This window comes from Dipodomys merriami, unplaced genomic scaffold (assembly GCF_024711535.1).
Source record: "Dipodomys merriami isolate MVZ:Mamm:240054 unplaced genomic scaffold, mDipMer1.0.p SCAF_995, whole genome shotgun sequence".
NCBI lineage: Eukaryota > Metazoa > Chordata > Mammalia > Rodentia > Heteromyidae > Dipodomys > Dipodomys merriami.
The window spans coordinates 23,325-306,491 of record NW_027206618.1 but is presented as its reverse complement, the minus strand read 5'-3'; the positions used below and the strand labels follow the sequence as shown (position 1 = coordinate 306,491).

General features: G+C 50.9%; 6 protein-coding genes across 13 annotated transcripts; 4 read left to right on the top strand and 2 right to left on the bottom strand.

Annotated features, from left to right (window-relative positions):
* The first annotated feature begins 3,019 nt into the window (after nt 1–3,019).
* Nucleotides 3,020–31,498, top strand: LOC138822174 (F-box only protein 21). 3 transcript variants are annotated; one of them, XM_070014730.1, is made up of 12 exons: nt 3,020–3,298; nt 4,183–4,318; nt 7,472–7,566; nt 14,158–14,279; nt 16,172–16,318; nt 16,833–16,969; nt 18,884–19,020; nt 21,962–22,141; nt 23,040–23,172; nt 25,179–25,390; nt 26,597–26,754; nt 29,566–31,498. In XM_070014730.1, exons 1-12 carry the CDS (start codon nt 3,060–3,062, stop codon nt 29,754–29,756), a joined length of 1,887 nt encoding a protein of 628 aa, XP_069870831.1. In that variant the 5' UTR covers nt 3,020–3,059; the 3' UTR covers nt 29,757–31,498. The 3 variants fall into 3 exon arrangements, with proteins under 3 accessions (XP_069870831.1, XP_069870833.1, XP_069870834.1); XM_070014732.1 differs by having other exon boundaries at nt 3,040–3,298; nt 25,200–25,390; XM_070014733.1 differs by lacking the exon at nt 3,020–3,298 and adding an exon at nt 3,797–3,908.
* A 9,342-nt stretch (nt 31,499–40,840) lies between these two features.
* LOC138822172 (calcineurin B homologous protein 3) lies at nt 40,841–63,507 on the top strand. Its single transcript, XM_070014727.1, has 8 exons — nt 40,841–41,097; nt 51,166–51,235; nt 57,477–57,557; nt 58,536–58,675; nt 59,379–59,440; nt 59,558–59,665; nt 61,115–61,162; nt 63,269–63,507. The coding sequence occupies exons 1-8, from the start codon at nt 41,040–41,042 to the stop codon at nt 63,344–63,346; spliced, it is 645 nt and encodes a 214-aa protein (XP_069870828.1). The 5' UTR covers nt 40,841–41,039; the 3' UTR covers nt 63,347–63,507.
* A 4,095-nt stretch (nt 63,508–67,602) lies between these two features.
* On the bottom strand, nt 67,603–153,952 carry LOC138822176 (F-box/WD repeat-containing protein 8-like). Of its 3 annotated transcripts, none has more exons than XM_070014738.1 (12): nt 153,547–153,952; nt 142,276–142,380; nt 125,316–125,480; nt 120,840–120,928; nt 111,599–111,756; nt 100,128–100,324; nt 96,494–96,700; nt 81,233–81,360; nt 72,563–72,736; nt 70,406–70,516; nt 69,784–69,967; nt 67,603–67,921 (listed from the first exon to the last, which is right to left on the bottom strand). In XM_070014738.1, the coding sequence occupies exons 1-11, from the start codon at nt 153,862–153,864 to the stop codon at nt 69,823–69,825; spliced, it is 1,797 nt and encodes a 598-aa protein (XP_069870839.1). In that variant the 5' UTR covers nt 153,865–153,952; the 3' UTR covers nt 67,603–67,921; nt 69,784–69,822. The 3 variants fall into 3 exon arrangements, with proteins under 3 accessions (XP_069870839.1, XP_069870838.1, XP_069870837.1); XM_070014737.1 differs by lacking the exon at nt 67,603–67,921 and adding an exon at nt 69,277–69,536; XM_070014736.1 differs by lacking the exon at nt 67,603–67,921 and having other exon boundaries at nt 69,277–69,967.
* A 10,053-nt stretch (nt 153,953–164,005) lies between these two features.
* On the top strand, nt 164,006–164,281 carry LOC138822171 (activator of apoptosis harakiri). The gene has a single exon (XM_070014726.1). The coding sequence runs from the start codon at nt 164,006–164,008 to the stop codon at nt 164,279–164,281; it is 276 nt and encodes a 91-aa protein (XP_069870827.1).
* Nucleotides 164,282–182,235: 17,954 nt separating this feature from the next.
* LOC138822175 (RING finger and transmembrane domain-containing protein 2) lies at nt 182,236–222,098 on the bottom strand. 3 transcript variants are annotated; one of them, XR_011370375.1, is made up of 12 exons: nt 222,044–222,098; nt 220,319–220,487; nt 219,751–219,809; nt 215,189–215,655; nt 213,283–213,359; nt 211,496–211,596; nt 209,106–209,259; nt 189,087–189,236; nt 187,269–187,334; nt 187,049–187,150; nt 183,226–184,231; nt 182,236–183,096 (listed from the first exon to the last, which is right to left on the bottom strand). XR_011370375.1 is itself a non-coding variant. In XM_070014734.1 (11 exons), the coding sequence occupies exons 2-11, from the start codon at nt 220,340–220,342 to the stop codon at nt 184,097–184,099; spliced, it is 1,335 nt and encodes a 444-aa protein (XP_069870835.1). In that variant the 5' UTR covers nt 220,343–220,487; nt 222,044–222,098; the 3' UTR covers nt 182,236–184,096. The 3 variants fall into 3 exon arrangements, 2 of the variants coding, with proteins under 2 accessions (XP_069870835.1, XP_069870836.1); XM_070014734.1 differs by having other exon boundaries at nt 182,236–184,231; XM_070014735.1 differs by lacking the exon at nt 187,269–187,334 and having other exon boundaries at nt 182,236–184,231.
* Nucleotides 222,099–222,424: 326 nt separating this feature from the next.
* On the top strand, nt 222,425–236,937 carry LOC138822173 (SREBP regulating gene protein). Of its 2 annotated transcripts, none has more exons than XM_070014729.1 (5): nt 222,425–222,586; nt 232,244–232,373; nt 232,768–232,919; nt 233,165–233,278; nt 234,721–236,937. In XM_070014729.1, exons 1-5 carry the CDS (start codon nt 222,476–222,478, stop codon nt 234,802–234,804), a joined length of 591 nt encoding a protein of 196 aa, XP_069870830.1. In that variant the 5' UTR covers nt 222,425–222,475; the 3' UTR covers nt 234,805–236,937. The 2 variants fall into 2 exon arrangements, with proteins under 2 accessions (XP_069870830.1, XP_069870829.1); XM_070014728.1 differs by having other exon boundaries at nt 232,244–232,400.
* Nucleotides 236,938–283,167: the final 46,230 nt, after the last annotated feature.

Sequence of the window (283,167 nt, the reverse complement as noted above, 5' to 3'; positions counted from 1 at the left end):
GGCAGAGGTAAAAAAAGAGGAAGGAGGGGAAGAAGAGAAGGAGGGGGAGGAGGAGAGGAGGAAAAAGAAACACCCACATTTGGTGACTTTGAACCAGTGGACCCCATGTTTGCAAAGCTCATCTTCCACATGTGTGGAATGGGTATAAATTGGTACCTGTTGTGGGGTGGGAGGGGTATCATGCGCCTTCGCAAACACAAAGGATCATGGTGTTGGGGTCTGAGGTTTTGTGGATGATGAGTGAGGCAGTGGGGAGTGGTTAGGCCAGTCAGAGTGTGTGGGTGTGAGCATGCGTACTTGATTCCTGTCCATTGGATTGCCTGTGCCAGGTTTAAGTAAATTGCTTGAGCAACAATGACAGGCTTTTGGTTATAGTGGGTCTCTCTGAAACTTGTGGGCTGCTAGAAACCTTCCTTGCTTTGCTTTGATTGAATTTGAGCTCCTACCCCCACCCTCCAAGAAGCAGCTGATGCTGTGTGACAACCCCAGGTAGCTGCATGTAAGAGCGGGTAGCTCACGCCTGTCATCCTAGCTACTCAGGAGGCTGAGATCTGAGGATCGCAGTTCAAAGCCAGTCTGGGCAGGAAAATCTGTGAGACTCTTATCTACAATGAACCACCAGAAAACTGGAAGTGGTGCTGTGGCTCAAGTGGTAGAGCGCTAGCCTTGCGCTGAAGAGCTGAGGGACAGAGTCCAGGCCCAAGTTCAATCCCCACAACTGACCAAAAAAAAAAAAAAAAAAAGAGTGGGATCTTTGAACGTCAAGAAATGAAATCTAAAGCTGTGGCCTGCCTCCCTCTGGGAATCACGGCTGGCTATGTAGATAATTCTAGAAGGAGGAAATCCTCCCACCTGCAGCCAATCTCCAACAAAGGAAAGCTACTCTCACAGTTGGAGTAGACCTTGTTCTAGAAATAGTAGAAGAAAGAGATTCATCAGGTTGGGAAAGGAGTAAGGTAAAGTATCAGTTTGCAAGAGAAGCGGATAGCTTCCTTTGACTAGAGTAGGTACCGAAAATTTTCAAGAGACTTAGGAAGCTTGGTACATTTTTAAGATGTTTTCACAGCTGACAATTTGTCTCTTGGAACGGGGACATGCAGTAAAGATGTAATCTCTATGGTTTGAGATTTATCATTTGAGGCATATGATGCCAAGAACTGTTATTTTACAGTGTTCCCTTAAGCAACATTGAATTTGCTTTGAACTTTAGTCTTTGCCCCAACAGGAATAAAAAAACCAAACCAAACAAACAAAAAAAAAACCCCAAATCTTTAAAGCCTTCCCTTCTCAAGTGTGATGTTATCTAAACAAAACTGGCAGAAATTGAACTAAGATTTACTTCCTTTCATAGCTACAGTATGTAGCTATAAATGATAGGTAATAGTTTTTAAAAGTGGCTACAACCACAGGCCAACAGTTAAAGATAAGAACTATGCCATTCAACTAGATGAGAGAGATTTGATTGGTTTTTGGTTTTTTTGTTCCCCCCGCCCCAAATCCTGACACTTGTCATATTGGAAAGATGGCCTAGTTGGTATAGGATCTAATAAATTTCTAGAAAGTTTACTTTGTTTAGATCATGAGCTCCTATATGACTGCTGTACGTGAATTCATAGCTCTTTATAGCATATTTGGAAGCTCTGATTTCAAAATTTCAATGTCCTGCCAAGTTAAAACTACTCTGTAGAGATGAACTTTTGAGTTACTGGATAAAAGAAAAAAAAATATTTTCCATGAAGTCATGTGCAATATGTTTTGTTGAGAATTCTTTGGGAGGAAAGGTTTAGTTGCAATTTGTAGAAGTGGGGGCAGGTGGGGGTCAGAGGGCTCCCTACCATGTGCCTGACAGCAGGACATAGACTAGAACTATTATCACACCCCACCCCACTGCAAAAGGTTCTGAGATAAGAGAGTTGGGGGGGGAGGTAAAGGGTGTGTGTATGTGTGTGTGTGTGTGTGTGTGTGTGTGTGTGTGTGTGGTGGAGGTCATGGGGCTTGAACTCAGGGCCTGGGTGCTGTCCCTTAGCTGTTTCCCTCAAGGCTGGAGCTTCACCACCTGAGCCACAGCTACACTTCTGGCTTTTTATTGATTAATTGGAGATAAGTCTCAGGGACTTTCCTGCTTGGGCTGGCTTTGAACCACAATCCTCAGCTCTCAGCACCTGGGATTATAGTCATGAACATCAACCAGTGCCTGACTGAAGAATCTTTTTAAAAAACCTAGTAGGTTGGGAATGTGGCTCAGTGGTAGTGTTTGCCTAGCATGCATGAAGCCCTGGGTTTGATTCCTCAGTACCATATAAACAGAAAAAGCCGGAGATGGCGCTGTGGCTCAAATGGTAGAGCCTTGAGCACAGAGTGGCTCTAGGACAGTGCCCAGGCCCTGAGTTCAAGCTCCAGGACTGGCAAAAAACAAAACAAAACAAAAAAAAAACGAACAAACAACAACAAAACTAGTAAACTGCTTGGCACAGAACCCATTCGAGAAAATGGTTTACATGGGGTAAGAGTACGGTCCAACAGAAATCAAGTAGGGCTGGATTTGAATCTAGGACCACAGCCTCTGAACAAGTCTTCTTACCTCCAAATCTCCATTTACCCAACGGTAATTTGGGGAGAATGAAAATTCCTGAGGTTTGGTGGAAGGTCCAAGGATCTACCTACCACTGCACAGGAGGACCAGGAGAACACACACAAGTTGTTGATTTAAAAACTTTAATTTTAAGGAGTCTTTAACTCCCATTTTCGGCTTTTCGCGCAGGAAATGTCTTTCTTTCCCTAACTCTCCCTAATTTAACCCTGAGATACTAAAATAAACCCTTGCTTAAAAGAAAACACCCTTAATTTCAAAATACGATACTGCTTTTTGTATTGACCAGAGGAAACACAGGCTGCCGAGCTCCCAAGAAAAGGTCATTTCAATCCCGGGCCAAGGGGGCGGGGCCTGAAGGGGGCGTGTCTATCCTAGCCACGCCCCTGTGCTGGTGGGCGGGGACGCTGGGCTGCCCCAGTGCGCGCGCGCGCACCCGCGCACGACGGCCGTCAGGTACGCGGACAAGATGGCGGCGGCAGCGGGCGACAGCGCGATGGAGGTGGTGCCGGCGCTGGCGGAGGAGGCCGCGCCCGAGGTGGCGGGCCTCAGCTGCCTGGTGCACCTGCCGGGAGAGGTGCTGGAGTACATCCTGTGCAGCGGCTCGCTGACGGCGCTCGACATCGGCCGCGTGTCCAGCACCTGCCGGCGGCTGCGCGAGGTGTGCCAGAGCAGCGGCAAGGTGTGGAAGGAGCAGTTCCGGGTGAGGTGAGCCCGCGGCCCCCCGCGCGCGGCGCCCGGCCCCGCGGCCCGCCGGGGACCCCCGGAGGGCGGCCGGCCCCGCGGCCCCCGCGGCGGCGCCCCGCGCGCCGGCCGCGCCCGCACCCCTGCCCGCGGCGGCCCGCAGACAAAGGCCCGAGGCCGCCGGCGGCGCTGGGCCCCGGAGGCGGCGGAGGCCCCGCGCGGGGCCCGGCCCGGGGCTCGGCGCGGATCCCGGCCTGCCGCCCACCGCACGGCCGCCGCTTGCTTTTGTGCGTCCCCCCCCCTCACACACCCCCCCCTGCTCGCGGCCCCGGTGCTGTTTACCGGGAGCCCGCGATGGCGGGGCGCCCGCGGGCGCAGCATCCTCGGGCCGGCCGGGCGGGAGGAGGGCTGCGGGCTGCACGTTTCGGTTACTCCCTCTGTGACCTTGGCAAGGGGGAGGGTGTGGGCTTCGCTCCCTCCCTCGGTCTCTTTTGGTCAGTTTCTGGCTTTATCTCATGAATCGACTTGGATGAATGGTGATCGTGAGACGTAGCTTTTATTTTATTTATTTTTTTTAATCGTGGTATGATTAAAGGAGGTGATGCCCAGCGCTTCGGAAGCGCGCGCCAGCGAGGTGAGCCGTTACTATTGTCACCGTTATTAGGGTTGTTGGTAGGACTGCCCTCGTTTGAGAGATGGGGGAAGAGGGAGACACAGCCTTCGTGTCGCCACGCCAAGGTCACTTGACAACACCCGAGTTTGGAGATCCGAAGGGAACCGTGGTCAGGCCCCTTTTCCCACCAGTCCATCATGTTTTTGTTGCTGCTGCTGCTGCTGCTGCTGTTGTAGTCGTCGTTGTTTTGGTTTTTTGCGTAAATGATAAGCAGAGGAGCTGTTTTCTCTTGTAGGTGGCCTTCCCTTATGAAACACTACAGCCCCACCGACTACGTCAATTGGTTGGAAGAATATAAAGTTCGACAGAAAGCTGGGTTAGAAGCCCGGAAGATTGTAGCCTCGTTCTCGAAGAGGTTCTTTTCAGAGCATGTAAGGATTTGTGGATGGAGCTCTTTGCTTTTTGCCTGATTGTGGTGTGTGAGTGTGAGTGTGTGTGTGTGTGTGTGTGTGTGTGTGTAGGCATTAGCTCATCCAGCTCTGGTTACTATCTCCCTTTTCATTGCTCACACAATCCCTTACTCACTTACATGGCTGCGAGAGTCATTGTGTCCTTTCCCTCCCATCCAGCAACACGGAGCCACTTGTCCCTGCCAGCTTTACTTTTCTAAAGCCAGAGAGAATGGGGGTGGAGGGAGAAGGGAGGGTCATACTGCGCCCGGAGGAATGAATCCAGATAAGCAGTATTCTATTCTAGTGGTTAAACTTTGTTGTTTTTTTGTTTTGTTTTGTTTTGGCAACCTTCATGTGATCTGAGGAATCATCAGTGATGGGGCATTGTAAATCTCTCGCAGTTGTTTTCCCAGAATGGTTGGTGAAATGAATGTGGTCTGTTCTTCCCTCTGCTTTGCAGGTTCTCTCCAGTAGTGAACTGCATTATTTAAGGTAACAGAGGGTTAAGGGGCTACCTGTAAATCAGAATTATTGCTCTCTCAAATAAAATTGTCTTACATCTTGGGTTCATTCCTCTTCATTGTCCCTGAAAGTTGTTTGTTGCGTGTTTTGTTTGGGAATTTTTGTTTCTGAGGGATTTTTCTTTTTTGGCTGTTATTATTTTGAGATTGAATCTCACTGTGTAGTCCAGACTTTCCTTGAACTTGTGATCCTTCTGCCTCAGCCACACAAGTGCTGAGATTACAGGTATACATCACCATGCCTGGCTTTGAGTTTTGCTTTTTAAAAAAATAATGATGATGTGTGTATTTCTGATTGAGGGTCAGCAAATAGAGATGATCTCCACCCCCCCCCTCCCCAACCCCCCTATCCTGAGGCTTGAACGCTGGGCCTGGGCACTGTCCCTGGGCTCCTTTTGCTCAAGGCTAGGGCTATACCACTTGAACCACAACTCCTCTTCCTGCTTTTTCTGTGATTAATTGGAATTCACAGAGTTTCACAGACTTTCCTGGCTGGCTTTGAACTGTGATCCTCAGATCTCAGCCTCCTGAGTAGCTAGGATTACAGGTGTGAGTCACGAGTACCTGGCTAGAGTTGATCTTATTCTATTTTGGTTTTTTGGAGTATACTTGTGGTTACTTCTGACTTTCTAATTTTGACTGCTATTAGGTAATAAAGCGTATAAATTTAAAATACTTTCAAGCTGGCTCACAGCTGTAATCCTAACTACCTGGGAGGCTGAGATCAGGAAGAAGATTGTGGTTCCAGGCCAGCCTGGGTGTAAAAGTTCTTGAAAATGGGCTGGGAAGGTGGCTCAGTGGTTGAGTGCTTGCCTTGCATGCATGAGGCCCGGGTTCGATTCTTCAGTACCACAGAAGTGGCGCTCTAGCTCAAGTGGTAGAACACTAGCCTTGAGTTAAAAGCTGAGGAACAGTGCCCAGGTCCAGAGTTAGGCCCCACAGCCAACAACAACAACAACAAAAATTGTTGAAAACCCATCTCAACGGAAAAAGCTATATGTAATGGTTCATGCCTCTCACTTAGCTAGCCACAGAAGTGCAAGTAGGAAGACACCAGTCCAGTCCGGTCTGGACAAAAGGCAAGACCTTAGCTCAAAAAATAACCAGAGCAAATAGGGCTGTAGGTATAGCTCAAATGGTAGAACACATACCTAATAAATGCAAGGTTCTTAGTTCAAAACTCAGTGCTATAGCAGGGCACCGGTGGCTCATGCCTATAATCCTAGCTACTCAGGAGGTTGAGATCTGAGGATCGAGGTTCAAAGCCAGCATGGGCAGGAAAGTCTGTGAGACTCTTATCTCCAATAAACCACTAGAAAACCGGAAGTGGCGCTGTGGCTTAAGCGGTAGAGCACTCGCCTTGAGCTGAAGAGTGCAGGGACAGCACCCAAGCTCAGAGTTCAAGCCCCACAACTGACCAAAAAAATAAATAAAACCCAGTGCTTAAAAAAAAGAAGAAAAAAGATGTTTGGAAGGTTAAGAAAGAGAAAATTTGGACTTTGGACAAGTTTGAACTCATTCCCCTGGGAGAAATAAGAACAGATATTCCCTGAGTACAATGATTTATATAAGTGTTGATTAATGTGAGAAAGAGCACAGTGTTCCGCTTTACAGAAACCATGTCCTGGCTAAACCACAGTTGAGTGGCTAGTTTTAAGTGTGTTTTGCATCCACAGGTGTTTAGGTATTCTAGTGTTAGGCTTCTGATGCAGTCTAGTGATAGTCTACTAGTTTACAAACTCTGCTTCTAATCCATCTGGATTTCTGTGCATTTTTAACCATCTGTGCCTTTATCTGACAATGATGGATTGTTGTGCCTTTTTTTTTCCTCCTCTCCTCTTTCCCCTAACCACTACTTAATTAGAAATGTGTCAAGGACTTTGAATGCTACAGAAACATACTTAAGATTGCTCTCTGGGTAGGTGATTGTGGTGGCTCAAGATCCATGTCTTCCTGTGCTCTGGGCATGCACACAGGTTAGCATGAGACATTGTAGCTCCTTTCACCATAGCAGACGGGGAAAGTCATAGCTTTAACTGGAGAGCATGGCCAAGCCCACCCAGCGGGTTGGAGGGGACCTCCCGCTCTGAGCATCCTTAGTGTTTGGCTCCACTCCTAGTGTACACAACACAGATTGCCTGGGCTTGCTTTCTTTTTTTTTTTGGTTCTGGTTGTGGGGCCTGAGCTCTGGGCCTGGGCGCTGTCCCACTTGAGCTACAACGCCACTTCCGGCTTTTTTCTTTTTGCTTATGTGGTGCTGAGGAATCAAACCCAGGGCCTCATGCATGCAAGGCAAGCACTCTACCACTGAGCCACCTTCCCAGCCCTTGCCTGGGCTTTCTGTTGTGAGCTGGGGGAGATGGCGGTCTTGACCTCATTTAGGAGCTGTGTTTCTTCATATCCCACTTCTGAATGGTCTGTTTCAGAAGTTCTAGAGTTTGAAAACTGATCTATAGGTAACCCAGTAATGAGACGATGGGCCCATGGTCTCATTCCTCTCCACGTCACTTCCTCCCTCCCTCAGCAGGAAAAGTGTGGGGGCAGTGGGAGTGACCCAGAATGTTGTCCAGGGCAGGAAAGATTCCTAATTCTGCTTTTCTTTCACTTATAGGTTCCTTGTAATGGCTTCAGTGATATTGAAAACCTCGAGGGACCAGAGATCTTTTTTGAGGATGAGCTGGTGTGCATCCTAAATATGGAAGGCAGGTAAGCCACAACTTACACAGGATTTGGATTTACTGATAGAAATAACCTCAGAGAGGGCTGGGAAGGTGGCTAAGTGGTAGAGTGCTTGCCTTGCATGCATGAGGCCCTGGGTTCGATTCCTCAGCACCACATAAGCAAAAAGAAAAAAGCTGGAAGTGGCGCTGTGGCTCAAGTGGTAGCGCGCTAGCCTTGAGGTGAAGAGCTGAAGGACAGCACCCAGGCCCAGAGTGCAGGCCCCATGACTGGACTTAAACAAACAAACAAAAAAAGACAAAGAAATAACCTCAGAGAAAACTGCTGTGGTGAGCCTGTGACTGAGGCCTGGTTCCAGATCTTGCATATTATGCTGCAGCCAGTTTTGTTATGAAGACAGTTCCAATATTGTTGGCCATCTGCAGCCATGAGCCCAACTCCGCATCCAGGATCAAAAGTATTTGGAAAAAATACTGTGTGCACTGCACTATACAGATTTATTTTTCTTGTTATCATTCCCTAAATTGTAAAAATTATTTGCATTATATGTGGTATTAGAAGTCTTTATAGAGATGGTTTGAAGTGTATGGGAGGATGGGCAGAGTCTCTGCAGTATGTAGCACTGTGCCTTCTTAGATGAGGCGCTTGAGTGTCTGTATTAGAGTATCTGAGAGGGACTTATAACCAGTCCCCACAGGCACTGAAGAAAGATTGTAGAGAAACTATGAAAACTGTTTGGGGAGAAAGAGAGAATTCCTGTGGAGCACCAACAGAGCACAGGCTCAGTGCTCTGGGCAGCCTCTGTACTGTCAGTGATCCAGCCTTTTTGCCACCTCTCTTCTGCCACTCCCAGATCCACCTGCCTTCAATTAATCTTTTTTGAAAATCTCTTTTAAGTGAGTCTTAATTTAGGGGGTGATTTTGCAGTTCTTGAAGTTCATGTGAAACAGTTCCCTACCTTGATCTTAACCACTGTAGCTGTGTGCTGAGCCTCCAGGAGAGACTGCAGTACTCCATTATATCTAGGTGGTTATTTAGAATGTTTGCTTTGTTTTTATAATGGCATACATTAGCTATACAAGGATTATTTCATGGTGACATTCCCACACATGTATAATGTGCTTTAAACACACCACTATTACCAGTAACTGACTCTCCCTTACCCTTTCCCCTTCCTAATACAATTTCAACAACTTCCATCATTCTATTTTAATAATACATGATGACAAGTTAGACCCCCTCCTACTAGTACCTACCCTAAAATGTTTTATACTTTACAACTAAACATTACTTTCCAGGAACCTGTGAGACGACTTGGCTGTCAGCCATACTTGCCTGGTGAAAAGGTTTTCTGTTCTGAAAGTTCACATAACTTTGCTAGTGGTAGAGAAGAAAGCTAGTGCAGGGTCTTCTCTAAGTTACTGTGAACTGTCTCACAACAAGGTGTAAAGTATATTGTGGCTGTTTCTTAGGGGATGTAGGAGAGGTACATGTCTGTCACTGGAGCCACAGGGGAGAGGGAAGAGTCTGTTCTAGGCCTTGGAGGAGTGCAGGTGGAGGTCATTTTCCTGTTTCTATTTTGGGTGATCTATAACTGAATTGGAGTGTGATCTAATAGCACTGTGCACCTTAAAAGTAAATCCCACTTGTGGTTTATTCATGTGCATCTCTGCCTTCCACCCAGACTGGGGCCCACATGTCTGTGCTGGTTGCCTCAGTTTGATGCTTCATGTGAGTACCTTGTTTTCACATCTGAACACTTTGCTTTAAAATGGCCCACCCAGCATCATCCTCTAATTTCTAGTATGGCATCTGCTCTGTGCAGCGGTGCCAGTAGACAGCCATGTGGAGAGGAGAAGGAGTTGCAGATTTTCACAAAATCGGGATCCCACAATGACTGGTTCTCTGTTTGGGCTTTTTCACCCAACAGTACCTTGGGGAGGTCGTTCCTGATCACCTGGCAAGAGATAAAATTCACTTTGGGGAATGGCTGGCTGCTTTTTTGTAGGATAGATCGTAGGTTTTTTGTTGTTTTTAGGGGAGTTATTTACTTTTTTTTTTTTTTCTATGGTGGGGTTTTTTGTTTTTTTGGCACTGGGGGTATTGCCCCTTATTTTTACCCAAGGCTGGTACTCTACCACTTGAGCCACAGCTCCATTTCTAGTTTTTTGAAAGTAGTAAGAATAGATTCACAAGAAGAGTCAAAAAATATATAATTAGCTGGGAAGGTGGCTCAGTGGTAGAGCGCTTGCCTTGCATGCCTGAGGCCCTGGGTTTGATTCCTCAGCACCACATAAGCAAAAAGAAAAAAAGCCAGAAGTGGCGCTGTGGCTCAAGTGGTAGAGCGCTAGCCTTGAGCTGAAGAGCTGAGGGACAGTGCCCAGGCCCAAAGGTCAGGCCCCATGACTGGACCCCCCCCTAAAAAAAAAAAGAAAAAATACATAATTATATTCTAAGACTACTTTCAACCTCAGTGTTTAAAGTAGGTAAAATGTGATCAGCACTAGCAAAAGTCAGTTCAGAAACATCCCAGAATAACAGATAGTTATTTAAACTCTAAATGAGTTAGTTTTTAAACTCTAAAGGGGAAAAGATAAATTGATTAATGAATAGCATTCCATGTAACTAGGAAGTAAAACTTGGATGGTACACATATACACACAAAAATTTAAGATGAAACAGGTGATATTTAAAATGATGACAAGAAAAATTCTGCAAGGAAATAGGAAACTTAAAATGACCTCTGTAGCCATGGTTGGTAAGGGAAGCAGCAGAAGTACAGATGAATCTTTTGTGGATGTGGTATGGATGTACGCACACCAGTCCTGGGGCTTGAACTTAGGGTCTGGGCTCTCTTCTTGAGTTTCTTTTTTTTTTTTTTTTTTTTTGTCGGTCGTGGGGCTTGAACTCTGGGCCTAGGTGCTGTCCCTCAGCTCTTCAGCTCAAGGCGAGCGCTCTACCACTTGAGCTACAGCGCCACTTCCAGTTTTCTGGTGGTTTATTGGAGATAGGAATCTCACGGTCTCTCCTGCCCGGGCTGGCTTTGAACCGCGATCCTCAGATCTCAGCCTCCTGAGTAGCTAGGATTACAGGCATGAGCCACCAGCACCTAGCACTTGAGTTTCTTTTAATCAAGGCTGGTGCTCTGACAGTTGAGCCACAGCTTCACTTGAGGCTTTTTCGGTAGTTTTATGGAGATAAGAATCTTGTGGCCTTTCTGCCTGGGCTGACTTTGAACTGTAGTCCTCAGATCTCAGCCTCCAAATAGGTAGGATTGTAAGTGTGAACTATCAGCGCCAGATTCAGACAGGGATCTTTGATGACAAAGAAACTTCGGTGTGAGTGAAGATGTCATAAACTAAGGCAAGGCTGCTCTTAGGATTGTCATCAACAAATGTGGTGAAAAATGCTTTGACTTCACTATTCAAATAACTTAAAGAACAATGCAGTGATGCCTTTTCCTTAACAAAGAATCATGTAGCCAGTAGCAACATGTAAGGTTATTCCTTTAGAAGAACTATCACACGTTATCCCTGGCCTGACATACATGAAGTGTAAACCGGCTGTTCTGCCACAGCAGGGTACTCCACACGCAAGTATGTTGGGCCTTCACTTTTCACAGAGGACCCTGTTTGTGTTCGTTCCTGGCAGTGCTTGTTTGCTTACAGAAAGAACAGAGTGGGAGAGTGTGATGTAGTAGCCACAACCCCTGAATATCTAAAGATAATTTGCATTTATGTCCTGTAGTTGTGTTTTCATTTTTGTTTTGGGTTTTAAGATGGTATCCCCCCGTGGAGGCCAGGCTGGCCTGAAACTTACGCTCCTCCTGCCTCAGCCTTCTGAGTATGGTATTTTAGGCATGTGCCACTGTGCCCAGCAAGATTTGAAACAAGATAAATGAGCATAGATCATACCTGAGAAAATTGACCCAAAATAACCAACAGGATATACATTAGTAAAAAAAAAAAATCACTGGATTTTAAAGATGGGAAAATCTTGTGGGAACTTCAGCAACAAAGAAGAAAATCACTTATAAAGAAAAGGAAATGAGAATCTATCGTCAGACTTTTCAGCAGCAATGGTGTATGCCAGAAAGAAAAAAAGATACTCAAAAGATTGAAAGAAAATGTCAGCCAAGGATTTTTATATCCAGCCAAACTGACTTCCACATATGCAAACTTAACAACTTGAAAGACTGTAGAGACCTGTGCTCCTCTCCCTAGATCTGCTGAGAGATGAGAAAACCACCGACTGCTGGTGATAAATGGGCCCTGTCTTGTAGACTTAAGTCCAAGTGAGAGGCATGAGCTGTCTCACTGTGGACTCACACCTGAGCCCTGTCAGAAGAGCATGGGAAATACTGTTTTCATGCAACTTGTCATTACCGGGGCCGATGGGAATCCGTGGAGTATTTGTATTTAAATGTACACAAGGGTATGTGCTCACACAAGTGTACAGCCACTAGACTAAGGTCTGGCCGTCATAAGCAGGTAGAGGTGATCTTCCCAGCCACTCCTACAGAAAGAAGTCAGAGGCTGTTAAGAAATGGCTGCTGCTATATCCAGCCTGGGAAACCCCTGGAACATCTGGGCATCCTTGAGTCAGATAGCAAGATACCTGACGGCACTTCATATCAGAAGCATTTAGGCCAGCTGTGAAGAGTCGGAAGATGTGCAGGGTGGAGCATCAGTGTGAATGGGAGTGGCGTGAATGGACCCCACCAGATAGGTCTAGCACTGTGGTTCATAGCAGTATTTGCACACAGTAGTACTTGGTGGTCTCGGGAGTATAATAGAAAGTCATTATTTTGAAAAATAATAAGAGGAACAATATGAACACAGATATGAATAAGGCTGGTTCACTTATAGTTACTGCCTCTAAGGAATCGACAGGTGGGTGTGAGTCAGAATGGCTGCTAACATCACAGAAAAGACAGGCATTAATAGTCTTATTATTTTATGGTGCTAACGATCAAACCCAGAGCTCATCCTACCACTAATCTGTCCCTGTCTCCTTGTTACTGCTTCTTGATGGAAGACCTTTCCACCTCCTGGGAAGGCATCTGGCCAAGTAACACATCTGATTAGACTGAATCCCTCTGTCTAGTTTCCAATAGAAGATGTTCAGAATAATACATTAAACATGTGGGTACAGCCAGGAAATTCCAGTCCACCAGAAGCTACAGTTCACACAGTCTGGTTTTCTTCAACAAATACAAAAATACAAAAGAGTCAAAGGGATGGAAGTGTGGCTCAAATGGTAGAACACCTGCCTAGCAAGCTTGAGAGTCTTAAGAATTCAAATAACTGCAATACCAAAAGGTAAATAGAGATGTTGTGTCAGACTAGAATATTTAGGGATGCACATTTGGCAGTTACCTCTAGAGCACAGCCAGGAAGCGATAAGCTGCAGTGCAGAATGTTTCAGGAGAGGGGCCTATGGAGGGCTTACGGAGCGTGCGGAGTTCTGCCTGGCTTGGTGATATAGGAGTATTTGTGAAGCTGCTTGATTGTTCCATGTGTTTCCTGAGGTGCATTTTGCAACTCCCGGGTTAAAGAGCAGGCAGAGCAGGCACCTCTGCTGATGGCACTGCATCCCTGAAGATGGGTGAAAGGAAGCTTGTCCCTGACTCCCACTTTCTATGATCCCTGGGCATTGGAGTGATCTGGTGAGGAGCTTCAGGCAGCATCTGCTCTCCATCAGACACAGCTGTAGACAATGGGGAGATGGCAGCAAACACCCCTCAGCACCCTGCCTTCTTGGAGCTTGCAATGCAGTGGGAGAGACAGTGCTGAAAAGCAAGTTATTTATTACATTAGAAAAGGAAAACTGCTATGCGGCAGTGCTAGGCAGGGAACAGGGTGAAGGCACTATATGAGAAAGAGGTGAGCAAGGCTGCAGCCAGCCAGAGGCATAGTCTGGGCAGATGAACACAGCCCGCCGCTGAAGGAGCAACTGAACTAGGACCATCAGGAGCTGCAGTGAGCAGGGATGTCTGGAATTGATGGAGTGGTGAGGTAGAGCAGTACTGGAGAATCTGGTCTGGCCTCTGGTGAGCTGCTGAGCACCATGGAGCAGAAGCACAGTGCCTGCCATATTGCAGCTACTCTGGAAAAGGGCTGGGTTGGGTTCGAGGAGTGGTCCATGGTGGCTGTGGGCCATAGTGGGATGTGCAGTAGCAGTTGGCTGTGTGGGGCTTAGTTCTGGGGAAAACTCTTAGTCAGATAAATGGTCAGAATGGGAAATATTTGACCTCCCAAAGTTGAAAGAAGCCGCCATGGCCACAGGCATAGAAGGGGAACGTGGTGTGAGCTGTGGTAGCCCAGGAAACCAGCTGCAGCATCCCAGATGCTCAGCTCTTCCAGGCTGTATTGCATTCTCTCTGCCAGACCTGTGGAAAGTAGACCTGAAGCTGACCAGAACTGGTCCACAGCCTTTAACACAGCCAGTCACCACCCCCTGTGGGTGCAAGTCCTAAACGGAACTGGCTATTTCCATGCCACTAAGGATTACAGGAATGTGAAGCAATTCTGGTTGTCCTGTTAAGATCTTGATATGATAGTATGAAGTCAAAACTAGGCAATTGAAATTCTTACTGACTTGTTTGTTGTTTCGCAGAAAAGCTTTGACCTGGAAATACTATGCCAAAAAAATTCTTTACTACCTACGGCAACAGAAAATTTTAAATAATCTCAAGGCTTTTCTTCAGCAACCTGATGACTATGAATCCTATCTTGAAGGTAGGTCTCTGGGTGCTGGTGGACGAGGGTGTGGGAGCTGCCTGGGGCAGTGTGGAGGAGGATAGGGGTTGAATTTGTGGTCTGACCAGTGAATGAGGCTGCACTGCAGAGGAGAGCTAAGGGTCTTTTTGATGTGTTTCAAAGTCAGCTAAAGAGACTGTGTTTTCTAATGACGCGTCATTGATTATGAGCGACATGTTGCCTAATGAGGTGAGTTCCTTCTTCTAAGCTTGGAAACATGGTTTCCAGATCAGCGATGGATGGGTCCCTGTGTCTGTAAGCTAGAGCACGTGTCAGCCTCTGGTCAGAGGTTAATGGGGACAGGCTGTTCTGTGCTCCAAGAGCAGGAAGGAGCTGGGTGGGCAGGCATGCGGAGGAGCCACTCCATGTTCCTGCAAGGTTGAGCAGGAACACATTGTGACTTGAGTTTTCCAACAGCCTTGATTCCTGGAATATTATACAAGTTGTGGTTATGAAGTCCACGCTCACTTTCCCCCCTGCTCTCAGTGAGTCACCCTGTTTGTGGAGTTTTCCTTTTCTGCCATTTTCAGTTGTGTCTCCAGCCTGTTGTGCTCCCATGTGGGCTGTCACCACTCTCCCCGGCAGCTTTCTAAGGAACCTGGCTCTTCTGCCTGCCAGTCAGCCAGCATGCCCCAGCAGCCCAAAGCAAACCCTGTGTGGCTGTAGTCTACTTTTCAGCACCCCTTACAATCAGTCGTCCCCCTAATGCCACACTTCCCCCACTACCTCTGCAGTGCCCTGCTGCTTCTCCAGCCAAGGGCCCTGCAGAGACCCTGGGCTCCTCGCTGGCGTTGCCCTGCCTCCTTGCCACTGCAGCTCAGCTCTCACCGGCCTCGGCTACTGATGTCAGCTGGCTCCATCCTTTCTGTTTCAGCTGTGTACATTGTGCTTTTGACCTTTGAGACAGGGTCTAGGCTAGCCTTGAACTCTTCAGTCCTACCTCTGTCTCCCAAATGCTGTGATGACAGATAATGTTCTAGTATGTCTAGCCCCTTATATTGAGTTTTTTGTTTCTTTGTTTTTTCCTATTGGTCCTGAGGCTTGAACGCTGCCTGGGAGCTATCACTGAACTTTTTTGCTCAAGGCCAGCGCTCTACCATTTGAGACACGGGTTTCTGAGTGATTAATTTCTTGTGTTCTAGATCCTTAAGATCTCTGTGCACCCCACAATGCCTATTTTAGGTTATGGTTGATTGTAGAAAAGTCTAGTATCATCCAAAAGAAAATGAGAAATCTTGTCATAATCAACTAACGTGAAGTATCCTCATCACCTTGGGTTTTCCACACACGCGCTGGGGTTGAGATCCTGTTGGAATTGCTCATGCCGGCCAGCACTGTAGGCCCTGGAAGCTGTGGGATTGCCAGTGATTGAAGGAGGGTTTTGACCCAGAGTGAATGACTAGAGTAAGTGCAGGTGCTCCGGGAAAAGCCTGGGAACCACAGCATTAGGAGGGGAGGGACTGCAGAGCAGTGCAGCCATGCAGGAACACCTGAACTCGGGCAGCAGACAGGGCAAGGGGGGAAGGTGGAGTTGTCTCCAAGTCTGGAAATGAAGTATGCAAAGGGCCTGTCTATCACTGAACAGTTTCATATCCTATGTCTTGTACTGTTAAGTTTTCCAGTTGCTGGATTGGGGACCTATAGGGGAGTTAGAAGGAGAGTCTCTTTTTCTGTTTGAAGGAAAATAAGGAGCTGCCATAGCTCATATGACCCCTTGGGAGAAGCTCAGTCTGTTTATTCATTTTTTAGTGTGTATGATGTGCAAGGCCTGAGACCAACAAGGAAGGCTGTCTGGTGGGATGGTGTGGAAAGCCTGACTTAGGGTGTTAGGTGGGTAGGAGAGCTGATTCTGTGGTTCTTGTTTATCTCAGGTGCCGTCTACATTGACCAGTACTGCAACCCCCTTTCCGACATCAGCCTCAGAGATATCCAGGCCCAGATCGACAGCATTGTGGAGCTTGTCTGCAAAACCCTGCGGGGTGTCAACAGCCGCCACCCTAGCCTGGCCTTCAAGGCAGGTGTGGAATTGCTTTGGACCTAGCTGTGCTTGCAGGGGAAACCTTAGAACAATTGATGAACTTGATGGTTTCAGCCATATGGCCCTACCATGTAACTCATGCCTGTGATCCTAACTACTCAAGAAGTTGAGATGTGAGGATTCTGATTCAAGACCAGTCAGGGCCTTTTGTCCAAGAGACTCCATCTCTAGTTAAGCAGCAAAAAGCAGGGCTCAGAGCTGGGATGTAGCTCAGTGGCAAAGCGCTTAAAGTGCAACATGCTGGGTTTGATCCCCAGTGCCAAAAAGACAAAATATATATATATATATATATATATAGTTTAAAAAAAAAAGCAGAGCTCAAGTGGTTGAGCACCACCAGCGTGAGCAAAACTAGACAGAAAAGTGATAAATGACAGTAGTCACATAAAGACTTCCACCCATCTTCTCCCTAGATTGGTTGCCTGCTGGGGGTGGTGGGGGCAGGATCATGATCTTGTTTGTGCTGTGTCCCAGGGTAGATCTCTGTGTTGCAGGTGAGTCCCCCATGATAATGGAGATAGAGCTCCAGAGCCAGGTGCTGGATGCCATGAACTATGTCCTTTATGACCAGCTGAAGTTCAAGGGGAACCGAATGGACTACTATAATGCCCTCAACTTATATATGCATCAGGCAAGTGTGGCCATAGCTTTAAGACACACATGAGTGTCTGTGGGTTCTGCTGCTTCCATTTGTTCCACCAACCCTGAATCAAAAATACATGGGAGCCAGGCACCAGTGCTCACACCTGTCATCCTAGCTACTCAGGAGGCTGAGATCTGAGGGTCATGGTTCAAAGCCATCCCGGGCAGGAAAGTCCATGAGACTTATTTCCAATAAACAACTCAGAAAGCCGGAAGTGGCACTGTGGCTCAAGTGGTAGAGCGCTAGCCTTGACCTGATGAGCTGAGGGACAGTGCCCAGGCCCAGAGTTCAGGCCCCACGACTGACCAGAAAGAAAATTAACAATAACTGACTGTAGTGACTACAGCATTTTCCCTTGCCACCTGAGTAATACAGACACTTGTGAAGTGTGTAGGTAACACAACTGTAGTCCAGGGATGACGTGACTAGGGGAGGACAGTGGAGCTTATGTGCAAATGCTGTGCTATTTTATATAGGGTACTTAGTGTCCATAGGGTCCCTGGAACCAGGTCTCCCATGGATACCAAGGGATGGGGGTGAGGGGTGTACACGCGCACATACTTCTAGCTCATCTATGATAAATTGCATTTCTTGCTGACAAGAGCTGTCTTCTCCACTCTGAATGTCTAGTAAATCACCTTTTCCTCTGCCACATGGAATTACAAGGTTTACTCTCCCTGACAAGGACTGTCCTTTATGCAAACCCTTGAGCTGAGTGTTACTAGAAGCAGACTCTGTATCCCTCGCTCCATGGTCAGTGCTCCTGTGACCGCGGAGCCGCAGATGTGCTCAGGGTTCCTGCAGCTGCCCTCCAGGGCTGGCCAAAATGAAGCCACTTGGGGTTGATGTCCCTTCAATGTTGGTTTGGATTTGTTCCTTGCCTCTCTCCATTTTCATATCTATTGTTCTTTCTGCTATTTTATTTTATTTTGTTTCTTCATTGACGTCTGAAGTTCATCTTTTATGTCAAAACAGTGTTCTTTTGGTTGTTTTTTCCAAATACTTAAAAATATAAAAACGTGCTGGCATGATGGTATACATCTTCCGGGGGGGGGGGGGGGTAGTGGGCAGAGGTTGAGGCAGAAGTCTCAGACAAGCCTGGGCTAGATAGTAAGACCCTGTCTCACATATAACAAAAAGGAAAAACTCGTCTTGCTCTGGCTATACCAAAATATCTGGTAGACTGTGTGGGTAATATCTTTCTGATTCCCGATCTAAGTAAATAAATTATTCTGCTGAAGCTGCAAAAGCTAGCATTATAGGCTGAGGATGTAACTCAGTGGTAAAGCACTTGCCTAACCACATGCAAAGCCCTAGTTGCATCCCCAGTACTGCCAGAAAACAAATGTCACATTGTATCCCATAAATACAGTTTACTCTGAGCCAGTTAAAAATAAAGTCGGGTGCTGGTGGTGCATGCACGTAATCCTAGCTACTGTGGAGGCTGAGATCTGAGGATCGTGGTTCAAAGCCAGCCCGGGCAGAAAAGTCCCTGTAGAACTCTATCTCCAATTAAACACACACAAAATAGAAGTGGAACTGTGCTCAAGTGGTTATAGAGTGCTAACCTTGACCAAAAAGTGCCCAGGCCCCAAGTTCAAGCTCCACAACCAACAAAAAATAAGATTAAATTGCCTAGTGCTCAAGCTTGTAATCCTAGCTACTCAGAAGGCTGAGATCTAGAGGGTGGCAGTTTAAAGCCAACCCCTGGCAGAAAAGTCCAGGAGACTCTTTATCTCCAAAATGAACGACAAAAGACTATGCTGGAGGTATGACTCAAGTAGTCAAGTGCCAGCTAGCAAGTAAGTAGAGCAATGAGAGGCCCTGAGTTCAAATCCCTGCAGTACTGACTGTATGAGAAGGATGATTCCTCCTGTGACTTCTCTGTATCTTCTCGTTTAGGTTTTGATTCGCAGAACAGGCATTCCAATCAGCATGTCTCTGCTTTATCTGACGATCGCACGGCAGCTGGGAGTCCCATTGGAGCCTGTCAACTTCCCAAGCCACTTCCTACTCCGGTGGTGCCAAGGCGCGGAAGGGTGAGCCACCTCTGCCATTTCAGAGCTGGTGCTAAGAGGAAGCTTGCTTTCCTTCCAGCATCAAATCAGCTGAAACCAAACAGGCTAAAACCAGAACCAGGGTGCTGATGGTGTTTTATGTATTGATATTCCGGTTGTGACATTTTATCATAAACAAGTGCTTCCAGCAGAGGAGGTTACATAAAGGCAGTTTCTTACGTGAATCTGTAAACATCACAAGACGTTTAGTTAAGAGAATATGACTGCGACTTCAAGGTCTGGCTCTCAAGGTCCCTTTGCTCTAGAGTAGATCAGATCAAAGAGTTCCTAGACTCTTGCTTACTTTCTTCCATAAATTCTCCTTCCTCCCACACATACACATGAGTCTAAGAACAAATATGGGGGCAAAACTTTTCTGCAATGTTGGTGACCAACTGATGTGAATTATAAAGACTTGCATATGAGTTCTGTTTTCTTTTTTATCATCATCATCACCTTTATCATCTTTGCAGTGCTTGGCATGGAACCCAGAGCCTGTGCACGCTAGGCAAGTGCTCTACAACAGAGCTGAGACATCTCAGTTTGGTTTTATACAGGGTCTTGGTATGTAGGTCAGGCTGGCCTTGAGCTCATGTAGCCCAGGCTGATCTCAACTCTGGATTCTCTTGCTTCAGAGTCCTAACTGCTGTAATTACAGGTGGGCACAACAGCTGGCTGTTGTTTTCTTTTAAGCCTAATGTCTTACCTGGCTAAAGGTTCCTTTTTGGCTGTAGTCTAGCTTTTCAGAAAGAAATTGATTGATAGAAATAACTTCACATTAAATTTTCCACTTAGCAGAGAAAGATGAAAAGCTTGTATCCTCTCTCCTGTTCTTTGAAACTGCTGGCTCAAATACATTCATGCCCCATCGTGTGATAGAAAGCCCTGAAGACTGTGACCTCAGTCTCAGTGCCTTCCTGTGTAAAATGGGGCAGATGTTTTCGATGAACAGCTTGGGTGCTCACAAGAGGAGATTGCTTACTTTGCATCACTGCCTGGCAGAGTCTCACTGGTGCCTCTAAGCTTGCCTCCTCCCCTTCCTTCCCCACAGGGAATACCCAGCTAGTCTGAAAGTATTTACTTGCATGTAGATTTGTTGCTTCATTATGTGTGTGTGTTTCCTTAACAACTGTGTTTATACGTTCCCAAATTCATGTTCCTAAAAATGTACTAGGTGTTGAACATTCCCGCCCCCCGCCGCTTCTCCCTTACTTTAAATGAAAATAATTTTTTCAGCCTATTTCCTTTTCTCAACCCAGCCTATCTTCTTGCATATCTCTAAAATATTCTTAAATTTATATAGTACTATAGTGCTCCAGCCTGGGAGCTGTCCCTGAGGTTTTCTGCTCTTGAGCCACACCCACTTCTGACTTTTTGGCCATTAATTGGAGATTGGAGTCTCAAGGACTTTCCTGCCAGGGCTGGCTTCAAATCTCAATCCTCAGATCTCAGCCTCCTGAGAAGCTAGGATTACAGGCATGAGCCACTAGGGCCTGGCATTAATCACATTTTAAATATCATTGCCGTGTTTGATTTGTCCATTTTCTGTCCAGGAGATTTTGCTCATAAACTTGGCCAGTAAATTTTTTTGTGCTTTTCCTTATAAAGTTTCGGTCTGATGAAAAGAGTTAAGAGTTTCTTGTTTCTAGACCATTTATATAACTCTTAGATTTTTGCTAAAAGTAGACTGTAAACAGAACACAATTCAGAGAAGAAATCACCCAAGATTCTGCACATGCACAAACATACCGGTCCTGGAGCTTAAACTCATAGCCTGTGCACTCTTCCTGAGCTTTTCTGCTCAAGACTAGTACTCTGCCACTTGACAGAGCTCCACTTCTGGCTTTTTTGGTGGTTAATTGCATTTGGCTTTATGGACTTTTTTCCTGCCCAGGCTGACATTGAACTGTAATCCTCAGACTTCAGCCTCCTGAGCTAGAATTGCAGCTATGAGCCATCAGTAAATGGCCTTTATTTAGGATTCATTCTTTTTTATTTTTTATTTTTATTTTTGCCAGTCCTGGGGCCAGAGGTCTGGCCCTGAGTGCTGGCCACAGTGCCACTTCCAACTTTTTCTGAGCAGATGGAGACAAGAATCTACAGACTTTCCTGCCTAGGCTGGCTTAGAACTGTGATCCTCAAATCTCAGCCTCCTCAGTAGCTAGGATTGCAGGTGTGAGCCACCAGCACTCTGCTTGTTCAGGATTCTTAACAGCCATAGAGAAGCTGCTCTGGCTGGGATGTAGCTCAGTGGCAAAGCACTTCCCTAGCAAGTACAGCGTCCTGGGTTTGATTCCCACTACCCCCCCCTCCCCAAATACAGTTTTAAAAAAAGCTGTATTCGCAAGAGTCAGCTAACCCCTCCACAAGCTCCCACTCAGTATGCAGTAAAAACTCGTCATGGTACTCCACTCGGCTCTGAGCGTGAAGCATGAAGCATGGCTCCTGGGCCAGTGTCATCAAATCCAGCTAAGGCCATGATGGGAATGGAAAGCAGAGGACTGAGCTCTTCATGGTGGTGTGCTGTAACTCTTCTCAGATGCTGGTCCCACCACAGCCACTGCCAGAACTTTCTTTCTGTCACTGAGCTCTGATAAATGTCCATGGCATTTTGGGGATCTGTGTTGCTAACACACTGCAGCAGCTGGCGTATGTCAGAACTGTCTCTTAAGTCCGGGACACTGTGGTCTTGATGGCCTATGTTCATAAGGCGAGGTTTGAGCTGCTTACTCAGGACTTTGGGTTTGGGGGGTTTGGGTTTGGGTTTTGGTGTGGTTGGTTGGTTGGTCTTTAGACATGGTTTCATTCAGTGGCCTGAGCCAGCCTCAAACTTGGGATCCTCCTGCTGTCCATGTTCAGTTGGGGTGTGGGAATGTCCAAGACCGAATCCTTCCTGTTTCATCTGGTGTTGGCTCTTGGTTAGGACAACCCTGGACATCTTCGACTACATCTACATAGATGCCTTTGGGAAGGGCAAGCAGCTGACGGTGAAGGAGTGCGAGTACCTGATCGGCCAGCACGTGACTGCGGCGCTGTATGGCGTGGTGAACGTGAAGAAGGTGCTGCAGCGCATGGTGGGGAACCTGCTCAGCCTGGGCAAGCGGTAAGAGCGGGCCTGGGTGCCAGGGCTGTCTGTTGGTCTGGGAGAATTGGGGTTTTGGTAGCACTGGGATTTGAACTCGGGTGCTGTGCCTCCAGAGATGCTCCAGCAGCCTCAGTTCTTCATGAGTGTTCCTGTGACACCATAGAGCAGTCTGGGCACTGATGGTGTCACTGCCCCGGGAAGGGGCTGGTCCTGTAGCCTTGAGCTCACGCCATTTCCATGGCCTCAGTGCCTTTTCTCAGAGGCTTTTGCAACGGTCTTAGATGAGCTCTCGGTAAACATCTGCGTGTGTGCCTACCTCACCCAAATAGGATTCTGACAGCTAAAGAGGATCTGCTTGTGATTTGCATAAGATGAGGAGAAGCATAGTATTCTGGGGAAAGTTGTAGGTGTGTGTTACAGCAGTAGTTTTCTGCTTGGTATCCAGTTTTTTTTTTAATAGACTATTTTAGATTGCCAGCAAAAGTGCACAGAATGTAGAGTTCCCATATGTTCCTGTCCCTGTACACACATGACCTTCTCCAGTGTCATTGTCCCTCACCAGAGAAGACTTTTGTCATCAGAGCTGGTCCTCCGTTGACCTGCCAGCATTGCCCCAGGCCGTAGGCGGCGTTGGGGTTCACTCTGCATGCTGTAGAGCCCCACAGAGCAGTCACTCTGCCCTTCACTCCCCCCCACCCCTTTCTTACAGCAGTGTTAATGAATAGTGAGGATTTCACTGAACACAAGGTTTCTGTGTATTATACATTTTGTTAAGAGCATTATAACTCTCCACAGAAAAAGGGGGAAATGGCAGAGTCAGGAAAATATATTTGGAATTTGTTAGTTCCTTTCCAAAAAGGGGCTCCTGATTGCAAAGTGAACAGACAGGATGAGACAGATCTGCTCTTGTCCCTAGGGAGGGCATTGACCAGTCATACCAGCTGCTTCGGGACTCGCTGGACCTGTACCTAGCCATGTACCCTGACCAGGTGCAGCTGCTGCTCCTCCAGGCCAGACTCTACTTCCACCTGGGGATCTGGCCAGAGAAGGTAATTATTTTACTTTGATGCTTCTTCCTTGCCTTAGAAAGGAAAATTCTGATGGAAAGGTGGCCATCCCAAATTAAGTCTTCCGGTCGTGACACGTCAATGAAGTTCTTCTGTTCTAAGGAGGATTGGTTCTCCTGTAGAACTTGGTGTCTCCTCTGTGGCGGGACACACCCCACTCATCAAGGGATGCAGTCCTGCAGCGAGCAAGTAAAGTGACTCCGTAAAGCATCGGAGTCCAGCCGCCATGCTGTTCTTCTTGAGTGCTCCCTGTGGCCGAGGCACAAGCGCACATTGGCAAGCCATGGACCCGGACTCCTGGGCCCACTTGTGACCATGCCAGAGCTACCGTGCCACCCGCCCTGTCCTTGCTGCCCCCAGAAGTAGGTCTGTAACCGTGTTGTTTGTTAGCCAGCATGGAGAGGGATCAGCTCCAGTTCTCACTGGGGTGTTGCATGGACTCATCTCCAAATCACTAAAGAGGGATGTGCAGTCCATGCTTAGCCCTGCCCTCCTCCTGAGCATTGCAGTGGAGAGGACCCCTCCCACTTCCAAGACAGCCCCTTACTTGTTGGAAAAAGAGAGCCCCCCAGTTGGTGCTCCCTCTTAACTGTCCCTGACTACACCGTGGCTGCCCGCCCCTGCCATGCATGTCCCTGAATGTGGGGTCTGCTCAGCCCTCCAGGCGCTGACTGCCCAGAAAGTCCATGGCCTCCATTGCTCATTCTTGTCACTGGGCCCAGAAAATGCTCTGCCTTCCTTATCTGGCCTCCGCACTGCCAGCTGCCCCAGCTGGTAACCACCTTCCCTGTTCCCAGATCTCAGCTTCCTAGGTTTTTGCTCCATTCTTGCCCTCTATCCCCCTGCAAGGCTCTCTGCAGTGTGGGCTCTCCTGCCTGCGCTCTACACCCTTCCCCTTCCCCTTCCCCTTTCCAGGCAGGCCTCCCCTTTCCCCTCACTGCCATTCTCACCCAGGTATGCATGGCTGCTGGGCCCTGGCTCCCCAGGCCTCCTCCAGAGCCGACATGGGCTCAGCTGCCTGCTTGGCCCCTTTACTCTGCTCAAGTCTTCTCTGCTCAAGTTCCCTCTCTGACCTCAGCTCCCTTAACATCCCTGCCTGGGGCAGGCTCTTGAATACAGTGTGGCCGACAGGCCCTTGGGGTCCTCTGGACATGGAAAAGACCTTACAACTGACGGGCTTTGAATACGGGGACCTCTTGTTCCACTGGAGAAGGGGGTGTTGGGGAAAGGCCTGTGAGGGGTGGGAGGAGGTGTAAGGCGGGTATGCTGAGCTCATTCTGACCTAGGGTTAGCCATGGTGCGCATGCTTTCTACAGCCTCAGCGTCTGCTCTCTGAGGCCCAGCGGTGACCCCGCCATGGGTAGAGGAGAGCCATGCATGCATCCTAAGGAAATGAAGGCCCTCGAGTGCCAATCTAAAATAAGGCTGGGTTTCCATGACAATGGCTTCTGTTGCATAGGACTGGTCCTAACTGAAGGCTCAGTTGTACTAGGAAATAGGGTGGTGAGTCATCATTTGATAAGTGAGGAAAACAATTCACAGTTAAAAACAGCTAGTTTCACAGATCTGGTCCTGGACTGGAGGTTGCCTTTGCCACTGAGCAAGCCTGTGATTTCAGGCGCAGGAAGGTGGAAGGACAGACTTGCCAGAGAACTACACGTGTGTGTGCATGCACTCACGCATATGTGTGGTAACCTGGCTCGGCGCTCATTTTTCTGTAGAGGCACCGTGAGCAATTAGGGTGCTGGCCGTGGAGGCGGGCAGGCCTCCCATCCCTAGGCTTCTTCAGTGACCTTTGCCGTCCCCCCAGCACTGAGGCAGCTGTGTCTGCATGTCTTTGCAGCTCTTATCAGAGTAGCTTAGGATTTTCTCCAGGCATGGGGGGCCTGTGTGGCAGCCCCCCTTGCTGGCCTCTGTCAGATTACGTAGGTAGGTCTAGATCCCACACTGCGGAAAAGAAAAGGCCTGGCGAAAATATTATCTCCTAGTCTTTCTGTCTTGTCTTGAAGGTGCTTGACATCCTGCAGCACATCCAGACCCTGGACCCCGGGCAGCACGGGGCGGTGGGCTATCTGGTGCAGCATACACTCGAGCACATTGAGCGTAAAAAGGAGGAGGTAGGCGTGGAGGTTAAGCTGCGCTCCGATGAGAAGCACAGGGACGTCTGCTACTCCATTGGGCTCATTATGAAGCATAAGAGGTGAGTGCGCAGGACGCAGAGCCTCCGGCCAGCTGGCACGTCACGGCAGGAGGACCCAGCTCGGAATCACGGCTGGCCGTGTCCGGCCACTTGCTGCTGTGTGCCCAGCTCTGCGAGTCTGTCTCATGATCCTAGGCTCTGTGCACGTGAGCTGTCCTCCACACACACTGTCTGACGTGGTGCTCATTCCTGCCAGCAGACCTGGGGCCGAGGGCTGCTCTTCACACTGCACTACTGGCCAAGGCTTCTGTGCTGTGGTTCTCGCCTCTCTGTGGCGCTACACCGGTTCTCTGGTCTTTTCAGACATTTGGGCCATTCAGGTTTCTTGGTGGTTTCAAGTACTTGGAGATTTTCTGTTATTATTGCTCCTATTGATTAGCTGTTCTTACCCTGAACACGAGTCCCTGTGGGAGGAAAAGTCCAAAGTACCTCCTCTGCTGTGGCTCTGTGTGTCATCCTCTTAGTGTATTCTGGTGTTTGGTTTTTTTTGTCATTTTTTTTCCTTCAGTTTTATTATGGAAACTTATAAGCACTCTTATGAATAGAGCTGTGAGCATAATGAGCCAGGTGTGTCGTCATCAGCCAGCGTCAGCAGTTAGCACACAGGCCAGCCTTCACTGCCCACCTCTGGTTCTGGTCCTCCCTGCTCAGTTGGTGCCAGTACCGGCAGGCATGTCACTTTGCTTCTCGAAATGATAAGGGGCACGCACTCGTGTTCTCGTGTTCTCCCCCCCCCTTTCCTCCTAGTTTATTCATCATTCTGTTAGCACATCTAACAAATCATCATTCTTTGGCTTCATCCACTCTCCAGCCAGAGCTCATCCTTCTGGCTATCCTGCATGTGTGCTAGTTGATTGTCATCAGGCTGCTTAGTCTTCATGCATTGTTGGTCCTGTCGCTGTCTAAGGTTCTACACCGGCATCCAGGCTGTTGGCTGGATTGGTTTGGATATGACGGATCTGGCCAATGTCCTGATACCTTTTTACTTAGACAATCGGCTGGCCTGTCATTCTTTGCTGAGAACTTTGTTGATGATAGGAGTTGTTTAGTGAAGAGGGCAGGGGTGTCCTGAGCAGTGGGTCAACCCAGAACAGACAGGTGAATGTGGAAGATGTAGTCTGGAGAAGCCACACCATTTTCCCAGCAGATTCCCACAGTTGCTCTGATGGGCCAGGGAACTGACATGTGGTGTCTTCTGCCCACTAGGTACGGCTACAACTGTGTGATCTACGGCTGGGACCCCACCTGCATGATGGGGCATGAGTGGATCCGGAACATGAATGTGCACAGCCTGCCGCACGGCCACCACCAGCCCTTCTATAATGTGCTGGTAGAGGATGGTTCTTGTAGATACGCAGCCCAAGGTAAGGAGCTCCGCTGACCCTCCCTGACCCCTGGGCCTGTTTTCAGCACTCAGCATCTGAGTGTGCAGAGGTGGTGGTTGGGCATAGCTAACCTCAGGACTAAACTTGAGCGGGCATGCACTGGGGCAGCCACACACAGCAAGGACCCTATACCAAGATTGCTGTCATGCTGTGATCTGATTGGTCACTGCCTGTGCCAGTCAAATTTCGCACAGTTCTACCTCCTACACATGTGCCCTCTGGGCCCCTGTGACTTTGCCTGTGCCTTCCCACTGGTGCCCTCATGTGGTCACATTTGGGAACTGCAATCCACAGTGCTGACCTGAGTGCTAGTGTGATCTTTGTAGGTATTTAGTATGGCAAACTGAAGCAGGCAGGGTAGAGGCCAGAAGGCTTTCAGAGAATCAGCCTTTTTTATTTAGGCCCTTGTTGAATTTCACTTGTATTGAATTAACTGTGACAACATTAAGTCATTTGCTGGTTGTGGTGATGGTACTAGGAATCAAATCCAGGGCCATGTGAGCGCTCTCAGGCAGAGCAGCTTCACTCCACTATTGTCTGTCCTAACCATCAGCAGCTGCCCCTCAGGGAGACACACCACACAGTGAGACGAGTAGGAAGAGTGCAGAATGAGAGAGGCTTCGTGTCTCCAGGGACTTCAGACTAAGAGCACTGTCCAACAGTTGAAAGCGCAGCCAGGCGCTGGTGGCTCAGTCTGTAACCCTAGCTACTCAGGAGGCTTAGATTTGAGGAATGTGGTTTGAAGCCAGCCGAGGCAGTAAAGTCTATAAGAGTCTTATCTCTAATTAACCACCTAAACACCAGAAATGGAGCTTTGGCTCAAAGTGGTAGAGTGCTAACCTTGAGCAAAAAAAGGAAAAAGAAAAGGCTCAAGGCCCTGAGTTCAAGCCCCACAATCAACCCCCGCAGTAAGGCAGTAAGTCTGCCTTTTCTTGGACTTACTACACCTGATTTTGGCAAATGTAGTCACATATAAAATCAAGATATTCCAAAATCAAAAATTTTTAATTCCCACACATGAATTGCCCAGGTCAGCGGCTGCGGAGGCCGCTGGGGCCCTTCGTACCGCTAGTTGTATTTCATCCAGTATGGGATTTGCTCAGTGATTCTCTGCCTTGAATTTTGTGAAGAATCTGCCTCCCAAAAAGCACATGCTGGGCTGAGCCCTGGCTCGTGCCTGTGATTCTAGCTCCTCAGCGGGCTGGGGCCAGAGAATCACAGCTCGGGACTGCAAAAGTGGAGGTGCGACAGCGTTACCATTTGTTTCAGGTGTGGGCTTTTTTATGTTCTTCAGTGCTGAATCACATGACCATTCCCTGCATTGCCACAAGCGCAGCCACACTTAACAAATCCCGGTGACTTCGGGTTTCTAGTGTGTCTTCTGAGCTTCTGTTGCCCTCAGGAGGAGCTCGGGGAGCCATTTGAAGGTCAGGGCCGCCGGCACTGGTGCTTAAGCCGGTCAAGGGTTTAGTAGCAGCTCCTCCCCATGACCAAGGGGACATTTGTCGTGGCTGCCTGGTTGTCTTGGAGATGGTCTCAGCACGCTGCCTTGTTTTGTTGTGTGGTCTGTAAACTGGAAGTTAGACCCGCCACTCGATCACATCAGTGAATGTTCTGCTGTGATGTGTTTTGGGTTGCATCTGTGCAGAGTCGCAGCCGCCGTTTGGGGTGTGCCTCCCCCTGGGGACAGTCCCCCGGCGTCCTGTGAAGGCTCATCCCAGCACCCAGCATCCCTCCCGGGGGCGTTGTTGCTCAAGGCGGCCACATGGCACTGTTCTGCTCTGCTCTGCTCTGCGAACTAGAGTCAGCCGCTGCCGCCCCGCCCCGCCCCACCAGAGTCCTGGGTTTCAGCTCAGTGTTGTGATGTCCTTTGAGACGATCTTGGCTCTTGTCAGCCCATATTTAGCCAGTGGCAGATGTTCAGAAACTGAATTTTGAAACCCTAGGTATGGGTGGTCCATTTCTGGATTTATCCCATTGCCCTGAGTAAAACCCATTCGTAATGCAACACACACACACGCACGCACGCACGCGCACACACACGCATCTCTGGCACTTTCCCTGGGCGCTGTGTCAGGCTCCACCCACCCGATCTTGTGTTTCAGGCAGTAGGGGGCGTGCGTCGGTATGTGTTTGGCCACTAAGGGCCAGGCTGTGCTGTGGGGTGCACAGAGAGCGGGCAGGGGCAAACCTGGGAACACGTCCTATGGGGCTCTGCCTGGCCCAGCTCATTTCCGAGCAGGTGGTAAAGACTTGCTGGGCGTAGCTGGGGCGGGACACCCGGGCTGTGGCCAGGGAGGAGCCACACAGCACTCAGATGCCGCGGCGCCTGTGGAGGGGCCGCACTGTGCGTTCCCCCGCCCCATCGGAACGTGCGGTTTTCTCTCGTTGGCGGAGGTGGGCAGCGCAGCCGCCGTGGGTGTGCTGCGTGCGGGGTGGGGTGCGCCTCCTCCCACTACCTCCTGGAGGCGTCCGGTCACCTGGGGACCCTGCCGCTAGAAGCAGGGCTGCGTGGCAGGGCACAGGAGCGGGTGTGGCTCCCAGGGGCTGCCGGCGCAGAGGGATGGGTGTGTCCCCAGTTGATGAGTCCCAGGAAGATGCCCCCCATGGCCACCCCCACCTTTTCCTCTAGTCTCCCCAATACCCTAAGCCTCTTCAGTCTTTTCTCAAAAGGAGTGACCAGAGGGTCTCTGGGGAAAGCTGCTGCGATAGAAACTGTGCTCTCGGGGCTGTGTGCCCCTTTGCCGATAGAAACTGCTCATAGGGCTGTGTGTGCCCCTTTGCCTATAGAAAACCTGGAGTACAATGTGGAGCCCCTGGAGATCTCACACCCTGACGTGGGGCGCTACTTCTCGGAGTTCACCGGCACACACTACATCCCCAACGCAGAGCTGGAGCTCCGCTACCCGGAAGACCTGGAGTTTGTGTACGAGACGGTGCAGAACATTTACAGTGCCAAGAAGGAGAGCATCGACGGCTAGTCCCAGCAGGCACTGCGCCTCGGCGCCCCCCAGGAGCCCCGATGGCCCCTCTGGACTCGGCCGCCGGAAGCCACTTGAGTAGCAGCGCCGCTGCGTGGCTCCGCGCGCCCCCCCGCACAGGGACGAGGTCGTGCTCCGCTACACTAGTGAACGGACTGGAAGGCACTGTTGAGTGGCATGGCTTGTCTGCTCGTCCTGTGACCGTGTGTGACCTCACAGCCCGCCCCCTCCACCCCGCCCTCCTCCCTCTGTCTGTCTGCATTTGTCTCCCTGCGGGCCACCGGATAGATGGGTTTGCGCAGTGGGGTGATTCCCTCCTCCTCCGGGGTGCAGTCCTGGTGGGGATCAAAGGCCTCTTCACCCTGCATTTGGCCGCACGCGCCTCGCTCTGCGTGTGGTGGAGGAGGCCCTGGCAAGCCAGTGGCAGTTAGAATACTAGAAGTTACCTTCTGCTAATACACGAAACACAGACTGCAAGTGTTCATCTTTCGTTTTTTTAATTTAAATCGGGAAATGGCAGTTTTCCCTTCTATATTCCTTGGATTTATACACATTGCTATAAATCATGAGTTTTCTATTTTATTACATAATATTATTTGAGAAAATGCATAATAGCAGCCTTTATGAGTGGAGTTTTCCACATTCATCTATTCCTTCCTTCAAAATGACTGCTTGTTTCTAGAAATCTCCAGAATCACAAGTGGGTCATGGTTCCATGGTGGCTGGGTCCCTTCTCGTAGCGAGCCCAGTGCGTCCAGTGTTTAGTACCTGTGCTTTGGGTCTCCAAAGGTCCGCAGTGGGGCTTGCTTTTCAAGTCAGGAACTAATGATGCTTAGTTTTGAAAAGAGCACCCCATGCTCCACATTCCTCCCATCCCCTCCTAGTCTTTCCCTGAACGCAGGGTAGAGAGGAGGAAGTCGGTGTCTTTCATTTGAAGAGGTGGGCTCGTGAGAACGAGGCCTGCTTGTCATGTCCCGCAAGGGGAAGCCGGAGGCCCACCCGGCGCGCTGTGCTTCTGCGCTCCGCCGGAAGCGAGCTGGGTCCGCAGGAGCCGCCGCTGGCCGTGGCGCAGCTGCTCTGGAGAGCGGGACGCAGGGGCTGCACCTCTGCACACCCCTTGCCATTTGCATGCAGTGTTCCCTGTGCTCGCCAGATGTGGGGGTCCACCTCAGACACGAGGGGCCGGTGCAGAAGTTAGCATCGCTAGAGGGAGGCAGCCGTCCCAGCCCCACAGGTGAACCTGCTTCTGGAAACCCTTCCGCTCACCAGCCTGGCCTGCCGGGCGGCGGGGCGCCCGTGCCCAGAACCGAGCGGAGCATGCTGAGCTAGAGCCGCCGCCTGTCCGCCGCCAGTTCCTTGCTCCTTACCTGCCGCAGACCAGGAGACACGTCTGGCCGCCACTGACCGCTGTACATAATGTACCTAGACTTTTTAATGTGTTTCTTCATCAGCGCCTCGTTTGGCTCCTGGAAGCCACTCACCTGTGTAAGTTGGTATTTGGGCACTTTATATTTTTCTAAAAATGTGTTTTGGATCCTGTACTCTAATAAATCATAAGTTTCTTTTTAAAGATTTTTCCAAAAGTTTTCTCCATTTTCAAAAAGCCCTGTTAGAAAAGTAGAACTTTCTCAATGTTAAGGTATTAACTATTTGGATATAGTATCTTCTTTCTCTTCAAATGGATGCCAAGATTTTTTTTTTGTACAATGATTAATAAATGGAACTTACCCAGAGAAACCCCACCAACAGCCTGCCCCGTTTCATCTTGGAACTAAGTCTGGCCCGGTGACACAAAGGTGGCGTCGCGTCTCCTTGTGGGGTATGCGGAGTCCTCGGAGCATGCTCACGCTGCTGAGCTTCCGGTTCTTCTGGGCATGCTCAGGCTGCTGAGCTTCCGGTTCCTCTGGAGCAGAGGCTCCACGCTCTGACCTGCCAGGTGTGAAAATGAGGCGGAGCCAAGGGCAGTGGGCACGGCTTATACCTGCCCAGCCACAGACGGACAGACGCGGGCAGGCCCAATCCTACATCCATGGCCCAAGCCTGTACCATCCTATCATAGCACCTACGCCCAGCTGCCCTGGCCTGGGGACCCCTGGCCTCTCAGGCCCCTTGTCTGCTTTAATCCTAATTGCAGTTAGGTGACGCTAGACTCTGCAACCTGTCACCTTAAAATCAAAATGCAGCTATTTGCGCTTTCATTTATTTTGTCTTGGTCTGTGTAGATGGAAAGAGAGAATGTTTGCCGGGACAAAATGAAGACTTGAGGGCTGGGAAGGTGGCTCAGTGGTAGAGTGCTTGCCTTGCATGCATGAGGCCCTGGGTTTGATTCCTCAGCACCACATAAGCAGAAATAGCCGGAAGTGGCACTGTGGCTCAAGTGGTAGAGCTTCAGCCTTGTGTGGAAAAGCTCAGGGATAGCACCTGGGCCCTGAGTTCAAATCTCAGTACTGATACACACACACACACACACACATACAGCTTCATCTCACACATATACACACACACACACACATACACACAGTTTCATCCTGGGCCCTGAGTTCAAATCTCAGTACTGATACACACACACAGACCCCAGCTTCATAGTGCTTCCTCTAAATCTGTCGTTGGTGCCTGGATGTCAGGCTCACCTGCAGCTGTCTGGATGGGAGATGTGTGCAGTGCCAGCATGGAGTGGGCCGGCTCACTGCCCCCCTCTTCTTTCCTGGGATTCCCTGTTCTTTTGACTGGGGTCCCAGGGCTGTTCCCTTCATGCAGTGCTGTCCCTGCTGGCCTGCAGCCCCAGGGCCACATCATGCGCCACCCCAACTCCCCGGCAGGAGCTAAGGCTTGAGTGTTCATCAGTCCCCGGGCACTGGATCTTGATTTCCGGGGAGGGAGCACTTCGGTACTGGAGCCTCCGGCCTGGTCTGCAGCCAGGTGCTGCCTGGCGCATCCACTCTGAGCCTCTGCCGCCATCCTGCTCAGCTCCTGTGGAGAAGGAGCAGGTGGGGTAGGCGGGAGGGGGGCTTCTCCAGCTTTCTGGACCCCCAGGCCCCTCCATCAGGCATAGGTAGTCAATCCTGCTCAGGGCTGGGGGACCCCAAAGCCTTACTCTGCTCACACAGTTTGCCCATACCTGGGATTTTGCCTGGCACCCGTGTGGGCCTGGGGCAGTAGGGTGGGCTCAGTCCTTCACAGCCCACCTTTAGACGCGTGACATGATCCGGCCAAGAGGGGAGAGGCAAGTCCTTCACCCCCACCACGTGGGGTCCCTGGACACGGGAAGTCCACCTTTGCATATCCTTCCTCCTCTCTCTTCTTGCGAGAGGGGACCCAGAAGGGTTCAGGGCTGGCTGAAGCTGGCTGAAACCAGCTGGTGTAGTCAGCGACAGGGACAGCAGACCTTGCGCACTGCTGAGTCAGCATGGCCAGCGCCCTGGGGCTCTGCGGCATGGCCTTTGCCTGGACTGGCCCAAATGGCAGGGCTCGGCTTTGCCAAGTCGCAAATGATCACCTGCACAGCTTTGCGCCTCACTGTGTTTATCATCGCGGGGGAGAAAAGGGAAGGGGGGATGGGCGCGGCTGCCCACCGCCGCCCCAGGCTGGGAGGTGCTGGACGCAGATCGGGGCTCAGAGATGGCCACTGTTCTCAGCCAGGATGCCCCCCTCCCCACCCCACCCCGAGACAAAGGCCAGATGGCTGAGGGACGGGAGGAGGCGAAGGAACCAGGGTCCTGCCTGGCCTGGTCTGCGCTGTGTGATCCTCTCTGCTCTGAGGGGCGGGGGCACCGTTTCTGCGTGTGCCTCCGGTCAGTGAGCCACACCATCGAGGCCCACGGATGCTCTCGGCTCCTGCACTCCATGGGCGCCACGTGCTCATGGCGGGACCCTGGAGGGGTTGCTGACGAAGTCTCAGGTGAGCGCACCCTGCTCCCCTCATTTTCTAAGGCTGAGGTTTCATAGCCCAGGGTTCTTCCTTCCAGGGCCACTCAGTCACGGGAGACAGGGAAAGGATCGCCACATGCACATGGCCACATGCGTGGCAGCCCCCAGCTTCGGCTCTGGCCTGGCTTCTCTGGGTCTCAGTGCAGGGACTCGGAGTGGACATGGTGGGACATCACTGGGGGGAAATCTCAGGCTCCACCAGGTGAATTTGACTTAGAATGTGTTAGCCAGGCCGGGCACTGGTGGCTCACGCCTGTAATCCTAGCTACTCAGGAGGCTGAGATCTGAGGGTCATGGTTCAAAGCCAGCCCAGGCAGGAGAGACCGTGAGACTCCTATCTCCAATAAACCACCAGAAAACCGGAAGTGGCACCGTGACTCAAGCGGTAGAGCGCTCGCCTTGAGCTGAAGAGCTGAGGGACAGCGCCCAAGTCCCGAGTTCAAGACCCACGACCAACCAAAAACAAAACAAAACCAAAAAAAACTCAAGAATGGCACCCAGGCCCTGAGTTCAAGCCCCACAACTGACCCCCCCCCCAAACAAAAAAGTGCTGAGTGCTTGGAGAAAGTCCAGCTGGCCATTCCTCTGAGAAAACCCACGGCAAGACAGGCAAATGGAAAACAGTTTCTAATTTTTTTTTTCTGTTTTGCCAGTCAGGTGACCTTTGGTGACAGATTTCTACAAGAAGCATCACAGGCTGGGGATGGGGTCTGTCCCTTGCTGTGAGCTCAAGCCTTCAGTGTGAGCCCCGGCCCAGCCTCGGGGCCCACGTCTCCAACTTGGGGGGGGGGGGAGACAAGATGCTTAAAGAAACTAGGTGATGCTGGGCGCTGGTGGCTCACGCCTGTAATCCCAGCTACTTAGGAGGCTGAGATCTGAGGATCGTGGTTCAAAGCCAGCCCAGGCAGGAAAGTCTGTGAGACTCTTTATCTCCAATAAACCACTCAGAAAACTTAGAAGTGGCGCTGTGGCTTAAGTGGTAGAGTGCTTGCCTTGAGCTGAAGAGCTGAGGGACAGCGCTCAGGCCCCGTTCAAACCCCACAACCAACAAAAAAAGAAAAGAAACTAGGTGATCTCTGCTATGGAGACTTCAGCTGGCAGCATCCTATGTCCGTCCCTACGGTCCTATGGTCCCTGCTGCAAAAGCAATATGTAGAGAAGAAAGACTGTCACCAGCCAGGGAATGTGTGTCTCTCAATATGGCCTGCACAGGAACTCAGATCTCTGCATACACAAAGGCAGACGCAGTCCAAGAGGCTGTCACCTCCAGAATGGGGAAACAAAACCGGTGTTTCCACAGAGTGGAATATTATTCAGTCATACAAAGGAATGGTGAACCAGGTGCAGAAGGGCTCGTGCCTGTAATCCTAGATACTGAAGAGGCTCAGAGCTGAGGATCACAGTTTGAAGCCAACCCAGGCAGGGAAGTCAGCGAGACTCGTATCTCCAGTGAACCAGAAGGAAAAGAAAAAGAAATGAAGCTGTGACTCAAGTAATAGAGCTCTAGCCTTGAGCAAAGAAGCTCAGGGGCAGCGTCCAGGCCCTGAGTTCAAGCCCCAGGACTGGCACGAAAACAAAAAAGGCAGAAATGGCATACTTACACATGCTATCAAACACATGAACACTGGAAACATGCTATGTGGAAAATGTCAGATCTACAGAACATCACTTCTGTTTGAAATATTTCTATATGAAATACTGAGAGCCAGTAGGTCCATAAACACAGAGAGTGGGGGGGGGGCAAGGGGGGGCCACAGGGGCTGGAGGAGGGTGGAGTGATGACTAGAGGGTGTGGTATATATTTAGAAATAACCAAAATGCTCAAAGATGGACTGAGAGGATGGCTGCTCATTTCTAAATATACTGAAAACCCTTGATGCGCGCACTTTAAATGGGAATTGGGTGAGTCCAATCTCAACAAAAAATATTACAAGAATAAAAAAGCCACATCCGGGCATCCTGAGCAGGAGCCTCTGGATGTACAAACTGGAGGATGTGTCCTTCCTTCAGGATAAGTCTGACCCCGGTGTCTTTTTGGCACCAGTACTGGGCTTGAACTCAAGGCCTGGGCACGGCCCTTTAGCTTTTTCACTCAAGGCTGGCGTTCTACCACTTGAGCCACACAGCTCCACATCCAGCCTGCCCAAGCTGGCTTTGAACCATGATCCTCAGTAGCTGGGATTACAGGCATGAGCTGCCGGCAGCCCTGAGGTCTTCCAAATGCAAACCTGGCCCCCATTCATTTTCTGTCATTGCTGTAGCAAAGCACATCCAATGGACAGACTTAGAACAATACAAGTTTAGCTTATTTATTGTATTACATGCTGTCTTTCTGCAATAATATTCTAATGACATTGGGCCACTGAGTAATAATCTCCCCCCAACTCCCAGTGAGCTGGGTCACTGAGTCACAAGTTCCAGACTTCAGTCCGTGGATCTCTGGGGCTGTTTCTGTCTGACTGGATGACACAAGATACTATCCTCACATCTTAGCTGATGTGGACAAATAAATAATCAATACTCCCTCCCGGAGCTCCTCCCGGGTTGCATCTGATGAGAAAATCCCCTCCTCCTAAGGCCTTCTTCCAGTCCCCACCTGGGCCAGCCCCACCCCCTCCACACCAAGCAGGGGACAAGTTAAAATAGATTTTGGGCCTCTGCCATCTCGTTCTGTTCCTCCACTAAGTTTGTTGCTCAGACAGCAATGCAGACTTGGAAATCCATCCAGGGACCAGCTTCTCTCTGCCTTGGGCAAGTTCCAGTAACTGGTCACTATTTATAATTATATAAATAATACAAAGCGTGCCCCGGCCACCCTCCCCAAAGAGCCTCCTGGGCCTCCGATGCTCAGTCAGGAGGCTGAGATGATCTGAGAACTGAGGTTCAAAGCCACAGAAAAGCTGGAAGTGGAGCTGTGGCTCAAGTGGTAGAGCACCAACTTTGATTGAAAAAGCTATGAAACAGTGCCCATGTCCTGAGTTCAAGTCCCAGGACAGGCACAAAAGCAAAGGAGTGGAGGACTGGAGGCTTGAGCAACCTCTATTTGTCTCACTGGAGGGAGGGCAGGGCAGGGCTAGCTGGAAGTCACCAGCTGGCAGTGATCAGGCCTGCAGATCTACCCCAGGCCTGCAGCGGTGGGGGGGGGGGGTTGAGGGGCGGGACCAAGGCCATGTCACCTGTGCCCAATCAGATGCGACTCTCCCGCCAGCTCTGCAGGGAGGCCCAGAGCAGACAGGTGTCCAGCCTACGCCATGCAGGGAGTGCCGAGGATCCAGCCTAGGATCGCTTAGGCTGTGAGCTGGAAGGACAACATGAATTCACACCTAAGAGGGTCTGGTGGCTGTTGCCTGTCATCCCAGCTGTGAGGGAGGGGTAAATGGGAGGATCAGGGTCCAGGGCAGGGCTGGGGGTGGGGGCGGGGGAAATGATGACAAGATTCAAGACGGTATTGGAAAACTAAAGCAAGTGCAAGGGCCTAGCAGGTGTGAGGCCCTGAGTTCAAACCTCGGTACTGACCGAACAATAAAACCAGCAGAAATCTAAAACAAGATGCAAATTGGGAATGATACTGCTCTGATTCCAGCGACAACAAAACCAAGAAGCCAGGACGAAGCCTGACAGACCAGACATAGTGTGGGACAGCAGTTAAATGACCTCATGAGGGCCACGGGTGGAGGCCCCTGCAGGGTCTCCCTCCTCCATTCTCCTCCCTTTCCCTCGCCTCCCCTCATCTTTACTTCCCCCCTTTCCTTTTCCTTTTTCCTTTCCCTTCCCTTTCCTTCTTTCCTTACAGAGTCTCACCATGGAATCCCAGGCCAGCCTGGAACTCTTGATCCTCCGGCTTGAGTCTCCAAGCACGGTGATTACAGGTGTGTGCTACCACGCCCAGCCTCGCTGCTCTCTGCCGAGGCCTCACTAATCACTGCTTGTTTGATGTGGCTGAGGCGTGGCCCTCCCCGAGCCCCAGCGAGCTGGCATTTGGAGCAGGTGCCCTGGGGATTAAATGTGGGGAGTCCCACGCGCTCGCCAGGCAATGGATGGGAGGCAAACTGTCTAAATGACGGTTTTGCATGTTCAAGTCTGTGTTCTCGTCCCGCTTTACCTAAAACCCTGGCCTTTCCCACCAATAGAGCAGTGTCCTGTGGCTCTCCCCCGGGCTCCTACAGGGCCCACTGAGGGGATGCTCCCAGACCCCTGGCCCCCGAGTTCAGGGACCCTGGCTCCCTGTGGCAGCCAGCTTCACGGGCAGGCAGGGACAGTGAGCACAGCTGTGTGGCGCGGGCTGGGGTCGGCTGCAAAGCGACATCCAGGAATCCTGAGATTCACTGTTCCATCATTGGCAGCTTGGAAAACCCTGGGAACATTTACAGATCAGGATGCCCGTCCTCCCCCCGGCAGAGCCGGGGCAGCTCTTCACCATGTCGCCACTGGTGGCTTTGGTGGTGGTGGTGGTGAAGTTGTGCTGGGCCTGGAGGCTTGAACTCAGGGCCTAGCTGCTGCCCTTGTGCTTTTGTGTCCAAAGCTAGTGCTCTACCACAAGAGCCACAGCTCCAATTCCAGCTTTTCAGTCCATTGGAGATAAGAATCTCACAGACTTTCCTGCCTTGGTGAGTTTGGAACTGTGATCCTCCTATCTCAGCCTCTGGAATAGCTGGGATTACAGGCATGAGCCACTGGCGCCTGGCTACTCGCTCTTCACGTGAATTCTCACGGGGTCCTCAGAGCCACGCAGTGATGAAGGCACCATCACTTTGGCCATTTAAGACAGGGGCCCTGTCCCAGCATGGTGTCCCCCCGGCCGTGCTGGCACGGTGGGAGTCGGGATTGAAGGCTCCGCTGCCTGGTACCCAGCTGGCAGCCAGGCCGGCAGCGCTAGCCGGAGACAAACACGCTTTCCCCGCCGCTGTTCATCAGCTCCTCGGGGGGCGGCGGCCGGTCCTTTGGGGACAGAGGCGGTTGCCTGGTGACTCACCGGTTTCCAGTTCCAGGCAGGTCGCCCTGCTTGAGAAGAAGACAAAGCTCACCTGGGGGGCTCCCCCACCCCACGCCAGCCCACCAATGCGGAGCGCCAGGCCGGGCTGCTGTGCTGCTGACGTCAGCAGGGCCAGTGTGGGATCTGCTGAGAGCCAAGCCAGCCCGGTGCGGAGGGAGCCCCACCAGGCCTGGGCCTCATTGCCAGAGATGGAGGCCGGGCCGGTCACCGGCGGTGGCCACGCAGCCCCACAGATGTCCCTCCATGTGGCGTGTGGCTTTGATGTATTCCTTGGGGACTGTGGCTGGGGACAATCCCGGACTCCCGGGCAGCTCAGCTTTAGAGAGGACAAAGCTCTCTAGAGGCCATTCTGGTTGGAACATTCCAGATCTCTATAGGCCCCATGCCAGCCTTGTTTACTGCTCTCTGCTCCTACCAGGTGTGTGTGTGTGTGTGTGTGTGTGTGTGTGTGTGTGTGTGTGTGTGTGTGTGTGTGTGTGTGTGTGTGTGTGTGTGTGTGTGTGTGTGTGTGTGTGGCTGCAGGCCCCAGTCCCTAGACTCACAATGAATACACGAATGCGCATGTTACATCTGGGCTTCCCTACCTTCCTTGCTGCTCAGATCTTTCTGGTTCTTTCTCTCAGCCCTGCAGTTAGGAAAAGTTCTCCTCAGCCTTCCCATCTGGGCCTCCCTCTCTCCTGACTCCCGGTGGATACAGCAGCCAGAGATGGAGACCTTTCACAGACCCCTCTGAGTCCCCCGGCAGGGAGAGCTGGGCCCAGGGAACAAGGCAAGGGCTGAGCAGGAGGAGCGGCGGACTGCGGGTGTGGACCGGATGGTCCGCGTAGACGAAGCACTGCGGCTCACTTCAGGCCGGCCTGCCCTTTCTGTTCACTTACTTTTCAAGAAGAGTTTGTGTTTTTGCCCAGATCCAACTCAGGACTTGATCTCCCCAGCTATATGGCCTGTTGTGTAGCAGGGGCAACAAGGTGTGCCACTGAACCCAGCTTGTTGGTTGGTAGAGACGGGGTCTCTATAACTGTTTTGCTTGGTCTGATCTCCATCCTGCCCAAGTAGCAGGGATTACAGATGTGACCACAGCGCCTGGTTGTCCAGGGCTTTTTTTTTGTTGGTCATGGGGCTTGAACTCTGGGCCTGGGCACTGTCCCTCAGATTTACAGCTCAAGGCAAGCACCCTACCACTTGAGCCACAGCACCACTTCCAGTTTTCTCGTGGTTTATTGGAGATGAGTCTCACAGATTTTCCTGTCCAGGCTGGCTTTGAACCGTGATCCTCAGATCTCAGCCTCCAGAGTAGCTAGGATTACAGGTGTGAGCCACCGGCGCCCTGCTCCAGGGCTTTTATCTCCAGTGCTGGCTCCAGCTCTGAGAGCAGTGTCTGGGGTGGGGTTCACTTAACCAGTAGAAAGCCCCGACCCCGAAAGGCCGAATAAAACAACCCTGCCATCAACTGCTGCAGAAGGTGAATGTGAAATCGTTCCGGGCAGCGGTGGGTGTGGGCCGGCCCACAGGGTGCAGGTCTGTCTGGTTTGGGGGATTCTTCTCACCCCAAATGCAGTTTCTGCCCCCCACCCCCAGCCATCCTTGGGGTGTCAGCGCCCCCAGGGACCTCACAGTGCAGATTCCAGGTGCTGGCCCACCAGAGGCTGGGGGCCTCCCTGAGCCTGGGCCCAGGCCGGATGCTGGTTACCCGCTCACCAGCGCCGACGAGTCCAAGCCCCGCAGAGGACAGGCCTGCCCCAAACAACGTCTTGACTGACTCTGGGCCCCGGCTTGAGCCTTCCCTAACGGGGGTCGGATGCCAGGGGGGCCGGTCCCGCCGGGACCAGCAGTCGGGGGTAGACAGGCGCGGGACTGGCTGCTACCTGCACCCCAAATTCGCGCTCCCTGTACCTCTCAGCATTCTGGACAGGCGTGTGGGAGGGGCGGGGCCACGCGGGAGGGGCGTGGGCTCTCAAGGCTCCTCCCACTCCTCGCCGGGCGGGGCTTGGAGGGGCAGGGGTGTGGCCACGACAGAGGAGGACCCGGGAGCCCCGCCCCCCGGGTGGGGCTTGGGGAAGCGGAGGTGTGGCCACGACCGAGGGGAAAGTGGGAGCCCCGCCCCTCGCTGGGAGGGGCGTGAGTGGGCGGGGCCCGGGAGGGCGGGGCCTCCGGCCCCTCCCCCGCCCTGCGCGGAGCCGGCCGGCGCTAGGACCGCGCCGCGCCGCCGCCGCCGCTATAAGAGGCCGCGCCGGGCCCCACGCGGAGCCCGCGGCTCGCAGCGGCCCCGCATCCCGGACCCGCATCCCGGACCCGCCCGCACGCCAGGCGGGAGCGGCCGCAGCACTGCGCAGCGCCGCCCGGCCCGGCCCGCCGCGCGCACCATGGGCGCTGCCCACTCGGCGTCGGAGGAGGTGCGGGAGCTCGAGGGCAAGACCGGCTGTGAGTACGGGCGGGGGCGCGGGCCCGCCCCGCAGCCGCCCCGCAGCCGCCCCGCAGCCGCCCCGCGCGCCGTGACCTTGGCCCGCGCCGGCCCCGCTGCGCCTCGGTCCCCGCCTCCCGCATGGGTCCCCGCGGCGCGCGCCCCGCACGCCTCCCGCACCGGCGGGGCGCGGGGGCCGCCACGGAAAGTTTTGAGGCGGCCGGCGCGGTGGGAGCGGGGCGCGGGCTCCGCGGCTCCCGGGGGCCGGGCGGGGACCCCGCGCCCCCCGCCCCGCCCCGAGGCTGCGGGCCCGGACTCGGCCCGGGGAGCCGCGGAGGCCGCGCCCGCACCCCCCGGCCGGCGCCCGCAGGAGGGCGGGGGCCCCTTCCCCGGGCCCCGTGGCTGTGTGACCTTGGGCCGCTCGCTGCCCCTCTCTGAGCCGGCCTCGGCCGGCGCCTGCCACGGAGACCCGGGAACGGGGTGTGGGGGCGGGGGACCCGGCAAACCCTCAGGACGGGGGGACCCGGCAAACCCCGAGGACGGGGGACCCGGCAAACCCCGAGGACGGGGGGACGGGGCAAACCCCGAGGACGGGGGGACGGGGCAAACCCCGAGGACGGGGGGACCCTGCAAACCCCGAGGACGGGGGACCCGGCAAACCCCCAGGACGGGGGGACGGGGCAAACCCCGAGGACGGGGGGACCCGGCAAACCCCGAGGACGGGGGACCCGGCAAACCCCCAGGACGGGGGGACCCGGCAAACCCTGAGGACGGGGGGACCCGGCAAACCCTGAGGACGGGGGACCCGGAAAACCCTCGGGACGGGGGGACGGGGCAAACCCTCACGGGGTGAGGCGGCTCGCGGGCCCGAGTCCCGTCTCCCGGGCGGGAGACCGAGTTCCCGCACTTGGGCTCCGTGGGGCGCGGGCACCTCCAACTCGGGTCCGTTTCACGGGGCCGAGAACTTTCCCGAACTTGAAGGCGGGGGGAGGGGGGGCTCGGGGGTCGCCGGCCGCGCCCAGAGCATGCTGGGAGCCGCCCCAGCCTCCCTCCCACGGCGGCAGGCGCCCCCCCGCGCCCCGTATGGCCCCCAGGGGGACACGCAGGCCGCGCCCGTGGGCGCCTCAGCCCCGGGATGGGTGCAGGACAGAAGTCCGAGCAAAGAGCTGTGTGCATACCTGTGGCCTTTGGGCCCGGCGTGCCCCCCCCAGCATGCACCGAGACCCCCCCCAGCATGTACCGAGACCCCCCCCAGCATGCACCGAGACCCCCCCAGCATGTACTGAGCCCCCCAGCATGCACAGAGCCCCCCAGCATGCACTCAGCCCCCCCAGCATGCACAGAGCCCCCCAGCATGCACAGAGCCCCCCAGCATGCACAGAGCCCCCCAGCATGCACAGAGCCCCCCAGCATGCACAGAGCCCCCCAGCATGCACCGAGCCCCGCAGCATGCACAGAGCCCCCCCCAGCATGCACCGAGCCCCCCCAGCATGCACAGAGCCCCCCAGCATGCACAGAGCCCCGCAGCATGCACCGAGCCCCCCAGCATGCACAGAGCCCCCCCCAGCATGCACCGAGCCCCCCCAGCATGCACAGAGCCCCCCAGCATGCACAGAGCCCCGCAGCATGCACCGAGCCCCCCAGCATGCACCGAGACCCCCCCAGCATGCACCGAGCCCCCCCAGCATGCACAGAGCCCCCCAGCATGCACACAGCCCCCCAGCATGCACAGAGCCCCCCAGCATGCACAGAGCCCCCCAGCATGCACAGAGCCCCCCAACATGCACAGAGCCCCCAGCATGCACAGAGCCCCCCAGCATGCACCGAGCCCCCCAGCATGCACCGAGCCCCCAGCATGCACAGAGCCCCCCAGCATGCACAGAGCCCCCCCAGCATGCACAGAGCCCCCCCAGCATGCACAGAGCCCCCCCAGCATGCACTGGGCCCCCAGCATGCACAGAGCCCCCCAGCATGCACAGAGCCCCCCCAGCATGCACTGAGCCCCCCAGCATGCACAGAGCCCCCCAGCATGCACCGAGCCCCCCAGCATGCACTGAGCCCCCCAGCATGCACAGAGCCCCCCAGCATGCACCAATGAGCCCCCCCAGCATGCACCAAGCCCCCCAGCATGCACCGAGCCCCCCAGCATGCACAGAGCCCCCCAGCATGCACAGAGCCCCCCAGCATGCACAGAGCCCCCCCAGCATGCACAGAGCCCCCCAGCATGCACAGAGCCCCCCCAGCATGCACAGAGCCCCCCAGCATGCACAGAGCCCCCCAGCATGCACCAATGAGCCCCCACTGCATGCACAGAGCCCCCCCAGTATGCACAGAGCCCCCCAGCATGCACTGAGCCCCCCAGCATGCACCAATGAGCCCCCACTGCATGCACAGGCCCCATGACAGGACAGGGGCAGTGGAGATGAGCAGATGGCAGGAGAACTTGGGGCCCAGGCTGTGGCGGGAGCCTGGCATCGCTGTCCTGCGTGGGCTCTGCTCTGGAACAAGGCTTTTCTGAGCTCTGAGCCTCAGTCTCCCCCACTGTGAAGTGGGCACAGCAGTGGTTTCACCCTTGCAGTTGTTGGCAGGGAGTGTGTGCATGCGTGTGTGCATGCATGTGTGCATGCGTGCGTCCGTGCTTCTATTACCAACCATGCTCCAGACATCCAGAGCCACGATTAAGAGTTAAGTCTTGGTCCTCGCTGTTCCCAACGGTGTGATCTTGAGCAAGTCATTTCGCCTCTTATCCTGGGGCCTGAGTAGTGGGGTGCATGGAAAGTTCTGGAATCTGAGGCTGTGCCTGTGAGTGCCCTTGGGGAGCACTCCAGGCAGGGGTGAGGGTGGAGGGGAGGCTGTCTGCACCCTGCTTGCAGGGGCTGCCCTTAAGTTCTTGGCACGCACTGAATCTTTGTCCAGATCCTCCAGGCAAAGTGGTAATGTTGTTTTACAGGAGGGGAAACTGAGGCTGAGAGAGGTAGAGAAACTTGCCTGTTTTGCACAGCTGGGAAGGGGAGGGGAAGGGGTTGGGGGCAGAGCCCCAAACCTCCACTGCCCCCACTGTCCTTCCATATTTTTTATGCCAGTCTGGGGTTTGAACTCAGGACCTGGGCGCTGTCCCTGAGCTTTTTGCCTAAGGCGCAGGCTCTGCCACGGGAGCCACAGCTCCACCCGGCCTTCTTTGTGGTTAATGGGAGATAAGCATCTCATAGACTTTCCTGTCCGGGTTAGCTTTGAACCCTGATCCTCCAATCTCAGCTTCCTGGGTAGCTAGGGTTGTCTCTGGGATGTCCAGAAATTGGGCATAGGCGTAGGAAAAACCTGACCCGTGCTGCTTCTCACCGCAGGGCCTTTGCTTGAGCCAGTTTGCACAGCTTCTGTAGGAGATGCAGATTCCAAGGCCCATGCTCTTCCCTGTCAGGGATTTGCCTAGCTGTCACCCCTTCCAGAACGCGGGGCCTGGCTGCCCTCCACCCAGCCTCCCTCCCGGCCTAGCCAGCGCCACACCACCTGGCAATTGTCAGCCCTGTCGCCTGTCCCCTCCCCCACCCCCCAGTGAAGAGGCTCCGAGGGAGGGGCACCCAAGGAGCGACAGGGCCCAGTGCCCCCCCATCTTCATTTAATGGAAAGCGTGGGACAGCAGCCCCTGCCCAACACCCCCCCTTCCCTCCGCACTCGCTGGGTCCCTCCGCTTCAGGCACCCCCCAAAAATAGGCCCGAGCTGGAGTTCTGGCTCACCCACACAGGGCAGTGTCAGCGCTGCTCGCCCACCTCCTCCCCTGCCTGCCGCGTGCGCTGATTGATTGCCAACACAAACAAGCAGCCCTACCTGCTGGCTAAGAGAAACCCGGAGGGGGGCTCCCTGGGGTGCCCGGGGGAGGGGGCTGTGGTGGCCCCAGCCTGCCCTTTCCCAGAGGAGACAGCTGGCCAGAGTGCACCAGAGAGGGAGGGAGGGTTCTGTGGGGGGGACCAGGTGCGCCTGAGAGTCTGTCCTCGCCCCCCCTCCCCTGCCACTCCTGGAGGAGCCTGGGGAAGATGGAGCTTCTGTTTTCTCTTCTGTCTCCGCGGCAGCTCCCCCGCCCTGTCACTCTCCATTGCCAAGAACCTGCCAGAAGGAAGCAGGCGAAACAGATCTGCAGAGCAGGAGCTCAGATCTCCTGATGGCCAGCGCCTTGTTCTTGCCTTGTTCTTCGAGGCCGCTCCCAGCTGCCCTCGGCCACGCCCACCTGCCCTTGGCTCCGCCCCAGGCCTCCCAGGACACATGTCAGTGGCCCACGGAACAGATGAGCAAGTCGAGGCTCCAGAGACAGTGGCCGCCCAGAGCCCTCTGTCCCCTCCCTGTGAAGCGTGGAGGCCCAGCAGGGCCCTGGAGGGAGGTGGGCGCCGGGCAGGGGTCCTGCTGACTGCCCTGCCGCGCCCCGCCCTCGCTGGGCCGCCACCTCCCTCTTGGAGAAGGTCACTGTGCTCCTCCCCCTGAGGATTGTTGAGGGGCCAGCTCTTGGCTGTTACCAACTTACAGATGAGGACACGGAGGCCCAGGCCCGCAGAGCCGCCGTTCCAGGTCACTGAGATGCAGAGTTCAAAATCCAAACCCAAAGCCAGGCATCAGGCTACTCCCGAGGATGAGATCTGAGGATGAGATCTGGCTCCAAAGCAGCCAGGCAGCAGAGTCTGTGAGACTCGTCTCCACTTAGCCAGGAAACAAAGCGAACAAAAGCTGGGAGTGGAGCCGAGGCCCAAGTGCTAGAGTGCTGTAGCCTTGAGCAAGCGGGTTCTCAGGGACACACACACACACACACACACACACACACACACACACACACACACACACACACTCCAGCTCGTCTGCTGGGTTACTGGGTGCTGAGGGAGATCCTGTCCCACCGCACAGACCCCATAGGCTGGGATCAGGGGCTTCTTAGCAGCTGAGGGTGATAACTGTTACCCCAAGAATCTCCTTAACACTTGTGTACACGTGTGTACTCAGTTCGAAGGGTAGAATCGGGCCTGGAGGTGGACAGCATTGGATCTGGATGACACAGAAGCTTCTAGAATGTGTGAGTTCCGTGGTGAGCTGAGCAGGGGGGGGGGGCTGCTTGGGAGGAAGAGGCGGGCCCTCATGTGGCAGACGCAGTTTCAGGATGCATCGCCTCGGTGTGCGCGGGAACAGCCCTGCGCGTGGGCAGGGGTAGTGAGAGCCCCTGGTGTGTGTGTGTGTGTCGTCTGTCCATCTGTCCGTCCCTCCTCTCCCTCCCTGGGGTGGTCAGAGCACCTCCCTCGGGCTGACACACAATGCCTTGTGCAGAGCATTTCAGGATCTGGTACCTTGGCCAGGGCGTGGGGCAAGCGAGGGCAAGGAAGGTGTGAGGGAGGGCTGAGGGAGGCTGAGGGAGGTGTGAGGGCCGGGGGAGGCTGAGGGAGGCTGTGGGGGAGGCTGAGGGAGGCTGAGGGAGGCTGTGGGGGAGGCTGAGGGAGGCTGTGGGAGTCTGAGGAAGGCTGCGGGAGGCTGCGGGAGGCACCCGGCGCCCTGCTCCGTCCCCAGCGCGGCTGCTCCGACTTCATTAGGAATTCATGAAGGCCGGCTAGGATTTCCGCGGTGCTGCGGTTACCTTCAGCATGGGGACAAGAAGGTCCTTTGTGGTCAGCCCAGTGACCTTTACAGACAGCAGGCCCCACCCCCCCCGCCCTCCTGCCGCCCTCCTCCAGTCCTCCTGCCGCCCTCCTCCAGTCCTCCTGCCGCCCTCCTGCCGCCCTCCTCCAGTCCTCCTGCCGCCCTCCTGCCGCCCTCCTCCAGTCCTCCTGCCGCCCTCCTCCAGTCCTCCTGCCGCCCTCCTGCCGCCCTCCTCCAGTCCTCCTGCCGCCCTCCTGCCGCCCTCCTCCAGTCCTCCTGCCGCCCTCCTCCAGTCCTCCTGCCGCCCTCCTCCAGTCCTCCTGCCGCCCTCCTCCAGTCCTCCTGCCGCCCTCCTCCCCGCAGTCTGGGCTTCCTAGGGGTAGGTGACTAGAAGGGTAGTTCTCTCTAGCGGCCAGGGGACACCTAGCCGGGGCTGGGCTCAGGTCACACATAGCTTCTCCAGCTCCTCCGAGACTCAGCGCTGGGACCCGGTGACGGAGACCCGAGGGCAAGCCCCCCCCCCAGGCCCCAGGCGCCCCTGCGTCACCCCAGGGCTCATCCTGGGCCTTGCGGTGGCGGGCAGACTGGCCTTCCTGCCGATGTGGGTTCAAATCAGGCTCTTCCTCTCGTCCTGTAGGCGGGGCGCTGCTTCCCAGAGCCTCAGTTTCCTCTTCTGTGAGGGGAGGGAAGGGAGAGCCTGGCGCTGGTCAGGGTTAGGCGAGCATCTGGACAAGGCTCCAGCATTGTCGGCCAGTGCAGCTCGAGCAGCCCTGACCTGAAATCCAGAAGACTCCACAGACTGTGAGCGTCCCGAGCCCCCCCCCCCCATGCCACCACTGTGGAAAATTCCACCGTGACCTCGTGTGCTATGTCATCGTCAGAGGGTCACCCCCAGGCCAGCCGTGCTGTAAGACGGGGCTGAGACACCCATGAATTTTGTGTTTACATGTGGGTTCCAGATTCCAGGCGTCTCCTGCGGGACAGACTGCTCAGGGTCGAGCCACATGCCGTTCAGAAGCCGGCCCGGCCACATGCTGGAGGGCTCAGGCCAGGGGGTCAGGGTTCAAGACCACCTAGGGAAGAGCGCTTCTCAGCCAGGCCTCTCAGCCTGCTGCCCAGCCTGCGTGCCAGCTACCTCAGAGAGGGAGAAACGGGAGGATTGCTGTCCAAGTGTGTGCGCGGGTCGGAGACCGCATCAGCTAGCCAGGGGGCGCTGTGGGGTGAGCTCAGAGCAGAGTGCTTGCTGGCAAGCACCAAGGCCCGAGTTCAAACCCCAGCACCTCAGAAGAAGAAAAAAGCTGCCCATGTCTCTCCTTTTGAAGTGCACATTCTAGAACTTTCTCCAGTAATTCACTCCCCCCTCCCCTCTCTGCCTTGCGCTGCTTGTTTGAGTCAGTTTGTCTCCCTCTAGTCTGAGTTAGTGCTTTCAGCAGACACACTCTTGTTGTGTGTGTGCCGGTCCTGGGGCTTGAACTCGGTGCCTGGGTGCTGTCCTTCGCTCCTTCGATCACGTTCCACAGCCGTGAACACCTGCGTGGTGCCACCAAGGCCGTGTCGTGGGCAGCGGGCTCTGTGTCCTCTCATGACACCTCAGTTCCCAGCCTGCAGAGAGAGCAGACTGCACAGCTGGGGGCCCCTGCGGGCGGAGAGGGGGTGCTGGGGCGTCTGGCCCCACGCTGCTGGGGGGTGTGTGTGTGCTGGGCGTCTGGCCCTATGCTGCTGGAGGGGGGTGCTGGGGCATCTGGCCCCGTGCTGCCAGGGGGGGGGGGGGAACAGCAGGGCAGGAGACCGCATGGGAAGAGCAGGGGTGCAGCCCCGCCCTGGTCCCAGGACTTAGACCCGGCTGCGTCCATCAGGCCCTAAGGCAGGGGGTGAGGGGTGAAAGTTCCCGCCTGCACACCCCCAGATCCCAGCTAGTCGGAGGCAAAAGTAGGAGGACTGAGGTGCAGAGCTGACCCAGGCAAAAGCTCCAGACCCTATCTGAAGACAAAATAAATAAATAAATAAAAGTAAAGCAACGCGAGGGCTGGCGGCGCGGCTCAGCCGGGAACCTGCCTAGGAAGCCCGAGGCCCCGAGTTCAACCCCCAGAGGTGGGAAAAAAGGCAAGTCTCCTGTGCATTGCGGGCTGAGCCCCAGAGCAGGGGCCTGGAGGAGGCGCGCCCCTCCCCGAGCATGCGCGTGCTCCCCGCCCTTCTCGGAGGGTTAGCTGGAAGCCACGTAGTAGCCAGCCCTGCTCTCAGTGGGCTCCACACCCAGTGCTCCCCAAGGTGCTGGGGGGCGGGGTGGAGTAGGGGAGACTCAGGGGAGCCTTAATGGCCCAACTAATGTCTGCTGCGTATGTCTCCACCTCCTAAGTGGCTGGGACTACAAGTGCCTGTCACTGTACGTGTGTGTGTGTTTGTGTGTGTATGTGTGTGTGGCTTGAACTTGACCCTTGGGCGCTGTCCCTGAGCTTTTCTTCTCAAAGCTGGTGTTCTACCACTTGAGCTACACCCCTCACTTTTGGCTTTTTAGTAGTTGGAGATAAGATTCTCATGGACTTTTCTGCCCGGGCTGGCTTTGAACCGTGATCCTCAGATCTCAGCCTCCTGAGAAGCTAGGATTACAGGCGTGAGCCACCAGCACTGTAACATATCAAGAGTAGTGCATCCCAGGGCGGGAAGGTGGCTCAGTGGTAGAGCACTTGCCTTGCATGCATGAGACCCTGGGTTCAATTCCTCAGCACCACATAAGCAGAAAAAACCAGAAGTGGCTCTGTGGCTCAAATGGTAGGGTGTTCGCCTTGAGCTGAAGAGCTGAGCGACAGTGTCCAGGCCCAGAGTTCAGGCCCCATGGCTGACCGACCAAAAAAAAGCAGTGCATCCTTTCTGAGAATACAGCTCAATGAACTTTCCAGAACACAATTCTGCCACCTGGGATCCTGCACCCAAAGAAAGCAAGGAGGCTAGCCACTGTTCTGACATCTAACTCCACAGATGTGTTGTGCTTGCACTTCAACTCCGCCTTTTGTGACTGGTTCCTTTCGTTCACTGTTGTGTATGTTGTCCATTTTCATGGCTGCGTACTATTCCGTTAGTGCTCTCGCTGCTGTGGCTTATGGGCCATTCCTAGGTCGGGGTCCCTAACACTTAGCAGTGTGGGCATCCTGCCCACCTTCTGGAAGAGCACGGGCGTGCATTTTGGTTAAGTTACAGACTGGGGCCGGGCGGCGGGGCGGGGCTTCTGCGCCGCCTGCTCCTGACACTCCTGTCCCACGCATGGCCCTGTTTGCCTCCAGAAAGGTAGACATTGTTCCTGGCAGGTGCCTGGCCTTTCCAGGTATCGCCGTGCACCCCCGGGCTCCTCGGGGAGCCGCGTGGAGGGGATGAGCTCACGTCTGGAGCTGAGCCAGGCTTGGCAGATGGTACTAGTCTTTCCTAGCAAGCGGCATCTGCCGGGTGCGGGAGGATTTGGAGCTGAGGATTCTTGAAGGTCTGCGGCTGAAGGCTGAGGCCCGGCCCGGCCCCTGCAGCCTCGCACTGGAGAGGAGGTGGCAATGGCGGGGTGAGGTGGGGTGCGGCCCCCAGCCCCACGCTGCTTTGCTGTGCTGATCTGGACCTGGTCCCAGAGCTGGCTGGGTTGGCACCTTTCTGCCCAGCGCAGATGGCCGGGGGCAGCGACACGGACACCCTGTGTCGTGTCCAGTGACCTCCTACGGCAGCCTGCCCACAGGGAGGGAAGGGCAGGCTCAGGACTCAGTCCTGGCTCTACCACACACCGCCCCCCCCCATGGTCTTCAGCCCCCTCAGCATCCCAGTGTAACCCTCGGGTGTTCACAAGCCCCACGATCCCAGAGGATCATGGTTTGAGGCCAGCCTGGGAATAGAATCCACAAGACTCCTTCTCAACAAATGGCTGGGTATGGTGGTGCCCGCCTGCCGTCCCAGCTATGGGGGGAGCACCAGGCTGGGCACAGCAGCGGTGGCCTGTCATCTCCCCTGAGACACAAGGGAGCTCAAGGAGGAGGATCAGCCTCCATGCCAGGCAGACACGGGGCCGTCCTGCGCAACAGGGAAGAAGGCTGTGGAGGCGTGGCTCAAGTGGTAGAGCACCTGCCTAGCAAACAAGGGTGCCTAAATCACCCCACCTCCCACCTCGTCCCTGTCCCAGCTCATCTGACCCTGCGTCTCTACAAAGCCCCTTGAAGCTAGGAGACCCCATCTTCAGTGGGCAAGGGAATGGGGCACCTGTGGCTCACGCCTGCCATCCCGGCTATTCAGGAGGCTGAGATCTGAGGCTTGCAGCTTGCAGCTAGTCTGGGCAGGAAGTCTGTGAGATTTCATTTCCAGGTAATTTCCCACTCCCCTAAAAATGTGGAAATGGTAGAGCACTAGCATTGAGCAAGAAAATAAGCGTAGGGGTAGCACCCAAGTTCTGAGTTCAAGCCCCAGGAATGGACACAAAAGGACAATTAAACTGTCCCCTCTCCTCCCTCCCCAGTCTCCTCGGATCAGATCGAGCAGCTGCACCGGCGGTTCAAGCAGCTCAGCGGAGACCAGCCCACCATCCGGTAAGGCGTCCGCCAGGGCAGTGCCCCAGGTTTTCCTGGGAGAGACAGGGTGCCCCGGTTCCGGGTTTGGAGGCAATGTAGATCCCCATCTGTTCCCAGTGGGGGAGAGTCCTAGTGGAGGGGGGGCAGGGCCTCGCCTGACTCCTCCCCCTGGCCTGAGGCCAGTGCGAGAAGTGGGGAGGGGCCGTCCACAGGCCCCGCCCCGTCCTCAGCTCTCAGGTCCAGCAAGATGAGCCTCCAGCTTGTTAACAAAACCCGTTCCGTGCTGTGGTTTAAAAGTTAACCATTGAAGCCGCCCGCTGGCTCCCGTCTGTCACCCTAGCGGCTCAGGCAGCTCAGGAGGCTGAGATCGCGGTTCAAAGCCAGGCTGGGCAGGAAAGGCCATGAAATGCTCATCTCCAACGAACCCCCAGAAAATGGGAAGTGGTGCTGTGGCTCAAGCAGTAGAGCGCTCGCCTTGAGCTGAAGAGCTGAGGGACAGCGCCCAGGCCCCACGACCAACAAAACAAAACAAAAAAGCCAACTTTGCATCCTCATCGCCTGCTCCGCCTCTCTCCGGGTCACCCCATGCACAGGTGGTGTCCCTGCCTGGCTGGGGCCCCCTCTCTTCCTCCCCTCTGTGCCCTGGGCCCCCAGCCCCCTCCCAGGGTGTCAGCACCCTGCTCCCCGGCTGCTGCCGGCTCCCTGCAGGCAGGAAGCGCCTGTGGGGGAGGGCCGGAGCAGGGAGGAAGTGCTGGGGGGCGGGGGGGAGGGGCATTTCTGAACCCCACCGCAGCACAGACAGGGCTCAGCCAAAATGCTCAGGCCCACAGAAGCATTTCCAGTATGGGGTGTTTCTGGATTTGGGGGTTGGGATTATGGAGTATTTGCATACTCATGGTTACCTTGAACCAAGCTAAGCTTGAGCTCACTTGGCTTTTATATCTATCTTATGAGTGCAGGTGACTTGTTGTTGTTTTTGTCAGTCATGGGGCTTGAACTCAGGGCCTGGGAGCTATCCCTGAGCTTTTTCACTCAATGCAAGCACTCTACCACTTGAGCCACAGCACCACTTCTGATTTTCTGGTGGTTCCTTGGAGATAAGACTCTCGGGGACTTTTCTGCCCAGGCTGGCTTTGAACTGCAGATCACAGACCTGAGATCCTCAGATCTCAGCCGCCTGAGTAGCTGGGATTACAGGCGTGAGCTCCCAGCTCCCGACTTGTGCAGGTGACTTCTGCATACATTGGCTATAATACACACCAGCCTAATGGTTGACACGATATCTTAAAGAACTTTGGCCGGGTGCTGGGGGCCTATAACTCTAGCTCCTGGGGCGGCTGAGACCTGAGGACAGCTAGGATTTTTCTCCTTGTCAGTATTGGGTTTGATCTCAGAATCTCATGCTTTCTTCTTGGTTGCTCGCTTGGCTGGTGCTCTGCCACTTGAACCAGAGCAGTTTTTTGCCAATTATCTTAGAGATGGAGTCTCACGGACTTTTCTGCCTGGCTGGCCTTGAACTTTGATCCTCTATAGGTCTTCACCTCCTGAATGGTTAGGATTAGAAGTTTGAGCCGCTATGCCTGCTCAGATGTTGGGATTATGGCTTGAGGGTTTAGTGCCTGGGATTTGAGCAGCGGGGGACAGTTTAGCTGGGCTCTGGGGCAGAGTGTTACAGGTGGAAGCCATTTCTGTGTGCGCTCGCTTTATGATCCCGTTCCTTCAGTCCCCCCCAAACCCCAACGGAAACAGGAGCAGGAGCACCCGCTTTCCCACAGATGGATGGAAAAAACAAAGCTCAGAGACGCCATGTACACGCCCTGGGTGTCACAGCTCATAAGCAAAGCAGATGGGATTTGAACCAGTGCTGCAATCCTGCCTGGCTTCTGAGGGGCCTCGGGGTGACTCAGGCTCCCGGGTCTGTCCCTGCATGACGGCAGCGTCTGTGTTCAGAACCCCCGAGGCTGCAGCAGTGCGGGGGGGGGGGGGGGCGAGGAAGCCTGGCACAGCTGCAGCCCGGGGCAGCCACAGGAAGGAGGAGGCCATGACCACAGCGGTGTATGCAGAGAGGCCGGCAGGAAGGGGCCGCTTCGCCAGCCCTGCGCCCGCCCGCCCGCCCGCCCTGCCCGCCCTGCCCCGGCTGCCAGAGGAGCCTGAGATAAAGAATTGACTTTCTATATGTTTGACGTTAACATGAGAAAACCCCACAAGGGTAAAAACTACCAACAAGTTGATTTTAATTGAATTTTACTCCATCTTTTTTTTTTTTTTTTTTTGGTTTGGCCTGGTCCCCTCTCTGAAAGCCATCTCGGAACGTCTTGGGGGTTTTGCTGGCCCTGCGGTCTTTCAGGACCTCGTTTCAGGGCTTTGATTTTATGGGGGTTCATTACAAGGCCCAGTACCTGACTTTTAAAATGTCACCATGCAGTTTGTACGAAGGTCTTCCTGTGCTTCAGGACCTTCAAAACCCGAGTCCAAGTCCAGGCGTGGTGGTACACAGCTGTAGTCCCAGCTGCGTTGGAAGTGGAGGTAGGGAGATCTAGGTCTGAGACCAATCTGAACAAAGCTAACAAGATTGCTGTCTGAAAAACAAACTAAAATCAGGCTGGAGGCATGGCATGAGGGCACGTGGCACATGTCAGCAAGCAGTAGAGCACCTGCCTGTTATGCACAAAGCCCTGAATTCAAACCCTAGGACCCCCCCCCCCCAATAAAGAACCACCACAACAAATCACACCCAAGTCCAGGCTGATCACAGAGCCGCGGGCCCTGTGCCTCTTGGTGTAGTAAGTGCTAACCTAGGAAAACATCCCTGTGACATGCTTATCGAGGACCTACTATCCACCCCTTGCCAGGGCAGCCCCTTTCCCCGTCAGGGGCCTGGCGTGTGAGCCAGCCAGGCTGTGTGGCTGTAGATGTGGCTTCTTGTGTAATCTCCTTCCCTACGTGGCAACCTGAACTTCCTGCTAGCACGGAGGGGGGCGCCTTGGCGACACCCAGAACACACACTGCAGATGCTCCTGCCCTTGGAGGGAGCCGCTTGCAGAACTAGTAAGCCAGGCACCCGTGGCTCACGCCTGTCATCCCAGCTACTCGGGAGGCTGAGATCTGAGGATCTCGGTTCAAAGCCAGCCCCCGAGTCCATAAGACTCTTCAATGAACTGAAAAGCCGGAAGTGGCGCTGTGGTTCAAGTGTTAGAGCACTAGCCTTGAACGAAAGGGCCCAGGGACAGTGCTGGGGTCCTGAGTTCAACCCCCAGGGCTGGAAACAAAAAAAAAATCCCGGAGACTGTTCTGCCTGGGCTGGCTCTGAACTGCCATCCTCAAATCTCAGCCTCCTGAATAGCGAGGATAATAGGTGTGCCACCGATGCCCGCTGACCCTCGCGTTGTGATAGTCCCCATGTGAGCCAGCCCTTGCCCGAGGGCCGCAGCGGCTGCCAGGCCTGTGCCCAGGATGGGGCTGGCTACTGCACTCCCAGACCTGGAGCCCGGCCGGTTCGACCGGCCCTGCTGGGATCAGGGCGGAGGGGGAAGGGAAGCAAATCAAACCAGCTTCTGGGGCGCTGCCCTGGGCAAGAGCGAGTCCTGTCCGCATTCTCCACTGGAGGGGGAGGCGAGCGGGGACCTGACGCCACACCCTAGCCACTATCTCCTTCTTGGCTGCACTCCTCGGCCTCAGTTTCCCCATCAGTCAACCCTCCCCCCCCCCCCCCGGTGCCCGCAAGACTCTGTTCTAGAATTTTGGGGGGAATTTTTGAATGATTTAGTGGAGATCGCACCCAGATATACAACGCACTCCTTTGAAGAGTGGGCAGTGAATGTGGACCGGCCTCGCTCCCGCCATCCTGGCCACCTCCTGGCCACCGGAAGCGCCCGGAGCTTGCAGGTGACCTGTGAGCTGGCATGCAGCATCGTGATTTGGGGGTTCATTTCTATTGTGGCAAAGGTCAGGGCACCTGTCCTTCATTTTGTTTCTAGACAGGGTCTTGCTGTATGGCCAAGGCTCATCCTGAATGCCTAGGCTCAGCGATCCTCCCATCCTCCTTCTGTGTGGCTGGGATTATAGGTGTGAGCCACCATACCCGACTTACTTCATTCCTTTCCAGAGTTAAAAAAAAAAAAAAGCATTGCCGTGTTTTTCATGACCACCTCATGTCCCATCATCCTGGCCCGGCTGTCCCCAGTGCCTCTCCCTCCTCCGAACCAGGCTCTCGTGATTTTAAAATGTCACCATGTACTGGCGCCAGCCCTGATGGTTTGGCCAGATGCCCAGTAAGCCCAGCCGCCGGGGAGGAACTGGAAGCTGCCCGGGCTGGAGAGAACAGGAGAGATCCGGCCGTGCACCACCCCAGCCTGCGCGTGCCTGGAGCCTGGGCCTCCTCCACCCCTCTCAGGGCAGCGCGGGGACAAGGCTGGGTCTGTGCCAGGTTTGAGTCTGGTCTTGACCAGGCCGCTCCCCTCCCAATCACCTGGGGCCTCCCTTGAGATTGACAGCCCAGGCCCCGCCCTCCCAAGGTCACGGCTGCTGGGGACAGCAGGATGGCGCACGCCGGAGGCCATGGCCTGGCGAGAACCAGGCCAGACATAAGGACACGCTGCCTCTGTACCCAAGGCCCGAAGGAGCTGTGCCCACTGCAGGGCGGCTTTCTGGGAAGAGACGCCCCTCCCTCCCCACCCGCAGGCCCAGAGCTAGCCCAGAAACCGGAGCCTCATGCCTGTCATCCTACTACTCAGGAGGCTGAGATCTGAGGATCGCAGTTCAAAGCCAGCCCAGGCAGGAAAGTCCCTGAGACTCTTATCTCCATTGAATCATCAAGAAAACCAGAGGTGGCGCTGTGGCTCAAGTGGTAGAGCACTCACCTTGTGTTTAAGAGCACAGAGACAGCGCCCAGGCCCAGAGTTCAAGCCCCACAACTGACAAAAAAAGAAACAAGGAAAAACCACCTTAAGCTGGGCACTGGTGGTAATCCTAGCTACTCAGGAGGCTGAGATCCGAGGATTGCAGTTCAAAGCCACCCTGGGCAGGAAAGTCCATGAGACTCTGATCTCTAGTTAACTTCCAAAACTCCAGAAATGAAGCTGCGGCTCCAGTGGTAGTGAGCACTAACCTCGAGCCAAAAAGAGCCCAAGAGAAGGTGCCCAGGCCCTGAGTTCAAACTCCACAGCAACAACAAACACTTTACTGAAATAAGATTCACCATTAAACTACGTAAGTCACTGTGACTTCGGAAAAGTTGTCCAGCACCATTTTTCACAATATCTTTGCCACTTACCAAAGAAGCCTCATCCTCTAACCCATGATTTTCTCCCCCTCCCCTTTTGCCTATTTTCCTTCCTGTCTCAGTGGGTCAGGACACCTCATTTAAATGAACTTGTGGGACAGGATTGTTTTTTAAACCTGTCCTGAGGCTTGAACTCAGGGCCTGGGCACTGTCCCTGAGCTTCTTTGGCTCAAGGCTAGTGCTTAACTAAGGACAGCTTCACTTCTGTTTTTTTTTTTTTTTTTTTTTAAAGTTTAATGGAGATATGAGTTACATGGACTTTTCTGCCTGGGCTGGCTTCAAACCATGATCCTCAGATCTCAGATCTCTGCCTCTTAAGTAGCTAGGATTATAGGCGGGAGCCACCAGGCGCCCAACCTGGAACAAGATCTTTGGTGTCTGGAGTATTTGATTCAGCCTCTTTCTTCAAGGGTCAGCCATGAGGTAGTGAATTCCAGTACTCCGTCCCTTTTCATGACTGCATTGTATTCCTTTGCGTAGGCACGCCTATTTACCAGTTGGCGTATGCCTGCGTGGCATACCCTCACTGACTGTGGCTACTCTGGGCTCTTGAGCCTCCAGGTCTCCCTGCTCATCTGGGCGCCGCTGGCTCACATCTGCAGTCCTAGCTACTCAGGAGACTGACACTGAGGATTGTGGTCCAAAGCCAGCCCAAGAAGGAACGTCCGTGAGACTCTGATTGCCCGTTAAGCAGCAAAAAGTTGGAAGTGGAGCTGTGGCAAAAGTAGTAGCACTCCAGTGTGAGAGAAAAGCTAAGGGTCAGCACCTAGGCCCTGAGTTCAAACCCCACTATTGGCACAACCCCCACCTCCCCCCCACAAATTCTCCCTCTTGTCCCTGAGATTGAGATGAGAGGTCCCGGCTCTTCTCTGAGCTCCTCTGGAAAGTTCCGTGAGGGGCAAAGCTACAGCTGGATAGTGTCGAACTCACAACCGACAACTCTTTCTTGTGATTTTCCCTTCCCTTCCTCGAACCCAGCAAGGAAAACTTCAACAATGTTCCTGACCTGGAGCTCAACCCCATCCGGTCCAAAATCATCCGTGCCTTCTTCGACAACAGGTGGGCCCCTCCCCCGGGAGGGGGGAGGGTCCTTGGCCCCGGGTTCCCATCAGCACCCGGGGGGTGGGGGGGTCCCGGTTCTAGAGGCCCAGCTGGGTGGCGCGGGCACCTCGGCTCCTGTGTTGGTTCTCCCTGGCGGGGGAGCCGGGACGCAGCGGGACTGGAACTCAGGGCCTCAGACGCGCTCAGCAAAGCCGTCCTGTCTGCAGCAGGGCCGCAGGAGGCACAGGGGAGATGCGGGGAGGACCGGGGAGGGAGGGCAGAGAGCAGAGCCGGGGGCGGAGGGGGGACAGGGGGGCAGGGGGGCAGCACACGGTGCTCATGCGCGTTATAGAAGGTATTTGGGGACAGCAGGACGTCTGCCCACAGCTGTTACCCCACGAAACCTGGGAAGCACCCCCAGCAAGCGTTCTCTGGGGAAGGCTGTGAGTCCTGGGCCTCAAAACCGCGCCGCACCGGCCACAGGAAGCCAGAGCCACCGCGGGTTCCCATGTTCTATTTATAGACCCTGAACTTCGAATGACACAAAAACTTCGTTGGCAACGAAACAGCATTTCTTTTATTTTTAAAAACATTTTCCCAACCATTGATGAATGTTAAAAAAAAAAAAAGCCAGGCGCTGCGGGCCCCCGCCTGCGTCCTGGCTGCTCGGGAGGCTGAGACCCGAGGATCGCGGTTGGAAGTCAGCCGGGTCCCCGAGACGCTCATCTCCAATGAGCACCTGAAATCGGGAAGTGACGCTGGGGCTCAGCGTGGCAGAACTCTAGCCTGGAGTGAAAACGCTCGGGGACAGCGCCCAGGCCCTGAATTCAAAACAAAACCCCCGAGTGGATGGGCTGTCCAAAACCAGGCGAGGGTCAGGCGGGGGACTGGCTGAGCTGTTGGCGTGCCGGTGGCCTCAGTTTCCCCAAGGGAGAGGGCTGACGGGGTGCGCGGCTCACCGGGGCCCCTCCCCCACGCCGGCCCCACCCCCTGCAGGAACCTGCGCAGGGGCCCCAGCGGCCTGGCCGACGAGATCAACTTCGAGGACTTCCTGACCATCATGTCCTACTTCCGGCCCATCGACACCACGCTGGGCGAGGAGCAGGTGGAGCTGTCCCGGAAAGACAAGCTGAGATGTGCGTGGGGGTTCGGGGGGGGGTGTGTGTGGCATCCTGGGGTGAACGGGCTCTAAGGGGCAGGGTTGGGGTGCGTCTCTTCCTGGTACGCCTGGGTGGCTTCATCCTAATCAGCGCAGCCTTTCGTGGCTGGCTGGGAGAAAGGGGGTGGTGGGATTCGAACACACCCTGGATCTCCACGCAGCACCTCTGTGCGGGTACCCCGTGACCTTGACCCCTGACCCTGGATGGGGTGGGGGTGGGTGGGATGATGTTGAACAGGGCAGGGGCATGGGGAAGCTCTGGGCACATCGTACCCCGTGGCGGGGTGCGGCTCCCTGTAGTCTCGAACTCGCGTTGGCTCCTGCACAGCCTCATTGCAAGCAGGGAGCGGGGCGCGGGGTTGGCCTCCGTCCCTGGCGGTCCCGGGGCGCGTGGGGGGCTGGACGGGTGCACGAGGCCAGGGCAGTGACGTTTGCTGGGAGTTGGTCTGGCCCGCGCTGGCTCCCCCCGCTGCCGTACCCGCGCCCCGCGGGGCAGGCAGCTCAGCCGCTGACCCCTGCCCCCCAGGTCACGATCACCCCAGTGGGAGGTGGTCAGGCCCCAGGGCTTTCGCGCTGCGCTTGGCCTGCACTCATAGTGGGGTGCAGACTTCAGAATCCGGGGACCCCCGGGCTCTTGAGTCTTGCCTGACGGAGCCCCTGTCTCGCACACCCCGCTCCAGTTCTGTTTAACATGTACGACTCGGACAGCGACGGCCGCATCACCCTGGAAGAATATCGAAATGTAAAGTATGCTCCCCGCCCCGCCCCGGCGCCCCGGCGGCCGCCCCGCCCCGCCCCGCCCCGCCCCGCCCCGCCCCGGCGCCCCGCGGCCGCCCGGGTCACCCTTGGTCTCTGGCAGGTGGTGGAGGAGCTGCTCTCCGGAAACCCCCACATCGAGAAGGAGTCGGCGCGCTCCATCGCTGACGGGGCCATGATGGAGGCGGCCAGCGTGTGCGTGGGGCAGATGGTGAGCGCCCGGCCTGCGGAGGTGGGCTGGGAGGGCAGGGAGAGAGGCTGGGGGGTCCAACCCCAGACCTGCAGCTCTCCAGCAGGTGTGAGTCACTCCACACGCTCACTGGGCCCCAACTGGGCTTTCCCTGCCCCAGTCAGGCTGTCCTGGGCTGGGCCGGGCCGGGGCACGGCACCACACACCCCGGCCTGTTTTAATGGGTGACAGAGGCAGTGCTGGGCTGGCCTCTTCCCTGGGCTGGTGTGCACCCCGCCTTCAGGCAGACCCCGTTTTGAGCTTCACCTTGCCAGCAGGGAAACTGAGGGTCATATGAGGCTGGGGTCTTCCCTGTGCTGGGGGCTGCTGGGCCGCCTGGGGCCTGGGTTCTAGTGAGGTCTGTGCCCGCTTGCCTCTGCGTGGACAGTGGCCGTGTGTCTGGCAGGTCTGGAGGAGGGGGAGTTTGCATGGCAGTTCTACCGTCTGTCGCTCTGGCCTGTCTGTCATCGAGGGGCACGTTTGCTTCCTAGCCCCTCAGGACAGGGGGTGCTGTGACCCCGGGGTTAGCACAGCAGTCTTGGCTGAATCCCATTCTCCTTCCGCTTGCTTCCTGTCCCCCTTGCATCCGTTGGCAACAGCTCTCTCCATTTGCTGTAGTTAGACTGCTGGCCTGGCAGCGGATCCGCAGCCTCAGACGACTCCCTGAGCCGGGCCCAGCTTCCCGGGTGTGGCCCAGGGCCCCAGGAGGGCAGCGGTGGGCCAGAGAAGGGCCTGGAGCCAGGAGGCAGCCGAGAGCAGGATGCTCTGGCCACACCTCTTCAGACTTCTGGCCCGTCTATGTGGTGAATGGGTTTTCTGGTGTGAACCCTGGCCCGATGAACACAGAGCAAGCTGTCGGTGTCTCCGTGCGGCCCTGTGCGGGGGCTTCACCCCTGCGGCCCTGGGGCCTACCATGCTTTCCATGGATTTCAGGGCTGTCATTGGCCAGGCCAGGCTGTTGGCCAGCCATGCTGTCACAAGGGGCAGGGGGACGAGGGCTGTGGACGCTGGCCGCGTCAGAGCTCATGAGCCGTGGGGACAGGCCCTTTATTGCCCGCATCCCCAGAGCTGGAAGATGGTGATGCACAGGACACTGCCACTTGCAGGCCGCACCCCGCACCCCTCTGTGACTTGCTTGCTGTGACTCGCAGCAAGCAGATGGCCGCAGAGGCCAGTCCTTCAGTCCCTGTCCCTTCCCCCCGGGCGTCTGTGACTGCTGATTAGCTAGACAGCTCTTATCAGGGTGGCAGGAGGGACCGGGGGCTGAATGAGCACACGGAGCCCCGTCCACCTTCTTCACCAGCCCGCCCTGCTCACACCAGCCTCCTGCCAGGATGTTGGGGTTCAGAGTGGCCCCAGGGGGAACCTCTCTCCTGGGGGGGGCTGCCCCACCCTGCAGAGGCCGCTCACCCCCCCTCCCCTCTGTCCCAGGAGCCGGATCAGGTCTACGAGGGCATCACCTTTGAAGACTTCCTGAAGGTGGGTGCCGTGCGGGCTTGGGGGTCAGCACGGAGGGGCAGTCAGGGGCGTCCGCTGGGCACGAGGCGGTGTGGCACAGGCGGCCATGGCAGACGCTGCCGTTATTGACCTCCACGGAAATGGTGTCTCGTGGGGCAAGGGCAGCGCGAGTCACACGGGTGGATCGTGAAGAGCCCAGCTCTGGTCTGGGCTGGACAGACCCGTGCGCCCCTTCCCAGGGCAGTGTAGTCACAGTGGGGCAGGGGCATTCTGGAAGGTTCTGGATGAACAGCTCGTGCAGGAGTGGATCTAGCTCTCCTCCCTCCGTCCCCCGTGATCTTGGTGCCGTGGTTAAAGCCCCTGGTTCTCCCCGCACTGGGCTCCACCCCTGCAGGGGTTGTATTCATTTTTGGTGCTGGTACTAGAGTTTGAATTCAAGGCCCGGGGCTCTCACCTAGGTTTCTTGCTCATGGCTGGTGCTCTACCATTTGAATCATGCCTTCATCCTGGCATTTTGTTGGCCAAATGAAGATGGAGTCTCAGACTCTTCTGGCTGCGCTAGCTTTCAACCTCCACGCCTCACTTCTCAGCCTCCTGAATTGCTGGGGTTTCAGGCAGGAACCAGCTAACCATTTTTAACAGGCCCTGAAGTGGGGGGAAGAAACTGAATATCCCACGAGACGAATGCAGAGCTCCAGGCCTCACACACCCACCCGGGCTCCTGGTCCAGCGGCACCAAGCCCTCCACCAAGGCCTGTTCCTGGAAGGGCCAGAGCCTCTGGGGAGCCCGGGGACCAGGGCTGGGGGTTCTATGTCTGCTTCACTGGCTGGGCCTGTCATCGGGAGGTATGCACAGGGCAGGTGACGCAGACCCAGCCCAAGGAACAGAGACAGGCCTGCTGGGCTGGAGCTGGTGGCCAGACTCACTACCCAGGGCTGACAGAGCAGTGACACTGTGTGCAAGTAGCTCTGGCTTGCACTGGGATCTGCTCCAGGAAGTGTCCCCAGCAGGATGAGAGAGCAGGGAGCCAGGGGATGGGGCAGGCAGGCGCTGCGGAGTTCAAGGCTTTGTCAGAACAGGGTGAGCCTGTCTTGTCTCAGACCATGCAGAGGCTGTTGGTCTATGCCTTGAAGCATCCTACGATAAGCCAGCCCCCACCCAGCACCCCAGTGACCGCCCTAAGAGCAGAAACCAACTTGGAGTGGTTCTAGGTGGCATTTCTGAGAACCAGGTCTGCCCTCTGCAGCCTCCATGGCATTCCAGGTGCGGGAGGCCAGCAGCATGGGGACAGCATGGGGCCTGGGGGCGGTGACAGGAACAAGCAGGGCCCAAGGCCTCTCCAGCCCTGGGGGCCCCGGGCCCTGGCCTCCCCATTTCTAGCCCCAGGGCCAGATGTTCCAGGAGACAGCTTGTGAACATGGCGTTCTGACATGAGCCGGAGACAGTGGGAAATCACAGCCTGCCAGGCCCCACCGCTCCTGTGCCCACACTCCCCGCCCCATCTTCTCCCCCGCCGACCCCCCGGGCCTGCGGATGCCACAGAGACAGTGAAGGTGTCCTGCAGGCCAAACGTCCAGGCCACAGCTGACTAGGGTGGGCTGTCGTGGCGGGGCCACATGTGTGGCGTGGACACCACTTCCTGGGCCCGTGTTTGTGTGGAGCACAGGCGATCCCTGGGCCCAAGGAGTCACAAGGACCAAAGTGTGTCCCTTTAGTGAGCGAAGCCTGCACGTCCTCCACGGCTGCGAGGCGTCCTGGGGAGGGCCAGGCCACCAGGCCCCAAGCCTGAGACGGGGTGAACGCAAAGGGGGTCATCCGCATGAACTCAGAGCTGGCGCCGGCCATGGGCGAGATCAAGCGACTGGGGTGAAGCTGGGGTTTGGGACTTCATCATAACTCGCCGTCACCATCTCAGGAAGAATCCACATCAGAGCCAAATGAACCAGCACCAAGACAGATGGCAGCTTCTCTTCCTCGCTTAGCTCACCGCCTCCAAATGAAGCCCCTCTGTTTTTCACCTGCTTGGCGTCTGAGCCAGTGCCGAGGCGGGTGGGAGGAGGCGGGTGGGCTGGGCTGAGGGCAGGCGCCAGCGCCCCTTCGCCCCTTCACGCTGCTCTCCCTTCCAGATCTGGCAGGGGATCGACATTGAGACCAAGATGCACGTGCGCTTCCTCAACGTGGAGACCATCGCCCTCTGCCACTGACGCCTGTGGCCCCGCGGGGCAGGAGCGCTTGCCAGGGGTGCCAGGGGTGGCCGGGGTCCCTGAAAGCTCCCAGACACCCATCTGTGTCCCACAGAGTGTGCTATGCGAGGCCTTGCTATTTTTATCAACAACAATAATGATAATAAAGGTTTGTTAGTGAATGGCTCTGTCGGTTGCTCAGCTCCTAGGAAGGGCTGGGTTTGTGTCCCCAGACAATGTGGGCAGCGGGTGGCCATCTTATTTTGCCAGTCCTGGGGCCTGAATTCAGGCTTGGGCGCTGACCCTGAATTTCTTTTGTTCAAGGCTAGCACGCTACCACTTGAGCCACAGTGCCACTTCTGGCTTTTTTCTGTGTATGCGGTACTGAGGAACTGAACCCAGAGATTCATGCATGCTAGGCAAGCACTCTACCACTGAGCCACATTCCCAACCCCATGGGTAGCCATCTTAATGGTCCCCCCTTGTTTATCTGGGTGTGGGGTGCTGTTTTTCCACAGGAACATAGACCCTACCCGTCTTCAGCCGCCCCCAGATGGGCATTGAGGGGAATGCAGCCCGCAGCTGTGTGCACTGGGGCTCATGGCCGGCTGACCCCCAGCTCCTGGCAGCAGGGGCCTGTGGTCCCTAGCACAGGTGGCAGTGGTAGAGCCAGGCGTTGCTCACCTCCAGCCCTCCAACCCTGGCTGTCAACTTCCAAATGAAAGATGGCATCGAGGGTGTGTGTGTGTGTGTGTGTGTGTGTGTGTGTGTGTGTGTGTGTGTGTGTGTGTGTGTGTGTGTGTGTGTGTGTGTGTGTGTGTGTGTGTGTGTGTGTGTGTGTACAGAAACAAAGGCCATGCACCCCAGTGGAGGTGGGCATCGAGGGTGTGTGTGTGTGTGTGTGTGTGTGTGTGTGTGTGTGTGTGTGTGTGTGTGTGTGTGTGTGTGTGTGTGTACAGAAACAAAGGCCATGCACCCCAGTGGAGGTGGGCAGCAAAGGTTGGGGAGGCTGTAGTCAGTTCTCCAAGTCTCTTGTGGGCATTTACAAGATGCTTGGTTCAGCTGCTATCTCCCTACCTTCCAGAAAGTTCTCTGGATACCCAGCCATGGCTGCTGTTTTGTTTCTCATTCGGTTTTAATACTGAGCATGCACGGTCTCCTGTGCTCCGCCCCAGCCTTGGGTTTGTAGAAACCTAAGATCCCCTAGGAAACATGTTCTGGGGGGGGAGGTGAAAGCCTGTGGGTGTGCCCGTCCTGGTCTGGAGGTTCAGCTTGCTCCTTGGTACAATCCTGATAACACTGTGATAGTGAGCCAGGCTTAGAGCTGGCCTCCATGAGGGTCTGGGGGGGTGGAGGGGGGAGATGCTGATGCAGAGACGGCCTCCTTGCCCGGGGCTCTGCACAGGGCCCCAGAGCCCTGCTTGTGTAGCTGTCCCAGCCCCGGGCCCCCAAGTGCTTTCTTCTGTGGCTGGTTCTTGGTGTTGGATGGTTTACTTTCACGGCGTGTCCTAATCTGACGCTCATCATTAGAAACGTGGCAGCCCATCAGGGTCCCCGGGCTGTGTCTGAGGTTCAAGTTGGTGTTAAATGGCTAAAGAAAGGGAGTGGCAAATCAAAGGGATGCGGGGACGGGGGAAGCAGTGGGCTTTGGGAGATTCCCCCCGCCACGGGAGGGAAGCTGAGGTCCGCAGGTTTCTGGTTGGGAGTGGCTCCTGGTGGTGGCAGATGGCAACTGGAGGCCATTTGGCTCCTCCTCACGTGGCGGGCGGCGGTCAGTGCGCGAGACCGTGCTCGGCAGACCTGGTGATCCACGCACCGCCAGGCCTCAGCTCCACCAGGGCTGAGGCAGCAGGCGGGAAGGGAGGCTGGGAATCTGGGGAGACGCTTTGCCAAGTTGACCCTGCGGGCTGGGCTGGGGTTCTAGGAGGTCGCTGGGGTGGTGTGAGGGGCCAACGTCGTCACTGAGCTCCTCTCCAGGAAGTGTCTGGAACCACACCGCTGGCTCCATGCCTGCATGCTCAGGCCGTCTCCTGAGCAGCCTGCCTGCCATGGGCCTGGAGCCACTCCCCTGTGTTCTGATTTGGATTTTTCTAACAAAGGCAGTTCATGAATGCAAAATGCTTTTTATAAATAATAAATAACCGCCCTGGGCCCCCATGCCGGGAGCTCTCGCTGGGGAGACAGAGCTGCTGTGGGCTCGTTCGTGCCCGGTGTCTTTGAAGCTTTGGGCCATGGTTCATCTAAAAAGTGAAATACAATGAGTGATTCCACATCTCGTGCGTGCTGCTGAGACGCGAGCTCCTATCCCAGCACGAGGGTGCTGTCTAGCCGGCAGGGTTAAGGCTCTGGGGCTCCAGGGTTACCTGGGGCTCTGCGGCCAGCTCCTGGAGTGCTTTGCACCAGTGGTGTGGGCTGAGTTGGTGCAAACCTGCTCTCCGCCTGTGCAGCCCAATTCCCAGCAACCCGCGGGGTGGCTGGCCTTTGATCAGCAAAGACGGAGGGCCACCGCTCCAGGCATGGATGTGGGGGTAGCCAGGCCATCTGGGCAGTGAGGCCTGTGAGACGGGAAGCAGGTGGCTGGGGAAGGATTCTTGCTACCTGCCCACTGCTGGGCATGCCCAGGAGGGGAGTTCTGGCTGCACAGCCCCTGACTGAGGGCAGCAGCCCCCCTGCGCCTGGCAGGGAATACAAACCAAACCGAACAGCCTGAACAGGTGCTGCTTGTGCCTAACTTGTTCTAAGAGAGGCGAATGGGAAGGGCTGGTAACGATCTTTCCCATCCCGAGTTACACGGAACTCGGTGGAATTCAGCACTAAGTTAAATATTTGGAGGCCGCTGATAAGTGGGCACTGGGAGACCAGGGCTGTGGGTGGAGAACCAAGCAGGGCCAGGGGACCCGGGCAGAGGCCGAAGTGGCCTCCAATCTTCAGCCCTTTGCTGGAAGAACCTGGAAGAGGGGTCTTGTCCTGTACTGCCATGCTACCTGAGGGAAGGGCTGGCTTTGAAATGTCAGGACAGTCTGGTGGTTTGTGGCAAGCACGTGAGCGGAGCTTCACATAGAGCTATGGAACAGAAACTTTATAGGAGCGGCAGGTGGAAACTGGCAGCGGGTGACACATGAATTATGGACGGGGACTGGGCAGGACCACAGGCCCTCTGCCCTGGCCTCTGGGGAACGAGTTATTAAGAGGCCAACAAAAGAGAACCCCTTGCTGTTATTTTTGGGTCCAAGTGACTAGAAAGTTCTCTTTGCTGTGCTAACAGGAAAGCATCCATCACAGCCCTGGCCGGGTCCCTGCCCACCTGCGGTGAGGAAGGCTGTGGGGTGCCCTGGGGCTCAAGCGGGCCTCGTTAAAACTGCAAGGGAGCTTGGAGGGTCTGGAAAGCACTGGCTGTGTAGGTGTCTTCCCAAGGTCACCTTGGGGTGGCATGAACAGGAGCCAGGACCACGTCACCCCACTCTGGGGCATCCTCGGGGTCTTTGTCTCCGGCTCTGCCCGTGTGCACAATGGCCAGCAGGCCAGGTGTGGGTGAGAACAGCCAGGAGGGCTGGGCCCAGGGCAGAGAGTCGGCAGGAGACGAAGCCTGGGCAGGCCTGGGGGCGCCTTGGGGGCCGTTCCCCTGGGCAGCAGTGAGGGGAAGGGTGCGTGGACGGAGCATGCTGCCCTGTCCATTTCCAAGAAGCCGCCAGCCGTCGCCATGCCTGGGCAAGGGCGGGCTTTCTCCTTTCTGGGGAAAGAACAGGGCCTCGCACAGAGCCAGGGGCTGCTCCTGGAGGCCCGCAGCCCCCCTGAAGCCCAGCGGGCGGGTATCTGCCGCCGCACACGAGAGCAGCGTGGCCAAGTCGCCGCGGGCCCTGCTTCAGCAGCCAGGTAACCATCTGGCCTGGCTGCCTGGGGTGATGGGCAGGTCTGTGTGGCACACGCGCCACCGCCTGGCCAGCCAGCACCATCAGCTCACCGCGGCCGCAGCTGCTGTTCAAAGCGGGCACCCCAGTCAGGGGAGCTGCACCCCGGCCAGAGCAAGCGCAGCAAGGCTGCTTCAGCCAGCAGCCGGCTGGGGCTGGACGCACCGCCCCCTCCCAGGTGCTTCTCCCAGGGGAGAGGCTCGGTTCCCCTGGGGGAGGACTTCCTGGGGCCATCACCTTCCCTGGCATGGACTGGAGGGCAAGGAAAGGTGGGTCTTGTGGTCCCTGGACAAGGAGCCCCCTCCCCCCCCCCGCCAGCACGACAGAGTGGGAGCGAGCTGGCAGCGTGCGCCCTGCAGTGGGAAAGTAAGCTGACCACAGGAAGTTGAGAGCACCTACTGTGTAATGGGGAGTGGCGTGCGGGGCGGGGGGGGGGGGGTAGGAGGGGGGGGGGAGGGGGTGATGCCGAGGCCACACAGCTGACGGGCACTGGAGGTCCAGAGAAGTGCCACCAGAGAAGCTGCGTCACCAGCAAGCGCTGGGCTACATACAGTGGAGCAGGAACACAAAGGCTCTATGGAATTTTGTTGTTTTTGTTTTGTCGGTCATGGGGCTTGAACTCTGGGCCTGGGCGCTGTCCCTCAGCTCTTCAGCTCAAGGCTAGAGCCACTGCACCACTTCCGGTTTTCTGGTGATGAATTGGAGATAAGAGTCTCACGGACTTTCCTGCCCAGGCTGGCTCTGAATTGCAATCCTCAGATCTCAGCCTCCTGAGTAGGTAGGATTACAGGCATAAGCCACCAGCGCCTGGCTTTTTTTTTTTTTTTTTTTTTTTTTACTAGTCCTGGGGCTTGAACTCAGGGCCTGGGCACTGTCCTTGAGCTGCTTTTGCTCAAAGCTAGCACTCTACCACTTGAGCCACAGCACCACTTCTGGCTTTTGCTGTGTATGCAGTGCTGAGGAATCGAACCCAGGACCTCATGCATGTGAGGCCAGTGCTCTACCACTGAGCCACATTCCAAGCCCCCTGAAAACCATTTTTAACTTTGGTGAGATTTCTGGGTCTCATTTCTTTGAAGCTCTTCAATGAGCTTGGGAGGGGGACTGCTGTAAGATGAGCCGCCCTCCTGAAAAGAAAAGGCGTTTCCAAGCGGGACGGGATGAGTGAGCAGGAGGCGGGGCCTGGGCGGCTTTGCTCAGGGAGGAGTGGGTGATGGACAGCACAGGACCAGACAGGGCGGGAGGGGCTCTCAGGGGTCTGAAAGGAGGCAGCATCTAGGTCTGGCTTCAGGCTCTCTTCAAGCCCTCCAGGCCTTGGCTAGAGCTGGAGCTCCGTAGCAGGGTGAGGAACAGGAAGCCATCACTTGTGGGCGGTGAGTGAGGGGAGCCCAGGTGAGCACGGCCAGTCACCGCCGGTGCACCTGCAGAGCCTCCAAGACGGCCTCTGGCTCCCTCCCGCACCTCCGTCAACAGCGAAAACCTGTCCTTCACGTTCTGGGAACTGCGGGGCTCCTGCTCCCTTCCTGGGACAGCCACAGGGGGCTCAGTCCCCTTTGCAATGCCCCCTCCTTGCTCCAGCCCCACTCTGGCTCCCCAGGTTTGGACGTTCAGCACCCTCGTTAGAGAAGTGCTCTTTCTCTTTTTATTCCCCTCTAAGGCAGAGTCAGAGGTGTCTGGAATTTCTACAGGCTTTTCCATAATGGGCTTTGTGATTCTAGCGCCACTGCCCTGGGGTTGGGACCTTCTGCTCACTGAGAGATCTGGTGGCCGTCACACAGCGTGTCCGGCGCGTGGTCTACAGGAATTTGAGAAGGCACAAAGTTCTGCACCACCTATGGGCCAGGGTTAATGACAGTGTCCACGGGCCTGACCTCCTCTCCCTCTCTAGCTCCATCAGTGTTCGAGGTGGCTGTGCACGGGCGCAGCCACGAGCTGTGGGTGGGCACTCTCAGGACTGTGGAGAGAGGCTCCTGGTCCCCTGCCCGCCTCCCTGTCCTCACAGTAACCCCGTCTCCCATCCCCGGAGAGAGTGGCCGCTTAATCCACATTAGAAAATGTTTACTGTGTATCAACGCAAAATAGTCCCAGTGAAATAACTGTATAAATATATAATTATGAGCCATGGTAAAATCTATCCAGAAAAGGCACTGCTTTGCTGTGTACATTGGGTGGTGGTGGAGCAGGGTGCAGCTCAGTGCTGATCCTCAGTGCCTGAGTAGGATCTGCAACCCAAAGGAAGGAGGTGCCGAGGCTGGGGCACCTCAAGGACTCCAGGGAGAGAGAGTCCACTGGGCCTTGTGGAGCTGAGGTCCCGGTGCCCAGGACGGGGCCAGGGAGGGTGTCAGGTCCCAGATAGGCCAGGCCGGGCAGCATGTGGAAGGAAGTTCAGTTTGAGTCATTAGTGTGTGATATTCAAAGCCACAGGAGAGAGAGAGAGAGAGAACAGAGCAAGATGAACAAAGCCGGCTGATAAGCTCCAGGGTGGGGGGAGCAGGCGGCTCAAACCTTTGCCACCCAGTGCAGGGCACTGTGGTAAATGGATAAAATTACCTGCCCTGTGTTCTTTCTACTCCCAGGTGGGGTGACTCCCTACACACTGTCATAGGGAAAGGCCAGTGCGAGGTCGTAGTTGTACGTAGCCATGACGTCACAGGACGAGCGGCAGACAGGAAGAGAGCTCTGAAGGGCCAGCTGGTCCACCGCAAACTCGTAGGCATGGATCAGCCCCCGGTGTCTGGAGGAAGCAAGGGAGCACAGGTCAGGACAGCCTCTGTCTGCAGGAGGTACGTGTTATACAGGTCTCCCGGGGCACGCTGTGGGTCAAGCAAGAAGACGAGGAGGCCTCAGAGCGGCTGCTTAGAAGAGTAGCCCATAGTGAGATCGTAAGCAGCCCCTGCGCCCTCCTGCCCTGGTCCTGCCTGGGCTGGCCCCGACCTGGGAAGCAGAGTGCCTCCCTCTTGGCCAGGCTACTGCCACCTCCTGGTCCTCCCTGCACAGATGCTGTGGGCGGCTGGGGAGCACATCCGGGAAGCACCTCGTACGCATGCTCTGAGCTCCCCTACAGCCAACATCGCGTTCCCAACTCCTACAAAAGGGGGGCCAGGCCTGGACACAGATGCGGCTGAGGTGGCATCAAGGCGGTTTCATCAGCAAGCCATGGTTAGCATCTGACCTCCTGTGCGTGGCGAAGTTGTCCAGGTCGGAGTTGCGCACCACCCTCTCATAGGGCACGTGGGCTGTGACGAGGCTGTGGCTGTTGAAGGCTACGTGGCGCACAGGGTGTCTGCAGACAGAGGAGAGACGCACCGTGAGTGTGCGTGGAAGCACAATGGACACCTGCTCTGTGCTCGGAAGCGGACTCACAGCAGAGGCGGAGTGTCCACAGGGCCCTGTCCCGCCTCCGCTCCCGAGGCGGCTGGAGATCGGATCGGCAAGGCACTTGTGTTTCAGGGCCTAACGACTCAAGGTGAAACCGACCATCTGTGTGCAGGGAGGCCTGTCCCCTGTCTGTGGCCCTGGCTGGAAGGCCTGGGGTGGGTCTAGGGTGGGGGGAGCGAAGGGCCCAGTGGGCCCCATGGCTCTGTGCTCTGGGGGGGAAAGCATGTTCCGAGGATCTGGGAAGGGGACATTGAGTCTGTTTGCCAAAGCAGAGACTTCTTCCATCCCACAGCACTTCCTGCAGTGCTTGCTGCGACCACAGCACAGAACCAGGAAATGCCAGGTGGCACGGCGTCGCAGAGGGCTTCCCAACTAGCAGGAGGTAAGCTGTATCCTTCTAGAAAGCAGCCAAAGCGAGGGCAGGATGGGAGACACCAGTCAGGCCGGCTGAGAATGGTACAGCAGAGGACGGGCTGGCTGGACGCAGGGGAGGCCTCAGGTTGGAGGCGTAGGCCGGGGAGGCTGGGGGAGGAGAATGACAGGGAAAGGCCTGGTCTCGGCCTGACTGCTGGTGCCAGACAGGAGGATGATGGATGAAGTAGACTGCTGCACTGGAGCTTAGGAGAGCAATGGATGGGTGGGGCTCCTGGACTCTTGACAGGCCCTGCAGAGGGAAGGGATCAGCTGGTGGGTGAAAACGCCCCTGGGGAGGGAGGGGACAGGCAGCTGCTGGTGCTAGCTGTGGCAGGACCACAGCTAGGGGAGACCTAGCCTGGACCACTCGCCTCGCTTGCCCTGAATGGCCTATAGGAAGGCACCGCACCACAGAAACCAGCTCATTGGGAAACAGCCAGGCAGGGTCTGGCCTCCAGGTGGAGAGCCAGCAAGGTGCCGGGATTCCAGCCTTGTGATGCCACCTAGTGGCCACACGGTGAATCACCACGGACTTCAGTGGTGACAGGTGCACTGCTTCCCAGACTAAGACTTGCCACTGGAAGGCTTTGTTCCTGGTCTCCTGATTATGCTCATGTCTCTAGAATGTGGGTTTGGAGAGGCACTGAAAGAAAGCCAGGGAGGGAAGCTCTCCCGCACAGCCTCTACTGTGAGGTTATGAAGTAGGCTCTTGCTGGTCTTGGGGCTTGAACTCTGGGACTAGGTGCTGTCCCTGAGCTTCTTTTGCTCAAGGCTAGTGATCTACTACTTACTTGTGCCACAGCACCACTCTGAGCTTTTTCTGAGAAGCTTATTGGCGGTAAATGTCTCATGAACTTTCCTGCCCGGGCTGGCTTGGAATCACAAACAATCCTCAGCTCTCCGCTTCCTGAGTAGCTGGGCTCAGGAGCGCGAGCTACTGGCGCCGGCTCGCAGGGATCTTGTAAGCAGTTGGCCTCGTGTGTCATGGCAGGGTGTGGGCTCTTGAACCCACCTTTGCTTTTCATCGGTTCTTCTTGGTGGGAGAACGGTTCCCACCTGTCTGCCTGTGCGTGGGATGTTGTCTATTTATCTGCTGAATAGCTGCATTAAAGGCTGAAATGACAAATCTCTCCTAGCTGAAGCATCCAAACAGCCTGAGGAAAGCCCTAGCAGTACAGAGGTGACACATGAACAGAAGGGCTTGCAGGCAGACAGGTGTCCTTGGCCCTCAGTGGGGTGCCACTTGGGCAGAAAGGTGTCCTGGGGCACTCCGACCCCTTGGCTCTCATTGGGGTGGGTCACATCCTGCCCAGCTGAGGTGGTTACCTACATTTTCCAGTTACCGTTCTGCCTTCCCAATAAGATGGTGGAATTCTAAAATGACAGTAGAGCACTCGTGAGAAATGGCTGAGGGCAGGCTGGGCATAAAGCATGGCATACTAAGATCAGAGCGGCTGCACCTGCAGGCCTCAGTGCCCTCGTGAGAGCCGGCGCTGGCACTTCCAGAAGGGAGGCCCGGGGGGCGGGGGCACCTCACCTGGAGTGGGCCTCCCACAGCTTCTGGTTCATGCGATAATCCCACACGGACACCAGGCCTTCCTCGCCTCCACTCACAATCTTCCAGTCGTCCATCTGGACGGCAGAGACCCCCAGCTGGTGAGCGGAGAGGGACAGGGCGATTTTATCAGTGCGGAGGTCATGGATCCTCACCCTGGAGAAGGAAGAAAGGGAAATGGGGTTAGCACTACTGCCCAAAATGACCAAGTCCCTGACATTCCTCAGGTGGGAAACTGGGTATTGTGAGTGCATTACCATCCTGTGGTCATTTAGAAAGTGTGAGCCGGGCACCGGTGGCTCACACCTGTAATCCCAGCTACTCAGGAGGCTGACATCTGAGGAACACAGTTCAAGGCCAGCCCAGGCACGAAGGTCTGTGAGATTCTTATCTCTAAGATGTGACTCCAGCCTTGACCAAAAAAGGTCAGGGACAGCTCCTAGACCCGGAGTTCAAGACCCAGGACTGAGAAGAGAGAAAGGACCGACTCTGTCCAAAGATCTGTACAGCAACCTAAGGCGACTGGACAAAGAAGAAAGAAAGGATCAAGGCTGTCCAAAGACCTGTGCGGCAGACCCTCTCTCCGTGCTTCGACTATCCACATGAAAGCAGGGACAGAAAAATTTAGCCCAAGTACTTTTTCAGTGTGTGTTTGGTGAACAGGGTGTATTCTGCTGTGGCTATGTCCATGAAGAGCCCCTGAGCCCCTGTTGGATATTTATAGTCTATAATTTACAGTTTGGCTGTTAAGGAGACAAAAGCAAACATAAATTTGGTCCAGAAGTTCAAAGTTTACCATCTGTTTTCCTGTTGTATTTTAATATTAGCACGGAGGGCTCCAACCAAATAAACAGCTACACCAAGACATATAGCGGCAGTGTCCTTGACATTACTGGCCCGGGCAGACTTGAACACCTCCTCCCTGGCCCAGGAAAAAAGGGGGCCCTTTCTTCTCCCCCTGACATCTTAAGAGGCATTATTCTGGATTCTTGTCTACAGCCAGCAGTGCAAACTCTCCAGCAGGCCAAGTCCACTCAGGCCATCAAATTTACAGAAAGTGAGAAGTGGGGATGGGCCTCGAACGCCTGACGGTGAAATGCAGTGGACCTCGGCCAGCCTGCATTCTCTGCACGCCACGCAGCACTCCACACTGGGCAGCAGGTAGTACAACAAACGGGCCCGACGGCATGCCAAGACGCCAATTCCAGGGACAAAGGGAGCCAATGGGAGCTGGTGTGATCCTCCATCGAGCGGGGATTTCATCAACTTTGCCCACTGAAAAGAAAAATAATTGGTCTGAAAGCTGTAATTGTATTATGTTTAATATTCATGGTTGGGCTTGGAGGACCGTTCCAACACTCCCTCTCTGCAGCCCCTCTAATGAAAATCACACCCTAGGAGGCGGCTCTAGCCCGCCAATTAAAACAAAAGACACCAGAACCTTCCAAAGACTCCAGCAGAGGAGCATCCATCTGATGGCAGGAAAACGTGCTGGAACCGAGGGGGAGGCACGCTCGGGATGGTCCTGTGTTCAGGGCTCTGAATAACTTATTCTAACATTGCAGATGGAGCAAAGGCAACATTTGCGCCCCGTGCGGGCTCTGACAGCAGGCAGCAAGCCACGACTTTCTATCTGTCAGGTGGCAGGAAGCGCGCAGACTCTTTAATTGGGGGCGCAACTTCCTATTGGTTTGGATGAAGCAGTCCTACATAGTAATAAAGCAAAGCGTGTCTGGTGGCAAAGCTGAGCCTGTTCAGACTCTGGCTCAGCAGTTTCATTAAGAAGGCCTGAACTCCAGCTTTATTTCTATCCAAAAAATAAAGGGGACAAGCTACAAGGCACTAAAACACCGTTTGGGGGTTTTTGTTTTTGTGACCAAACTAATCGGGAAAATTAGTTTAAAAAATTTGTTTGTTATTGTACAAAGTGACATACAGAGGAGTAACAGTTACGTAAGTCACGTAAAGAGCACATTTCTTTTTGGACCATGTCACCCCTTCCCCACTCTCTTCTGCCCCCATTTACAAATTGTATAGTTCATTTTCAATAGTGTGCAGTGAGTACCACACTACTGCAGTGGAAAATGAGTTTTTTTTTAAAAAATTAATACAAGATTCTATTTGCTCTCACTAAACCTGAGCTATTAAAGAGGATTTCAAACACCGATTTACGCATTGATGTGGACAGCTTTAATGCACAGCCCCAGCTGGGATGAATGGTTCAGCAACTAGAAAAGCATGAGTTTTAAGTAGACCCACCCAGCTTCATTCAGCTGGGCTTAGTACATGAGTGTTTCAGGTTTAAACCCTCTGAATACAGAACAAAACATCGGGATCATGGAGAGTCACTGCCTGCCAGCACCTGGTCCCTGCCCTCTATAGGCCTGCTTCCTCTGGAGGTCAGCATCAGAGGTCCAGAAGACCTCGCTAAACTCAAACTCCACGGCATCTGACAAGCTGGCCTGAGACACTACCTGAGGGTGGTGATGATCATGGATTGCTGTAAAACAAGGCATGTGATTAATTTAACTCACTTTTGATGAATTACATGCGACTATTCATGTTGCACAAGAAGATGACAACACAACTTTTTAAAATTTCACATACAATTAATACTGCAGCATTTGAAGCACACTGTAGAAAACCTAGAATCTTTAAGACAGTGTGGTGCTGGCATTGGGACTGAGAGTTTACAAAAAGCTCTCAAATTCTTCAAGAACGCTGCTAAGATAGTTCGATGGGAAAGAACAGCCTACACCCGTGGTGCTGGGACAATTGGGTTTGCACGCAACGCATCAGGGGCTACACGCAACGCATCAGGGGCTACATGCAACGCATCAGGGGCTACACGCAATGCATCAGGGGCTACACTCAATGCATCAGGGGCTACACTCAATGCATCAGGGGCTACACTCAATGCATCAGGGGCTACACGCAATGCATCAGGGGCTACACACAATGCATCAGGGGCTACACGCAATGCATCAGGGTCTGCACGCAATGCATTAGGATGGACCCTGCTACATTCACACCCTTACAAAAATCACCTCCTAGTTGGTCACACACCTCAATGTACCCACAAGTCCACAGAGCCCTCAAGAAAATGTGGTGGGAAACCTTTGTAACCTTAGTTAGGAAATGGAATATTGCAGATCACATATCCAGTATGGGACTGGTATCCAAATAAGTAAAAAAGTCACAACTCAACAATCAAAAGGCAAGACAACTACAGACAAGGTCTGGATAGTGGCCTCTCAGAAGATGTGGGAATGTACATGAAAGACAGGGTGCACATAAAAGACAGGGTGCACATGAAAGGATGCCAGACACCACCAGCATCAGGAAATGCAAATGCAAACCACAAGCAGGCCCTGCTGCACATATGTGAGGATGGCTATGATGAGAAAATGGAACCCTTGTAAGGTGTATGGGCATGTAAGAAGCACAGTCACGTTAACAAAGAGCCTGGCAATTCCTCAAATGGTTAAACAGAATCAACATACAGGCCAGTAATTCCACCTCCAGGTACATACACCCAAAGGAAATGAGGACACACAGAAACTTGCACATGACAGCTGAAGGGGAGTGCAGCCCAAACGCCCACCTAGCAGTGAACGGTGGGCAGTAGCTGAACTGGCCTCATTACAGTGGGGCGTTTGGCCACAGCAGAGAATGACAGACAGAGACGGGACAACATTTTGTCCTGAAAACACAATACCCAGTGGAAGAAGCCAGTCACAAAGGAGCGTGTCATTCCATTTGTATGACATGCCCAGTTCAGGTAGACATGCAGAGAAAGAAAGCAGATGAGGAGTGGCCTAACACTGGAATGGGGGTGAATGAACTGGGAAAGGGCCAATGACTACTGATGAGCACAAGGTCTCTACTTGGGTGATGTACCTGTTCTAAAATTTACTTTGAGGATACTTGTATAACTCATTAAAAACACTGAATTGTGTAATTTAAATAGACGAATTACATGGTAAGTAAATGCTAACTCAATAAAAAAAAATTACACCTAAGAACATGGAAAGGCGTCCTGTAGGATTTGTTGGTTCAGTGAATGTTGCCCTAGCAACCTAACAACAGCTTGCATCTATCTATAGCACTGACTCTCATTCGGGCTCTTCCCAGCAGAGCAGCAGTAAATGCCTCCATTTTCTTTTCCTTTCTTTTTTGTTGTTGGTCATGGGGCTTAAACTCTGGGCTTGGGCGCTACCCCTGTGCTCTTCAGCTCAAGGCGAGCGATCTACCGCTTGAGGCACCAAGCCACTTGCGGGTTTTCTAGTGGTTAATTGGAGATAAGAGTCTCACGGACTTTTCTGCCCGGGCTGGCTTTGAAGTGTGATCCTCAGATCTCAGCCTCCTCAGTAGCTAGGATGACAGGCGTGAGCCACCAGCGACCAGCCCAATGCCTCCATTTTCTACCCCAGATCTCACTGGTGAGGAAGAGCACATGGCAGAAAGCCTGCGACCCACAGAAGAGCAGCGGCCTAGGCTGCTCACAAGGAGGTGGGGAGGTGTAGGTCTGAAGGTGGAGTGGTTGTCTGACCATCACTGGAACCGATTGGTCAGCTACAAAAAGGCCTGGGAACTCTAGCAGGCAGACTGGAGCCAACAGGCAGAGGAGCAGAGTCCGTCCCAGGGGGGGCTCTGCGGGAGGAGTGCCTCACTTCCCTGCCTTGTCTTACAGCCCAACACAGTCAGTGGTGGTGCAGGAGGCTAAGACTCTGACAGGAGCTCCATCTTTCCCGACCAAAGGCCAATTCAAGGAGCTTTGCAGTCCAAGAAATGGGAGTTGGGGGCATGGGGGGGGTCCTCCTCTTCTTTGTGGCTTTCCTCCCAAGCACAGAGATACATGCAGGTAAGATGGAGAAAAGCTATCCTTCATCTGCCCAGAGTACCAGAAAAAGGCATGCCAGAAGGCTAGCATGCACAAGTGTAAGTGTGCTAATGTAGGAAGTTGCAGGAGGGGAATCTCATGACACCGAGCATACAGGACACAGCTGACACTCTGAGAACTAAAATTTCGACCTCTGCCAAGTCTTGGCAACCTCTGCATGGTGTATGTGCAGGACTGATGAGCACACAGATGTGAGGCTGCTGCAGCCCTGGGCACCAGTCTGACTGGCCATGCCATAGCAGAACGCCACCTTCCTCACTGCACCTGTTTTCTGGTCTACAGGAAAACTCATGGCTCAGGTGACCTCTCCTCACCTCCAGCTCTCTACTCGCCCTGCTTCACCACCTTGTACCCTGGAGACGGTAACAGGCTACGTATTTTTCTCATTTTCCTACTCCCCAAAGTAAAAGTGCTTGCAAAATTCCACTCATATTTGCAAACTACTCAAACTGCTTTCCTTAATGAAGTTATTTTTCTCTTAACTGGACTTTTACTTACTTTTAGCCTCCGAGTCATTCCTACGTGACTTGCAAAGCACTGGGAAAATGCACTGTGGCCAAGGAAGTCTGAACTCTTTAAACTGAACGGGGAGGCCTCAGCTTCAAAATGCAAGGATAGCAAGGGCACAGTTCTCACAGCATCTGACCAGGTTCCTTTTGAAGCAAAACACAAGCTGCACGCCTGGGAATGCTCCTCTAATGAAATCTTACCCACAGGACAGAGCCTCTGGGGAAAAGAAGGGGAGACTTCACTTAAACATTTGGATGCCTGACTTTTTCTCCAGATGTGCAATTTTTATTTAAAAAGCATTTACTTTTTTAGTGTTTTGGGGGTTTGAACTTAGGGCTTTGTTAGCACTTGCTACACAGGTGCTCTACCACTTGAGCCATGTCTCCATGTAGCTGGATGAAAATTTGTGCACCCCTATCTGGGCCCAGCTTTTCCTGCTGAGGTTGGAGCTCATGAACTTTTATGCCTGGGCTGGGCTGGGTTGCCTCTACCCCTCCATCTTCACCTCCCAAGTAGCTAGTGTTTAGTGTTACAGCCTTCAGCTACCGTGCTGTTTTTAACCTTTGTATTTCTATTACATATTGTGGAATCCAGAATTTTAATTTGTGAAGAGTTGGGTTTTTTTGTTTTGTTTTTTGTCGTTCTTGGGGCTTGAACTCTGGGCTTGGGTGCTATCCCTCAGCTCTTCAGCTCAAGGCGAGCGCTCTAACACTTGAGCCACAGTGCCACTTCTGGTTTTCTAGTGGTTTATTGGAGATAAGAGTTCAACAGACTTTCCTGCCTGGGCTGGCTTTAAACCTTGATCCACAGATCTCAGCCTCCTGAGTAGCTAGGATTACAGGTGTGAGCCACCAGCACTCAGCTGAAGAGTCTTCTTACACATGAAGCTAAACCTGACATGCCAGTTGTGGTCAAACAGACTAGTACCAGCACTAGTTACGGGATACTTTAACACTTTAACCGCACCCCCACCCTGCCCATCCCCGAGTCTAAGTCTCTTGCCTATTCTTTTTATTGTTGGTTGTGGGGCCTGAACTCAGAGCCTAGGCGCTGTCCCTGAGCTCTTTTGCTCAAGGATAGTGCTCAATCACTTTGAGCTATACTACCACTTCTGGTTTTGGTTAATTAGAGATAAGAGTCCCGTAGACTTTTCATGCCCGGGCTAGCTTTGAACTGTGATCCTCACATCTCAGCCTTCTGAGTAGCTAGGATTACAGGTGTGAGCCACCAGCACCCAGCTTCAACCAGTTCTTTTCTTCCACAAGACTGGGAGCTTTTTTCAAACATAATATTTGTTTACTAATAAAAAGGAATTAGCCTGCACATTTGGACCTGAGCAGAGGGCATGGAGCTCCTGTTCTGGCTGTGGGTGAAGAATGAGGTGGGCTTGCTCCTCAAGGAAAAAGGCAGTGCAATCTCCTCACTGCCAACTCCACACGCAGATAGCTGTGGCATGCACAATCCCCATGCGGGCGGTCACGCATGACCTTTGGCTGTGAGCTCACTGAAGTCTCTTCTCCAGAACCCCATTTGGTTTCCTAGGACTCTTGTTGTAGCTGAATGCCCCAGTGCTCAAGCCCTAAGTAGCACCTGGGGGCCCCAGGAGCTCCCTGCTCTCCTTGGCTGGAGCTACTTGTTTTCAAGATATTGCAAGTGGTCTTGGATAAGCTCAGAGTGTATGGATTCGTTCTATTTGCTGCACCACACACAGAGCTACCTACAGGCCCAGCTCTTAAAAGCTGAGCTGGGTGTTGGTGGCTCATGCCTATAATACTAGCTACTCAGGAGGCTGAGATCTGAGGATCATGGTTCAAAGCCAGCCCTGGCAGGAAAGTTTGTGAGACTCGTATCTCCAATAAAGCACCAGAAGACCACAAGTGGCGCTGTGGCTCAAGGAGTAGAGCACTCACCTAGAGCTGAAGAGCTCAGGAATGGCGCCCAGGCCCAGAGTTCAAGCCCCATGACCACCACCACCAACGAGAGAGAGAGAGAGAGAGAGAGAGAGAGAGAGAGAGAGAGAGAGAGAGAGAGAGAGAGAGAGAGAGAGAGAGAGAGAGAGAGAGAGAGAGAGAGAGAGAGAGAGAGAGAGAGAGAGAGAGAGAGAAGCTGAGTCCAATGTTCAACCCTTAAGCAGCAGAACATGAACCATTTTAGGTCTTCAGAAAAAAAAATGAGGTGGGGGGCGGGGGGAGGATGGGAAGGGGAAACAAAGGAGGAGGCTACAATGCTTGATAAGAAATGTACTCATTACCTTGCCCATGTAATTGTAACCCCTCTGTACAGTATTTTCACAATAAAAATAAATAAAAATTTAAAAAAATGATATAATACTTTTTTCCACATTACCTTTTTGCTATATACAAAAGGGGGTGGGAAGCTAGCAGAATGCAGATGGGGGGCTGGATAAAGTGGTTACTGTTGCAGACTGCTGCAGTGGCCCACGGGACAGGGGTCTGGGACTTGGCATGAAGGACAGCCCACCTCCTGAGTGCAGCGGCCCACCACCTGCAGCCCGGGGCCGGTCCAGGGGAGGGCGCCAGCAGCCCCTGGCCTCTAGCCACGCTACCTCTCCTCAGGGCACAGGATCAGACACGGCAGATAACCAGCCAAAAACAAGCAGAAAGAAAGAAAAGAAAAAGACAAGGGGAGAGGGGCAGGGAGGAGGAAAACCTAAAATTTGGACTCCAAGGGTCTTTTCAGACACTTCTAATCCTTTCATGCTGATGGCTCCCGGAGCGTCCGTGGCTGGCACCGGACCCTGTGCGGGGAAAATCCGACTCTCTAAGCCAATGCGTTAAGAGAAGGCTGCTAATCAGCTAAATAGAAACTGGAACCCGTTCCCATCAAGTCTCGTTCCCCATCACCAGAGGGACACCGCAGTGTTCTGAAATACACTCTTGACATCCTTTGGCAGGCAACCCTGTTTTGTTGAACATGATTCATCCCTTAGGTTATTGTTTTTAATATTAGAAAGTGAGCTTTTAAATGCCAAACAAATTGTGCAGCAAGGGGACAAGAGATATTCCAAGTGGTCTCGCTGGACCTCCTACCAACTGTGTTCACCAACTGGCTGAACAGAACCCCATCCTGTGGTGCTTAGAAATGGAGCAGACATATTTGGATCCAACGATTACCTAATACAAGCCTCTGCTCTCCAAGTCGTGGGCTGACACGTTCAATTCAGGTGGACAAAGCTGCAACGTGGCGGTGGAGACCGGCCAGCACACACTCAGACGTACCTCCTGTCCATGTTGCCGCTGACCATGAGGTGGGGAGGGCTGTCCCTGAGGTTGACGCAGGTGAAGTCACCCAGTGCATTTCCGAGCTTTGACAGGCACCGCTCTGCTTCCAGACTGTACACCAGGATCTGAGAGAGGAAGCACACATCAGAGGACCGCTGGACACTCCATCACTCAGGGCGTGAGCAGCCACCCTGTTCTTGCTGACCACCTTCTGCTGTGCATCTCCTGGCCACCTCCAGGTCACTGCCAGGACTGGGATACAGCCACCAGAATGACAACAGGAAACGCAAACTAACTCATAGGTCACTAAAGAAAATGCCAGATGGGGAAGTTAGGTCCCCTAAATTGTACTTTCTTTTTTTAGTGCCAGGGATTATTCCCTAGGATCAAGACCAGAGGGTGCTCCATCGCTGCACTCCATCCATCCCTAGCCCAGGTAGCCCAGTGTTTGAACAGAAAAGAGAGTTCCTGGCTGCTTAGAATGAATGGGAAGGGCAGGTACCAAGGGCTAGGCCAGCTTGCAGATGACCCAGGGAGGGCTCTTTTTCTGTATCTACATCATAGACGGTAAAGACCGGGGCGAGGAAGGGGCAGGAAGCAGGGGCAAGGAAGATGAAGCCTGCTGGGCTAACCATTTGGTGATTTCTGTAGACTAACCTGCACTGGCGCCTTCTTCTCCCACCCCTGGTGGCGTAGGAAGCTCTGTTCTCTCAGGTGTGAAAGGTGTGGAGACAACACAGCCCTCATCTTGGCTGCTCCACTCTTCTCTCCAGCAAAGGGGGAGGGAGAGGATGACTCACAGGAAGCTTTCTGAAGACTACTTCAGCAGTCATTAAAAACTTGACTAGTTCAGTTCCACTCCATTCAGTTCACAGTAGTGGCTGCTCTGGATCACCCGTAGGTGCTGAGCGCACAGTCCTTCCCCTTGCTAGTACCCACACCCCTCCCTCAGTAGTCATCTTTCTGCTGATCACGCAATACGTGTTTTAAATGAACCACAAACTCCCAAACTTTCCAGTAATGTTACAATGAACTTTTCTCAGCATATGTGGAATCACGTGCTTTCCTTTTCTTGTTAACTTACACATTTATCACACAATGGTGTTGATTCGTACACTGGCACTGAGGAAGAAAAAAGCAAACCATTTCTGCTTTGAAGGCCACCGCTAGCACACATGCTAACAAGTGATTTGGGGGAAATTTCTGGTCGTAGAAACCCATAATCCTACTAACAGCTCTCACTAAGAGCATCTAGATTTGCGATCCAAAATCCCTTCTTACTTCATGAAGACTGGAGAATAAGCTGGGTCCCTATCAAAAATGGAATGGCATCAAAAACATCTCAGATTTTTTTTTTGGTCAGTCATTGGGCTTGAACTCTGGGCCTGGGCTCTGGCTCTGAGCTCTTCAGCTCAAGGCAAGTGCTCTACCACTTGAGCCACAACACTGCTTCTGGTTTTCTAGTGGTTAATTGGAGATTAGAGTCTCACGGACTTTCCTGCCAAGGCTGGCTTTGAACTGTAATCCTCAGATCTCAGCCTCCTAAGTAGCTAGGATTATAGGCGTGAGCCACCAGTGCCTGGCTTACATCTCAGATTTTAACTATTTAAAAATAACCAAGCTGGGCGCCAGTGGCTCATGCCTGTAATCCTAGCTATTCAGGGGGCTGAGATCTGAGGATCACAGTTCAAAGCCAGCCTGGGCAGAAGAGTCCCCAAGAGACTCTTACCTAAAACTACTCAAAACCTGGAAGTAGTGCTGTGGCTCAAATGGTAGGGTACTAGCATTGAGCATAAAGAGGTTCAGGGACAATCAAAAGAAGAGCATTCTTCCAAGTACAGAAAGAATCAAATTTTCCTCCTTCAACAAATCATCTTAAAATTAAAAATGGCAACCTGATGGTATACTATAAAAATAATATTCTGTGAATATTTCAAAATAACTAAGAGAAGAAAGAACCTGATTGCTCCAACCTGACTGTAAATGTCTGAGTGACAGGCATCCCCCCCATCAGAAACTACATATTTGTATGTACACATTAAGTATGTACACAGACTACACGAACATTTAGAAATGTGTTAATTTTTAGAAGTAATTTTTACCCACTTATTACAGCAATTTCAACAACTTGAACTCTCCCTTTTCTTGCTTTTTAAAAAGTTAAACTTCTGCAGCATGAAGGGAGGCCTTCAGCCATAAGGGGTTGATGGTAAATCTAAGGACTGAAAGCTGGTATCGTCAGTATGTCTTTACTTTTTCTAAAAGTTCTTTCTTGACAAGTGGATGAAATCATCTCTGTGTGATATAGGAGGACCAAATCCCTTGCCAAAAAGACTGCCAATTCATCATAAAGACATCTAAGTCAGCAGTCAAGTATTTTCTAAAATGTTCAATAATTCAACGAGTCAGAACTATGCGAAGAGAACCTTTACTATTGTGTTTAGTTAAAGACCACAGAGATTAGAAAACACATTACCATCTTCAAGGCAGGCCTTCCATGTTAGAAGTCCCTTAACGCCCTTTACCATGCTTCTTCCCTCCCTCTTTCTCTCCCTCCCTCCTGCCCCCACTCTCTTTTAATAAGGTTGAGCAAATGGGACTTCATTTTATCTGATTGCCACAGACTAGTCACATTAATAATTCATGCTCGCACTCTCCTTCTTGTTAAGACTATGCATTAGACTAATTTTTCTCTTTATTGCTCTAGCTGGGTGAGTCAACTCACAGCCACTTGACTCATCTCAGAGGTGTTCAGATACACTGGGAAGCTCCCCACGGCTGCACTGCTGGAGAGGATGCTCCACGCTAATGTGGCCACCGACTCCTCGCTGTCATTGAGGTTGTTTTCTCTTAGGCACCAAGTGTATGTTATGGGTGAGTTTCCACAGTGATTACAGCAAACGTGTACTGAAAGATTCTTTAAGAATTACCCAGCCGGGCGCTGGTGGCTCACGCCTGTAATCCTAGCTACTCAGGAGGCTGAGATCTGAGGATCGCGGTTCAAAGCCAGCCCGGGTAGGAAAGACCGTGAGACTCTTATCTCCAATAAACCACCAGAAAACCGGAAGTGGCGCTGTAGCTCAAGTGGTAGAGCGCTCGCCTTGAGCTGAAGAGCTGAGGGACAGCGCCCAGACCCAGAGTTCAAGCCCCAGGACCGACAAATTAAAAAAAAAAAAGAATTAACCCAAACAACTAACCGTGTGTGTGTGTGTGTGTGTGTGTGTGTGTGTGTGTGTGTGTGTGTGTGTGTGTGTGTGTGTGTGTGTGTGTGTGTGTGTGTGTGTGTGTGTGTGTGTGTGTGTGTGTGTGTGTGTGTGTGTGTGTGTGTGTGTGTGTGTGTGTGTGTGTACTGGAGCTTAAATTCAGGGCCTCCAGTCTTAGCTTTCTTGCTGATGGCTGATGTTTCACCACCAAGTCATACTTCCAGTCTAGCATTTTGCTGGTTAATTGGAGATAAAGAGTTTCACCAACTTTTCTTCCTGTTCTGGCTTTGTACTGTGGTCCTCCAGGTCTCAGCCTCCTGAGCAGCTAGGATTTCAAGTGTGAGCCACTGCCACATGGCTAGTATTTCCTTTTCCTTGGCTCCCAGGATAGAGCCAGTTTGGTGTGGACGTTTTCAGAAAGCACTGGGGATTAAACCCAGGGCCTTCCTCTACCATTTGAGCCACACCTTGATCCTTCTGGTTTTGTCTCTGAGGTAGGCTCTTACTAATTTTGCTCCTGCTGGCCTTGAACTCATAACTCTCTTGATATAACAGGTGTATACTACAAGTGGCTGCTTTTAGATTTTTTTAAAGTGTGAATGTCTTTCTTTTTATGTATGTGCATAAACTGTCCTCTGCATGGGGTTACTGCTTTATAGTTCAATTTTCCACTTTTCGGTGCCTACAGGTAAACCTCATTCTTTTGGATGGTTGCAGAATGTGGAAAATATAATATATAACATATATTATATAATGTAATATATACATATTAATTCCACACTGATGGGTATATTATGTTTTTTGTTTGTTTTGGCAAGGCTGAGGACCAAACTTAGGCCCTGCGCTTGCCAGGCAAGTGCTCTTCCACTCAGCTAAATGCTCCTTCCCTTTTTTAACAAAAACAAATAACACTGTAACTTACTCAGTAGCCAGGTGACAAATATTTGGTTTTCATCTCCTCTGCATTAGGTGTTGGAATGGACAGAAACAATGAGAACAAGCAACCCACAGCCTGCTGCCCTATACTGGGAACCTATCTCTAAGGAGACCACCATCTGGGTCCTAGAGCTTTCATTATAAGCAGTAGTAGTGAGGTGGGAGGCAATGACCACAATCCAACATCTGGAAAGCTCAGCAACTGCCCTAGCTGGGCAGGCTTGCTCTTGCTCACATGACCTGAGTTGTTTCAGGTACCCAGATGCCATTGCTTTCCACGTAAACCACGACAGAAAAGGCTCAAGGCAAGCCATCTCCTTCATCCTGCAAGAATGGGAGTTAGCACCAAAAACTTTCCCTAAGTGTCTGTCTGACATGAGAAAACAGGAGCCACCTCCACACAGAGATCCCCATGAAGATTATGGCGCCATGCTATGCTAGAAGTTGGGCTCTGTACTGATGAACAAGGAGGAAGTTCCATCCTGTTCCCTTTAAGTGTATCTGAGCAGCGAGAGGCCTTGGCCTACAGCGGCTGCATGGGGACAGCTGGCCCATCCTCTGTACCCTGCCCCACCTCTCCAAGGGGCAAAGATGGGTAGAATACCTCTTCCCAGTAGAGCACTTTAAGAGCTCAGAGGTCATTTGTCCACCACCATTTTCAAACAGGAAGTGAGAAAGAGCCAAAGGTGAGGAGATGCTAGACCAGACTAAAGTGGAGCAGAAGACCTGGCTGAAAGCCAGGTCTCTGAGAGCAGACTTCTGTCTTCCTTCTGCTCCCTGGTAGCTCTCCTCTGTCACCACCACATGTTATCTTCTTTTTCTGAGGGGAAAAGTCATGCTCAGAGACCAAACTCTGGAGCATTAAGCCAATAAACCTCATGTTCTCCTTTCCACCCACTCAAGTGTACTCAGCCTCTCCATGAAGCCCTTGGCACACAGAGTTCTTGCATCTACACGCTTCATCTGGTGTTCCCATGGGCCATCTTGAACTCGGTGTTTTCTTCCTCTCTTTTCTGAGGATGAAGAGTTCCTGAGGAGGCTGTGATCTCATCAGATCAGGTCAGCTCAGTTACCAAGTATCACAGCACACATTGGAGAATGCTCCTCAGACTTGGAGCAGAAATCCTACAGCCTGTACAACTGTCCATCTATCCCTCCATCCTCCCATGTAAACAGCAGCAATAGCCTGGCAGGCTCAGGTGCTATGTTTGTCACATACTCCATCTTAAGCACTTGTATCTATATTTGGAGATAACTGACAAGTCCATACCAGGCAAAGCCAGCACTCAGCCAGTCTGAGGCCCACAACTGCATAAAAGGATCCGTTATTGCTTAACACACCACCACCTTCTAGATGTTTGATCTTGCTGCTGGCCTAAACAAAAGAGCTGCTTTATTCTAGCCCCAAACAGAAGGAGGCTCTCAAGATGTCTTTCTTCATAAAGCGCTCAGCCTTGAGGTCTGCTGGTAACATGTGGAACAGCACACCTGAAGACAGGCTGAGAAGGCGGGAGAAGACCCTGCTGGTCACGACATAGCCTTCCAACACCGTGTGCTCCCAAGGAGTAAGGCATTCCCTGGGCCAGGAGCTAGTCTCAGGGCTCCTGCCAGAGCCAGGAGATTGGAGAGCTAGGGCGTCAGGAGACCCAGTGTCTGGGGAGCAAAGAGAATACCAGAATGGAGATGGCCACATACAACTGAGCCCCTGTGGACATTCAGTAAGAAGCAATCTAGGGGGAAATCCATCCACCCGCCTGTGGGGAGAGCCACCTGAAGTGGTGGGTGTGCCACTGTACAGCACAGGGCTAGGATTTATGTATTACACCACCAAGGGCCAAGCCTAGGAATTAAGGTCCTCTCAGCTGGGTATCATGTCTCCCATTGGCTGAAGAACCTCCTCAGGAGAAGACCACCTTAACTCAGACCTCCAGAGACCTACAAATAAAAACCAGCCAAGTATTAGCTGATGGTTAAAAAAAAAATCCAAATACAGAAAGAAATAATTTATTGTGAGAGGAAAAAGCAAACCTCCAAGCATATTAGATGTTTATCAGATAAAGGATATAAAAAATGCACATCGATTGAGCTTACAGGAGAAAAGGGAGAAGTTGCAGCGCAGAAAACCCGATGAAGCAAATTTGAAAAACAACATAAAATTTCTATAAATTATAAAGTCAAGGATGAGCTAAGCAGGAAATAAGAGTCCAAGAGAGAATGTGTGAGCTGGAGGATGCAGTGGAGGAATTACTTAGAATGCAATTCAGAGAGACAATTCTGAGCATGTGGTGAATAGCGCAGAAAGAGAACATGCTCAGGGAACACACATCAAACCCGAGTTGTTCTGTTTTTCCAGACAGAAATAGCAGAGGAGTTTTCAATAAAACAATGGATGAGCCGGGCGCCGGTGGCTCACGCCTGTAATCCTAGCTGAGGTGGCTGAGATCTGAGGATCGCGGTTCAAAGCCAGCCTGGGCAGGAAAGTCCGTGAAACTCTTATCTCCAATAAAGCACCAGAAAACCGGAAGTGACGCTGTAGCTCAAGTGGTAGAGCACTAGCCTTGAGCTGTAGAGCTGAGGGACAGTGCTCAGGGCCAGATTTCAAACCCCACGACTGACAAAAATAAATAAATAAATAAATAAATAAAACAATGGATGAGAATTTCCTACCACTGAAATCCAAAGAAATCCTAGGAAACATAAAAACAAATCTACTCAGAGACATTGGAGTAAAATCACAGAAAACTAAAAACAACCCAATGATTTTCTTTGTTTTTCTTTGGTCAGGGTCTGGGTATGCAGCCCAGGGTGGCCTTGAACTCAAAATTCTTTGCCTCATCCTCCTGAGTGTGAGGGATCCCAGCTACCACCATGCTCGGTCCAAAGTGATGAAAGATGGACAGGTACATGAACTTCTTAGTTCTATCAATGCAAGCCAAAACCTATGTCTTCAGAGGATCGAGGGAAAATACCTATTAACCTAGGAATAACAGACTAACAAAACTTTTCAAGGATGGTATCAAGATGCTTTTACATGGAAACACAGAACAGTAGTGCCCTCACTTAAAAAAAACAACACAGATAGTCTAAAGAATAAATACAACTTTTGGGAGACAAAATCATTGCAGGGAAGGTCTGTGATGCTGGAACACTGACAAAGGTTCAATGTGCACAGAAGTGTGCAAGAGCTGATAGTATGCAACAAAAGGAACACCACCGATCTGGGGATCAGACAGAACAAACTATGTAGACATTATTTCCAACTAGCCAAATGCCACGCGTGAGGAAAATGCACGGCAATCACCATGACGCCAGCTGCACCGGGCGCCTGGCTCCGCGCTCGCCATGGACAGACACCTCCTTGGATACCTGTACTGTGTCTGGCCACCGGGGGCTCAGCAGGGATCTGATGAAAGAATGACTGGCTGTGTTAAGTGCTGCACACCTGCGTGTATCTACCACTGTGGGTCAGACCTACACAGCCTTGCATGTCTACCGCTGTGGGCGAGTGTTCACACCGCATGTGTCTGTTGATCCACTGGGGACTGTCTACTTGCCGTCACCCACAGCAACAGGGTTGGCAGTTTCCTGAGTGGCAGGTGCAGCTTCACTTGGTGCAGATCTAGATGAATATACGACTGGAAATACTCACTGTCTAAAAAAGGAGAGATATGAAGGGAAAAGGACCCTAAATCTTTCGAGAAGAACATATTCATGTGTATCACCCAAAGTGCTACTTTTACTCCACACAGCAGAAATGTAAAGTTACACTACAAAACACGGGTCTGCACACTTATGTTCACACACAAAGCCAAGTGAACAGCCTCTATAAATTCACAGATGAGCTAAGATTTAAAATAAAGAGAGAGAGAGAGAAAGAGAGAAGAAAGGAGCTAGTAGAGTAAATCACACACAAAACTGCCAATAAAAAAATAAAAAAGCAGTTAATATACATGAATAATGGATGTCTGATTTAAAAGCAGTTTACTCCAATATGATGTAATTTTTGACAATCAGCCAGAGAGACTATTTTGTAAGTCCCTGCCAGAGATAAGTCATGGTGTGCGGCTTGCAAGGGGCTATATCTGTGAGCACAGCACAGTGACTTTCATGGCGTCCCAAAGGTGACTTTCTGTTGGCAAACAGAAACCCGCCTCCCAGGAACACCAGGACAACAGCGATGCTGAGCCTGAAGAGGTGGCTCCGACACAAGCACAGAAGCGCGGCCCCTGAAAGACACCCCCCCCCCCGTTTCCACAACATGCTTCTGGCAGTGTGGTGCTCACACTCAGCACAAAGGGAGAAGCCTGGCTGCCTTCATGTTTAAGTTTTAATTGGAGTGACAAGCCCACAGGGCTGAGATACTTCAGGGACGGGACGGTGTTGCTGAGCACCGCCAGGCACTGGGTAGGCAAAGCCCGGGTGAGCGCCCCGCCACGTGCCAATGCACCTGCAACCCCCGCTGTTCCAGGACTGGGCTCCTCCCAGGGAGGCAGTGCCAACCACGCAGGCTGTGCCAAGCGTGGGGCTTTGTGATGTGGGCAGATGTCTACAAAGGACCAGAGTGAGGCCAATCCCACACCTATTGTGACCTAAGCCTGAAAGGAACCAGACAGCAAGAGAACACTCGGGTAGAGTCCAGCAAACCCAGGCCAACTCTCTCTCCCCCAACACATCCGTGCTGGGAGAGATACAGGAAGAGCAGGCCAGGCCCACTGTGGAGGGAGCGGCACACAGCACGAGGCCCGATGCTGTTCCAGACCTCTGCGCGTTGTCTCTGCTGCCGTCCAAGAACAAGGATGAGCTGCGACCACAAAGGATGAAATCCAGTAAGACAAACCCAGTGTTCACTGCCCAAGGAAGTGATGACAACAACAAAGCAAAGGGACGATGGGAGTGGAAGGCCTCACCCCTCCTTATATGTCCACAGTCTGCCTCGAGATAATGTAGAACACGTCAAATGCTGTGGCTTGCCCACGCAAAGTTGTTGTCCCAGTGAGGGTTACTACAGGGAGAGTGCGGATGTGATAAAGGACAACGTAGACACGAGTTTTAAATGGTGAGCTGACACGTGAGCTAGCTGTGACCTGAGATTGTCTAGAAGCCTGACTGCACAGACGTGGCCTATGAAGTGCAGAATACTAGCTGCTGCTTAGCAACTGTCTTTTGACTAACCTGGTAACTTCTACTTTGGCCCCAAGTGAGACTGGATAAAGACGCAGAAGACTCCTCAGAGCCTTCGGCAGAGAGCAGGCAGTCCGGCCACAGGATCCCTTCCATTTCCAGAGGCCTCTTCTCCTCTGGCCGTGCTTCCTGATACTGGATGCTGTCTCTGGGGACCGCTTCAGCTGGGCCTCTGCAGAAGCCCTTTCTGAATTAACACCCCACCTGAGTCCCAGAGGAACAGCGATGAATACAACTTTTATACATCAAGAAACCAAGGCTTCAATCACTAACCTTGCCCCAAATTACACAGAGAACAAAGGTAGGCGAGGTGGCAGCAAGAACAGCCAACTATTCCTGTACCTGTCAGCTTGCCACATCACCACCTGGCCCATCCCCATCAAAACAGTCATTAATCACAGCTGGAATTTAGTGTTTTCTTACATGCAAGCTCTGCGCAGCGCAATCCACTATACGGTACTAACCAACTCCCGACCACTGCCTTCTGGTCAGGCCACAATGCTGGGTGGTAACAGTGACAAAATTCGAGGTGCAGGCCTGGGTCCTGCCCGAGCTCAGGGCAGTCGCAGTAGGTGGACTCCAGACAGCTCTCTCCTAGAAGGCACAGAGCAACCTCCAGAAGGGAAAAGGGAGGACTGCTAGACTCCAGTCACAAAGACACAGCATGCCCTGGCTGGTTGGATCAAAGAGCTCATTTTGAGGGCATGGGACAAAAGACGTGGGAGCTAAGGGAGCCAACACCCCAGTGTTGAAGGCCAGGCTGAAGGTGGGCAGCAGGGCCTTCTTTACCCAGTCCTGAGCATACAGCCATGGTTCTAAGCACATGGTTTGCTGACAGGAGAGGGGACACCTGGAATCAAGGACGACCATGGTAGGGGAAGGGTGGGTCCTGCGCAATGTAGCTAAGGAAGTGTTATTTCCAGCATGCACTTTAAAGTTTATTGTGAACAAGGGACTAGCGCAGCACAGGCCCCTCTCTGCCCTGGAAAGCAGGTAGCGCCTGGGCCAGATCTGAAGAAAGCTGGGTATGGATCTGGATCTGGGGCAGCAGACATCCATGGAGCTGGCATTACAGGAAGGAGGAGCAACAGCTGGAGTCTGGGTTGTGGCGGGGCTGCCTTCTGCATGAGGCACACCTTGCATGGCTCATGGCTTCACGTTAGCAAGAGGTTTCCTTTGCTAGTCTACAAGGGGATTCACCCTGTAAATTAATATCATACTGACGAAATGCCTTGACGAGTAACTTTGCATCCATTAGAAGGACTTGTGCGCAACTCAATAATTGATAAGTTAATTATAAACACACTCTCTAACCTAGTGGCTTATAGAAGACTGACGTGTTGAGTAAATGAATAAATCATATTCTTCTGGGTAATGGAATCAAAAGCAAAGTTCTGTGCTTCATGCTACAGTGCCAGCGCTCTTCAACTGCCATTTGTATGTGTGTACAGGGAAGTGTGAGATACTCGGAAGAGATTCAGACTCACAGGGCTGCTTTCAGTGCCCTTCCCCCGACCCCCTTCACCCTCAACTAGTAACACTGGCTTCCACTGTGGGGAGCACACTACAGGGTTAGTGCTTTTACTCCTGGAATGAGGAAAACATTTCCAACAGGCCTCACTAGCTGAAAAACACTAACAAACCGAGCTGCTGTCTGGGCAATATTTACCCCGAGACTCATCTGGCACAAAGAAACCAAAGCCATATCCATCTGTGCCGGGAAACAGATGCAGCCGTCGGCTCCAAGTCCCCACTCTCCCCTGCACAGGGGGGTGGTGAACCAGTAGGGAAAATCCACAATAACCAGGAGGGCCATTAGAAAAATTAGGCCTAATTGCTCAGAGCAACTTCTAGTTTCTTTAAAAATTAGAAATTAATACCAGTGTCACCAGTGTTCAAAAACACACTGGGCCATGGTGTGGCTCAGTAAAGCCCTGAACTTGAGGCCCAGTACCACAAAACCACAAAACTACCACCACCAACAGAGAAAGCCAGCAGCAGAAACCAGGCAAGTGTGTAGACAGAGGCCATGGGAGATTGGGCGCCAACCTCCTCCAGTGAGGATTCCACAGAGAAGCATGCACACACCCCTGCACTCGTCCTTCTCTAAGTGCATTCTTCCACAACGGTTCCTTGGAAAGAAATCTTGTGAAAAAGAGGGCTGCTGTCACTGCACGGGTGGTGAGCCACATGCCCACAAGCCCAGGGGCTGCTGCCTCTGCCCACACTGCCTCCACAGACTGCCTGACCTCAAAGCTGAGAGATGTAGAAGGAGGAGGTGGGATCTAAGAAGTACAGAGTACCAGCCATGGCCACAGACACTGCCTACCTTTCCAGGCACCAGAACTCCAGTGGTGATGTATCTGACAGCTTGGGAGCTGACAGTCTTTTCCCCTAGCTCTACTTGCCAGAACTTTGCTGCCCCCTTCCAGAATCACTAAAGGATCTGAAATTGCTCTTGGCTTTTTTATTTTTTTATTTTTTGGTCAGTCATGGGGCTTGAACTCTAGGCCTGGGCGCTGTCCCTCAGCTCTTCAGCTCAGGGGTAGCACTCTACCACTTGAGCTATAGTACCACTTCCTGTTTTATTGGAGATGAGTCTCACAGACTTTCCTGTCTGAGCTGACTTTGAACCCCAATCCTCATATCTCAGCCTCCTGGGTAGCTGGTATTACCAGTGCCCAGCGCACTCTGGGCTTCTTGAAGAAGCAGCTACATTCCAGAAAGGCTTTTGTACCGAACAACCATTCCTCACTGACTGGGAATCAAGTTGCCAATGTTCTCAGAGGCCTCTCTGCTGCAGGGTTTTCTGCTGTCTTGAGCAACTCCAGGGCTCTGAGAAGCTCTCCAGTGTTTTCACAAGTGAGGAGAATTTCATTTATTACTAGTCATTATTGACAGGATACTAACAATGATGTAAAGTACTAGTATCATTTTAGTACTAAAACACATAACACAATTTGAATGTCCATTTCTCATCTATTTATCTAGAAAATTATCATCACTTGAACTCACCAAGCTCACTGTGCACCTCTTGTAGCCCTTCTCACTGCTACGGATCATAAGGCTGGAACATGAACCCATGTCTCTCTTCCAGCATTAGTCAGGTGGTTAACACACAGCACACAGTAGTCAGCATCCACTGACAGGCAGTACCAGTCACTAACCAGTGAGTAACTAATGTGTAATATGCATACAATTGGGATTCATTAACAGTGAGACACCTGAACTGTAATGGATCCTTCTGACAGTCAGAACCACTCAATAACCCAAAACCTGGTCTCCAGGAGCTACTTTCCTAATCTTCTCCAAGAGGGTAAATATTAAAAATTCTAAATATTTCAGGTGAGCAGTAAAAAATAATGCTTCTATTTTCTGAACTTTCCATCTTAAGTGACACCCTGAAGTACAGAGAGGGGCCTCCGATTCTGGTGGAGGTGTGGCAGAATGTGGCCGACCTCTAGGAGCACTGCATTTCTAATTCTAGACATTCTCCACTCAGCTATTCCACCTTATGGTGAGGACCACGATCGCTGCAGTTTCTCCACATCTGTGTACGGGACGGGAATGACCACGAGAGACATTAGGCCTGGCTTTCCAACATGATGCAGGCTGAGGCAGTGCTGCCCAGCGCGGAGCGGCCTCATCCAGCTCACCCCAGCCTCTGCATTATGTCACTCCCTCCCTGATCAGGATGCGAACCACGTGCTGCTAAATACAATCAGCCATCAAGTGCCAAGTGCTTCAGAACCAAATTAGGAAATGTGTCCAAATGCATAGAATGATGCTAAGAGCCCTAAGTGGATCTCTTTCTTCCTTTATGAGGCACGAGACACATCGTCATCATTATGCTCTTAAACAAGGCAATTCAATCGGCAAACTCCACTTCTGAGAGCAAAAATTAATTCCTACAGCAAAGAATGAATAAAGATGCTATGGTACCACAAACACATTTTCATAAATGAGTATTGTTGACAGACCCAGGAACACATTTCAGAGGGACGGTTGGACATAAAGGGCCCCAGGGAGTGTTCACACTGGCCTCGCAACTGCAGACAGCTACTTCACACTTGTTTTCTTCAGCAATCCCAAGCCCTCTCCCCATTAAGGTCATGTGCGCCACTGAAGCCGGAGAACACAAGTATGTAACACTTCCAGACTCATTTTTATCTAAAAGACCTATCTCCGTGCAGCCCAGGCCAGTTTTAAGCTGCAATCCTCAGATCTCAGCATCCTGAATAGCTAGGATTACCGGTGTGAATCACTGGCACCTGGCTTTACCATTTACAACAGGGAATTGAGGTCTGCATAGTACTTTGCTTCTAAGTGTGGGAACTTGGCCAGCACGCAGAGAAGGGCAGCAGGTTGACAGGTGCGGGAGGAGTCCTCCCCCTGTGCACCTATCATTCCTATCTTCATATGGTTGAATCAGAACACAGTACCTAGCCATGAAATATATTAAAAGAACCTTTAAAAATCTGACCTTTTAGTTGGGTGCTGGTGGCTCACAACTGTAATCCTAGCTACTCAGGAGACTGAGATCTGAGGATCATGGTTCAAAGCCAGCCAGCGCAGGAGTCTCTGTGAGACTCTTATCACCAATAAACTACTCCCAAAAGCTGGAAGTGGTGCTGTGGCTCAAGTGGTAGAGATCGCCTTGAGATAAAGAAGCTCAGGGACAGTGTCCAGACCCACAGTTCAAGCCTCAGTATTGGCAGAAAAAACAGGCAATCAGATGGGAAGGTGAGCAGCTACAAAAAGGAGAGTTGTACAGAGGAACCCTTGTCAAATGGGTACTGCAAGCCAGTCACCCATGAGTGTCTGGTGTGCTCACAAAACATTTATACGACTGAGTGATTTTGTCAGCTTCCAAACCACTATTTAAAAGCAACTGCAGTAAACTAACTTTAAGACACCAATAAAAACACCAGGTAGTAAGTTATTAAAAGAGCTATACTTTTTTTTTTTTTTTGGAGGCAGTCCTAGGGTTTGAACTCATGGCCTAGGCTCCATCCCTGAGGTTCTTTTATTCAAGGTTAGTGTCCTACCACTTGAACTACAGCTCTACTTCCAACTTTTTCTAATAGTTTAATTAGTGATAAAAGTATCAGACTTTCCTGCCCCGCCTGCCTGGCTTCAAACTGCAACCCTCAGATCTCAGCCTCCCGAGTAGGGAGGATTACGGGCGTGAGCCATCAATAGCTGGCTTGAGCTATACATTGTAAAGCATAAATTTCAATCCATGTGCTCAGCTCATTCTCATAATTAATGCTTTTAATTGGGCTGGAAATTTGAGTCAGCCAAAAAACCCTCCTACCTTCATCTATCTGAAGGCTGATCTGTGTTATTTTGTGCTGAGCTGTTCTTTATCAGTTTCTCAATTGCATCCACTACAACTTACTGGAGGGGTAAATCTATTCACGTAAGTCAGAGAAGCAGGACCTGCTATGAAAAATATGAAAGGGGCTGGCAGTGTTGCACAGTGGAAGCCCTGGGTCAATCCCCAGTACCAAGTAATAACAGCAACACAACTAAGCTGTTATTATTTAAAATTTCTTCTGTGTAGTGGGGATGGAGGGAGGAGAGAGAGAAAAAACAATTATTTTTTTGTTGGTTGTGAGGCTTAAACTCTGGGCTCAGGCACTGTCCCTGAGCCCTTCAGCTCAAGGCTAGTGCTCTACCACTTGAGCCACAGTGCCACTTCTGGCCTTTTCTGTTTATGTGGTGCTGAGGAATCAAACCCAGGGACTCATGTATGCAAGGCAAGCACTCTACTGCTGAGCCACCTTCCCAGCCCAGGAATTACTTTTTAAGTACCTAATTTTTTTTTTACTATGTGGACACACACTGCCCTAATACATATGAAAATAAAATCAAGTTTGTTAAATTGTCTCTTAAAAAAAATCAGTGTTAATTATACATCTTGCTATTTTTGTACCTTGTTTCCTTCATACACCCATCCCAGACTCTTCACGCCAAAGGCAACCTGGCTGGCAGAGACATCTAGACAAGTGACGGGCTGGCCATAGACGTAGTGGAGGGTTCTGGCTGAGTCTTCGGCTTTTAACAGGTATACCAGATCTCCAGCTGTGGCTATTGCCACAGGGTACCGTCCTGTATCTGGAACTATTTCAAGGTAGTCAACCTGTCAAAGGATAAGAGTTGTTAATCCGTTAAAGTTGTCCTGACTTGGTCACAAACAATAAACTCTTCCTGCACATTAATGGGACCAATAGTTCAACTAACAAAGAAGGGGAAGGGAATGGTTCACAGAAATGAAACAGCACCTGCCCAAATGTAACAGAAACACTACACACTCCTAAACGGAAACCTACCTGGTGAAAACTCACTGAAATGCCATTTTGTTCCTGTCACATCAGTGACAGCCACAACGTCTGAGACACCCCAAACTATAGTTAACAGGGTCTTACGTTATGTACCCCACTTACTGATGTGGGGATGAATTCCAGTCCACTTACAGGGAAATCTGGCAACACTTACTGCATGTACATTCCAAGCCAGCAAGTGTGATCTATACAGTACTCATGAGTAAACTCACACACCTGCAAAATGTCTGTGGAGGAAGTTATCTCCATAGGGTACTTTTTGTTATAGTTTTAAAAACTAAAACAGGAAAGTCAGGGTTGGGAATATAGTTCAGTGGAGGAGTACATGTCTAGTAGGCACAAAGCCCTGGGTTCTATCCCTTGCACTTGAATAAAACAAAAAAACTTAAAGAGTGGGAATGGAGCCTGGTGATAATACACCATCCTAACATGAACAAGGCCCTGGGTTTCTGGGCAATGCAAGTGTGTGTGCACGCGCAGACACCCACACCCACCCACCCACACAACACACACACACACACACACACACACACACACACACACACACACAGAGGAACTGGGAAAACAGAAACATCTACTACCCATTACTAACAGACTAATACGAAGTACACATCTGTAAGGAGTATTGTGCTGTCACCAAAGAAAGCATGAAGACTTCTGTATAAGCTGATGCAAATGGGGCAATCTACCAGATAAACTGGAGGTTGTGGGGAAACAGGCAAGAGGATGTGGGTATGCTGACATGTGATATGACAGGACAGATGAAGTGTGCCCTGGACCTGGACACACATAGGACTAACAGTTCCTGTCTTCAAGGAGGGAAATGGGTTGAAAGTCACAGTGAAAGGAGAATTTCCCACTATTATCCTTACTGCATACTTTTAATTCTAAACCACAAGGGGATAATAGTCCTCCTCCCTCCTTCCCCCCAAAAGAAGCTTTACTCAGCTGGGCACCAGCGGCTCATGTCTGTAACGGTAGCTATTCAGAAGCTTGAGATTTGAGGATTATGGTTCAAAGCCAGTCTGGGCAGGAAAAAAACCAGTCTGGGCAGGAAAGTCCATGAGATATCTCTAGTTAACCACCAAAAAGCTGGAAGTGGAACTGTGGCTCAAGGGATAGAGCACTAGCCTTCAGCAAAAAAAATCTCAAGGACAGCACCCAAGCCTTGAGTTCAAGTCCCAGAACAAGCGCTCTCTCTCTCTCTCTCTCTCTCTCTCTCTCTCTCTCTCTCTCTCTCTCTCTCTCTCATACACACACACACACCCCACACATACATTTTTACAGGAAACTTAAATACAATATTAGCAAAGCATATGTTCACAAGTGTACATTTTGTAAACACACAAACGTGTTGGCAAAAGGTTAAACACCGCAAGGTTGAGTGTTCCCTGGGTGTGTGTGTGCCAGGCAGTGACCCCACAGAGGTGTGCTGGCCCCCAAGACAGGAAGGGCATTCCACTTGCTAGCACTCTCTAGTTTGCCCTACATGAGGAGCACTCTCCAGAAGTAATTTGCTTTCTCTATCCACGAGCAACAGCTTATGCTAAGTGTTCACCTGCCTGAGTAAATGATAAGAACATGGATGCTGAAGGTGAGCCACACTGTAATTATGAAAATCCACAGTGTAAAAGGACGGCAACGCCCTGACAGTGTGCCAAGCAAGTTCAAAAGCCTGAATCCTGCAGGCTGTCCAGAGAAGCTTGAGAGCAAGCAAACATCCGGGTGAGTCCGCTAATCCTTGGGCTCAACTGTGCAACTGGCAGCCCAACATCCCCAGCCCAGGCTCCATCACAAAGGAGGGATGCTCTAGGCTAACACTGCAAACCTGGGAACACTGCCACTGCTATTCGGGGAGAATATCTGGGGAGACAGAAATGGTCCAGCTCTACGGGCCAAGGGCTGCCTGTGGCAACTCCTCACCCTGGGCAAGAAAGAATACATAAAAAGTGTTATTAAATACGTCTCCACCAATGGCTGTTTACTGCTTCTCCCTGCTATAAAACTTGTTTCTTATTTTTCTAACATAGCATCTTCAGAAGTTGGGCTTCTGACAGACCAAGAAGCTCAGGTGGACAGTGGTTGTGCCATTTGCTGGGAGCTGTGAAGTACTTCAAAAGCTTCCTGTCTGGCCAGGACGCTGCTTTATTTCCAACAGGACTCGCACTTCATAGAAAGGGACTTTCATCTCAAGTAATGGCCTCATGTCTTCTGCTTACAACTGGTCTACAGCGCCCTTCAGCTGGAGCCCACAGAAGAAGCACTACGCTGGTTCTAAGAACAAGCAGACATACTATACATTCACATTTGTCCAGTGAAAGCCCGAGGTGAGAGGAAGGGGTGAGGGAGCCCTCCATGGCACCTACAGTGGATCAAGAAGCTCAAGGTGGCGAAGCAGCAATGTCAGGTTACCAAGCAGCTTTTAAAGTTCTTCAGCTCTAATAAAATTTTCACCCAAGAGAAAGGGAGAGAAGTAAGGACTGGCTCCAGGCCAGGCCATCAGTTCACTGTTCACGGGTGACTTTTCTGTTCACTCTGCTACCTAGTGCCAGGGTCCAATTTCAGCAGGAACAGGTGTGAGCACGTCCTTTCTACGACCCCATCATCTCCCACCCCATGGAGTCCACACAGCTAAATGCTGGCATGACTCTAGGGAGTGGGTGCTTAAGCATCGCGCCTAGCAATTAACACTGACTTAACTATTCTCACTCTGGACTTGCTCTAATTCCAGGCAAGACAACCTTGGGTAGAAGATAGTGCAGGAGGAAATCCCTCTATAGGGACTGGGTGATACCAAGCTCATTTTCACTCAGTCAGGCCAGAAGTGGATCTCAAGACTTTTAGGGAAGAGAGTCTATATGTTTGGCAGAGACCACAGGGATGAGAAGCCCTGAAGTCAACTCCAAGGTCTGAATGTTTGATTTTTGTGGTGCTGAGAATGGAATATAGGGCCTTATGCATGCTAGACAAGTGTTCTACCACTCAGCTATAGCCCCAGCCTGGCCCTGAGGGTTTGAATTACAACTTAAGCTTAGAGACCTGGGGCAAATCAGTTCCCTGCTCTGAGTCTCTCTCAGATTCCTAGTATTTCACAGGCTGTTGTCAGATTCACAGATTTCAGGTGCCCCAGAAGCCTGGGTGAACTGGGGACATCATTGCTCTACATTTATAGTAGATCCAGAGGTTTTCAGAACTGAAAATAAAATGGCCAGATGAAAAGCTCACCAGTTTCTGAACTTCAAATTCTGCAGCTACTTGCCAGTAGCCCTCGTCATTGGGGTACAACATCACGACATCAAAGGCAGAAGCCGTGGCAATAGTGACGTCATCCCGGCTGAGGGCTAGAGCCTGAATCCTTGCATCATGCTCAAAACGATGAATTGGGTACTTCCCAGTCTTCAGGTCCCAAATATTGAGAAATCCTAGGAAGAAACATAGATTCACTTAGCCAGCACAGCTTTGTGATTTTATCTTTGGACTTCTCTCAGAAATAACAGTATGGAGACGGGAGTCTGTGGCCTTTGTCTGACTCCAGCTCCATGGCTCTCTAGCAGTAGTACACATGGGAGGTACTTCACAGCCGTGAGCTCTCTCCTCGCAGTAACATTTAAGATGGAGTCATGCACTGTGCAGGACTGCTGGGAAGGCTAGAGGAGACAAGCCAAATAAAAGGCGGGGACTGCCCTCATTATTGCTTACCCACAAAACCAGTCCCTTTTTCCTGTAAATTTCTGTCATCCAGAATAAAGCTTTTTACTACTTCTGACATTTTTTTCTCTCGTGCTTTCTACTTTGTCTCTAAACTGAAATTTGAATAGGCTGTTACTATAAAACAGCACTTAGTACACACACAAAGGGAGAAGAAAACAATAAACTGAAGCCATTTTGCAAGATTCAAGCTGTCAGCAGGCAGCAGGTGATTACAAACAGAAGCAGAGCTTTCTTCCAGTTACATGTTCAAATGTTAGACACAGTATACTATTCTGAGAATTATGGGAAAATGGGAGGGTAAGCAGATCACAAAAGACACCTTCCCCTGGTGAATACTTGGGAATATTCTTTCCATTCTGACTCAGAAAAGAAAATGCCAGAATCTCAACTCATTCAACAGGAGACAGGGTATGGCCTCCAAGATGTTCGCCTACCGTTCTTCCCAAAACTGCTTTGAAACATGGCCACAAACAGTGAAGAGAAGCAGAAACTGCTACTCAAATGGCCCTTGTATGTGTGTGCGCATGGCACACACACACACATGCCTGAGAGGAGCATCCTTACTGTCATTTTGCATGAGAAAAAAGCAGATGCTCTAAGTGGCTCAAGAGCTTGTTCGAAACCACTTGGTCCATGATGACGCTGAGCTGGAACCGAGCTAGAACTGAGCTAGAAAGGGGCCCAATGGGTGGCTGTATTTACATGTGCCTGAAGAGCACCGGACAGACATTCACTGCAGACTCCCTGCACTCTGCCAAGCGCGGAAGCTATTTAGCTACAGCCCACCGGAAGCACACATGGAGTTTATCTATAAACACATTTTTCATTATTAATCAACTACTAGTTCTGTCCAACAGAACTGGATGTAACAAAATATACTTCACTACAGAGTTGAGTTTTACAGACATCCTAAAAAGGATCCTTTTAGGCCAGGGTGGGAGAGGGGGGTAGCTGAGGAGGTAGGAGGAAAGGAATGGTAGGGGAAAAACAAAGGAGGAGGCAACAATGCTGGCTAAGAAATGTACTCATTACCTTGCTCATGTAACTGTAACCCCTTTGTATAGTATTTTCATAATAAAAAAACAAAAAAAAGGATCTTTTTCTGTTGGAAAATCTGACTTCATGGTGAAGTTCCTTTCGCAACTCCTCCTGGTCAGTGCAGGTGACTGCGCAGGCCCTCATTGGTCAGTGGGGTCACTGCAGTCTTCTCACATGGCTTTTGAGACAGAAACATTTAGAATTGATAGTCTTCTTATAGACCTACGTATTACATGTCATGTCTTTATTCCTGGTTATGACCTCTGCTCTGAAATCTACTGTCTGCACAGAAAGCACTAGGGCTTTCCGGCTTGCTCTGTATTAGCACTAGCTGGTGACTCCTGCCCATTTTTCCTCTTCGCTTGGGTCTTTCTATTTACCCTAGGGTCCTTATAGACTTGCCTCAAACTGCAATGTTTAAAGTGTTTGGTGTGACTCTTGGTGAGACTGGTTCAATCTGTCATTTTGCTGCTCATTTTCTATATGTCCTTTCTGCTCTTTGCTCCCCTGCCCTTGCTATCTTTTATTGGATTGAGTATTTAGGTTGCAAACATGTTTATTCCATTTTGATTCCTTTGTTGACTTATAAATCAAAGTGCTTTGCTGCTACTCTGGTGGCTTTAGAATGTTAACATGCATCCTCAGTCAACAGCCTACTTTTCGGTGGTAATAGAGTTTCAGAGTACCAGCACTTCAGGCAGCACAACCGCTCCCTCCCCTCCCAAGCCTGTGCCACTGCTGTCATCATTTTTTTGTCCAGCATGTTATACTGCACATCGCTTATTCACACAAAAGTCTTTGCCAAACCAGCAATGGTCTTCTAGAGTGATTTAAATGAACGAGTAAAGAGCCCTTCGTTACAATTTACTCAGGCAGTCACCGCTTCTGGGCTCTCCCAGTGTCACTTTCCATAACAATGTAAACCAGCTTCACAAGGTCTGTGATTCCACTGTTAACCATGCTAATGGATCCGGGACCCAAGAGCACAGGGCAAGAGCAGACACAGCAGCTGTCAGAGAGGGACGTTTTGCTGAAGGGTCATTTTGTAAATGGCCAATTTATTAGTTAATATAGTTAGAGCATGGCTACTTTTACAACCTGTAAATTCTAGGGACTTGAAACTGTAGGGACTTGAACTATCAGGGTATCCTGTGACAGAGTAGCTGATTGTCATCTGTTCAAGGAAACTACGTGTTGAACAACACATTCAGCAAGGCACAGCTTTTGGCACTGGCAATAACTATAGCAAATAAAAACAAATTAGAAAAACAATAACAACAACAAAGGCCCTGACTGCATGGGTTGATCTTCAGTGGCATTTACTCAGTGTCTCAGGTGGCCTGCGAATGGAAAGGATATGATCCTGACTCTCACAAAACGCATCATTACAATATAACAGAAAACAGGACAGAGTAAGACCTACAAAATGTAATGGGATGGCTGAGTGCTAAGTGGCTCACGTCTGTAATTCAAGCTACTTAGAAAGACTGAGATCTGATGATTCTGGTTCAAAGCTAGCCCAGGCAAGAAAGTCTCCAATTAACCATCCAAAAGAGCTGAAAATAGTGCTGTGGCTCAAGTAGTAGAGTGCTAGTGTTGAGCAAAAAGCTCAGGAACAGCACTCAGGACCTGAGTTCACTGGTACACTGGTACACACACACACACACACACACACACACACACACACACACACACACACACACACTCAGGACCTGAGTTCACTGGTACACTGGTACACACACACACACACACACACACACACACACACACACACACACACACACACACACACACACACACACACACACACACACACACACACACACACACGGTGAAAGAAGTCAATGAATGAGTCACAACCCAAAAAGTGGGCGGAGGGGTGAGAGCCGGCAGTCCACCTGCTCCTGGGCACAGGATCTCCACCATGCAGAGCAGCAGGCAGGCTGGAGGAACGCTGCCCCGCCCCGGCCTAGAAGAGTCATTAACAGTGACATGAGTGACGAGGGCCAGGCTTTTGAGGAGGCATAAAGCCTGTTCGGCAGCTGTGGATGGGCACCCATGCCAGTCTGCAGCACGCCCCTTCCACTTCCCTGAGGAGGCCAGCCAGAGTGTGGTAATGAAACTGCACGTAGCGGAAATGGGGTCTAAATGAGCTTAAACTGATTTATGTGAGCTTTTGTAAAGATTACGCGGTGTCTGGAAAGTGCTACCACTGTGAAATAATGTTGACAATCCTTAAGACCTCCGACTAATGGTACTTGCACAGAATATTTATATTCCTCGTCATGGGAACAAGGACCATAATGGACACCATTTTTGTTTTATTAGGGATGCATATTTAAATTAATCTGCTATTTGCCTAAACAATTAGCTGCTTCTATTTGTGTGCACAAAGCCAAAATTGCAATTAGGCTTCCATCAAAAAGATAAGTCCCAACTAAAACTGTCCCAGTGGAGTCATAAGAGCTCAGGGCAGAACTTTCCAAAATTACTTTTTAGCATAATGGTAATTATGTTAATTGCCTGAAAGGTAAATAACCGCTGAACTGGTTTTGGAAATAAACCACAATTGGTATTGCCCCTCCCTTTTGGTCTTTTCCACAACCATAAAATTTAAAACAGGTTAACAGTCTACAAGTCACACAGCGGTTCCTTCTGGAACTACAGTTTGTCTTATGACTTCGGTGCATTTCAATCAGAGCTGTGAGTGCCTATGATCCAAAGCTCACACATGAGCACCTGAAGACTGGCCTCTGCTCCATGACAGTCAAACAGACAGGATCAATTAGCTGCCTTCGGAGACACTGAATGGAGCTGACTATCTACAAAGACAGCTGGCAAACTCCATTTTCGCTGTGTAAATAAACATGTGCCTATCAAATTAAGCAGGAGCCAGAAGTTGTGCAACAAGGGAAACAAGCATTACAACAAAAATTTCAAGTATGCCTAACATTCACTAAGGAGTGCCTGTTCATTCATTAACCACACATGAGCATTCTGAACTATAGGCTGGAGACCTGAGAGTGCAATTTTATAAAATCTGAGAGGACATGAGCTTTGCTCTCTGTAGGTGGCAGTTCAGAATCAGTACAAATGGGGTTGAGAAGGAGGTCAGGAGGACAAGCTTAGGGAAGCCAGTGCTCTCCTGGACTGAAGGAGGTTGGAGGACAACTGAGGGGATGCACACTTGCCTGGGGCTCAGCTGCTGCCTATGGAGAGCCCAAACGGGCTTGAGGACCAATGTTGGCAAAGCAGAATCGTTCATGGGAAGGAGAGGGTTCTAGCTACTCAGGAGGCTGAGACCTCAGAATCACAGTCCAGAGCTAGCCTGGGTAGACAAATGAAAGAGACTGTCCTCTAATGAACTAGCAAAAAGCCAGAACTAGGGGCATGGTCCAAGTAGAAGAGCATCAGCCATGAGCAGAAAAAGCTGATTGACAGTGTGAACCAGCATGCCTCAATTTCGGCTGGCTGGCAGGCCAGCATGCACACGTACACACACGTGTGCACACATGTGTGCATACACGTGTGCACACACGTGTGCACCCACATGCATACACAATCAAGTTTAGGCAGAAAATTTTCACTGATGTTCTGAAACAAATGGAAAAGTAATATTCTGTGTTAGTTAACGAAGTTTTCATGATGAAAATTAACTTCTACATTTGCAATGAGCTGCATAATGCATGAGTTTTATCTGTGCATTAAATAGCCATTAACTTTTCAAGAGATTTTTAAAAGAAAAATGTATTTACATACATACTTGCCTATATATGCATATATAACACATATATACATATGTATACACACATGGATATACCCACACACTTGCCATTTGCCATTCTATATTCTTTTTTGTTTTTTGGTTTTTTTTTGCCAGTCCTGGGGCTTGAACACATTCTACATTCTTGTGAAGATTCAAACTTCATTTGATATCAGTGTCCATCTGACTAATGACTTATTTCAACAGGAGTTCACAGTCTCCTGTTAATCTTATCTTTGAGGAGAATGTGTGAGGCTGTTCCACAGATGCTCCATCCGGTGTCCCCTCTGCCCCTTCTGCTTAGTTTTGCCAGGTTTGGTCATTGTGACAATCTACTTGAGGATGGTCACCTCAAATCAAAGGAGGGAAGGCTGATTTGGGCTCATGGTTTTGGTGTCAGTCCGCATTTACTTGGCTGTGGGAGGTGGTGAATATGATGGAGTAGAGCTGTTCACATCCCGGTTGCCATGAAGAAGAGGGCAAGCAATGGACTGAGACCAAGATACACTCCTCCAAACACACCCCACAACCCACTTCTTCCAGCAAGACTCCATCTCCTTTGGCACATGCCTTTGTGTGACAGTGTCTACTCTATGTCTTCAAGCTCAGTGACCTCGCTCTGTATTGTCAAATCGTTTGCGTACATCTATGTTTGCATTTCGGAAATTATAGTTTTCTTTGTCCTTTTTCTTTCATTATGCTTATATTCTCTATACCACACACACCCCTTTTTTGTCAGTTGTGGGGCTTGAACTCAAAGCCTGAGTGCTGTCCCTAAGCTTTTTTTTTGGTCAAGGTTCTACCACTTCGAGCAACAGCTCCATTTCTGGTTTTTGAGTGGTTAACTGAAGATAAGAGTTTCACAGGGACTTTTCTGCCTGGGCTGGCTTTGAACTGTGATCCTCCGATGTCACACTCCTGAATAGATGGGATTACAGGCATGAGCCACTGGTGCCTAGCTTATACCTTTTTTGTTTATCCAGGCTCTTCTTCCAAAGAAGGCTGCACTCAGCATTTTCATCACTGAATCTCCATGCTTGTTTGCAGCCTGCCAGACATTCTCGCTTTCAATTCCATGTCTTCAGGAACTTCTTACACATCCAAACCAGCTCAGGACTCTGCATTTATTTTTTTCACTTTTTTTGTGAAGGTCTTTAAAATGTAAGCACTCCTATTATTCAGCAAATTGTTTAAATGTACTTTCTCTTTCAAAAGGACTATTTCTGTTTTTTAAGGTTTTTGTCAGAAAGCTTGGTTTGTCTGAAGAAGACCTCTGGATCTGAAGGAGGCAAAGGTACGAGGTTAGATGTGACACTGAAATGTTAAAAGTGACCAGAAAGAAAGGCTGTGAAAAACAGTTAAGTTCTCCACAACCCTCGGTCATCTGTCCTTAGCAGTTCCCAGCAACAATCGACTTCAAAACTTCAACTACGGTCAAAGAGGGAATAGATAAACCAACGATATGACACACAGGCAAACGATGACAAAGTGAAATTCCAGTAAACACAACATTATCAAGGAGACTTTAGTCCACAGAGCTAGCTAGCCTTCCTGTTCTCCGTGAGCAGCAACCGGGTGGGACCCCCTCCCCTACTGCTGCACTCATGGGAGCTGGGACAGGCTCAGCGTGGACAATGGAGCGGGTGTGGGGACAAGCACAGCAGTGGATAAGCCACCCTGGCTTGCCTGACGGCACCACAGAAAGAAGACTTGCTGGCTGCTCCGTGGAGACTCACTCACAGGATGTACACCGGGCCTCATCGCTCCCCTCCCATTGAGGCCAGCAAATAAGAACTTCTCAACATCTAAGAAGTGTGTAATCACATTCCTCACCAAAGAGTGAGTTTTTATGAGACAAAGTGGGCAGGGGCAGGTTTCCAGTGTGTTGCCACCCCAATGCTGTGGGCTCAAGGCCAGAGGCAGGCAGGCACGGAGCAGATGGAGGCCTGGCAAGGTCTCCGCTGTCCCTGCATTAGCAGCATCTGCTCATTACTCAGAACCTTCGCCTGCTTTATCTAATGCTCCAGGAAAAGCATTTTGATTTGATTCATTTCAGTGTGGCAACGTGCAACACAATTAGTGGTCAAATCAAACTGGAGGATAGCCAGAGCTGACAATCGGAAACAAGGCAGAAGAAATATGAGGGCAGTGGGTTGGAATTCAAAAAATCACAACTGTGGATCACTTTGCCAAGTCTCAACACCCCAGGTGCAGGTACAATGCTCCTGCAGGGCAGCAAGGCAGAGAGGGACATAGGATGACTTGCTTTCTCCCAGGGTGACCGTGTCTCCCTGGATTACATGCCTTCCATGGAGACCGTGGTAGAGATGTCTGAGGGTCTTGATGGCTACAGAGCTTCAAGTTGGCACCACCAGAGGGCTAGAGTTCATTAACTCATTTTATTATCTTACTCTTCTCTTCTGTGGGCACAGTCACAAGTCGAACATAGCAGACCCCACAAGGTAAATTTCTCTTTTGTCATGGTTTCACCTAAAAAGTGCCAGAACACAGCTCTTGGTAAAGAAGCAATGAAAATATGTGTATAGGTTATTTGAAAAGGTCTGGCCCAGAAGTAGCCATTTGTGAATATGTTGGTACAAATACTGTAGTGGCAATCTGTTAAACTGAAGTGAGAGCAAAGGCAGGGCCACCTGAGATCTAGGAAAGGGAACGAGAGTCGCTGGTTTCCACAGAAACAGTAACAACTTAGACCAGGCTGGCAAATCAAGACTGACACGATAGAGGCACAAGAAAACACAAGGACCCTTTCAAGAGAAATAGCCCTAACACCAAAACAGACTCCAGACAAAGCCAAGGTTTTGTGGGAAACACTACATGCTTGCAACCACTGTAGTGTTTAGTGCCTTCCCAAACAGGACACAAAGTAACATAAGGAGAGCCAGTGTGATGCGGATGTGTTCTCCTAGAAAAATGAACTGCAACACGCCCAAACACAGACCCATATACAAGAACTTCCTATGACAAGCTTGTAAAGGCGGTATAGCACCTTTGAGCAGTGAGGTAATGATGGATTTTCTTCTAAAAACAGTGACACTCTCAGATAAATATTGCCGACTAATCCAGGATGAAATCTTTAACTCCTAACTATGTTACTCAGAATTACAAAATGGCAAAATACTACTTACGGATTTAAAAATTAAAATCGCATGTGTATAAAAACTTATCTCCTAGAAAAAGAAATCTTAGCCGGACGCTGGTGGCTCATGCCTGTAATCCTAGCTACTCAGGAGGCTGAGATCTGAGGATCGCGGTTCAAAGCCAGCCCGGGCAGGAAAGACCGTGAGACTCCTATCTCCAATAAACCACCAGGAAACCGGAAGTGGCGCTGTAGCTCAAGTGGTAGAGCGCTTGCCTTGAGCTGAAGAGCTGAGGAAAAGCGCCCAGGCCCAGAGTTCAAGCCCCACGACCGACAAAAAAAAAAAAAAGAAAAAGAAAAAGAAATCTTAAAACATCTATTGAGCTGGGCGCCGGTGGCTCACGCCTGTAATCCTAGCTAGTCAGGAGGCTGAGATCTGAGGATCCAGGTTCAAAGCCAGCCCAGGCAGGAAAGACCCTGAGACTCCTATCTCCAATAAACCACTAGAAAACCGGAAGTGGTGGTGTAGCTCAAGTGGTAGAGTGCTCACCTTGAGCCGAAGAGCTGAGGGACAGCGCTCAGGCCCAGAGTTCAAGCCCCATGACCGACAAAAAAAAAAAAAAAACTATTGAAGGACAGATGATTTAAAAAAAAAATCTTAAAATACTGATGACTAGGGCTATTCCTCTGCCCTTTCAATTAGAAAAGCTAACAAACCCCAAGAAAAATGGGTGAGCACAGGTACAGTTTGCAGACAAATAGAAACAATTTAAATCATGAGAAAACCATTCTTATACACTGCTAAATCAAGAAAAGTAAAAGCCAGATTCTGGCGGAAGGGGGTTACTGGAAAGCAAATGAAGGGGTGACATTGTCCAAAAAAGAAATATACTTATGTCTTGCACTGGTGGCTCATCCTGTAATCCTAACTACTCAGGAGGCTGAGATCTGAGGATCAAGGTTCAAAGCCTGTCTGGGGAGGAAAATCTGTGAGACTCTTATTTCCAATTAACTACCAGAAAACTGGAAGTAGAGCTGTGGCTCTAGTTGTACCTTGAGCAAAAAAAATCTCAGGGACAGGCTGAGTTCAAGCCCCATGACTGACAAAAAATAAAGGAAATAATTGAAATAGCTCACTATCCTATTGTTGCTCCTGATCCACTACATTGGAAAGTTTGAATCTCTAAAAGCTCTATTTTCCTACTTGCCCCAAAGTTGTTCACATGCAAATGTGTGTGCACACACACACACACATGCGCACATACGAGCATCCTCTCAGGCTGTACTGCAAACTCAGACATGAAAGAGGGTACAAACACATCAGGTACATGTGCACCTCTCTGCAAGGGTCATGGCTATTAAAGAAATGGCCCTGGAACTATAGCCCGGGCTGGGGAGTCAGCCAAGTTTCTGGATTCAAAGGTGTCAACCTCAGACAGATGACCTAGATAGCTTCACTGGACCTCTGGCTCACCACTGGCAGAAGATTGTGCATGTGTGCATTCCTAAGTTGCATGGCAAGTGGAGGCCACTAACCAATTTTAAAGCTGTACGGTTCTAACTTAAAAGTAACACAACTTTCACACATTTTGAAACTCAAATAATTTGGAAAGGAAAAATCACTTAGGCTGTTCTGACACTGCTGATCCAGGATCTCCATTACCACAAATGAAATATTAGTAATTCTACAACAGAAGCAGTTTAGCTAAATTTCTATAGGCTAAAAACCCAATCCATCAATGGTGTCTACAAACATCAAATCAAAATCTTATTCATACTGCTGAAATTAAGTACTGTAGCTCAGTGGTGGAAAGCCTGCCTAGCTGCATAAGGCCCTGGGTTTGATCTCAGCACAAGAAAGAAAATTTAGATGTCTGCCCTAATTTGCATTTTAAATGGTATCCTAGTAATTCCTCACAAGCTACTAGCCAGTCCCTCTGTGGCAGCTGTTACACTGAGTGTGAATGACAGCTCTGTTGCCAGGACATGAACAGCACCATCTTGAAATATACTGCACTCCAACTTCAGCTAAGTGGGAAGTAAGTATTAGGAGGACAAACTCTACACCATTGTGGAGGCTAGGTACACAAGGAGTAGGCCACAGAACACTGCGGCTATTATGATGAGTATTTCTAGCAGCTACAAACTGTCAAGTGTTCATCACTTCCATAAAACTAACTTTATACTACTCTTTGGTTGCTGGGGTTTGAATTCTGGGATTCCTGCTTGCAAGGCAGACCTTCTCCTACTTGGGCATTACTTCCAGCCCATTTTGCCTTGCTTATTTTTGAGATAGGGTCTCATGTTCTGTCAGAGCCAATCCGGACCATTATCTTCCTGGTTTACTTCCTTCTGTAGCTATGATGACAGGTGTGAACCACTTCTCCCAGATTTTTCTGTTGAGATGGGATTGGCCTAACACTATGACCTAATCTCAGTCTCCTGAGTAGCTCGGATGACAGGAGTATACAACATGACCAGCTATGGTTAAGATGTGGTCTTATGAACTTTCTTCCCTGGGCTGGGTGTTGAGTCACAATCCTGATCTCCATCTTGTGAGTACTTAGGATTACAGGTGTGAGCCACTGGCACTGTCTAAACCCACAGTTACTCACACAGAGAAATTGTGTCAGTGCCACAAAAAACACGCTGCCATCACTGCCTTGGTTGGCAAACATTCCTAGCTTCTAGTCGGGCCCAGTCCATAGGTTTTGTCCATTTCCTTATCACTATTCCTTTTGGACTGAACAGAGGCTAAATCAAACCAGGCCAAGTATATTTCATATTTTATACCAAACAAGTTATTTGCTTAGGATAGTTTGGCCAGTCTCACCGTGCTTGGCACTAATACCCAGCCCAATGGTTCCAGTAGGATTTAAACACCAGTTGTGATAGGTGCCATGTTCCAATGCCTACTAATATACTGAGGGTACGGGCCAACTTCTTCCTATAAAGGCAGTGTGAGTGTGAGTGAACGTGTGTGTGCCCATGTGGATGTATGCAGGGATTAGAGGGTGAGCCAGCCGCAGCTGCTTCATTTCTGTGCAGCTTTTTTCCTTAATGGGGAGGAGGGTTATGGTTTCTTACCATCCTCATAAGCCGCCACAGCCAGCGAGCTGTTTATCCTCACAAAAGAGACATATGGCTGCATTCCAGGCTCATCCTCTTCATATTCAGATTCCAGGAAAGGGGCCACATAGTCCCAGGTGCGTGTGTCCCACACCCGTACATCTCCAGATGTATACCTGGAAAAGAACACACTTGATTCTAGAAAGGGCTTGAAGAGAACAGGAGAGAAGAGGGCAATCCGGTCAGCGAGGAGCCCCTCCTCCTGTGCAACTAGTTGGATCAGGACACCAACACAGAACTGTCACTGCATAACAGAAGGCAAGGAACTCGACTCACAGACTCAGTGCAAAAGTGGCAACTTAAGAGAAAACTGTAGGAAACTGGGCTTAATTGCTTCCCCTTTTCACCATTACAACCAACCCACTATGTTCTTCTCCACTAACAGAAATGGGGATTGGCAACATTCTCTCTCTTAGTCACTCATTCTGTCTCTGTCTCTCCCCCTACTCACAAACACACAGGAGATGCTACTGAGAGGCTGGAACTAATGGTTCAACCTGCATCAGGCCTCTCTCTAAGTCCCTAAAGACTGATTTGCTGAAACAGCTGAAGCTTTCCTGCAGCAGCGGGCAGTGCTGCCGCCTCTCCTGCAGGAGTGCATTCTCACTCTTCCTGCTGCTTTTCAGTGGTTCTAGGCAGGGCCCAGCCTTGCTCAAACACAAAGACTCAACCATGGAGGGATTTAGGCCATGTGTGGACATGACTCCCCATCTACATAGCAATGGTAGGGTAAGAATGGAGTGGCTGCACCGCAAAAGCCTCACAGAGGGCCTGGTAAGGACTCCTCAGTACAGAGATGCAGGTGACTCCAGGGAGCTCACATGCTTCCTGAGATCCCAGCATGGCAACTTCGGCATTAACTACAGAACTGCATAAGACAACCTGCAGGATCGATGTCAGCAATGAAGTCTGTTATGTGACATATGTATGAGGCAGTTACAGAGGTCCAGTCTCAGGTGATACCATTCTAGGAGGCCTCTACTTACTACATGCAGCAGCATTTCCCCAAATGACCAGCCTACAGTAGGTGTGTGCATTACACAAGCAGTTACCCTGTCACGCCAGCTCCCTCAGTTGTGGAGCTCAGCTCTGTGCCTGTAGGACAGAGCCCACAGAGGCCATGTGGTGGGAAGAGCTGAGCAGGAGATGCGATTACAAACACTGAACTATTGGCCCTCAGTCTGACCCCTGACCACCTGCAAATAAAACTGCATCCTTAAGCCTAAGTGGTACATAAGCAAGGGTGGACACTGCCATGTCCAGAGCAGGGCCCCAGGCGCCCAGCTCTCCCAGGAGCCTACAGAAAGAACGAAGCCCAGGCTCATCTGGACTGGGAAAATGGCTCAATCTGTTTTCCACAGAGGTCATTGTCAACTGCAGTGGAATGAGTCTGAATTCCTAGGCTATGTGTGACTGCATTCTTAAGGTAAGTTCTAGGTGAAAGAAACTGGCCAATTCAGAAAAGATGAAATGGATGAAGTACAGAGAAAGATTAAGTGAGAGAAAGAAAAACAGAGGCAATGTAACAGACAGGAGAACAAGGAGCCGTGACTATGAAAGGGAAAAGTGTGCAGCCAAGAACTGCAGTCATCCCAGGCCCTGGCTGCTGTTCTTACTGTTTACTACAGAGGGTCTTTGTGCTTGAGGCTACTGGGGAAGGAGTGGGGTACACAGGACAGGGTCTCAGTGGCTCTGGCTCTAGCTCCCAGACAGCCAGTAAAGCAACAACAACAAAACACAAAACAGGGGAGGGAGGAATGCTTAAACTTTGGAAGCAGAAAGATGGGAGCTATGAATGACAACTTATTGGGTGTGGAGGAGAGGAAGGGGAGGAAGGGACTCAGAGAACACCACCGTGCTTTTCTCTCACTCACACAGGGTCTCCCCAATAAATGCATGTTCTTCTCCATGAGCTGCTGCAGCTCCTGCCTCACCAGCCTCTTCCCCAATGCCTGTTTTCCTCAATGGCATTGCCAGCCCTGGTCATGGGTACAAAAGCAGCACCTCCAACCGTCAGTACCCACCAGCAGCACCATCTCTATGTTCTCATTCACCCAGATGCCACCCTGCTGGTGGCTTACTTGGTAAGTCCTTCCCACGTTCAGTCAGCCTTGCACACGCCCCTCCAGAATTCCTTCCACAGACACTGCCTTTCCCCCTCACCCCTACTACAGCAGTTGCTTGTCAGTAAGCCTTTGGACCCCGGCTTTGTGGCTTTCTAGGCAGCACTGTGCGTTCAAAGCACGGCCACAATCAGTACATGAGCTGAACAAGAACTGAAGAAGAGAGAAACCTCTTCCTGGTAAGCCAAGATGTGGCCTGGGCAGGTGAGAAGTGTGGATCCCATCTCCTCACCAGCCCCCTATCTTCATGTTTGACAAAGTTGCTGTACTTCAGGTCAGAGACTTTGGCTGAGTTTTTGTTGAAAGAATGGGAACTGTGCTTCTCCTAAGCTCAATTACTGGAGTGACTGCCAACGGAAAATAATTTTCCACCAGTGCTTTCTTTCATTAACTCGTAGCTTTCCACTAGGCAAGCTACTTCCTTGGCTTAGCAAGAAGAAATGCTGCACAGCTAGAACCACCCCTCACCTCTCTCTCTCTCTCTCTCTCTCTCTCTCTCTCTCTCTCTCTCTCTCTCTGTGTGTATGCCAGGGCTCCATTCTGCTCCATTCCAGGTGTTTCCAGGTGCCAGCTCTTCCTAACCACCTGGGATATACTAAGAAGGCTGAGAGAGGTTAAGTGACTGACCCAGATCACAATATTTTAGTGGCCTCAGTGGGGATAAAAGTGTGCCCTGGGTTTTTCTCAATCTGCTGCTTCACCAACAAGCCACTCTGCCCCTTGGGTGGCAATATTTAAACAAATACTGCTTTTAAGGACCACCTCCATTTAAGTGCTGTACAGGAATTTATCATTTTCAGTACTATGATTCGGCTTGCAGATTCCAGCCCATGATGACCTTACCCATCAATTCCACCACTATGTTTCAACACCAGAAGAGGCCAACACCAGAAGCTCGTTCTGCTGACGAGCACGTGGGCAGAGCCAAGCTGGGCCTCCCACACTACCCCTCCAGTACTGAGTGAGGACACACAACACAGTGAAATTTCACCCTCTGCAGGACCATCTCGGGACACCCCCAATTCTACTCTGATCCGGTACTCACAGCAACCTCGAGCCATGAACGGCAAGGAGTTTCTTTTGGGTATTAAGTCCAAAAAACTTGGTAGTAGTTGCTCAGTGCCTTGTGTTAAAAGGATTCTAAAGCTGTAATCCACCTAGCTCATCGGAGAAATACATGCTGTGTGGTTGATTATCTCTGAGCAAGGCTGGTTTAGGAACAAGGGCAGCCTCTCTACCCGACAGGGCATTCCTCCTGCCAGCCACCATCCCTCCCAAACTCAGTGGGACGATCACTTCCAGGAGAGCCCTGGTCTGCTGCTGATCCAGGGCCCCTCCCTATTCGCCCCCACCTTGACATCTCCCACCGTGCTCTGTAATGACCTTATTGCCCTACAACCACCTCATGAGCAAGGCAGGACCCATGCTGCATGGTGCCAGAATGGAATTTACTAAGTTCAGCACCAAGGTTGAAGTGGGCACAAGGCTTGCTTGAGTATTGCGCAGAGGCCTGGAGACATATGGTATTTGGGTGCCAATAAATATTTATGCTCTTAGCATGCACGAGTCCTAAGAACTGAACATTTGGGGTGAGGTGTGGCTCATGCAGCAGAGTGACTGCCAAACAAGGGCAAGACACTGAGTTTAAATCCTGATTACCAAAAGAAAGAAAAAAAAAAACTGGCAGAACTATGCACTTGTCTTCTTCAGCAATAGCTAAGCTTACAAATCGATAAAGCAAGAGTATTTACTATTACCATGAAACATGACTGCGTTGTATGATGCAATTAACAAAATGAACTCAAGCCCACAGTGCCATGGTTCTGTGGAAATGCACCAGAGCAAACATCAAGCCGGGCTTAAGACGCATCAATTGAAAAATAATGAACCTCTTAATGGACCTTACGAGATACATGCACTATGCACTGAAAACTGTTTTCCATACATCTTGGTTAATCACAATCAATAGAGTCAGAGTCAGTGATGATTATGCAGAATTATTGTAGCCATGGCCCCTCCCGCTATTCCTTAGAGGAGCAGAGATGGGTAAATGCAGTCATGAGTTCACCAGTATTTATTAAGGACATTCTCAAGCCCCTTCATTAAAGATATAATAAATGCAATGCTCTCCTCAAGTTACTTATCAATAGCTTACCTCAGACTTATTTACTAGAAAAGCATGTATCCCTCACAATAGAAAATAAATAAGTAAATTTACAAGTATTTTAAAAGAAGAGGTCCCTAACGGGTAATGATCAGGTTCCTTATGGGAAACAGCCCAGTGTGGTAATAAGCAACAGCACACAATCTATACACATCAAGGTCGAAAGGAAAACTGTCAAGAGAGGACATTTTCTGAAAAGGAGAAAGCATGTCAGGAGTTAAGTATAAGCATCAGTGACATTTATCTAGCACAATTTCATCCCTGATCTGCATTCACAGAGCCTCTGTTACCTCAGAGCTCTGGGGTTGTGCAGAGAAATGATCTGTTACCCATTCACATAAAACTAGCAGAATATCAGGCATACTGTTCCTGAGAACATTGGGTCCTGAGGGAAAAACACATACTACTTCAGATCACAGCCTCTACTCATATTGTGGCATGGTCCATGATCAATATAAAGGTACATTTCCAATTAGAGAAAGTAAATACCTAAGAGCAAAGTATCTTAAGTTCCAGGAGAGGACTGCATTTAAACTGGTGTTCTGAAAAGACGAAAGTATGATAACACAAAATAAAGCAAGAGATACTCAAAGTTCACTCACAGAAACCAGAGCATCCAGATTTTGCTTGATGCCTACAGGTAACTGAACTCCCTCTAACTGAGGTCTAGGCTGTACGGACACACAGAGCTGATGGAAAAATGCACATTTGGGTCACGCCTAGAAGCTGAAACAGCCAGTGATCAGGAAGATGTCAACATACATGCTGTGTCATGTTCCCCCCAGCAGTGGGAAATGGGCAGAATTTGGACTACTGAATAATAGTTCATCATGGAGAAGGCAATTGGAACTTTTTAAAACCAAAGGGAGAAATGGTCCTTTATTGTGATAGAAAAATGTTTCCTATGCTGACAAGAGCTCTTAAGCAGTGGCGAGGAGCAGGGTTACTGCCGACCACCACCACAGTGCTGGCCATCCATATACGCTTTGCTGTGCTGACAGCTTACTTTGGCAGAGCTGGCATGAGCTTCCAGGAGCCCAGGCACCACTCTCTCCCTCGGTGTCTCCTGCAGTCTTACAGCACACTCTACCTGGGCACACCTCAGGTCGTGCACTCTTCGTCTGTTTTCAACTCTTCAAGAATTTGACAGGGTAATGGGGAATGGCCCGAGCATCACGAAGCACAGGGCTGTGGTCATACTTGCTGCTACTATTACTTTTATTTCTTCAGTGATAAACATACCATTTTACTTTGGCGCCAAGGACTGAACCCAGCACATCTCAGGTGTTCCTCCCACCCCCAATGGTAGTGAAATCACCTAAATTGCCTCTGTTAAGGGGTATAGCTGCTGGTGGATATAGCTTGGTTTTCAATATAATCATTGCTCTAGTTACTTTTTTTTTTCCTTTCCTTCTTACTAAACTAAAAAAAAATTCAGGTTACTTTTCATTTCTTTGTTGCAAAATTTCTTGAATAATTATATTCAAGAAATTTTCTCATTTACTCCCCTAATAGTGAACAGTGATGCCACTGGTATGTTTTATTATACAGCATGCATCCTTGAACAATGGGATGGATGCGTTCTGAGCAGCGTGTTGACAGGCGACACCAAAGAACATACGGGTGCTCTCACAGGAGACCCAAGTTGCTGGGTAGGCATGCCTGAGTTATGAGATCATTTTGAATAAAGAGATCTGTTCTTAGTACTACAAATACCTATTGAAGAAACTGAGGTCCTTGGAAGTGTGCAGGATTAGAGTTTGATTTTCCACTACCCTTGTGTTCTGATTATTTTCCTATAGTCCTGGTAAGTAGAATGACTGGACTTAGAGGAATTAGTTTTTATGACTTTTCAGATTAAGAAATCTTCTAAAATGCTTTTGAGCCCTCAACTTTTTCAGTTTAACTGTGTGAAGTCTCCAAACATCCCTCAATTTACCATGCTCCTGAATCCATCTACCTCCTGACTGCCAGAAATAACAGTATGCCCCTCAGTTTCATAAGATGCTGACAAGGAAAAACAACTATGGCTAGGCAGAAATCAGAACTGCCTAGAGGACGGTAAGGTGGAGTGATGAGCTGCTCCTTCCTTGTGCTACAGATAAGCACAGCTCCAGACACCAGGCGCAGGGTGAAGTGGACAGGACCTCTGGGAGGACACAGGACAGCACTGAGCCTTCAGGCCCAGGGAAGGTGTGTTCCTCTTATAGCGCTCAAAGTGTTTAAAATCCACAGGAACTACACAATGGAAGATACAGTCTTGTGAATTTATTGAAAGTTGCTTTCCGAGAGTAAATTTTATGGTTATTTGTGTTCTATATCAGCCTTTTAGAAAGACCTGGCCAGAGGAGAAAGCAGGATACATTGAGGAGTGGATGAGGGGAAATCTGGAACTACTTTAAAGAACTCCAGACAGGAGGAAAAGGTAACCAGAGGTTATTCATAAGATGGTAAGGGAAGCAAAATCTTAAGCCAAAAGGATCCAACCCTTACGCATCATGTCTGCAGGCAGTGTGGTACTAAACAATCCAGCTCGGTGAGTGGGGACCAAGGCACTAAGGTCACCAGGGATGAGGGAAGCAAGTAGCTGCTTCAAGGTTCTCTGGTTTTGTGTGGAAAGCAAAGTGAGGAAGAACCAAGAGGGGTCAATCATGAATCTCACTGCAGTGGTCAAACCTGGGCCTTTGCTGCTTGACTCTAAACCAACAACACCTGCACAGACAACTGAAAGGGGACAAAGCTAGGTATTTTGCAACTCTGCTCTCTACCAATTAATAGGAAGTACATTTAATAGTAAAATTACATTTAAATGTAAAATCGGTTTATAGTTACATGAAACTAAGCCTCTGAGCAGATTTCACCAAGTAAAAAGAAAGGAAAAAGGAAGGGATGAGAATTAGGACAAGAGAAAGCAAGGTGAGGCGGCTCTGTCTCTTTAAGAAGCTCCTTGGAGATGCATAACTGTAGAAAGCCTGGAGAATACAACATTGATTGGGAATGAGGTAACCACAAACACGCTGTCTCAAATGAAAAGGGAGTCAAGAGCTGACCCAGAAAACAAGCATCGTAACCGCCAGATAAAATTTTAATGATAAACACAAGATGCTCTACATACAAGCAAGATTGAAGGATCTCTTGCTAAGCCATCACTATGAGGTTCTCTTAGAAAAGGAGCTGTGAGGAGCCTCTCTGACCCACAGCTCAAGTTTCACCCAATCGATCTCCAGAACGCTGGCATTGCTGGGCTTTGTGCGGCCTAATCCGCAGTGCTGAACAGACCCCCAGGGAAAGGGAGACCAGAGAGAAGGGCTGGCAGCTGGCCTGAGAGCCGCCGGCCAGCCTGCCTCTCCTTTCCATCATGAGCTCCGTATCCCGATAAGAAACTCCTAATTGGCTTTTGGGATAAAAGTGTCTCCTTTATTTCCAATCTTTTAGGACTCTTTGAGTCCAAGATCAGCATCTTCTTGCACCCTAGGCAGATCTTTTCAAACAAGAAGAACATAAACACCTTCTGCTATGTGCTGGTGAATGGTGCTGGTGGACACACCTTGCCCATCTATAGGAGCTCTGAGTCCATGAGACAACAATGAAAGTAGAAACTTGAAGCCACAATGAAAACCTGCTGAATGGATTGCCAACAACTCATCTTTCCAAAAATACTTCTACAGCTCTCCGCAGTCACCTTCCTATTACAGCCAGTCAACACAGCTAAAGAAAAGTGTCCCTCCCTGGGTATACCTCATTAAAAAGACAAGCTTGGGCTGGACACTAGTGGCTCATGCCTATAATCCCAACTACTCAGGAGGTTGAGATCTGAGGATCATGGCTCAAAGCCAGCCAGGGCAAGAAATTCTCTTATCTGTAATACTACCAAAAAGCTGGAAGTGGAGCTGTGGCTTATGTGGCAGAGCACTCACTATCCTTGTGCAAAAAAGCTCAGGAACAATACCCAGGCCCGAGTTTAAGCCCCAGAACAAGCACAAAAAGGGAGGGGAGGGGAGGGAGGGAAGGGGAAGGGAAGGGAGGGGAAACAATCTATTTGGAATTTCAGTTCAAAAGGGGCTCTATAAGGAATGCTTCTTGAGGAAACTCATTGCAGGAGTGGAGATGGATGGGTGTGTGTGTGTGTGCGCGCGCGCGCGCGTGTATGCGTGTGTGTGTGCGTGTGTGTGCGCGTGCGTGCGTGTGTGTGTGTGTGTGTGTGTGTGTGTGTTCTGGGTCTGCAGCAGGTAGGAGCCTTCCTAAAGGAGCTCATTCATTCTAGAGCTAATCCAGACTCAAAGCTGAATGGTTCTGGCTTCCACTTCCTAGCACACATTTGAGACTCTATAGTACACAACTTAAAGTTCACAATTTGAAACTATAGTTCAAGATATCTTCCCAACCCAGAAAGCTAGCTGACCTTCTTGTCATATACTATAGAAATACATGAATGTACTTCTGAACCAAAGCATAAAGAGCTCGTGGCAGTGGCTTTAGATCAGAAGCCAAATCTATAGAAGCTAAAATTAAATGTCATGGCAATGGAGACACATGAGAAGTCTAGCTCTGACTGAGTTAGATAGCACGTAGCCTGCAGAGGGAAGGAAGATTATGTGTGGCCACAGCCCCACATAATAAAGGCTTTAGAACAAGAGGATAAGAGCAGACCAGTTGTGTGCCAACACTTGTTGTTCTTGCTTGGCTTGACTTTATGTCTTTATAAAATACAAAGTGTTTGCCTTAATGAAACTCTAATGTGACCTGCCATGCGAGTGACTGGGAGAAGGACCACAGGCCTCCACGCGGGTCCACACCACTCACCACGCTCGCCACCTTAAACACAGGCCGAGACTGAGGAAGGGGCCCACTCTGAAGGGAGGACAAGGTCACTGGTGCTCAGAGGGCAGACAAGTGAAATGGTTTTGCTTACCCAGCAATGACAACGCCATCATGAGAATGCACATCACATAAAACTGCATCAGGAATATGCTCCAGCTCACTCACAGCACCTTTGCGATTCTGTGTAAGGAAAAGGGGGATGGCGTTTACACTATTCTGTGTAAGGAAAAGGGGATGACATTTACACTATTCTGTGTAAGGAAAGGGGATGACATTTACACTATTCTGTGTAAGGAAAGGGGGAAGGCATTTACACTATTCTGTGTAAGGAAAGGGGGATAGTGTTTACACTATTCTGTGTAAGGAAAAGGGGGATGACATTTACACTATTCTGTGTAAGGAAAGGGGGATGGCGTTTATACTATTCTGTGCAAGAAAAAGAGGGATGTCATATACATTTGTATAAGGAAAATGGGATAGTGTTAACACTATTCTGTGTAAGGAAAGGGGGTGGCATTTACACTATTCTGTGTAAGGAAAGGGGGTGGCATTTACACTATTCTGTGTAAGGAAAGGGGGTTGCATTTACACTATTCTGTGTAAGGAAAAAGAGATGGTGTTCATACTGTTCTTGGGATAGCTGGAAGACAAAAGTACTTTGTATTCTCTGATTTCCCATAGTGTTTTCTATGGCACGTACTATATTCAAGGAATCTGGGCAGTCAAAAGGATAAAAATGACAATTAACACATGAAGCATGTCCAGGCCCCCATATACATGAAAGACACCAAACTGAGTGCATGTATGTGGACACACCCTGCCCTGAAGACCACTGACAATGAGGAAAGGCTGCGATCCTCAGGAGGCTGGAAATCCATGGGCAGTTGTGAGTAACTGAAGAAGCCCCTAAATCATATTAAAAAGTTCAGTTCATATAACTGCCCAAAGATAATAAAAACAATCTGGGTGCCAGTGTCTCATACGTGTAATCCTAGCCACCCAAGAGGCTGAGATCTCAGGATCATAGTTCGAAGACAATCTGGACAGTAAAAATCTGTGAGACTCTTACTTCCAATTACCCCAGAAAACTGGAAGTGGCTCAAAGTGGTAGAGTGTTAGTCTTGAGCAAAAAAACTCAGGGACAGTGTTCAGACCCTGAGTTGAAGCCCCACAACTAACAAAAATAACAATAAAAAGATAATAAAAATATTATTTTTAAATAAAGTCAGTTCAGAGAAAAGAGAGGATTTAGTCATATTTTATCTATTAACTCACAAAAGAACTCAAAATAAAACAAAAACCTTGAATGGGGTTGTGGTGCAAGTGGTAGAACATTTGCCTGGCACACACACGTCCTGAATTCAAACCCCAGTACTGCCAATTTATTTTAATAACTAAAATGAAAAAACAGGTAAGAGATTAGAACAGATGAAGGGAAAAGGAAACACTTTTGAGTACAAGATTGATCCTAGAAAGGATTGTTCAGGAAAACTTAGATGCTGTGAGGAGGAGAGCTAGGTAGCTAGGAAAAAGAGGGGGTTTTGTTTTCTACTCTGCACCTCTGTACCTTTGGTGACTTTGAATTGTTTTACCATGATTATTTCTAGTTCAGAAGACGATACCAATTATTTCTGTCTTTTCTTTTTTTCTTTTCTTTTTTTTGGTCGGTCGTGGGGCCTGAGCGCTGTCCCCAGCTCTTCAGCTCAACGCTAGCTCTCTACCACTTAAGCCACAGCACTACTTCCAGCTTTTTCTGCGTATATGGTGCTGAGGAATCGAACCCAGGGCCTCATGCATAAACTCTACCTCTGAGCCACCTTCCCAACCCTTCTAATTATTTTTAAAATAAAAATAAAAGGATGTAAAGCACTTGCACGTGGGAGGCTGGGAAGAGTGAGACAGTAAAGGCAGGCATGAATAGAGGTATTCCAGAATAGCCATGATCTGAAAGGTCAGTCTAGCTTGGGGGTTAGAAATCGTGTGCATCAGCCCCTGCCCCCCAGGGTTAGAGACCATGTGCTCGAGGGTTAGACTTGGGCACCAGTGCCCCCCTCAAGGGTTAGAGACCATGTGCACCAGCCCCTGTACCCTCCCAGCATCAGGGTTAGAAACCATATGCAAGAGACCTTGTGCCCTCCTCTTGCCCCCCACCCCCTAGCCCCAGGGTTAGAGGCCATGTGCACCAGCAAAGGTTCAAGGGTTAGAGACTGTATGCATCAGCACCCCTCCCTCCCCGCTCCACACAGGGTTACAGATTGTGTGCACCAGCTCCCCCTCCCCCCACACATGAGGGTTAGAGACCATGTGCACCAGGCCCCCTCCCCTACCACAAGGGTTAGAGACTGTGTATACCAGCACCCAGCTCAAGGGTTAGAGACAGGGTACACCAGCGCCTGGCACGAGGGTTAGAAACTGTGTACACTAGCTCTACACACAGTTCTTGGCACAGGGTGACTGTTCAGTAGCAGTAGCTACTTATGGTATTACTTTATTAGCATAGACATAATGACACTCATTCCATTAAAATCAACACTTATGAAGCAGCTAAGCTGCTCAAACTGGGCAAGATTATTTGTATAACAGTCCTAACTTAATTCCAGGTCAAGTCTATAGTGCAGAGGAAAGCTGCCTCCATCCAGGAGGAGCCATCTACCTAGGGGACTCTGGGGAGGAGGGAAGATCTGGGAGTCAGATGTGTGAGGGCCACTGCCACAGTTACAAGAACAGAGAGCTCTTTTAAGGGAAAGGCACTGAAAGAAGAGAGGTCTTGAGATGAAAATCTGCCTGCTTCTAGTAGAACATGAATGCTTTCCCTCTCGGGTTCCAATCCCTCACCTCACCAGCACAGAGAGGTTTGAGAATGCCGGCAAGAGAAACACTGCAGCCCATGCTCACACATTTCTAGGCTGATTCTAAACTGCAGGTCCATCCCCTACGTGCAGGGACCTAAGAACTTGGAGAAGTATCAAACCAAACTGCTTGTCCACCCCATTCCAACGCTGACCTTAAATAGGACATATCTACTGCTCTGTGTGCCAAGGCTTATGAGTTTCAGGAGCCAATGGTGCCTGGGAAGCAGTTGTGGGCCAGGCTCTGCAAGAGGGGAATTGGGTGGTCACCCATGACAGGGCTGAGTGCAGTGCTACTGTTACTTGACTCCAGAGGTGAGAAAATGGAGGCATGCTGAGCGAGGCTAAGCAACCCGCCCTAATGCTAACTTTCAAGTTTCATAAGCAACTCAGTATTATGTTTCATCAGAGATACCATCTAAAAGCCACCCACGCAGGCATAGTTCAGTGTCAGGAAGCAGACTGCCTGCACTTCTAAGCAGTGCACTCGTGGTCAGCCATTTACTGAGCACATATGGAGGTGCTGTGCTTGTTAGAGACACAACAGGCATTCAATGCGGCTGCAGAGAACTTGCCAAGCTCCTGCTAAGAACTGCCCAATGCGCTGAGCTGAGTCTGTGAACCAGGTTGAGGACATGCTGCCTTTCCTCCTGGCTTTCTCTCCACCAAAGAGGAAGAAAAGCACCTGGCTGTCATTTTCTTGACATGTCTGAATTCAAGCCAGGGGATATGCTCATAAATCGCAGTAACCCCTCTTCTCTGGACAGAAAGGCCCAAGCTACCTCAATTCTCAAGCTTTAATTTGGCCTCCAGGTTATCTGAGCAGCTGCCAGCCCTTCGGCTTGCCTCTCACCTGTGTTGGCCACAAGACCTAAGCAGGCACACGGCCCCTCAGTGGGCCTACCACCTTCTGTGGATGCACACACATCTGGGCCAGCAGGGTTTGGGTGGGTCTTCACCCTAACAAATTCTCCTTAGATAACTGGGGCAGTTCTGCAAACACCTCACCCCCTGCCAAGGAACATCTGTCAGTGTCTGGAGACCTTCTGATCTGTCATACTGGGGGACTTAAGAGACTCCCGGTATCCAGACCCGGGCATGCCATCCAACATCCTGCAAAGCACAGGACAGACCTTGCAGAAAGAATAAGTTGGCCCAATGTCACTAATAAAGGGACTGAGCTACACTGAACAAGAAAAACATTGTTCACAGGGTGTGACTGGACTCAAGCCTACCATCACGAGGTGGCCAGAGACAGACATGCACACCGGCACTATGTCACCCTCAGTGATGATCTTAGAGGCTCTTCACAGGAAGGGCCACTCCTCCATTCTCTGAGCTCACTGCCATCATGCCGCGCCCCATAAAGCTTGCTTCCTGACAGTTATCCCCTACAGAAACAGGGCTCTGCAAAGCTTCACTGTGAGCTAATGCTTCGGGGAGGCTTGAAGTGATAAATGTTAGGGCAGCAAGCCAACGGGTTAGGCGAGGGAAGAGCAGCCAGCATGCAGAGCCACACGGTGTCTCCCTCCTGCAAGAGGGTGTACAGCTCCCAGTGCGTGCGCAGGTGGTGCGTGCACAGGCAGTGTGTATGCAGGTGAGGAAATGCAAAGGGCTGCTCTGCAGTCAGGCGCAGGCTGTAATGAAAGGCCTGGCCTTTGGCCTGGGGTGTCCTTATAGTCCATCTTCCCCAGAGAAGGGTAGCGACCACTACCTACCTTCCAGTTGGTTCTTAGCATGTGCTCCCTGGCACGGCACTCTTGGAAGATGAGCTTCCAGCATGAATAATCAGAGATGCTACTCTCTAGAAGGTGCCCTTCCCGCTGGCACAGCCTGTACCACAGCACCTCGTCCTCAGCAATCACCTTCCACGTCTTGCTCACCTAAAACGACACAAATGTCAAATTCTGCAATTAGAGAAGCCCCTTGCCATCCAAAAATCAATCAACACCTATATTTCCGCCCTGGTTTATGGCAGTATAAATGTCTCATTAGTGAAACACTCCAAGGCAGAAAAAAATACAAGCAAATGTTTCCAGTTTTATCTTTCAAGATTTCACAATTGTTGTACCACCATGTAATATCACATTTTAAGACTGCTTTTCTAACAAATGAGAGAGGAAAATACACAAATCCATAAAATGCAGAAAGTAACTGGTATTTAATGTGAGAGCTATATAACACAGCTTTTCAGAAGAGTCTCTGTTGCCAATAGCACTTGTACCTCCAACTTAGAGAACTAGAGATGGATGGCCACTGAAGGAAATAAGTACCCACTGAGTTAGATTTCTGGTCCTATGAAAGTCTGAATTTTTGTTATATGTAAGAAGTTAGATTTAAAAAAATTAACATAAAGATGGGCATCAGTGGCTCACACCTATAATCATAGCTACTCAGGAGGATAAGATCTGAGGATTGCAGTTCAAAGCCAGCCCAGGCAAGAAAGTCTGTGAGACTCTTATCTCCAATTAACCACCAGAAAACCAGAAGGAGCACTGTGGCTCAAGTGGTAGGGCACTAGCCTTGAGTTGAAGAGCTGAGGGACAGCACACAGGTCCAGAGTTCAAGTCCCACAACAACGACAAAAAATTAACACAACACTCAAGCTGTTAACCAGGACTATAAGATGTGATAATGAGAAATTAAGGTTACATCTCATCCAAAGCTGAAGCCCCAGTAATATCCAGAGGAAATGGCTGTTTTAACTATTAGCATGTTTTCCAACCCTAACAGGAGAACATCATCAGAGGATGATGTACAAAGTTGGTGAGACTGCTAGCTACAGATGAACTCCACTAGCCAGGTGGGCAGCCAACCTTTCTGGTCTGTGGCAAGATGAGGGTAAGGCAAGATGAGAAAGGGCTCCATGTTTGTGGCCATCATCCTAAAGCTGGAAGTCCTGATGAACTGAGAGCAGAGACCACAGGTTTATGGAAACCTGTGCTCTTTACACACCCTGCAGTCCATTTGCACACCCCGAGTCAGAGGTAAGAAGAGAGCGTGTCAGAGGGAGAAAGTATGCACTGCAGATATATGGCACATTCTCCATTGCTCAAGAGTGGCCGGTCCAGCTGATGAAGTACTGACAGGGAACAAAAGCTGGGGTAGCAGAACAAAGATCTTTGAAAACCCGTTCCTCCATAAGAGCAACAAAGACTGCCAAATGACTTCTCTGGCAATCAGTGACGAAGACCTGAAGCAGGCTAAGTAATGTAATGAGCATGGATTCAAGGAAAGTGGTAGAATCACCAATGGTGACCAGAGTGGTTTTAACTTGTACTTATCCCCTCTCCAACAGCTCCATGGCACCCTCCAAAACCGACAGCCTCCTCACTACAGTAGCTGTGAAAGCCAACAGCCTAACAGCCTCTTGAAAAGCACTCCCCAAAAATCCACAGAGAGGGCAGAAATGAAGGGACAAAGTGGAAAAAGGACAAAAGACACACCGAAAGAAGCTGAAACTTGCAAAGCAAAGTCAACTGCAATCTAAGAACTTAGCCTGGGTCTCAAAATTTGATTTTCCATCCTAAGCAAACTCTGCCAGAAATAACCACTATCTTACTCAATGAGAGCATGGGAAGGCAATGCTGACCCTGCGCGCTCAGCTGGCCTCCTTAATTACACTCTGCTACATGGATAGGCATGTAAGCCCCCCATGTGACAGGCACACCAACTGAGCCACGTTGCCCCCTATCACTTCCTTCCTTCCTTCCACTGCCTAGTGGACACCGACACTTTCCATTGGACCCATGGCATCAGAAGTGACACCAGATGGCATACAAGTGGCAAGGCTTCTGTCAAGTTTCTAAACTGATGTGACTTCAGTGGCTTGGCAGCGCAGAATTTAGAGGGCCTTCAGAGATCCATGAGGCGCATGCCCTCATTACAACAACCCCACCCAGAGCAGGTCTCACAAACCCAGAATACTTTCAGCAGCACTAAACTCCCAAATCAGCAAAAATGCACTTCCTCTCAAAGTGCTCCACGCCGCTTCCACCCAGGCCCTGACCGTTTCCTTCTCAAGAGGAATTATCTGTACTTGCCCTTGAAGACAGCCATCACGGCCCATGTCATTAGGTCACTGTGAGTCCTATGCAATTATCCACTTCCTTTAGCTGCTGGTCAATCTGAATGCACCCTAATACCTGTGCATCTGCAGGGTCCCTCTTCAAATGAGAGGGTCACAACTGATCTCCAAGACCCACATGTGAACTGTCAAGAGCCATGAGCAGAAGGAGATCTTATGAGACATAAGGCGGGGAGTGGGGGGAAGTGTGAGGGGGGTGGCTGGTGCCAAGCAGGGACATACAAATGAGTGAAGTATCTGCCACTGAGCTGCATGGCCACCCCAGACACATATGCTGCTTCACATGTTGGACAGTCACCATGACCATTCAACTAGCGGGCCACTATGGCTCCCAGAGTCTGGCTAAAGGGAGAGAAGAGGACAGTGGATGTTAGGCACTGGTGCTGGTAATCACAGGTGGTCAGGCTGCGTGCCGCTCTGTCACGTGCGCCCTCTGGCACGGGCATTCATTGTTCTTCAGGTCTTTTAAAATATGAGCTGGAACTTTTTTTTCTAAGTCCCAACTTATTTCCATGGTACTTTGTTTTATACCTGTTTCTAGTTTCTAAACTTCTTTAACTCCATCTTAGCCATCTCACAGCCTGGCTCTCCAGATGATCTCTAAATCCCAACTCCTGTCCCCCAATCACCAGCTGCTTTCCCCATACAAGGGTCACTGGCAAATTACAGTCTGAATTATTTAAAAAAACAAGAGAAAAAAAAACTGTGATGGGGCTGAGGCTGAGCGCAGACTGCTGTGGGAAACCACTGGAGGGCCCCATGGCTGATATGGGTCCATTAAGCAGCCCACCCTGGGCATGGCCACAGCATCAGTTACAAATCCACTAACCGCACTGTCTTCCCTCACTCCTCAATCTTAGCCATGAGGGCATGAGAACAAACCCTCATCTAATCACAAGTGGTCAGGCAATAAACAATGGGATAATGACTCAATAACTCAGGAGCCCAGTTTTGACTACACAGAACACCGTGGTTTTATTCTTGGCATGTTTGGTCCACAGCTGAGCCCACCCATGACACCCCAGTGGTGTCTGTCCATCTGTCTGTGCCAGAGTGATCTGCGCATTAGGCAATCACAAAGCACAGAGAGGGATACAGCAACACTGAATGTGATGGAGCAGCCAAAATTCAAACAGCCCTAGCAGACCCTTGGAACTCAGGATTAAGTGAGGTGTAAGAGAAGGAATAACACAGAAACACGGGTTCTCCAAAGCAAAAAGTACCAACCAAACAGGGCAGCTGAATCCTGAACCCTGGGATACATGAGCTTTTTCAGCAAATTTATCAAGTCCTGAAATGTAACTACCAAACAAGACTCAGCATAGAAGAGAGATCATGTAAACACAGTCAGTTCATGACATAGACTAGCACTCCCTAAAACTTAGACCAGTGACTCCATGGTCAAATGAGTTTAGAAAACATCCTTCTAAGTGAAATCAAGGCAAGGTTCTTTGCTGAAGGACTTCTCATAGCTTGTGATAAATTGACATGTGCTACTGACCTCCAAGACAAGAGTAGAAGAAAGTGTATTTTCCAGCCTTGCTTGATTCCTGACCTCTTCTGCTTCCATCAGTTAAGACTTGGGTTGGGCACTAGGGCCAGCAATTCTCACCCATGTGCACCTCCACCTGCCACCCCTGAGCATTCAAAAGGACCAGGGACGCAACAGCCTGAGGCTGCTATCACACATGGAGAAACTAGAGGCAAAAAGTTTGCTCCTGCTGTTGTTACATCAGGTTGGAACACAAGACAGGAGCCAGAAAGGGACTGCTTAAATTCTGTACTACAAAAATGAGCTGCAATGTAGGCTGCTTGTTCCCCCCGAGAAGGAGCCTCTGAATCAGCAGCATCTTAAGAGCCTCCAAATCAGTGCCCAGTGATTACAAACTAGAGGATCCCAGACACAAAAACTTTCTGCATGAGCCACAGGAACAATCAATCTGTAGCCACTTGGAAAATAGAGAAAATTAAGAGAGGCTTTCAGGAAGCCTCAACTAGCTACACTTTCGAAGCCACAAGCAGATTGTATATGAGCTCCAAGGAAAATTCAGGACTCTTTACTAACACAACCAGAAGTTTGTCCAGAGGGATGGAAAACAGTAAACAGGTGATGTTCTGGTGTACTGCCCATGTCATCCAAGTCTCGGTGTTTGTTCTGCAAAAAACCAATGCTTAGAATAAAGTTTAAGTCCTAGATAATAAGCCAAAAAAAAAAATCTGAGGATTTATAAAGGCAAAGGTGAGAATTACTTTCAAAAAGGGACCAAGTTTGTCCCTACAACTAGGTATTAAAACAGAAATGCTCAACTGGATGTTCACAATAAAAATAAATAAATAAATAAATAAATAAAATAAAAAAAGAAATGCTCAACTGGGATTCAGTGACTCGCCTATAATCTAAACTATTCAGGAGGCTGAGACCTGAGGATCGCAGTTCAAAGCCAGCCTGGCCAGGAAAGTCCATGAGACTCTTTTCTCCAACTAACCACCAAAGAGCTGGAAGTGGAGTTGTGGCTCAAGTGGTAGAGCAACAGCTTTGAGTATAAGAGCTCAGGAGTAACATCCAGATCCTGATTTTAAGTCCCAAATCAGTATATGTGCATGTGCGCGCGCGCGCGCACACACACACACACACACACACACACACACACACACACACACACACACACACACACACACACACACACACACACACACACACACACACACACACACACACACACACACACACAGCCCAACAATTCCTTTAGCACATTAAAAAGGGAAATACTTTCCTTTTAGAAAAGTGACAGCCTTAAAAAAAAAAAAAAAAAAGAGACAGCCTTTAAGAATTCTGAAGAAGGGGCTGGGAAGGTGGCTCAGTGATAGAGTGCTTGTCTTGTATGTATGAGGCTCTGGGTTCGATTCCTCAGCACCGCATAAGCAAAAAGAAAAAAAAAGCTGGAAGTGGCGCTGTGGCTCAAGTGGTAGAGCTGAGCTGAAGAACTGAGGGACAGCGCCCAGGCCCAGAGTTCAGGCCCCACGACCGGATCCAAAAAAAAAAAACAAACCAAGGAACTTTCACAAGCAAATTTTTCTAATTGTTTTGATTTGCTGACTTGAATTAGCGCTAAAAAGTTATAAGCCTAAATTTTCCAAAGGTCTAATGGATTTTAATACACCAGAACTGGAATGGCCTGCTCAGTAAAAGAAAAGTCCTACCAAGTGAGCCTCAGCTGCAAGAATTTGCTAATAAAAGTGTCTCCAGCATTTTGCTTTATAGCACCACTGTGAATTGCCACATTAAAAAAAAAAAAAAAAAAAAAAGCACTCTTGGCTCACAGCTCAGCTTTATTAGCTCTGCCTGGATTAGGGTTAGTAGTGAAAATCACAATGGGAAAAACATGAGGTTCTGCTTGTGCATTCAAACACAAGCCTACTTGCTAAAGACAGACCACAGGCAAAGCTGCATCATGAGTGCGTCCTGTATGTCCTGAACTCAGTAGCTGGTGGCCCCCAACTACACCACTGATTCCCGCTGAGGTCACCAATGACCTCCACATGGCCAACCCCACCATTCCTTTCTCAGTCATGCTCTGCATGACCAACAGCCATGTGTGACACCTCTGATCACTGCCCCTTCTTGTACACTTTGTTCTCAAACACCATCCATGTGCTGACCACCTCACATACAACTACTAGTATTCCTTTCAAACTTGCTCATTCCTTTCAAACTTACATGGTGTTCTCCATCAGTAAATGACAACCGCAACCTTCTAGTTGCCCGGGCCACATGTCCTGGAGACCTGGTTGGCTCTTTTCTTTCTCTTTCCACACACAGCCTGGCAGCAGTCCCAACTCTCAATTCTACTGGGCCAGCCGTGATCAGCCACTGTGTTTTTTTTTGTTTTTTTTTGGGGGGGGTCTGGTCGTGGGGCCTGAACTCTGGGCCTGGGCGCTGTCCCTCAGCTCTTCAGCTCAAGGCTAACACTCTACCACTTGAGCCACAGCGCCACTTCTGGCTTTTTTCTTTTTGCTTATGTGGTGCTGAGGAATTGAACCCAGGGCCTCAGGCATGCTAGGCAAGCGCTCTACCACTGAGCCACCTTCCCAGCCCTAGCCACTGTGTTTTCAAAGTCTCCCATCCCCTCTCCCTGCTGCCATCCTTGTCCCTGCACATTCCCACACAGCAGCCAAGGTGACCCTTCTTAAAATGAAAGCCAGCCTTTGTCTTCCTCTGCTCCAAACACTCCAAAGGCTTCCAATGTCCCTGAAAATGAACTTCTGAGTTCCACATTTGGCCTTTCTGCCCTTTCTCACTCTTCTGCTCAGCATGGCTGTCCTAACAAACTACCTCAAACCCAGTGGCTTAAAACATAAATTTTCTCTTGTATAATCCTGGAGCCAGAGTCTAAAAATCTAGGTGTTGGCAAGTCTGCATTCTGTCCAGAGGCTTCCAGAAAATATGTTTAATATGTTTCCTTTATCATCCTTTCCAGCTTCCAGAAGCCATGCACGCTTCAGCTTGTAGCCCCTTCCTCCATCTTCGCCATAATCTTCTCTCTCCAGTTCCTCTCTTGTAACTAATAGCACTGGGCTACCTGGATAACCATCTCAGTACCTTTAACTGTGATGTGCATGTACTCACAGGGCCCAGGAATTGGATTAGGGTGTGGTCATATGAGGGAGGCTGTTAGGCACCTTGCCATAGCCAGCCTCTCGGAACTTCCTGATTGCCTTGTACACACCACAGGCAGAAGTGCTCCAGTGGGTGAGCCTCTGCCAGGCTGCCAGCTTGTTCGCTTCCCTCTTTGCCCTTATTGAAAGGCTTCCTTCTCTGTGAAATCTTCCCTGGTCCCCTCCACAGCCCTGAGTACCATCTTACACTTATATCTTACATCCCTATTGGATGAGAGGCTTCTGTACCTGACACAGGCCCTCTGGGAAGCCAGGTTTCATCTAGATGCGCCACTCCTAACTGCTGCCTGGCATGACTCTGGGCTCACAGGAAGCCATGTAAGTAGTCAAGGAAATAAAGAATGAATACAACTTTTTTAAAACTCCACTTAAACTCAGCTGCCTTGAGGAGGTTCTTTCTTATTCAAAGGCCTTTTGTCTTCCTTTCTGTGTTGTCTTTTTTAATTTTTTAATTGTGGGAAACCACAAACATACAAAAGTAAAGTGAACAGCCAGGAGAGCTCCCAAGTGCCTACACTTAGTCCAGTGATTTTCAAGACCTGCCCTATGTCATTTCCTCTACCCTGGATCTTTCCACAGCTGCCTTGCCTTCCCTGAAATCCTTGCTTCCAGAAGGCAGCCAGGGCAGACATGGGAGAAGTTCAAGGACCTCCTGAGGGTGCTGGATACCAGGTATGTGTGCACACAATATCCCCAGCAGCTTCCTGAAAGAAGTCTGGCAGCCAGGGTGGAAGTTAAGAGCTAGGGTAACCGCCAGCAAACACAGGTCTGCACACCATGACTACCAACTCATCCTCACCTGGTGATGCATTCCTGGCTCTCAAAACCTTCATTAGGGCTGGGAATGTGGCTTAATGGTAGAGTGCTTGCCTAGTATGCATGAAGCCCTAGGTTCAATTCCTCGTACCACACACAGAGAAAAGGCCAGGAGTGGTACTGTGGCTCAAGTGGTACAGTGCTAGCCTTGAGCAAACAAAGCTCAGGGACAGTGCTCAGGCCCTGAGTTCAAGCCCCAGGACTGGCAAAACAAACAAGCAAACAAAAACCTCCATTAGATCACAGAGTTTAAGCTTGGAACACATATTTTAGATCCTCTAGTGTAGACTCTCATAAGGCATGAGGTCACATGCTCCTCAATTTTACTTATTTTGCTGGTCCTGGGATTGGCCGCTGTCCCTGAGCTACTTTTTGCTCAAGGCCAGTACTCTACCACTTGAGCCACAGTGCCACTTCCAACTTTTTCTGTGATTAAATGGAGATAAGAGTCTCATGGAAAGCCATGCCCTGGTGGCTAACGCCTGTAATACTAGCTACTCAGGAGGCTGAGATCTGAGGATTGAGGTTCAAAGCCAGCCCAGACAGGAAAGGCTGTGAAACTCTTATCTCCAATAAACCACCAGAAAACCAGAAGTGGCACTGTAGCTCAAGTAGGAGAATGCTTGCCTTGAGCTGAAGAGCTTAGGGACAGTGCTCAGGCCCACAGTTCAAGCCCCATGACCAACAAAACAGAAAGACAGAAAGACAGAAAGACAAGGAAGGCAGGCAGGTAGGCAGGCAGGCAGGAAGGCAGGAAGGCAGGAAGGCAGGAAGAAGAGTTTCATGGACTTTCCTGCCTAAGCTGGCTTTGAACCGAGATCCTCAGATCTTAGCCTCCTGAATCACTAGGATTATAGGTATAAACCACTGGCACCCAGCATGCTCCTCAATTTTTGAGCTATCATTACCTAGTCAACCAGCTTTATTTTGTTATCACCTACTTTCTATTCCTGTTTACCAGTTTACCATATCCTGTATTTTTCCCCTCTGCAGCTCTTCCCCTTTTGCATTTGTGTCTTTTTTCTTTTTGTCTTTTCTTTTGTTCCCCCATTCAGGTAATTGTCTACCAAATAACTTTGCTAAAGACAGCCACCGTTTTCAAGCATTTCCGATGAAACAATCCTCAGACACAAAGTCTCAGAAGGGGTCAGCCCCTGGAACAAGGAGCTACAGGGGTCACCAACTTGTAGTAGGAGTCTAGTAGTAAAAGCACAAAGCTCCCTAAAGCCTAAGCAGAGGCGAGAAATGGAAAGAGGCAAAGTCAAAGAAAATTCCGTCTTCTAACAGAGCTAGTAGCATAATTAAATCTCGAAAGGCCTCCCCAGCAAGAGCTCCTTACTGCTAGGCAGTTAGCAATTTGGCATAAAGATCAAGCAAACAGGTTTTCTCCAAGGACACACACGTAGTTCACGACGCCAAGTCCACACAACTGGCTCTATCTTACGAAAACCCCAAGGTGCCTAGATTAAAAGAGAAAACGAGACACAGAGAGAGAGAGAGGGCGCCCCTCTAAAACAAAACCATAATGTGGCAGGTCATTCCACACCACCGAAGGACTTTTTCCTGTCAACAATAAACACACACCACAAGAAACAAATGAAAATGCTACTTATATTTACAGCTTCCTTGTTTAGTTTAACAACTGAGGAAAGAGAGCCAGTTCTAAAGACAACTGGCCCATACATTGTCATCTTCATGTAAAAGCCCTATAAATCTGGCTTCATAGGTCCCAGCCAATTTGGTCACTGGACCTTAAAGAGACAGTGTTTAAAAATGTTTAAGTCTATTCTTACACATGTGCTCTAAAAAGCTAGGTTAAACAACCACAATAATAAGTCCAACTTGCTGAAGAGGAAAGGGTTCCAGTGGACAATTGGACTACTGTGTTGTAAATTCAAGTGTTCACACCTGCAGAATAATCTCCCCAGCATAACCAATCTCTGCTGCAACGCAGCCCTATTGTACCAAGAGGGGGATCTCATCTTCCACTAGACGCTATCTCTTCCTGATAAACTCTTTGGATGAGAAACGCAGCAGCAGATGTGAAAGCCACATGGCTCTCTACAAAGCAGAGGAGCAAAAAGCAATGCTAAAAGAAATGGTTCCTTCACCAGCAGCTCGCTATCAAGAATGAAGATTTTATCGTCTAATGCTGACTTTGTGTAAAGCAGCGAGCTATCAGACCCGGTGCCAAGACTTGGGCTGACAGCATTGGGCTCAAATCCAGGAGTTGGACTCATTTAGCTGCACTCTCATTTTCAACACTTGGGAGCATGGCCAATGTGTAAAGTTAGAACACACACACATCAGACTTGTGAGTAGGACAATACAGGTGCTCTTACTTAATGCAACCACTAGGCTCTGCGTGCAGCTCACATTTGATGAAGGGAGTCTTAGCGTTTAAGTAATTCTATCATTTTCTGGAGACATACACTCTCATCAAAAACATCTGTCAACATCTCCACTCAAACAGAATTGTGACAATCAAGAATACAAAAACAAAAACAAAAACAAAAAACAGCCAGGTGGATCACTACTGTAATCCTATATACACAGAAGGCTGAGACCTGAGGACCACACTTCGAAGCCAGCCTGGGCAGAAAAGTTCATGAGACTCTTATCTCCAATTAAGCACCAAAAAAGCCAGAAGTGGAACTGTGGCTCAAGTGGTAAGAGTGCTAGCCCTGAGTGAAAAAGCTTAGGGAAATCTCCAGGCCCTGAGTTCAAGGCCCAGAACACACACACACACACACACACACACACACACACACACACACACACACACACACACACACACACACACACACACACACACACACACACACACACACACACACACACACACACACACACACGAAAGAATACAAAAAGTCTTTTGAAGTTTACATTTAACTAGAAACAGTTATAAGCAAAATGCTACATAAAAAATAGTGTAACTCTAGAAATCTTCCAAATTGTCTTCAGTGTGTGTGATTTCACTGAATCACCAGAAACAGCAAGTTCTAGGATCTAAATCTAACTAGGTTTTACATATATCAAACTACCTTACTTTTGTTTTGTTTTGTTTTGTTTTACAGTACAGGGGATTAAACCAGAGGTCTCAAAATTATTAGCGAGGTGCTCTACCACTTGAGCCATGATCCAAGTCCTTTCTGTTTTAGGTGGTTTTTCAGAAAAAGTCTCATGCATTTTACCTGGGATGGCCATGGATCCCGATCCTCCCACTGTATTACAGATCCTTGTACATATGGTTTTACAGGCATGTTGCCACTACAACCAACTTATCTGTTGATATGGATTCTGGCTAACTTTTTGCCTATATTGACTTCCTGCCTCTCAAGTAGCTAGGATTGCAGGCATGCACCATCATGCCCAGCTAAATCATCTTAATATCTTTTTTTTTGGTTTTTTTTTGGGGGGGTCCAGTCGTGGGGCCTGAGCGCTGTCCCTCAGCTCTTCAGCTCAAGGCTAGCGCTCTAGCCCTACCACTTGAGCCACAGCGCCACTTACAGCTTTTTTATTTTCTGCTTATGTGGTGCTGAGGAATTGAACCCAGGGCCTCATGCATGCAAGGCAAGCGCTCTACCACTGAGCCACCTTCCCAGCCCTCATCTTAATATCTTAAACTTCATCAAATCTGAAAAAAAAAGGAAGTTGGAGGCATGGCTCAGTTGGTAGACTGCTAACCAATGAGTGAATGCAGCAGGTACTGATGTTGAGTCCTGGTCTCAGACCTGTAAGAAAATATTTTGAACTTCACATTCTTAGGATGTGTAGTTCTCTTACCACTTAATTTTACTAGACCTTTCCTCTGGAAAATGTGCAAACCTGTATAAATGTGCAAACCTGTATAAAGCACATTTATAAAGAATCCTGGGGTTAATGCTAAACACTCAACAAACTGATTTGGGGCCATTATGAAGAATGGAAATTCCAGTGGCTTCTTGCAAACACATCTGTCTATCAAAAGTCAAATGATCAGTAAGTATGCATGCTTGTGAAAAGTCAATGCAGCTCTCTACATCGACACACATTGACAGAATAGAAGACATACAGCATCTGCTCATCTCAATACAGAAAAAAGCACTTGACAAAACCTAACAGCTTTTATGATAAAAACTCGTAATTGGGTATAAAAATATGCACCTCAAGACAATCAAGGTCCTATGTGACACACCCACAATTAACATCATGGGCAATGGCAAACAGTGGAAGGCTTTTCCTCTAAGATTAGGAACAAGGATGTTCATACTCACCATTTATTCAACCTAATATGGGAAGTCCTTGTTGAGTAACTTGGCAAAAGAAGAAGAAAGAAAGAAAGAAAGAAAGAAAGAAAGAAAGAAAGAAAGAAAGAAAGAAAGAAAGAAAGAAAGAAAGAAAGAAAGAAAGAAAGAAAGAAAGAAAGAAAGGAAGGAAGGAAGGAAGGAAGGAAGGAAGGAAGGAAGGAAGGAAGGAAGGAAGGAAAAAGGGAAGAGGAAGAGGAAGAGGGAGGAGGGGGAGGAAGAGGAGAGGAAGAAGAGGAGAGGAAGGAGAAGGAGAAGGTGGTGGTATAGTGGCACACATCTGAAATCTCTATACCTTCGAGTTGAGGAGGTAGGAGAATCTCAAGTTCAAGGCCAACCTGGTCTACATGAGATCATGTCTCAAAAAGTAAAGATATCCAAGCCGGGCGCTGGTGGCTCACGCCTGTAATCCTAGCTACTCAGGAGGCTGAGATCTGAGGATCGCGGTTCAAAGCCAGCCCGGGCAGGAGAGACTGTGAGACTCCTATCTCCAATAAACCACCAGAAAACCGGAAGTGGCGCTGTAGCTCAAGTGGTAGAGCGCTCGCCTTGAGCTGAAGAGCTGAGGGACAACGCCCAGGCCCAGAGTTCAAGCCTCACGACCGACCAAAAAAAAAAAAAAAAGTAAAGATATCCAGGGGCTGGGAAGGTGGCTCAGTGGTAGAGCACTTGCCTTGCATGCTCGAGGCCCTGGGTTTGATTCCTTAGCCCCAGATGAGAAAAAAGCCGTAAGTGGCGCTGTGGCTCAAGTGGTAGAGTGCTAGCCTTGAGCTGAAGAGCTGAGGGACAGTGCCCAGGCCCAGAGTTCAGGCCCCAATGACCGGACCCAAAAAAAAAAAGATATCCAAACCAAAAGGCATTATATTGTCCCTGTCTGCAAATGACATAAAAGGAAAGCCTGAAGACTCTAAAAGCTGTTAGAATAAACAAATTCAATAAAGGTAGAGGATACAAAAAACATCAACATACAAAAACTACTGACTTTGCAATGAACTATCCAAAGAAAGAAAAATTCCCATTCTTGATAGCTACAAAAAAGTAAAATAGGAATCAGTTCTACCAAGGAGGTTATAGGTCAACAGGCTAACTGCCAAAGACCCTGGTACTAAAACCGAGGCAGACATAGATTCATGGGAAGATGATCCATATACAGGACCTGAACGAGTGCTGTGCTGGGAGACGGTCCCCATCCCAAACATCCAACAAATGCCACACAATCCTCACCAAAATTCTCAAGACTTTTTTTTTTCACAGAAAGAGAAAAAAAAAGGGCTGGAGGTATGGTTCAGTGTACAGCATTTGCCTAGCGTGTGCAAAGGCCTGGGTTCAATATCTAACACTGCAGGGGAGGGGAGGGGAAGGAAGGGGACAGGAGGAGAAGTACTCAACCACAAAAGACCTGAACAGACAACGCAATCTTTTTTATATAATTTTTATTGAGATTAGGTCATTACATAAATTTCACAGTATTGTAGGCTAGTGATACTTAGTTAAAGTCACAAACACATTTTAACCTTCACAAAGCAAATTGTCATTATCTTGGTCTATGAAGTTCGTGAATTCTATCAGCTTTGACAATTCAACTATTTCTTCTAGGTTGAATGATATGTACATTTCTTTCCTTTTGCTTAGTGTTAGCTGTTCCCTCTTTACCTCTCATTCCCTCCCTCCCATCGCTGCCCTTGAGTTGCTTAGTTTGTTCTCATCAATGTCCAGTGCAGCTGATGGACCCCTCTGTTGTATTTTTTCCCATTTCCCTCTGATTCTGTGCCCTCCTCCTAGCTTCCCTCAGACTTCACACACACACACACACACACACACACACACACACACACACACACACACACACACACACACACACACACACACACACGAGGTAAAAGCAATCTTTTAAAAAATGTATGATTATTATAAAGGTGATGTACAAAGAACTTACAATTACATAAGTCAGGTAATAAGTACATCTCTTTTTGGACAATTAGACGAAGCAATCTTGAAAAATAAAAGCAATTCTAGTGTCAAGTGAAATGGCACAAACCTGAAATTTCATAATCATAAGAATCTGAGACTGAGCCAAGGGGACCATCAGCTGAAGGCCAGTCTTGCCTACACAGCAGCCACCCTGCCTCAGGGGGAAAAATCTACTGGAAGCCTCATATTTCCTCATTTTAAAATACACTACAAAGCTACAGTAATCAAATCAGTATGGTGCTGGCATAAAATATATATATAGAGAGAGACCAATGAAACTGAATAGAATCCAGAAATAAACCCATGCAATTACAGACAATTGCTTTTCAACAAAGAGGCCAAGGACATACAATGGGGAAAAGACAGTCTCCGTTCAAACTAGACAGAAGTACTAAAAGTGAGATGTGAAAAGGGTAAAGCTGCTAGAAGGGAACATAGAAGATAATTCCATGGTACTGGTCTAGGCAATGACTTTTTGGCTGTTACCACAAAAGTCAACAACAACAGAAACAGACAAACCTGGCATTGGTGCCTCACATCTGTAATCCTAGCTATTCAGGATGCTGAGACCCAGAGGATGATCATGGCTTAAAGCCATCATGGAAGCAGTCTTAGAGTCTACCTCCAATTAATCACCAAAACTGCCAGACTGGAGGCCTGGCTCAAGTAGTAGAGCACCAGCTATGAGCAAGAAGACTGAGAGCAAAGGCCCTGAGCTACACACACACACACACACACACACAGAGAGAGAGAGAGAGAGAGAGAGAGAGAGAGAGAGAGAGAGAGAGAGAGAGAGAGAGAGAGAGAGAGAGAGAGAGAGAGAGAGAGAGAGAGAGAGAGAGAGAGAGAGAGAGAGAGAGAGAGAGAGAGAGAGCAGGGCTAAAATAATAGAGAGCTACCCAAGCAAGCAAATAGGATACTTCTAAACAACAAAGGAAATAGCCAAGACAATAAAGAGACAACCTATAATATGGGAGAAAATATTTTCAACCCAAACATCTGATAAGGGTTTAACATCCAGAATACACAAGCAATCAATGGCAAGAGAATAACCTGAGTAAAAAAATGAGCAAAGGACTTGAGTAGACTTAATATCTCAAAAGAAGCCAGGCCCACATGTACCTGGGCAACAGGTACATGAGAAAGTACTCAACATCACTAGTCATCAGAGAAATGCAAAGTTGAACCACAATGAGGTACCACCTCACACCTGTTAGAATGGCTACTATCAGAGAGGAGAGAGTGACAGAGTGGATGTGGAGAAAGGGAACTCTCAAGCACTGTTGGTAGCAATACCTGTTAGTGAAGTCATTATGGAAAGCTGTAAGAGTTCACGTAACATTAAAAATAAAACTATCACTGAAAAATAGAGACTGCTATATAACCCAGCAGAAGACTGGATTGTTGGTATACGCACATAATGGAATTCTATTAAGCCTGAATAAAGAAGTAAATACTGCTATTTGTGACAATGAGGCAAGGAGGCAATGTATTCTGTGAAATAAGTACAAAAACACAATTTCCACATGATCTCACTTACGTGTGGAATCTTAAAAGGCTGAACTACCAGAGGCAGAGAGAGAAGGGTGGTTGGCTGGGCGGTGCTGGTAGTCAGGAAGATACTAATGAAGAATACAAAATGTCAGCAATGAGGAGTAAGTGCAGAGATCTAGCATACAACACAGTGTCTGGGATGAATAATAATGAGCCATATACTTGAAGAGATTTAAGTGTTCTTGACACAAGAAAATCTGAGATAATACATACAGTCAGTCTACAATGTATACATACTTCAAAACATCACATTGTACACAATAAAATGATGTAATTTTTGTCAACTGGAAAAGTAAAATTAATTTTTTAAAAATGGCACAGACCCTTGTCTTCCCTAATTGTGGCCAAAGCCACTAGAGTCAGAAATGAGATTAGCGGCCCTGTGCAGCCCTCCTGGACTTCCATATGTGGCTCAGGAACCCCAGGCCTGCACACAAAAGTAGAGCCCAGATGCATTCTCCCAGCTCTCAAGCCATGGGCACCCACCCCAGAGCCAGCATGACATGGTGATATGAGACAGTGACACGAGACTCATGACACTGCTCTGCAAGTCCCTTGGTGGATCTCAGTTCTCACACACCTCAGTGTGTGCAATGCTGGTGTTAAAGGGATATTCTGAACTACCTACCTAAAACATGACTTCGCCATGCTGCCCTTGGGCTGAGCCTCAGCTGCCACCTTAACATGTTTGCACAGAGGACTGTGAGCATGTTGTCTGCCCAGGACCGTCAGCCATCACTTAGGGTGCAAGGAGGAGAGAGCGTTTTTGTTTTTTGTTTTTTTTTTAATCGGTCATGGGGCTTGAACTCTTTCTGGGCCTGGGCACTGTCCCTCAGCTCTTCAGCTCAAGGCGAGCACTCTACCACTTGAGCCACAGCACCACTTCTGGTTTTCTGGTGGTTATCTGGAGATAAAGAGTCTCATGAACTTTCCTGCCTGGGCTGGCTTTGAACCATGATCATCAGATCACAGTCTCCTGAGTAGCTAGGATTACAGGTGTGAGCCACCGGTGGCCAGCTGAGTGAGCTCTTGAGTCAGACAAAGACTAAGAGGTGATGTAGAGCAGAATCTTTAAGGTCAGCCCACCCACCCACCTTCCTTCCCTTTTCTCCCTACCTTCCTTCCTTTCCTTCCTTCTTCCCTTCTGTCCTCCTTCCCTCCCTTCCTGCTTCCTCCCTCTTTCTTTCTGTGAAGTTGTTATGCAAAGTCTAATTCTATACAATGAATGTTACCTGGGAGCTTCCTATGCTTTAGTCACACTTAGGAAAATCTGTAATAACAGCTTACCTGTGCACACCTTCCCAGCTCTTTCCTGTCCAGATACTGAAATATATTGATTGCCAATTCATAAGGCAGTTGGATATCAAAGAAGGGCACATCATCCATTTCATTCTGAGGAGAAAAAAAAGAGTAATCAGCTGACAATTCCTAGATATGAAAACAACTCCTTTCAGGTCCTTTAAATCACAAGTGCTACTCTCCGGTGGTGACAAGAAAGGGCTGACCCCTAGGAGGGAGCATTCTCTACTTGGTGAACTTGCCAGCCTCTCTCAATTCTCTGACTCACTCTCCTTTTATTCACCTGTGAGCTCCACCAGACCATTTCCCACACAGTGAAGGAGTAGCAAACACCCCAGGGTACTTCCTGGGGCAGAGGTCTGTGAAAAGCCTCTCCTTTCACAGGTAACCAGGAAAGTGAGCCTGGAGACCTGGGGGCCACCCCTCAGGGGTGGGCCTCCACCCCAGGGCTGGAGAGATGTTGGCCTGTGTCACTAAAGGGTTTGTTTGTTTTCATGGGGAAAGAAGAGGGCAGTGATGTGCCACGAAGTAAATAGGTAGCCACTGATCTGGAGGGTGAATGCCACTCTCCTTTCCCTGTGCTTTCTTTTCAGATGCTCTAGGGGCTGCATGAGGCAGTTCAAAACAAAGCCATTCTTGGGCTTGGAAGGTGGCTTAGTGATGAGTGTTTGCCTAGCATGCACAAAGCCCTAGGTTCGATTCCTCAGTACCACATACACAGAAAAAGCCGGACGTGGCGCTGTGGCTCAAGTGTTAAGAGTACTAGCCTTGAGCAAACAAAGCTCAGGGACAGTGCCCAAACCCTGAGTTCAAGCCCCAGGACTGGCAAAAAAACAAACAAAAACAAAAACAAAGCCATTCTTCTCCAGTGACATTCATCAGTGCACAGAAACAGAACTTGCGCTCCCTCACCTCTGGGAAGCAATCAGAGATGAGGTAACAGGCTTCAGTGGACAGAGAAAGCTGCCATGCCAATCCAGTAGCACAAAGGAACACAAGTGTGCACAGCAAATGGCCAACTGTGAACGTGTGCCCCTCTGCCTGCTCCCTGGCCCGCCCGCCAAAGGTCAGTGGTTACACTTCTGCCAAGTGAGAGAAAGCTTGCTCTTTTTCCCGATAGAACTAGCTGAATAAAATTCACTTTTAATAAGCTCTGGCTGACATCAGAGACTTGTTGTTGCAGCAAATTGTTAATTCACTACTCAAATAATAGTTTATAAGAGCTGTATGCATTTTGAGGCTACAGTCTCAGTCAGAAGAGTCTCAGCATTGTGAAGAGTGTGAGCACTGACTTGGGCTCTTCCAAGCAAGACTCAGGGGAAGGACTGTTTTGGAATTGGGTTTCTGCTCATTTAGGAGTCTCAGGGCTAACAGAGAATCTGAAGAAAATACAGTGTTCAACTGCAAAAACAGTAAGGTGAGGCATGAGGGTCAAAAAGGCTCTCTAGGGGAAAAAACTGAGACAGGGCTCTGTAGTCACAGAAGGAACAAAATGTTACATCAGGACAGTGATGTTAGCCATACAGAAAAAAAAACCAAAAATAAACAAAACAGGAAAAGATCTGCAAGGGTAACTGGAAGGCACTAGAAAAACAAAGGGAAGCAACTGATCTGATGTCAGGCCTGGTCTCCTCCCACAACAGGCTGGCTTCCTGCAGCCAGCACAGGCACACTGGAGGATGCCTTGCAGACTAGGGACAGCACACACAGGAGGGAGAGACTACCAATGGTGCCCTGGACACTGTCCTACCTGCTCTTTTGGATGACTGTCACCAAGGTAAAGTAGAAAGGCCGACTTCCCCCACTTGGTAAAGGAACTAGATAAATGTTATTCTCCTCATATGACCAAAGCAGGGAGGGTCCACACTCATACTGCAGCCTCCTTTAGGCACTCACCAGGATCAACTTTCTTTTTTTTTTTTTTTTTTTTTTTTTTTTGTCGGTAGTGGGACTTGAACTCTGGGCCTGGGCACTGTCCCTCAGCTCTTCAGCTCAAGGCGAGCGCTCTACCACTTGAGCTACAGCGCCACTTCCGGTTTTCTGGTGGTTTATTGGAGATAGGAGTCTCACGGTCTCTCCTGCCCGGGCTGGCTTTGAACCGCGATCCTCAGATCTCAGCCTCCTGAGTAGCTAGGATTACAGGCGTGAGCCACCAGCGCCCGGCTAGGATCAACTTTCCTCATAAGGTCCCTCGCAGGCTGGGAAGGTAGCTCAGTGGTAGAGTGCTCACCTAGCATGCATGAAGCCCTAGGTTTGATTCCTCAGCACCACATACACAGAAAAAGCCCAAAGTGGTGATGTGGCTCGAGTGGTCGAGTGCTACCCTTAGGCAAAAGAAGCTCAAGGACAGTGTCCAGGCCCTGAGTTCAAGCCCAGGACTGGCAAAAACAAAAACAGAAGCAAAACAAAACACAGAAGGTCCCTCCTAGGATGCACTGAACTGTGTTCTAGACTTGATATGACTTGCAATCCACAAGACATCATCTCTGGTTTACTCTGAGGAAGAAAAGTCACCCTTCTGGTAACAGGCTATTCCCCATCCTCCTTGAGGTGGCCAGTGCCTCCAGCTCAGCTCAACTCTGTGCCTGTGTGTGCACACCCATGTGTACCTACCTGCCTACCTGCACGTGTACCTGCCTACCTCTCTGCCTGCCTGCCTGACTTCTATTATCCATCCCTAGGGTGCAGCACAGGCCAAAACCCAGGCCTGGCACCTCACCATCTCAGCCACTAAGCCAAACACATCTGACCTTCTTTATCTGTCAGCAGATACTGTGTAACCACCCTAAGAAAAGGATATATCACTGAGATAAATGCTTTGACACTAGCTCAAAGTCTAGTTCTCTACCCTTTCTTGGTGACCCAAGTCCTTGGACTTCTTAAATGTCCACCCCCAAGGCAGGTCTTTAGCATCTCTGCCTCAAGGGCTCCTCTCACACATTAAAATCCACATTAAAATTGAGAACCACAACCCTAAACTGTGGGCAGATAGAAAACACACAAAGGGGTCATGTTACTTTGTTAATTTAAGGTCAGCGAATACTAAATTTTCCCAAAGTCCACTGGACTTACTCCAAGAATGCTGAGTGAAATTGCAAAGAGATCTGTCCCCAGGGAGGCAGATTTGCACTCCTATGTGCTAATGTAAGCCTAATTCTGTAAATGGATTGGGCTTGTGCCTCACTGTTAGAAATTTAATCTGTCTTCTTTGTTTAACAGAAGAAGGGATAATTACTCCGAGCCAAATCAGTACAAAGTGAAGAAACTGACTTAAGGGTTTTGTTCCCTACGTCTATCTCCAGGCCCAGCAAGGCTAAAGGCTCTCAGTGGTGCTCTGAGAAACCAGACGAGTCAGGTAAGAGAATCTGCAGCAAGATTTCTCCTCCTTCTTGAGATGAAGAAGACAGTGCTTCTCCAGGCCCTAGTTATCTCAGCTGACCAAGCACAAAAGCCGAGCAGAGCAGCACACTATCTCCATCAGAACCATCGATGGGCTCTGCTTTCACCTGTGTCTTCAAGAAGACAATGAACTGGCTGGGGAGACAAGGAGTGCAATACTCTCAAAATAAGCTCCCAGTTTTTCTGAAAACGAGTATCCTACACACACAAGGACAAGAGGAAGGTTGCAAGTATACCACATGTAAACCCGGGGGACCTGAGCTGAGGCTGGGAGGGTGGGGGTGCTTCTATCCTCTCCAGGCTTCTCAGTCTCCTATTTCTACAGTAAGCATGCCATTCATTTTTAAAATAAGATAACAGGTTCAAAACACTATCTGAAGTCAGGCCATTCCCAGTGCTGGGGGAGGGGAAATGCTGTCAGCAAATGTATAAGAAATAGCCTCTACATTTAAGGAGCTAAATCTTTTGCAGAGATAAGTCATCCTGTATAAAACAGAATAAATACCGGAGACTACAAGAGGCAGTATAGATAGTCCCCTAAGGCATTCCACAGTTCATTAGGAAGGCAGCTATTTAGAACTTGGAAATCATGTCTCCAAAGAAACAATGCTATGAAGAGAGGTTAAGCTCTGGAGCAGTCCACAAAAAGCCCATTTATCTCTTAACGTTGAACCTAATCCCCATGCCTGGCTATGAGGAAGAACAAAGGTATTCAATAATTATTCCTTAACTTCAGACACCTGTGACATGACTGCACTAGCCCAGTGTCCTACACAATTTGAATGATCTTTTTTTGCTTTTTGTTTTTGTGCTGGTCCTGGGGCTCGAACTCGCAGCTTTTGTGCTCAAGGCTAGCCCTCTACCACTTAAACTACAGTTCCCACTTTCAGCTTTTTTGATGCTTAATTAGAGCTAAGAATCTCACAGATATTCCTACCTGGGCTGGCTTTGAACCATGATCCTCATATCTCAGCCTCCCCAGTAGCTAGGATTATAGGAACGTGATCTACCAGCACCTGGACGAATCCTTCTTAAAAATAAAAAATAAATACAAGTAGAGGCTTCAAACCTTGAGATTCATTCTCATTCATTACCAACTAGCCTTATTACCTTGGAAACTCTGGCATAGAGTAAAGAAAATGCCCACAAAAAAAACAAGTGAGGCAGGCTGTGGGAATCCCAAGAGGCTGCATGTGGCAGTCAAGAAAGGCCTTGTAAAGCTTTCCAGACTCTTTTTCGTCTAGACTGAGATCACAGCTGTAGGACACACCAAAGTCAGAAGGGAAGAGGAAGAGCAGGTCCCCATCAGAAGCTTCGTGTCACAGAGCAGTAGTACACATAGGTATAGATTTGTTTGGTCAAAAATCCAAAGCCAGGTACCAGTGGCTCACGCTTGTAAATCCTACCTAATCAGGAGGCTGAGATCGATGGATAATGCTGTGGCTCAGGTGGTAGCACTCTACCCTTGAGCAAAAGAAGCTTAGAAATAGTGCCCAGGCCTTGTGTTCAGGACCAGAACCCATCCCCACAAAAAAAAAAAAAAATCCAAACAAGCCTAGTATTAGTGTCTCCTGCATGCAATCCTAGCTACTCAGGGATCTGGATTCTGAAGGGTCACAGTCTGAAGTCAGCCCAGGCAGAAAAGCCCCTGAAAAATCTATAGAATAACCAGCAAAACGTAAAGCTGAAGATGTGGCTCAAGTAGTAGAGTACCAGCCTAGTTAAGTGTGAAGCCCTGCATTTAATCCCAGAACAGCCCTCTAAAAAATAAAACAAGCAGTACAAAACAGCAGCACCTATAATCCCAGTCTTTGGGAGGCTGAGATTAGAGGATTAACAGTTCAGTGTTCAAGGCCAGCCTGAGATACATAGTGGATCCAAGGCTAGCTTGAGCTATACAGCAACATCCTAGTTCAAACAAACAAACAAAAATATTCCTCCAAGTAATCCCACATGAGCATTGGCTACTTAATTTAAGGGGCATAGTGTGAAACAAAAATGTGGGCTCTCTTGGTTGGAAATAATCAAGAATTTTAAGACAACACTAGCATTAAAGCAAGTGCAAGGACTGTGTGACCTTGCAAAAGTGTTACTACAGGCCACTAGGCCTGGCCACATACCTTTTCCTCCCCTCCATCCTTCCCCATTTGCAAGCTTGCTCCCTCCCTTCCCCTAGGTCTTCCATGAAATGGGACCTTCCCAGAAAGGCCTTGTAGGAGAGCATTGCTTAATACCGCTGCCCTCCCTCCATGATGCCCTCCATTTGCTCTTTCTTCCAGAGCACTGCCTGTCTGGCAATTGTTTGTCTTCCCACTGGCTCCCTCTTTCCCATGACAAAGGAACATGCTTTGTTCTGTCTTGTTCACTGTCGTACCCTTAAAGCCTAGGACAGTGTCTGGCACTTAGGAGCACCACGAAATGCATGCATGCTTCAAGCAGCAGAACATGCAGCAAAGACTAAATAAACTGCATGATGAGCTTCCTAGTATATATCCACAGATCACCTCCAGGTGCACTCAGGCAGCAGCAACATGAAAAGTGAGTAGCCCTGGCAATAAGAACTGTCTAATGTAGGAGAGAAATGTACACTGGAGGAATGGGGGAGGTTAACATAAACAAAGGAGAGCTGGGAGGAAGCAAAGTCATTCAGCTAAGCCACTGCATGAGCTCACATCACCAGGAGTGAACTAGTCAGCCACATACCCGAGCCTGAACTAGGCTCTGCTAACTCCATAGTTCAGACTCATAAGCGGGGCTATCCTGCCTTCATGTCATTCTTTTAGTTTTAGTTTTGTTTTGGTTGTTGTTGTTAGTTTCTTTTTTTAAGAGGCTGTCTCAAGACAGACTGTCCATCCAATTTTCTGATGATTCCCCAGCTCCATAAACTGATGAACAGGCGTGGGCTGGATACAAATCTGGAGAGTCTCAATCAGTATTAGGTTTAAAACTGGCCAGAGGACCCAGTCTAGACCTGGAAGTTCTCAGGCTCAGGACTTGAGCTGCACAGAACAGAGTACAGAGGCTGTGCTCTTTTCCCTGGTGCTGCTAACGTGACAGAAAGGCTACAATTGACAGTAGCCATGTTATTCCCATGAGGGGACTGACTGCAGTGACCACAGTCAATTAAGTGAAGTAGGGCTCAGAGGAGGTGCCCAGAACAAGCAGCAGCCCCCAGAATGCTCAGTTACATAGTGCGACACATCTGGCTTGACCTTTTTTAGGCCACTTTAAATTGGGCACTAGCTGCTTTGCTGCTTAGATTCAATTCACCAAAACAATAAAAACAGGAACAAGTATCGTATTAAAAAAATTCAGGGGCTCTACCATCTCCAAGGAGCCTGGGTTTAGGGAGAGGGTGATAAAAGAGGAGATAGAAAGTGCCAGTTTAGGTACTCGCCTCTCCCATGTGAGCAAGGAGCTTCTAGTGCTGCCATTAAAAGCCTCTTCAGACCAAGCCCAGGAAGAGGCAGCTGTAGGTCTGCATTGTCAGCTGTGCTTCCTGACCAAAGCTCTGGCCTTACCCCACCAGCTGCCAGTTGGGCATGTTGTTCAGCTGCCCACCAAAAGGCAACTCAACTCTGAAAAGTAAACTAAAAAATATCTACAGCAAGAAGATTGAGGGTCATGGCCTAAGTAGTAGTGCTTGAAGCATGAAGACAAAACAAAAAACAACAAACAAAACCACTAAGAAAAAAAAGTCTAAGGAACTTTCAACAGGATGACCACACTACTACATGGCAACCAGCAGCAGCTGTGGACAGCCCAACCACACATGTACTTCCCAGCTTGTCACTAGCCTCTTACCCAGTTCCTGCCAATTCACATGTCTTACATCATCTCAGCGGGGTATCATTTTATTTATGGTAAAGAAAGTGAAATGCTACACTCCACATTCTCAAATTACCATCAAAAGTGAGAGGCCAGTACAACAAGCACCTTGGAAAACAGTCGACCAAGCCTGCCATCTGTATCATCTTTGACACAGCAACTCTACTTCTGGGTGAATGCCCCAGGGAAAAAAAATATGCATACGGCTCAAAAGATGTGTGAAATAGCCAGGTGCATAATGTGTCCATAATCCTAGCTACACAGGAAGCTGAGATAAGAGGATTGAAGTTCAAAACCAGCCTAAGCAGGAAGGAAAGTCTGTCAGACTCTTATCTCCAATTAATCACAGATAAAGCTGGAAGTAGAGCTGTGGCTCAAGTGGTAGAGCTCTAAGCTTAAGCAAAAGGAGCTCAAGGCCCAGGGTTCAAGCCCTAGGACCAGAAAAAAAAAATCTGTGAAATGCTCACAGCAGGGGTTGGAGGCTTGGCTCAAGTGGTAGAGTGAGCAAAAGTGTCAGATCAAGAGTTTGAATCCCAGTCTTGATTAAATTAAAAGAAACTCTCACAGCAAAAGTGCTCCCAGTAGCTGCAAACTGTCTACCTACAACCTGGCTATCAGTAACATCCATCAATAGCAGTATGAATAAATACAATGCAATGTATTTCCTGGAGATGAATCTCATAATGCTATGCACAGAAATTCACAGACAGACAGACACTGGTGGCTCATGCCTGTAATCCTAACTACTCAGGAGGTGAAGATCTCAGGATCATGTTCAAGCCTGAGCCAGCAGACAAATCTGAGACTCTTATCTCCAATTAACCAGCAAAAAGTAGCAGTATGGCTCTAGCCCTGGCCGGGCACTGGTGGTTCACCCCTGTAATCCTAGCTACTTAGGAGGCTGAGATCTGAGGATCATGGTTCAAAACCAGCCCAGGCAGGAAAGACTGTGAGACTCTTATCTCCAATAAACCACCAGAAAACCGGAAGTGGTGCTATAGCTCAAGTGGTAGAGCGCTCACCTTGAGCTGAAGAGCTGAGGGACAGCGCTCAGGCCCAGAGTTCAAGCCCCATGACCAACAAAAAAAAAAAAAAAAAAAGAGTATGAGGCCCGTATTCAAGCACAAGTTTAAAAACAAAACAGAAAACACGATGAATCTGGAAAAGTTGCCCCACAAACCACTAGATGATGAGCTAGGACAGAAAGGACATGTAACACTTACCCTACTTCACTCATTTGTGTCACCTGTCTGACCCTTGTGATGTTTATCAATAAACATTACCATCACTGCTCAGATGAAAGGTACTGGGTAGGTTTGTTAACAGTGCCTTCAAAACCAAGCTACTTTCCCAATGCTCAGCTATCAAGAGGAGTGGAAAATGACCACTACTTTCCCAATGCTCAGCTATCAAGAGGAGTGGAAAATGACCACTAGGGAAGGTTGCTGGGAAAACTGTAGATAATGCCTCTGAGCCCTTAAGATTGCACCAAGGCGACAGCAAGTGAGCAAATAGTGAATTATTATTGCTTTGTTTACAGCAGTATGACTGATGAAGGATAAACATTTTTAAAAGTGGAGATGCCGGAAGATGGTTGCTGCTCCTGGTAGACCCTTGCCATCACTGATGTGGTGGCTCTCAAGGACCCCCAGGAGAGGAGGTGGGCTTTCCCTAACCACAAATAAAAACAGATTCTGTGACTCCTAGCTCCTCGCACAAGCAGGACCCTTCTTTTTTTTTTTTAGGTCATATGACTTACTCCACTATGTTCCCTCAGGGCCTTGCAAATCAGGATTTAAGGCCCAGAGTAAGGTACACAATAGAGAACTTATCTCAGACTACCCTGACTAAGTCATTCATCAGGCTTGGAATCCCCCTCCCCTGGCAACTGTCTCAGCAGTTCTGTATTTTTCAGCAAGACCTCAAGTAAGGCCAACTCAAGATTCACCTGGTGAAATTAAGAGTTCAAAACACATGAGTCTACCTAGGCAAGGTGGCTCATAACTGTAATTACAACTATTCAGGAGATGGAGATCAGGAAGATTGTACTTCTAGCTAGCTACTTGGGAGGCTGGGATCAAGATGAAAGTTTTAGTCCTGGTTAAGAACAACAACATCACCAACAACAATTCAACATACTCCATTTCAAGGAAGCAACTGGACATGGTGGTATACACCTGTTGTACCAGCTAAAATGGAAAGCATAAAATAAGGAGGTTACATGCCAACTGTGCACTAAAAGAAAAAAAAAAAAAAAAGCAAAACACTATCTCAAAATGATCAGAGCAAGGTTCAACAGAACACCTGCTTAGCAAGCAAAAAGCCCTGAATTCAAACCCCAGTACTACTAAAAAGAAAAAAAAAGAATTCTAATCCCCTCATCAGGGTATTCCTGAGCAAATCACAGAAAATATCTTCTTTGTAAGGAGCTAATAAAACCTAACTCACTGGATTGTTAAACTAGAATCAAGTCACAATACAAGGCCAGAAACTCAGAAAGTTGGTTTAGGCTGGCCACCTATGATTCAACTTCAGTAATACTAACTACTCAGAAGCTGAGATCTGGAGGATCATAGTTCAAAGCCAGCTCAGAAGAAAAATCCCCAAATCTCTATCTCCAGAATAACCAGCAAAATGCCAGGTTGGAAGCTGGGTGGTGGTACTCATGTCTGTAATACTTGCTAGTCAGGAAGCTGAGATCTAAGAACAGTGATTCCATGCTAAGTCTCTGAGACTCATCTCTAACCTCAAAAAAAAAAAAAAAAAAATCCAGATGTGAAGCTATGGCTCCTGTGGTGGAGTGTCAGCCTTGAATGAAAAAAATTAATGGACAGTGCTCTGCATTCAGGCCCCAATACTGGTGGGTGGGCACTCACATGCACTGCACACATGCACACACACACACATTTAAAGAGAAGCTGGAGGGTTATGACTCAAATGGTAGAGGGCCAGCATACAGCCCAGAAAGTGTGTGGTCCTGAGTTCAAATCCCAGTACCACATAAAAAATAAAATAGCCAGGCACCTGTGGCTCATGCCTGTAATCCTAGCTACTCAGGAGGCTGAGCTCTGAGGATGGAGTGTCAAAGCCAGCCAGAGCAGAAAAGTCCCTGCAAGACTTTTATCGCCAGTAAACTACTCAAAAAAGCTGGATGTGGCACTGTGGCTCAAGTGGTAGAGTGCTATTCTTGAGCACAAAGAGGCTCAGGACAGTACCCAGGCCCTGAGTTCAAGCCACACAACTGGTATGCATAAATAAACAAATCCCAAACCCTACAAATTGCATACAATTAGCCATTATTCCCTGAGACAAATTTCTCTAACTTTCTCTCAAAGATTTATTCTGGACATTTTCTTTGCGCTTATGCAAAATCATGAAAGCCTACTGTCATGTCCCAATTCTTTATCTGGGAGCCATGGATGGGAATAAGGTGATATTAACTCCCCCAATTTGGGGACAGGGCCTCCAGCTTCCATCCAAGCCCCAAAAGATGAAAGCCTCTATCATAAGGATCGTTACCCAACGGATTCTTCCTCCTCTTTTTTTTCCCCTATTTTAATTTTTTTAACACATACAGAGTTAGGAAAATTAAACACAAACAAATCTACACAGAAAAGTGAAATTTAATTCTTTCCTCTTCGTTTCCTGGGGCGTCCTTTCCGAAGTCCATTTTTGTCTGGAGCAGGATTTCTCCATCTCCTTATTGACGGTCTGTCCTGTGCGGCACTGGAGAATCTTCGCGAACATCCCTCTACTCACTGAATGCCTGGTTACTCACAAGCCTGCGTCGCAACACCCCCAAAATGCGCGCAGACTTGGCTAAACCTGGGAGGGGGGAGGTGTCAAAGAACCTCAGGTTGAGAAACTGCTTCCAGGGGTATTCACACGTGCGTGCACACGCGCGCGCGCGCGCACACACACACAACCCACAGAGAAAGTTAACTTTCCCACTCATGGGCGGGTTCGCCCCAAAGGCGGAGGGGAGGATGGGGGGAGAGGGCCAGGCCTCAGCAGGCGGCGGCGGCCACTCACCAGGTCCCGGATGAGCTGGTCCACCAGCTGCTCCCCGCCCGCCGGGGCTTCGCGAACCGGAGGGGAGCGGGAACGGCTGGCCGCGTCCTGCCTGTCCCCCCGGCTGATTCTCGTCGCCGGGGGCCGCCCTGCGCCCTCCAGGAGACCCTGGGCCAGGGCCAGATACCCTGAGGCCTGCTCGCCGCGCCCGGGGTCCACCTCAGGCCGCCGCGGACGCCGCTCAGCAGCTTCGGGCCGCCGCCGCCTCCTCAGCGCCTGCGCCTGCGCCAGCTCCTCCTGCCAGCGCCGACGGAACTCTTCCAGACTGTGGTCGTCCATCGTCGTCGCTCCCGGGCCTGCGTGTCCTCCTCAACCCCGCCAGGTGCCACGGGACGGTCCCTCCGCAGGAAGTGTCCGCCGCGGCCGGAAGCCGTCTCTAGGTTCCGGAAGGGAGGCCACGCCCACTACCACGCCCCGTCGTGCTGCCCCCCCCTCGCCCCGTCGCAGCCCCTCGGGCCACGCCCCCTCGCGCTGCCAGGTCGCAGCTTCTCCCGGGCCACGCCCCCTCGCGCTGCCAGGTCGCCGCCCCTCCCGGGCCACGCCCCCTCGCGCTGCCTGGTCGCAGCCCCTCCCGGGCCACGCCCCCTCGCGCTGCCTGGTCGCAGCCCCTCCCGGGCCACGCCCCCTCGCGCCGCCCGGTCTCAGCCCCTCCCGGGCCACGCCCCCTCGCTCTGCCCTCTCCTTCCCCAGCCTCTCAAACCTTAGTTTTTAGCTTTTTAAATTCCTGTTTATTGCTGTGAGATAGCCTGTTACATTTACCATAGTCCATGTATTGATGAACGTTGAGGTTGAGTAATTTTTCTTCATTCAACAAACTTGCATCGATCGACTACTATAATCCAAGCATTGAGAGTTTAGGATTTAAGACTGCAAAAAATAAATTTTACATGTAAGTGAGAGGGGAGCAAATGAATACAAAATGAATACAAAAGTTTAAATCTGTGGGAGGTAAAAAGTGATTGTGGCAGCCGAGAAGTAGAAGGCCTCCCTAAGGAGCTGTATATAAACTATGAACTCAGGTAGCTATGGAAGATCAGGAGAGATTTCCAGAAGGAACTACAAGTCTAGGGACAGCAAGGTAAAAAAGAATGTACCTGTAATCCTAGCTATTTAGGAGCCTGAGTTCTGAAAATCACTGTTCAAAGCTAGGATGGAGAGGCAAGTTCCAGAGACTTTTATCTCCAACTAGTCACCAAAAAGCCAGAAGTAGAGCTGTGGCATAAGTGGTAGAGTGCCAGCCTTGAGTACAAAAAGTAAGGCACCCCAGGACCTGAGTTCAAGCCCCAGTCCTGGGAAAAAAATGAGTTGAAAAGAAGTATTAATTGCCCACCCTGATTTACTCATTACACATTGTATGTATGTATTGAATTTTCACATAATTGTGTCATTACCATGTGTCATTTTTAAAAAATGAAAGAAATGAGAGAATAATGCCCCTGGGCACCAATGGCCCATGCCTGTAATCCTAGCTACTCAGGAGGCTGAGATCTGAGGATCACAGTTCAAAGCCAGCCTGGGCAGGAAAGTCCGAGAGACCCTTATCTCCAATAAACCATTAAAAAACCATAAGTGGCACTGTGGCTCAAGTGATAGAGCACTCGCCTTGAGATGAAGAGTGCAGGGACAGCGCCCAGCCCAGAGTTCAAGCCCCACAACCGACCAAAAAAGAAGGGGGGCTTTGTTCCTACTTCTCTGTCTCTAAACCACTTTTCCTGTGTCTCTCCTCATTGAGTCTGTGCCCTTCCTCTCTTCTGCTCTCAGCTCAAACGTGAAGTCTTCTGACAGGCCACCCCTGACCTCTCCATCTAAGTTATGCATCCACACACAACATTCTCTGTCATGGAAATAGAAGAGACTTCAATGGGTAGATAATGTTATCTAGGGCTGGGAAGATGGCTCAATGGTAGATTGCTTGCCTTGCATGCATGAGGCCCTGGGTTTGATTCCTCAGCACCACATAAGCAAAAAAAAGCCGGAAGTGGCGCTGTGGCTCAAGTGGTAGAGCGCTAGCCTTGAGATGAAGAGCTGAGGGACAGTGCCCAGGCCCAGAGTTCAGGCCCCACAACCGTTATCTATTATTCATTTCTTTGTGTGTCTCCTCTACTAAAACACTCACTCGGTGAGGGGGGAAGCCATATTTTGTTCATCTTTGTATTCCCAGTTCCTCACACAGAGCCTGGCTTCTAGGATGTGCTCAATAAGTCTTTGTTGATTGGATGGATAGATGGATGGATGGATGGATGGATGAGTTGGTGGATGGATGGAGAGATGGATGGATGGGCAGATGGACGAATAGACAGCTGGACAATGGATGGATGGATTAATGATGGGGCTCAAAGAATAGGTGTTCAGGGATCCATTTCTATATTCAGTAGATGCTTGGTAAATATTTGTGTTGTTGCTAAGGCTACATGTAATAAAGATACTCTCACCTCATTCACATACATACAGAGAGAGAGAGAGAGAAAGCAGGAGAGAGAAAGATGAATTCATTGCTCTAAAAAGGAAATGCCATTACAGGCAAGAATTCTGATTTATTTCACTTTGCAATCAGCTGAAGAGATGAGTCTTCTTTCTTGTTTAAAAGAAAAAAATCACTGGGGGCACTTGGGTGTGCTGAGCACTTTGGAATTCTAATTATAGGTGACACACAAATGGAAAGAAAAATAGAAAATCAAACATTTTCACCAGTAACTTGGGATTTCTGTAGGTGCTGAATAGCAGCAAAGTACCTGTAGCCACTCAAAATTTCTTCAAGGCCCTTTATGGATATCATAGGGGTTGTTAAAAGGACAGGGTCAGGAACGGCTATAATGCACCTGAGTTCTTTGAAAACCTGCCAGCATCCTGAGTCTTAATGTCCATTCATCACAGGAGCCACCAAGGTGCTGGTGGCTCACTCCTGTCATCCTAGCTACTCAGGAGGCTGAGATCTGAGGATTGTGGCTCAAAGTCAGCCTGGACAGGAAAATCTGTGAGACTCTTTTTTGTTGTTTTTTATTGGGGGGGGGTCCAGTTGTGGGACCTGAACACTGGGCCTGGGTGCTGTCCCTCAGCTCTTCAGCTCAAGGCTAGCACTCTACCACTTGAGCCACAGCACCACTTCCGGCTTTTTTTCTCTTTTTGGTTATGTGGTGCTGAGGAATCCAGCCCAGGACCTCATGCATGCAAGGCAAGCACTCTACCACTGAGCCACCTTCCCAGCCCTGTGAGACTCTTATCTCCAATTTACCAACAGAAAACTGGAAGTGGAGGTGTGTTTCAAAGCAGAAAATCTCAAGGACAGTGCCCAGGCCCTGAGTTCAAGCTATACAACCACCACCAACAACAAAAATCGGATGGGATGCTAGGCCACATCTGTAGCCTACTGTTCTCAGGTAGTCCTTCCTTAGTCTCCAAACTCTTGCCAACTCACCCTTCAGTAAAGGATGATAGTAAATATTAAAGCTTGCAGGCCATATCATCTGTTACAGGTATCCAACTCTGCTGTTGTAAAAGATCAGGAAGATACATCAATAAATAGGTATGAATGTGTTCCAATAAAACTTTGTCTGCAAAAAGTAAAAAAAAAAAAAAAAAAAAAAAGAGGATCCTCAGACAGAAAATAAACACAAGAAAAGATGGTCACTGTCTCTACCCATTTGTTAGACAAAAGCAAATTAAAAATGGAGATGAGCTGGGTGCCAGTGTGGTAGCTCATGCCTGTCATCTAGCTACTCAGGAGGCTGAGAGCTGAGGATCGCAGTTCAAAGCCAGCTCAGGCAGGAAAATCTGTGAGACTTATCTCCAATTAACCAGCAAAGAGCCAGAAGTGGAGCTATATCTCAAGGGGCAGAGCACTAACCTTGAGTGATAAATCTAAGGGACAGTACCCAGGCCCTGGATTCAAGCCTCAGGACTGATACACACAGAAAGAAATTTAAAAAAAAAAAAAAGTGAGAGCGAGAGAGACAGAGAAAGACACACAGAGAGAGTCAGAGAGGGAGGAAAGAAGGAAGGGAGAGAGGGAGGGAAGGAAGGAAAGAAAGAAGGAAGGAAGGAAGGAAGGAAGGAAGGAAGGAAGGAAGGAAGGAAGGAAAATGAAAGAAAATAGAAACACCATGAGATGCGCCCATGCACCTATCAGGATGGCTAAAATAGAAACTCGTGACATCAGATGCTGGAGAGGAAGGGGAAACCGGGTCCCTCACACATTGTGCGTGGGAACCTAAAGCAGTTCAGCTACTCGGAAACCAGTTTGGCAGTGTCTTAGAAAATGAAACAAGTGATTACCATATGACCTAACCATCGTATTCCTAGGCATTTATCCCAGAAAAGTGAAAACTTATGTTCACACAAAACCCTGTAAACAAATGTTCATAGTAGCTTTCGTTTCTCCTAGTCCCAAACTGGAATCAACCCAGATATTCTTCAATGGATGAATGTTTCAACAAATGATGGTACATCCAGACCATGGGATCAGTAGCTCTACTGTGGTGGTAGGTAAAAGGAACCTAGAGACACACACACACACACACACACACACACACACACACACACACACACACACACACACACACACACACACACACACACACACACACACACACACACACACACACACACACACACACACACACACACACACACACACCTGTCACTGAAACCTGAATAAGATCAGCGAGTTGTATCAATATCCTGGTGATCTGGTGATGATGCTATTCTTTAAGAATCTATTATCTGAGCATGAACTCAGGATCTTATGCTTTCACAGGGCTTTTCTACTCAAGACTGGCATTATATACCACTTGAGCCACAGCTCCACTTCTTTATGGTGACTTTATGCTGGTTAGGTGGAGATTAAGACTCTCACAGATATGTCTGTCCAGTCTGACTTTGAATGACAAGCCATAGCTAGGGTTACAGGCATGAGCCACCAACCAATGTCCTGATAATATTTTTTAAAGAAAAACATACAGGTTTCAGCTTGCCAATTTCTTGTCTTCGGTGATCACGAGGTGGAGACCAGTGGCTTAGTGCTAGGGTTTGAACTCAGGGTATTGAGTTGGTTAAGTTGGAGTTCTACCATTAAACCACACCTTAAGCCCTATTTCTAGCCCTCTACCACTTGAGCCACAGCACCACTTCCCACTTTTTCTGAATAGTTCATTGGAGATAGTCTCACAGACTTTCCTGCTTAGGCTGGCTTTGAACCACAATCCTCAGATCTCAGCTCCCCGAATAGCTAGGATTACAGGTCTGAGCCACCAGTGCCCGGCTCCTCCAGTTCTTACTGTTTAACGCAAAGCCAAGCTCTGTTAGGAGGTAGAGTGCCAAGATGAAAGAGAAGGGTAGAAATGATGTCTTCCCTGGGGCATGTCTGTGCCTGATGCTCTTTCTCTGTCATATTCTGTTCCTTTTTTTCCTCTTTCCTTTTTTCCTCTTCCTTCCTTCCCGTTTCTTTCTTTTTTCCTTTCTTTCTCCCTCCTTTCTTCCTCTCTTCCTTCCTTCTTTTCTCTCCTTTCTCCCCCACCCTTTCTCTGTGCCAGGACTGGGGTTTGAACTCTAAGCCTAGCCTGGCAGTTATCTCTTAGCTTTTTCACTGGGTTAATGGGAGGTAAGGGTCTAACACTCTTTTCTGCCCAGGCTGGCTTTGAACCTCAATCATCATACCTTAGCCTGTTGGGTAGCTAGAATTACAGGTGTGAGCCACTGGCACCCAGCTGCCATTATTTTTTTCCTAATAAACTTTCCTATTACTGTTATTTCTGTTTGTGTCTTGCTTGAATTCTTTTCTTGCCAAACCGAGTTTATCTGGCTGCCCACTAACTTTTCTGGTAACCTGTTCGATGTGATTGATTGGGAAGTTGGGGCTTAAAGATGTCCTTTTTCTGACTGGGAGTCATGGAGAAGTTGTAACAGCACAAATGACAGTGGCGGCGGGGGGGGGGGGGAGTGAGAAAATTCTGTTATCTGGGCATTGGTAGAGGGTTTATCTGCATCCTTGAATTCTACCTATTGATACCAGTAATGCCCTTCAATTTCGACGGTGAGGAAATGTCGCTAGATATTGCCAAATGTCACCCAGGGAGTAAAACCATCCTCAGTGAACAAACCAGGGTCCTGGAGTAAATAACTAACCATGGACTGGCCAGGCTGTATGTGCAGTCTCCCCAGTCTGCCAAGTTCTTCTACCCAGTTGAAACCCATCTGGGCTCTCATCTGTAATCCCAAGGCCAGTGATTTGCTCAGCAGCCCTTAGTAAGGTGAGGCTCGCCTGAGCGAAGGACAATGTGTCTGAATTGTCACAGCAGGGACCCGAGTTTAATCACCCCTATCTCTGGTGACACCTAATCAAGGCATTCTCTCTAGGTCAGTGCGGTTTCCCCTTTTAGCCTGACGATCCAGGAGACTCTAATTGTGGGCTGGTTCATTTTCCTCCCCTGCTAGGCAAGTCTGTCAACCATGAGATCCTTTGGGAGGGTGTCCCCAGAGATGGGTTACCCCATCTTTTCAGGTATGGGAGTGTTAAGTAAGATAAAAGGGAGCGCTGAGAGATGTTCTGCTGTGGGATAAGTGGATGGATGGGATTTTCCTGGGACAATTGTGATAGGATTGGATGTTGAACTCACTGCAACCCAAATAGTCTTGTTTTTGCCCCTGGGTTTGGGGCCATGGTCCCTACTTTGTTCTTTAAGTGGATTCTTACGCTCCTCAGGCAGTCAGCAAAGACCACAATGAATAGTGATTGAGTGCTGACACTCTGGCTGAACACTTACTAGGCTTCCATAACCCAATGAAGCCGGCCCAGAGGATCACAATTCCCATTCCACAGATGGAAAAGTAGAGGTTCAGAAAGGTGAAAAATCTGCCCAGCACAGCAATGGCTCACTGGTCATGGTGCCACCATGACAACTCTACCTCTGATTCAAGAACTGTGGCTCATCCAACAGACTCTTGGCCTCAGATCAGACTTGGCATCCATACATGGTTTCAGGAAACACAGCTGCCTGGGAGAGGTAACAGCTGTTCATTCATTTACCACTCCACCAAGCCACATGAATTAAGCCAGCCTGAGGTAAGGCTCACCGGGTCTGGGTCCCAGGCCCTAGGATGGGTAATGATTGCTGTAATTAAAGGAAAGAAATAGTCAACCCTTTTCTAGCTCAAAACACTTGAGCATTGATTTCCAAAAGAGGGGAAGGGATGAATGATTCAGGGCAAGAACATCTGGGTATGCAAAGATGAGAGGTATAGAATATATAACAATTATCTAGAATATGTAATTGATGGTAACCATTCTATGTGCCTCATTTGCATGCTTGAAAGATGAATTAGGACTTTCCTTTTCTTTCTTTCACTCATTCACTCACAGAGTCTATATTTCAACAATTATTTACTAAGTTTCGTTATATGTAGCTCTAAGCTCCGGGAAAACTTTACAGGCTGGAAAATTTGCCTCATTTCTTCCTTCTAAGTGAGAGTTTACACTTCCTTACAACTGGCAGGAAACTTTTCCCTGAATGAATTTACAACAAACTATTTTCCAAAATAATCTAAAATTTCTTCACTCCCTCCCTCTCTGCCTCCCTCTCTCTTCCTCCTCCTCCTCCTTCTGACCGTATTGGAGTTTGAACTCAGGGACTTGAACGAGGCAGGTGCTCTACTGCTTAAACTACACCTCCAGCCCTCTTCTGCTTTAGCTGTTTTTCCAGTTGGATCTCCCACTTTTGCTGAGGCTACTTTTGGACTGGGATCTTCCTTCCTATGTCTCCTGGGGGTAGCTGGGATTACAGATTGTGTCAACATACCCAGTTTGCTTGTTTGTCAGGGGTGGGGGTGGTCTCACTAACTTTTTGTCTGGGCTTGCCTCAAACTAAGATCCTCCCAATCTGTCTCCTGAGTAGCTGGGATTACAGACTTCAACCACAATACTCCACACACACACACACACACACACACACACACACACACACACACACACACACACACACACACACACACACACACACACACACACACACACACACACACACACACACACACACACACACAGTATTTTAAGGCCATGGTCCCAGAGAATGAGTGTAAACCATGCCAGTGTGGACAATTTTAGGGACACTCTGTTTCAGTGCCCCCCCCTCAGCTAATCCTCTTTCTCTCCTGAATGCTGGGTCCCTAGGCCAAGAGTGAGCTTGCTCTCTCTGCTACAGAAAACATCGCTTCTGGGACAGGACCCAGCGCCACCTTTCAAGCCCAGCGCCCAGCATTTCAAGGGGGCAGGCTTCCAAACAGGGTAATAATCGTCCCATTAAAATTAATGTCCATGAAGTGAGCCGTTAAAAGCGTGCAGATTAAAAAAGGGGGGGGATTGGTGGTGGGGTTGTTCGATTTAAATCCAAAGGGCTTTTTAAATAGACACTGTATCTTCATTCTTGGAACAGTCCTCACTTGGGCAATGGCTCAGGCCCCTCTGCGAAGGCAAGGGAGGATTAAGGAGGTGAGTCCCCAGAGATGGGGAAATGCTTCTGGCCAGAAGCACAGGGAACCAAGGTCTATCCAGGGCCCACGGGTGCCAGGTGCTTGGCATACATTCTTTTATTTAGTCCCTGCCTCAATCCTGGGAGGAAGGTATTATTATTCCTAGATTACAGGGGGCAGTATAAAACCACGGTTAAGAGCTGAGCAGCTGCTGGCCCTCATTCACATCTAGGCTCCACTTGTTATTAACCCTGTTAGCTTGGGCAGGAGGCCTTACCCACCTGTGCCTCAGTTTCCCTCTGCTTGAAAATAGGATAGTACCAGTGCACATCCTCTTCCCCTTCTCCCTCCTCCCCCCCCCCAGCATAGAAAAGGCTGGGAGACTTTCTGTATGTGTAAATTCACAGGCAAGGTTTGCTCCCATCTCTGACATACAAGGGTTTCCCTGAGTGTTGGCTAGAATTTGTGTAGAGGAACTGGGACTGGGCCAATATCACAGAGCCCAGCTGCCATCTGAGCCCTCACCAAACTGCAACAACCCAAGGGGAATGGGGGGGGGTCTTCTTGCTTGTAAATACAGACAACCAGTAAAGTTCTTGATCTGGAAGCAGCTTTTCCCAGGGACTGAAGGACTCACCTGGTCTTGGCTGTATTGGGAGGCTGAGAAGGCCAGAATGGAAACTTGGATCTGTCTCTACTTCACAGGCTTGGAGCTGCTCCAGGTTGTCCTGAAAAATCCCTGAAGATTCAAGACTGGCACCGATCCCCCTCCCCCTCCCCCCACTGTCCCCCAAGAACCCAGAGGGCCTGTCACCATCAGCACCCTTCCCAACAGCCACAACTTCCAGTCTGGAAAGGAAGTCGGGAGCCATTGGGGGGGTGCTGGGGGAGGAGGGATGCTCAGTCCCCACGTCCCCTCCTCCGCGCTGGCCCCCCGGGGTCTTCGATGCGCTTTAAATCAGGATCTCCTCTCTCCACTATAACCCTAGGCGCGAAAAACAGTCCTAAAGAAAGCAGGGTCAAACAAGTTTTTTGGTGTTTTTTTTTCTTTTTTCCTAGAAAGCCCCCCCCCCCCCCCAGTGAGGATCTTTTCATGTGTATCCACGTCCTACTCCAGGTCAGGACTAGAACTCCCAACCTCTCCCTACCCCGCCTTAGGGTCAGCCCAGAAGTGTGTGTGTATATGTGTGTGTGTGGGGGGAACACGAGTGTGTCCTGCGTGCAAAGCCAACAGGTGCTCAGCCCGCCCCAGAGAGAAGCAGAGCTGACCGGCACGGGGCCCTTCCCTACCGTTTCCAACCCACCCACCTTCCCCACCCCACCCCAAACCCAACCAAGCAAACCGAATTCCAGATCAGCTTCATCTCCCCCCTCCCCTCCCTCCTCCTCCCCGCCCCCCAGCCCCCAACAAACGGCAAACACGAGCTTGGCATTCCTCACCGAACCCCAAACTGGAGCTCAGTTGGGGGGTGTGGGGGGGATGGGTGGGAAGGAGAGGAGAAAAAGCCCTCTCCTCCTCCTCACCCCGGGGTCTCCACGGGGGGGGGTCCTCGCGATCCCCCCCCTACCCCAGGCCTGGGCCTCGCGGGCGCCGGCTCCGCTTCCACCGTTGCCGCCGCCGCCGCCGGCGCCTCGAGGGTTAAAAGTTACCTCTCGGTTTCTTCTGCCCGCAGCCACCCCCCCCCCGGGGCCGGATGATGTAACCCCCCTCCCCGCGCCCTCCCCGCCCCCTCCACCATGTGACACTTTAATTAATAATAGCGCCGTCAGCACAACAAACGCACAACACAAGGAGAAACTTGGTGTCCAGGGGAGGCCTCCCCCCCGGCGGCGGCGGCGGAGCGCGGGGCGCGGGGCGCACAGGCCGGCGGAGGGGAAGCGGGGCGCAGGGGCCCGGCCGCAGCCCGCGCGGGGAGGGAGGGAGGGAGGGAGCAGGGCCTCGCCCGCCTCGCCCGCCGTCATGTGTCCGTGCCCGCTGCACCGCGGCCGCGGGCCCCCGGCCGTGTGCGCCTGCAGCGCCGGCCGCCTGGGGCTGCGATCGTCGGCCGCGCAGCTCACGGCCGCGCGGCTCAAGGCGCTGGGCGACGAGCTGCACCAGCGCACGGTGCGGCGGCGGCGCGCGCGGAGCCGGGGCCCGCGGCCGCCCCGCGCGCTCCCCCGCTGCTGGCCCTGGCTGTGCGCGGCCGCGCAGGTGGCGGCGCTGGCGGCCTGGCTGCTCGGCAGGCGCAACTTGTAGGAACGCGGGGCTGCTTGGAGGCGCCGGAGCCGAGACCCAGCCGCGCGGAGCAACAGGTACGCGGGCGGGCGGGCGGGCGGGCCGGGCGGAGGGCGGTGGAGGGGAGCGCGGGAGAACCCCGAGACACCGGGCGCGGGCGGGCCCGACCGGCGCCAGTCTGGCCTTCTCCTCCTCCCTGAGTCTCTCGTCTCGGCCGTCAAGTGTACCCCCCACCCATCCCCTACCCGTCCCCCCCTTCTTCCTCACAAGTGGCACTTCTACCGTTCCTCCCTGCTTCCTCTTCCTCCTTCTCCTCCTTTTCCTCTCTTCTTCCTCTCCCTCCTCTTCCCCTTCTTCTTCCTCCTCCTCTTCCTTCTCCTTTTCCTCTCTTCTTCCTCTTCCTCCTCTCCCTCCTCCTCTTCCCCTTCCTCCTCCTCCTTGTTCTCGTCCTCCTTCTTCTCCTTCCTCTTCCTCCACACTTCTCTTCCTCTCTTCCTCTTCCTCCACCCCTCTCGTTCTCTTCTTCCTTTTCTCCACCCTTCTTCCTCTTCTCTTCCTCCTCTTCTTCCCCTTCTTCCCCTTCCTCCTCTTCTTTCCCTCCTCTTCCTCCTCCTCCTTCCTTTTCCTCCACACTCATCCTCTCTCTCCACTCCTCTTCTCTTCTTCCTTTTCTCCACCCTTCTCCCTCTCCTCCTCCTCTTCTATTTTTCTCTTCCTCCTCCACTTCGTTCCTTTTCCTCTTCCTCTCCTCTCTTCCTCTTCCTTCACCCTTCTCTTCATCTTTTCTTCCCCCTCCTCTTCTCTTCATCTCTTCTTCCTGTCTTCTCTTCCTCTTCCTCCCCTCTTCTTTCTCCTCCTTCCTTTTCTTCCTCCTCCCCTCTTCCTCTTCCCCCTCCTTATTCTCTTCCTCTTCCTCCTTTCCTCCTCTTCCTACCTTCCTTTTCCTTCTCTTCCTCCTCTTCCTTTCCTCTTCGTATCTTCTCTTCCTCTTCCTTCCCTCTTCTTTCTCTGCCTCCTTCCTTTTCTTCTTCCTCCTCCTCCCCCACTTCCTCCTCCCTTCTTCTTCTTCTTCCTCCTTCTTCCTTCTTCTTCTTCTTCTTCTTCTTCTTCTTCTTCTTCTTCTTCTTCTTCTTCTTCTTCTCCTCCTCCTCCTCCCTCCTCCTCTTCCTCCTCTTCCTCCTCCTCCTCCCCACCCTCCTCCTCCTCCTCTTCCTCCTCTTCTCCTTCCTCCTCTTCAGGGACTCTTGCCACGCTCTCCAGAACAGCCCTCTGGAAGGACTTCCACCTCCATCCTCCCCACCAGCCTCCCACCTAAACTACCAAGCGAAGTTAAACGTGTCCGGGAGAAGGAGGCAGAAGCCAGGCCGAATCATTACGAGGCATCGCCGCCCTCCGGCCTCTGCTCCCCGCCCCCTTCTTCCCACGCCCTTACCCCCAGGGCTGTTCTCCAGCGTTCTGTCCCTTCCCCTCCATCTCGGCCGCGGAAGCTCTCCGGGTGGAGGATTCCGGCGTCCCTTCCCCCCTGCCCTCCGTGCACTCCACGGGTTTCCTCTGCGCGCTCAGCTCCGAGGCTCCCTCTGCGGAGAGGTCCCGGCGAGGTCCGGCGTGGCGGGGCTCGGCCGCCTGTCCGCCCCGCGCCGGGCGTGCGGCTCTGGCGGGAACTCTGGGGACGCCCCGGTGAGCAGCTCGCGGCGCGCTCCGTCGGAGGCCGGGCCTGCGCGCGCGCCTTTGGAGCGCTGGCCGCACGCCGGGCGCCGGGCGGCGCGCGGGGCGCTCGGGGTCAGGAAAGGGCGCTCGGGGCGGGCGCGCGCGCGGGCGGGAGCGGGGGGGCCGGGCTGCCTGGCGCAGGGCGGGCGGCCTGGCGGGGATGCCCGGGTCCCCCCCCCCCCCGAGCCCGGAGCTCCGCCGAGCCCCGACACCTCGGGAAGCGGGACGCGGCGCCCGCGGGGCGCGGCCCGAGCGTCTGCGCCCCCCCGCCCCCCGGGGAGAGGCGGCAGCCGGCGCGTGGGGGGCGGCGGCGCCCGGGGAGCTGCGGGGGTGAGCGGGGTGTGAGCCGGGCGCGCGGGCGACAGATGTCGCGTGGGCCCGCGCGGCCCGGGCGCTGCTGGGGGGGGCGCTTTGGGGAGGGGGGACCTGGGGGGTCCCATCCGGTCCTCCCATCTCCTGTCCCCTTATCCCCCAGTCGTGGCCAAAGGGGCTGAAGGATCGAAGGGCCGTGGAGTCCCGGGGAGGAGATATTGGGGAGTGTGGGGTGAGCGTGGAAGCCAAGCCTTGGGCCGCGGAAAGAAGGGGGGGGGGGAGAAGCGAGGGATGGGGGAGGGGGTCGCGCTGGAAAGGGACCTTGGAGAAACTGCCTGCAGAGCTAGGCGCTAGAAAGGAAATGAGAGGAAAGGAGAGAAATCTGGGAGCCACGAGGAAGATCTTGGGGTACGGGCAGGACCGCAGAAGCGCTCCGCTCCTGGCGACAGACAGGATGGGGTGTCTGGGCCCCCCCATCCAGGCGGCAAGGGCCAGGGCGGGACTTGGTGTCTGTGCCGGGGGTGCCTGGAAGACAAGGCCTCTGCGCCCCGGACTCTGGCGAGAAGTTGGGAAACTGGGGTGCGAGGCTCAGGACGGGGTGACGGGGAGTGACCTTGGCGGCAGGGACTGGTGTATACAATCTAGCCCCCTCCCCCGTTTCCCCGGCCGGTTTCTCTGGTCAGTTGTGTGCACTGTTCTGGGGACTTTACCCAACCCAGCCCATGGGGTGCCCTCCCGCCGATTTCGAGGTCCCCACCACCCAGAGTTCTCAAGCCTGGGGCTTCCTGACCCCAGAATGCCTCCCCCTCACCCCCTTTCTCCAGCGCGGTCCCCCTCGTTCCCTCTCTCCCCTGCACTCGGGGTTGATGACACGATTTCCCCTTTGGGGGTGCTCCTGCCCCCTGTGTTCCCCAAGTCGGGGCTCCCTGTCAGGCTCCTGCAGGCCTGACTTGGGGGCGCCTAGCAGCTCTGCTCTACCTCGTGTTTATGGCTTCATCTGGGCACCTCACCGCCCCCCAACTCCAGAAGGCAGGCAGGAGAGAAGGGCAGACCACGGAAAAGTGTGTTAGGGGGGCTCCGCTGGGTGCAGGGTGCTCCACACTTTCCGGGGGGGGGGGATGGGATTGCTCCGGTGTCTCTAGGGAGGCTGGGTCCCCTCGGACATGTCCAGGGTGAGCTTAGCTATATGCAGGACTGGCAGCTCCAACCATGTTGTTGTCGGAAGTCATTATTCTAAAAAAATAAAAGAACTCCAAGCCGGAGACTCAGTTTTCCCTTACATAAAATGGGGACAATGACCATAGGAAGTAACTGCGAGGTGCGGCTTACCCTGTGCCTGAGAAGGGGGCAAAGCTGAGGGAGCTCGCGTGACCGTGTTCCTGAGGCAGTTAACCTTCTACCACAGCCAGGGCTGGCAATCCCACGCCGCTCCTTCCCGGCTGCCCACCTGCGGAGTGAGTGCCAGGCAGGTTAGCCTGGCTGAACTTGAGGTTAGGGATCCGAAGAAACTGATTTAAGGGCACAGCCATGGGCTGGGGAAGGGGGTTCAGTGGTACGAGCAGGAGCGGGGGAGGCCCTGGTTCAAGTGGAGGGGGGTGGAATATGTTCAGCATTTGGGGCTCTGTGAGCTGCAGGAGAAAGCAAAATTCCCCCCCCCATCTGGTTCTCAGGACCCTCCATTGTGAGAATTTAGGGCCATTCTTATATTTTAAAAGGGGAAACTGAGTCATCCCAAAATCAGAACTGGCATCCTTTCTAGCCCTGAGGATAGGAAGCATTCCATTCCCACTCCACACCCCTTCCTACCCCCCTCCCCCCCGTCAGGATTTGGGAGATGCAAGAATGGGGAGGGGGGAAGATTTGTGGTAGCCTGCCCAGGTGGTGGGGGCTGGGGGTGTATAATAAATTCTTGCACTCCTGAGCTTCCCTTTCAAACACTGCCTGGGGGAAGGGGCAGGGTTGGTAACCAGTCACAGCTCCAAGATACCAGAGGGGAACAAAAGAGGCTTTATAGCTATCCCAGGCAGTTGGAGACGTGGGGAGGGAGGAGGGAGGAGGGTGACCTGGGAGGGGGTGGGGGAAGAGAGAAAATGGAGCCGTGGAATCTCTCTGGGCCAGGGGGCCAGAGGGCCAGAGGTGGGAGGGGACCTTCCTTGGAAGCTGGAGGAGAGAAAGGGGGATGCTGTACACTCCCCCCCCCCCAGAGGACAGGCGGTCAGCATAAGGAAGATAATGGACCAGCAGGAGTCTGCTTTAATGAATTAATGACAGGCTGGCCCACCAGCCCGGCTTGCTAACTGGTTCTTGGTAGGTACTTGGGGGATTCAGTGGTTAAACCTGGAGGTGCATCTCCTCCTCCCCCTGTCCCCTCCCCTCCAGGCTGCCCTTCCAGCCTGCTGCACTCGGCCAGGCTTGCTGCAGAGCCCAACTTCAGCTTGGCAAGGGAGGGAGGCGGACAGCTGCTAGGGAGGAACTCTGGGAAGCAGCCTTCTGACACATGGCCTCTGTCTGGAGACATCTCTCCTCTAGTGTGTGTGTGTGTGTGTGTGTGTGTGTGTGTGAGAGAGAGAGAGAGAGAGAGAGAGAGAGAGAGAGAGAGAGAGAGAGAGGCTACAAGTGCTCAAGTCGCTGAGCTCTGTGTGCAGGAACAGCTTCATGGAGAGATAATTGTGTCCTAGAGAACCAGGCGCTGGTAGCTCACGCCTGTAATCCCAGCTACTCAAGAAATCGAGATCTGCCGGGCGCTGGAGGCTCTCGCCTGTAATCCTAGCTACTCAGGAGGCTGAGATCTGAGGATCGCGGTTCAAAGCCAGCCCGGGCAGGAGAGACCGTGAGACTCCTATCTCCAATAAACCACCAGAAAACCGGAAGTGGCGCTGTAGCTCAAGTGGTAGAGTGGCTCGCCTTGAGCTGAAGAGCTGAGGGACAGCACCCAGGCCCAGAGTTCAAGCCCCACGACCGACCAAAAAAAACCAAACAAACAAAAGAAGTCAAGATCTGAGGATAGTGGTTTAAAGCCAGCCCAGGCAGGAAAGTCCATGAGACCCTTATCTCCAATAAACTACAAAAAAAACAAAACAAAACTGCAAGTGGAACTGTGGCTCAAAGTGGTAAAGCACCAGCCTTCAGCAAAAGAGCTCAGGGAATGAGCCCAGGCCCTGAATTCAAGTCCCAGGACTGATTAAAAAAAAAAAAATCCCAGAGACTGGTCAGGAAGATCTGGGGATCACATTGCCAGCCCTATTTTTTGCTGGTTAATTTGGAACTGAAGTCTCTTACAGACTTTTCTGCCTGGGCTGGCTTTAAACCATGGTCCTCTACATCTCAGCCTCCCGGGTGGCTAGGATTACAGGTGTGATCAATGGGTGCCTGGCTCTTGAATTTACCTGCTAATATCCGGTTATTATTAATAATACCCCATATGTCAGCTATTCATTGTTGAGTGCTACTCTGTGGAAGGTGCTGTAGATACCGGAAGGGCCAACAAAAGTCTTTGCTGTTGGAGAACCTGTATTTTACTGAGAAGAGAACCCCAGGATGAACGAAGGATTAATCACAGCTTGTTCTGGTTACTATACTTTACTCTGTGAGGAATTACTCCAAAACTTTCTGTGGTATTGGGGATTGAACTCAGGGCTTTGAACTGTACCACTTGAGCTATGCTCTCGTTTTGAATGATTTCAAACCATAGTGGCTTCAGACAACTATTTCATTAATGCATACTGTGGGTTGGGCATCTGGTCAGGGCATAGTGGAGGTTGTGGGACTGGGGCTCTGGCTGAGGGTCTGACTTTGATGCGGGAAACATCCTTCAGAGCCTCCTCTTGTAGTTTGGGCTTCCTTACAGCATGGCATCCCTGGGACTGGATTCTGACATGGTGATTCACAGCTCTGAGCAAGTGACCTGGGAACCCAGTAGAAGCCGCATGGCCTTCCTGAGCCAGCTTTTGTAACAGCAAGTCACCAACCAGCCCAGATTCCAGGGGGACAAATTAGATGCCACCCCAAGGTGCTAGAAGATCATAGGAGATAGCCCTTGGTGGCCCTATTCCCTGGTGACTTGCTTGTCATTTGGTGCCTAAGTATGTACTAGAAACCTGTTAGTTTTCAGCCTTGCTGGACACTCAGTGTCTGAGCAGCAATGGGTTCAGTGCTAACTGCGATGAATGCAGTATTTGACGGTGTTTGGCTAATTTAACTTAGCACAGAGATCATTTGAGAAAGGCTAATAGCATGCACATAGATAATGTGCAGAGTGCCTGTTTGCAGTGCAAAATGGCCAGAGAAGGCCATTTTGGCAAAAGGGCCCACATCTAAATATGTATTATTATTTCTTCTTCTTCTTCCTCCTCCTCCTCCTCCTCCTCCTCCTCCTCCTCCTCCTCCTCCTCCTCCTCCTCCTCTGTGTGCAAGGTGGGGAGTATGAGGGGGTCCTGGGGCTTGAACTCAGTGCCTGGGTGTTATCCTTGAGCGTTTGCTCAAGACTAGTTAGTGCTCTACCACTTGACCAATCTTTACTGCTGACTTTGGGTGGTTAACTGGAGATAATAGTCTCTCAGACTTTACTGCCTGGGCTTGGTTTGAACTGTGATCTTTAGATCTCACTCCTGAGTAGCAGGAACTATAGGGCTTTGGGACTGACTTTTCTCACACCCCAGGAAGGGAAGCAGGCTGAGGGCTGGCGTGCAGGGGCCTTCATTTTTCCATTTTCCTCTATTGAGTATCACTTCTGTGAATAACAAGAGCAAAAGAGGTTGGGTTTTTTTTTCCACATTAAAAATGGGGTCTCTTAGCCGGGCGCTGGTGGCTCACGCCTGTAATCCTAGTTACTAAGGAGGCTGAGATCTGAGGATCAAGGTGCAAAGCCAGCCCGGCCAGGAAAGTCCCAGGAGACTCTTATCGCCAATAAACTACCAAAAAAGAAGAAGAAGACGAAGAAGAAACTGGAAGTAGAGCTGTGTCTCAAGTGATACAGCTCTAGCCTTGAGCAAAAGCAGCTCAGGGACAGTGCCCAGACCCACAGTTCAAGCCCTAGGACCAACACCGAAACAACAACTACAACAAAAACTACATACACACCTGCTAAAAAAAATATTAAAAATTATGGAGAAGTATATAAAAACCGATGGTGCTCTATAATTCTGTCCCCATCCCCCAGAACATAACAATAGCAACATTAGTAACAAATGCACACCTAACCATGTGTCAGGGCTGCTACATGACCTGCCTGTGGAAATACATCTTGTCCTTCTCTCAGCAATAGAGTGGCACTGTTACTCCTTCTTTCCAAAGAAACCAAAGCCCAGAGAGGCTGAATACCTAACCCAAAGTCACACAGCTTTTAAGCACTTGAATCAGAATTCCAATTTTGGCATGTAGCTTTGGAGTCTGCACTTGTAACCATGCATACTACATATCTTGTCTCTGCCTAAAAATATCATCTGCTGGTATTATCTATCTTTCATGTATCATCTATCCATTATCAATGCATTCATCTGTCATCTGAATTTATCGAGTCTACCTATCCAGTCGATCTACCTACCTGCCTACCTAAAATCTACATCTATCATCCATTATCTCTATCTTCAATCCATTCATCACCTATCATTCATATCTATTTACTGTCTGTTATCTATCATCAAACCATCCACCCACCCATCATCTGAATTTATCTAAATTTTACCATCCATCCATCATTAATATCTATCATCCATTCATCCAACCATCCATCATATCTATCCATCCATCCATCTATCCGTCCATCATTTATCTATTTGCTGGTAACAGTTTGAACTAAGAGCCTTGTGCTCACTCAGTTTGCTTGCTCATGGTGGGTGCTCTACCATTCGAGCCATACTTCCAGTTCTGCTTTTTGCTGGGCTGTCTTAGAGATGGATTCTCATGGACTGTCTTGCTCCCTCTGGCTTCTGTGATTCTCTAGATCTCAGGATCAGTAATCAGCTAGTATTACAAGTAAGATTCCATTGGTATCTGGCTTAAGTGTGGCTCAAACTAATGCAGCTGGGTTCTCCACCAAAGAAAATTTGTGGCCAGAGACTAACGAGGCAAGATTTTTATTTTAGTTGATTTTAGGGCTTGTGAATAACAGAATGGAGTGTGTTTCTCAATTATTGAATGAGGACTCTGTCAGTATTCTTTCGCAGCAGAGGCAGCCCCAGGGCGGTGCAGGAGGCTGCCAGATACTGACAACAGGAACCAATGTGTCCGTGACTCATCTTTTTCGTGAAGTCAGAGGTTAGTGTCCCAGCTAGAGGCAGGGGGTGTCCTCAGGCTGAGTCACCAGAGGATAGTTTATTGCAGGTGCCAGGACAGAGGTGTAAGCAGAGTCAGGGCAGGGACTATGGGCAGGGAGCAGGGGCGGGGGGGGGGGGGGGGGGGGGGGGGGGGGGGGGAAGGAGGCTGGGGTGGGGGTGGGGGGCAATCCGTGAGCAGCAGGAAGACAGACAGGAAGTAAGTATTCAGGATCTTGCTTTCCATTGGCCAAACCCAACAGGAAGCTGGAGGCCAGAGGACTCAGGTGGCTTTTACTAGTTAGATCCTGGTCTTTTTCAAGCAGGAAGTAATAAAGTAACTTCTCTCCCACCTTCTCTCTCACACTTTGTTCTTATATGACCAGTCCAGTGGGGAATGTGTTTAATCTCCTGGTAACTTGTAACCATAAGATCTACCCTTCATGGTATACAACTCAATAGTTGTTGGTTTTTTCTGTATACTTACAGTACAGAGTTGTTTGGGGTTTTTTTTTGTCTCATTATTAAATCTGGAACATTTTTGTTGCTGGAAAAGTAACTCTGGACCCATGAACAGTCTCTGTACTGTTCTGAGGAACTGTACTTTCTCTGAAGACTTAACTATGTAGAATTTCACACCCATGGAATCTGACAATATACATACAGCCTTCCCTACTGGCCTTCGATCACCTAGTATAATGTTGCCAAGGTTTAACCATCTTGGAACAGGAACCGTTAATAACATGGTTCTTTTTTTTTCTTTCTTTCTTTTTTTTTTTTTTTGGTCGGCCATGGGGCTTGAACTCTGGGCTTGAGTGCTGTCCCTGTGCTCTTCAGCTCAAGGAGAGTGCTCTACCGCTTGATCCATAGTACCACTTACAGTTTTCTTGTGGTTCATTGGAGATAAGAATCTCATGGACTTTCCTGCCCAGGCTGGTTTTGAACCATGATCCTCAGATCTCAGCTTCCTGTGTAGCTAGGATTACAGGTGTGAGCCACCGGCGCCCAGCATACATGGGTTTTTTTTTTTTTTTTGGTCGGTGGTGGGGCTTGAACTCTGGGCTTGGGCGCTGTCCCTGTGCTCTTCAGCTCAAGGCGAGTGCTTGAGCCACAGCACCACTTCCACATGGTTCTTTTTTAAGGCCCAATAATATTCCATTGTATAGATAGACCACATTGCGTTTATCTCTTCATCTGGTGATGGACATTTGAAGCATTTCTGAGTCATGCTGTTGTGTGGCTGCATGTTTTCGGTGCTTTGGGGTGGGAGAGGGAAATGCTTTTTTCTATTCCCCATGGAGAGCCTCATCTCATCCTGGCCACCTGACAATCCTTCAGGAGCCTTTCCTGACTCCCACCTGAGCTGCCTTTTCCCTAGATTGCACCTGCTCTTCATGCTAGATCTACTTTCAGTTTCTTCCCACCTCTCTTTCTTTGGTGGTCCTTGAGCCCCTCGAGGTCAAACTTCATGGCTTTGGCTCTGTAGCACCAAGTGCTGGTGCTTGTGCATGAATGAATGAGTGAATGGATGAGTGATCAATGAACAAATGAATGAGCAACCGAAAGCAAGCAGAGATGGCCAGCTCTGCTCCACACATCGATCCATAGGGTGAATTGATGAAGGTACTCCATTGCATGCCTGTCTGCTTAACCTATAATCTATCGATTGGTTGATCTATCTAGTCTATATATGTACTTAGTCTACCTATTCTAGCTATCTATTCACCTGGTCCACCTAATCTATCTAATCCCTATGTATCTATCTCTAAAATATCTATCCAACCAGCCACCATCTGAATCTTTCATTTTATCTATCCATCTCTTATCTTGATCTCTAATGTATCCACCATCAATATCTATCATCTTTTCTCTATTGTCTCTCTCTCTCTCATCTATGCATCCATTCTTCATCTGTGTCTATCATCTACTTACCAGTCTAATCTATCCCTTTGGTCTATCTAGTCTTATCTCCCTACCTGTCTGTCTAATCTAGCTTTGGTGTTGGAAAAGGCATCCCGTAGTGAGAGCACACTAGGCAAGCACTCTACCATTGAGCCACATCCTTCAACCTTGAGTTTTGCTTTTGTTACTCTCAGAAGATACTGATGTAAACATTCAGATTTGCAAACAGTACTCCGTGTGTGTGTGCACACACATGCATGCACGTATGTGTGTGTGTGTGCATGCGTGCGCATGTGCAGGTACAGAGCTTCTGGGGATGGGTGGGGAAGACCGCTGAGCCTAGCTTTGGGGAGAAGCTTTTGTCCAAATCTCAGAGCTTTGCCATAGCCCCTCCCTGCTCCCCCTCGTGCTCCCGCAGTCCCCAGCCCCTGCGCTGACGTCACCCCCCCCCCCCCCCCCCCCCCGCAGCTGTGTGCACTGACCGAAATACAAATCTCTATTTCTGCAGGTTGGCGAAACGCTGTGTCCTTGGAGAAAGCTGGTTCCCGTTTTCCTGAGGGGGAGCCCAGAGCTTGAAAAGGCCACGGCTGGCACTTCAGGAAGGAAGTGGAGTTAAGGACAAGCACTGGAGCTGACAGTAGAAACACAGACGGGCCCCGGGGAAGCCCTCGGGCGCGCCAGCTGCAGAAACCGCCATCCCCAGGCGATTTCCATATAGCTCTATATATACAAAACAAGAACAAAAATGACGAATATTCCATATCAGTGCATGCTGCGGAGGACACATTCCCTGCCCTTCTACACCTTGTCATGTGGACTCTGGTACTCTCTAATGTGGGGGCTCCAGAAGACAGCTGCCCACTGCTGTGCACCCCGGAAACTCACAGAGACAGCACCAAACAGCTGGGGCAGGAAGAGGTTAACACTACAAAAAGCAAGGTAGAAAGAAAAAGAAAGCAAGGACTTGGGGAGCCAATTTTGCAGGGGCTTTTGGGGATACCTCCAGTTCTTCTGGCCTCTCTCTCTCTCTCTTTCTCTCTGAGTCCCTGTCTAGATGAATCTCTAAATCCCACTGCCACAGCTGGAGAAATGGGATGGCTTTTCTTTTCTTCCTTTTCCTACCAATCTGGTGGTGTCTCTGGTGCTGTACTTCCATTTTGCTGGTGCTAAAGCAAGTCTCACCGGCACTGCCGTGGTCTTGGGATGCCAGACGTGAAGTTCCAGAGGACCAGAGAGAATTTTCTGTGTTGCTATTTTGGATCTTGTTTTAAAGCGACAAGTTACAAAAAAAAAAAGTGCCACTACAAGAGTCTCTTCTCTTTCTCCATGTGGGGGGCAAATGCCTAGTTTGGGGAAGCAAACCTTGGGGCCTGGGCGAGAGGAGGTCAGGGCATAGCTTGCCGTAGATGGGGGTAGAAAGCTGGCCTCACTGGTGACTTGGCTGTGGTCTCCTCCACCCCTCAGCAGTATCCTGGGGGTTCAGCCCCTGCCCCCCCCCGCCACTCCCTTAGGGCATTTCAGGGTTTAGGTTTTATAGCTGAAGGGGCCAAGAAATGGCGATTTATAAGCAAGGGGCTGTCCAGGGAGGAAGCAGGTCATTTACATGGAATGTACCAGCACCTCACTGATTGTAAGGATAAGCTACTATTTTCAGAAGTTACTAGAAGGGCTAAAACTTAAAAAAAAAAAAAAGATGTGTGTGCTGAACTGTGACTTAGCTGAAAAGATTCTACAAGGAGCAGCCATTATCATTTATTATTATTATTATTATTATTATTATTATTATTATTACTGTTACTATGATTGCTTTCCTTCTTAGAAACCCAATGAAACAGGTGTTATTCCTAATTGGGCAGACAGAATGTCATGCCCACTCCCCATTCTCCTCCCATCCAAAAGAGAATCCTCCCTCCCTCTCTTCTTCCCTCCTTTCCTTCCTTCCTTCCTTCCTTCCTTCCTTCCTTCCTTCCGTCCCTCCCTCCCTCCCTCCCTCCCTCCTTCCTGAAGTTAATTGGAGATAAGAGTCTCTGGGATTTGTCTGCATCGGCTGGTCTTGAACCATGATCCTCAGATCTCAGCCAGCTGAGTAACTAGGGTTATTAGCTTGAGCCACCAGCGCCTGGCTGGATGCTTTTCTCAGTGGCCTTTTAAAAACAAAGCGCAACCCAGATGTGCTGAGGGTTGAGGGCAAGGTAGTCTCTGGTTTTACACCCCTGGGTGAAGCTCAGCAGAGCAGGTGAGAACCTTGAGACATCCCCTTCCTCCCACAGCTGAGGATGGTGGGGGCTGAGATGACGGTCATCCAGCCAGGAGCGCAGAGGAGCAGAGAGGCCACTGCCTACCATAGTCTCTTGCTGTAGACCTTTCTCAGCCAGAGACAGGGTTGTGCTTGCTCCTGGGTCTTCCACTAGGGATGTTTTGTTTTTGAAATGTCTTAAAATGAGAGCTCTGCTTCTTTAAGGATGCACCTTCAAGGTCCCAGTGGGGGATGCAAGGACCCTTCTGGGGCAGAGTTAAAGGTCGCCTGGCCCTCCCCTGGAGGATGCACACACCCCATGCTGGGGCTGCCATTTCAAGGCGTTTCCCATTGTGGAGAACATGGAGGGGGGTGCCCCTGGCTCCCCAGGAGGAGCTTTGCAGCCTAGTCCTATGTACATATTCTCATGTATTATTAGGAACAGTGAGTCTATCGACTCCTGGCCTTTCTGTACACATCCTTGAGTGCAGTTCTCTAATGCCCCGATTTTTGATAGAAGGGGGTGTTTTTAATGCTTGGTTTTTTTTAAATATGAGATTTGACTTCTTGATGGACATTTTATTAGGAAATTGAAGCATGAGCTACGTGCATAAAGGGTCTCACCATCTCCTGTTGCATTACTTGGATTGATTGCATGAGACAGTGGGAAGGATTTTTCATTGTTGTTACTTTTGAGAGAGAGTGAGAGAGAGAGAGTGCGCATACATGTGTGCTGGTCCTGAGACTTGAACTCAGGACTGGGCACTTTAGCTTTTGTGCTCAAGGCTGGTGCTCTACCACTTGAGCCACACCTCCACTTCTGGCAATTTGCTGGTTAATTAGAGATAGCAGTCCTTCAGATGTGTCTGCCAGGGCTAGGTTCAAACTGTAGTCCTCAGAGCTCAGCCTCCTGAGTAGCTATGATTACAGATGTGAGACAGTAAAGCCTGACTATTGCTGTTTGTTTGTAATATTCCCACAGTGTGCCACAGTCTGGCATTAGTCCTCACTTTATCCCTTGCTTTCTCCCCTCTGCAAGGGAGCATTGATTTTTGATTCCCTTCTCTGCAGAGCGTCTATGGTGTGTGTGTGTGTGGGGGGGGGAGATTTAGAGAGAGGCTTTGAAATAAATGTTAAAAAATGACTTTGTATCAGGTTTCAGCAGACAGGCAGTGTGTGTGTGTGTGTGTGTGTGTGTGTGTGTGTGTGTGTGTGTGTGTGTGTGTGTGTGTGTGTGTCCGTGCAAAGCCAAGAGGCCTCTGAGATCACCACTTAGGTAGCTTGCTGCATAATGAGGTGAGAGGCATCTGCCTCCTCCTGGTTCCTGATGGTGCTGTTTGTGGGGCGTAGGGGGTTTCCAGGAGCCAAAGAGACTGAGGTCCCATGGGCTTCCAGATGAGATCCATTTCCTTCTGGAAGCTTCTCCCTTTCCCTTCCTCCTCTCTCTATCCCCTAGGAGCAAATAGGAGCTCCTTTGCAAATTCGGGGTTCCATTTGTACTTCCTTTGTGATAGGTGGACAAGTTGGGGAGTCTGTGAGTGCCGCTGGCTGCTGTCCTTGGTCCTTAGACAACTCCTGTCTCCAGTCTGTCCTTCATTGTCATGCCAGATGCTCTTTTCTACTTCTTCCCCGGGTCTCATTTGATTTCCTTTCTATTTTGATGGGAGGAAAATGGTGATTTAAACAATATTGTTCTAGAATAATGAACAGTGCGTGGTTTATGCAATTTATACAGCTGAGCTCATGTGCTCCTAGGATCTCAGTGTATTTCTGGCAGCGACTAAATATTCCTCTCCTTCTCTGGGAAACTGGGGGCATCCTTGCATCCTCACCTCCTGCATTTTGGGGGGGGGACACTTAGGTCACCAGGGTGGACTTTGTCAGTGTCTACCTGGTGTTAGAAGCTGCAGGGAGCAGATCCTGGGTTTTGTCTTTTGGAGTGAATGCTACCCAAGAGATGATCCTTTCTCATGATTTTCTTTGTTCAGCTGGGGTCCGGAGTTGGTTTGGGAGGTGAGGGGGGCAGGCTGACCCCTCTGTGGACAGAAGACGTTGATGTCAAAGAGTCATTTTTAAAGCTTAACCTGGAAGTTTTAATTTTTGTACTCCATTCCTTCACCACCGATTTGTCGAGTGTGGTTTACCACGTGACAGGTTTAGAATCTCATCTCAGGAGAGACTCACTTATGGGTCATGGCGGGATACTACAGCTTGGAACCAGACAATGGGAAAGGACCCTCTCCAGTCATTTCTTAGGTTTTCTTACCCCTGTGGCCCCCCAAGCCTTGCTGGCAGAGGGTGTACAGTATTTACCACATGCCCTGTGATCAGGTGAAGATGGTTACACAGCTGATGCTCTCCACTTACTCTCAACATGAAGACTGGACCTCCTGGCTTTCTAGAGTGGTCAGAACTCTCTGGGATGGGGTGCTCACCGTCGCACAGCATTGTGGGAAGTGTCCTTTCTCTTCCCAACCAACTGACCATGCCCACTCACACTGGTAGTACTGTCTGGTCAGAAAACTGAGCCCAGAGAGGTCAAGCAACCTCATAAGAGGTCACCTAGACCCGGAAGTGGCTGCTAAGTCCACGTTCGCATTCAACCCCACCGACTGCCAGGTGGGCATACTGAATCTCTCTGTGAGATGAACCCAGGGTAGTTCAAGGGCAAGAACCCCCTAGTTCATACACTAAGTTCAGCAAGGGGATGGGAAGCCTGGTTGGCCCACTGGCAAGTTTCTTGTTTGGGGGTGGGTGCTTGAAAGCAGGCTGGTTTGAGGGTGGGGTGGGGATTTCATGGACTCACTTCTTATTCTTTGTCTTCCTGTTTTCCATAAGATCGGGGACAGGGTGCTTCATTTGCAGGCAGGGCTTCCTAGGTTAAAGGAAGCTGAAGCTTTTCTTTCTTCCCTCCCTTCAGCCCGGTCCCCTCCTCTGGGCGCTGAGTGAGTTCCCACCAAGGTCTTTTTGCATGATCACAACAGGGAACCGTGTGTGGGGCGCGACAGGATGTCTGGGGGGGGGACTTGGGCTCCTCATGGCGAGGGAGGGTGTGAGGGGACATTTCTGGTCAGGGTTTCTACATTGTTGGTTCCTTGTGCTCTTTTGTAAATGGAATTTCATACCGTGGAGATGCTTTGTACATATTTGTAATGATTTTATTAAAAAAAACAAACAAACTGGTTGTGCACTTCTAGCCAAAGGCGCCTGTGTGTTCATTTCCTTTTTGCAAGCTTGGGGTTCTGAGCCTGCCCCACAGAAGGTCCATGCTTTGGGGCCACACCCTTCTCTTTCTTCCTAAAATCCAAGGCCCCCCCCCCCAAGGAGTGGTATGGCTGAAGTAGGTTTGGGAAACCTGCCCAACAATTCAAATTCATCACATAGTGTATGCACAACCTCCTGCAGCGAGCCAGCAGGGGTAGATCACAACTATAGACCAGTGGCCACTCTGGCTTGGGTTCTTGGGTGTTTGGTCAGAGATGTTTCAGGAATCCAGATTATTCCGAAGAGTGGTGGTTTGCAGGGAAGATGCCTTTTTATGAGGCCTGGCCCTTCTCCACTCTCAGAAGTCCATATGGCTTAAAAGGGCTGACTCTATCCTGCCCGCTCAACTCAATCCCCAACTCCAGGGTTTAACACCTGGCTCAGGTCTGGCCAGTGCTCCATACCTCACAGGCTAAGATCAGGGACTAACAAATGTGAGTCAGTCTTAGGACTCTTTGCTGAGGTTAAGCTGGTAAAGTTCGAGCTGCCAGGGCCATCTTACCATTACATGAGCCCAACTGTATCACAGGGAAACAGAACTGAGGATGGAGACGTGGTTCTTTTATTTTTGCTGCTGTTGTTGGTTGTGGGGATTGAACTCAGGGCCCGGGCACTGTCCCTGAGCTCTTTTTGCTCAAGGCTAATGCTCTATCACTTTGAGTCACAGCTCCACTTATGGTTTTTTGGTGGTTAAGAGTCTCAAAGGTTTTCCTGCCCAGGCTGGCTTTGAAATGTGATCCTCAGATCTTAGCCTCCTGAGTAGCTACGATTGTGATTGCGCTACCAGTGCCCAGCTAGAGACATGGTTCTTTATCACCACTGCAGCTCCTGAATGTGCCTCTTCCTGAAGCCTCTTCCTAAAGTCCTTTTTATTATTTTGTTTTCTTTGGCAGTCCTGAGGTTTGAACCCAAGACCCTGCATGTGTGAGACAGATGCTCCTTCCCTCACTTGAGCCAAACCCTTCCTTTTGCTTTATTTTCTTATTTTGCTTTATTTTTACCCAGGACCAGCCTTAGGCTATGATCCTCCTGCCTCAAGTCCCCCATGTAGCTGGGATCATAGATATGTCTCACCAAACCTACCTTATTTGTTGAAAAGGGGTCTTGTGCCAGGTGTTGGTGGCTCACGCCTGTAACCCTAGCTACTCAGGAGGCTGAGATCTGAGGATTGTGGTTCAAAGCCAGGGAAGTTCATGAGACTCTTATCTCTAACCACCAAAATAAAAGCCAGAAGTGGCGCTGTGGCTCAAGAGGTAGAGTGCTAGCCTTGAGTAAGAGCAGCTGAGGGACAGGACCCAGTCCCTGAATTCAAGCCACAGGACCAGCACACAAAAGAAAAAAGAAAAGCGGTCTTGTGAACTTTTCCCCCAGGGCTTGCCTCCAATAATAACTCTTCCAATCTCCATTTTCTGAGGAGCTGAGACTACAGGTGTGAGTTAACCATGCCAGGTCTTATCTTTTATACGCTTACACCATATTTGAGTACGTTACGTGGTTTTTGTGGCTGGTGTTATCATGTCGCCCAGAGGTATAAACTGTGACCCTCCTCAGACTTCCGGTATAGCTGAGATGACATACATATGCCACCACATCTGTTTTTTGTTTTTTGCCAGTCCTGGGGCTTGAACTCAGGGCCTGGGCACTGTCCCTGAGCCTCTCTCTGCTCTAGGCTAGCACTCTACTGCCTGAGCCACAGTGTAACTTCTGGGTAATGAGGAATGGAACTCAGGTTAGGCAAGCCACCTTCCCAGCCCCACATCTGGCTTTTCATTGATTGAGATGGGGCCAAGGCTGGCCTTGGCAAAAGTTCTCCTGATTTCTAATTCCAGAGAAGCTAGGATTATAGATGTTAGCCACCATGCTTGGCTGTCTGTTGTTGTTTCTTAAGGCAGTGTCTTGCTATGTAGTCCAGGTTGGCCTGGCCTACTTTAGCCTCTCAAGGGCTGGGACACCTGTTGGCCACCAGGCTCGGCTTGGACAGGCCCAGTCCTGAGGACTTGTTGGAACGGAGATCATAAAACAGTGGGTTGGTTTATAACAGATGACCTGCACTGCACAGGAGACGGGAACCTTCGTCAGGCCCCTGACTGCTTTTACACATGAGCAGCCTCTGTGTTTGGAAAACTCTGCTTTAGCCACTGCTCCCAGTGGGGCAGATGTAAAATCTTCCCACCCAGCAGCAAATCTCCACATGGGACATTCCCTAAAGCACAGGGAAGAAAATAATCCACTCTTCACCTAAACCACCCCGCCTGTCTGCAGGGGCCCACAGTATCAGAAACATGGCACTCAACATTTCTGCAAAATGTTGGAAGAATTTTATGTTGGTAGCATGGGTACACCTGGCAGAGCTATGGGTGGATTCATCCGTAACATAGATTTTTAGTGTCCCCAATTCCCGCTCATAAGATGCTAGACTTTTTTTCCCCATCCCTGTAGTGGTTGAATGTAGGTAGAGTAGCTTCTTAAAGTTACTCAAAGTTTGGGATCAGGATTTCCAATGAACTGCTCTGACCCCATCCCATAATGATACTTCCGAGCCTTTCCCAGCTTCCGTTTCTTAGGGCTCTGACATCACCTGCAATTATGGATGTTCCAGCTGCTTCCCTTCGGCTCTCTATCCCGGCGGAGAAGGAGCAGCCACACATTTCCCTCTGCTTCTCTTCCCGCTTGATTGGCCAGGCAAGTGGGGCTAACTCAGCTGTCGCCATGGTAACAGCTTTGGAAGATGCTGAGCTGCCTTAGATGATGTCTCGCTGGGTACCAGGAAACAGCCACCGATGTCCAGCCGGGGATGGACTCTTGGAGTGGTGGCACCCTGAGTCTGTTGTGGGGGGAGTGTAGTAACAAGCCTTCAAGCCCTCTCTTTCCCTCCAGGACTTTCATGCTGATTGGCTCATGAGTCTCCAGGATTGCTTTCACTGTGATGTCACCTGTACCAACCCATTGTGTGAGGCTGGCAGTGAGCGCTGGGTGGGGGAGGGGAGGGTAGGCAGGATTCCAGTGGTTTCTCTGTGGTCACCTATGTGGTGTCAGGCCAGATGTCCAAGCCAAGAGTTTTACGGGCCCCAAGCTGCAGCTGTGCGCACACAGACGGTGCCTTTAGTCCTGAAGGCTGCCAGGGGGCACGGCCATGTCTAGAGGGCCCGGTGACCGGTCTGCGACTTGAGTGATGGGGGAGAACAAAATTTAAGCAGGAGAGCAGAGAGGATGAGGAGAGCCTGGGGAGGCCCACGCAGAACACTCAACACTGGGCCCACACTGACTTAACTAGAAAGAAACGTCAAGATCACCTTTTGCACTTCTTTTTTCTTTTTTCTCTGCTGGTCTGGGGCTTGAACTCAGGGCCTGGGCGCCGTCCTTTAGGTTTTTCACTCAAGGTTAGTGCTTTACCACTTGCGTCACTTCCAGCATTTTGGTGGTTAGCTGCAGGTGGTTAGCTCCAGCCCAGGCTGACTGTGATCCACGACCCTCACGTCTCAGCCTCCCGAGTCTCTAGGATTACAGGTGTGAGCCGCCAGTACTTTGAGCAAGCCAGGCCTGCTGGCCACAATGCTGGCGTCAACAGCACGAAGTGGAAACTCCGTCCACAGTGCCAGCGGGGGGGGTGGTGGAGGGACCCCAACTGAGCTGCAGCATCACAAACTCTGTGCCTCAGTTTCCCCTCCCCTACAGACAGGAGATCCAGGACGCCTCCACCGCAGGGCTGCAGTGAAGATGGCTGCAAGTCCTCCAGGCAGGATGCTTGATGCCGGCCTGGCACACTCCGGGCCTTGGCACCTGCCGTTATCCTAGCCGGATGTGGGGCCCAGCGGGGCCCAGCGTTTGTATGTCGGGGTGCGTGGCAGTCACTGTCAGCTGCTGGCCAGGGCTGGGAGCCATCAATCTCTGGGCCATGCCTTGACTATAACACTGAGTACTTAGGTACTAGGTGCTAGCACCTAGCACCTATGTGATAAGTCTGCATATTCCCGAGCCTGGACTTGGAGGGGAGGGGTGACCTACCTGGGGTGTCCGGTGAGGGAGGCTGGGTCATTGTGCCACGGATCCAGAGAGGGGCAGGTGAAGGCTAGCAGGTCGGGGGCCCAGAGGGCCGGGGGGTGTGAGGCTGGGGCCAGGGCGTGAGGGCTGGACGTCTGCCTAGATGGCTTGTGCACATCAGCTCTAGTACACTTGGAAGTGTGCTGACGTGGCCCCGTCTTTCCAGCAGCGAAGCGTGTCCACGGCCACGGAGCGGCAGAGCGGGCAGGAGCGCTCACGGTCCAGCCACAGGCACAGGCACTCTTCACAGAACACGTGCTGAGGGGACAGCAGGGGGCGGGGCCCGATGGAGGAGCTGGGCACGGCAGCCACAAGACTGACACATTACCCCTGTCCTCCTGGAGCTGGGGGGACTCCTTGCCATGTGGTGCCAAAAGCACAGCTGAGAGCCACAGTTAAGTGGCCCACTGAAAAGGCAGGGAAGGGTGCCTGGGAGAACAGCATGAGACAGTGGCATTTTGGATGTATCTGGAAGAAGTGTAGGAGGAAGAGTGTGACTGGCAGAGGGCATTGCACGTGCAAAGGCCCTGAGGCTGGTGTGTGCATGTGTGTGCGTGCTGCAGGGAGAACTCTCGAGTTGGAGGGGATGGAAAGAGGGCAGGTCAGAGGGCTGATGGGAGATGCTGATTTCAGGGCCTGGTGAGCCACTATGGGGTCTGGAGTCTCGTGAACAGTGGTGATGGGGTGTTGGGCCTTTGACAAAGCCACCATCAAGGTCCCACTAGGGGAATCTGAGCCTGGATAAGGACTAAAGCAGGGATTTTCTCTTCCACCTTCACAACTGTTCTGTGAGCCCTAAAATCTTCCAAAATTAAAAGTTTATTTTCTATTTTTGAGGGGGTCTGGGCACAGTGGATTACCCCCGTAATCCTTTCCCTTCCCTTTATCCCTCCTCCCTCCTTTCTTCCTTCCCTCCATTCTCCCCTCCAGACCCCATGTAGACTTCACCTAATTAATTTTTGTTGTTGTTGGTTGTGGGGCTTGAACTCAGGGCCTGGGCGCTGTCCCTCAGCCTCTTTGTGCTCAAGGCTAGTGCCCTACCACTTGAGCCACAGCACCACTTCTGGTTTTTGAGTGGTTAATTGGAGATAAGAGTCTCAGACACTTTTCTGCCCAGGCTGGCTTCGAACTGTAATCCTCAGATCTCAGCCTCCTGAGTAGCTAGGATGACAGGCGTGAGCCACCAGTGCCCAGCTCTTATTCATTTTTCAAATGTCCTCTCCATGTTTCAGGACCCAAACCAAGTCCACTCAGTATGTTTAACTGTCATAGATCCTTCCTCTCCTTTAGGAATTTTGACTCATGCAAATAGATTGCCAATTTAAAACAGAAATAAAATGGGGGGGTGAACCCAAATGATAGAAGAACTCCTCTAACCCCCCCTGGACAGCAATAGCAAGAATTTTTTTTCTGATACTCAAAGAGGCCTCTACCTCCCGGCCTACCTTTGGAGGAGGGGAGAGGAGCCTTCTGCCTCTTCATCCCTTCTGGAATCCAGGCTGAGGCCTCCCCAGCCTGCAACTCATCATCACGCTCCACCCCGTCCCTGGGGATGCCGGCATGACTCTCTCCCACCCAGCACTTAGCTGGCTGCCTTGTCTCATAGTTATTTATGTATGTGTCTGTCTCCCCAGGAGACCAGGAGTTTGCAGAGCATGTGTGTGTGTTCCTTGCCTCTCTGCCCTTCATAGGTGCTTTGACCCAAGGAGCATTTTCTTAAATTGACACCCAGCCCCCAAGTCAGGAGGAAGAAGAGGAGGGGGAGGAGGAGAAGGAGGAAGTGCGTGCGTGCGTGCGTGCGTGCGTGCGTGCGTGCGTGCGTGCGTGCGTGTGTGTGTGTGTGTGTGTGTGTGTGTGTGTGTGATGACATTAAGGAATGAAAAGGGATTGACTAGCAACAGTGCTACCCTGGATTGGTGAGACCCAGGACAATGAAAACACATGGTGTGCAGGGCACCCATGACTCACGCCTGTCATCCTAGCTACTCAGGAGGCTGAGATCTGAGGATCATGGTTCAAAGCTAGCCTGGGCAGGAAAGTTTGTGAGACTCTAATCTCCAATAAACCACCAGAAAACTAGAAGTGGTGCTGTGGCTTAAGTGGTAGAGTGCTAACCTTGAGCTGAAGAGCTGAGGGACAGCGCCCAGGCCCAGAGTTCAAGCCCCATGACTGACAAAAAAAAAAAAAAAGAAACAAAGAAAACACATGGTGATAATAAATACATGGATAACAAGTAACATGCCAGCCAGGTCTTTGGTGAAAACGATTTAAAACTAAATCCTAAAAAAGATAAAAATTGTATCTTTCTAGGTCATCTCACTGAGCTGCCATTATAGCTCTATGAAGTACGTGGGACTCTTGTCTCACTTTTTATTTTTGGTCGGTCGTGGGGCTTGAACTCTGGGCCTGGGCGCTGTCCCTCAGCTCTTCAGCTCAAGGCTAGCGCTCTACCACTTGAGCTACAGCGCCACTTCCAGTTTTCTGGTGGTTTATTGGAGATAGGAGTCTCATGGTCTCTCATACCCGTGCTGGCTTTGAACCGTGATCCTCAGATCTCAGCCTCCTGAGTAGCTAGGATTACAGGCGTGAGCCACCAGCGCCCGGCTCGTGGGACTCTTTATCATATGTATTTTATAGATTAGCAGTGGAGGATGGGTGATCCTCACCCCACCCCACACACACACTAGGGACAAGCTTGCTACAGGGGCCTGGGGATGCTACTCAGAGGGTACAAAAATATTTTGCTCCTGCAAATAAAAGAATGGGATTCACACCCAGGAGGGTCTCACACCATAACTGAAGTTGGCATTTCTGCATTTTACTGATGACACAGGCTCAGAGACAGGAAGTTCCTTGCTCAACAACCCCACCCCCACCCCAAGCTGGAAGAAGTCTTGAGCTGAGATTTGAAACCGGGGTCTGGCTGACTCCGGTCTTAACCCACACCACAGTCTGGAAGCTTGGTCATGGGAAAGCCTTCTTTCCTGGAGTGATCTCAAGGCCTCTGAGGGTCTTTCCTGAGGGCCTCCACCCATGCCATGCCCCCCCCCCCCGCCCTCCCCTGCACCTGCTCACCTGACACAAGAGAATCAGAGGCTCTCGGAACTCCGCCTGGCAGATGGCGCAGATGTCCCCAGCTTCCGTGCACTGCTGCCCGGTGGCTCGGACCCCGTAGTTCTGTTTGGGAAGAGGGCAGGAGAGAAGAGCACAGGGATAAGCCATGCGGGATTGGGAGGCTCAGGGATGCCTCCTGGAACAGTGGCATGAGGAAGGAGACCTCCTGAAGCCAACTCACCTGGGAGGTGCAGAGAAGCCTCAGTGCCTTCCTCACTCCGCCCACACGGCCACAGATGTCAAATGACTGGAAGGAGAGCAGAACCATGGCCCAAAGAAAGGTTGCTCAGCATCTGCTACCCCAGAACTATCTCTTTGATAGATTTCACCTGTCTGGGACTTAGAACATTTTCCAGGAAATTTTGCCCCCCTTTGCTCTTCTTTTGCTTGGCTTTTGTCTTGCGGCCCAATTTCAACAGTCTCCCATGTTACCAAAGACAGGCAGCTGATAAATGGTATATATATGGCCTTCTCCTCTTTCCATGCCCCAGGCAGGCATTGCTAATTGATCGCAACACCCACCCAGCATGCCAGTGGATCGGAATCATGGAGCAGGTCATCCAGCAGGATAAAACCTTCCTGGTGACCTGCTGGGAGGAAGGAAAGATAACACATGCACTCCCCCAGGATCCTCTAAAGCACAAATAAAGAAGAAAAAAGAAGGGAATGAGTTTGTTTTTTCTTTTTTTGCGGGGGGGGGGGGGGGGAGGGTGACAAGATCTCTGCCTTGTTCTGATGATAAAAGGAAAGGTACTAATTACTGACTTGAGGTGTTAAAATGTAAGCCGGGTACCAGTGGCTCAAGCATGTGATCCTAGCTACTCAGGAAGCTGATTTGAAGCCAGTTCAGAAAGGAAAGTCCATGAGACTCTTATCTCCAATAAACTAATCAGAAAAAGCCAGAAGTGGCGCTGAGGCTCAAGTGGTAGAGCACTAGCCTTGAGTTCCATTACTACCACCACCAACAAAAAAGGCAATGATGTAGGGAACACAGTGGATGAACCTAAAGATGTTATGCTACGTCAGAGAAGCCAGACACAAAAGAATTATCTCTTGCAAGGTTCTACTGACATGAGAGATTCAGACAGAGTATGCAAACACACAGGGACAGGAAGTAGATCTGTGGTGTCTAGGGGCTGGGGTAGGGAAGTGTTGAAATGGGGGAGGGCTGCTTTTTGGTTACAAGGGCGCTCACTCTTCCTCCCTCCCTCCCTTCCTCCCCCCTCCCTCTCTCCCTCCCTCCTTCCCTCCCTCTCTCCATTCCTTCCTTCCTTCCTTCCTTCCTTCCTTCCTTCCTTCTTTCCTTCCTTCCTTCCTTCCTTTCTTCCTTCCTTCCTTCTTTTCCCATCCTGGGACTTGAACACAGGACCTAGGTGCTGTCCCTCAGCTTTTATGCACAAGGCTAGTGCTCTACCACTGGAGCCACAGCTCTCCTTCCAGCTTTTTGTGATTAATTATAGAGATAAGAGTCCCAAGGACTTTCCTGTCCCTCCTGGGCTGACTTTGAACCATGATCCTCAGACATCAGCCCCTTGGACAGCTAGGATTACAGGTGTGAACCATGCAGGCACAAGGTTTCTTTTGGGGGCCAGTGAAAAATGTCTTGAAACCAGATAGTGGTGGTAGTCCCCAAACTAAACTAGATCCACGAAATGCCACTGAATGGCACTTCAAGATCACCAGTGGTTAATTTTATGCTGTGTGATTTTCACCTCAATTTAAATATAGAAGAGAACCAGGCATGATGGCACACGTGTGTCATCCCAACTACTGGGGAGGCAGAAATGGGAGGATGGAGATCTGAGGCCAGTTTAGGCAAAAGTGAGAGACCCTATCTGAAAAACAAACGCAAAAAGAGCTGTGGTTGGATGTGGCTCAAGTGGCCGAGCACTTACTTGGTCTAGCTCGCATGAAGCCCTGAGTTCAGCAACTTCTGCCCGCAACCAAAATTACTATCAGGGTTCATCCAAGTTCCCAGCACCCTCTGGGACTGCCTCACCTTGCAGAGACTGTAGAGGACAATGAGGACACCTCCCAGGAAGTAGCTATTGGAGGAGTCATCGCCCATGATGTACTTGTACCACAGCTGGATGGGGACAAGTGAGCGGAACAGCTGGCTCAGCTCTTCAATGACCAGATAGAACTTTCCCTGCAGACACACAAACAGCATCCATTATTATTAGCAGTAAAGACCCAAGGGACAGAGGTTGGGAGGGGGCAGGGGAGGGGCCGGGCAATAATGACATTCTAGGTCACAGGCAGGCCATTAATCAGCTTGGGAAAGCACTCAGGCCAGCTTTAATGGGGCCCGCTCTAGCCAGGGAGACACGGGCCCTGGCCAAGGCCCTCACCCCTAATGCCCACCAGCTGAGAAGATCAAGAAGCAAGGACTAGGTTTCACAGAGAGAGGGAGACATGACACTCTGCCCTGGGGCTGGCATGTGGTCACAATCTGTTGTTTCTCCTTTGTTGGCACTAACATCTATCATCGTAGTGGGGTCTTCTTCCTTTTCCTCCTCCTCCTTTTTATTTCTTTTTCTTTTTGTGTGGTTGAAGGGTTTGAACTCCTTAAGCAGGAGCTCTACCACTTGGACCACCGCCCCCCCTCCCCCGGCCTTTTTTGCTTTAGTAGTTTCTCCGATAGTGCCTCATACTTTTGCCTGGACTATGATCCTCCTACTTTCACTTCCTGAATAGGCGGGATTACAGGTGTGTGCTTCTCCAAGTCACATGAGGTAAAGACCATTCCTACCTTCCCCATAGGGGCCTAGGTCGGAGGACACTGGAAGCAGGGAGGACCAGGCCTAGAGACTGATGGCAGGAAGATGCCCACACTGCTCTAGCTCCATCACCCACTGCCCGAGACAAGGCATGGTGATACCATCACACTAACTTGGAGCTTCACCCAGACCAGAGCTTCACTCTTCTCTGGTGGCCTAATTGTGAGCCTCAGTGTCCTCGTCTACAGAAAGGAAACCCTATGGGGCTGTGCTGGGATTACCAAAAGAAGTTAGACAAGAAAAGTACCCAACATTGTGCTGAGCCTTTGTTGCCCTGGGCAACTAACTCCTATAAGCTTTGTTGGAAAGACAGAGCTGAAAGTAACCTCGCCCGCTCCTGTAGTCTAATAAAAGTAGACAGAAGCCTAACTTGTAACCCCACAATTCCTCTCTGAGGAGCTGCCGCAGGAGAAATGAAAAAATATACATGTCCACATGGACCCAAAATGTTCTTAGCATCTTTATTCACAAAATCCCTCCACTGGAAACTGTGCAAATGCTGGTCTATGGGGGGATGAGTAAATGAAGGCTGGCCATATTGATAGACTACAGCACAGCTCAGCCATAACCACCAACAAATGGCTGAGATTTGCAACACGGGTGAATCTCACAGACATGACACCGAATCATGTAATTCTGGTTTGTATAAAGCTCCAAGGGTTGGTCACGCTGACCTGGAGTGCTCGAGACCAGATGGTGGAAAGAATTCTGGGAAATGATAGGGGCATTTCTATCATCAGTCGCAACAGTGGTTGTGTATATGTGTGTGTATGTGAACAAACATTTATCCAAACTCACTGAAACATATGCTCCAAGTCTGAACATTTTGTTAAGACTTTATTATTAAATAAAGATGTTTAAAACAAACAAACTTACAATCTGACCTCAGGAATTCACAGACTTAAAAATGTAAATCGCAGCTGGATGCCTGTAATCTTAGCTACTCAGGAGGCTGAGATTTGAGGATTGCAGTTCAAAGACAGCCCAGACAGGAAAAAAATCTATAAGACTGGCCCTGGGTTTGATTCCTCAGCACAACATAAGCAGAAAAAAAAAAAAAAACAGAAGTGGGGCTGTGGCTCAAGTGGTAGAGCGTTAACCTTGAACTGAAGAGCTGAGGAACAGCGCCAAGGCCCAGAGTTCAGGCACCATGACTGACACCAAAAAAAAAAAAAAAAAATCAAAAAAAGGTTATACAAATATACACATTCATCAAACAGTTGGTGTGTGGCCCTGGAAGGAAACGGTCTATCCATCCCTTCATATCCATTTTGGTGCCTGGGCTCAGGCCACTCTGATGAGAACTGCTTGATACACATGCATCCACAGCTGCTGAGCACCTAGGAAGGGTGTGCAGTCAGGCACTCACCTCCAACCTTGTAACTGCTGGGCTAACTCAGTCCCTCAGCCCCAGTAAACATCCTCTGTAGGTACACTGTGGATTTCATTTAGAATTTGTAGAAGGTACAGGTGATGGGACAGCAGAGATGTGGGAGATGGCTGCCATATTGGTTTCACTCCACTAGTGATGTGATGGATATAGGCCCAATGGTTCAGCTGCTCTGTGGACAGCAACACTGTCCACATTACTGGTGGCCGGCTCCCAAAAGCTCTGTAGAATACTTTCTTTACCTAGATCTCCCAGTCTCATGTTCTTTGCTTCCTTTATGTCTCCCAATTGCTTTCACCCGGGATCTTCCAACATAAATGGGTTCTGTCACCCCTCCCAGAATTCAGTGCACCTGAGAACCTTGCTTCATTTTCCCCTTTTCCATCCATTCCCTCCACCCTCTTGTCCATCCACCTATCCATCCATTCGTCTATCCATCCATCCACCCACCCACCCACCATCCACTTTTCCATCCATCCATTCATCTCTCCATCCATCCATCCATCCATCCAAATCATTCATCCACCCATCCACCCACCCATCCATCCACTCATCTATCCATTCATCCATCCACGTATTCATTCATCCACTCACCCATTCACTCATCTACTTGTCTGTCCATCTATCCATCCATCCACACACCCAATCATCCAGGTATCCACCTCTCTCTCTCTCTCTCTCTCTCTCTCTCTCTCTCTCTCTCTCTCTCTCTCTCTTCACCCATCTTTCCTTCCTCCCTCCCTCCCTTCCTTTTCATCCAGTCAGTCTGCCTCCTTCTCCTCCTTTCTCTTCCTTTAGAGCATTTCTCACAATACTTTAGAGCTACCTTAGCCTTTGTCTCTCCCACTGCATTGTGACTCTACACAGGCAAGGCCCTTTGGTTCTGGGTCCTTCTTTAGAAGATTCTGTCCTCATCACCCTTGCCAACGTCTTCAAGTTTGCTGACAGCAAAAGAGAGTCGGAACTCAGAAGAGAGAACTCCACTTGATAAGCAAGCACTGATGCCACAGAGAAGAAAAGAAAAGGAGTGAGTGCGATGGCACCGTGTTCAAAGTAGCAATTAGCTGCTGGGGCGGGGCTGGCCACTCAGGGGAGATGAAACCACTGGGGGAAAGCTGGGCATATCCCAGTGGAACCATCTCTCCCTAATTAAGCACTTTTATAATTCCAGGTTTCTTAAGCATGTTATTTCTGACGACCACCAAATGGAACGTGCGGTTCCTCTGGGGTGTCAGAAAACAAGGAAGCGATGGGAGCGGAGACGCCCGGTTTCCCTGTCACTGCCAAGGGGGAACCATAGCAATTGTTATGAGCCTGGCTGGGGCACGGGAGGTGTCAGGGCTTGGATTCCAATAGAGGGGGTGGCACCAGGCAGATTCTATTCTGACTTCCTCCCTGCCAGGATGGGGGGGGGGCACAAAAAGCCTGGGAAACAATGGGCGGGCCAGGGGAGGGAGATGGGGATGCTAAGAAGAAACAAGGGGGAGGAGGGGGACTTTCTGAGTAGAATGCCCCCACCGTGGAGCGCCAAGCTCTGGGGTGGGGAGGGAGGAAGGACAGACAGAGCAGAATACTGGTTAGCAGCTCTTACGAATGAAGAAGATAGAGACGAAATGACTTTTGTTCTGGGTCCAGATGGGCATTGCTGATTTAGTTCTCTGAGCTTCTGGTTCTTCATCTCAGCCTCCTGAGTAGCTAGGATTACAGGTGGAGCCACCAGTGCCCAGCCCTGATTATTCTTTTTGACATAGGTCTCACAAACTTCTTCCAGGACTGGTCCAAGTCTTTTAGCGTTAGGTTATTTTTCAGATAGGGTCTTATGCTTTTTGTCAAGATGATCCTTGAGCCATGATCCTCCTATGGAGTTCTGCATAGCTTTGGATGACAGGAATGCCCACGCCCAGCTTGTTGGTTGAGATGGAGTGTTCCTAAGTTTTTGCCTGGGCTGGCCCCTACTGATGATCTTCTTCCTAATTTCTGTCCCTAAGTAAGTTGGACTGTAGGCATGAGCCACTGTGCACAGCCTCTTTATAATCTCCAAAAATGTAAGAGATGCTGAATCTGAAACACTTGAAAAAAAAATTTTTTTTTTGGGGGGGAATAATACTGGGATTTTGAACTTAGGATCTCACGAACAAGTGCTTTACCATTTGAACCACAACCCCAGCCTTTCTTGCTTTATTTTTCAGATAATGTCCTATACTTTTGTCAGGGCTGGCCTCAGACTATGCTCCTTCTATCTGTGCCTCCCAGTAGCTGGGATTACAGGTGGATGCTACCATGCCTGGCCTAGGTTTGAGTTCTGATTTCACTTCCTAGCTCCTTAGGGCAAGTTACTTGCTGTGGCCTTTTTTTTTTCTTTTGCCATGGGTAAAATGGCAATGGGAGTTGAAGTTCCCAGGGCTGCTGGGGGGCTGGGGGAAGGGATGAATGAGCTAATGCCTGCAGAGCCTGGAGTTCAGCACCTGGCACATGGTAAGGACTCTGTAAGCACCAGCTGTGGCGCTGTGAGCAGTCTGGCAAGTATAAAATATCCTCCTGACGAATTGAATTAAGCTGCTTGGAGGGGATGGCAGAGACCCAAGGAGGCAGAGCAGGAGACAAGTGATTCTTATGTCATTGTGGATGGTATAAAAATCATGTTCAAAATGTGGTCTTTGGGATCAGGGGTGGCTGTGCTTCCCTTGTGCTCTGTGGTCCTGGGCATGCTGTTCTCCTTCCCTGGACCCCCATGTTCCATTCTCAGGGCTGACCCACACAGACAGGCTAGCCTAGGCTTCTACACACTCCACAACCACCCACGGGTGTCACTTTGGGGCTGTGAATGACAGAAGCTGGCTTGAAGCAGCTTTGGTGAAGAAGTAAATGTCTCTGGGTTGCACAACTAGAAAGACAAGGGGTCCAGGAGCTAGGACAAAGTAAACATCTCTGTTCCTCCTCTTCAACCCCTCTCAGCTCCCACTGTCTCTGCTCTTGCTTCTGGGTAAGTTTCATCACTCCAGCCAAGGAGAGCCGGTTCTCTGCGGACGATGTTGGTCATCACCAGAAGGATGGCTCAGCAGTTTGTGTGCTAGGCACTGACTTGTTTTCCTAGGGAGGTGGCCTGCGGGGCCGAGGGGGCCACAGCTGACAGTGCCCTTGGGATGAAACAGCCCCAGCATCGTATAGACCTCTGGGGGGTGGAGGTGGGGGGGAGGCTGAGCCCTGAGCTAGGGGCCAGCAACCTAGAGCAGCTAGAGAATAAGGAAGCACCACTGGGAGGAATCAGACATGAGAAGGTTGGGGAGGGCTACAGGGGAAAAGGGGAGGAAGAGACAACAGGGGGAAACTGGCCTGATAGAAAAGGGCCCCAGGAATGAAAGACCAGGAGAAAAGGGAGGAAAGGGGGTGGAGTGGGGAAATAGAAGAAAGCAACTTAGTATTTCTTTATTCTTTCCCTCCTTCCTTTCATCTTGAGTGAAGGGTCTTGTCATGTGTCCCAGGCTGGTCTTGAACTTTTCATCCTCTTGCCTTAGCCTCCCAAGTGCTGGGATTACAAGTGTGCAGCACTATACTGGATGAAAGCAAGTTTCTTAAGCATATTTTATGGGCCAGGGATTGTACATCCAGTGTTCCTCTGGGTAGTGGGGGAGAGGTGGTTATGACCAATTCACACTTCTCAGATGAGAGCTAGAGGCAGGAAATGGAGGAACAGACTGGGAGAGACTAAGCCAATGAGGGGTCTGTGAATAGTAAGAGAAGAAACTAACAGAAAGAGAGAATAAGAATAAATGTCTGGTGACATTTCTGTTGGACACCATGCTGTCCCTAACTCTGACCACCTAAGGAGATGAACACTTATTAGCACTATTCGTGGGTTAGGAAAGAGATTCAGAGAGGCAAAGTTGTGAGAACTGGAGAGCTAGGATTAAAATCCTGTCTGATTTCTCTCATCTGGTTTGCAGCCAGTGTGAAGAAGAGAGAAAAGGAGACCCTGGGAGACAAAGGTGAGATGCATGGCAAGAGAAAGAAAAGATACTAAGGTATGGGGATAGAGGAAGAACTGAAGAGGGTTGATTTAAAAAAAATCACAGGTACCTTTTTGTGAGGATGTTGGAAAAGTGGCAGGAGGGGAAGGTGGAGGGAAGGAGTCTTGTGGGAAATGTTCCTCATCATTGATGCCTACCATAGTAGTAGCCCATTCTCTGTGACTTTTGTTGTTGTAGGGCTTGAACTTGGGGCCTGGGCATTGTCCCTGTGCTCTCTTGCTCAAGGTTACAAGGTTTGAGCTCAAGGTCTTGCACTTTCAAGGTAACCATTTTCTACCACTTAAATCACACCCTCAGTCCTTTTGCTCCCCCCACCCCCCTCAGATAAGGGCTTGAGCTTTTACAAACTGGAGCCAGACTTGGATTCTGATCCTTCTATCTCCACTTCCTAAGTAGCTGGGATTGTAAACACACACTACCACACCAGGTTAGTTTTGGCCGGTTTCAGTTGTGGAGTTTGAACTCCGGGCCTGGATGCTGTCCCTGAGTTCTTTTGCACAAGGTGAGCGCTCTACCACTTTGAGCCACAGCACCACTTCCAGTTTTCTAGTGGTTCATTGGAGATAAGAGTCTCACAGACTTTCTTGCCTGAGCTGGCCTTCAACCTCTGATCTCAGCCTCCAGAGTGGCAAGGATTACAGGCATGAACAACTGAAATGTGGCTAAATCAGAACTGAAAATCTAAAATACACAGGGAATTTCAAAGTCTTAGAAAAATGACAGCAAAAAAGAAGATGCTCATTAAGTGTTTTATAAAAGAGAAGTTGAAATTATTTTGCACCTATTAGGCTTAGGTATACTGTTTTTCTAAAAAAAAAAAAAAAAAATTACGTCACCTGTCTCCTGTCCACTTGTTTCCTGGGACGGTTAGAAAGTTGAAGCACGCCCACGTGGCTCTTAGGAAATTTGCTGGGACAGTGCTGTTGCTGCCTTGATCTGGGAGGGTGCGTGCATACGTTGAACCAGAGCACTTTACAGTATATATACTGCAATTCCAAAAGAAAGGAGGAGCCAGGATGGACAGGTCTGGATGGGTCAGGGCAGCTCCGCAGGGACTCGGGCTGAAGGGGCCGCAGGGAGGCGGGGCTGGCGGCCGCGTGTTGCCAGGCAACGGGCGCTGTCGATGACGTCACCGGTCGGCGGCGGCCCATCAATCCCTCTCTGGGCGGCGCGGGAGGGCCGGGCCGCCTGCCTGCCTGCCTCCTCCTCCTCCTCCTCCCTCCTCCCTCCTCCCCCGGGCCCGGATGAGATCACCGTGGCGGGCGGCCTGCTGTCCCCACGCTCCCGAACAAATCGACTCCTCGGCGAGCGCCGGTATGTCATGATCTCATGGCCCCGCGGGACGGCGCCGGCCGATGAGGTCATAGCTCCGCGCCCGGCCGCGCCGCGCCGCGCGCGGCTGAATCCGGCCCTCGGGCCCCGCGGCCCGCGGTCGGCGTCCGCCACCGGCCGAGCTGCCGTGGCCGATCCCCGGACGCGTCTCCGCCATCCCGTCCGCCCGCTCCGTGTCCTCCGGGTCACCCCGGACCGCGGGGCCCGTGGGACGTCACAGTCGCGGGGAAGAAGCGGGTTCGGAGCCCGACGTCACAGAGGAGGGAACCGAGGCTGGGGTGGGGGCACCACCCTCGGGAGGACACCCCATACCTCTCACCCCTTGGTTGGGGATCCCACAATCCTGGGAGAAGGTGAGGTTCCACGGGGCAAGGCCACCGGCCAGTGTGACTGAGGCCACCTTCCCGTCCGTGCGGTATAACGGCTCGCTGCAGAGCGGGGGTTCGAACCCAGCTCTACCTGATCAGACACAGGCTATTACTCCAGTAATACATATATTCTCCTTTCTCTTCCCCTCCCTCAGGCCAGCCATCCACAGCAGAGCGGTTTGCAGCTCTCGGCAGGTTCCAGCCCCAGGTGCTGCTAAGGAAGAGGCCAGGGCTCAGGAAGCACCGAATCGCTAGCCTGAGGCTGGAGTTATTACCAAGCCCCAAACGCATCGGTACAGGTTTCAGTTAACAAGTGTCCACACAGGAAGTCTTGGTGCAGATGAAGCACGCAAGGGGAGACCCCTCTGGCGCCTGCTCAGAGTCTTGCCCTTGTGTTGGTTACAGTGCCAACAGGCTTGACAGTTGCTTAGCCATCCTTGCTTGGGAATAGAAAAGGAGAAGGCAGGAAGAAGTTAGATATGGAGGGGAGAAGTTAAACAGGCCTATGCCTGCTCTGTTCTTGAAGCAGCAGGAGACATGAAAACTACAGAGGAACAGGAAAGAACAGTAGCCACATTCCCAGCTTTCTTTTGGGCATAGGGAGTAGGGAGAGGGATGGAACCTGGCGCGCGTGTGTGTGTGTGTGTGCGTGTGTGTGCAGGTAGTTTTGAAGGCATTAGTGCTGCTCTCCTTTTCAAGCTATGTGCCTGAGTAATTATATACATCAATACCTTGCACATGTTATTTATAAAAAGCGACAAACTGGAAATATGCTCACCTACTTCCTAAACTGGCTATAAGAACCACAGGAGGCTGGGGTAAATGATGACCTCCATCTGTAGCTAACAAAAACAGATTTAGTTTTAGAGAAGTTCATGGCACTGGCTAACAGGGCAAAGTTGGGATCTGAACCCACAGCCTCATGATAACTGGATCCCCAGTTATCAAGTCTTTAGCCGGTGTGTGACAAGCATGTCAACTCATCCCCCTCCTCACTTCTCTACAGAAGTCCTTATTCTGTTCTTCCATATTCCACACCAGCATGAGGAGATGGCCATAAAACAGGCCAACAGGTAATACTGGACCCTCGTGCTGTGCCCCTACCCCCACCCCAGGGACCAGCTGGCACCTCTGACTCCAAAGCTGAGCTGAGGCCCTGCAGGAGTTGCCAGGCTGTGCACCGCCTGTTCATTGGCCACAGCTCTCTGGATCTGAGAGCCTCAGCCCTATGGCCAGGAATGGCAGCCCACGTGCCCCAGCAACTGCACCCAGCCCTATGGCCAGGAATGGCAGCCCACGTGCCCCAGCAACTGCACCAGGAGCTTCCTCACCCCAGGGCCTTGTTCCGCATGACCCAGGGGAAGTGTAATTAGATGATGTTGATGATGAAGCCTGCGGTGGCCTGGGGCCCTGTTAGCTATGGAAAGGGGACCTCTTCTCTTCCCTTTGTCCCTGTCCCAGCTGGGCGGATGCACCTACATGTCCCCATGCCAGCTACAAGATTAGGAACAAATGCTCAGAGCTGGATCTTAAAGCGAGAGGACTCAAGGGGTAATGTTCAAGGGCTAGAGACAGGAGCACAGGAGCAGAGGTGGTCTGAAGCCCATGGCTTCGACCTAGATACCTGTAGCTCACAAGTGGGCCAATTGCAGGTCTGTTTGCTGGAAAGGTGGCCTTGCCCAAGTCACATCACCTCTTGGCCTCAGTTTCCTCATCTGTACGGGGGAGGATACAGGAAGTTGTATCCTAACTACTGATCATACGCGTGTCCTGATCCCTAGAACCCATGAATGTGTGCAGACAGATGAGTTACATTACATGTAAAAATTGTATGCATGTGCAGATGTAAGTGTAGGGTCTTAAAATAGGAGGTGGTTCTCAATAATGCACAGAGGGATGCAAGAGGCCAGAGCAAAAGAGATGATGTGAAAACAGGAACTTAGATGGATTTGAAGATGGAAAAAGGGCCCATTAGCCAAGGGCCCCTTGTTTAAAAATTCAAGATGGCGCCAGCAGAGCATTAAACCAAATGCACAGGTCAGCCCAGGCCTACACACAGCAGAACTGGAAGCTGTTGTCTCCAAATCAACAGACACTGTCTGCTCCAGAACATCCCCTCCCCCAGACTTTTGCAATGCTCTCCTATTTGCAACATACATGGTTTGAGTTCCTACTATGTGCCTTACCCCATGCTAGGGAATACAGTGAAGTATGAGAAATAATCTAGTCTGTGTTCTCACCACGTTTGAAGCTTAGTGAGGGAGACAAGTCATAACACAGTCACAACATGGGGGAGGGGAGTGCAGGAGGGGGCACATGACATCATCCCATCTTGCCTGAGCCCAGGCCTCTCTAAACAGGAAGCTGAGGGCCATTGGGTGACTCGAGGCCAGCCAGATGGGGCTGGGGTAGGAAGATGGTGTTTCAGGCAGAGAAAACAGCTAGTACCAAGGCCCTGAGGCCAAAGAATGAATATATGATCTGGGGTGAGAGGAGGGGTAAGAGATTTTTCTTAGCATGTGGCAACTGGTAGATGGTAGGTCTGGTTGGAAAGAAGAGGCTAGGCAGGAGTTCAAAAGCTGCATAGATCGCTGCACCAGTGCCTCATGCCTGTAATCCTTGCTACTTGGGAGGCTGAGGACAGGAGGATGTGGTTCAAGACCAGGAAGAAAAGTTCTCAAGCCATAGCAGGGCATAGGGGCATACGTTTGTCATCCTAAACTAAGTGGGAGCTGAGACTGGAAAATCATGGGCAGAAAGTCTGTGCAGGGTGCATTATGGGTAGACCCAAGCCTTGGGGCCTGTGGCAACCAGGTCCAGTCTACAGATGACTAAAGAATCTCACCTGCTCCGCCCCCTGAGATGTATTAAACAATGTGACTGTGGAGAATTTGGAGTTTTTTTCAGATGAGGGATACGTAACTGCTAAAGTCTACCTGTAAATAGTCCCAAACCTGAAAAAACATTGCGGAGAAGCTCTGGTCCCAGGAACTTTGGGCAGCACATCTGCAGCCAGTTGATCAGCCACACAGAGACAGGAGTCAACAGAGGCCATGCCTGACTTCACTCAGCTCCGTGACAGCAGGATTCTGGCCAGGCTGCCCAAGGCCCCAGCCAGGACTGGGCACAGGGTGAGGTCTCTGGTGTGGCCACGCTGGCCCCACCCTAGCTAGGCCTGCTGCCCTTCCACATGGGCTAGCCACATACAATGGACTCTGCAGTGGTCTCTGGCCCACTTCTGCAGGAGGGATTGTGGAAGATTCAAGAAGATCCTCGGGCTTCACAGAAGCATTGCACCTCTAAGCAGCTCTAAGATACCTCAGAGTGGAAGTGGAAGGGCTGGCCCCCTGCCCTGCGCCTCTCCACTTTCCGGAGCACATGAACATGGAGTCTGGTTTCATGCAGGCTCAGGGGTAGCAGGGATGGGCCCCGGGCGCCATTCACTCCCCATGTCCAGTGCTGAGCTCTGATTGTGCCCAGCGCTGTGCCCCTTCATGCCTAGTTCAGGGTAGGTGGGGCTTGATCAGGTGCTGGTGGTGGTCAGCAAGGAGGGGAGATGCACCCAGAGCAGCTGAGTTGGTCCTGCTCCCAGGTATCCAGCTATTCCTAAGGAGGAGAGGCCTCGGGGTCCATGGGGAAGGAAGGCCACCCGAGCCTGGGTGCTGAGCCTGGGTGACCATGGCCAGCACACAGCTCGGCTACTCTCCTGACAGGTGACCACTGGAACTGGTAAAAGGTGTCATCTTTCAACCTGAAAATCCATTTCCAAAGGCCCTATGTTGGGGGGGGAGGAGCTGGGGAGGGGGGCTATGCAGGATAAGGAGAAAAAAAATAGCTGCTGGATTCCTAATTCCCCCCAAGGAGGCCTGATTGTCCCTCCCCCGTGCTGAGCAGTTGCCATTAAAAACAAACAGTATCATTTGGTTCAATATAAAATGAATTAAAGGAAATTAAACTGCAGGGGCCATGTGGTAGGCCTTGTCTTCCATTGTCTGGGGTCGCTTTTCATCTTCCCTAGCCAGGAACAAGGACTTGGGGGGGGGGGGGAGGTTGTGGTGGAGCAAGCAGGACTGGATAGATAAACAAAGCAACCAGGCAGGTCACCCCCCACACACACACCAGCAGGGAGGCTGGGGTAACTCCCAGGTGCTGCTGGGCCCTGTCGCTGCTGTGTCCCTTGGTGGCAGAATGTAGCCTTTGACAGTCTCCAAGGGAACAGAGTAAAGGGAAAAAAAATACAACAAAGCAAAACAACAAAAACGGATGGGCAGGCCATGGAAACAGAAGAGCGGCTGCTGGCAGCAGAGGGAGAAGGCTGTGGATCCCAGGAGGCTAGGATGAGGGTTGGGGGTGCTTTCTGACTGCTCCCCCCCATTATACAGAGCCACAGTGGCTGGCAGGGGACAGGTGGGGACATGCAGTAGGGTGCAGGGGTGAGTGAACACAGACCTTTCATCCTAGCTGCTCAGGAGGCTGAGCTCTGAGGATCAAGGTTCGAAGCCAGCCTGAGCAGAAAAATCCTCGAGACTCTTATCTCCACTTAACAACAAAAAGTAGATCTGTGGCTCAGGTGGTAGGGCCTTTACGTGAAAAAGCTGAGTGAGAGCCCAAGACCCTGAGTTCAAGCCCCAGCACCAGAAACTTAGGTTATAAGAAGACTGACAGTTTCCTTGTGAAGGAAGGAATTCTGCTCACAAATTCTCTCCCAATTTCTCACTTACCCAGGAACTACAGCCCCTGCCAGCCCCTGCAATCATATAAGTTTTTAAGTCCTTGAAATCCTTCTTCATGAAAACACATCACAGGAGTTCTCCCCCTGGAGAATCTGCCTGATCCAGGGACTCGGAGAGACATGCCCACTGCCCATGCCGGGCATGCAAAAAGCCAACAGCCAAGGAGAGAGACGCTGGGCACTATGGGAACAGTGGAGGGGAGGACCAAACATCCATCCTGAGCCTTCGTCTTTATAATGTCCACCTGGGAGACAAAGGGTTTCAAAGGGATGCTAAGAACTGAAAGCAAGGCATGGGCAATGCGTAATAGCTCGATGTATTTGAAAAAGAAATGCCCGGGAGCCCAAGAATGCTGGTGATATTCCATCCATGTCTGGATGACTAGGTTGGAGGAATGTTGGAGCATGTGCACAGGTGTTTATTGTACTCTTCCTACTGGTAAAATGGTACAAACAGAAGCTGGGTCACACTTTGCAGGGCTGGGCACTGGGTGAATAAACCTTGGCATCTTACATGGCACCTAACGAGCAAACTGAGAAGTGGAGCAAGGTGTATTAATAAAGAAGAGTGTGTGCCTTCCAGTCTTACCCAGGGAACTCTTACCCAGGGCTGGGCGCCACCCGACCCTTCCTGGCTCACAAGGTTGGGATAGGGGCTGAGTTGTGCATTTCTAACAGGTCACCAGCAGAGGTCGCCAGACCAGAGACCACTTTGGAGCATGGTGGATGCATACCAACCTCAAAACTCCAGTTGTGTCACAAAATGGTGTACTCCCCATATCGTTCATTTGTTATACACAAAAAAAACAATTCCCTATCTTGTTTATAGACATATGTCTGTACTACAGAATACCTCTAGGCTGGGCAGGAAAGAACAAGCTTTGCCTCTAGGGTAGAAGAGAAGATGAATCCCCAAATCCCACTTTAATTTCCCCAGGCCCTAAAGGAGACAAGAGTTTCCTGGAATCCTTTGCTGTTGGGCAGAGCCTCCTGATCCAGTCTCAGCCAATGAGGAACAAGGATATACTCTTGTAATATTCCCTGCTACCCCAAACTTATCAAGCAAGTGTGAATAAAGTTTTGTTGGCACAGGTGCTCTACTGCTGCTGAAACAAGCCTCCAGCCATGTTTTACAATGGTTATTTTTTGAGACGGTCTTACTTCCTGACTGGGTGTGCAAATGGACAGAGATCCTCTTTTTTTTTTTTTTTTGCTTCCTGTTGCAGCTGGATGGCTGCACACCCAGCTTTTTCCATTGACACGAAGCCCCCTCTTTCTCAGATTTCCATGTAGATAGCATTATAGGCATACTGTGCCCAACTGTGGGTTAAGAAGGGGGTCTCAACTTACAATCCTCCCTATCTCAGCCTACCAAGTAGCTAGGATTACAGATGTGAGTCACCAGTAGCCAACTTGTTATCCTGTTTCTCATCAACCCATTGGGTTGGGTTTGAACTCTGCCATCCACACACACGGTGGTCCTTAAGAAAATGCCTCAGATGGCCAGCCGCTCACTTAGTTGGGCGATATGAGTGAACAAGACTTGCAAAATGCCTGATGAACTTCTGGGACACTGTCCAGAGCCCCTGGGGACAGCAAGTGCAAAGGTCCCGAGAGAGTATAGGTGAGGAGAGGGGAGAGGGGGTATAGAAGACAGATCCACCAACCCCCAGGATGCAGGAACTGCATCGGAATGAAAGACCAGGCAGCTCAGGACTCAGGGCCAGGGTGACAGCTGGGGTTGAAGTTGAAGACCAGTGGCTGCCATCTTGAAGCTACTTGGGTGTCCAGTAAACTTTGACTTTCTCTCCGGTGACCTAGGCTCTGGAATTCCTAGCAGACCTTCCCAAGCCCAGATGATGCAGGTGGGAGGGATATTGAGGAAAGGAAGGAAATGAAGAGATTCTCAAGAGTCCCCCGCCAAGATGGCTCACTTAGCCTCACCCGTCCAAACCATCAAGTAGACCAAATACCAAAGCCCTTCTAAGATCAGCATTAGAATATTAAAATCCAGCCCACCCACTCAGCGGGTGGTGTGCAAGCCCAGCAAGAACATCTGTGCTGAGAGCCATTAAGAGCCCTGACAGATGTGCATCTTCCCCCTCCAGTCCTTCCCCAGCGGCCCATGAAAACCCATTCCTTTCTCTCTCCCAGACAAGGATGGATGAGGATGCCGAGGAGCCCTCAGACAGGCGAGGCACAGCTCTGGACCTTTCCCCAGCCTGTAATTTATCTTGAGGGGGGGGGGGTGGAGGACTATTCACATCCCTTTTTTTCTGGCTGGATTACGTGCTGACCTGGCACATTAATCTCTCCGAATAAGATAATCATCAAAAGAACGCGCTGGACGGTTGCCAGAGAGACATTAATAACTGTCACCCACACCTCCAAAGTGTTGGGAAGGGGTGTCAAGGCCCGCCTCTGCCTCCCCATCCCCAGTGCTGCCATTTAAAGATGGAAGATAAGGTCGCTCCAGCCTGGACTTGGGGATTTTGTATAGATGACATTGGGGGGCTGGGAGGGGGAACTTGTCTCCTAAGTCACCTCTGTGAAGTTCTCTAAACACACTGAGGGAGGTCACCTGGGAAAGGGGATGGCCTAGGGACTCAGAAAAGGAATCTGAATCAGGAGTCTAACTTCCTGGGTTCAATTCCTGGCATGACCACTTGATAGCTGTGTGATCTGGAGTTACTTCCTTAACCTCTCAGTGCCTGGGATTCTCCTACTGAGACTGTAAAAGGTTTCAGCCTCTTTGGAAAGCAATTTGGCCATTCCTCCAAGAATTAAATAGAATTACCATGAGAACTGTTCTCAGAGAGACACTCGAACACAAAATGGCTAGATCTGAGGATCAAGGTTCCAAACCCGTCCAGGCAGACAAACTTGAGACGCTTATCTCCAGTTAACCAGAAAAAGGTCAGAAATGGAGGTGTGGCTCAGTGGGAGAGCACCAGCTTTGAGCAAAAAAGCTAAGAAGGAGTGAAAGGCCCTGAGATCAAGCCATAGTACCAACACACACACACACACACACACACACACACACACACACACACACACACACACACAACACACACACACACAATAATACAGTTATGAGGTGCAAACAGTCCAAATGGCTACACAATAGTGGTCAGCCCACAGAATGGACTAGAAGTCACCACTGGAAGGAAGGAATGACAGGCCCATCCATGCCAGAGGATGGACAAACGTGAAGCCATTTATGCTGAGAGAAGGGAGCCAGACATAGGTTCCATAGGACTGGATGGCCACATGAGGGGCAGAAGGCTGATTGGTGGTTACCAGGGGCTGGTGGGTGGGGCCTGGGGGTGGGAGGGGATAGGGGTGGTATGTATGTGTCAAAGTGGGTGGAACCTGTAGGGACTCCACATGTCCCATTTCCTTGGAGGTGATGAAATGTTCTGGAACTCCGTGGAGGTGATGGCTGTCTAGGACTGTCAATGTGCAAAATGCCATGGAACAATATGCTTTAAAATGATTAATGGCTCATTGTATATTCTATGACTTTTACCTCAATTAAAAAAAAAAAGATAAGTGCTCTTGCCTTTCAAGGCTGATACAGAAGGAAATGAGCTAGTGGGGGAGCCAAGCCCGCAGGCAGGGCTGGCACCGCACAGGCTGATCCTGGGCACCGGGTGGTCTGTATTCTGTGCCCCGACTTACTTTGGTCTCTTCTCTGTAGAGAGGTCAGCAGCATCCAGCCCCCAGTGACGGGTGAGATTAAAGGGGTCACACAAGCCACGGGGACAGGAACTTCTGTCTGCTCTGTTCACTGAGGCATCTGTAAGGCCTTCAGCACATCTGGCCCATGGGTGGCCGGTAGCAAGTGTTTTCTTGAACACAGGACCTGGCTCCTGGCAGTTGCTCAGAAATATTCGGCTGTGGTTATTACTATTAGCTTGGCCACAGCTATTTCTGGGAGTCCTACATGCTGTTTTCTAGCACAGAGATGTGAGAACTACTTTCTTTGTTTACACATTTCTGTTTTTTGGTTTTGTTGTTGTTGTTGTTCGTCCTGAGGCTTGAACTCAGCGGGCTGAGTGCTATCCCTGAGTCTCTTTGTGCTCAAGACTTAGGGCTCTACCACTTGAGCCACATCGCCACTTCTAGCTTTTTCTGAGTAGTTTATAAGAGTCTCATGGACTTTTTTGCCCAGACTAGCTTTGAACTGTCTTCCTCAGGTCTCAGCCTCCCGGGTAGCTAGGATTACAGGTGTGAGCTACCAGCACCTGGCCACACATTTCTATTTTTATGCTAGACTTGTTTGGACATTGGCACAGAAGAGGATTGACCTGAATTGAGAATGGAATCCAAATGTTCACCCTGCTGTAGGAGGAAGTAGGAGTCATTACCACTGGCTAGACCTTCCATCCATCCACCCATCCACCCACCTATCTTCTTACCATCCACCTATCCATCCATTCATCCATCCATCTCCCATCTATCCATCTACCCATCCATCCATTCATCTTCTATCTATCCATCCACCCATCCACCCATCCACCCATCCATCCATCCATCCACTCACCCTACCCATCTCCAATTCTTCCTTCTGTCCCTCCCTCTCCAGGCTCTTTCTGCCTTCTACATTGATGGACCCTAGGCTGACCAAGGTGTGAGTGGGTTTAAGAAGCTAGGGTGGCTTGGTGCCAGTAGCTCATGCCTATAATCCTAGCTGCTCAGGAGGCTGAGATCTGAGGATCAAAGTTCCAAGCCAGCTGGGCAGCCAAGGCAGGAAAGTCTGTGAGATCCTTATCTCCAATTCACCACCACAAAAACCTGTGAGTAGAGTTGTGACTCCAATGGTAGAGCATCAACCTTGAGGGGGAAAAGCTGACAGTGCCCAGGTCCTGAATCTAAACCCCAGAAACACACACTCTCTCTCTCTCTCTCTCTCTCTCTCTCTCTCTCTCTCTCTCTCTCTCTCTCTCTCTCTCTCTCTCTCTCTCTCTCTCTCACACACACACACACACACACACACAGAGCTAGGGTGGTATGGTCTGGAATGGGTGGGTAGGGTGTGGTTAACAGACCTGGATAGAAAGCTGCTGAGATGATACTCCTGTGCTCATACTCCTCATTGTTTCTGCTGGGCAGAAACATGGCCCCACAGGTCAGTGCTAACCTCAGGAACTGGGAACATACCCCACACCAGGCTAAAGAGGACTTTGCCAGCAAAGGGGAGAGAACCCAGAATCATCCAGGAGGCCTAATATCCTCTCAGCCTCCATCAAAGTGAAAGGCCGGAGAGCCAGAGTCAGAGAAGGAGGAGCAAGGCCAGAAGCAGGGTGAGAGAGCGGAGGACACAGGACGCAGCCTGCTGCCGCATCTGCAGGTGGAGGACGGAGCACAGTGCTGCAATACCCAACCTGAATTCCGTGGAACCCCTGTGTGACTTCCCACCTCTAGAACTATAAGAAAATCAATCCCTCTGGCTTTAAACCACTGAGGTTTGTCATCATTGGTCACGGGCAACCACAGGAGTCAAATTCAGCAGAGGAATCAATAGCGGGTCTCCCTTCTCATTCTCTTCCCACGGGCTGGAGACCACCAGGCAGCATGGAGCCCACTGATGAAATCTCTCACAGGCCAGTAAGGGGGAGGAAGGCGGGTAGAAGGATGGGCAAGGTGGGGACCTCCAGTGGTGAAGCTGTTGCCCCCATAGTATAGATGCAGCAGCCGAGGCTCAGACAGGCTAGATCGCTCATCCAAGGCTAGGAAGCGGGTCAGCGCCTACTAGGCAGGATTAAATAGTGTCCATACTGGCTGAGCATCCCTATTCCAAACTCCTGAATGCTCTGCCAGGAAGACACAGCAGGGGGGGGGGTGGGGAAGAGGGGAGGTAAGGAGTCCATACCCGACCCAACCTCAAACAACCAGCACAATTGGAAAGCAGGTGTGCCCATATCTCTATTTTGAGTCACCTTCAGGCCATGAGTATGAGGTGCATATCAAACACGAATCAATGAGTTCTGTGTTTAGACTTGGGTCTCAGCCTTCCTACAGTCTCATCATGTATGTATAAATATTCCAGACTCTGATACTCTTCTGGCCCATGCATTTTGGATCAGGGATACTCAACTTGTGCTATGAGAGTCACCCACTGTGGATGCTGTCTAGTTCCTACAAGGTTAGTAGTCTCACAGAAAGAGGGATTACTCCCATCTGTTGCCAGATGAGGGGAGATTTTGTTTGTCCATACACAGCCAGAAGGGAAATCTAGCTGAGATGGGAATGAGGGTAAAGCTTTGCCTTTAGGCTGTGGTTTCATCTAAGAAAGCCTCAACATTTTAAGATTTTTGAGCCAGGTGCTGGTGACTCATGCCTGCCATCCTAGCTATTCAGGAGGCTGAGATCTGAGGATCCCAGTTGAAAGCCAGCCTGGGCAAGGAAGGCCGAGAGACTCTTATCTCCAATTAACTACCTGAAAACAGGAAGCAGAGCTATGTCTGAAAGTGCTAGCCTTGAGCAAGAATGCTTGGGGACAATGCCCAGGCCCTGTGTTCAAGCCCCAGGACTACCACCATCACCACCACCACCAACAAACATTTGCCTCAGTCAGATCAGATCAAAGCACATAGGGAGGGGAGAAACCATTCCAGAGATGACCCTGGCTGATAGGCTGGGTCAGCTGCCACTCGAAACTGATGGTCAATTCCAACCTGCAATTTTGTCAAGCAAAGCCTGGGACAAAGGCTGAGATTTCTGGACTTGAAAGACAGCTGGTTTAGTTTGTTTGTTTGTTTTGTGCGATGGAATGTAGGGGTCTTTACAAGTCCTCTAGTCCATCCACCTCTATCCAGGTTCCAGTCACGTTACTGCACAGGGGCACAGATGATCGTTATTCCAACCATATTCCCATAACTCCCCAAGATCTCTTTATCCCAACATACTTCCATACTGTACACTGCAAAGCATGTCCGCTACCACTTCTCCTCCTGTGACCATGGCAGACAGCACTAGTCCATCACAGAGTCCTTTCCTGATGGGTCTCAAGACCCTTTTTACAAGATGAGTTCCTAGAAACCACTGAAAGTCAAAAGCTATGATGGCTACCGTTTCCTATAAGAAGCAGGATGCAGGACATGCCACCTGCTTTTCTCCTCCCCCAGGTGACACTGAGATTAAAAACCCCATCCAGGGAGGCTTTTGGATGGGGTAACTTAGGAAATGTATCCAGAGGGTAAAGGTGTGAGCAGAGGTGGCAAAGATAAATTGCCAAGCAAGGGATAAGAGAGGTGACCGGTGCTTGTGGCCGGGCCTCTGCTCTTGCTCATTCTTTCCTCCTCTAGAAGGCGCGCAGACTCCTCCCCCTCCCCACCTCCCACCCCCAAACCACTGCACAACTGATGTGCTGGAGCTTGTCCTACCCTAGACTTGATGGCCAGGATGATCTTGGGTAGGGCCACCACGAGGCACTTCAGGGCGATGGTGAGGTACTTGAGCACAAAGTCCGCGATCCCCACGATCCACAGCAGGTCGAAGAAGTCCAGGGTCTCCAGGTTGGGCTTCAGGAAGATGAGGCTGGGGGGGGGGAATAGGGGGAGGGGAGTCAAATGGCTCACTTAGATCAGGGCCCCCAGGTGAGGAGTTATTTCCATAGGGTCTTCTGCTAGACGGGGCGGGGGAGGAGGGGTGCTCGAAGGACCTCCATGAGACTGGAGATGAAGTGGAGACTCCCACTGGACAGTGGAAATGAAGCTACCAGCAACTCCACCCTGTCCTGCAAAGACAGGCAGGGAAGTGCAAGGGAATGTGTACAAAGTCCCACAGGTATGAAGGGAGGAGGGTGGATGCAAACTCAGGCTCCCAGAGTGCAATGCGCCCTGTCCATCAATCCCTGCTGAGCTGCAAGTCTGTGACACCTGGCCGTCACAGGGAGAGTGGAAGGAAGCCCACACTCAACCTGTTTTCCTACACACTGAGCAGTAGGTTCATTTCCATCTGAAGTACTCCGTGCTTTCACGGTCTGATATATTTTATTATTGGTTTTGCTTCTCGGGTGGCAACACCGCCAATAATTATAGTGATTAATCCTATAATAATACTCATTATGATACTACGATACGGTAAACGTGGGCTGGTTTCCCCAGTGTTTTCACGTATATTGTGACAATTAGCTTAACCTGTCCAGGTGGATAGGTAAGAATGAAGCTCGGCGTTGGTTGTACCAGTGTGGTGCCAAGGGTGTGAAGCCAGCCAGTGCCATCAGGAAGGGACTCTGAATGGATGATCAAGCTTCACATCCCCGGGAGATCAAGGTCATGGTTAATGGCTGCTTCCGTGTCTGAGTCACCTTAGGAAGGTGCAATGGTTTAGATGTGGCTTTGTCTGTCACTCTTGGGTTCCTGAATTAGAAGCTTGCTCCTCCTCCCTGTGGTGCTGAGGGGGGCAGGGCTTAGTGGGAAGTTATTTGCCCCTTCTCTCTCCTACCTCACCATGTGATCTCTCTCTTCTTCATGCTTCTCTTCCATGATGCCATCTGCAATACACGCCTCACTAGAACTAGGCCAAGACCAGTGCCATGTTCTTGACTCTCTAGAACTGGGAGCTAGACAAACCCTTTTATCTTCCTAAAATACCAAGCCTCAGGTATTTCATTACGGTGTCAGGAAAACAGTCAGACAGATCCAAATCAGACTTCTTGAAGTCTGATTCTAGAGCTGTGAAGTGGGGCTAACACTGCCCTGCTGGTCCCCAGGAGGGCAAAGTAAGATAAAAGCTGTTGGCATCGCCCACAGACCCACTGTGTACTAATGGCCTGAGAGAGGGGCAGAGCTCAGCTTGGTTGCATTTTTTTCACGTTGTTGGGTGTTCTCTCTCTCTCTCTCTCTCTCTCTCTCTCTCTCTCTCTCTCTCTCTCTCTCTCTCTCCCTCTCTCTCTTTCACACACACACACACACACACACACACACACACACACACACACACACACACTCTGTCTCTATCTCTGTCTGTCTCTGTCTCCCTCCCTCCCCCCCCCCCCCCCGTCTCTATGCTGCCAATTTGAGTCAGCCCTGGTTTGCTGAGGGCACTGAGGTCTGAGCCTGGGAATATGATCATACCCAGAAAATGGCACGAGCGGGAAATTCATCCAAACTGCTGAGAAACTCCACCTCTTATGCCCTCTACCACGACCTTGATGTCTGGACCATACGACTAATGTAGGGTGTGAGGTGTGTTGATGCTGTGGGCCAGCTCCCAAGACTGCTTTTATGGGGTAGCTGCAGAAAGCATCAGAACTACCGACTCCCCAAGTCCGCTGTCAAAACAGGCGGACGTGATCTGAAAACCTGTCTCAAGATTTTTCTTCTTTCTTTCTTTCTTTCCTTTTTTTTCTTTCTTTCCTTCTTTCCTTCTTTCTTTCTTCCTTCCTTCCTTTCTTCCTTCCTTCTTTCCTTCCTTCCCCCCCTCTCTTTCCTCCCTCCTTCCTTCCTTAATTCCTTCCTCAAAAAAAGCCTCAAAATCTAAAACACTTCCCTGGTCCACTGCTTTTTGGATAGGGGCTGTCAGCTGTAGACTCTTGGGCCCAGCGTCAATGACACCTATTTTCCAGTTTTCTTCAATGTAACGATTAGTCATGCATGCTTAGATAGGTGGCTTGCCCTGTGTTTCTCCTAGAGAGGGCTGTTGTAGGCATGTGGGTAGTAGCAGGAGGGTGGAATGGGAAGGTTACAACAGGACACTGCTGGTGCCTGGTCCTTGATAGATACCCTGTGTACCCCAAGTTGAACCAGCACCCCGTTCTGCCATTGCTCACCTATTGTAGAGCTGTTGGGAGCTGAACGTGTAGAGCACGTACAGAGTGTTTCCTGCCAGAAAGGCCACGATCCACAGGATGACCAGCACAGACCTCTTCTCCTGGAGGCAAAGCAAGAGAAACATGAGACGCTCAAGGGATCTATGCTGGAACATTCTAGAATGTTCTGGAAACTTCACTGTCTCAGTTTTAGAGGAAGCAAGGCAGATGGTGAAGAGGAAGACACTGGCATCTTCTCATTCCTGTGGAACCTAAGGAGTGGGTGCTGTCACAAAGATACCCCCTACCCCACCCCACTCCTGCCCCTTCTGGTTTGGAAAACCATCTAGAAAGGTAGAGAATTTGTGGTTTGGTGCTAGATGTCCTGGCTTTATATTCTTGATATGCACCTGACACAAGCTGGTAAATCTGTTTGCATTTCCCTTCCCTCATTTGTAAAATGGGTATGTTGTATATCTCTGTGTAGACATAGTGGACACATAATGCTTTGAAGAGCACCTGACACTTGCTAAGTAAGTGTCAGCTTCAACTACTCCTGTCTTCTCTGCACTTCTGGCTTTTTTGGTAGTTAATTGGAGATAAGAGTGTCACAGACTTTCCTGTCCAGGGTTGGCTTCAAAGTATGTTCCTCAGATCTCAGCCTCCTGAGTAGCTAGGATGACAGGTGTGGGCCACTGGTGCCCGCTCTTTTTTTGTTGTTCTTCTCCTCAGCAATCCTGGGATTATTTTCCTGGTCCCCTGCTCAATGCTGGGCCACCCAGCCAGGATTAGAGTCCAATGTAATACATGGCTGAGAAAGCCCTGGGTGGGGATGGCCTGCATCCCATTCTCCAGCTCCGATCCTGTTGAATATGGAAACCTCAGCTTGCTGCTTTTCAGCAGCTTCTGGGCCCAAGAGCCATCCTGGGAGATGGCCCAGGCAGGTGCAGACAGGGTGTGTTCCTGTCTGGGTGCAGGGGCGGGGGACACAGGGCAGGATTGGCAGACCCCTCTGCCATCCATTTTCCATAGCGCGGCCTCTTCCTGGACAGGGCTGGGTGCATTGCAGGAACAGGATGAGGTCATAATTTTCTCAGGAAAACATCCCTGAGGTTTCAGGAAGTGCTCCAGACCCTGTCTCAGACGCAGCCTGGCACTGCTGCTAGGAGGTTTCCAGACAGTAGACGAAACCCTATGTATCTCCATCGCCCATTATTCCAGGAGGCCAATGACTGCAGGAACCCTCTCCAACCAACAACTTCATTCACGCGGCAGCCCTTCACACCATACATAATAGACCCCACTTTGATTCCTCACAAATCCAAACCAAAAGTGAGACTGATAGAATGAGGCCAAGTGTGGTGGTACACACCTCTAATCCCAGCTAGGTGTAGGGGTGGAGATAGGAGGATCACAGTTCCAGGCCAGCCCAGGAAAAAAGTAATAAGACCTTATTTCAAAAACAGATCGGAGGGCTGGGAAGGTGGCTCAGTGGTAGAGTGCTTGCCTAGCATGCATGAAGCCCTGGGTTCGATTCCTTAGTACCACATAAACAGGAAAAGCCGGAAGTGGTGCTGTGGCTCAAGTGGTAGAGTGCTTGCCTTTAGCACAGTCCTTAAGGACAGTACTCAGGCCCTGAGTTCAAGCCTCAGGCCTGGAAAAAAAATGAAAAAAAAAAAAAAAGACAAGGAAGCTGGTCCTCCCTGGAGGCCCCAGATGGAGCATGGCCATGGCAGGCACCCTGATCTTTGTCTGGAGACCCCCTTCAGGCTGGGAAGTAATAAACAGTTAAGTGTGGAGTGACTCACCTTCAGAGAGACCTGCTCCCGGAGCGTGGAGTTGGCATAGGCGAAGGTGCTGGCCATCCCAATGCACACAGCGATGCCTGCGGGCAGAAGAGGCCCCCAGGGCCCATCAGACACCCTCGGGTGCCCTCAGAGTGGGAGGGGAGGGAAGCATCCCAGGTCTGCAGGGTCTGGGGCCTTGTGAGCCATTTAGACCCAGGGACAGGATTTAGGGTCCCTGTAGAGATATTTCATAACACCAGGTAAAGAGCATGCACTGTACAGTTGGGCAAGACCAGACTTTGAGTCCTGGCTCTGCCACCTCTACAGCGTGAGCCTGGGCACATCGCCGCACCTCTCTGGGCCTCTTCCCTCTTCTATGAAGGGATGGAATCATAACAGCACTTATCTTGAATGCACAGTGGAAAGTAATCACTAGCATTTAGGATGGCTGAGATTACAGGTATGCACCACCATGCCCAGCCAGATCCTTCTTGTGCCTTTGTGGTCTGTGTGGCCATAGAAGGTAGAGGCATGCCAGGGATTTTTCTAGGTCTACTCCAGAAAGGTCTATCTGCAAATGTTTCAGAACTAGTAACCCCATGGTCCTTTTTCCTGCTTTCTTCTTTGGTTTAAAAAAAACAAAAAACAAAAAAAAAACAATGGGCTGGGAAGGTGGCTCAGTGGTAGAGCACTTGCCTTGCATGCATGAGGCCCTAGGTTCGATTCCTCAGCACCACATAAGCAGAATAAAAAGCCAGAAGTGGCGCTGTGGCTCAAGTGGTAGAGTGCTAGCCTTGAGCGGAAGAGCTAAGAGTTCAGGCCCCACGACTGGACCCCCCCAAAAAATAAAAAAAAAGCAAGAAAAAAAACAAAAAAAAGTATAAAAATAAAAAAACTGGAGCTGGTGACTCACACCTGCCATGCTAGTTACTCAGAGGCTGAGATCTGAGGCTCACAGTTTGAAGCCAGCCCGGGCAGGAAAGTCCAGGAGACTTATCCCCAATAAACCATCAGAAGACTGGAAATGGAGCTGTGGCTCAAATAGTAGAGCACTAGCCTTGAGCACAAAAACCCAAGGACAGCGACCAGGCCATGGGTTCAAGACCCTCGACTGACCAAAAATTAAAAAAAAATCAATATACTAAAACTAACAGTGCACACTTGAACTGACACTTTGCTGTTTCAGACACTGACCTAGATGTACATGAGCTCACGTTTAACCTCGCTGTGATCCATGACAAACAACTGAGCCTTCATCTGCATGGAGGGCCAGTTCTAGAACCCCCTTTGGATACTAAAACACTGCAGCTGGATGCCCAAGCCCCAGATGAAGGTCCTGGATATCAGATGGGTGGTATTTGCATGGATCCTACACACACTTGGCCTTCAATCAATTGCTGAGTTATGCAAATGTTATGCAAATCATCATTACTACACTGTGGAGAAAGCAACGAAAGCAAACAAGAGTCTGTGCATCCTTAGAACTGTAGTATTTTTTTTTCATACTGTCTTTTCCCCCAGTGGCGAGTTCGATTTACAAAGGCTGAAACCTGCAGGTAAGGCGGGCTGACTCGTGCGCTATCTGAACCCCCGATTTGCAGGTGCTGGCACATGAGTCTAGAGCGAGGACAGCCTGCAGCCAGCCAGCATCCCTCAGCTAGGAAGGGCAGAGGGGCTCAATCCCAGCCTAGCAGCTGGAGCTCCTCCCCAGCCCACCTTCCAGATTGGATGGACAAGAATGCAAGGGACCAGAGAAGCAAAGTCACTTGCCCCAAGTCACACAGCTCCTGGTGCAGAGATTCAACAGGGAATCACCTAGGATCCCACAGCCTTGGGTATTTTGCAAGTGACCTTCCGGGGAGGCCTGTGGGAGGAGACGCTCCCCCTTCCCCTACTGCACCCCCCCCCCAATGTCCCAGGGACTCACCGAGCTTATGCTGGAAACACAGCTTGGCCAGCAGGATGAGGATGAAGGGCAGGCCCTTCTGCAGCCAGCACACCATGGCCTTCAGCTCGGATAGCGCCGGGGCGGGCGTGCCGGGCTGCTCGTCGGCCCCCTCGTCCCCGTGTCCGCGGGGGTCCCCCACGCGCTGCAGCAGGGAGCTGCGGTGGCCGTGGTGGAAGTGGAGGGGCTGGCGGTGGTGGTAGGGGCCGCCCTCCCCTGCGCGGCCACCCCCGTCCTCCCGCTCCCGGGGCGCGGGCATCGGGATGAACACGTCCCCGCCACCTGTGGCCGAGCCCAGCACCAGGCCGGCCGGGAAGGGACCGGCGGGGAGGCCACCACCGGCCAGGCCGGAGAAGAGAGCAGGAGGGGAGGCCGGCTCTGCCTTCAGGCCCTCGAACACACCTCCCTCATCCACGCTGGCCTCGGGGCTGAGCGGCTGGCTGCGGCCTCTGTGGGAGACAAGGCCGCAGGGTTGGGGTTGGTGGGGGGAGGCAGGGGCTTCGACACTGGACAAGGTCATCCCCAGCCTCCACGGGACAGGGGGATCGGAAAGGACAACTGGACACATGTGTCTGGCATGGGAGGGCCTTGCCAAGACAGCCCGTTCACCACCAGGCCTTCATCACCCTTCACCCAGCTTGTGAGACTGTTCAGGTAACAGAGAATGGGTGAACGGCCAGGCGCTGGTGGCTGGCGTCTGCAATCTTAGCTAACTCAGGAACTGAGATCCAGAGGATCATAGCTCCAAGCCAACCAGGGCAGAGAAGGCCAAGAGACTTGCTTCCACGCTACACCCGCCCCAGGATGCCATCCACTTGGCACCCAGAACATGCTCACTAGATGCTGTCTGAAAGAAGGAAAAAATGGCTACGTTAATGCTCTGATAAGGACTGCAACTGGCAAGCAGGAATGGTTTCATCTGGTATTTTCCAAACTTGTTTGACCACAGAATTCTCTTCCTTCCCTCCCTCCTTCTCTCCCTCCCTCCCTCCCTCCCTCCCTCCCTCTTTCTTTTTGCCATGCCTGGGCACTATCCCTGAGGTTTTTCTGTTCAAGGCTAGTGCTGTATCACTTTGAGCCACAGCACCACTTCTGATTTGCTAGTGGTTCATTGGAGAAAATAGTCTTATGGACTTTCCTGCCAGGGCTGGCTTCGAACCACAATCCTCAGCTCTCAGCCTCCTGAACAGCCAGGATTACAGGCGTGAGCCACCAGTGTGCAGTGGCGCAGAGAGGGAAGACCCTCTCAACACAGCAAGGGGACATAACTGCTCTGAAGAACCCCAGGGTTGGTTTCCCACTGGGCCTCAGAGTGTGTGATCATAAACCTGGTGAATGTGGATGGGACCCTGGCTTCCCTGTCCCCGCACTGAGCCCCACCTCTGCTAACTGCAAAAGCCTAGGATATGTGTGGTCTTCCTCCCTGGGGTTCTGGGGTTACTGACTGATCACAGCAAAGGTATTGACAATAGATACCAGGGCTAGGAGCTTCCAGGGCCCTTGGCTTTTTCTGTCCTGGGGGCAGGGGCCTAAGCTGGAAAGCAGAAGTCCTGCCCATGCAGTCCACATGCACAACCCCCACCTCCCCACGGAACCCTGGAAAGCCACCTACCCCCTCCCCCCCCCCCCATCAGGAGTACACTAGTTCATAGTACCAAGTTCATAGGCCTCTGAGGAAATCCAGTGTGACTAGGGAAAATCCAACCCACCAATGGCTTTTTATAGCTGTCCCTGAGAGTTTCCCATACATACACAGCGGGACTTTAGCCTAAATAAGGAGTATTCCTTGGAGGTGGGGGTGGGGGTGGGCAGAGGCCGTACTTCCCATTTAACCACTTCAGGGCTACAGCGGACGCAGCCCAGAGAAAAGGCAGCTAAAATGTGCTGTGTAAATGGACAGCTTTGGTGTGATGAATGAATGGGTGCTCAAATCTCTGCTTTGCCACTGCCTGTCTGTGTGACTTTGGGTAAGTGACTTCCCCTCTCTGAACTGTTTGTCATTTGTAAAATGGGGTTAAAAACAGTCCTGATCTCAGCCTGGTGCCTCGGTAGCTCAGGCCTGTAATCCTAGCTATTCAGGAGGCTAAAATCCAAGGATGGCAATTAACTACCAAAAAGCTGGAAATGGCATTGTGGCTGAAAGTGGTAGAGCGCTAGTTTTGAGCACAAAGGCTCAGGAACGGTGCCCAGGCCCTGAGATCAAGCCCGAGGATGGGGGAGGGGAGGAGGGGGGATAAAAAGCATGGTGCTGCATTTGGTGAGGGCTTCTTGTTGAGTCGTAACATGGCAAACGGTATCCCATGGCAAGATAAAGCACGTGCTAGCTTGTTTCTCTTCTTATAAAGCCACTAATACTACCAGCTTCCACCTCCCCACCTCATCTGACCCTAACTACCTCCCAACACCAATAACACGTGACTTTGGGATGCAGTTCCCCACAGAGAATGCTGGAGCCACACACACCTAAACAGAGGGAAGTGGCTGGGCTTCTGACCAATGCTCATAGGTGCCACTAATGGGTCTGTACCCAGCCCGACAGCTGCTGGACACCCTGAACAGGAGGTGTGGGGGACACACATGCACTGTGGAAGAGGTTCTGGGGTGGGAGATATGCAGGACCCCAGGGTTTAAATACATAGAGACAAAACCTAGCTCCTGACTGCTTCACTGCAGCTCTCTAAATTCTATGTTTGTCTATTTGGCATCCATCCATCCATCCATCCATTCATCCATCATGGGGCTAAATGTGTACCCAAACTTGTCTAACCACTCACCACACAATCCAGGGTTTATTATTATTATTATTATTTTAATTTCTGTCAGTCTTGGGGCTTGAATTTAGGGCCTGAACACTGTCCCTGAGCTCTTTTGCTCAAGGCTAGTGCTGTACCACTTTGAGCCACAGCGCCACTTCTGGTTTTTGAGTGGTTAATTGGTCTTTTCTGCCCAGGCTAGCTTTGAATCTTGATCCTCAAATCTCAGCCTCCTAGGTAGCTAGGATTACAGGGATGGGCCACTGCCTGGCTTATTATTTTTAAATTATTTTATTTACGTGGTACTGAGGAATTGAACCCAGGGTTTCATGCATGTTAGGCAAGCACTCTGCCACTAAGCCACCTTCTCAGCCCAACCCAGGGTTTTATGTAACCCCTACATAAGCATCACACAAGTAGCCAATGTCTCCTGGGCCTTCAATCTCCCAGGGCTAGGAACCAACAGCTAGGGATGACTCAGAGAGCTTAACTGGCATTGTTCAAACCAGCCAATCCTCAGCTACTTCCTGCCTGGTCTTTCCTGGTCTTTCCATGAAAGATGGTGGTCTAGGTTCTCCTCCCTTCTTTCTCCAAGTGGCTCTGTGCTGGGTGATGCCACACTCCTCTTGCCACATGGACACAGCAAGAAAATAGTCTACAAACCAAGAACATGGTTAAGGGCATGGCTCAAGTGGTGGAACGCCTGGCTTAGCAAGTGTAAAGCTCTGAGTTCAAATCCCAGTATCACTGAATCATAACAATAAAAATCAGAAAGAGCTCTGGCTAGACACTGAATCTGCGAGGATCTTGACCTTGGATTTTCCATCCTCCAGAATGGCAAGAAATAAATGTTCATTAGGTCAATGAACATTTATGGCATTTTTGTTATAGCAGCAAACACAGACTAAGACATGCCTGTAAATTAAAATCCCACAGGCTGGTCCTGGGGCTTGAACTCAGGGCCTGGGCACTGTCCCTGAGCTCAAGGCTAGCACTTTGCTCAAGGCTAGCGCTCTACCACTTGAGCCACAGTGCTACTTCTGGCTTTTTCTGAGTAGTTTATTGGAGATAAGAGTCTCATGGACTCTTCTGCTTAGGTTGGTTTCAAACTGCAATCCTCAGATTTCAGCCTTCTGAGTAGCTAGGATTACAGGCGTGAGCCATTGGTTCTTGATATAATGAGTCAGGATGATCACCCAGCCCAGGAGGCTTGAGGACAATGTATACAAGCACTAGCTGGCTACTCCATGCATGCTGAGCATTTCATTCCAGGCCTACACTTTGTGCTATGGGTAGGCTGTACTCTGAGTGCCCTGCCCATCAGTAAAGGCTCTTTCCCTGGGTGGTGGTATTGGGAGGTGCCATGGGCCTTTAAGAGGCGGGACCTAATGGGACATCCTTAGGTCTTTAGGGACACACCCTCCAGTCTTTCCTCTTTCTTTCTGCCCGGTTTTGAGATGCAATCACTTCTTTCCAAACATGCATCTGCCATTGTCATCCACGTCAGAAGAGGATACTGCTGCTGAGCCTGTGCTATGCCTTTCAGACTCTTGGCCTTCCCAACTTTGAGCTAAGTGAACCTTCTCTCTCTATAAAGTCAGCAGCCTCCGGTATTCTTTTGTAGGAACACAAAGCTGACTAATACACTCTACAGATTATACAGTCTCTAACTGGATCTTAGTGATCCCAACCATGTAATGGAGAGGCAGGTATTTGTGGAGTACAGTTTGGGGCTGCCCTTCACCACCCAGAGTCCTGGGCTCTCAGCTGACCACATGGAGAGACGCCTACCTTTCAGGAGGGATGCTGTCCGTGTTGCTACTGTGCCGTCTCTGCATTTTCCTCAACACCTGAAAGCCAACACATGCCTGAGTCACATCTCCCAACACTCCCACTGCCTGTCACGTTACCACAGCAACCCCAAACAAGTACCGCACCTGCCTTACATCCCTAGTGATTGGTGACATTTCCAAACCATGGTTCTATTTCTTCTGCCACTTAATCCTCAATTCTCTCATTCAGAAAGAGTTGTCACTCCCTTTCATAGATCATGATACTGGGTCCAGAGGTGGATGAGGGCCTCGTGAAGAAGGCCCAGGCAATGAACTAGGGAGCAGGGAGGTGCTGGGTGTGAGGCAATGTGCAGCAGCCTAGTAATTAGGAGAGACAGAGTCTGGACAGATGCTATTGCTCACTTGCTGTGTGTCCCTGGACAAGTCAGCAACCTCTCTGTGGCATCCACTTCCTCCATGTGTTCCATGAAAGGGAGTGCAGGGGTGAAGCCCAAAGTTTGCTTTCTCCATCTCTCAGATTCAATCACGTGAGAATGAAGGTGTGAGTTCTCATGGAGACACATTACCTGGTTCACTGTTAGGAGCCACATGGGTTTCAGCACTCCATGTTGCTGATACCTCAAGCAGACATGACATTCAGGGCTCTACTGGATCCCAAAGAGAGCAGGCCTTCCAGCCTCTTCCTCGGTGCAGGGAGCTTACCAGAGACCCCAAGCTCTGTGTGGTACAGACCACCTGGGTAAATAGAGCACGGCATGTCAAGAATCTCATTAATACATCCGAAGAATCATTGTAATTACAAACAGATCATTCCATCTGCTCAACGTCTCTGGGTGGCCTTTTAGTGATCCTTCTTAGATGCTCTTATGAAGGATTATGATCTTAATGGATTTCGTTCTATTACCAAACTAAGAATCCTAACTGGGGAATATGGAAAATATGTTTTAGACTTTCCAATGGCTCCCCACGGAAACCAGAGTAAAACCCAAACTCTGTCCACAGCCCACAGCTTCTGCCTGATGGTGCATCACCCACTTTACCCTCATTTTCATCCACTCTCCTTCTATGACTCCCCTCCAGCCACACTGGCCTCTCTTCTTCTTTAACATATCAGTATGTCTCTGCCTCAGGACCTTTGCATTTGTTGTTCCTGCTCCCTGTAATGTTTTTTCCCTTCTGAGTCAGGTCAAATGTTACCTCCTCCTAGAGGCCTTTTTCCCCCTCAAGCTCTTGATGTCTTCTCCTATAGCCCTTTTTTTATTCCTTCACAACACTTATGGTTTATTTGCAAGTCTGCTTATTTATTTGTGACCTACCCTACCACTGAATACAAATGACAAATTAAAAACAAGGATTCTGTCTATCCAGTTCCTCCATGTCTGAGCATCCAGAACCTTGCCTTGCACAGACAGCAAGTATTCAAGGATTCAATAAGGAAACACATCTATGCATCTCCCAGTTTCCTTTCCCTAGATCTCTTGTTCTCTCCCCCAGAAAGAAATAAAGGCCATATATTTCTTGTGAATGGGTCTGGCCACCTGGAATATTTTCTGTACAGGACCACCAATGTTATCTGGTAGTTCAAGACACCACGACTGACCATTGAACAGCTTATTAATCCTGACTAGTCTTAGGGCCATCGAATGGAGACAACTTGCCAGCTGAGAGTCTTTTCTCTTCCAGAAAATTAGCTAAGAAATGAGTCTGAGGCATTGTCTTCATCATTAGGCAAGTGGGTGGTGTGTGTGAGTGTGTCTCATCCCCTTCAAACCTATTGCCTGGATATTTTTCAAAGAACTCACAATCTGGTTTAATAATCCCTCTCTCCACCGTCCCCATCATTTACAATTCTTTGGGGGAAACAAAATGCAGGATCCTGACATTTCCATCCACAAACCGGACACAATGACCTGAATCAAATGCCCACGACTCTGTCGCAGGCCCTGCATTATTCTTCCAATACAAAATTCTGGGATATATACATAATATAGATATAACATATTATCTATACAATGCAGAATGTATCTGGATAATTGCATGGGCCGTCTTTCAACCCTAGTCTCCCCACGGAGGACCACAGGGAGACCCGTGGTCCGGGGTCCCCGGGCCGCTACGTGATGGCAGCGCAAAGCCCGCGGGGAGCATCTCCCGCAGACAGGTGCACTTGGGATCCGACGCCGCGAGCGCTTCCCGTCCGTGCAACCAGCGCAACATGCAAAACGCCTTAGAACGGCCACGACAGGACCCTAAGAGGGGCCACACCGAGGGGGAATACCGCGTTCTCATTTTACCTGCCGGGACAATCCAGCAATCACAGCCGCATCATTCACCTCCGGCCTAGCCAATCACCGGCCGGGCCGCGACAGCATGTGACTCTCGAGTACTTCCGGCCTCCGGTTGGGTTGAGGTCAGGTTTGCCCTGCCGGAGGCTAGGACCCGGCCACGCTCCGTCCCGCCCCTTTTCTCAAGATTCAACCAATAGGAAGTCGCCTCTTTTGAAGACCCAATCGAGAAGAGGTCTGGAGGTAAGGGGCGGGGGGAAGGGAGTGATGACGCAACCGGAGCGGAGGCGGGGCTGGGGCTGGAGGCGCATCACGTGGGGCGGCGCGCGCCGGCTGCCGGGAGCTGGCGGGGCTGCGCGTCGTCCGTCCGGGCGCGGCGTGGAGGGCTGAGGCGCGGCGCGCGGGAGGCGTGAGGGGCCATGCCGCGGGGTGGGCGCCGGGATGGTGAACCTGGCGGCCATGGTGTGGCGCCGGCTGCTGCGGAAGCGGTGGGTGCTCGCGCTGGTCTTCGGGCTCTCGCTCGTCTACTTCCTCAGCAGCACCTTCAAGCAGGTCAGTGAATGGCCGCCGGGGGGACCCTGCCCGACCCGCCGGGCCCGGGCCTGGAAGGCGTTGCTAGGCCCAGGCACAGCTGGGACTCGAACCCGTGACCCCCGGCCCTCCGGGTGCGCTCATCCTGGTTACTGGCGCGGCTGAGTCTCGGAGCCGCCCGCTGTTTACATTTGGGGGTTGCTCGGGTGCTCACGTCCGCCCGGGCCGCTCGCATCTCCGCTCGCCCCGCCCTGCGGTTCTCCTGCACCTGGACGTTGGCACCCCGAAGTTGGTTCAGAAGCCGAGCGCCGAAACTCCCCGACCCGTTCCGGGGCGCCCCAGAGGAAGCCTTGGTGTTACCGTTGGGCGGATGGCGTTTTCGGAAGTTTTCATCCTCAAGGTCAAGTTTGCAAATACATGAGCCGGGCGCCGGTGGCTCGCTCACACCCGTGATCCTAACTTCTCCGGAGGCTGAGATCGTAGGATCGCGGTTCGAAGTCAGCCCCGGGCAGAAAAGTCCCCGGTGAGACTCTTCCCATCAATAAACCACCAGAAAACCAGAAGTGGAGCTGTGGCGCAAAGTGGTAGAGCGCTAGCCTTGGGCGAATAGAGCTCAGGGACAGTGCCCAGGCCCTGAGTGCAAACCCCATACAGAGAGAGAGAGAGAGAGAGAGAGAGAGAGAGAGAGAGAGGAATGCAAATAAATGAAGCAGATTGTGGGGGACTTTTTGGGAAGGAGACTGGGATTGTGTCCGCCTTAGACAGACGAAGGCCCAGTGTTGATGAGTGAGAGGGGGAGGGAATGTGAACAATCATGTGACATCTGCTCTGAGTCCTGGGCACCACTTCTGGATCATGACATGGGCTGGACCTCCATCCTCTGGCCTCCTCTCTGCCTTCTCTGTGTGACCTCTAGCAGGGTCAATAACCAGCACAAGCTGTTCATTTCCCAATTTGTATCTCAGGCCTAACCTGGCTAGAATGCCTCCGATTCTCCTACTTACTTACTTGCTTTTCTGTTCCTCAAAACTTTTTGAGGGTGAACTTGTGCGATTTGCTTTCTTACCTGTGATGATAAGTGTATTCCTCATGTTGTGCAACCATCACTCTCACCTCAGCAGCTTGGAGATTTCTTCTTCATGCCAGACCTCACCCAGTTCACAGCCACTCCCAGTTCCTTCCCTCCCCCGCCCCGCAGCCAGCCAGCCAGCCAGCCTTCTGATATCTCTTGATGTGTTTGGGTTTCATTCTTGGTCAAAACACAACCCCTGCCTCAGTGCGCCCTCTTTGTGGTGCTGCAGATGGGATGGGACCCAGGGCCTTGTGCAGTCTGGACAAGTGCTCTAGCATTTTCATCCCCAGCGTGTGTGTGTGTGTGTGTGTGTGTGTGTGTGTGTGTGTGTGTGGTTTTCTTTTGTTTTGTTTTTTTGTTGTTTATGTCAGTCCTGAGGCTTGAACTCAGGGCCTGGGCACTGTTGTTGAGCTACTTTTGCTAAGGCTGGCACTCTACCACTTGAGGCACAGCGCCACTTCTGGCTTTTTCTGCTTATGTGGTACTGAGGAATCGAACCCAGGGCTTCATGCATGCTAGGCAAGCACTCTACCTTCCCAGCCCCACTTGAAATTTTTTGAGATAAGGTTTCACTATGTATCTCAGGCTGGCCTGGAACTTAACCATGTAGCGTAGGCTGGTGTTGGGCTCTCCTACCTTTGCCTCCTTGGTGCTGGGATTGCAGGTGAGCACCACGATGCTGGGTGAAAGCAGAGTTCTTGATTCTCCTTTGGCTTGTTCTTTCCTAGTCTGCCCAGTCTAAGTGGCACTATTACTTGTCACTGGACAGTTCAAATCACAGGTATGTAATTCTTTTCTTTGTATCATTCCATTCACAAAACATTGGCTGAGTCTCTGCAGGGTATCCTGCTATCTGTTCATTTCTCCTGCGTGTCTCCTGCTGTCGCCCTGGGCCAGGCCAGTGTCATCTCTTGTCTGGACTGTTGCCATAGCCCAACAGATCTCTGGTTTCCTTTCTTGTCCCACAGCCTGTTTCCTACCTACCAGCAGCATCTGATTAGGAGCATGGTACTGCCCCAGGTATAATTCTTTGAGTTTAGCTTATTGTGTACTCAGATAAAACTCCAGATTGCATTCTGACATCTGTTTGTTTTGGTTTTTTTGTCAGTTTAGTTCAGGCTAACTGACCGTGACTGGTGACTCAGCCATGCTTAGTGACCTGATGCACATTCCTTGCCCATAAACTTGCTTTATAGTAGGAACCACTAACTGAACACATTTCTTGTTTATCTGTCTCCCTCACCCCATTTTTTAATTTTCTTGAAAACAGAAACCTGTGTGTCTTATTCATAGACCCTCCTGGCCCCTGAGTACTGCCAGGACCTTCCCAGGAACCAAAGGAGTGTCTTTTCATGGGCTGACTTTCTCTTTTTCTCCTCAGTCTGCCATGCTCCCGCGAATTTTCCATTCCTGGCTCTGACACTACCAACTCTGCCCTGTGCTACAATCATGTTTTAAGAACTTCAGCACACCACCTTTATGTTATGACTGTCTTTTTCCACTCATGATCCATAACTAATGTTTCTGGGTGATGGTGGTAGAATGATTGGGAGGCCCCTAAAACTGTTGTTAAAATTCTTGCTTTGTAAATTTCTCTGGATCTAATTCCTCTCCAGCAGGAAGCAGTGGTCTGTGACCCTACTGTGTGTATCATTGCTCGTACAGGTCGTTTTCCTCATTAGATGACTGAATTCAATCATGACAGCATTGAAGCAAATGCAGGGCTCTTTTAAAAGTCCTTGAGACTTTATCTCAGTGCAAGAACTGGGTGTGGTGTTACACACCTGTAATCCCAGCTATGGCAGGAAGCAGAAAATAGGTGGACTGTGGTCTAGGAATGCATCTGGGCAAGAAGCAAGTCCCTATCTCAAAAATATTCAGGACAAAAAAAAGTACTGGAGGTGTGATTCAAATGGTAGAATACTTGCCTAAGCAAGCATGAAGCCCTGAGCTTGTACTCTAGTACCACTACCACAAAAGAAGAAGGAGGAGGAGGCGGAGGGAGAGGAGGAAGGAAGGAAGGAAGGAAGGAAGGAGGGAAGGAAGGGAAGGAAGGAAGAAAAGCAAAATTAAATGTGATATTGACTTGAGCAAGAAGAGCACTTGGCGGTTTCAAGCTGACCTGGCAGCTTTTCCAGGGAGTACCACAGAAACCTGAGAGAATAGGCCAGAAACTATAGTTGTTCAGATTTGGCCACATGGAAGATAATTGCCTGGAGACTACTGAAGAGAGCTTGTTGCTTTACAGAAACATCTGACATTACTTGTTGGCAAAGGTAAAATTCAAGCTTTCAAGTGAAAATTAGAATTTTGCAAAAAGTACTTGCTATTCCAAGTGTGTTAACTTTCCAACACACAAAGGCTTTTTCATTAGATCCCTGGTGGTATTAACAAATGTGACTTTTTTTTTGATAATATATAATGAAAAGGTGTCCACATGTGGCTAATTTGCATAAGACCTGTTCACAGTGTAAGACAAATTCGTGGATTTTACTGTAACAGTGCAGGGAAAAGTCAGTGACATGGTTTCAGGTCTACATTCTGAACTGTTTGGTAAGCTTTATTGAGACAATTCATACTTGTATAATTGTATTAACTCACCTGTTGTTTACCACTCATTAGTTTTAAGAAATTCACAGTTGGCTGGCTACCTCCACAGTCAAGCTTTAGATAGAACACTGTGATGGGCTTTCTAACTCTCCCCCTCCCACCCCCCCCAGCACTAAGCAGTTGCACCTGTTGCTGGAGATTTGTGCATTTCAGGTATTGGATATAGAGTGGAGTCATGTATTTGTGGTCTTTAATGACTGATTAGTTTCTTCCAGTTGATTCATGCTTTGAGGATTCAACCAGGCATTGCATAATCAGAACTATTGTTTGTCTGTCTGTTGTGAGGCATGAACTGGGGGCCAGGTGTTGTCCCTGAGCTATTTCACTCAAGGCTAGTGCTCTACCACTTTAAGCCACAGATCCACCTCTGGTTTTCTGGTGGTTAATTGGAGGTAAGAGTCTCGTGGACTTTCCTGCTTGGGCTGGCTTCCAGTTGCCATCAGATCTCAGCCTCATGAGTAGCTAAGATTACAGATGTGAGTCACTGGCACCCACAGATCAGAACTTTTACGTCTGGCCCAGTTGTGAACATCTACCATGTTCTGTGCACTCATCACAATGAATGTTTGGTGGGTTCCAGGTTCTGTGTGCCCACATTTTTGTTCCTCTTGAGTCCATAACTGAGGGTGGACTTGCTAGGTCAGTAGTTAAAGCTCCTTAGCTTTCTGAGGAACTGCGGAACTGTTTTCTCTAGGCTTTCATTGTTTGTAGCGACCGTGTAAGAACTCACACCTGTAGCTTTTGGTGTTCAATGTAGCGAATATCATCCACCACTATGGATGTTACAGTGCCCCCCTACCCAGCCCCATCGCTGCAGGACTGGGGCTTCCGCCCCTGTCTCAACCCAGACAGCAGAGAGGACAGACCGAGTGCAAGGCCACCCACCTTTTCTCACTAAGTTGTTTTTTGAAAGCCATATATATATATTTTTTCACACACACACAAAAAATGTGCTAACAGCTAAAGCCTATAATCCTAGCTATTCAGGAGGCTGAGATCTGAGGGTCCTGGTTCAAAGCCAGCCCAGACAAGAAAGGCCTCCAATTAACCACCAGAAAATCAGAAGTGGCACTGTGGCTCAAAGTGGTAGAGCACTAGCCTTGAGTGACAGAGCTTAGGGACAGCGCCCAGGTCCTGATTTCAAGCCCCACAACCAACCAAAAAAAGGGGGCTAACATAGCAGAAGTTCAGTATCATTTTTCAGTGAATAAATGCTTGATTTAAGGTACTTTTGACAATTTATGTTTTGATTTTTTTTCATAGGGTGAACATCTATAGTCCTAAGTCATCTAAGCGCACATAAGGGTCAGTAGTGTTCAAGCTTAAGAAGGCTGGGCCCAAAGCGTGGCCAGTGCTGACTGAGGGCTCATGCCTGCCCTTGTCTTTGCCAGAGACTATTAGACTTCAGTCTTGGTCATCTGCCACCCCAATTACCCCCAGCTTTGTGCCTTCCCGGCTTGGGTCACCTGCGTGGGAGTTGGGGGTTGGAGCACACCAGTAGGGGGAGGTGTTGTCATTGGTGGAGAAGAGACCATAAGAGCTTGGAAGCTGCCTTAGTTCTGTTTCCTTTAGAGGAGACATGAGTTCATGCTGCAGCTTTTGCCTTGGGAATAGTTGCTTAGCCTCTGCTGCCTGGATTCCTTTTTCTTTGGTTTTCCTGTTAATGAATGCATTAGGGGATAATTGGGATTGTTAGAGGTGGAGCAGCAGAGGTGAGGCTGGTGGGAATGCCTTTGGGGAAAGGGCTGGGCTTGGGGAATGGCGCTGGGTACCTAGGGTGTGGAGGGACACCTGGAGGCCAGGCAGGGTGCTAGATGTTGAATGTTGGAGACAGAGTCTGGAAACAAGCCTGCCCTCTTGCGTGCCTGGGAAGAAGACAATAAAAACAAGGTGATTTCAGATATGATTTATGATACAAACGGAACAACCCAGGATGACGTCACGGAGTGAGACCTCCAGGGTTGAAGAGGGAGAGTCCTGGCTAGCCTCTCCTCTCCTCCTTTAGCCAGTGTCCTCCAGCACTCCCCTGGGGCAGCTCAGGGCTGTTTGCATATCTCCGGAAAGCTTGAAAGTCATTATGTATGTAAATTGGTGCCCACTTAGATCTTGCCTCAAGTGAATTGTTGTAAATCCTGAGAGAGAGTTGCTAATCTGACTTGTTGCTTTATTTTTGCTCTGATTTCCAGGGGAAGCAGTGAATGAGGCCAGGGACTGGTCACCCTGCTAGATTCCTCCAGCCAGCTTTCCTTCTGTGTGTCTTCACATAATTGAGCCATGGTGCCTCTTCCCTGTCACTGAGAGTGCTTTGATTTTCCTACCTAGAATTGCCTAGCATCAGGCCAGAGCCTTTATTGCCTCCATATTTGGGGGGCGGGGGGAGGCAGAGAGGCTGGGGGACTTATAGTACTTTGAGTGGTGGCAGTGTCTGGTGCTTTTCTGCTCACACACCACACAAGGACTTTTATTGCTTTTGAACCTGATAGTGACCCTGGAAAATATACAGCCTGGTTACCAATGCACCTCTATAAATCTAGGTCCTTGGGCAAGCATCATTCCAGTGTCTTCTCACAGAGTTCTGCTCCTTTGTCCCCACTGCCCCTTCCATGTGGGTGCCCCCCAACATCTGCCAGCACTGATTGGTGTGCATGCATCCTGGCTGCAGCTGCTGAGTGCTCTTGACCTGGCCAAGAGAACCGGACCACCTTTGTCTCTGTCCTTAGCACTTTGCAAAAATCCCATGCCGTTGAATGCAGACACTTCACCTGGATGGTAAAAAAGGGAACATTTAGAGGTCCCCTCTGGTGGAGGAATATCCTCAGCTTTCCCTATACTCTGCCAGCCAGGTGGGTACATCAGAGGCACCTAGGCCTTGTGCCCTTGGGGAGGCGCATTTTAACCTCTTTCTGAGAGCCAGCGTACTGTCCTCTGCTGATCTCTGTACCTAGTAGTCTATAGGTATTAATTTATCCACAGTAGCATTCACAGCTCAGCTGAATTCACAGCTCAGCTTGATTCTGCAGTCAGCTGATCCAATCCCAGTGGAGCAGTGAGGAGGCATTTACAGGTAGTTAGGCAGTGGACACCTAAGTGATTTGTCTCCATTTCCCAGATGGTGTATTCAGCGCCTCTCCTGGCGCTGAGGACTGACTGCACATGTTGTTTTTGAATCACTGTCCTATGCCAGCTAGTGCCACTCTGTCTTGAAGAGAGACGGAAAGAGGGCAGAGTAGAAATTAAAGGATGGTTTTGCATTTAGCAAAGAAGGGGTTGTGATAGATTTGTAATCATTGTTACTTAAGTGCTGATAGTAATACAAATGCTAAGTAAAACTTTCGGGAAGTTATCTGGTATTATCTGGCATTTAACTCTTACAAATTGTCTAAGAGAATTTTTAAAAGGCATACATTTAGTTGCAGTCCCACCTACGGTGCGGAAACCTGGGGCCTAATGTTGCTGAGTGGGGTATGCTTATTAAGTCATGTCTGCAGTCCTGAAAACATGAGGATCTAGGTCATGGGAGTGTCAAGAAGGACTGAATGTAAAAACACCTTTAATTTGTGATATAAACATGAGAAGTTAATATGCAAAAGGGTTTGTAGGTAATTTCTGTCTTCAGTGTTGGTAATCATGCTTCTTATTTTAAATAAACTTTGTTGTTGTTGTTTTTTAACACTGGGACTCAAACTTTTTGACACTTTACTCTCATTGGTGCCTACCCCCTGAGCTACATTTCTAACCCCTGTATTTTGGGACAATTATAATTTTACAGAAATGTTACAAGGATGGTAGATTACCTGTAGAGTCTACAGTATAGACCCTTCACTTTGTTTCTCCTATTGATAATAGCAAGCATGGCTTTTTGTTGTTGTTGCATTTATGCTAAATTAAGGATATTTAGGAAATGATTAAAGATAATTTTTTTTTGGTGGGGCTGGGGTTTGAACTCAGGACCTGTGCTTGCCAAGCAGATGTTTTACTGCTGAATCATGCCTCCAGCTCTCTTTTTATGCTGGTTATTATTGAGATAGGGTTTTGCTTCCTACCTGGGCTGCTGTAATCTGTCTATCTTAGGCTTCCCGCCATGGCTAGGATAGCAGGTATGTGTCACCAGGCCCTGCTCTGGTATGAGATGGAGTCTCAGGAGCTTTTTTCTGCCTTTGAACTGTGATACTCTCAGTCTCAAGATTACAGATGTAATCTGCTGGCATGAGGCCTTGGAGATGATTTCAGTAATCATTTGTCACTCTCAGGGTGTAGTCACAGCCTGTCATTTCTTCCTTTTTCAGCTGGGTACATAGATTACTGTAACGGTAGCCGTATATATAGTATGTACACGTCATTCCACACTTGGCTCTCCTGCTTAGCACACTACAGACATCTAGTGGTGTCAGCCCGGCTGTTGATTGAAGTCAGGGACTTGCAGCATCCTGGCCTGCAGGCCTCATCCACAGAGGTTTTGACAAGTGGAGGTGGCCTCCGGAGGCCGTTGGTTTTCAGCCCTGTGTGTAGCTGAGTTTGTTTGTGGTCAGGCCCTGCTCCTCTAGAGGAATGGTATCGGGTGGATCAAGGACTGGCACCACCAGTGGTCTGTGCTGTATCTAGTTATTTCCCTGTCATCAGTGTCCTGGTTTTTTTCCTCCCAGGTAACATTGCCGTGCTGAACATTCCTGGGCATGGTGTAAACCAGGGCTCATGTGGCTTTGCTAGGGCAGAGTGCAGCTCTATTTGTATATTTTAAATATTAATCGCTCTTCCCTGATTACTTTCTTAAACCTCAGGAACTGTAAAGATCATGTCTAATTTTTTTTTTTTTACTATAAAAACATTGTCGTGGCTGGGAAGGTGGCTCAGTGGTAGAGTGCTTGCCTTGCATGCATGAAGCCCCGAGTTTGATTCCTCATCACCACATAAGCAAAAAAAGCCAGAAGTGGCGCTGTGGCTCAAGTGGTAGAGCGCCAGCCTTGAGCTGAAGAGCTGAGGGACAGCGCCCAGGCCCAGAGTTCAGGCCCCTCGACCGACAAAACAACAACAATAAAAACATTGTCTTGGACTTCTTTGGCTTTAAAACAGAAGTTTTTACAAAAGTGACACGGCAGGCCGTTCTCAGTGATGACTGCCTAGAACTCTGTTGGAACGGGGGACGTTTCGCCCGCAGGAAAGCCTTTGGGATGGTGTTGTGTAATTGGGTTGTTTTCCTGGAATAATTGGAAGCAGAGGTGGCTGTCCCATGTGGGGCTTGTTTTCTGACTCCTTTCTGGAAAGGTAGTTTGAGAGCTTGCTGGCCACTTGGCCTGGCTTCCAGGCTGGGAGGGGTAAGGTCTTGCCCAGGGCAGTCCTCCCTGGACCCTTGTGTAGAGGGATTTGTGAGCTGACAGTCCTGTCTCCAAGGAGACCCTGGTGACTGGGCGGGCTCCATGCAGCTCCAGCCATCGTCAGCCCTGCTGCAGTTCCCCATATGCGGGCCACCAGAGCGGCTGGTAGTAACATACGATGGCCCCCTTGTGCCTGATTACCATCCTGCTGACAGCCTCGCAGCAGTTTCCTCTTCCATTTTGCAAGTTCTTAAGTTCAGTGTCATGTTTGTTTTAGAGTGCAGGGGTGGCTGGTCTGGAACTGTGATCCTCCTGATTTCCCCTTCTCAAGTAGCTAGGATTACCAGTGTGAGCCTCTGTGCCTGGCTTCGAATGTTTGAATAGAAAGACATTTTTAAAAGGTCAAAACTTTTTCCTCCAAATGAAAAACAATCTTTTGTACATATTAGCACATGAATACATATTGATAAGTACCACCGGGCCAAGCCTGTCATATCCAGGGGGAGCACAACCCTGTTCTCCTACTTTATTCCACAAGTTTGTGTGTGACTTTGCTCCAGCATTGCTGGTGTCAGGAGAGCACAAGCTTCTGGGTGAATATTGTCTTGCTGTGATTTTGTAGAGACTAGGTGAGGTGGTAAGGAGAGCGGTGTTCACCTCGTCAGCCTTCTCATTGTATTGTAGGAGGAGCGGGCTGTGAGAGATCGGAGCCTCCTCCAGGTTCAAGACCACGAACAGCCCATTCCATGGAAGGTACAGTTTAACCTGGGCAACAGCAGTCGGCCGAGCAATCAGTGCCGGAACTCCATTCAAGGCAAGCACCTCATCACAGATGAGCTGGGTACGTCGGCCCTTCCTCCCAATCTGCTGGTGCAGCACTGTGGGCTGTCGGTGGAGCTTGGGTTTGATCAGGGTTCATCCACAGTGCGGTCCCCTTCCTACCTATCCCCAGCACTTCTCGGGTCTGCCTCTCCATTGCAGGTTCTCTTCCACCACAGAGGGTCAGAGTGAAGACCTGACTGACCCCCAGCTCTGACGATCCCTGCTGGCAATTCACGGGGCTGATTTAGCCCTGCCCCTAAGCCCTGCCCAGCCCCAGACTAATGCCATCCTGACAGGCTTCCTCTCATCCTGTCTCTCGTGTTCTAGCCCTGCGGTATGGCTGCCCTGGGCTGCTGGTTTCATGCCGAGGTTCTGTCTGCTTTCAGGCTACGTCTGTGAGAGGAAGGACCTGCTGGCCAACGGCTGCTGTGACACCAGTGTCCCCAGCACGAAGCAGTACTGCTGCGACGGCTGCCTGGCCAGCGGCTGCTGCGGCGCCTATGAGCACTGTGTCTCGTGCTGCCTGCAGCCCAGCAAGGTGTGATCCCTTGTGCTCCTGCCCCGGGCTCTTCCGTGACACCGTCCTCACTGTAGAACTCAGAAAGGAGCTTTGTAGACAGCAGGCCTCTGCTTCAGGGCCTGGCTGAATGGCCACTGCGTGCTGAGCATGTCCAGAGAATTAACGATGCTCGCCCCCTCACACCCCCCCTTCGGGAGCAGGGATACCCCAGCATGCCTTGTGCTGCCTTAGCCTGGAATTCTTCCTAACTTTTGTTTCCATAGCAACTTCTCCTGGAGCGCTTCCTCAACCGGGCCGCAGTGGCCTTCCAGAACCTCTTCATGGCCGTGGAAGACCATTTTGAATTGTGCTTGGCCAAGTGTAGGACCTCATCCCAGGTAAGAAATGGTGGACGCCATCACTAGCTAGGGAGGCTAGTGGGGGTGGCGGAAGTACCCAGTGGGTGCGGTGTGGACGCAGTGCAGGGGTGAAACCCTGCCGTGCTTTGGTAGAGTGACAGTTCTTTCGCTAGCAGCATGGCGTTTGCTAAGTGTGGGCAGGTGAGGTGTTTATACTGGGTCAGGGCCTAGCCAGCTGCATCTCTCCTGTCTAATGGACATACTGGCCCTCTAACTACAAGTGTAAAATTACCTTTCCAAATCCAAATGGAACCTGGTAGTCTGATTCCTAAGAGGTACTTTCTTCTCGTCTGCCTGGAATCTGATGGAGGCTTTCCAGCAGCTGTGCTTACAATAAGCAGTGATTTGTAGTGGGACAGAGTTGTGGTTTACTTTAGGATCCAGAGGGTTGTACGTTGTAGGGGTTGCGTTCACTACGCTGCACCTGGCACCAAGAGCGCCTGCCTGAGTCTTTCTGGCATATCCAGGGTTTTTCTGGCCTTGTCTGAGATACACCATTCCTTTGTCATTCCTTGGAGAGCCTGTGTTCGCTGCTTTGTCTCGAGGTTGCCGTGAGCACCCAGGTTCCTTGAGGACGTGTTTCAGGGGTGCAGTAGATAGCTGAGAGCATCGAGAAGCTCCTAATGGTCTCAGTCGTCTGAGGAACTTCCTGCCTGGTGCGCTTCAGAGGAAGCGTGGGGAAGGCTGGCGCCGCACTCGCTCACACGCTGTCCGCCCCCGACAAGTGCCAGAAAAGGCTGACAGCACCCAGGACTTCTTTGAGGTCTTAAGCAGAGCTACTCTCCTTTTCAACTTTGTCTTTTTATTGTGAATGGAGAGTTCCCAATTGCCATTCCGTACCCAAGGAGAAGATTTGGCTGTGTTAATACTTGCACTTCAATTACTTGGCATTAGTTCTAGGCCACTTAATGACCCCTCACTAGCCAAAAAGTCAAGTTGCTTGTCTGAAAACAAGATGCTGGAAAATTTGCCCATTTTAGTGTCTCCTGATGCTGACCTTGAGGTCTGTATGAACATCCTGGAAGGGATCTGAAGTGTATCTCTGTAGTCCCTGAAGGACTCCTTCCCAGGAACTGAATATGTCTGAAACTCTCGGCCAAGTGCAAACACCCATTGGATCTTAGTCTATTTTGGATAATTTGAGAAGAAGTAGTTGTCTTGAGCTGCCTAGGTGACTTCCAGGCAGTTAGAAAGCTTTTTGACGGACGGAGGAAGCGGCACCCACGGGAGCTAGAAGGCCATGTTCATGCTCCTAGTTGGCATTCTCTGTGGAGCATCATCCCTCTTTTTCTAGAAAGTTCCTGGGCAGTTGCAGGCACATTTGGAGGTGGAGTGGAATGGGCAGCCTCCTGCAGGGAGTGTGGTGGGGACCTGGCTGCCCTGCCCTCGCTCACCATGCGCCTGTCTTCCTTTGCCAACAGAGCGTGCAGCATGAGAACACGTACCGGGACCCCATAGCCAAGTACTGCTACGGAGAGAGCCCGCCCGAGCTCTTCCCTGCCTGATGGGCTGTGGGCACACGGAGCCTGCTGCAGAATTCACGCCTGGAGTCAGACTTCCCAGCCCAGGCCCGTCCACTGCCCGAGGACACAGTGGACGGTAGCACGAGGGTCGTGTCCTGTGGCGTCCTGTGGCTGAGCTCAGCGCCTGGCTAGGCCAGATGTTGGAGCTCTTCTGTGAAGCAGTGGGAGCCTGCAGTGGTGCCCATCGGGGAAGGAGCGCCAGCTGGCCTGGGATCCCGCCGCCCTTGACACCTGCGGGGGCCTGTGACCATCCTCGGGGCCGGCTCACTCGGGCCACCACTGTACAGTTATTTATTGGACGTCTTTGGAGTTGTGGGGGAAATACAGTGTTTGTGTAGGGAATGCCTCGTTCTAGCTCAGTGTACTGCAGGGGTCGTGTAACCACTTTTCTTGTATTCTGTTGTTGCATGAGTGAAGTCCATTCCCCTCCGACCCTGTGAAAGGCTTGCTCCAAGAGTGTGGGTCTTCTCTTGTGGTAGTTCTTTTTGGTGGTATTTTAACATTTTGAGTCAGCCTTGAGCACAATCCCATAACCATATCCCAGCACCTGCATTTATCCAGACCTCAGGGTGCTGTTCCATTTGGAATCCTGGCAGAATGACCTGCAGTCCTCCCCGCCTCTGAAGACTACAGTGCTTTGCTTGGTGTCTGTGGCCGGGCTTATGTACTTGGGATGAGACACCACATCTCCAGGGTCCCCATCTTCCTTGGCTGCCCTGGTGCACATGGCCTGCCCCCTGCTCCTGCCATGGTCCGTGGGAACCATTGCCTGGCGTGGGGCATCCAGTGACTTATCTTCTGTGCTGCCTGCCTCCTGGGGCAGTACCCTGAAAGGCTTGTGCAGGCATTATGTCTCCCCTGCATAGTGTGTGACCTCCAGGATCCCCACTGAGGGATATGAGGGAACCCAGACAAGGGCTTCCTCTGGGACTTGGGTCGCAGCCCAGGTCCACTCTCTCCTCCCTGGAAGCATGGATGGAAGAGGGAAACGCTATACACATAGTCAAATCAGTTCCACAGCCCAAACGTCCTCCCATTGGGCCATGAAATAAGGGTTTTTGTACTTGATTCGGGCATGGGCGCCATTTGGGGAATTGCCCACATCCTGGGCTACACCAGCAAGCCACCTCTAGCACCTGGCCCGGCCTCCCTGGTGTGCCGACCCAGGATTCCTCACTGCCTTCCACTTCCTGGATGGTGTCCAGAATCTAGAGCCTTTCATTGTGCTGTGTGACCCATGCTGGCAGTTTAGGGAAAGGTCCTGGAACGACTGGACACACCTTTGGGTACATTAGATGTGGCATGTTGGAAGGGTGACCCCAGTGGTCCTCTCAAACATGGCCTCCATTTGTGAGTGTCATACATGATGCTGTGGCACGAGCTGTAAGCATGCAGAGCAGGGAAGGGGCCTGAGACAGGTGTGAGGAAGGCGAGCTGACCCCAAACCACACGTAGGCCACTTTCCCTTCCCCTCAGACCTTTTCTGGACAGCAGCTTGTATGCATACGTGACAATTCGGCCCCCACCTGGTGTCACCAGTATAGCACTGTCATGGAATCCTCCAGGCCATTGTTTCCTGAACTTGTGGTTTTTCTATAGGCAACATGTGACGTGCTTTCGTGTGTGTGTGTGTGTGTGTGTGTGTGTGTGTGTGTGTGTGTGTGTGTTGTGTGTCAGGCTTCCCTGGGCCATTTTCACTAATCCAACGTATGTGAGCAGAGCACCAGTTCCACCATTCCTGTGTTGATTGTTTTTAAACTCTTTCCTAACGTTTCAGTGTTGAAATTTGTATTTATGTCTATGTTATTGTTAACGTTGTTACTTTCCTAGTACTGGGGGTTGAATCCAGGGCCACATGAGCCATGCCCCCCAGATTTTTATAATCTTTTAATCATAATATTCCTCCTGTGTATCAAACCAATTTACGTTTTGCACCTTGTCTGTAAGTCTGTCCACAAGTTGAGCAATAATACACAAGTGCTCTTCATTTCTATTTGATTATTTTTTGCATGTTTTGGTTGGCTAATTACCAGTTTCCTATGGTGAGTCACTTCATGATGTGGCCTGTCTTTTTCTCCCTTTCCTAAGGGTTAGTAAAGAGCATTTTTATATGAACGAAGCCTTAGATCCTTGACTTTTCAATCCTGACATTATGGAGTAGCTTGTATTTTCTCAAACTCTTCCAAAAATGTCTGGAGACATTCTTGTCACAGCTAGAGGGGGGAAGAGTTACTGGCACCCCACAGATGGAGAACAAGAGGCTACCCCCCTCCACTGTGCCCAGGACACTCCACACCCCAGGGAGTGCTAGCCTCAGCCCTAAGAGAGTAGCTGGAGTCTGGGTTCTTGTCTGTCCCCAAGGCTGAAATGAGAGCTCGGGTTCTGACTGCTGACTTCATTACTGCCTGGCCCGGCGTTCTGCGCTGAAGAGCCGCTGATTAAATTCCCCGCAATCCCCACAGGACTCATGTCTCTCACAGGTCTGTGCAGCTCAGTGCTGCCTGGAGGCTGAGCTCCCTGCCACAGAGTGCTTCCTCGCTGCGCTCCTGACCCCACCTGTCTTCAGCATGCGGCCCAGACATAGCCCCTGCCTTCCTCCTTGACCCTCGGGACTTCCAGCAAAAGGAGTGGCGTGGGATGGTGGGGGGGAAGTGGGGCGGGGAGTTGGGAAAACAGATGGGGCCACCGCTGCGGGGGTCCGTTCAGCAAACTGGTCATTCTACGAAGAAAGGTATCGGTGAAAGCTAAGGAAAACAAGTTTAAGTTCAAGTTTCATCAGATCGTGAGCTTTCTCCCTAATGGTGGCTCTTCCATCCTAACGGTGCGTGGATTTCCAGGCAGGTTCTTCTAGCTGTGGTTTATGCCTAGTTTATCAGAGTGACCACAGCTTTGGGGAGTCAGCTTTGCCCTGAGTCATGTGTCTGCAACTTTGCTTGGCCATCTGTTTTCAGGACATGAAGGAGAGCGAGTGGCTGAGTGAGTAGGCTGGGACCCCGCACGCTTCTCAGCCAAACCCCAGCAGTTCTTCACAACTTGATTTGTCTCTGCTATTAGAGTTGGACAACTGCATTGTCTGCAGACCCAAAGTAGAGCTGTTCATACTGCAGCAAAACAACAGCTCTCCAGGTAAACAACCGGCGAAGCAGTTGTGCAGACAACACTAGCTCAGTCATGCTGTTTGTCAGGGCTGCTCCTGTGCCGCCCAAGAGATCAAACATCACTGGTAGAATGTATCCTTGCTAAGTGAGTGCTTTAGAGTTTCAACGGAAATAACGGCTTCAGCCCATTGGAGTTTTAAAAGAACTCATTAACTTCTAATGCAGTGTTGAATATAAACTTCTGATCAGAGTACATACAAGTAATCCTGAAATTAAAAAGGGAGTTGCTGAGTGAAAAAATACTATTGTCAATAATTTAAGGTTCTAGACCATACTGACCACATCTGACTTTTACAAAGGGGAAGTGTGTGTGCATACATGCATGTGTATGTACATGTGTGCCCATGTGTGTGTCGTCCTGTGTGGATAATTAGCTTCATTAGTAAATGTCAAAATAGAAAATTGCCTAAAAACTTGCGGAGTGGATCTTTGGCTAGTTGATGCAGGTGTGGATAGAAACGTGTGGTAAGGTTCCCTCTGTGGTCTGGGTGTGCCCCGGGTGTTTTGGTGAAGTGTGTGCGTGCATTCATGTGTATATGTGTGTACGCATACATGTGTGTAGGGAATCGTGCAACCATGATGTTTCTATGTATAGCATCCCAGTTTTATTGGCAGGCTCAGGCATTAATGACCTCGAAGGAACTAACTTTTGGACTTTGCTTTTTCTCATTTTTCCATGGAGGGTGATTTCTAAGAAATCATTCAGATCCAAAATTCTTTCTCAAGTAACCAGCACTGATGAAAGCAAGATGAGCCCGTGTCCCAGCCGCCATCTTCATGGCGCATGGAGACCGGCTACCTTGAGCCCATTTCCTCCCATCAGGCCTTCTCTTCCCCCCCCACCCCCACCCCCGTTGGCAACTTTGACTGGGCCGATCATTTTCTGTGGGTTCTTCCTTAGATTTTTTTCCATAGGCCTTGTGGCTCCCTATGCCCGGGACCAGCTTCTTCCGTTGCTGCCCTGTACCTGTGAAGCTGTGCTCTGTCATAGAAGGAGCTGTTTTGTGGGGAGAAGTGTTCTTACTCACCAGAAACATTAAATTGGGCCCAGTTCAATCCCTGCCCTCTGATTAAAGTTCCCGTAAAAAGTGATGCTGGTATTTTGTAACTGAGTATTTTGTATCTATAAGTTAAATAAATGGATCCTGCTGGGGAATTGGCCTAATCCAATTTTAGCTAATTCATTCCCAGGCAGGAAGTGCACACCCTGTTTCTGTATCCTGCCTTGGAAACGGACTCTGTAGAGGTTAAAGCCCTGTGCACTTGCACATTGCACGGGGTTTTGCCTTCACAGTAATGCCTCCTTTTTCCTGCTCTGATTTTTACACAGTGGGGAGGAATTCTAGGCATTTATGTGGCTAGAGCTCTCAGAACCTGACAAGCCTCAAGGGGATCGGGGAAACCCTACCCCTAAGTGCATCTCCTAAGTGTGTTGTTTATTCTATCACTACATGCTATCATCAAAATAAAAAGATCAGGGAGGCTCATGGATACACAGCACTGTGAAAGATGATTGGAGTCCAGCACGGCCCTGCCTGCTCCAGTGTTTGGTCCACATAGTGCTTTTTGCTTTCATTTTTTAAATTTTAGATTTTTGTCATTTATGGTGCTTGAACTCAGGGCTTGGGTGCTGCCTATGAGCTTTTGTGCTCAAGGCTAGCACTCTACCACTTGGAGTCACAACTACACTTCTGGTTTTCTGGTGGTTAACTGGAGATAAGCATCTTATGGGCTTTTCTGCTGGGGCTGGCTTCGAACCGTGGTCTTCAGATCTCAGCTAGAATTATAGGTGTGAGTCAGTGTCACTCAGCAGGACGTCTGTTTGTAAAGGTGTTCTGGGCATCGTCTGGCAGGTGCTGTTTGGAGCTGGGTGCTGCACAGGAGCCCCCATCCATGTGGGGCTCAATTTCCCCTGAGACGTATGTCTCTGCAGCCCTTTAAGATGAGCCCCTCAGCCTTGTCCCTGATATCTGGACCTGCGTGGCTTTGCCCACAGCCTGCTCGGTGCGAGAGATAAATAGCCTTGCAACAGCATTGCAGTTGGCCAGGCTAATTTATTTGACACAAATAAGCTCATTGACCTGATTTAGCACCAGGAAGAACTGCAGAGCGAGTCAGATGCGATCCTCAAGCCCTTCTTTCTCAGCAACTCCTGCGAGCTGGAAGGATGGCAGCAGAGAGGACTTGTGGGTGCTGATTCCGGGGAAGAGGGAGAGAGAGGACGAGGGAGGGAGGCCGCGCTGGAGCCACACGCAGGCAGTTGCTCTCTCTACCGCTTGGTGGCACCAGCTCCCCACCTTTCCGTCTTCAGCCTGGGCCTGTCCGAAAACAATGGGACTGTTTTGTAGCTAGAAGCCGTGAGATGATGACAGACCAGGTCGTGGCACCCTGAGGGCAGGGATTCAGGAAAGGGGTTCTCCCGAGATGCAGGTGGGTCTGCTGCCGCCACCAGGCCACCCCTTTCTCTTCCTCTGCCATCTACCAAGACAAAACATGGGCAAGGCCTGCTGGCCTTCTTCACTCTGACAAAGGGTGCTTCCCTGACACTGCGCTCTATATGTGGAGCTGCCCGTGCAGTCAGAGGAATTGTGAACGGCTGCTCAGTGCCACGACATTAGTGGGAGCCACGTGAGAACTCCAGCCTGAATGGCATCATAGCGCTAAGGTGTAGCTGGCCCCAGGGGCAGAGAAAACAGCTAACTGCCTCATGCCTGAGGCTGTCAGTCATCTAGAACATTCTTATGGGGAAGCAAACTCAGAGCATAAGTGTTTCGCCCATCTCATACGGCCCTTTTTGGTCAAACCTCGGCGGTGATTGGAAGGCAGGTTCCTTGCTCCCGAACATGGTCACGTGTGTCTACAGCGTAGGAAGTTCCAGTGAGGCTAAACGAGCATCCTCATTGGAGGATGGCTGACTTGGCCTTCACCCTGAAGTTTGTTTGGCTCTGGGTTCAAGTCATCCTTGATTTAAGCAAGGCAATGGCAACCGAGCTAAGTACTGTGGTCCTTGGTCCTCAGTCCTCAGTCCTCCAAGGTGCTGAGCTCCCAGGTGATCTGTGGGTCCTGAGGCCAGCAAGGCAGGGAGAGCTGCTGGACTGGGGTCTGTGTGTAACGGTATGAACAGGACACATGCAGGCCCCTACGGTTCTGGAAGTGCTGGTCTAAAGCAGAGGTGGAGGAGGCCCAACCCCCTCCAGCAACTCTCCAGCCACCTGCTTGGGTGCTGGTCGGGGGTGGCAGGTGGTTTCTGGGGCGCCGCTGCATCTCACCATGTCAGTATGCTGAGGTTGACGGACACTGGGTGGTGCTTTGCGACCCCCTGGAGGGGTGGCACTGATGTGTGGCTCTGGTCACTCATTGGACAGGTGTTATTTAGCACTGAATGTGTGCCTAGCTCAGAGCTAGACGCTGGAAGCAAGGTCTGCAGCTTCATATTGAGTTGATCCCAAGATTCTGGTTTCGAGAACTGCTTGAAAGGCCCTAGATGCCAGTGCCGACACAGCCCTCTTAGGATCTACCTCGCCAGATCTCTGCACTGGATCTCTGTGCCGGCTCTCCACCGTGCTGTTTCTCTAGACAGTCTTCTGTTTAGCAACAGAGAAATCATTCATTTCTTCCTTTCCCATGTGCAGAATTGCCGTGGTAGGGTTTGAGGAACCTCCTATCAAATTGGGTCAATTAAGTAGAAACAAGAGGCAGATTCTCAGTCATTAGACAGCAGCACAGTTGATACAAGTTAGCTTCTTGGCAGCAAGGGTGAAAAGCGAAATAATCCTTTATGATGACAAGAAGCACTAAAGGGATTATCCTACTGTCTCCTCAAAGGCTGCAAGAGTCATTCCCATGTGGGCTTTGGGCAGAGGAGACTGCTTAGCATTCTTTGATGACATTTGTATTTTTTCCAATTACAAAATAATTATAGAAAATTAGAGCAAAATAATACAGAGAAGAAAAATGTTTCCATCATCCTTGGGGGTGTGGGGACATCCACTCTACACACACACACACACACACACACACACACACACATACACACATCCACTCTATACACACACACACACACACACACAGCTCCTGAGTGGGGCTTTGGCATATGATCTAGAGCTCACCAAGCACAGGAAGGAGGAGGCACACAGGCCAGCCTTGGAGTTGGTGACTGGGGCCACTGTCATGTCACACTGCAACTGTGGGGACCCCACATTTGAAAACTATGCAGGAGCCTGAGTTCCCTGTGATGTGGAGAATGTGAAGGTGCCATGGAACTGAGACCCAGTCCTGCATTTTCTCTTCCACCCGGTGGCCTCTCAGACCACATGCACCAGACAGTGTTATACATGGAAGGGCTTGAAATTGTGCAACCTCTGCTCTTTCTCAGGCTTGCAGTTCCCCAAGTCATGGCTGGGAACTGCCTATGAGCTCTGCCAATCAGACAGGTGCAGGGAGAGCTTAGTCTAGTGCAGAAGCCAGCAATTTTTTTTTCTGTATTTACAAGTCTCTACTTGAGAGCTGAGAGACGCTGTAATAAGCAAATGTGCCTGGTTGTGTATCAATAAAACTTTATTTACAAAGACAAGCTGAGGGCCAGGTGTAGTTGCCATCTTCAGATCAGAGTTACTCAACCACTGGCTTAATGGATCAGCATGAATATTCAGATGTCTTTCCTCATTGTCCCTTGTCTTAGATCCTAAGTGCTATGGGATCTTTTCCCACGTTCTTCCTGGCAGGTTTCTAAACGCCATGAGGAGTCGCTTCTGGAGAGGACCTTGACCACGAGGAAACAGCAGGAACTTAGACTTCCAACCTCCAGCAGGTGCCCAGAAATGACAGTTCCACTGTCTTCCCACTGCCCCCCAGTGAAAAGCTGGGTGTTTTAATTAGCTAATGTTGGCAAATTGCTTTGTAGAAAATCATGAAATGTTTCATGTTCCATGTGCCAAGAGTCCTAATTAGCTTTCCTCAAAGACACCAGTGGAAGTGTGATGTTCTGTTGCTTGAGGCCAAACCTGCAAGAATAACCTGGAGATAAAAAACAAAAACAACACAAAACAGGTTTCTCAATGCTTGATAAGAAATGTACTCGTTATCTTGCCCATGTAATTGTAATCCCTCTGTACAGTATGTTCACAAAAAACCAAACCAAACCAAACAAAAAAACAGGTTTCTAAGCAAACACCACCCAATAACCAGACATGGCAGGGACACCTCCTTTTCTTCCTTCTGCCCATCCCAGTCCCTGGCACCTGGGAAGATGAACCCACCAATGGACCCCGTGGATGTTTTGGCATGTATGTGCACCTGGCAGTGACCAGGCAGGAAACAAATTAACCCATGTATTTGTCATCACCGGCCCTGCCATCTGGATGTTCAGCCGGGACGCAGGTGGCCCTGATCGAGGGTGCTGAGAGGAGGGTTCAAAGTCACTTTGTCAGCCCACAGGGCTAGCCCACAGGTAGCCAGTGGTGGAGGTGGGGGCATGGTTTGTTCTCCAACACCTGTTCCACGTGACAGTAGCAGCCAATCCACATTACCCTCAGGAGCTAGTGAGATGTGCCCGTGACAGACACTGCCCTTGGGGGCTTGGCCCTCAGACAGAGTTCCCGGACAAGCTGGCAGGGCAGGGCAGAGTGGGAGAGGAGCGGCAGGGGCTGGACATCAGTGGGTCCTTGTGGTTGGGGCAGCCTCCGGGGCCACCACTCGGTGTCAGCACCAGCCTTTGGCTGTGGCTGCAGTATCGCCCGTATCTCCAGGTGATCCTAGTGGAGACTCATCAGGTAAGAAGTGAGGTGACATGCCTGGCAGAGACACCCTGAGGAGAGTTGTCTCCGAAGGTCCCTGTGGACACCCCTCTGTCCCACACCCCCAGGTCAGCCTTCCCCGAACCCCAGAGGCAGGAAGCCCATGTTCAGAATCAGACCACGTCTTCTCCGGCTCCTGGACCCTGTCCAGCCCTGCCAGTTGACTGGACAAAGCTAGCAGCCATGGGCCCGAGGGACCCTTCGAAGGCTTAGTGAAAACCAGGAACTTCCCTGCTGGGACTTGAGGCGCAGGGCCTGAAGCCCCTTTTCCTTGCCTGTGCCCCCCACGCCCCAGTCTACCTGCTGCAGGATCCCTCCACTCCCACCACAGACATCTTCCCTCCCCAGGTGTCTTCCCCTGGGCTGCGAGAGGCATCCTCTCCCCGATCCTTCCCATCTCCCTGGGCCCGTGGCTCAGGCTGACAAGCAGAGCACCCAGCTCCCCCTCTTCCATCACTCCAATCGGCCAGCTTCCTCATTTGCCTTTTCTAAAAGCGAGGCTTAGACCCGTGCCCCGTTTTCAGGACACAGAGTAGAGCTTGGTATGTTGTAGGCGCTCAGTCATCAAATGCAGGGACTTGCTTCGTTCCCTCGTGGGGAGATGAGGGCGTGGGTTTGGGCAGGCCTGGCCAGCCGATTGCCGCTTTTAGGCATCTAGATTCTGTGCCTTCAACCTCTGTGGATTCTTACACACACACACACACAGACATCTGGAGAAGCCAGAAGCTTGGGGTATACCCCAAAGGGCAGCTTCTGGTCAAGGGCTTCTTGGGAAGCTCTGGGGCAGAGCCCTGGGTGCTGATGTTGTGTGGTGTGTGCAGATGAGTATGGATTGTGTGTGTGTGTGTGTGTGTGTGTGTGTGTGTGTGTGTGTGTGTGTGTGTGATACCTGTGTGTTCTCTACACTACTGGGGGGTCCAACCCAGAGCCTCTTGCAAGTTAAGCATGGGTTCTCCCACTGAGCTGGACCACAAGTCCCCCCCAGCTCACAGACTTGGGGCCAATGACTTAACTTCTGTCCAACTCCACTTGTGCATCTGTCCAGCTGGCCAGTGAAGACTCAGCCGGCCAGGCCAGCGCCCCTCCCAGCTCATGACTGTGAGCTGTCCCAGGGGGCTTGTAGGGGCTCAGCCCTGGCCACAGTTCACCCCCCTGTCCCTCTGCCTTGTGCCTGCTGCCCCTTCCTTGTCAGGTGTCCCCAGCCTGCCGCCGCCGCCCGGGCTCGGTCCCCTGCCCTCTGCTCCCAGCAGGCGGAGCTCATCACAGTGATTGCCACAGTGATTGTTCCACACCCGGCACCTCATTACTGAAATAAAGTTAACGTTAATGGGAGTCCTGCAGCTAATCCCTCTGCTCACCTCTCCTGAAGATGCATTCCGGTGATTAGGGAAGAGACACATGCATATATTCATTTAAAATCTCTGCCCTCCTCCCAGCCCTCCTCCCCCTTCTAGAAATGGGTGTGTGGGGGGGGGTTGTCACTTGAGGTGCTGAGACGGTTTGTACTCCAGGCTGGATGGCCTGGGGGAGGGGTGACACGGCCCCCCTCTTCCTTTGTGAGAGGTTCCAGGAAAATCAGAATGGAAGGTGTGGAGTAGGACAGACTGGGGGAGGGGGGGTCCTGGTGACCCTGCCACCCACTACAGAGCAATGCTGGGTGAGCCTTTCTGGCCCTCAGTTTCCCTTTCTGTGAGGGGCACCCCGCTAAGTGATTCCTGATACACGATCACTCATAAGACCTTCAGGTCCCAGGGGAATTGGCAGGCAAATACTCCATCCCCACCGCCCCTCCCCCCCCAGGACCCAGCCCCCTGCCCCCAGGTAACCCGCACAGCACCCTGGGAGCCTTTCCTCTAAGATGAGTCAAAGTGAGATGGTGGGTGGGGGAGTTGAGGGGGGGAGGGAAGGAAGGACAGGGGGGAGGGGTAACGGGCCAGAAAGGCTTGGCACAGTGTCCTCGAACTGCCAAAACCCAAGGTGAAGGCCCCCAGAGAACTCTAAGCCGGTTTCTGTTAAACAGAGCAGTCGCATGCATATTATAATCACTCCTCTCCAGAGCCCGTGAAGCAGCTGTTCTTACAAAGAGGGACAATAGCCCAGCCCCACCCCTCACCGAGCCGGGCCCCCCCTCCCGGCCCCCTCCGCCCCCCCCCTCCCGTCTCGGGCTGCCAGGCCTTTGATCAGTTTTCACTTAGGATCGGGAGGGCATGTTACAAAGTGCTTTGGGCATGCTGCCAACCGGCACCTCACCCAAACGTGACAACAGGCAGACGTGTCAGCGTAGGGAGGGTGACAGGGCTTGCAGGACGCCTTTTAAAAAAATAATTATATTTGAATTTGAAAAGCAAATCTTCATATATGTGAGGAGATTCATTGATATGGAAAACTATGCTGATTTCTCCTACCCTTTTAATATTTGATGGCACACACAGCGCCCTTCACAGCTGGGGTGAGCCTGCTGGGATTTCTGGGGACTCCTAGACTCCTGGGCTAAGAAAAACCCACCAGGACTGGGTCCTGTGGTTACATCTCTTCCTGCCCCTCAGCCACGAGTGTTCCTGCTAAGTGGACGAGAATTCAGTAGGGTGAGGTGGAAAATGGAGGATGGAAAGATAAAGTCTTTCTGCTGTTGTCATGAATGGTGTCACCGCCTTTATCATCTCTTTGTTTTTGTGCTGGTTGTGGGGCTTGAACTCTGGGCTGCTCACTTTTTTTCCCACTCCGGGTTTGTGCTCTACCACTTGAGCTTCACTTCTAGTTCCAGCCTTTTGCTGTTTGATGGGTGATAAGAGTCTCACAAACTTTCCTGCCCAGGCTGCCTTGAACTGTGATCCTTAGATCTCAGCTTCCTGAGAAGCTAGGATTACAGGTGTGAGCCACCAGTGCTGGGCTTTCTACATTGTTCTATTGTGGTAAAATACACATGGTGTTCCCATTGGAATCATTTTAAGCTATTTTTTTGAGGGGGGGCATTCAGTATTCCCACACTGTCCGGTGGGGGGTTCACCATCTGTGCATGGAAGGTTTTAACTTCAGCGTGCAATGTTAACCCCACCCTCCTCAGCTTGCCCACTTCCCCTAAGACTTTGACTACTGCAGGGCCCTTCCCTAGCTGCAATCATGCAGGGTCAGTGTCTAACTTCTTGCACTGAGAATAATGTCCTCAAGGCTCATGCAGGTGATAGCAGGTGTGAGAATTTCCTCAAACCCCCACCCCGCCTTTTTGTTCTTTGACTATCCTGGGATTTGAACTCAGGGCCTCGAACTTGCTCAGCAGGTATTCTACTACCCGGGACAGGACCTCAAGCAACTTTTGGCCTTCTTCAGACTGCAAACCTCCTTTATGTTCAGTGAAATAAGTCAGGCACATTAAGACAAATATCGGGGGCTGGGAAGGTGGCTCAGTGGTAAAGCGCTTGCCTTGCATGCATGAGGCCTGGGTTTGATTCCTCAGCATCACATAAGCAGAAAAAGCCGGAAGTGGTGCTGTAGCTAAAGTGATAGAGCGTTAGCCTTGAGCTGAAGAGCTGAGGGACAGTGCTCAGACCCTGAGTTCAGGGCCCATGACAGACAAACACACACACACACACACACACACACACAACAAATATTGATTAAATGTTTGCATTTGTGAAAGCTAAAAGAAGTTTGGTCTTAAAGTAGAAGAGCAGAGGAGTGTTAACTAGAGGAGAGGAAAGGGTGGAAGGCGGACAGGCAGTGGCTTCCAAAAGTATAGAGATGAAAGGGATAGATGGATAGATGGATGGATAGATAGATAGATAGATAGATAGATAGATAAGATAGATAGATAGATAGATAGATAGATATAGATAGATAGATATAGATAGATAGATAGATAGATAGATAGATAGATAGATAGATAGATAGATAGATAGATAAGATAGCCAATTGATGAAAGGAATCGGATCTCTTCTTTGGCCCGGTGCAGTGTCTCTACTTCACAATGATCTAAGCTTTTGTAGTAGTTGTCTTATTTGTGAGATCACTGTGTAATCTATGCTGGCCACAACTCAGGATCCTCCACCCTCAGTCTCCTGAGGGAAGAGAATACAGTCATGCACCACTTTACCCAGATACACAGTAACTTACAATAATTCTATTTTTTTTTTTTTTTTTGTCGGTCGTGGGGCTTGAACTCTGGGCCTGGGCGCTGTCCCTCAGCTCTTCAGCTCAAGGTGAGCGCTCTACCACTTGAGCTACAGCGCCACTTCCGGTTTTCTGGTGGTTTATTGGAGATAGGAGTCTCACGGTCTCTCCTGCCCGGGCTGGCTTTGAACCGCGATCCTCAGATCTCAGCCTCCTGAGTAGCTAGGATTACAGGCGTGAGCCACCAGCGCCCGGCCAATAATTCTATTTTATGATGAACTAGAAGAGACAAGGTGATGGAAATGTTGATTACTCTGACTTGCTCTTCATACGTCATATATGTGCATCGAAATAGCACACTGTCCCCACAAACGTGTTATTTATCATCCTCTCCCCAAGCACAGCAATCCCCATGTGTTCCGAGTTCAGGGCTCCTTGAGTAGTCATAAAGGGCACAAGTCACAGACTACTAGCCAAAGCTAAGATCGGGCAGGGCACCTGTGGCTCCTGCCTGTAATCCCAGCTACTCAGGAGGCTGAGATGTGAAGATGGAGGATTGCAGCCAGCTCAGGCAGGAAAGTCTTTGAGACTCTTATCTGCAATTAAGCATAAAAACAGCTGGAAGCAGAGGTATGGCTCAAGTAGTAGAGCACCAGACCTGAGCTAAGAAGCTCAGGGACAGTGCACAGGCCCTGAGTTCAAGCCCAGGGACCAGCACACACAAAAACATTAAGCACAGATGTGGAGAGGCTGAGCCGCTGGCCTTCCAGCTCTTGTGTGTGCGGGGCATAATAGAGTTCGTTTTGCATGTGGCCTGCCTCAGTTTCTCCTCTCATTTCTCTCAGTTTCTCTTGAGCATGGACTCCTCCTGTACTCCAGAAACAGGAGCCTGGTGGGCAGGGGGGAGGGAGAGGGATAAGGGTGGGAGGGCTTTTCTTTACTGACAAGGAACCACTGGCCAGTTCGGCCCTTCTTCCTTCAGCATGCAAGAAAAGCCGCTGTCTGGTTGAGTGAGCTCTGCTATAAATCAAAGTGTCACCACTTAGCCAGTCGAAGTGATTTAATTAATCCGCCGCGTTGTCCCCTGAGTGTCACCCCACCTGACTGCTAATCAACTTCCAGGAGCAGGAAGAATATACAAGCCCCCTGTTTCTGAGCTACACTGCATGCCATGGAGGAGGAGAGGGAGGGGAGAAATTCACAGCGGCTGCAGGGGGCCCAGAAGAAAGTCTTTGGTCTGGCATCTGAACACTGCCTCTTTCCACACTGGCACTTCGTCTGGGGTGAGCTGTGGGACAGACACTTTAGAGATGAATATAGACATGATCTATTGTCCATATCTATCTATCAGAAATAATAGCTTGCATGGAAACCTGTGGCGGGTGGCATATTGTAAACTAAGGAGTTTTTGTTTGATCAAGAGCTTTGTATTTAGACTTCACACACACACACACACACACACACACACACACACACACACACACACACACACACTCGCTTACAGCCTTCATTGATAATTAGAGATGACGGAGAGTTTAAGCATCAATCTCAGGGCCCCAGGAACATTTTTGACAGATGGCCACCCCAATTTCTGTCACATTCCAGCAAAATAAATGCCAGCTACTTCCTGTAATGCAGTTAGGAGGGTTGAGTTATAGACTGTGAGCTCTTGCTGAGGGGAATTTCCAAGTCAGAGTATTTGGTTTCTCTGAATCTTCCACAGGTGGTAGGTTGCCTGGCTCCACCTTACAGAGAGGAGAAACTGAGGCAGGCAAGGGTGAGAGAAACTTATGGAAAGTTATGGCGCTAGCAGGGGCCATCTGAAAGGAGAGTGTATCCCTTGCTGGCAAAGGGGCACTGCCCAGAATCCTGTTGTTAAAAATGTGGGCTGAGCTGGATGGCTCACGCCTGTAATCCTAGCTACTCAGGAGGCTGAGATCTGAGGATCGAGATTCAAAGCCAGCCTGGGCAGGAAAGTCCGTGAGACTTATCTCCAATTAACCACCAGAAAACTGGACACAGTGCTGTAGACCAAGTGGTAGGGCGTTAGCCTTGAGCTGAAATGCTGAGGGACAGCGCCCAGCCCAGCATTCAAGCCTTACAACTGACAAAATAAAAAAACAAAAAGCGCTTATCTAAAACTCTGGAGCCTACGCTGGTCTTGAACTGACAATTTACCTGCCTTCCACCTCCTCTGTGCGCCAGCCATACTTGGTATGGAATTACTTTTCTGAATACAATCGTATGAACTGTTAAAAAGAAACTTGTAGAACATTTCTAGTAGAAAGAAGCCCAGAACATCTTTTATCTGATCCAGAAGACAACATCTTGCATCGATTATATGAACATTTTGGCTTTCCCTTCCCCCTTTCCCCTTCCCCCTCCCTTGCTGATGTGGGAGGGTCTTACATCTGTCAGGACAGATGGGGCGGTGTTGTCTGTCCGCATGTGCTGGGGTCGCAGGGTTTCTGCTGAACTCTGCCAATATACATCTCCCCTGCTCCCCCAGGACTGGGACTGGAACTGAGACCTCAAGTTCTTGCTCAGCTTGCTTGCTCACGGCTGGCACTCTAGCACTGCGCCATGCCTCTAGCCTAGCTTTTTGCTCGTTTATCGTGGATGAAGTCCAGTGGACTTGTCTGCCGGGGCCAGTTGAGAACTGCAGTCCTTCAGCTCGGAGCCTCCTCAGTAGCTAGGATGACAGGTGTGAGCCACATGCGCCCGGCCATTCACAGGTCTTTCAAAGGAAAGGATCTATTTCCACGGCTTGAAGCCTCCCTCTGAGGCAGGCCAGCGACCTGGTGAGCCCCACCCACACATGACTGGGCCAGGGATGGGTCCTGGGTGGGGGCAGGGTGGGTGGCACAGCTCTTCTGCATCGTGAAGGAATCCAGGTCTAGGGCAGTGATGGACAGGACTGTCCTAAGAAGAGCGTGCGCGCCTCAGCACTCCTCAGAGGCAGGTGTGTGCTGGCTCTCCACCACTAGGGGGAAGCACCAGCTCTTCTCCTGCTTGAGCAGAGGCGAGAAGAAGGCGCCGCCGCCTCCCCTCTCCCTGCCACAGGAAGAAAGAGAGCAAGATGTCCCCTTGTAGGGGGATCTTTCCCTGCCCATTGCTGCCCCATGGGGCATAGTGTCTAACGGGCTGAGACTGGAGATAAAGCAGGATGGGATCCTGACACTGTACGGACTGCATGCGGGCCTCCCCTTGCCTCAGTTTCCCTCTCTGTCCATCTCCCAGCACGGGCATCAGGATGAAAAGAGATACAGGTATCCAGCAGGGCACTGGGCACAGGAGACCTGCTGGAGGAAGGCAGCCTCCTCCCGTCCTTCACCCTGTGACTCCGCCTCTGTCCCCAGCCTGTCATCTGTGCAGTCACCGGTGCCAACGGGGCCATCGGTAGCATTCGATTATCCTGAGCCAAGCAGAGGGCACTGGCTGTGTTACGTCCTCTAGAATTATCCCTATTTCACAGGTAGAGAAACTCGTGATACTGGGAGGGGCTCAAGGTCACAGGCTGCCTGGGCGCCCTGCTTGGTATGGCTGCTGTGTAGACAGGCAGGGAGGCTGGAGGGCGGGAGGGCTGGAGGGCTGGGCCACGAGGACTCTCCATGCTGTGGAGCAGAATCTGGACTTTTCCTGTAGGCAGTGGGAAGCTAGCGGAGGTTTTTAAGTGGATATTGATTCTGTGACCAATGGGACATGGATGAGAGAAATCGCCTGTGTTGAGCCAGCTGGCTTCTCTGAGAAACACTGGCTGTTTTCTTTTCTGTCTCTCTCTCTTTTTTTGGACTTGGACAGGTGGTTTTATCTTTGGCTATCAAGCTGACGGGCATAACTAGTTACACACACCCACAGGTGCTCACACACAGTTTGCGGAATGGGAAGGAAGGCAACAGGAAAAGTGTCCCCAGGTGTGACCTCCTGTTGATTTCATGTATTTGTTCGTTAATTTTTGTTGGTTGTAGGGCTTGAACTCAGGGCCTGGGTGCTGTCTCTGAGCTCTTTTCGCTCAAGGCTAGTGTTCTACCACTTTGACCCACAGTGCCACTTCCAATTTTCTGGTTTAGAGATAAGAGTCTCACAGAAGCTGGGTGCTGGTGGCTCACGCCTGTAATCCTAGCTACTTGGGATGTTGAGATCTGAGGATCACGGTTCAGAACTAGCCCAAGTCTGTGAGATTCACCAGCCCAAGTCTGTGAGATTCTTATCTCCAATAAACCACCAGAAAACCAGAAGTGGCACTGTAAAATTGGTAGAGCTCTAGCCTTGAGCAAAAGAGCTCAAACGCCAGGGGATTGAAACCCAGGCCTAGCACGTGCCAGACAAGCACTCCGCCACTGCACTGTATTTGCATTTTGGACATAGGGTCTGGCCAGAGAGCCCAGGCTGGACTCGAACTTGGGATCCTCCCAGCACTAGGATTACAGGTATGCATCACTCTGACGTTTTACAGATCATCATGTGCTGGGCATCTCTCCATATCAGCACATATTATAAATGTCCTTGCTCTGTCCCACAGCTGGGCACCTGACTGGCATCCATCATTGCTTATGGGTGCATAGTCAGCCAGTGTTAACACTGCTTCAGCATAGCCTGTGATAACCCACCCTTACCGGCCTGTAGCAGAGGGCTTGGCCCATGCACGTGGAGGAGAAAGCTCTAGAAGTGATGTCTAGCCACAGGGTGTGCATGCTGTAGATTTGGGTTGGTTTTTGCAGTCATACCCGGAAGAGCTGTACCACTTTACGCTCCCCGAAGATTGAGGGGCGCTGTTGGCTCTGTGCGCTCACCAAGCCTGGCCCTTATCAAACTGTTTCTTCTTTGCCTATCTGACTGCTGAAAAAAATGTCCTCATTGTCATTTGCATGCAGTATGGGGGCATTTTATTCATGAGTTTAATGCCACTTAATATTTCTTCCAGAAACTAGTTTTGTTCTTGTTTAGTTATTGTTATTTGTTTGTTGCTGGTCCTGGGGCTTGAACTTGCCCTGGGCTCCGTCCCTGAGAATTTCTGCTCAAGGATAGTGCTCTATCACTAGAGTCAGAGCTCCATTTCCAGCTTTGTTTTGGTGGTTAATTAGAGATAAGAGAATCATGGACTTTCCTTCCTGGGCTGGCTTCAGACTTTGATCCTCAGATCTCACCCTCCTCAGTAGCTAGGATTTCAGGTATGAGGCACCAGCACGCAGCTAAACTAATTTTTTAATGTGTCCTATGTGCATTTTGTATTTCAATTTTATCTTTTTCATAGAGATATAGAAGAGCTCTCCAAATACTAAAGAAATGTGTTATGGATATTTTTCAGACTTATTGTTTATATTTGTATTTTTTTATTACCTAGAGGACTGTACTATTTATCTAGTAGATCTATTCATCTTCTCTTTTATAGCTTTTGCATTTTGTACATATATATATATATTTAATGACCTTTTTATTTCTTAGCCTTTCTATGGCTTTAATGTTTAAATTCTAATCCACTTGGAATTTATTTGGCTGTAAATAGTGATACAGGGCTCCAGCTTAATTTGGAGCTGGAGGCTTTTTTTTTTTTTTTGTCAGTCATGGGGCCTAAACTCTGGGCCTGGGCGCTGTCCCTCAGCTCTTCAGCTCAAAGCTAGCTCTTTACCACTTGGGCCACAGCAAGACTTCCGGCTTTTTCTGCTTATGTGGTGCTGAGGAATCGAACCCAGGGCCTCATGCATGCAAGACAAGCGCTCTACCTCTGAGCCACAGTCCCAGCCTGGGGGGGGTGGAGGCTTTGAAGGGAGCCTCCTTTGATTCCCCTGTACTTGGGCCTTGTTGTGCTGGCATGATGGTGAGAAGGAGGCCGGAGCTGGGGCCAGCAGGGAGGTCCCAAAAGGAAGGCCAAGACCATGGTGCCCAGAGGCTGCTGGGTCTCAGAGCAGCCAGCCAGCCCCGCCGAGTCTGCCGGGGCCTGGGCGCCCATGGCGGCCAGCCTTTTCCTAAGTCAAGCACAGGTCAGAGGCCCGGCCGGGAGGGGGTGCTTGGCGTGTTCCCAGGGCCAGCACAAGGCGGCTGCCCCGTCCGCAGCGCAGAATGAAGCCATTCCAGCCCCGGCTCTGCTGCTCAGGCGAGTTCTTTTCAGGCATTTTCTGCACAGCCCTTTTTCTCTCAGAGCCACACTTTCCCAGTACCTCTCCCCCCAGGGACTGTTTCCGTGTGTCTACTAAAGGGTGTGATGGCACTTGGTGGCCGGTGTGATTGTGTGTGTGTGTGAGTGTGTGTGTGTGTGTGTGTGTGCACGCGTGCTTGAGCCGCCGCCCCCCTCCTGTGAACACGTGGCCCACGAGCCCAGCCTCCCCCACTTAGCATCTTTAAAAGCAGGACCCTCTCCTTAGGAGATGTCTTCTATTCCGTCAAGTAATTGAGGTGTAAAAATGATAGCTTATCTTGTGAGACGTAGCGTTTTCTTTTCCATTCAAAATTCGTCGAGGAGAAGGCAGCTTCTCTAAACATGTTTTCTTTCTTAACAGACTCTTGTACAGTCGCGCAGTGGGCGCTGTGCTGGGAGCTGTGAACTTGGGGCGGGAAGCACTCTGTGTGGGAGATTCTGGTCCCTGCTCCAGAGCGAGCAGGGAACTCGCTCACTCACTGGTCCATTCCCAAGGAAGCCGGGGGCCACGCAGGCTGCACCTGATCCTGGTGAGACTTGCATCTCTTCCGTGCCTCAGTTTCCCCTGCTGGGTGAACAAAGACCTCTCACACCAAAGGAACGTAGATCTAGACTAGCCAAGTACACCAGCAGGTGAGACAGTGAGTTCCAGAACTTTACCAGCTACATTCCTGGTGCACGTGCCTTGTCCAGGCCTCCCAAGGAAGGAGGCTGGGTCTGCCTGGAGCGCTGGCACCACGGCGTTCCTAAAGAGCTTAGAGCAGAGCCGGGCAGGCAGCGAGGGCTCAGTAGCTGCGCTCTGTGATCAGTGTATGACAGCCTGCTTGTGTATCCAGCCATCTTTGGTCGATAGAGCCATAGGAGGCCTATGGGAAACCAGATGAAGTGGAGACTGAAGAAAATTGGAGGGGCTGGGCGTAGTGGTGCATACCTGTAGTCCCAGCTACTTGGCAGATGGAAGTAGGAGGAGGTATAGTGAAGGCCAGGGAAAAAGCATGAGGCACTATCTGAAAAACAGCAAAGGGGCTGGAGGTGTGGCTCAAGTGACCTCCCTACCAAGTGCAAGTCCTTGAGTTCAATTCCTAGGAGAAAAGGGAAGGAGAAAGGAGGAGGACAGGAAGGGAAAAGACAGGAGAAGGGGGAGGGCAAGGAAGAGAAGGGAAGGGAAAGGAGAGCATGGCTGGGCACCTGGTCCCTGGTTTTCAACCTCTCTGTGTGCACAGGCTTGTCGGAGCACACCTGTAAATGATCATATATGGCAGAGGTGGCACGCAGCAGTTTTGCCAAGTTAAGGTCTGCTATCGTTTTCAAATCACTAAAGTATCATCTGTAAACGCTACTCTTCTAACTCACAAATGGCCGTTAGTTGGCTCGCTGCACAACACTGCCTCTTATGCAAAGATAAATGTAGGCATGGTATGGTGTCGCTGGAATCCCACGCCCCAGAGGCCAGTTTAGGCTACCTAGGAAGACCTTATCTCAAAACAAAAGCACAAAAGAAACGGACAGAATATGGTATTGGATGAAAGATCTTCAAGGTCACGTAGGATGTGGAACAAACCCTTAAGTCTATGTTGATTGATTTTTTTTTTAAAGAGCCACTTTATTGAGGTTTGATTGACACTCAAAAAAACTGTACATATTTAATACCTACAACTTGATGAGCTTGGAGATAAGTGCACACGCATGAAGCCCTGGCCACAATCAATACCTGACATGTCCATCTTCTCCCACCCTCTTTATTATTATGATTATTTTGCAATAAACACACTTAACCTAAGATCTACCGTTAGTGAGCTGTCCATCAAATACTGAGATAAGTCAGTTAACAAAGGAGAAAAGCGTTACCCGGTTCAGAGCTGTGTGTGTGTGCACGTGTGCGGGGGTGGAGCCTATCCTTTGCACAGTCTGGGCAAGCTCTCCTCCAGGCCACACCCCCATTTCATGATTGGCTGACCCCTTGCATTCACCAGAGCAACGCTGCTTGCCTCATAACCAAAGAGAGAAGGGGAAAGGGGGTCCACACTGGCCCCTTGAGGGGCTGACCTCTGCCATCACACAAAGCCCCTCTTAACCTTTCCCCACCTCCCCAAAAATGGTGAACCTCCAGCCAGGCAGCTGTGCCGGGCCGTTACCATCAGCAGGACGCTTGAGGTAGCTCTGTTTCAGGACTGGTTCAGCTTGTGGAGTTCAAGTTTGTGTTCTTTGGCAAGCAGGTCCCCGTTTCCCCTGCCCCCGCCCTCACATCCACGCTACTCCTTGCTTCTGTGAGTTTGAATGTTTTAGGTCGCTCTCATAAAGGGGGATCATGTTGTATTTGTCCTTTGGTGTCTGGCTTGTTTTAATTAGCGTCACATCCCCTGGGTTCATCTATGTTTTTACACGTGGCAGGATTTCCTTCTGTTTAAGCATTCTACTGAATGTACATACCACACTTCCTCCCCCCCCCCTTCCTCTCCCCTCCTGTCTCTGCTCTTCTCTTTCCCTCTCTTCTGCCTTATAATCATTGCCAAAGACAAATGCATGCTAGCAGGAGGGCTCTGATAAGACAAGTGGAGCAGACACAGTGCCGGGCAGCCCTTCACCTGTGACAAACCAGTAGAAGAAGGAAAGCTTCACTTTGGCCCATGGTTCCTCCCTAGTCAGCTGGCTCTGTGTTGCATTGAAGATGGTGGTGTGACAGTAACATGCAGAGAGGAAAGCGGCTCACCTCCTGGTGGCAGGAAGCGGGGAGAGGACAAGCAACCCTCCCCCACCATGCCACATTTCTTTATGTGTTCATGTGTGGATATGTACTTACCTGCTTCTCCCTCAACCACTATGAGAAACGCTGTGGCAGGCATGGAGAGAACTGAGCACAGGATCCTCATCCCACTTCCTTTGGACAACTGGACCTCTCATCTGTCATGATTTCTGTGTGTGCACATGTGCTAGTACTGGGGCTTGAACTCACGGCCTGGGTGCTGTCTCTGAACTTTGCTGTTCAAGGCTGGTGCTCTACCGCCACAGCTTCCCTTCCAGCTTTTCCACAGTGAATTGAACATAGGAATCACACATACTTTCCTTCCTGAGCAGTTAGATGGCTCATGCCTCTAATCCTAACTATTCAAAGAGGGGAAGGGCCAGCCCTGCGGAGGCCCTGTGAAACCTGGAGTGGTCTGGGAAATAGCTGTGGTCATGACAGAAACCAGCCCTGCAGAATGCTTGCTTACCCAGGCTGTTCTGACCAAAGCGCTTAGCACAGACCAGCGCTTGTCCCCAGCCTCAAACCGACACACACGCCACATAAAGCTGAGTCCTTGCCAGGACCACACCTCGGCTACCACTGCTGCTACAGGCCCAGGATCAGCTCTGGGGCCACCTGTGTGAAGATGGTGAGCTTCTTCCCAGGGACCACAAGGCAAAACCCAACCCAACCCACTTTCTCTCCACAACTGGGGTTGATCCTCTCCGATGCTGGCCACATCACCGTGAAGGACCTGCAGCTCATTACCAAGCGAACCTGGAGGAGTGGGGGTCGGATGGGGGCACTTGCATCTTATCTGTGATGATTTGGCAATGCAAGAAAGAGACCAGACTTCCTGCAAGTATAAATTCTTTTTTTTTTTTTTTTTCTGGTTGTGGGGCTTGAACTCTGGGCCTGGGCACTGTCCCTCAGCTCTTCAGCTCAAGGCGAGTGCTCTACCACTTGAGCTACAGTGCCATTTCTGGCTTTTTCTGCTTATGGGGTGCTGAGGAATCGAACCCAGGGCCTCATGCATGCAAGGCAAGCACTCTACCACAGAGCCACCTTCCCAGCCTGTGTAAATTCATTTTAAGGAAGGAAGAAAGAGAAAGTAAAGAGGGACAGGACAAGATGGTAAGGCAAGGGGAAGTATGGGTGGGTTCTTCTCGGGATCTGACCTTTGCACTTGCTCACCCAGCTGCAGGAATCCTGCGGACTTTGAGTCTTGGGGAAAACACTTGTCCTCCAAGCCTGTGGGTTTCCTGCGGAGCCCTGTGTCCCCGGCTCTGGGCCAGACTCGGCACTTTCCGGGCGAACCCAGGGTGTGTCCTTCCAGCTCTGTTCCCTCCCCCTCCCCCCTGTCCCCCATTGCCTGCCCTGCTTCTGTGGCTGTGAGGTCAGAGCGGTCTGGGCTGCGGGTGGGGCTGAGTTTCCCCTGTGCACCCGTTTGTGATGATGAGCTCTTTTTCCAGAGCAGCTGCGCCTAAACTGTTTACTTTGTACAGTGGCCAGAGGAGGGAGAGACAGACAGACAGAGACAGACAGCGAGAGGCACACAGAGAGACTGGGAGCCTACCCCATTCCAAAATGTGTCTGACTAGATCTGGCACTCTCGATTCTAATCAAAATACTAAACTTTGGAACAAATTAGCATTCCACAGCCCTGGCTGGGAAGATTTCAGTGGAGACGACTTCAGTTCACAACCACAACAAAAATAGCTTCTCCCAGGGAGACAGTTCTGCTAACAGGGCCACTTTTGTTTCGCTTCCCCTGCCATCTGGCCGAGTGGCACCAGGGGCTGGCTCTGGGACCGGTTCATTCTGCACCGGGGGCTGGGAACCGGGTGGCGCTCTAGAAAGCTCCTCAGCCTCCTCCTGGCAAAGGGTAAGGCACCAAGTTACCTTCAGACAGTCCCCAGAAATCAGAGCTGCAGGCAGATGGAGCCCTACCCCCACCCAGCTGGGTGTGCAGGGGGGGAAATACCAGCAGACAGCCGCAGGCCGGTGGGAGGGGCGGGTGGGGGTGGGGGGAGCGAGCGGGAGGCCACGGGATGGGAAAGCCAGCTCCACAAAATGCATTCCAGAACTGCTTGGTAATGCCGGTTCCTGGGAGTTGGGAGTCTGAGATCCTCAAGGGGAACAAAGAAATGTGATCCTCCTCCTTCTCCTCCCCTCCTCTTCCTCCTCTTCCTCCTCCCTCCCAGGGAGGCCTCTTAGCTCACAGACTCAGCAATTCCTAGGAGGTTGCTATGGTTTCAAGGTGGCCCCCTGGAAAGCACTTGTTGGAAAGCGTCCAATGCCACTGTGTTGGGGGGCGGGGCCTCGGGGGAGGTCTTTAGGTCTTGGGAATGGATGAATGCCTGTGGCCGGCCCTTTTCTGCCTTCAGGACTGGAATGCGGCCCCTCAGTTTCCCTCACCATATGTGGGGCCCTCACCCTTGGGCTCCCCAGCCTCTAGAACTGTAAAAACAGATCTCTTAGCTTTATAAATCACCCAGTCTCATGCATTTTACTACAGCAAGACAAAACTGAGATCAAGGTCTCCTAGAAAAAGGCTGTTTCTGGTACATGTGCCTAGCTGAGAAGCAAGAACCCCAACACTGGTCCTCTCTGGGCCTCCTGTGGGTGGCCATGGTGGACGTTTAACACAGGGCCTCAACTCTTCCTAGAGAGAGGCTGTGCAAAGTGGCCCCTGGTTCACAGTGGCCTCCTCTCTCAGGTACATGACACGTTTTTCAGTTTCTGCGTGTGGAAGAGGAAGAACATTGGGAGCGTCAGGCAGCTTCCTGCTCAGAGCCAGGAGATGGGGATGGATCTCAAGCCTTCTGCTGCCATGAGCACAAGAGCCCCGGAAAAGCCTAGGGCATGCCACACAGCTGCATGTCCGCAAAGGAGTCACGCAGGCAGCCAGATCGGACAGAAGGAACCCCCTTTCCCCTAGTCCTGCAGTCCTGAGGCTGCGAAAGGAGAAGGAAATCTTTGTTCACCCTTTATAACCCCTCTCTCCCACAGCCAGCTTTAAAGAGTAAGCTATGAGACAGGTGACACCCATTTCAAATGCATGGTTTAGGGTGCTTTGGGGTTGGGCTTGGTAGGGATTGAACCTGTACATGCTGTCTCAGCATCCTTGAGTCTCAGCCTCCAGCCAGGAACTCAGGATACCAGACATCTCCACCCAGGTGAAAAGGAGCCCAGGAACAAAGAGAGCGGATGGCATTTCTGAGGCATGCGGAATTGGGTACAATTACTACTCTCATGACTCGTTCCATTGCTAGAGACTCTGTATATTAACACAAATATAAAGCTTTCGGGGTTGCCAAGAATAGAAAATGATTCCCCAACAGGTATACTCCCCAAGGAAACCATTCTTATTTACTAAGTGCATGAAAGTAAATGCTGGGGGAGGGGGAACGGGGGGGGGGAGGAGGGATTTATGGAGACGAAATTCACCCGCCATTTAACTGTGTGAAGTGTGTAGGTAGATGTCTCTTCGTGTGTTTTTGGAGTTGTGTAGCCACATCCAGAAGGAATTGCATCCACACTGGCAGTCTCCCCTACCTCCAGCCTCCTGCCTCAGGATCTGCTCCTTGCCTTTCTTAGACAGAGTCCTGAATACTACGCCCCGGACACCCCTCCCTCCCTGCCCCCGCCTTGGGGCTAATATTTGAACGTCTGTGTTATGAACAGAAGTTTTTTTTCCACCCAGAATTTGAAGACTGATGGGTGTATCCGTCTGCTTTTTGTTTCTAACAATGCAAGACCAGAGATGAGGTGAGTTATGAAGAACAGAGGTTCAATTCTGCTCATTGTCTGGTCCCAGACTGGGGGGCCGCACGTGACTATGACTTTCCTACAGGCAGAGTGCAGGCATTGGATGACAGGAGACGGGGAATATGTGAGCATGTGTGCACCTGTGAGCATGTGTGCACCTGTGAGCATGTGTGCACCTGTGTGTGTGCACCTGTGTGCATGTGTGCACCTGTGTGCATGTGTGCACCTGTGAGCGTGTGTGCACCTGTGTGCATGTGTGCACCTGTGTATGTGCACCTGTGTGTGTGTGCACCTGTGTGCATGTGTGCACCTGTGTGTGTACCTGTGTGCATGTGTGCACCTGTGTGCATGTGTGCACCTGTGTGTGTGTGCACCTGTGTGCATGTGTGCACCTGTGTGTGTGCACCTGTGTGCATGTGTGCACCTGTGTGTGTGCACCTGTGTGCATGTGTGCACCTGTGTGTGTGCACCTGTGTGTGTGCACCTGTGAGCATGTGTGCACCTGTGTGTGTGTGCACCTGTGTGCATGTGTGCACATGTGCGTGTGTGCACCTGTGTGCATGTGTGCACCTGTGTGTGTGCACCTGTGTGCATGTGTGCACCTGTGTGTGTGTGCACCTGTGTGCATGTGTGCACCTGTGTGCATGTGTGCACCTGTGTGTGTGTGCACCTGTGTGCATGTGTGCACCTGTGAGCGTGTGTGCACCTGTGTGTGTGTGCACCTGTGTGCATGTGTGCACCTGTGTGCATGTGTGCACCTGTGTGTGTGTGTGCACCTGTGTGTATGTGTGCACCTGTGTGTGCGTTCTGGTCTCTCCTCCTCCTCATTCTCCTCCCCTTCCTCCTCCTCTCTTTCCTCCTCCTCTTCCTTCTCCTCTTCTTCCTTCTTTGATGGAGCTGGGATTTGAACTCAGGATCTCACACTTGCTAGGCAGGTACTCTATCACTTGAGCCTCACCCCCAGTTCTATTTCCTGGTTCTTTTCAAGTCAAGTCACCAGTGATTCAGTCAAGAAGACCCCACCCTGGTGACATTATCTGATCCTAATCACCTCCAAACCTCCAAGGTTGAGCTAAGTTTTCACCCTCTTCTCTCTCTCTCTCTCTCTCTCTCTCTCTCTCTCTCTCTCTCTCTCTCTCTCTCTCTCTCTCTCTCTCTCTCTCTGTCTCTCTCTCTCTCTCTAAGTGGTGAGGCTTGAATTCAGGGTCTGGGCACTGTCCCTGAGCTCTTCAGCTCAAGGCTAGTTCTCTACCACTTTGAGTCACAATGACACTTCCAGTTTCCTGGTGGTTCATTGGAGATAAGAGTCTCATGGACTTTTCTGCCTGCGTTGGCTTTGAACCCTGATCCTCAGGTCTCAGCCTCCTGAGTAACAGGAATTTCAGGCGTGAGCTGCCAGTGACTGGCAGTTTTTACCCTCTTAATGCCTCATAATGGGGCTTAAACTCCAGCATGAGGTTCACAGGGACAAACCAAATGTAAACCACAGCACAGCACAGGGCAGATGTAGATGACACTGTGGCCAGCAAGCTGAAAAGAAGAAGGTAACTAGGGAGAGGCAGCTGAGAAATGATCCTCTGGTGGCGTTTGCAGGGCTCATGTCTCTCAGCAGAAGCAGCTGTCCTGGAGATTGGTGGCTCACACCTGTAACTAGCTACTCAGAGGACTGTGATCTGAGGATGGTGGTTCAAAGCTAGCCCGGGCAGGAAGTTTCATGAGACTCATCTCCAGTTAACCACCAAAAAGCCAGAGGTAGAGCTGTGGCTCAATTGGTAGAGTGCTAGCCTGGAGCACAAAAGCTCAGGGACAGTGCTCAGGCTCTGAGTTCAAGCCCCAGGATCAGCACACGAGTCAGGATCCTCATTGCAGAAATGTCCGTCTCCTCGATTGCCCGAGCTGCTTCTGAGCATTGTGAACATGGAGCCAGGTGGGCAGCCTCCAGTTCCTCAGTTCCTCCGACATTTGCAAGGAAAGTGATGAACGCTATCCAAGATTCCTTTTCCGGTTCCCTGATTTCCTCTGTGAGCTGAGGGCTCGGTGCATTGCAGGCTCCTAGATGTGTCCACAGCTCCACTGGGAATAAGTGTCTTGTTTCAATGCACCATTTGATTAATGATGACTAAATCAAGCCATCCATTGGAGGGTTTTCTGCCCTCTGATGGTTGAGCGCTCAGGGGCTCTTTGGTCGGCAGACGATGGCCTGGTGTCCCCATCGTAAACCTGGAACCTAAGACTGCGTCATATGTGTGTGAGTGCATGTGCGTATGTGTGCATGCGTGTGCTCTGTGCCCTCATGTACGTATGGAGAGCGTGTGCTCTCTGGGTGGCATGGCTATGCATGTGCCTGCCAGGAGGCAGTCATGAAGGGTTTAGGTAGGAGAGTGAGTCCAGACCCTAGCTCACTTTCCATTGTGACCTTCTGGTGTTCCCAGCACCCTCTAATGGAGCAAGAGGTGAGCATAATTAAGGGTCTCCAGTCATGGCCTGCCCTTCCTCACACTGAGCGCCCCGATTCCTGCCTCCCACAACTGACTGGTCCCGCCTCTGTTTTCCTGTGCCTTCCTCTGTTACCGCCTCAGAGCGTTTCTCTCTGATATGGTTGTGATCTCTGACCCCAGCCCCAGCCCCAACAGGTCTGGGCCCCAATGCCTGTGATGTTGGCAGGTGCCCCCTCTGGGAGCCACGGTGGGAGGCAGCTGGCTGTTTGCAGAGTGCAGTTGAAGGGCACAGCATGTCTTCCTGCCGGTGTGGTAAGCTGGCGTGGCTCTGGCCCCTGGTTAGGGTGCGTCCCTCGGCGGCCTGGGGTTTCTCATCTCTAAGCTGGGCTTCATGATAGCATTTGCTCAAATCGAGTACTAAGTGAAGACCCTAAATAGAGCACGCACCACCAATTCATTCATTTTCATCCTCTTTTCTTTTTAGGAAAAAAAAAAAAAGGAAACTTACTTCTATTTCTTCACCAAGTGAGAAGAGATCTGGTGTCACGTATTAAGGATTCTGTAGTCTTGGCATCGGATAGGACAGGTACACGGAAACACCCACTCCACGTGGGGGAGCTCTGCTGGTCATCTATTGCTGGTAACAAACAGTTCCACGGCACATGAGTCAAACAATTTCTTACCGTGGGATTTCTGATGGTTCTGAGGGTTGATTGGGAGCCAGAGGGTCTCACCTGGGGGGCCTGGCTGTGGCAGCCAGGGTGCGGCTGGACACGGTTCTGTGCCAGCACATGGCTCTTGGCCACCCGCTACCTCTCCTCTGTAGGTGTCAGCTCTCCCTTCTCTCCTTCAAAGGCAAGTGTTGGGTTGGGGGGGGGGGCTTTCAGGATGCTGAGGACTTGGAAACTAAGAGACATGGCCTAACACAGCTGTAAGTACGATGCTCAGCTGGGCTCCCCCGTCCCACGTCATTCTACATTTCCCAGAAACTGGTATGTCTATGTCCAAAGAGAATTGCACTCTTCCTGACCTAAACCTGATAAAAACCAGACAGTGCAAATTCTTTGAACAATACAGTGTGTTCTGTCGACGCAGTGGGTTATTTTTATCTAGACTGGGTTCGTCAGAAAGTCTTCAGGTAAGAAAAGAGATGACTTGGCTGAATGTCGTAAATGAAATGCCAAAATATTTCTAGAAGTCATCAAATGGCTCAGAGCTCCAAATCTTCACTCTAAGATAGCGAATGAAATTGTGATGTTCATATGTTTTTAAACTATTCCCTGTGTGAGGAATTATACCTGGAAGTTACTTCCCAAGGAAAGGCAGCAAAAAATGTTGAAGTATTTCAAGCTGGAGGGGAAAAGGAAGGCATGATTTATCCTGCATGATTCAGATCTCCTTTGTACCCTTCCAGCCGCTGGTAACTGATGTGTTGAGTTTGACTGTGACTACGCCAGTGTTGACGCTGGCTTTGTCTAACTTTCCACAGTTGATGTCATCTTGATAATAGACAAAGGATGGGGTGGGTAGAGAATGGAGTGAGGGAAAGTTTGCAGAGGTAAGCAGGAAAATGGCTCCAGGAAGAAAAGTCAGGCACATTTAGGAGGAACCTAGACGTCTTCATCAAAATTGATTTTTGACTAGACAGGTCTCTGCTCTGCATGCATGCTGTATTTATAAATCTGGATCACCTGGTCTATTCAGAAAATAGCCCATCCAGTGCCATGGCAGACATCACTAATCAATCAGAGAGACCCCGTACCTCAGGCAGCCACTACCAGTCAATGAACTCTAACACCTCTGCACTCCTTGATAAGCCTAGAACATAAATTTCATGGCACTAATTAACTTATTTAACTCAGAAGACTTCACCTGCTGTTTTTACCCAGGCTTAAGCTGCTTACTATTTTAGCAATGTCTGGTGTGAGTATTTGCAATCCACAACAATACTGCCTGCTATGCACAAAAGTTAGTTTTCTAAGTGACTGGTTTCCCATGGCGAGCTGGGAGCTGTGGGTCACGCCTGTAATCCTAGCTATGCAGGAGGCTGCGATCTGAGGATTGCAATTCAAAGCCAGCCAGGCCAGAAAAGTCTGAGACGTGTATATTCACAAGCACAGGTAGGTACCACCGGGTAAAAGCAAAATCAAGATTCTGTCTCAAAAGGAGCCAGAGACAGGGTGCTGGTCACTCCAGGTGGCTGCGGGGCATCTTAGCTTGCAGATCAGGATGTCACTGAACCTCAACCAAGTGATAAATTGCACACTTAGTTCTCCTCTTGATTCTGTGGCCCTTTTGAAGACATGGGGTTCTGGGGGGAGGGTTCTATGAAGTTGTGAGCCCCAAAGTTCCTACGTGCAAGGACTTGGGAGGGATACGGTGTGTGTGTGGGGGGGATCTTTTTCAGGTTTACTTCTTAGGGCCTCTCCGCTGCGCTGTCGAATGGCAGTTACCAGAAGTGACATCCAGCGCGGGGCCCGCGGCCATCCAGGGAAGGTGGCCCTGGTGGCCGGTGTGGGGCCTGCTCTTTCGGTTCCTGATCGGATCGGCGGGATTCCGTGGTGCCTGGCACAGGAGCGGACTGGCGAGCCGGCCTGGGTCTCGCCCGGCCCCGCGCTCGGCCTGGCCGGGGCCGATTGGCTGGAGCCGTGGCTGTTTACAGAAGCATGCGGGTTCGACCTGCCGCGGCACACCAGAGGAGCAGGCTTGGTTCCCGTCCCCCAGAGGAAGCAAGTGGGAGAGGAACGGGTCCGGCCGGGGGGCCGAGAGCAAAGCCCAGCCGGTGCTCGCGACTGGGCCGGCCGGCTCTGGCCTTCCGCCGCGGGGGACAGAATGGACCTGCAGGGCGAGTCACTGGTGTGGGCGATCCCGGGCGACTGTGCACACGCGTGAGTGCACACGCACCCACGAGCCTCCGGTTCGGAATCCTCCGCTGTCTGGTCCTCGGCGAGAGGAGGAGCAAAGCTCTGGGGCCTCGCTGCCTTGGCCCCGCCCTCGAGGTCCTGGCCCCGCCCTCACTGCCTTGGCCCCGCCTTCACGCATTGGCCCCTCCCTCGCTGTCTTGTCTACGCCTCATGCATTGGGCCTGCCCTTGCTGCCTTGGCCCCGCCCTCGAGGTCCTGGCCCCGCCCCCACTGCCTTGGCCCCGCCTTCACGCATTGGCCCCTCCCTCGCTGTCTTGGCTACGCCTCATGCATTGGCCCTGCCCTTGCTGCCTTGGCCCCGCCCTCGAGGTCCTGGCCCCGCCCTCACTGCCTTGGCCCCGCCTTCACGCATTGGCCCCTCCCTCGCTGTCTTGGCTACGCCTCATGCATTGGCCCTGCCCTTGCTGCCTTGGCCCCGCCCTCACCATCTTGGCCCCGCCCTTGCCATCTTGGCCCCGCCCTCATGCCTTGGCCCCGCCCCCGCTGCCTGCACATTTAGTGACACTGAACCCCAGGAGGACTGGGAGCCGCACCCCCCATCTCTGTTGTCCTTTGGCACGCACTCCCCAAATTGTGTCCTCATTTACAGGAAACTGCCCCAGGCTGTGGGGAGCACTCGCATCAGGCCCCCTAGGAAGGGGCAGCCGAGGCCCTCAGTGGTAACTGACTCACAGGGCGACTGGGACGAACAGCCCCAGTCAGGGCGGGGCAGGGGCCACAGCCCCTCCTGCACGGTGTGGAAACAAGTCAGGAGGGCACTGGTAGCCCCTGGGAACACAGCTCTAGTTCCTCTGAGATGATGATGATGGTGATGATGATGAAGATGATGAGGGTGATGATGATGATGGTGATGATGAGGGTGATGATGATGATGATGATGATGATGGTGGTGGTGGTGGTGGTGGTGGTGGTGGTAAACTATCCATTCCAGCTCCCACTTTAATTATTTAAGTGTCCTGTCCCCTGGTGTCTCGTATGTTTCTGTTGTAGTGCTCCTTTTGCCACCAACTCATCCTGCAAAACTGAAACCCTAGCTCAACAAACAACATACCAACTCCTCCGACCCTTTCTTCTTCCCTACCACCTCATTCTTTCTGTCTTGTGAATTCAGCCTGGTTCCTAGTCGGACTCTTTAATATCTTCCACGATGGAATCATATAGGATCTTCCCTCGTGTGATTGTCTGATTTCACTTATGTGTCCAGGCTCACCCGCGTGGTACCCGAATCAGAATGCCTTTCCTTTCCAGGGCTGAGTCACATTCCACTGCACAGCTAGATCCTATTTTGTTTATCCATTGTCCCACTGGTGTCAGGTAGGTTGTTCCTACTTTTCAGTGATTGTGCTAATGGACTTCCTTTCTCTTGGAAAAAAAAACCCATTTTCTGTACAAGACTTTGGGGAGCCCCTCAGTGAGACTTTTGGCACAGGGGCAGCTTGCCCATCCCTTCCAAGAGGTGGCGTTAGGGTGACTGCACGTGTGTGTGTGTGTGTGTGTGTGTGTGTGTGTGTGTGTGTGTGTGTTGGTCCACGGTCATCTCAGGCCACACCTGTGTCTCAGTGTGACAGGACACTCCTACTTTGCCCACAGAAGGATCTGGGGCTGTATAGGAAATGTTGCAGCCACATGACTTATGGAGGAAGAAGATCACCACCTTCTGAGCCTTCTGGGGGCAGGGGAGCAGCCCCCACCCAGCCAAACCCCAGAGGTGGGAGGCAGAGGGAGGGGAGAAAGAGGGCGGTGTGCAGAGGGCAGCTTGCAAATGTATTTCAGCTCCCACTAAGACCACCACACCATGCGTCCCCAAGGGACTCAGCCACGATGCTCCACGTGTATCATTTCCGCGTCGTGCTGTCTGCTCTTGAGGTCATTCCAGGTCAGTGACTGAGTGTAGAGAAGACCCAGAAAAGTCCCCTTCTGTCCTCCTTGTCACTTGGAATATCATCATGTGTGCGCACGTCCGGCCGCGCATGACGTCATTGTCTCGGTTGGGAGTGCTCACCTGTCTGGTCAGAACTCAATTAGCGATTGCTCCCTACTGGCGCTCCATAAATATTCATTAATGATGAGATCAGGCCGGGATCATGATTAACACAAGCCTCAGGTTTCTCCGCACCGGGGAGACAGCCATGGGACAAGGGCCGGCACAGAATCACAGGGCCGGGGCCAAGAAGAAACCAGACAGAGCCAAAGTGAAATCTGACGCAAGATCCAAGGTGCCTGGGGTGGGGTGGGGGTGGGGGATCCAGGGACAAAACCTCACTGCTCAGGAGTCCCAAAGGGGGGAGGGGCCTGGGGACTGATGAGCAGTGTGTGAGAAGCAGGCTCTTCCATCTGAACTGGCTTACATATCAATAAGCTGGACAGTCAAAACCATCGCTGACCTTGTCTGCCAACACAGGTCGGGGAAGAGAACTTTGGAGGGGAGGGGCGTGGAAAGCAAGAATTGTTTCTGTTATTCTGAGGGCCATACATGCACGTTTTCCAGGGCTCCCTGCTCGCCATTTATCAGTCCCGGCCAGGGGCTTTGGGTTCTGGAGGAACTGCCTCAGTTATAGACAAAATAGATGACTAGCCCAGTGCCAATTAACCTTCCCTTTAATTGATAATTAATTTTAAAACAGCTGAGACGTTAAAGAGACCATGGCGGAAGTAAACAGATCTAAATTCTTCTCTTGGGAAATGATTGGGTGACAAAAGGATTGGGCTTTTTTCTTCTTCTTCTTTTGGTGAGGATACTGGGGCTTGAACTCAAGACCTCATACTCTTTTTTTTTTGGGGGGGGGTCCGGTCGTGGGCCTGAACTCTGGGCCTGAAATCTGGGCCTGCGTGCTGTCCCTCCCTCAGCTCTTCAGCTCAAGGCTAGCGCTCTACCACTTGAGCCACAGCGCCACTTCCGGCTTTTTTCTTTTTGCTTATATGGTGCTGAGGAATCGAACCCAGGGCCTCATGCATGCAAGACAAGCGCTCTACCACTGAGCCACCTTCCCAGCCCAAGACCTCATACTCTTGCTTAACCTTTTTGCACAAGGCTGAGGCTCTACCATTTGAGATGCAGCTCCACTTCCTGCTTTTTGCTGTTTAATTGGAGATGAGTCTCACAGACTTTCCTGCCCAGGCTGGCTTTGAACCATGATCCTCAGATCTCAGCCTCCTGTGTAGCTAGGATTACAGGCGTGAGCCATCAACATCCATCCTCATTTTTTAAATTTGTACAAAATAACATGTTTTATAATATTTTCTTCGCATATACAATATACTTCGATCATATTCACCCCATGAGCCTTTCTCTTTCCCCTCATCCCTCCCTCTATTTACACTTGTTGTGGCTTAAATCTAGATTCTGCATCTGGGGCTAAAAAAAATCCACTTGATGTTTGTCTGTCACTGTCTGGCTTATTTACTTAACATTATGATCTCCAGTTCCAACCAGTTTCCTGCAAACAGGACTTCATACTTCTTTATGGCTGAATAATGCTCCATTTTGTACATGTACCACATTTTCTTACCCACTCATCCCCCCATGGGCCGAGGCTCATCCATCAATACCAGTTGTGAACTGCACATGGGTGTGTGATGAGCTTGGGTTTGTAGACAAAGCTACCAACGCTCTGCCCACAAATCTACCAACCCTGTGCCGAAGGTTGGTGTCTCATGATCACGGTGTAGTTCGATGTGCAGTTTCCCGAGGAGCCGGCATACTGACTTCCATAGTGGCAGCACTAGTTTGCATTCCCACCAGCAGTGCATGGGGATTCTTTTCCCTCTGCTTCTTACCAGCAGTGGTTGTTGCCTGTGTTCTTGGTGGTGGATGTTCTGTGCTGTTTTATTTGCATACCTTTATGGTTAAGGACACTGGACGCTTCTTTATGCACATTGGCCGTTTGCACACAGTCTTTTGAAAACCGCACGTTCCGTTCACTGGTCCTTTCACTGACTGGATTATTTGTACTCTTGGTGTTTGACTTACGGAGCTCTTCATCTATTCTGCATATCAGGTACTTGTCAGATGAATAGCTGGCCAATTTATGAGTTACCTCTTCACATTGGCAATTGTTTCTTGTGCCATGCAGAAGTTTTTCCAAGATGGAGGTAATTCGATCTGCCAATTCTTGCTCTTATTTCTTGAGCTTTTCTGGAACTCTCTCCAGATAGTCTAGGACCCCAATCGAGAGTGCCAGCAAACACAGAGCATGCAGGAAAATATAGCACATATAAATGTACAGAAATACCAGACGACTCACCTGAAGCCCCACTCTTTTCTCTGGACACCAACCCTATATTGTGATCCTGGATCTCAGTAGGCTGCAGAGGGAGGGCGGGGTGCTGGGGAGCTGGGCAGGCTTGGCTGGAAGCTGGAGATTTCCCTGGGCTGGAAGTTGGGTGAGGACTGGGCCAGGCAACCTGGGATTGCCCATGATCCTCCTTGATTATTTTCCTGTGTAGGTTTTTTTTTTCATGCTCTGTCTCCCTACTGGACTATCACTCGTGACCACAGCTGTCTGGTGTAAATGGCCGCACAGTGCCAGGCACCCACTACACATCAGCTTTAGAGCTTACAGCCCACGAGCGCGGGCATCACCGAGGTGTGGAAATCGCATTCCCTGGGGACACTGCCACACAAATGAGGGTTGTCACGGCAGCGCTGGGATTCCAGTCCTGCCTGCAAGCTGACCACGGTCCAAGTTCCCTTAGGCTCAGGAAGGCTCCTCTGAGCTGGGACGCACAGTAAGTCTCCAGGAACAGGGGCTCCGGCTTTGAATGCGCCTCGTCTGCCCTGCCTCCCAGTCCCCCTACGAAGGTTTATGTGTTTTCACGATCGCAGCCAGTGAAGTGTCTTAACCACAGCCAAACGCTCCAAAGCCCCAGTCCTGAGGCCTTGCCCACCTCCATCCTGTGTGGCGGGAGGTTTGCCATTGAACCCATCTGTGCCTCATGCACGTAGTGTTGAAAGAGTCTCGGTCCAGCTCCAAGGAGCCCAGGGGGGCCTCACAGGGTGCTGGAAATATGGTTATCTTCCCTGCTTTTCCCCTTCTTGGAGGAGTTCAATCAATGCATCACACAGGAGCTTGTCTCCCATAGCAGGAGAAAGACTTGCTCTACAAGTTGAGAGAAGTCTACTTGCTCTCAAGACAAGGCTGTGGGGGGTGGGGGGAGTGGCGGGGGGGATGCGCAGGAGCACCAGCTCAGCTCAGCCCTGGGCATCACAGAGCAGATGATCAGCCTGCTCCTCCCTGCCTGCCCAGGGTGCAGTACTAGGTCCCCGTGGTGACCTTGCTGAGACTAACACGGGACACGGGGCTGGCAGAGCCAAGATGCAGGAGATCCGAGGCACCTAGAGATGCTGGGAGGGAGGAGCTCCCAGCCCGGCTGGGCCCAGGGACTGACAACCAGTCTTTAGGAGTGAGAGGCAAACTATCTCGGTGACTGAAGCTGGACTGAAATGAGGAGCCCCGTTCTGGCTGGCCCAGGGTCAGGCCGCCGCTCCAGGGTGGGCCTTGGCTCCAAGCCGCTTCCTCTGACCAGCTGCTGGCGCCTCGGACGCCCCACCTGTGCCCCGTCCAAAGTAGATGATGAAGCGAGGCGGCTGCGCGGCCTGGAGAGCCTGTCTGCCGGTGCCATCTGATTCCTCAGCACGCAGCGCGCTCAGCCCGGCACTCCACGGCCGCCTCGGGGAGGATTGATGGTTTCCAGGTGGGAGATGCCACCGTGCCCTTCACACAGGAAAACTACCCACAAAGCGGGGTGCTGTGCCACTCCCCCCATTCCCAAAACTCACACCGGGAATGCGCCTGGTCCTCCAGGGCCCTGCCTGTGTGACCTTGAGGAAGGCACAGCCCCTCTCTGAGCCGGATTTTCCTACCTCAGTGCAAGGCATCATTCCCATCACCCCTGCTTCTGTCCTTTTGCTGCAGTACTGGGGTTCGAACTCAGGGCTTGGCACGCACACATTCTACCACTTAAGCCTCACCCCCTCCCCCAGGCCCTTTAGCTTTTACTTTTTTTATTTTTCAGATAAGGTCTTCCATCTGATAATTCTTGGGTTTGCCTGGGACTTGGTTCTTCCTACCACTTCCTCCAGAGATAGCTGGGATTACAGGTGTGCACTGCCACGCCCTTATCATTGTCACCAGGCATTCTTCCATCACCTCCACTCTCCCTGTGGCTGGCAAACCGGCCTTGTTTTGTAGATAAGGTTAGGTTAATTACCAAGAGCATGTCCATAATGCAGCCAGACTACAGGCAAACAAGGTGCCCCAGGCTAGGCAACACCCAAATGGAGTCCTGGGATTTGAACCTAAGACTGCCAGTGTGTGGAGAGTAAGCTGGTACACTCCTCATCATTCATTCTCTCCCTAGCCCAAGCCAACCTATGCTCTGGCCATCTGGTCTACCTCCTCTGTAAACACTCTGCATCATTTAAACAGGCTGCCTCCTTCTCCTGCCTGCTGGTCAGATTCCTTATGGTCATCTGACAAAGTCACCTCAGAGGTCACCTCTTCCACAGCACCACTGTGTCTGTGCCCTCTACCCGCTCTGCAGGCAGAAGTTATTGGATGACAGCGGTGGCTGTCGCCATCATCATCATCATCATCATCATCATCATCATCATCACCACCACCATCTTTAGGATGTCTGCAGCCTCTGCTGATTCCTGACCAGTCCTGACCTGTTCCCAATCTGTCAACCCTACAAAGGGGGTGTGCCTGTGGTCTCCCCAGCTAACTGACAGAGGATCCTGGTGCCCAGAGAACTTGGGGAAAATGATGGCAGTGGTGACCCTTATCCTTGACAGTTGTGATCTGAGACACCCAGCAGACACCAGAAACTGTGACTAGTGCTAAACCCCAGACACCCTGCTTTCCCCTGCACACGCACAGTGACTGTAAGGTGACCTCAGTAAGAGGAAACAATCACCAAAACTATATTACACCACTGTCACTGCTGAACTGCAGTTACAAAGTTACGTATGCATTGCGGACTTCTGGAACGTTCCGTGGAATGTTTTGTGGACTTCTGGAATGTTCTGTGGAGTGTTTCTGAGGGCTTGCATTTCGCCTGGGGAAGTGAAGCTGTGGAAGTGAAGATAATCGGAGGTGGCTCTGCCCCTCGCTGGCCCCTTGGCGCGTGGATGCCTGCCTGGACCACCGCCAGTAGTAGAGCCCCAGGCAGGAATGACGGCAGGATGGAGGGAGTGGCCACAAGCCAAAGGATGTGGGTGACCTCAGAAGCAGAAAAAGGCCGGGAGACGAGGACGCTGGGCCCCAGATGTGAAGTCCAGCTGCACTCCCTCCTCCCCCGTCCCCTGCAGGCAGGAGAGTAAATCTGTCCAGTTTGATACTCAGCACCTAGACCAGGGCAGAAGGGCCCGGAAGGTGCTCACTCAGGAAGTCTGTGGCTGGGCCTGCCTGGTGGCCAGCACCGTGGCAGTAAGTCTGGGGCCTTCCTCTGGAATGCAGTCGTGTTCCCCCCCCCCCGCTGTCACCCACTCTCTCTTCACATCACATTTGGGTGAATGGCTCCCTTCTGTCCAGATAAGGAGTAGTTGTCTCCAATTATTTGTGCATCGCCATGGAAATGTTTCTTACAAACTGCCATGGCTGGCTTACACGGGGCGGGGAGGGGCTTCGTTGACCATCTGGGAGCCTGGGGCTGCAGGAAGCCGGAGCTCCAGGTCCTCCAGGCGCCCCTAGGCCTCCCGTGACCTTGAACCAGAGCTCACCATCTCCGCCACTTTGCCATCTCTGCACAGGGACCAGGACAGTGTGGCCACGTGATGGCAGATGCTTCTCTTGCCCCAGAGTTCAAAATTGTCCAAGAGTCGACGTTGGAATCCTGCACGCTGCTCCACCAAGTCTGCCGTCCTCGGCTGCCAGGGTCCTTTGGGATTTTATGTTTAAAGGACCCACAGAACTGTCCACAGTTGTCTGCAGATAGAATAATAAAAATGATAACACCAATAGCCACCTCCTTATTAAAAAACACTACGTGCACAATCCCAGGGGTAGGTGTTTTAAATTTGCTTTGTATATAAGTAACGTTAGGCTCAGAGAGGTTAAGTAACTTCTCCAATGTCACAAAGTTTGTGTGCAGCTGGAGAATCAGGGACATCCAGGCAGGGGAGCAGAGGCCTCTGGAGAGAGCTGGGGTCTCTGGACCTCACACCTGCTGAGACTGGTGCAGTGAACTGCTGTGCACAGACCTTGGCTAGACACTGAGTCTTTGCTGGTGCAGCGTCACGGGGAAAGGGGGAAATCCAGGTTGTGGAGCTGATTGATGGTTGCCTCTGCCTTGCATCTGCTGTCTGCCCTTGCTTAATGCCCGTCTTCCCCTCCGAGCTGAACGCCGGGGAACGACCTGCCTGGGGTGGTGGTTGGCACCAGGCCAGGCCGTTAGCATGACAGTTGCCTGGGGGGAGGCCCACGAGTGACACCACTAGGACCCCGGGCCCTGGCAGAGGCCCCCGGGGAGCCGGGGAGACTCACTGTGCTGTTCCAGTATCACGCCCAGGCTCACGCAGCCTGGGGACAGATCGCCGGGAGAGAATGCTTGCGGCAGAGCGTGTTCCCCATACCTGGTGGTTTGTTAATTTATTTTAATAAGCCACCTGTTCTTTAATGTCTATACATTCCAGCCCTCCCCCCCGCCCCCTCCCCACTCCACCCCCACCTGCACACGTGTAGTCACACATGATCATGGCATGTTCACCTATGCACAAAGATACACACACACAGACAACACACAGCCTAGACACACATTCACACCACACAGTCATGCTTGCACACACTCACAGGACCACAGTGTTTGTGCATGTGCAAAGATGAACACGTGCTCACGCATACACACGCACACAGGTGAACACGCATGCACAGCCCGCGGACACACATGCTCACATGCACACCGCACTCATGGCCCGCGTGCACACACAGGAATCATGCACACGTAGACATGCTTGCACGTGCTCACACACATGCGCGTGCGCTGCACATCCGCTCTTGCACACACACGTACATGCACACACATGTGTGCCCACGCGTCCTACACGGTGCCTCTGCCCAGAGCTAATCCGCCTCCAGCTGTGGCGTTCCTAGGCCTCGAGGGAGCCCTGCGGGGTCAGGTCAGGGGCGGGGAGGGGGGGCGTCCTCTTGGCTGGCGAGGCGCCCCGGCCATCCCCCCTCCCTGGGCCTCCCCGTCCTCCACGGGCCGCCCCTCCCCGGCCGCCCCCCCCCCCCGCCGCCCGTCCCCGCCCTCCGAGTTGGCGCGTCACCTGGACGACCCAGCCAAATGAGTTATGTGAGATGGAAGCGTTCGTTTATTCGAGCAGATGGTGGAAGGAGGCGGCTGGAGCGCAGCCCGCGACGCGCTGGCCGCCGGCCCCGCAGCCCCGCCGAGGGCGCGGGGAGCCGGGCCGTCCACGCCGCCCGCAGCCCCGCCGAGGGCGCGGGGAGCCGGGCCGTCCACGCCGCCCGCAGCCCCGCCGAGGGCGCGGGGAGCCGGGCCGTCCACACAGCCCCGCCGAGGGCGCGGGGAGCCGGGCCGTCCACGCCGCAGCCCCGCCGAGGGCGCGGGGAGCCGGGCCGTCCACGCCGCCCGCCCCGCAGCCCCGCAGCCCCACCCGGATTCTCGTGTTGAGTCTGGAGACGCCGCGTCTCGGGTGGGCCGCGGGTCTGCAAACCCTCGCACCCGCGCGCGGACCCCGACTCCGAAGTGCCACCGTCGGGCGGCGGGAAGCGCTTCCAAACCGCGCGTGCGCACACACTCCCCCCGTAATGGGGGATGGGAGAGGACGCGTGGTTTATTTCTATTTCCTTTTCCAGACTTGGTGCAAAAGAAAACGATTTTACAATTGGGAATAAATCATAAAAAAGCACAGGATACAAAGGGCTCGTGTCGTGCGCCAGGTGGGAGGCGCAGGCGCACCCAGGCCGCCGGGTCTCCGTCTGCCCGCCCCCCTCCCGCGTCCCCCTGCGGCCCCGCCCCCGCCACGCCCCCTCCCGCGGCCCCCTGCGGCCCCGCCCCCGCCACGCCCCCTCCCGCGGCCCCTGCGGCCCCGCCCCCGCCACGCCCCCTCCCGCGGCCCCGCCCCCGCCACGCCCCCGCCACGCCCTCCCGCCCGCGGTGAGCCCGGCTCGGCGACCTCCCCAGGGACCGCGAGGAAAGGTCTGGACGTCGGCGCAGTGCGCGTGCAGGAGCCCGGGACTCAGATCTCTACCGAGGATGGGGGGGAGCTCGGGACTCAGATCACTACCGAGGATGGGGGGGGAGCCCGGGACTCAGATCACTACCGAGGATGGGGGGGTGAGCCCGGGACTCAGATCACTACCGAGGATGGGGGGGGGCGGGACTCAGATCACTACCGAGGATGGGGGTGGGGGGGAGCCCGGGACTCAGATCACTACCGAGGATGGGGGGGGGCGGGACTCAGATCACTACCGAGGATGGCGGGGGGGGAGCCCAGGACTCAGATCACTACCGAGGATGGGGGGGGGAGCCCGGGACTCAGATCACTACCGAGGATGGGGGGGGGGGAGCTCGGGACTCAGATCACTACCGAGGATGGGGGGTGAGCCCGGGACTCAGATCTCTACCGAGGATGTGGGGGGGGCGGGACTCAGATCACTACCGAGGATGGCGGGGGGGGGGGGAGCCCGGGACTCAGATCACTATCAAGGATGGGGGGGAGCCCGGGACTCAGATCACTACCGAGGATGGGGGGGGGCGGGACTCAGATCACTACCGAGGATGGGGGGGGAGCCCGGGACTCAGATCACTACCGAGGATGGGGGGTGAGCCCGGGACTCAGATCACTACCGAGGATGGGGGGGGGAGCCCGGGACTCAGATCACTACCGAGGATGGGGGGGGGTGAGCCCGGGACTCAGATCTCTACCGAGGATGGGGGGGGAGCCCGGGACTCAGATCACTACCGAGGATGGGGGGGGGGAGCCCGGGACTCAGATCACTACCGAGGATGGGGGGGGGGAGCCCGGGACTCAGATCACTACCAAGGATGGGGGGGGGGAGCCCGGGACTCAGATCACTACCGAGGATGGGGGGGGGCGGGACTCAGATCACTACCGAGGATGGGGGGGGCGGGACTCAGATCACTACCGAGGATGGGGGGGGAGCCCGGGACTCAGATCACTACCGAGGATGGGGGGTGAGCCCGGGACTCAGATCACTACCGAGGATGGGGGGGGGAGCCCGGGACTCAGATCACTACCGAGGATGGGGGGGGGTGAGCCCGGGACTCAGATCACTACCGAGGATGGGGGGGGGAGCCCGGGACTCAGATCACTACCGAGGATGGGGGGGGGGGGGAGCTCGGGACTCAGATCACTACCGAGGATGGGGGAGGGCGGGACTCAGATCACTACAGAGGATGGGGGGGAGCCCGGGACTCAGATCTCTACCGAGGATGGGGGGGGGAGCCCGGGACTCAGATCACTACCGAGGATGGGGGGGGGGGGTGAGCCCGGGACTCAGATCACTACCGAGGATGGGGAGGGAGCCCGGGACTCAGATCTCTACCGAGGATGTGGGGGGGGGAGCCCGGGACTCAGATCACTACCGAGGATGGGGAGGGAGCCCGGGACTCAGATCACTACCGAGGATGGGGGGGGGGGGAGCCCGGGACTCAGATCACTACCGAGGATGGGGGGGGGAGCCCGGGACTCAGATCACTACCGAGGATGGGGAGCCCGGGACTCAGATCACTACCGAGGATGGGGGGGGGGGCGGGACTCAGATCACTACCGAGGATGGGGGGGGAGCTCGGGACTCAGATCACTACCGAGGATGGGGAGCCCGGGACTCAGATCACTACCGAGGATGGGGGGGCAGTTTCTTACCAGTCAGTTTCATAAGCATTTTTTGTTTTTGTTTTTTTTTTTAAATTAATTACTCTTTTCCCCCTTTGTTAGGAATTCTTGGCACAGACACAAGCCCTGGAGAGGGAAACACTGCCTACGGGCTGAACTGTCAGGGTTTTTCACCCAAACCTCCCGAGGGGAGGCCGGATTTCCTGCCTTTCCCGCCTTGGGGCGCCTTTGTCATTGCAGAAGAGAGGAGGAGTGATGAGCGATGGATGCTGCCGCCGCCTCCTCCAGCGGCCTTCACGCCACCCATACCTGTCGCCCTGTGTCGCAGGGCAGCCTCTGGGGATGGAGCCAGGTGTGTCCGCCCCCAAATCCTGGGTGCCCGTGCCATCCCCAGCTGGAGGAGGAGGGGCATGAGGGCTCTGCCTCCTGCATCTGTTACTGATTCACCCTGCTGGAGAGGGGGGTAGACAACGTGGGAACTGGGAGTTCTCAGTTGGGAGTGGATTGGCTTCTTCTGGCCTCTCTCCCTCTCCCAGGGGGACATCTGACCATGTCTGGAGGCAGTTTTGATTGTCACTCGGTAGAGGGAGGGGTTGCTCCTGTCACCTAGAGTCTACAAGGCCGGGATGTGGCTCAGTGGGAGAAGGTGGCTGTTAAGAGTTGCCCAGCCTTGGCCAGGCACCAGGGGCCCACACCTGTAATCCCAGCTCTTCAGGAGGCTGCGATCTGAGGATCACCAGGGCAGAAAAGTCCCCTGGAGACTCTTATCTCCAATTAACCACTCAAATACTGGAAGTGGCGCTGTGGCTCAAGTGCTGGAGTGCTAGCCTTGAGCATATACAGGTTCAGGGACAGTGCCCAGGCTCTGAGTTCAAGTCCCACAACCAAACAACAATAACAACAACAAAAGAGTTGCCCAGCTGATGTGCTGATGTAGAGCTCATGCCCAGTGAACCATTGGTGATTAGGAGGTAATAGAAAAGGAATATGGAGAAAGGAAAGCCAAAAAGACACTCACTAAGCCTTGGCAACAAATTAGTGGATCACAGATCATCATTAGCTCTACTCTGGAGCACCTTGAAGGATGCAAAGGCTGCAAAGGAGCTCAGGGAGATGCTGTCATGATTGATTAGTGATGTCTGCCTTGGGCCCGGTAGGGGGAAGTGGCAGCCCGGGTGCTTGTGTATTTTCTGACCCTGGACTGTGTGATGTCTAGCATCTGTTTCTGCTCTGACATTCCGTGGTTCTGTTGCTGTGTCTCTGTGAGCCTTCAAAGTTCCATAGTCAGCATTATTTACAGAATAGCAGCACAGGCTCCTGCAGGCCTGGCTGAGCTGAGACTGAGGAACACAGGACCAGGGAGGGGTAGTGGGGGGAATGTGAAGATTGTGGCACCCCCTCTCTGCGCCCCAGATCTTCCCCCTGTCTCCTTTCTTGCAGCCGAACCTGTTGCTGTTGGAGTCACTCTGGGAGATTAAAACATCATTTCCAGGAGGCTTTTGTTTAAATGCACAAATATTACCACCCAGGGGTTGGCAGGCGCCCGGCCCTGATGTGTTCATTGGTGAAACAAGCTGGGGCTCAGTAGAAGAGAACCAGAGGAACAACGGGATGTTTTCCAGAGCGGCTCAGAGGAGGCGTGCAGACTCAGAGCCCTGGGGTGGACCCCCTGTAGAACATGAGTGCTCCACCCCAGGTGAGGGTGATCCACCCATCCTGACACCTCATTAGCTTTAATACTCATCCAAGACCCAGGCGCCCACCCTTTCCCACCCCAACCAGGACAGTTGGGCTCGGCCTGAGTCCCGGCCACATGCTGCAGATTTTTTCACGTACCTCCAGACGCACCTGGCTGCATCTCTGAGCGACCGACCAGACCATGCTGAGACACTGAAGTGCCAGTTGGAGGGCCTCCACCCTAGCTACTCAAGAGGCTGAGATCTGAGAATCGTGGTTCAAAGCCAGCCGGGGCAGGAAAGTCCATGAGACTCATTCTCCCCTTACCCAGAAAAAAAAAAGCCAGAAGTGGTGCTGTGGTTCAAGTGGTAGAGTGCTAGCCTTGAGCAAAAGAAGCTCAGGGACAGCGCCCAGGCCCTGAGTTCAAGCCCCAGGACTGGCAAAAGAGAAAAGCTAGGGTCATCCTGCCCGTTCTGCCCGGTGAGCGCTCTGTCATTGCTTGTCCTTAGCCTTTGACGTCTGGCTGCCGCTGGTGCTCTCTGAATCAGGTGCTCAAGAAAATTCCGAATTAAGGAAGAGCCAACTTGCCCAGTGCGGGTTGTAGCATGAGGACTGGGAGCCGGGGGGCTGGTGTGTACTCTGCCTCTTGGTGTTTACATCCTCTCCCGCCCTCTTGGGTTTGCATCCCCCACCCCCTTTCCCCAGCCCCTCCTCTTTTTGGTGACACTAAGACTTGAACTCAAGGCCTTGCCCTTGTTAGGTAAATCGAGCCTTTTCACGTTAACTTTTTGCTTTAGTTTATTTTTTTAGGCAGGGTCTTGTGTTTTTTTTCCCCCCACCTAGGGCCAACTTTGGCACCCTGATTCTCCAACCTCTGCCTCTCCAGTAGCTGGTATTACAGGTATGCACTACCTCACCCTGCCCCTGATTTGCATTCCTGTACATAGATCTGCCCTTTTTTCAGAGGTCCAGCCTTTTGCCTCTAAGGCCCTTCGTTCTTACCCAATGAGCAACCATTCCAGCAGGAGAAGGGGTTTGCTATTGATGGAGTATCTTCTGTGGAACACACACACACACACACACACACACACACACACACACACACACTTTGGGCATGGCGGGCACAGCTGGTACTCAGGAGACCTGGCCTTTCTTCTTCCACCATTGGGCAGTCCCCATGGGCAGTCCCAGAGGATGAGCAATGGGAAGAGTCTGCTTTGAATCTTCAGGTCACTGCAGTACTCGTGTGGCTCAGTACGTGATGCTAAGTACAAAACTTCAGATAGGAACCTGGGAGCCCCTCTCCCACCCTTAGGGTTTGGGGAGAGGACCCAGGACCCCAACCCCACTGAGTCCTGCGGCCCACGCCGGGCAGCAGGTGGCGCCATGGCCCCGGCTTAGTAAGGACAGCGGGAAGGTGGAAAGGAGCTGGATCCCGGAGCAAAACTAGTGGAAAACAAGGAATTAAAAGAAGAACAAGTTGTTCCAAAACATTTGCCTTGTAACGGGGTCATCTATAAATTGTGGGATTTCCTGTTTGCTGTGGGGCAGGCTGGCCAGCAGGCGGCCCATCCTCTTTCCTGTCTTAGGAGAGAAGCATTTGAAGCCCAACCCAGAGCCCTGGCCTCCCCCTGGCCTGGGTTGGCTCTGAAATTCCCCCAGCTTCTGTGCCCTTAAGCAGATCCGGTGACAGCAGAGACCCTGGGAAGCCAAGCGAGCCCTGCCCCACTTTCCACTGGCCGGAAGGAGGGGTGAACCCGCGGTTGTTTGCAAAGGAGAATCTGTTTCTTGATCTCCCTGTCCCCCTCTGCCTCTGGGCTGTGCCAACATCATAAAAATAAGTAAAAACAATAACACCAAAGAATGGAGGGAGCTGTTGCCGTCAAGATGAACACCGAGGGGGGGGGGAGTCTTTTACCAGCCCAATAGAACTTGGACAAAACCCCGTGCTGGCTCTCTGGCTGAGAGAGGGATCCCAGCACTTGTTTAGCTAAATTAACTTATCATGGCTTGGAGCAGCCAGGCGTGGTAGAGGGCAGGGGCTATGAATCAGCCCTTCATTAGCTGCATGAACTCCAATAAGCACTTAATGTCTGAACACTAGCTTTTCCTCCCCATAAGTGGCCAGAAGCAATACCTGCTATGCTAGGACATGAAGGCTCATAGGTCCTGGACGGAGGAGCAGACAGATGGATGGACTGATGGACAGATGGATGGATGGGATGGGAGGGATGAGTGGCTAGATGGGTAGGTAGGTGGATAAACGTGTGGATGGGTGGATGATGGGTGGATGGATGGGTAATAAATGGATAGATATGGATAGATGCCTGATGGGTGACAGGTGGATGGATGAATAGATGGGATGGGTCACTGGATGGGTAGGTAGATGGATGTATGGGTGGATGATGGATGGATGGATGGGTGGATGATGGATGGATGGGCAATAAATGGGTAGATGAATGATAGGTGGATGATAGATGGATGGATGGATGGATGGATGGATGATTTATTTATTCATTCATTTTTTATTGTTGGTTGCAGGGCTTGAACTCTGGGCCTGGGCACTGTCCCTCAGCTCTTCAGCTCAAAGCAAACGCTCTACCACATGAGCCACAGCACCACTTCTGGTTTTCTGGTAGTTCGTTGGAGATAAGAGTCTCATGGACTTTTCTTCCTGGGCTGGCTTTGAACCATGATCCTCAGATCTCAGCCTCCTGAGTGGCTAGGATGACAGGTGAGAGCCACTAGCGCCCAGGTTAAACCATTCATTAATCCTCCGTCTAGGACATTTCCTTAAATACAGAATCTAAAGTATAGTTACAAGGAAAGTTAATGCAGTGGTATTTCTTAGAAAGAGAAGGGAATGACCTTCTGTTCAACTGAATTATGATCAAGACAGGTATCCATCAACTTACCCATCCATCATCCATCCATCCATCCATTCATTCATCATCTATCTCTCCATCATCCATCCATCCATCCATCCATTCGTCAACCTAGCCATTTCACCATACATTCATTCAGCAAATAGTTATTGATTACCTATTATATGGTTGGCCCTATAAGTGATTACCAATTCCATGATTGGATAATATATGATGGATCTATGTAATAAATTATTTTCCAGCGAGTAAAAATGAATTTTTATAAATTATTAAATGTCTTGGAAAAATGCTCAAAAGATAATGTTAAGGGCAATATAAAATTACATAGACAATCTGAACCTACTGTTTAAATGTCTACTTTATATGCACAGGTGCACACATATACACATGCACACGTGCAGAGACACAGGGAAACACACTGAGAGTTTGCCACAGTGACCAGCATTTTGGTGATTTTTGCTTTCTTTTCTTTTTCTGTCATTTATAACTTTTCTACACTGAAGACATCAGAATTAGCTATCAGAGCTTTTTTTTTTCTTTCTGGATTATTGCAGTTTTTCTTACAATGAACACAGAAGACATAATTAGAAAAGAATAAAGATAGCTTCATTAAGAAAATGGTAAAGCCAGAAAAATCAAATAAGTCACTGGAGCTGCTCATTTCCCACAGCAAGCACTTGCTAAGGACCAATTGAGTACTGGACATTGCGTAAAAGATGCCAAAGGTTTGGGGGTGATCCCAGAAAGCGGGGACGGGGTTGGACCCCAAGCCTTCCTGAACTGACCATTCTCTATACCTCAGGAACCATCTACACTTGAGAACCAGATGTAGCCCACACGCCTGCTTTGCTAGACCTCCATTGCTTTGCATAAACCCCCAGATTCCAGGTTTCTTAAAATCTAGCAAC

What these genes read in the sequence shown, in the direction of transcription:
- LOC138822174 (XM_070014730.1), top strand. Translation starts at nt 3,060, where the DNA reads ATGGCGGCGGCAGCGGGCGACAGCGCGATGGAGGTGGTGCCGGCGCTG. An exon ending in TGGTGCCAAGGCGCGGAAGG is followed by an intron (nt 19,021 to 21,961) that starts GTGAGCCACCTC and finishes GCTCTTGGTTAG; the next exon opens with GACAACCCTGGACATCTTCG. An exon ending in CTCATTATGAAGCATAAGAG is followed by an intron (nt 25,391 to 26,596) that starts GTGAGTGCGCAG and finishes TCTGCCCACTAG; the next exon opens with GTACGGCTACAACTGTGTGA.
- LOC138822172 (XM_070014727.1), top strand. Translation starts at nt 41,040, where the DNA reads ATGGGCGCTGCCCACTCGGCGTCGGAGGAGGTGCGGGAGCTCGAGGGC. An exon ending in GGAGACCAGCCCACCATCCG is followed by an intron (nt 51,236 to 57,476) that starts GTAAGGCGTCCG and finishes CCTCGAACCCAG; the next exon opens with CAAGGAAAACTTCAACAATG. An exon ending in CGTGCCTTCTTCGACAACAG is followed by an intron (nt 57,558 to 58,535) that starts GTGGGCCCCTCC and finishes CACCCCCTGCAG; the next exon opens with GAACCTGCGCAGGGGCCCCA.
- LOC138822176 (XM_070014738.1), bottom strand. Translation starts at nt 153,864, where the DNA reads ATGGACGACCACAGTCTGGAAGAGTTCCGTCGGCGCTGGCAGGAGGAG. An exon ending in TGTGGCGGCTTATGAGGATG is followed by an intron (nt 100,325 to 111,598) that starts GTAAGAAACCAT and finishes GTTTCTTCCTAG; the next exon opens with GATTTCTCAATATTTGGGAC. An exon ending in CTGTGGGAGGCCCACTCCAG is followed by an intron (nt 70,517 to 72,562) that starts GTGAGGTGCCCC and finishes CTCTGTCTGCAG; the next exon opens with ACACCCTGTGCGCCACGTAG.
- LOC138822171 (XM_070014726.1), top strand. Translation starts at nt 164,006, where the DNA reads ATGTGTCCGTGCCCGCTGCACCGCGGCCGCGGGCCCCCGGCCGTGTGC.
- LOC138822175 (XM_070014734.1), bottom strand. Translation starts at nt 220,342, where the DNA reads ATGTGGCTCCTAACAGTGAACCAG. An exon ending in GTGTTTCCAGCATAAGCTCG is followed by an intron (nt 213,360 to 215,188) that starts GTGAGTCCCTGG and finishes TTCTGCCCGCAG; the next exon opens with GCATCGCTGTGTGCATTGGG. An exon ending in GGGAGCAGGTCTCTCTGAAG is followed by an intron (nt 211,597 to 213,282) that starts GTGAGTCACTCC and finishes CTTTGCCTCCAG; the next exon opens with GAGAAGAGGTCTGTGCTGGT.
- LOC138822173 (XM_070014728.1), top strand. Translation starts at nt 222,476, where the DNA reads ATGGTGAACCTGGCGGCCATGGTGTGGCGCCGGCTGCTGCGGAAGCGG. An exon ending in TCAGCAGCACCTTCAAGCAG is followed by an intron (nt 222,587 to 232,243) that starts GTCAGTGAATGG and finishes ATTGTATTGTAG; the next exon opens with GAGGAGCGGGCTGTGAGAGA. An exon ending in AGTGTAGGACCTCATCCCAG is followed by an intron (nt 233,279 to 234,720) that starts GTAAGAAATGGT and finishes CTTTGCCAACAG; the next exon opens with AGCGTGCAGCATGAGAACAC.